Source organism: Netta rufina (assembly GCF_964035555.1).
Source record: "Netta rufina genome assembly, chromosome: 20".
NCBI classification, from domain to species: Eukaryota; Metazoa; Chordata; class Aves; order Anseriformes; family Anatidae; genus Netta; species Netta rufina.
In genome coordinates this window covers 7,960,217-8,201,680 of record NC_140144.1, presented here as the reverse complement: position 1 = coordinate 8,201,680, position 241,464 = coordinate 7,960,217, and the positions used below count along the sequence as shown (strand labels likewise).

The 241,464-nt window shown below is 49.7% G+C and overlaps 7 protein-coding genes across 19 annotated transcripts; 4 read left to right on the top strand and 3 right to left on the bottom strand.

The window, feature by feature from the left end:
• Window positions 1-5,059: 5,059 nt before the first annotated feature.
• On the bottom strand, window positions 5,060-17,534 carry FAM78A (family with sequence similarity 78 member A). The gene is made up of 2 exons (XM_084299346.1): window positions 16,609-17,534; window positions 5,060-9,166 (listed from the first exon to the last, which is right to left on the bottom strand). The coding sequence occupies exons 1-2, from the start codon at window positions 16,869-16,871 to the stop codon at window positions 8,638-8,640; spliced, it is 792 nt and encodes a 263-aa protein (XP_084155472.1). The 5' UTR covers window positions 16,872-17,534; the 3' UTR covers window positions 5,060-8,637.
• Window positions 17,535-22,103: 4,569 nt separating this feature from the next.
• On the top strand, window positions 22,104-34,282 carry PLPP7 (phospholipid phosphatase 7 (inactive)). Its single transcript, XM_084299007.1, has 2 exons — window positions 22,104-23,094; window positions 33,452-34,282. The coding sequence occupies exons 1-2, from the start codon at window positions 22,644-22,646 to the stop codon at window positions 33,814-33,816; spliced, it is 816 nt and encodes a 271-aa protein (XP_084155133.1). The 5' UTR covers window positions 22,104-22,643; the 3' UTR covers window positions 33,817-34,282.
• Window positions 34,283-51,815: 17,533 nt separating this feature from the next.
• Window positions 51,816-97,322, top strand: PRRC2B (proline rich coiled-coil 2B). Of its 7 annotated transcripts, none has more exons than XM_084299027.1 (32): window positions 51,816-51,976; window positions 65,222-65,385; window positions 66,184-66,361; window positions 66,574-66,676; window positions 67,680-67,752; window positions 70,536-70,679; window positions 70,926-71,167; window positions 71,596-71,717; window positions 72,176-72,315; window positions 72,922-73,012; window positions 73,399-73,591; window positions 73,982-74,297; window positions 74,949-75,139; window positions 77,655-77,862; window positions 78,793-79,012; window positions 79,637-81,700; window positions 83,234-83,433; window positions 84,063-84,208; window positions 85,361-85,502; window positions 86,111-86,193; window positions 86,887-87,078; window positions 87,218-87,412; window positions 87,856-87,942; window positions 88,896-89,000; window positions 89,591-89,783; window positions 90,776-90,873; window positions 91,264-91,391; window positions 92,452-92,692; window positions 94,212-94,388; window positions 95,044-95,135; window positions 95,743-95,863; window positions 96,294-97,322. In XM_084299027.1, the coding sequence occupies exons 2-32, from the start codon at window positions 65,271-65,273 to the stop codon at window positions 96,432-96,434; spliced, it is 6,741 nt and encodes a 2,246-aa protein (XP_084155153.1). In that variant the 5' UTR covers window positions 51,816-51,976; window positions 65,222-65,270; the 3' UTR covers window positions 96,435-97,322. The 7 variants fall into 7 exon arrangements, with proteins under 7 accessions (XP_084155153.1, XP_084155158.1, XP_084155154.1 ...); XM_084299032.1 differs by having other exon boundaries at window positions 65,218-65,385; window positions 86,890-87,078; window positions 95,782-95,863; XM_084299028.1 differs by having other exon boundaries at window positions 65,218-65,385; window positions 86,890-87,078.
• A 4,042-nt stretch (window positions 97,323-101,364) lies between these two features.
• POMT1 (protein O-mannosyltransferase 1) lies at window positions 101,365-114,886 on the top strand. 2 transcript variants are annotated; one of them, XM_084299250.1, is made up of 21 exons: window positions 101,365-101,467; window positions 101,842-101,966; window positions 102,624-102,767; window positions 103,055-103,161; window positions 103,766-103,816; window positions 104,166-104,312; window positions 105,215-105,326; window positions 105,927-105,992; window positions 106,568-106,661; window positions 107,126-107,281; window positions 107,887-108,017; window positions 108,270-108,365; window positions 109,727-109,819; window positions 110,874-110,970; window positions 111,062-111,154; window positions 111,653-111,773; window positions 112,133-112,230; window positions 112,739-112,852; window positions 113,366-113,492; window positions 114,134-114,311; window positions 114,538-114,886. In XM_084299250.1, exons 3-21 carry the CDS (start codon window positions 102,646-102,648, stop codon window positions 114,710-114,712), a joined length of 2,178 nt encoding a protein of 725 aa, XP_084155376.1. In that variant the 5' UTR covers window positions 101,365-101,467; window positions 101,842-101,966; window positions 102,624-102,645; the 3' UTR covers window positions 114,713-114,886. The 2 variants fall into 2 exon arrangements, with proteins under 2 accessions (XP_084155376.1, XP_084155377.1); XM_084299251.1 differs by having other exon boundaries at window positions 101,379-101,467; window positions 101,846-101,966.
• Window positions 114,887-116,450: 1,564 nt separating this feature from the next.
• On the bottom strand, window positions 116,451-121,277 carry UCK1 (uridine-cytidine kinase 1). Its single transcript, XM_084298945.1, has 7 exons — window positions 121,150-121,277; window positions 120,901-121,060; window positions 119,907-120,003; window positions 119,641-119,783; window positions 119,439-119,533; window positions 118,368-118,416; window positions 116,451-117,956 (listed from the first exon to the last, which is right to left on the bottom strand). Exons 1-7 carry the CDS (start codon window positions 121,264-121,266, stop codon window positions 117,769-117,771), a joined length of 849 nt encoding a protein of 282 aa, XP_084155071.1. The 5' UTR covers window positions 121,267-121,277; the 3' UTR covers window positions 116,451-117,768.
• Window positions 121,278-121,569: 292 nt separating this feature from the next.
• On the top strand, window positions 121,570-122,345 carry PRRT1B (proline rich transmembrane protein 1B; the record flags this gene model as incomplete). The annotated part of the gene is made up of 3 exons (XM_084298814.1): window positions 121,570-121,797; window positions 121,904-122,038; window positions 122,132-122,345. 3 exons carry the CDS (start codon window positions 121,570-121,572, stop codon window positions 122,276-122,278), a joined length of 510 nt encoding a protein of 169 aa, XP_084154940.1. The 3' UTR covers window positions 122,279-122,345.
• A 1,379-nt stretch (window positions 122,346-123,724) lies between these two features.
• RAPGEF1 (Rap guanine nucleotide exchange factor 1) lies at window positions 123,725-210,619 on the bottom strand. Of its 6 annotated transcripts, XM_084299274.1 has the most exons (27): window positions 210,432-210,619; window positions 208,594-208,833; window positions 178,210-178,349; window positions 173,518-173,696; window positions 170,208-170,364; window positions 165,295-165,383; window positions 164,751-164,903; window positions 163,134-163,257; window positions 161,642-161,825; window positions 160,564-161,067; window positions 153,972-154,174; window positions 151,037-151,195; window positions 141,524-141,805; window positions 140,172-140,264; window positions 138,511-138,599; window positions 137,036-137,147; window positions 135,396-135,471; window positions 132,292-132,376; window positions 130,910-131,002; window positions 130,348-130,533; window positions 130,105-130,189; window positions 129,795-129,889; window positions 129,249-129,327; window positions 129,004-129,105; window positions 128,445-128,542; window positions 127,287-127,415; window positions 123,725-126,795 (listed from the first exon to the last, which is right to left on the bottom strand). In XM_084299274.1, exons 2-27 carry the CDS (start codon window positions 208,610-208,612, stop codon window positions 126,645-126,647), a joined length of 3,666 nt encoding a protein of 1,221 aa, XP_084155400.1. In that variant the 5' UTR covers window positions 208,613-208,833; window positions 210,432-210,619; the 3' UTR covers window positions 123,725-126,644. The 6 variants fall into 6 exon arrangements, with proteins under 6 accessions (XP_084155400.1, XP_084155398.1, XP_084155399.1 ...); XM_084299272.1 differs by lacking the exon at window positions 208,594-208,833; XM_084299273.1 differs by lacking the exon at window positions 208,594-208,833 and having other exon boundaries at window positions 151,037-151,192.
• Window positions 210,620-241,464: the final 30,845 nt, after the last annotated feature.

The following is a 241,464-nucleotide window of genomic DNA, read 5'->3' as shown; positions in this document are numbered from 1 at the left end:
TTTCTTGTTTTTACCTTCCTGTAAATTTCACAGAACTCAGAAATTGGAACTCAGGTTATGGGGAAAACTTCAGGCCCCTGAATTAGGAACGTGACCTCCATCCAGAGGCATTAGTGATTTTGCAACTTATGACTTTGGCTGTTGGTGTCTACCATCGGCTGTTTTTTCCTAACGTGTATGAGATTGTACTTTTTCCCCGTAGCTCTTAGCTTCAGTCAATAACGTTTGTGAAATTCTCCTATGTTTATACCCGAACATATTGAGCAAATGTTTTAAAGAATGCCCTGAAGGCGTTCTGGACAAACACTTTTTCTATTTGATGCATCTGACCTCCATGAAACCTCTAAATGATGTAATGGGTTTTTGTTGCACTGTGAAAAATGCATTTGAAATAATGGTTTATGTATTAGCTGAATACATGCAGATTGGGTGATTTTATCTTGTTGGTCCTAATAGGACATTTCGGGGTACTTCTGCTTTTTCTATTTTCAGCAGAAACATTCAAACGTTTCGTTTTTTGAATAGCATGCAATACGATGACAAGTGTCATTTTTGGGTTTGGTTGGCAAGTGGGCACGTAATTTGGAATTGTAAATAGCTGATAATTGCTTGTTTTCACATCCAGTGTTATGAACTAAACGATTGTATCTATCAACAGCTCCTGAAGAAAGCACTTTTTTTTTTTCAAGTCGACCTAAAAAGTTAGCGTTCAACATAATTCCTGTCCTAGATGTAGAAAGTGTCCTTCATATCTCCCTGCACCTGGGAATGACACGAGTTAGGTTCCCTTTAAAAAGGAAGACCACTGAGATGCGGTGAGTGTTGTGTATAAGGAGAGCTTATTTTTAGATGTGGAGAGGCTTTGCAGGACGCTAGGCGCTCAGGCTTTTACATATGCCCTGGATTTCTGAACCCTGGCACGCGGCATGTCGTGCTCAAGGCAGCATTGCTGTGCAGGTTTTGTTCTTCACCTTTCCTTCTAATGGAAGAGGGGGGCTGCCAGCAGCCCTGGGACCACCACACTGGGACGGAGATGAAAAATTGCTGGTTTGGAGATGGAAATAAAAGCTGGAGAGAGTGAAGTGTCTGCTCCCAGTGTATCCTCCTTGACCATACAAAACTTCTTAAGGCCTAGAGGTGATATCGCTGTTCTGTTTTCCTTCCTCTTTATAAATAGCAGCTGGCCCGAACCACTGACCTTAAATTCTTTGCGTTAATCTCCCATCGCTGTGGCATGCGACACCTCCTAGCAAGGCCGTATCAGCTGTGCTCCCCCAGATAGCGAATAAACCTCTTGCTATGGAGAAGATTGGCTTGGTAAGAATGCGATGTTGGCATGCTGAGCCATTTAAAGTTTCTCTTTTGGAATGATGGGAGCAGTTGGGGGTTGTCCCTGCCGTGCTGTTTGGTACCTGCTTAACTCTCTTTCCCTCTGCAAGTGAAAGGCCAGAATAATTACTCCAGGTTCTGTTCAAACGAGTTGTTTTCTTACAGTGCTTCTGAGATCATGGCTGAAACGAGCCAACCCCCTGAACTATCTGCCCTTGAGAAATGGGTGCTGCTCCTGGTTTCCATAGCAGCTGCTGGAGGAGCTGAGCAGCACAGCGGCTGATCGTGACCATGAGCCTACAGGAATATGCACAAAACGGCAAAGTCAACTCTGAGAAGTCTGCATTTTTATTAGATGACTCAAGAGCTTGGCAAGTGTGTGTGCTGCCTGGTTGGTGGCTGCCAGGAGCTGTTGTGGTCTGTCATCGGGGTTGGGTGGCCTCCGATCTCGTGGCCCCCGTCCAGTGCTCGTGGACAGATGTCCACCAAAGAACAAAGCTGCTAACGGAGTCAGCTCCCATCGTGGCAGACCCGGTGAAGAAGCCAAGGACTAACAGGGCTTGGAGCCCTTACGTCCTTAGCTCTGTTGTCCGTGCTGGTTGATCTTCAAAGAAATAATGGCAACTGTTCCAGGACTGCTCGGAAGGAGCTGATGGCTTTGTCTTGAGTGAATGTGGTTGTGCCTTTTTTTGGCCGTATCAGTAACAGAAGAAATCTTCCAAGGCTTTTCTCAAAGGTGGAGATTCTTAATCATTTTCGATGCAAGAAAAGCAGTTATTTGTTTATCCACCTCGCCCGAGATGTTGAGTGCTGATGACGCTGTGCTGTGGCAGAGCTCTGGCGGTGGTGCTACAGACGTGGGTGGGGGGAGCCCGAGGCGCGGGGAGGATTTCCTCAACCTCAGAGAGACCAGGCTGGGTATTTCTGCTTCCTCAAAGGCTGAGAGAGCAACAAAGAAAAAAAAAAAAAAGGCTTTATTTTTGGGGATGGAAGGGATCACGAAAAGAGGAAAAGGCTTGATCACAAAGAGGAAAATTATTTCATCTCTTGTCTTAATTGTTTTTGCATGATAAAGCTTGGTGTTCCAGAAGGTGGGTGCTTCACGGAGTTCTGGTGGTCTCACTGTGAGCCCCTCGCCCTGTCTGCCCATGCCCCTGTCCCCGCCAGAGCAGGCCCGCGGGCTGAAGCGATGTTTTATTTATCCCTTCTTGGTTTTCATGGGGCCTGCCCTTGTGCATCGCTTTCAGCATTTCATGCAAGGGAAAATAACCCTGCACGAGGCTTGGGCACGGCAGCGTTTGGTGGCGCTGAGGGAGTTTGTTCCTAAATAAATGTCACGTTGAGCCCCAGGGGCTGGGATGAGGCAACAGCAGCTCGGCAGGGCTGAGCAGCCCTCCTCCAGCAGGGAGAGGAGCCCTCTGGTCCTCCTCATGTCCCCCTACGAGACTGTTCCAACTCGCACGGGCACTGGAGAGGTCTCTGGAGCAATTCCAGGGAGAAGGAAGGCCCCAGGGACTTGGAGCCATTGAGGAAAAAAACAAATGTTCCCCACTGTGGGGTGAGCGTGGACATCTCGCTGTGGTTTTCCCCTCTGCACACCTGTGTGTGCCCGTGCAGTTTCGGCTCAGCTCCCTGATGGGCCCCAGGGTTACTCAGCGCGTTTCCTGTCTCACACCGTCCACACCTCGTTTTTCTGCAGCTTTCAGGAGGTCGCAAAGCTCCTCTGCAAGCACATCTGGCTCCTGCTGGAACGCCTGGACTCCTCTGTGCATGCCTTTATCACGGGTGGGCACAATTTGTGCAGCCAGCGCCTGCAGCTGAGCTCGCAACGCTTCCTGCAAACGAGATTTGAATCAGGTGCCTTGCCAGCCAGCTTCTTCCTCAAATAATACAACCGGGTTCTTCATGCACCCAGCTGCTGCAGTAGGCACCAGGAGCTCAGGGCCGTGGGCTGTGCTCTGCCCTCAGTGCTCTTTACTCCTGCCTAAGCACAGCATCCTTCTGGAAGCACCCTCTTTTGGATAAGGGGGCTGGAGTCATGCAGTGCTTGAAGAATTGGGCTGGTGGGAAAGGGTCTGCCTTGGGCAGCTTTGCTTTGCAGGTGCCAGGAGCTTCGCTGCTGCCAATGTGCTGGGTTTAAATGGGTGTTAAGACACCAGCAAGGTCAGAGGTGAAACAAGCCCCTGATACATTTTGAAGGGAAATGGGGGGAGCCCCAAAATTACAGATTGTTCCCCAAAATTATGGATTGTTGTAGTTTGGACCTGGCTCTCCAGCGCTGCTCTGCTGTGTTTGCCAGGGCTCTGCACCCACCAGGCTGCTGGGGGCACTTGGCTAATTTTCAAAGGCAGCCTCGGGAGCCTTGATGCCGGCTGTTGGAGGAGCTCTGTTTTAATTGTGTGCACGCAGCGCATGGCACAGCACGGGTTCTGAGCAGATATTTCAAGGTTCTGCAGTCCATGTCATTGCATTGCTGAAAAATATTTGCTTTAAAGCTTGAAAACAGGGAGGAATAAAATTGGTGTTTGCAGCTGCTGCATGTGCACAGCTTACCGAGATGTGAGATAGAAGAAGTAGGAAACAAAACCTGATTTGCGTCAGCAGAGGGAAGTCCCCTGCAAAAAGTTCTGGGCAAGGCTGGTGGAGGCAAGCAGGGTATTTCTGCAAATCGAGGAACCGTTGCCTGTCTGCTTCAAACCAAGGTTAGAAAATCACGAAGCGAGCAGTAAAACCTCTAGAAAGGTGCGGCTTCAGCTGGAGCCTCAGCATCTGTGAGCGCACAGGCAGCAGGGATTTATTCCAGCATCACCCCGGCTCTGCTGGGTCTGGCAGCCGACGTCCTTCCCCCTCTCCTGATCCTGCCAGGAGGTTTTTAGTGTCTCCGTGCAGACAATAAGTGCCCCGGCGTTTTCAGGGTGTCACCCAAAGCAGCTGTGCGCTGCCTCGGATCCCCTCTCCCCCTCCTCCCTCCGAAAGTAGGACATCTAAATTTAGCCTGCTATCAACAGATGAGGCTGGAGAGTTTCCACTGTGGAAACGAATCCCACTCAGAACCTGTCCTCTCTTCTGTGCGGGCTCCATCCGTGCAAATTCCTCTCCCTGAGCCGTGCTCTCCCCTGCTCTTCGCTTCCCCCCTTCCCCTGCAGCATTTGTGCCTGTTACGCCGCCGTGTGCTGGCGTAGCCCCGCCAAGCAGGGCACATGGCTGTTCATGTTTCATGCCCACATGCACCCCGGCGTTTTGCAGGCTGGGAGCAGCTTGGCTGCTGCTGGCAGAAGCGTGCAAAAAAGGCTTTTGGGCTACAAAGGCTGGCTATGACCTCAGAAGGGCTCTCCTTACTCCGGGCAGGTCGCCTCTGCAGATGCAGCATTTACAGCTACCGCTCATCTTCTGCTAAAGAAGCAAGCAGCAGCAGGGAGCTGAGCTGTGGAAGTTCAGCTGCTGTCTGCCCGTGGAGCTGCTCCAACCACAGCAGCGCCGTCCTTCCATCACAAGGCACGCGGCAGCCTGGTAATGAAAAATGCAGGATGCTGGCTGGTATTTTTAACCAGAAACCTCCTCGCTCTATCTGATGCAGCGTAAGAGCTGAAACAGAGAGAAAATGTGCTCCTGGTAAACAGGGTGTTTATCAGTCTTGAAAACGTGCGCGCAGAGGTGGTGGAACTTCTTGGGTAAAAACAGCCACCGCCCTAACGACACCAGGCAGACGCATTTGAAAATTTCACTTTATTTTTATTTTCTGTCTGTTATAAAAGCAGGGTTTTGTTTTTACATCGCCGTAAGTGTCCAGACTTGGTACATCGTGGTTTTGTTTTCACAGTATCTCTGCAAGACCAAGGACGATTCTTATTGCTGCGCCGCGAACCAGGGCAAGGATGGCCGGGAGGACGCGGTGCTCGGGCAGCCCTGGGGTGCTGCCGGGGCCGGCCTCGCTCTCTGCTGCGCTGGCTGAACAGATCTAACCCTCCCCACCGCTGCTCAGTACCTTGGTTCGCTCTGCTGGGCTCCTGGGTGTTGGGAGCTGGAAGGTGGGGAGAGCAGGAGCGGCACTGGGTGCCGCAGGTGGGGGCGGTGAGGCTGCCGGCCCCGCTGGGCAGGGGCAGTCTGAGGTGTAGGGTGCCCCGTGGTGGTGCTCCATTAACCCCCCAGGGCATCCCCCTGCACCCCGGCTTGGCTGCACAAAGCTGCCCAAGCAGGAGCTCACTTTGCCTCTGCTCGGTGCAGGATGCCCTGGCTCCCCATCCTAACCAGCCCCACGAGCAGCGGTGTCTACAGCGCCCGTCACTTCCAGCCACCGTTCCTCTTGTATTCAAACGATCTGTCCTCGTCAGTTTTGCAATGAAGCAGCATTGGAAAGACATCACTTTTAATCACAAAGCATGAAATCTCGGGAGAGGCAGCATCCCTTTTCTGTGCTGCGTCTGGTGGTGTGAATGGAGGTGGGGGGCACGTTTCAAACTAGGCACGGGATAAAGGCGTTCTTTGGGAGGGGAGAAGTCCATGCAAAGCTGACCCTGACGTGAAATTCGAGTTTTATATTTACTACTCAGCTGGGTCTGCTCAGTGCAACAGGACAAACTAGCCAGGAGGTTAGCATTGAATTGCATGGATGCATCCAGTCCACCAGGTAGAGGGAGGAGGAGGAGGAACCAGATTTACTTAACGCACTGGGAGAGACTGAGTCCAACACAAAGCTAAGTGGAAAAGGACGTAGGTGTTCCCTGAATGTGATTTTTGGTGACTGAGAAGAAATCTTTCCTTGGAATTCCTTTGTGCAGCTAATTAAGACAACCGGGTCTGCTTTTTTCGACCCATGCTGACATCAGTGAGAACTGTAAGTACTCAGCACCTGGAGACAAAGTGAATACCAGACATAAATACCCCTTCTACTCCCACCCACGAGACTGCCCAGAGTGCATCTAAGCAGTAGCCAAGATGTGTGCAAGTGTTATCAGCTATTCCCCCCCAGCTCCCGTTTTGTCCTCTTCTGCGTGTATTGCCTAGGAGAAAATACAGACAAGTCCCGAAGGGCTGTGCCAGTGGAGCTGTAGTTAGGGTTTGAATCCGTGTAAGAAAATGGAGTTTAATAGAGAGAACGACTGTGCAAGTCAAAGCCTCCCTAGCCTCATCCTTTATAGTCCCGAAGCCTAGATTTAGGCAGCCTTTGGCTCGTGGATTTGGGTTTGATCCAGTCCATTTGTCTGCAAGCTGCTTGTGATGCTGGACTTCCTACCGTGAAGATCTCCCCCGTTGAGGGGGGAGAGGGCAGCTCGGCAGCTGAGCATCTCTGGAAGTGGTGCGAGAAGGAGGACGGCCTGCCCTGGGCATGGGGTAAGTCGCGGGGACCCCATATCCTTGTCTGCTGGTTTGAGACTGCCGTGGGGGGGACAGATCTTCTGGGCATGCTTTCCCCAGGCAGGGGAGATGTTGAACCTGTTGCCCAAGTAGATGATATGGCTTTGGAGAAGCAAGGAGGGAGAATTTCTTGTTGGTAATGTCCCGTGTGGAAGATGAAGGGAGCAATAGCAGCAAATCAGTGCCTCTCTGAGGGGAGGCCTCTCAGGAGCCCTGTCCGGACCAGCTAGGCCGGGCCAGGCTCCGATCTTGGGCGCTGAGCTCTCCTCAGTCCTAGCTCCTGAGGCCTTTTGTGACTAGGAGGAAGAAATGTTATCTTAGTGGAAAGAGCTGCAGAGGGAAGGGGAAGTGGAATTCCTCTGCCCATGCGCTGTGCCCGTCCCCTGCCAGCTGCCTCCCCTCGCCTCCTTCCTCGGGAGCAGTGCCTCTGGTTATCTCTGGAGCCACCTGGACACGGTCCTTGTTAAAACCTACCGGTCCTGCCTCCTGCTCCAAATGCACCTTGTTTCCTGGAGGATCTACACCCCATGCTTTCCCTGCTTGCACCACCTCGGGCCTTCTCCTTCACTACAGAGCCCTGTGCCCCCACCAGTGGGTACGGTCCCACCAGCGGTCCTGCCTGTGCCCCATTCCTGAAAGTCGTGTAGATCATGAGGTCATTTGGAAGAGAATGATCTACCAACCCCAGCATGGTTTGTACTGGTAGGAAGAAGAGTTTTTCGTAGGTTTGCTTATAGTGTTTGCTAGGAATAGGTGCCTGTTGGTTTTAGACGTGGCCGTTCCTGAATTCTGGCTGTTGCTGGGTAGACCTGGTCGATAAAATCTGCCCTTGCATATCCCCAGTGGCTCCAGAAGGATCCCTTTTACGTCCTGCTCTTCTTACAGCACTATGGTTTGGATTTCATGGGAATATAGGGCTGCAGCACCTCACCCGACCACCACCTGTGCTGAGCTGGGCGGCAGCAGGCCCGTGGGCTAGCCAGGCTGAGCATCCCCCTCTCCCCTTGTGGCCACGATTCCAGCTGTGGGCCTTGCCTGTGAGATTATCCCACGTTGTAATGCCGATGGGAGACTGGGAACAGAAAGCGCAAGCGGTGCGAGCTTGCTCCCTATCCCTTCCGCGAAGCAGGAGATGGCCTAGCAGCTCCCACTCAAAAGCCATTCTACAGCAGGTTTATTTGCATTGCTTTGAAACTGGGATTACTTCCATGCTTCCTTGTTCCATGTTTTAAAACCAGGAAGATTTATTTCTCTTTTGATCACGCTTTGTGCCCTTTTCATCAGCCTGTGACATGCTCACAATCTATTCCTTGCTCCAAAACTTTTTCCCCAAAAATTCTGTAGAAAGGACATTCTGCCTGGTGATATTTTTTTGTTTGTTTTTTTTCAAACATAGCTTTAAGGCAAAAGTTTGGCAATGCAAAGCAAAGTCTACATAAGGCCGCATGACTTGGATTTGCAACTCAGAACCTTACAGCTTAAAAAAAAATAAATCCCTATCTTAAATAGTCAACTTTTTGCTCCAGGAACTTGTTTCGTTCTCAACCAAAATGAAAAAGAAAAAAAAAAAAATTCTTAAAATCCCAAATAAAATGTTCTTATTGTTCTGGGCAGTCTGGACAAGCTAATGAGACTGAAGTTCAAACAGTAACTAAAGTAGGGAAGAAAAAAAGAAAGCTCTACGGATAGACATCAGTGTTAGTTTCTTCCCTTAGGAATCCAGTGATGAGACAGACCCCAGTCCAAGGTCTCCTCTTTAGCTTTAGCACAGTGAAATCCGTCCCAATGGGAGAAGGTAGAATGGTTGCATTTGTTGAATGACTAAAAAGTGCATTTTGATTTTGCTCAGATTACACGTGTTATTATTCTAATACCTAAGTGATTGTTTTGCTTTGTTTCTGTGTTTGATTGTTTGTTTGTTCTCCCTTCTGGTGCCGGGACGCCAGGTTTTTATTATCGGTGTTTCGGAGGTATCACCACAAGCGGTGGTCCATCCTTTGGCCTCCACATGAGTACCTGAGCATCATTGGCATTGGGTTTGACAAGGGCACTGGGTGGTATTGGCTCATTCTTGCTAAGGACCTGGGGCTGCTCTTGAGCAGAGGGCTCCTGCAGCTTGGCACGCTGCCCCAGGGGTCTGCTGGGGTTTACCTCTATGCCCAGCCTCATGCGCCATTTGATAGTCTGCAAGGTCACCATCTCGTTGGTGGCTGTGTTGGTGGCAACCAGCCAGGTGGTGAAGCTCTGATCCCGGTGAATGCTCGTGAGCTTGGCCACATTGCTCTCGCTGACGGGCACGGCCCACGTCACGCTGGGGTAGAAGTTGTCGTTCATGCTGATGTTGAACTTGGACTCCTTCTTTGTGGGCCCCACGATGGTGCAGGTTTCTGTCGTGTTCCCATACCAGGGGTAGTTCACTCCGTCTGAGTCACTGATGGCCTGGATTTTACCGTCCAGTAGGTCTGGAAGCTCCCAACTTGACCTGCCATCAATCATCAACAACGAGTTATGGATAATGCATTAATTAATTACTTTAGAAACACGTGAGGCTTCAAGGAAGGAGAGGAAGTAGTTGTGAATGCGCTCCCCCTTCAGCTTTTACTGGAATTTCTGCCCTCCCTGCAGGCAGAGCTCTTCCCTGCCATTAAAAGGGTGTTTGCAGATTTCCAGGGCTGATGGTGAAAGTCTGACCCTACAGGACCATGAGCTCCTTGCAGGGACTGGCAACAGCTGGGGACATGCCGGTGTCTGAGGGAGGCTGCAGGGGGACGTTTTTGGGGAGCCCCAGCACTGCAGGGATCCCCCTGCAGGTCCTTGTCTGGGGGCAGAGCTGGTGGGCTCTGGGTTAAGGGACAGGGGAGCTGGGCTGAGCTCTGAACTAAGATCATTCTTGAGGACTCAGCGTGACCATAAAGCTTCCCTGCTCCTTGCTACCTCCCGCCCCAAGGGCTCCCGTTTCCCCTTTCAGCTCTGACTTTCCTTGAGCCCCGGCTGGTAAAACACTTCTTATCTTTCTGGGTGAGCCGCTGGCCCTTCCTGCTGTCCGTGTGGCGCTGGCAGTGTAACCCATCCCTCTGCAGCCCTGGCAGGAGCCCGGTTCAAAGGCTGTGCGCGGGGCTGGGATGAAGTTACGGTAATCAGAGAAACAGAGGGCAGCTGGCTGTAAGGCTGCCCCGGCCCCTCGCTGGTCGCCCTGCTCTGTGCTTGCGAGGCTGGCAGAAAGGTCAGACTTTCTAGCAAGAGAGTAAAGTGAGAACAGTCCTCTGTCACCTTACAGAGCTGGTACAGAACTGTTTTGTTTTTTACTGACTTCCAATCTAATGTTTAAATGGCCAAGGAGAAGTAAACGTCTGAGCTAGAAAAAGGGGGTAGATATTTGCAGCCTAATGGTCTGAATTTGGGGGTAGACCTGTGTGGTGCCAGGAGTTGGACTCGAAGATCCTTATGGGTCCCTTCCAACTTGGGATATTCTCTGATTCTGTAATTCTAATGGCACCAAAACAGCGCGACCATGGCCCACGTGCTGGTAATTTGAAGACCTTTTTTTTTATGACTCAGGCTGGCCCTGTGGCTCAAATTCACCCCGGCCACCTCCAGCTCCTGTCAGGCCCCGCAGATGGGTGGCACGGGGAGCGTCCTGCTGCCGGGGCTGGGAAAGGGGACACGGCACAACAGCTTCCCTGCTGGCATCTTCCCTTGCCCCTGCTGCGGTGCTCAGGCTCCAGGCTTTGTGCTGAGATGCTGGGTTTTGGGAGGGAGATGGGGGGGCTGCGTCAGAGTTCACCAGGGTGCTTGTCATGGCCTTCACCCAGAGCACAGTGTTGCAGCTTAAAACAGCCCTTGGTTGGAGCTGGTTGAGGGACAGGGAAAGTGTATTGCTCTCCTGGTCTGTGCAGGGTGGCGTGGGATGAGCTGCTCCTCTCCACCGCCTGGCACTAATGTGGCCATCTCGAAAGGCTGGTTGTTAATTAGTTAATGACCGTGAAGTGCCTGCGTGTTTGTAATCACTGGCTCGTTTGCTCGTCAGCTCTAAGCATCTGGCAGTAGTTGGAAGATACCTCGCAGGATTTATTTCATGGATTTTTTCATGGGAGTGTGGGCTCCTGCAAAAGCCTCCTGTGGGTGCCAGGGCAGGTGTTGGGCTGAGGCTGCAGCAGGTGCCGGGCTGGGGTGTGAGGCTGCAGGATGTGAGGCTGCGGGATCAGAGCTGTGGGATCAGAGCTGCCCACTACGGCACTGGACTGCTGCAGCCTTCTGCGCCTGAGCCTGCAGCCAGCAGGCAGAGGGAGTCCTTTCCCTGGAAGAAAATGCGTACCCAAAGCAGCCAGAAAGAGATCCCCGAGCTGCCCTGCCAGGAGCCCTGCTCCAGCCGGGGGATGCTCACAGGCTCCCCTCCAAATCAGAGCTCTCCAGGCTCGCTGCACCCCTCTGCAAAGAGGTCTGGGGAGGGAAGAGCTGGTGGGGCTCTGGATGGACTCAGCTGTCCCAGGGAAGATGAACCAGAGGGTATCGGCCACCAAGCTGGTCCCTGCCGCGCAGCCTTACCCCTGAAACGTTTCAGGGGCTCTTTCTCTGCTTACAGCAGACCTCTTAGGGTCGTTTTCCACAGGCCTCGTTCTCAGCTTGACTGCGGCCCAGGGATGAGATGTGACAATTTCCTGGAGGCTCACGTAAGTGACAGATGTGGTGTGAAGGTGCGGAGATGGAGGCTGCGTGGATGTGGCGGCGCCAAAGCGGGCTGCGAGGGGCTGATCCCCCCAGCCTGGGCTGCTTCCTGGGCAGGCAAAGGAAGGGCAGGACAGCCACTAGAGGCTGCTTTAAAAGCTGGGGATCCTCCTGGAGCTTCCTGCCTCCATCTCCGCTCCCTGCGAGGACATCCAGGCTGCAGGCCCTGCTCAGCGTCCACACAGGATCAAGGAGGGGGAGTAGGGCCAGGCTGGGCTCAGCAGGCAGGGGCAGGAGGCCACTTGAAGAACCGACATGGTCCAGCCTCAAATGAAACCTCCCCGTCAGAGCCCCAGAGGCTGTGCTCGGCGTGGCCTCAGCGCCCGCTCTGCCTCAGACACGGCGTGGGCAGGGAGCAGGAGGAGGAAGCCGGCCTGCCTTGCTTTGAGCAGTGCTCTGGGCCTAATTTGAGTGACTGCGGTTAACCCTGAGGTTTCAAAGCCATCACACTTATGTGCAGCGCTTAGTAACAAGGAAAGAAAGAAGTGGGGCCTTGTGAGGATCCTGTGACTGGACCAAAAGGAGAGGCTGCATGAGGGCTGCTGGTGGCTGCCCCTTGCCTGCTGTGGCAGTAGCCTTCCCTTGCAGGGCTCATCTGTGTTAAGTAATGTGCCAGCAGCCGGCCTCTGGCTGGCTTTGGGAAGAACGCTATGGAAGGATCTCTGGCTGCATCAGCATCTTTCTGTGATGGTGTTGAGCCAAGGAAAGGCCAGAAAGTGCCCAGTAAACACTTTGCTGACAATAGCAGGGAGCAGGCAGGAGAAGGCACCCACCTATCTGGTTTCATCGGCTCACTAGGGCTGAGCAGCTCCAAAAGCGGTAGATTCCAGCTTGTGATAGTGACGAGCTTGTTCCTGCCGCTCTGAAACCTTCAGTCAGCACAAGCATCACCAGAGACCAGAGCATCTCCCCTGACAAATGTCCTCTTGCTACCAGGAGGAGGGTGTTTGAGCTATTTCTCATGGCCCAACAGCAGCCCTGCCGCTGATAGCCGTGCTGCTTTAGGCAGCTTTACCCCCCTGCTTCCCTTTCAATTACATTTCTTCCTATTCTGCTACGAGAAACCAAGCCCCCAGCACGTGCTGGGGGAGTCAGTGTCTTGTGCAGTGGCAGCAGCCCCAGGCACAGCAGCCTCTGGCTCCATGCATCCACGTGGGTGCAGCGAGCTAACCCATCCAGGCAGGCATCAGGCACCCGTGCAGCCTCAGCCCCTGAGCCTTCAAGCCAGCTCCTAATCAGTCACAGGGCAGATGAGCTTGGAGAACCTCGTGCTTTCTCGTGCCTTTCCTTTCCACCAGCTCCCTGACTTACAAAGCCCTCCTTGGATGCAGCCCTTGCTTGGTGCAGGCAGAGCCATCGCTCCCCTGACCCCCTGCCTCTCTGCGTCGAGGTTGGAGACTGGCTGAAAGGAGGAAAACCTGATATTCAGAGCTGCTTAATTTGAACTTGTCCTTTACAGTGTCTCTCTCACCTACTCTGGCACGTCAAGCAATTCCAGCCAGGGTTACAGTGGAGAACAGGAAAGAAATTTTAGATGTGGTCGTGGTCTCGCCAGCCTGTCCTCCAGCCATGTGCCTCCTGAACCAGGGTGCAGGTAGTAAACTCCAGAGACCTGACGCTAAGCAACCGGGAGGGATTGCTGCTGGTTTAGCTGAGCGGGCTCATGTTGGGGCTGGACAACCTCTTTAGATGGGGTTAGAGCCACAGGCCATGTAAGGGCAGCAAAGCCTTTCCCTCAGCCCCTCTGGAGGGGCAGCTACAGTGATTTGTCCTCAGCTGGGCAATGCAACCAATTTTTAAATCATTTTTTTGGTGAATCCTTTTTTGTCTGTTTTCCCTTCCAAGGACCGGGGCTCTATTCTTTTGACAAGTCACTTTCTCGAGTTCATTGTCTCTCTGCTGCAGGGCACGGAAGATTTAATCTCGCAGGAGAGAGATGCCCGTTAAGCTGCAGCGACAATGCGGTGCTGCCCAGCCGTCCTGGTGAGTCTGCCGGGGGAGCAAATCTACCTGGAACTTCCCAAGATTCTCAGCTGATTGCATTCAAACTCTGATTTATTTCTCGCTCTGTTTTGCATATCACCATCTGCGCTGCTCCTCGCACGTCTCCATGGAGATGAAGAAGCACGACTGGGTGATGCCGTCCCCAACGCTGACGCGGGTCCCACAGGGTGCCCAGGAGATGCTGCCCGGAGCTGGGTCCTGCTGGTCCCATGAGGGCTGGACCTCTGTGGCCTGATCCTGATGCCCCATGTTGTGCCTCCCTGGGGGAGGAAGGCGCTGCTGAGGGTAAAACCCTGCTTGGGGTGAGCAGTAACGGCAGCACTGGGACTTGGGGTTTTTCCCCAGTTCTGCATTGAGAGAGGTCAGAGAGTGCTTCCACTTCCTCCTGCCAAGGGTGCTCGTGTTCCTGCCAGCACATGCTGCCTTACAGGCAAAATAACCCCAGCATTTATGTGTGAGCTGAGCTTTAGTTATTTTCCTCTCCTTCCATTTAAAAACGCTGCATTTAGCCAAAAAATTGTCAGTGCAGCTTTAAACGCGTGTCGAAATTATCCCCTCTGTATCTAACATCCGTATATGAGTCTTATGCACAGCTCCATCTGCTCCAGTATTTCTCAGCTGTTTCTGTCCTCAGCGTAAGGGCAGCTTGTGTACAGCCACCAACCGCAGCGGGCAGGAGTGAAAAATGAATCTGAAGCCTGCTCTAAGCACTGAAGCCCAGGTGGACCAACTGATGGCATTTATTTGGAGTTTTCTGTTTACCTGTTACCACAGTGATTTAAATAATAATAATAATTTTTAAAAAATGGTTGTTCCAGTGGTGTCTCTTCATTATGGAAAGCTGGGACAAGCAGTCCGTTGGCATAAATCAATGCAGCTCCATGGAGGTCAGTGGAATTATCTTGACTTGCATCAGCTGAAGGCCCACCCTTTCAGACAGGTTTGTGTCCTGTCCCTGGCTCTATAGAGGTCTCCCAAGAGTATGTTTTGATGGCATTGAAAGAGGCCTTTCTTCCCAATCACCTTTATTTACAGCTTTCTGATGGTGACACACGTAAAGAAGCCGGGTGGAGGAGCAGGCCAATCCTGAATTGGGGCTGGGCAGCTCTTCAGTATCAGCGAAATGTGCCTGAACCTCCCAGGGAGAAATCCTTCTGCTTCCACGACTTTCTGGATAATGGCTCTCCTACACATCTGCAGTGTTTAATTCTGACTACCTGTTTACAGCTTTTGGCTGAAACTTTTGTCTATGGCTCTCAAAGCATTCCAGCAAGGGAAGACTGTACCAAATCCTCCCTTAAAAATAGGGAAAGTTGGGTGCAGAGAAGTAAAGCAACATGCCTGGGGTTGCAATCCACAGCAGCACTGTCTAAATAGCTCTCTGCCCTGCCCTCCTTATTCCAGTGGATGTGAGCTGTATTTATACACACCGGACTTTTCTGTTTTCCTTGCAGCTGCTTGCTGAAGGCAGGATTTCTAAATGAGCCCGAGAATTACACATGCAAATCCTGAAGGCCTGGAACTGGGAACATCTGAGCAACAAATTGTCCTTGCTGAAGATGGTTTTGGAGCCAAAAAGCCTACAGATCTCAGGCCTGTTGTAAGTACTTCTAGCATCAAGGTAAGCTCCTCTGCTCCCTTACTGCTCCTGCTTTTGCCAGGTGCTGGACTTTGCATCTCGAGGCACTTTCTGCTTGAGCAGGGAGAGGACACGGGGATGGGGTGGGAACAGTCTGTGGCTTATAGCTGCTCCTTGGCGTGCCCTTCCCCACGGCCTGCATCTTCCAACACACATCTGCTCCGTGCCTGAGCTGCTGAACCTCTGCCTGCATCTGGGCTTGCAGGCAGAAGGCAGGCAAGGGCTGGGATGCGCACGCAGAGCAGATGCTCAGGCCTCCAGGAAGGCACTGCACCACGTCCGAGTTTGCCCTGCTCCCTAGCCCTCCGCATTCCCACCCTCTCTCAGCCCTCCCTATTCCTCTATTTTTTATGTGAACGACTCGTGAGCGGCCGAGCCAGCATCCCCCTCCCGCAGCGCCCTGGGGATTAGCAGCCAGGAGGGCTGCTTAAACCCGGCCTCTGCATCCTTCCTCCGTGCTCCCCGAGGCTGGGCAGCATCGGGGCCTCCAGCCAGTGACCCCACTGCAGGCAGGGGGCTGTGGGGCCGGGCAGGTTCCTGCTGCACCCGCAGGCTGCCTGGCACCGTGAGCTGCAGAATCGCTGCTCTGTGCAGGCATTTGGCGAGTGGCTGCTGCCGGTGTAACCGTGGGCCAAAGCCTGCAAGGACGGCTGGTGAGCAAACCAGCGGGGGAGCAGTACCGGGGGGGGGGGGAGGACTCCTCGCAGCAGGGAGGTGACATTTTAATTTGACTCATTCTTGCCTCGCTATGACTGTCTGACCGGCAACACGGAGGGGTTTGGAGTGCAAACAGCCCTTACTTTCCTCCTACCTTACCTAGACGTGCACATTCTCCCTCTTACATTATCCAAAATGAGGCTCACGTAAAATTTTGACCCTCCTCCAAGGGTTAAATCATCAGGGGGGTTAAATCCCCTTTGCTCTCTCCATGCGGGCTCCCCGAAGCGAGCAGGATTCCTCCTGCGCTGTCAACGTGCGCTGCCAGAGCTGGGGGCTGTGGCGCTGGCCGCTGATGGCACACTGCAGCAGCAGCACAGCGTGCCACAAGTGTCAGCCTCCGGGCTTCCCCGGGGCTCGTCAATGCGCAGTTTGAGCCGGGGAGGGATGCAGAGGAGAGGAGCCGGCGCTCAGGACCCCCCCTCCTCGTGCCAAGGGTGTTTCAGAGCGGGGGTGCCCTTCGCAGGGTTGAGGGAGACCTGGGATCGCAGACCTGGGATTTCAGCCCCCCCCAGCGCTGCTCAAAAGCTTTTGGGAAATATGGTGCTGCTCTGGGTTGCCAACAGAGCACATTTTGGGGTTAGCGCTTGAGTACATTCCCCTTAGAAGAGAAGGACACCCACTACTTTAAAAGGTGCAGGCACAAGCTCTCATTATTATTTTTTTTTTTTTTAGCGTAGGAGAAAGTCCTGTTAAGTTTCAGAAGAGCTGGCTTTTAATATCAAACCAACTGGGTTATTGACTTTGGCTTAACCCAGCGCTCCCCAGCCAGGCCGTGGCTCTCCTGCTCTTCCTTCCCCTTAGGCAAATGCCCCCGCACGCGCTCTGGAAATACTTACATGCCCTGCTCCCCGTAGTGATTGTAAAATTCCATGTGGCTGCACGCCTGGATCCAGCCCACGATCCAGGTCTCCTTCTTGGGGATGGGGGGCACCAACACTTGCGCAGAGGCTCGGAAGTGAGGGGTCCGGTAGCGCAGGACCACGCTGGAGGACTCGTCGATGCTGGTGGGAATGGGATCGATGGAGGCTTTGACTTCAATCACTGAAATACTTTCCCGGAAAACTTTGGATTTGCAGCTAATACTCTGAATACAGCCCATGGCATACCCTGAATACAGTCCAACGCAGCTCCTAGGGTACTCCAGCAATCCTGGGGAATATTAGGCATTGAAATTATCTGGTGCTAGATCAATTACAGATCTTCTTGGGTTGTAATCTCAGAACCGATATCCATAGGATAGAAAATTCATCATGTAAAGCCTTAATTTGAGTATCTGTCTTACAAGCACTGCTCCTATTTTGAGGTTAGCTGCACTTCAGAAGCAAAAGGGCCTTTAATTATTTTTTTTTCCCTTTTAATGACCCTTTAAATCGTTCACTCAAACAGTCTTTGGGTTAAAAAAGAAAAAAAGAAAAGTCTCTCGAGTTCAATAAATAACGGTGTTGTTCTTAGATGGTATATTTAGTCCTTCCTTTTCTCAGATGCGGTCTGTCATTCCCCGTCAGACATAGGACTGGCCGGTATTTCCCTTTATTCTTTGGATGAAAAGCAGAATGTTGATAGACACATCTATATAAATAATGAAATAGTTTTTAGCCCCAGCTTGTCACAACCGGTGTGGATTTCCACTTCCTGACTTGCAGTTGTTCACAACTTCCTTTCGCACAAAAATTACAATAATAACAGAAAAAAAAAAAAAAAGCGACGGGTGGAAAATGCAAAAAAAAAAAAAAAAAAAAAAAAAAAAAAAAGTAGCCCGATCTTCGATTTTGGAAGCTCCTCCGCCAGCGCTGTCAGGGCTTCGGGTCGGTTCTTTTCCCTCTCCTCCTTTTTTTTTTTTTTTCTTTTTTTTTTTTTTTTGGTTAATTCCTTCCCCCTTAGAAATAGCCGGCACCATAAATCCCGGCGGCGCTCGGCGGGGCTGTGCGGCGGGGCAGGAGGCGGCGGCGAGCCCCCCCCGCTGCCCCCGCCCTGGGGCCGCTCAGCGCTGCACAATCGCCTCCCGTGACATCCCGGGGAGGGGGGGGGGTCCGGCCTTCCTCCTCCTCCTCCTCCTCCTCCTCCTTCTCCTTCTCCTCCTGGGCGAGCGGCGTCCGCAGGGGTGTCCGACCTTCCTCCTCCTCCTGCTGCTGCTGCGGGCTCAGCCTGCGGGGCTCAGGGGCTGCCGCCGGGGCTGCCCCGCACACGGGGGGGTGCTGCGGGCCGGGGGCGCCCCCCCAGCATCCCGCCGAGCCCCCGGCGAGCTGCCGGGCTCACCGCTGCGGGGGCGAGGAGCGCCGGGAGAGGGGCGGGTGGCTGGGGAGGGAGGGAGGGAGGGAGGAAAAGGGGTGGGGGGGGAGGCTCTTCAGCGATGGATTATTTTTTTTTTTCTCTCTTCGCCTTCTCCGCTGTGTACCCGGGGGGGGGGTGAGAGGAGCAGGATCGGTGCCTCCGCCTCTTGGCTGCCGCAAGCTTCCTCCTCTCTCGCACCGCGCTCCTCATGCAGCCGGGGACGGCGCCGGGTTGCGGCGGAGCAGGGGGGAGCGGGGCGGGGGATGCTCCCCCTGCACCGGCAGCACCGGAGGCATCGCGGCCGGGTCAAACTTTGCCGCAAGTCGCCCCCTGGCCCCCGCCTGGTCCCCGTTGGCCCCGCCGTTGCCCCCCACCCCGGGCATCCGCGCCCCGCAGCGCCGCCGCCGCCCCGGCGAGCAGCAGGACAGCGGCCGGGCCCCCCTGCCCCTGCCGGCCGCCCTCCGCCGCTCCCTCCCTCCCTCCCATCCCTCCCCCTGGGTTTCTCTTTTAAACTGCAGCTGTTGGAGCTAGCCCTCCTTTGCAGAGCAGCATTTCCTCCCACGCGGCCGCGGCTTGTGGGTAATGTAGTTTTTTTTTTGAGATAAGGGCTCCCTCCTGCTCCCCTTCTCCCTTTCTTTCTCCCCTTCTTTCTCTCCTGCTCGCCTCCTTTCTCTCTTCTTCTTTCATCTCTTTCCCTCCTTCCTTCTTTTTTCCTCTCCTTCCCTCTCGCTTGAATGCAATGTATTTTCTCTTCATTCTGCAGATGAAGGTTTTTTCTCCCCCAGCTGGAGCTTGGCTGACAGATACAGTGCAGGCACAGCCTCTCTACATGCAAAACCTGCAGCCCTGGGCTGGCTGAGCTGCGGTTCCAGCAACTAGAAATGCAAAGAAATGCTCTTGGCAGCAGCAAAGGGACTGAGGAGCGGGTACTGAGAGGTGTCCGAGGCGGCAGTGGCCTGTGGGGAAGTTGTAAACCTCTGGCATGGATGTTTTGAGGAGCACTGCGGCTGGCCTTGCCTGCTGACCATCACCCAGCTGAGGCCGTGGCTTGCAGAGAGCTCAGCACCGGCTGAGGTGTGGGTGCTGGGGCGCTCAGCGATAGCTGCAGGGTGCTGATCATCCTCACAGCTCCACGTGCATGCACCTTGACTCTTTTCTGAGTGGGAAACCTGGGGGAACGAGGAGGAAGGATGGCTTTGCACAGAGCAAAGTGTCCTTTATTTCCTCCTGCCCCACACTCACAGCAAGCAGGATGAGCTCACGCAGTGCGTGGCGTTTTCCAGCGTCCATGCGCTTGTTGTCTGCCCTGCAGCAGGTAGGAAGGACTGGAGCTACTGGGTGATCCTGACAGGAGAATGCCCCAGGACAAGGGGAGGCTGCTCCTGTAGGCTCTGAGGTCCCGGGGAGGTCCTGCCCCCAGTGCTCAGCCTTGCCCATGCAGGGCACGGGCTGCGGGGTCCTCACCTCCTGCCCTGCTGGCTCCTGCCCTTTCCAGGCTGAGGTACTGAGCCCTCCAAGCAAATTGAGAGGCAGGGGGTGGACAAACCATAGGGTAACATTATGGTTTCCTTCTGTGTGTTTCTCAAAGCATTGGCTAAATATTTATCTGTGTTAACATTCGTGGGATCTCTGAGAAGGGCACCGTCCTTGTTCCTAGCCCCACAACAGAAAAACTAAAAATGCGCTCAAGTTGCAAACAAACAACTCAAAGTACAGGAAAAGACTGAAATGAGCATCTCCAAATGAAAAAATCCAGTTTCTTCAGCAACCTCCAGAAGGTGCTGAAATACTTTGACATCTCCAAGACTCTTTCACACTTTTTAAACAAGCTCGTCACAGTTTCCCAGAGCATGATGCGTTGGGTGAAGCTGCATGTTCTGAAACTCCAGCTTCACCGCCGCTGCAGCCAGGTCTTGCTTCAACTTTGGCAATCTCTGGCGTTCTGGTCAACTAGGAAATTGCATTATCTCAGCCTAATTAAATCAGCTTTTCATCTTCGGCTGGAGCTTTCCTTGGTTTTTTTGGCCATGCCCATCTCCATCACACTGTTGTGTGATTAAGGAATTAGTGCACTTCGCCCAAGAGCGGCTGCACTAAGCTGTGCGCAGAGCAGCTCCTGTGCCTGTGAGCCTGGTGCTCACTGATGAAATTGCTGGAGATTGGCTTTTGAGGCCAAGCTGTGATAAGTAACAATTAGGAGCATCTGGCGATGCTGGGAGTTGCATCTCCTTCTGCTGGGCCCACTCCTGCTGCTGCTCCCCCAGCAGCGTAGCCCACCTGGTGCTATATAAACCCCACAGGTTTGCCCAGAGGGTCTCCCCTTCCTCATCTCAGCCATAGCAAGGGAAAATAACCACCACAAATGGGACACTGAGTTGTTTCCTCTCCTGTTCCTCTCAACAGGGGCATTTAGCAGTGCATTCACCCCGGGCTGTGGTTCCTCCTCGTCTCCTTCCCCGCTGGTGGCCGGGGGCTGGCCCCTGGTGTGTGCAAGGCAGAGCAGCACCCTGTGCCTGCTTCAGGGGTCAGAGGAACACACAGGCACCAGACAAAACGAGCTCCCGGTGCTTTCAAGGTATTTTTTCCCTGTGACAGCTCCCAGGGAACGTGCTCAGTAATAGCTCAGCATCCCTGGCATAGTGAGGGGATGAGAGGCGAGGAGCCTTTCTATTTCTGCAGGCTCCTGGCCGCCACCACGTTAACCCTCCGCTTGCAGCTGCTTGCTTGCAAGGTGCCCCGTGCTGCTGTGAGCTGCAGAAGCGGCGAGGCCGAGCAGCAGGGAGGTGATAACTATGGCATAGTACTGCCACGAGTCCCGATAGTCCCGATATCACACTGGCTGCTGTCAAGCGGGCTGAGATCTTCCACGTGCCTCAGAGCCCTGCAGCAGGGGACAGGGACACGGGGACGGGGCACTGACCTGCCTGATAGCAGAAGAATGCAGCTGTGCAGGCGGTGAGCAAGCAAGAGCTGGTAGGTGCTGGGGTAGCACCAACATGTGCTGCTGGGCTGGTGCCTCCAAGCAATAATTTGCTGCCTGAGCTGAAAGGAGCTGGTGGTGCTGGGCTGGGTAAGGAGGGGAAGAGCTCTTCCCACGGCTACGGTCATCATCACAGGCTTGGGGTAAGTTCCCGGAGGATGTGGTTCAGAAATCAGTTGCTATGTATTATTTTCCTTTGGTTCATAAGCAAAACACAAGGGTGAGCAAAGGCTCCTCAGCACTTTCAGCACTGATTTTCTTGGCCAAATGTTGCAGCAGCCTCTTTGGGCCTGTGTCTGTCAGACGGGCATGGGCTGAGCACTAGCTCAGCTAAAGTATTTTGGGAACTAAGAATAATAAGTGCAAAGGAAGTGCAAAGTTTTTATTATCTTAGAAAGCCAGGACCACCCTCCATTTAGCACTTAGGCTCTCCTGTAGGTTTCAGATAAGGCTTTCAAAGATATGTGGATGTTTCCCAGTGTTACCTCTTCTAATATTGACCTTTATAATTTTACGTAGGTAAATATCACTGGAACCAAGAGCCGTGCCTGTGCCGCTGCTTGGTGCGATATTCATCTCTTCCTCTCTCCCCTGCAGGACTTCCCAGGGCCTGGCACAATCCCGCAGCACCCAGCCTGTGCCGTGGGGACCCTTCCTCCTCGCCGAGCCCCGGTGCCAGCTCCGACGGGGCCGCTGCTGGTCGCAGTCACAGCTCGGGGACGCGGCAGCGCCTGTCACCTGCTTTCAGCGCCGGAGCTGCGATGCTGGATGACACGGCAGAAACGTGTGCGGTATTTAGGGCACGCTCAGCGCCGGGGGCAGGGGGATGGGAATTCATTAGCGGCGCCGCGTCTCTTTTAATCAAGAGGCAGGTGCTGCTTCTCCTCGGGCTGCAGGCAGGGGTGGCGGTGGAGGAGCTGCGGGGATGCATGCTGAGAGGGGGGAGAGGATGGGGCTGGTGATGCTCGTGAGGTGTTCGTGCCAGGGAGAAAGGAATATTACTTAGGGTGCCCTAGCAGGGGTGAGACATAGCAGGACGGACAAAACTAGGAGATAGCCGGGTCAGGCCCCTTGCAGGGAAGCCCCCAAGTGATGCCCAGCACAGAGGCTGGGAGCCAGGCTGCATTGCCCGCCCTGGCAGCCACTACAGCACCGTGATCTCTTCCAGCGCTGATGCGCTGACACTAAAATATGAATTACTGTGCCAAAAAAAAACTACATTTCCCAGTTTCCCTTGCAGCCCAGGGGAATAAGCAATTGGAAGATTTAAATAGACCAGACCAGAAGCAACCAACCTTTGGCACAAAGCATTTCCCTCCTCTTCTTCCAATCTATTGGCTGTTTAACCTTTTTCCCTGGCACTGGAGTGGCTGCCAAGCCTGGCATTAACTTTCCTTCCAAGCTTGCTAGGCCCATGAAGTAAACAGCCATGTGCATTCCTTACTCTATATTTAACAGCTGCAGTCTGTGCTGGGGGCAACTGCAACAGAGGGGAACCTTTGTAGCTTCCCAAATCCCCAGCTCGTGAGGGTGGGAGTGGGGGAAGCTTTCCGCAGGGAGAAGAGGGATTTCTCTCCGTCCCGGTGTTTGCAAAGCAGGTTCTGTTCGCGAGAGACTGCAATGCCAGCATCCCAGCCGCGGTCCAGGGCGCGAGACAGGAACAATGTCCTGAACAGGGCTGAGTTCCTCTCCCTGAACCAGCCCCTGAAAGGGACCCAGGAGAGCAGGAGCCAGGGGAGGAAGCAGAGCGGCCAGGCGGGAGCAGCCGGCGCCCAGAACAGCAGCCCCAAGGAGCGGAGGCAGTCGCAGCAGCTGCCCGAAGAGGACTGCATGCAGCTCAACCCCTCCTTCAAGGGAATCGCCTTCAACTCCCTGCTGGCCATCGACATCTGCATGTCCAAGCGGCTGGGAGTGTGCGCCAACAGAGCTTCGTCCTGGGGAGGCGCCCGCTCCATGATCAACCTCCTGGGGATAACGGGGCACGGGATCCCCTGGATCGCGGGCACGCTCATCTGCCTGGTGAAGAGCAGCACGCTGGCGGGCCAGGAGGTCCTCATGAACCTGCTGCTAGGTGAGTGGCAAAGCTCCTTCCTTCCCCGCCGGGAAAGCCCAGCCCTAGTCACAAGGGACAGCGGCATCGGGACTCCTCCTCTGACTGCTCCCACCGCCGGCGGGGTCAGGCAGCAGGCAGTGACCTTTTGGGCGAATGCGGCACTTATCAGCCACCTTGGCAGTTTTGGGATGGTGGGAGATGGATGCTGCAAAAAGTTTTTCTAAGGGGGTGGAATGGATCCCGGTAGCCGGCCATCCCTGCAGGGCAGGGGCAGATCCACGGCCCCGATGAGGCAGGGTTGGTCCGAGTCGGGCCAAGAAAGTGTCTGTGATGTGTAGGTGGATACCAGCAGCAGTGCCCTTGATTTATGGTCGTCTGCCTCGCTAGTTGGTCAGGTTGGGGAAAACATAAAGATTTTAATCTTAACACATGGATCAGAGACAGAAGATATCCTAAAGAGAAAAGCATTTCCATCCCCTCTGCACCTCCTTGTGCAGACCCTGGCCCCACATCTCCGCAGCCGCTCAGGGTAGTCCCATCTCCTTCCCTGCTGCCGCTTCATCTCACATCCCTTGTCCCAGGAGGACCTTTCTTGCTGCTGGCCTCGTTTCCACGTGCTAGCTTGACCCAGAGGCTGTTACAAGGGATCAGATCTCTCCTGCCAGCCCCTTTTTTTTTTTTTTGTGGGATGGTCGGTCTCCTTGCCCCTGCGGACTGGGGCGTGCTGGGGGAGCTGTGCAGGGCCTGACCTGGCCCCACATCCCACCATGACCATGCTGAGCTCTGTGTGCAACTTTCCCCACATCCAGGCCCCAAACCACCCTGCCCGTGTCCACCTGAGGCACTTGCTCTTCCCTCTCTTCTGCCTTTGGCCTGTGGCCTGGTTATCACTTTTTTTTTTATGACTAATTGCTAGTTCATCTGGCTGAGGTCACCCCGGCGTTTCACCCTCCCCCAAAAACCAGCCCGCGGAGCTCCCACTTTTGGTCAGCACGAGGAATTGACGTTAGATTTAGGCCTTTGCTTTTTAGGGAGCCTGCAGTAGGCACCTCAGGAAAGGGACGTCCTGTTCTCAGGGACTGCCTGCGATACGATACGTTCTGCAGCACGGCCCCAGCTTTTTTTTTTTTTTTTTTTTTCAGAAGTTCTTCCTTCAGAGAGGGCAACGATTGCACTGAACTGGCTTGAAAAGCACAGTTGTGGCCACTTTTTCTCCCCTCTGCCTTTGAAGGAGCCTGTCCCTGTGCTGTGACATCTAACGAGGGGAGGCCGTGGCGGGGAGGGAGCCGGAATAGCATCGGCATGATGCAGAGCCTGCCGGTGTCAGCAGTTCTCCCAGGGGCTGCCCGGTGCTCTGGGTCAAACCCTCACTGGGAAAAGAAGCCCTGTTTAAAAGGGCATGAGCATGAAATAGGAGGCGGCCAGCATCAGCCGGCACAGTTTCCAGAGGTCTCTTGACCTGAGAGCCTTTGACAGTTCTGGAGCCTGAAAACCGACCTCTTTGACTCCAAAATATTTGAGGTCTTTATGACGAGCTAATGCCTCTTTTGGCTTAAAACCAGTAAAGGTTTTCTCGCTCTTCCACTGCCATTGAGGAGGCCAAACACAAAGCCAGCTCCAGGTTGCACTGAAACTTTGAGTGTTGGGTGATGGCTGGGAGAGCTCAGTCCTGCATTTTCGGGTCTCCTTGGTTCAAAAGTGCTGCCTAGGGCAGCTTGGGGACTCCACAGTCTTGGTTCCTTGCTCCCTTCCCTTGTTGCTGCCTGCCAAAAGAGAAATGGGTTAAATTGTGTGAAGGGCTAGCTCACGGCCTGACCTGACAGCTCTGTAGGTCTCACAGCCCTCCAAAGAGTTTCCTTTGAATTTTTGGGTTGACCTGTGTGGTGCCAGGAGTTGGACTCGATAATCCTTGTGAGTCCTTTCCAACTCGGGATATTTTCTGATTCTTTGTCCCCCCTGCAGACCACGCTGCCTGGCACTGACCAAGGTGCCTGGAGCCTCTCTCGTCAGCATCCTCGTCAGGACTCGTGTCACCCTGCAGAGCAGGATCTCTGCTGAGAGCGTGGCCTTGGCTTGATATTTAAGATTGCAGTCAGGAGCTCCTAGTAGCAGAGCAGCTACTGCCATAACGCCTGCATTGCTGATGGACGGAGGAGTCCAGCAGGGGAGCGTGGGGTTGGCAGACCCAGACCAACCATGAGATGCGGTCCCTTGAGCTGATAGGAAGGGTGTGATGCTGCATCTGGCATCCCGGGTCCCTCTCACTGTTTTATTTTCCCTGGGTTGAGACCCAGCAGGCTGTGGTGTGAAGCCCTTCTGGCTGGGGACAGGTCAAAGGGAAGGGAGCATCCCCGGTGCTTCCCTGGTGTCCTGGAAGGAGGGGAGCAGGGAAGTTGGGGTTGTCTACGGCACCCCTTCTTTACCTCCCCTGGCTCTCCTCCCTCCCCGCGGCTTGCTCAGGGTTTGATACATCAAGCAGAATTTCTGATGCAGTCTCTGGGCAGGGAGCCAGCCCATCATAGAGCACTTGTTTAGGATTTGCAATCAGGCTTTCAAGGCGAGGAGACAGGAGACTGCTGAAATGGGACCGGGAACCTGGCAGGAGCACCACTGCAGATGGAGGGGGGGCACTTGCGCCGGAGGAGCTCTTGGTAGGATCTTTGCCAAGACGCGTGGGAGCATTTAGGGTGAGGGGTTCTGACCTCCCTCCCTGGGACGCTCCATCCCTCCCAGCTGCTGATGTTGATTAGCAACCCCCAGCAATGTTTTCCCTCCACAGTTGTCATCTGTGATGGAATTTATTGATTCTCCTTCTCATCGTAATCTTTTTCCAGCAAATGCCAAACAGCCAGAGAGGCACGGTCACAGCCTGTTACTGAAAAGATGGCAGAAATCAGATATCTGTGCCCACTGTCAAAATCCCTCTGCCAGAAAGTGCTTTCAGGAAGGCTGGCTCAGTGTTGCCAGCCCTGGCTGTGAAAGAGTCGGGAAGAAAGTCTGCTCCCCCTCTGCCACATCGAGAAAATCGTGACTCAGGAAACCCCCCAGTTTAAGTTCATTTTAGTTGTTTGCCGGTGTTGGGACTTTTAGGACCATCCAAACTTCCCTCTGCAGGGATTTTGTGAGAACTGATGTGCTTAGAAAATCATTTGAACTTTGCAATCGAGCTTAAAGGGGAAAAACAGGCATAAAGCTCGCACTAAAACTACCAGAGCTGCTCTAGAACCAGACAGAAAAAGCGTTAAGCCCTGAGGGAAAGCAGAACCTTGGTTTCTGGTTCTGATCCATCTGGTGAGGATGTGGATCCAAATTTAGTGATTCATTGACTGCAAAGCCAGCAAAGAACATTTGGATCATCGATCTAACCCACGGCTAAATACAGGCAGTAGCACATCCCTTAATTTATTCCCGTTCAATTTGCTAAGGGAAAAAACCCAAACACTCAATCAGATGTAAAATTTCAAGTGGCGGTGAACTTGTCAGAACCATTTCTATATTACTGCAGTGGTAGGTGTTCTCCCCGGCGCCTCGCTCTTAGTTTGACTGTTCCCTTCCCTCCCCTGCCTCTGCCTACCTTTGTCTCTTCAGCCGAGTGGCTCTTTTATCCAGCATCCCTTCTGCCTTTCAATGTTTTGGATGGTGCTCAAGTCACCTCTTCACCTCCTATTCATTAAGCTGAACAGACTGATCTCGTTAGGCTGATGGTCTTTCCAGATCCAGGCACCTTCTTAGAGTGATGGGGATGGAATATGGTGATCTACCCAAAGCGGTGCTTTCGGTGAAGTCCCCTGTTGTGTTCAGAGCCAAACTGCCACCCATCACCGTGATCCTTTGCATTTTCAGCTGTGGTCCAGCTGTGTGCCTTTGTAGGAGATATCTGGTTGGTTAACGCTTGCTCGTAGATGTGTTTGTGTATGGTGTGAGATACCTGGTTCAGCTTTGGTCATGGCTTTGTGAAATAGGTTCTGAAACCTTCTCTTGGCATGCTGGAATGGGGCAGAGCCAAGCCTGGTGGTGGCTGTGTCCCCGTGTCCAGCTGTGACATGGGCAGTGGTGTCCTCACCCGTCACCTGCTGGCTCTGCACCCTGTTCTGACAGCTGGGCAGCTCGCTGCTGCTGCCACCAAGCATTTATCTCCACCCAGGGAAACAGTGCCATGGGCACATTGTGGGGAGCAGCTGCAGGATGGGTCACTTGCTACATGGGGAGGAAAGGAAGGGAGGCCAGGGTCACCTCTCCAGGCCTGGAGCTTGGCCAGGAGTCGGTCCTTGCTCTCTTCAGCCTTCTCCCTGGATGCAGACCTAGCGCTAGGCTGGTTGGGAACCAAGCCATAATACGCTGAGGCACAGTCCCCTGCAGCACTGGGACTTTGTCGTGAGCAGAATGTATGTATTTATAAATGTATTTGTATTTATAAATACATATAGGGATGGGGCTCCGCAATCCGCCCATGCAGCCTGCAAGCAGGAGCAGGCTGGCAGGAATGGTAGGTCAGGGAGGAAAGAGAGAGACGAAATGTCCTCACCAGGTCCCCCGAGACCCCCTGTCCCTCCTCTGGCAGCACGCAGGTACTTCTTGTATGGGGATGCTTTCCTTTGGAGTCTGTGCAGTGAAAATTCAGATCGCTGTACAGCCCGGGGCTGTTAAAGGTCACTGAGTAGATTAAATGCCCAGGCAGCACGGACGAGCTCATCCCGATGAGCCTCGGGGCTCGGCAACCCAGCCCCAGCAGAGAGGACGGGGAGCTGCACTGGCAGATGGATCAGTCTGTGCGCAGCGGAGCTTGCTAAGCTGAGAGCCCCAGAGATGGTTTGGGGCCAGATGTGTCTGTTTTTTCCCTTTCATTTTCCCACTGTGAGGCTGGGGATTTTCTGAGCTAGACGGGGCAGAAAGCGTTTCAGCAGGGAAGGAGCAAGCAGCCTGGGAGCGTGTCCCCTGCTTTTGGGACCGCTCCCAGCCTTCTGCTCATCCCCTCCCGTGAAGCTGGACACGTGCAGGAGGCTCAGCCCCAGCCCTGCTGCCCTGCCAGTGCCCGCTGGCATCTCAGCAGGGTTGCAGCACATCTGCCCAGAGGGCAGGAGGATGCAGGCGGTGAGTAACCCAGCGTGACCGACCCATGGTGGGTGCCGGAGGGAGCATCGCAGATGCCCACTCCCTGCATCCAGCATCAGGCCCAGCCCGGCATTAAATATTCCTCTTCATCGCGTCAGGCTGTAGTGAAAGTCCCTGGTTATTTGGTGCCATCCTCCCGTATCCCTGCTGAGCTCGGGCAGCGTGACTTTTCCCTTCCTCGCCTGCCTGCTTTACAGCAAGTGCATTCCTCTGCAGGGCAGGCAGTGCCTGCAGTGTCCCTTCGCGCAGAGGACAGTCAGTGACAGCCCAGGGCCCGTTTCACAGAGGCAGGAGAGGGCACGGGGGATATTTCCAGGGACCAGCACAGGGTCTCTGCCAGCCCCTTGGTGCTGCTCAGCGCCGAGGTCTTATCCTGCCTGTTTGGTGCTGAGCACGGCGTGAGCCCCACGTCCCCACCTGCAGCCTTTGGGGCACTGCAGGGAGCTCAAAGCCGAGCTTCTGTGCGGAGCCAGCAGGCAAAGCGTTCCCCGGTCTGAATGCAGATTGCAAGAGAAAAGAAGTGCGAGGGTTGCTGAATGGGAAGAGGGGGAATAAACAAGGGAAATGAGTCATGCTCGTGTCTGTCACTCCCCAGCAGCTTCCCCATGCCCCCGCCGCAGCGCTGCGAAGGGACGAGAGCTGCCTGCCTGCCTGCTGCACTGCCAGCCCTGCCGGGGCAGCTGAGCAGGGCTCTGCCCCGAGGGGCATCCCTAGAAAAGGGTGAGGGGGGCTCGGCCCCGACACCTCGGCAGGAGCAGAGGCCGGGTGGAGGTGCAGAAAGCAGCGGGATGAGCATCTGGAGCAGCAGGGGCAGGGAGACTGCTCGGGTACCTGGGTCCAGGCCAGGCTCGGTGGAGGACAGCGATGGCGAGGGGGAAATCATTTCACCTTTCTCTTCTTCCTCCCGTTGGCAGAAAGCTCCGTGATTTCGCCTAAACTGCAGTTCTGGTCGCAGCCTCCATCCCTGTGCACGCAGGGCTGCTGGACGACCTCGCTGCGCCGCGTCTTTAAAGCACTGCGAGATGTGGGTTGGAGGCCCTGTGAGCACCAGAGAATCAACCCCTGATTTTAATTAATTAATTAATTAATTAATTAATTTGCCATTTTGCTTTATTGAAGGCAGCGGGGTGTAAGCACGAGCCTAAGCAGCGCTGAGACTGAGCTCCGTGCGTGCTCATCCCCGGGATGCTGCTGCAGGGAGGCGTCTCCTGCACCGCTGGCACCGAGCGCGGGGACATCGCTGGCTCCTGCAGCCCTTCTGGGAGGCAGCTGGGTGCTCGTGGCACCTTGTAGGGAGCTGCTCAGCTCATTTCCTTCATCAGCATGAGCCCTTGTCACTTCAGCCACCCCCTTGTCCCCAGGCCATATAGAGCCCCGGTAGGGCAGGCATGCTCGGTGATGGGTGCTGAGATGCAAACTGCCCAGCACCCATGGGGGATTTCCAAAAGGGCAGAGCTCCATGCAGCCTGTGCATACACTCGGGGCTGTTTCTGATCTTCTAGGGCATAGCAAGTCTGTTCTCAGTCATTGGGGGTTTTTTAATTAACTGCACAATGCTGATTTCTGCCATTCCTTCACCTCCCCGTGGCCACTTAACCCAGTGCGCCCTGCACCCAGCGCCCAGAACTCTCTGCTGCTTGTTCAGCCAAAAAATAACCTCCCCCAAAACGCTGCAGTGCCTGATTCACTGCTTTGTAACCGTGTCGTGCCATCTGTGACTTTCTGTCAGTTCTTGCACCTAATGGTACCGCGTTTGGGGAAGTAAATGAAGGAGAGGAGTTCACTTCCAGGGGAGTGAGGCTCGTCCAGCTGCCAGCAGCTCCACCGGAGAGCGGGTGTGGGTGCTCTGAATCCTGCACCTTTCGTTAGCATCAACCAGTCAAGGCTGCAAACAGTTCATTTTCCAGGTCGGGGAGCCTGCAGGAGATTTGGGAAGATCGTTTCAGAAGCAGTAGGATGAGGCGTGTAAGTAAAAACTGAACAGTTAAAGTTCAGAACTAAATTTGGGGAAATAAAACTAATTCCACTTGTGGAGCAAAAGGAACCGTTTCGTAGGAAGGGTGACATTTGTCTGAAGTTGGCTAATCTGGGAAGCAAAGCACCTTCAAAGCCAGCATGGCTGGGAGCACGTGTGTGCTCCACGGGGCCGTGTGGCCTCTGGCACAGTGGGACCGGGGACAAAACAGGCGGCAGGCTTCTGCTGCATCCAGGCACCGAGCTGCTGCCTGCCTCGTCCCTGCTTTAATATGGGCAGGGGACAAGTCCGTCTGCTGCTGCACCTGGGGGCTGCCGAGCTCGGGATGTGCTCGCTCTCTGTCTCTCTCATGTCACCAAAATTCCCCTTTTCTTCTCCCGTGTGCCCAGCTCCTCGTGGCTGGGCTGTGAGCTGGCCTGGCTCCTCCAGCGGTCCCATGTGCACGAAGTCCTGCGGGTCCGTGCTGCGGGAACAGATGAGGCCAAAGGCTTTTTTTTTTGGCTTTCTCCTGTTTTTCTCTCCCCCAGCACTGCACCCAGGCTGTTTTTCAGCTGGGGTTTTGGTAATGTGTTTGTATTAACAGCTCAGCTGGAGTCTGCCTGGCCCCGGGAGATGCTGCTTGGCTCCAGCCTGGGCAGGCAATGCCCATGGGCAGTGAGTGCTGCCCCTGCCACGATCACAGGGGACATATCAGGGACAGGGACATCCAGCTGCTTCGTCTCCACTTCAGGGAGAGGGCTGGAGTTTTGCTAAGGCCAAAACTTGGAGTTTGTCCTTGTGCCTTGCCTGCACAGGGTTTGCCTCTTCTGCTCTCCGCTCCTAATGGGCTCCTAACGTCTGGTGGTAGGAGCAAGGCAGATAATTGTATTCCTTCTCTTATTAATAGATATAAAATGTCTGCCCAGGGGGCTCGCTCTCAGCTCATTTACTGTGCGTCTGATGCCAGATGTTGGCTGTTTACAATACCAAGGTGATCTCTGATGCTAAAATTGTCGCAGTCAGGCAGGCCTCGCTCTTTGGGTTTGTGCTTTAAGGAAGTTTGGGATGCTAATAGAGCTTGGGGTGACCGGATGGTTTTGCTGTGCATCCCTTAATAGCCAGGGCAGAGGGGAAACTCTGGAGCTTTTGAGACAAACGTGAAAGGAGCAATGGGCGAGAGCAAATCCTTCCTTTGGTGGCTTTGCTGTGTTTTCAATCCAATTCTACCCACGTGTGTGGGAAGAGCATGGTGTGAAAAGCTTATCACTACAGCTCCCTGCTCCTCTCATCTCATCTCAGCCCTCTTCGCTGCCCGACAGCCCCGGCCATCTCCAGCAAGGGCAGGCCACTAAATCAGCACCAGGCTCCTTCCAGGGTCCCTCCTGAGGCTCTTTTTCCTCCAACCTTTGGTGCTCCCAGCCTGGACAACGTGCACATCCCTATTTTAGGGACAGGGGAAGGGTGGACCACGGGTGAAGCTGCTGGTTTGCAAACAGCCAGGGCTGTGGTTGGCTTTGGGTGGCCAGCGGGCACCTCGGGGAGCGCAGAGCCCCCCCTTGCAGCTGCACTGCCCACGGGTGCTGCTGATAAAACCCCCCCTGCCTGGAGGAGGATTTTGTTTGCGCTGAGCTGAAACAGCAGCAGGGAGAAAGTCAGCGGAGTCCAAGTCCGAGCAGGTATGTAGGTCAAGGAACTGCAAGGGGACAGGAGCTGGGCTGGGGGGGCTGAGAGATGGCACCGTTGGTGCCTGCTGGGGAAGGACGGGCGATGGTTGTGCCCCCCAGGCAGGGCAATGGGACCCCCCCTCGCCTGGGGCCGGGGCAGGGGGTGCTGCTGAGGCTGCTTCCCCCGGGGTGTGCAGCCTGCAGGGAACAGAAAGTGCAGGGGGAAGCGACAGAAAAAGCACCCGGTGGAGCAATCTTGGTTTTGGTTCTGTTTTTTCTTTTAACGGCAAATTAACCCCCGGTTTTAATGCCGCCGTGCCTTCAGATCATGAAACAGGAGCACATGAGGCTTCCTGTTTTCTGGGCACCGTTTGATGAAAATCTAACCTAGCGGCACTGAAGGTCCATTTGATTCATCCTCTGAATGAAAGGGGCACAAAAGCAGCCCTTTGGTTTGTTATCCGTGCTCTCACCACCCCCGTGCACACACACCTGCCTCCCTCGAGCTGCCCTGACACCACCTCTGACCAGAAAAAAACATCTTGGAAGTGCAAAATAAGGACGGGCAATGGCCAATGTGTGTATCTGAAGTGTTTGTGCCCTGAGCTATGGGCAGATTTGGTGGGGGAAGGTCTGTAGTGGGTGCACCCAGTGTCTGGGACCCGACGGGGTGCTCCGAGGGGAGCGGGTGCTGTCCCCCTGCTTTCCCCCAGGCAGAGCAGGAGGTGCCCGTGGCGGTGTGAGTCTCCTTGGCATCGCCGTCAGGAGCTGAAATCAGCACTCTGCCTAATGAGGAGGGCCGGGGAAAAGCAGAGGAGGGGATTTAGGAGAAATGAAAAATCAATGCTAGGAAATAAATTGACAGGGCTGTTGGCCGGGAGGAGGGGGGTGGGATGAAGAGGAGGAGGTGGAGGATAAAGTGCTGACGGGTTTTGCTCCGGAGCAGTTAAGGACAAAAGGCGATGTGGTGCTGAGTCCTGGAGCTGTGGGGACCTCGTCCCTTCTGCCACCAGCCTGTGCTTGCTGGGCTGGGGGGTTTGTTCCCCTGCCTGCCCTTCTGGCATGCAAAAGGGCAGGCAGGGGGGATCCCTCTTGGCTCCACATCTGCACCTCCAGGTGCTGTTTCTAACTCAGGAGCCCTTTTTCTTAATTGCCTGACTTTTCCCTTGGCTCTCCATCTCCTGATGCTCTTTTCTTAGTGAAATCCAGCAGCTCGGTGCCACCCGGCTCTGGGCAGGGGGAGGCGTGCTGCTTGCAGGTGACTTTGTGGTGGCGTGGGGTGACCGCACGGTGGGCACGGATGCGTCCCGGTGGCACGGAACAGGGACACGCAGCCCGGTGCTTCAGGAGGAGGGCCGGCAGTTTCCATTTTAGCTTCGCCGATCCCTTTTTTCTTCCCCAGGCAGGTCGCTGGCCTCTGTGGTCGGGGTTCCTCCTCTGTGTGGTGGTGATAACGGCGCTCGCCTGCTCACGGGTGAGCCGGGGTGGGGGCAGCTAACACCCGGGTGCTGATCTGAGGGTGCCGGGGGCTGCCTGCAGCACGCACCGGGCCAGAACTACCACAACCCTCACACGCTCTGCCGTGAAAACCACCCCTGCCTTTTCTCCTGCCTCTGACCTCTCCTCCTCGCCTCTCATTTTGCAGCCCTCCTGCTGGACATCGTGATCGTGGCAGGCCTGCAGAAGCTGGCCAAGCGCAAGGGCCCGTACGACGTGAGCCCCGGCGTGTTGGACTACCTGACCATGGACACCTACGCGTTCCCGGCCGGGCACGCCAGCCGGGCAGCCATGCTCTCCAAATTCTTCCTCAACCACCTGGTGCTGGCCATCCCCCTCCGCATCCTGCTGGTCATCTGGGCCCTCTGCGTGGGCTTCTCCCGCGTCATGATCGGACGGCACCACATCACCGACGTCCTCTCCGGCTTTGTTTTCGGCTACTTGCAGTTCCGGCTGGTGGAGTTGATATGGATGTCTTCCAACACGTGCCAGATGTTGATATCCATCTGGTGAACGTGGAGGGCTTGGTGCCTTTGCACTGGGAACTAGCAGATACGTTCAGAGTCTCCCTCCCAGTATTTTCTACGTGTTGTTTGTCGGAAACAGTTGTCCCTTCCATGAGTAGTGGCGTTTTTTAATGTTGCTTCCCCCCCTGGAAAAAAAAAATATATTCTTGCAATGGGTCTGGTTGTAGCACCCAAGGGCTGGACCTGTGATTTCGGCCGTATTCTCAAACTATATTTGGACAGCAACCAAATTAAGCTTTACGGGTGAGAGAAGCGAGCTAAGTGTCTGCCTTGGGGTGGCTCACAGCAGCACCACGGCACGTCCTCAGCATGGGCAGTGCCTGAGAGCCTCCTGAGGACACGTTTGTTAACGTTTTTGAGGCTAAATGATTTGGGTCGCAGTGCTGCGACTGCGTCCTGTGCAGTCAGGGCACCGCTGGCGTTTCGCAGTTAATAAATAATCCTAAAAATCCTGCCCGGCTTGGTTCTTGTGGTGAGGGAAGGGATGGAGGCCAGCTCAGGATGGCGCTGAGGTTTGTGTTCAACATGGTGTGGGTGCCACAGCGGGCTCCCAGGGGACACGCGGCCCCTTGGACCACTCGCTCGGGGTGGGTGGGTGCAGGAGGGTGCTCAGGACCTTGCTGGGTGCCACCTGCAGCCGGGCTCTCAGCTGCTGCCCAACAATCTGCTCCGCGAGGGTGTGTGGTGTTTGTTTTGCCTGGTCAGGGACAAATACAAAAGGTCTGTTTCCATCCTGGCAGGGGGTAATTAAATAGGCATTGTGCTGGGTCGTGTAATTTTGGAAACCGGGTCTAGATACACAGCAAAGAGGTTTTTTTCTGCCTCTTCGTGGCTATGGTTTTGATTATGCCAAGTGATGCTATGGATGGGAATGTCCGAGGTAAGTCTTGTACGGGCCTGAATGCTTTGAAAACACTGAAGGTTTTTGTGTCTCACCCTGTTTGAAAAGAGGAGAGCGGTCCCGACCTTCCTTGATTACAAGGCCGAGCTAATTGATGGCTATGAAGTGGTCTGAGGTTGCTGAATGTGTGACACAGACACGGTGCTGTTGCTTTCCCTTGTTGCTGTTGTTTCCCCCTTGTTGTTGTTTCTCCCCAGCTGTACTGTGCCCAGGTAACGGCCACGCTCAGTGTGTTGTGGCCAAAATGGCTCACCTCTCATGACTGGCTCAGAAAATCCATGTTCTGCACAGAACCATCCCGTTCTCTGTGGTTTTCCTCTCTTTAGAGGAGAGTTTGGTGTTTGCTAGGTGGCAGGAGACACTACCAGACCCTGCACCTTCCCTGGCTCGATGCTTCAGCAGATGTGCCTGTCCTCCTGTCCATCCCAAAACGCACCTGGTTTGCAATGCCAGGCAGCAAGGAGATGGGTCCTGTGCTCCCACCCATCCCCAGGGCTGGGGAGCCCTCTTCTTGCAGGGGAGGCCAGCGAGAAGGAGGCGACGCGCAGATAACGCCGGTAGCAGGCTGCTAACATTTGCTGCTCTTTGATAATTAACATGAAAAGGAGACAAACAGAAAATCCATCCCTGGCAGGCGTCTCCAGCTGGGAGCCCTGGGAGCTGGTGACTTTCTGTGCCGAGCGGGAGCGTGGGCATGGCGGAGGCCACCGCGTCCTTTCGGCGAGCATCCTGTGGAGCCCCCCCTGCTGCGAGGGTCCCTGGGGAGGCTGTGCTGTGGTGTCCTCAGGGACAGGGAGCTCTCAATGCCACCGTTCCCCCAGGGCTGTTGGGTTGCTGCAGCAGCTGGCCTCGCAGCAGGGGGGGACTTGGTGCTGGCTCCCGCCCGTGCTTGTTGAGATGGGGGCGATGCTTTGGCGGGGAGCAGAGATTTGCAGGGTTTGCATTCACCAATCTTCTCCTCCTCCTGTGGAGACTCACGTGGAGAAGTGATCCGTGGTTCTTGCTCTTTCTTCCAGGCATTATTACTCCTGGCAGAATTTCTCCTCACCCCAGGAAGGACAGGGCTGTGTTACTGCAGCTCTGACAGCACGAACGTAGCTGGAGGCGGTGGGTACCCGAAGGAGCAGGGGAAGGCTTTGCCTTGATTGCTCTGCGGGAAGCTCTCCCTTTGGAGGTATTTTACCCCAACCTCTAGGTTTTATTCAACCTTTTTAGATTCCTCTACAGCCGTGTTGCTGGGTCTCCTTGCACCTGTGTTGTCTTCTCCTGGTACATGCTTGATGGTTTTGGAGGAGCTCCACCTGGCCGTAGCGGTGACATCGGCTGAGATATGTGAGGCAGATACCAGGTGGTGAGGGCACGGCACTCGTTTGGGTGGAAAACCCGCAGAATTAGCCCAGGGCAGCTCCTTGCTGTGGTTCCTCTGCTGCTGCTCTCCTTCCACCAGGCTGCTGTGGCCATCGGGCTGCGCTGGGGCTCGCAGGACGGGGCTGGCTCCCATGTGGGGTGCTCCTGGCAGCCTCCCCCAGCACCAGCACCCCCGGAGCCCCTCAGCACCACCATCCCCGGAGCCCCCAGCCCCTGGTGCGTGGATGCTGGGAGAGCTGCGGCCCCGGTGCTGGCGTGCTCGCTGCGGGGAGGTTGTGGCAGAGCCCCCGAGGCGAGTGGCACAGCACCCGTGGTGTGCCTGATGCGGAGCCTGCCTGGAGCGCTCCTCCCTGCTGTGCCGAGGGTGCCAGCATCGCTGCAGCCAAATCCAGCTTCTGTCTCTATGGCAACAGCCAGGGATGGGGGAGCCCTCCCGTGTCCTTACGTGTCCCCACGTGTTCTGGGTTACCCGTTACCTCCCGGGGCAGGCAGGAGGCTCCTGGTCCTGGGGATGCAGCCGTGTGGGCTGGGGGACATGGGGGGAGCGGTGTCAGGGGGACCTGGCTCCTCTGCTGGTAAGGTGCAATCTGGGGGGGCTGTTCTCAGCTTCCAGGCTGGGTAACACAGCCAGCCGTCCTGCTGCAGGCTGTGCGGGGAGCTGGAAGGGATTCAGCACCCCCCCTGCACCCACAGGGATGGATGCTGAGTGTTTTGGCTCAGCGGCAAGGAGGGCGCAGCAGCAGGGGAAGGAAAATGTCCCCGGGCTTTGGGCTTTCGATCCGTGCAGATGCTGCCTGCCTTCTGGGTCCTGTGTGCAGCGAGGAGAGCGTGGCTGTCCCTACAGCTGGGATCCAGCCCCAGGGGGCTTCTCCCTCCCCAGAGGTGGATAGGGATGGGATGGGATGGGATGGGGATGGGGATCAGCACCATCAGCCGTGGGCTCCTGCCCATGGGCCAAAGTGCTGGGGCATTGTCTGGCTGCACTCTCTGCTCGCTTCAGATTTAGCAGGGGCTGTCAGAAACACCGTGGGTCTTGCAGGTTTGTTACACAGAAGTCAGCAGCTGGGGACAATAATTTGGGGCCTCATCCTCCACTCCCCGTGCTGATGCTCACGCAGAGGTTGAGCCCCGGCTGCCCTGGGGGAGCTGGAGCAGGGTGCTGGGAGGCAAAAATCCAAATGGGCTGAGCTCCTTCAGGACTGCCTAGGGTTGTGGGTGCTCTCCCTGCACCCCCAGACCCCCAAATTCATCCATGCGAGGCTCGGGGAGGAGCCTCCTTCTTGGGGGACCGCAGCCAGGCGGCTCCGAGCACCTTCTAACTTTTGGTTCAGCTAACAGGTGAGTTAGGAAGAAGCCCCAGAGGAGGAAAGCTCAGTGCATGGGCTCGGGGGGCTGCTGCCATCCGTGCCGCATGCGTCCGTGCAGGCAGGAGAGATGCAGGCAGTGGTGGCGGTGATTTCATTTCTGATTCTGCTGCGTGCAGCCAGGGCTGCTCCTCCCCGCGCCCCAACGCTGATTGTGCTCGGCAGCAAAAAGGGATTTTAATTTATTAAAAACAACAACAAAAACAAAAACCTACAGAGGGTGCCAGGGAAAGTAGCAAAGCTGGATTATGTCCGTGGGCATATGTGGGAATCACGGCTGGGGTGTTGAGCTCCCCCTCCCCAGCCTAAGCCGGTGTTTTATTTGAACCTCGCTGATTTGGGCTTTGGTGGCCTCGGTAATGCCAAACGTGGTGGGACAAATCCTCACCGCATCGGGGCTGCGCTGCCCTCCCTGCCCAGGGCTGCTGGGGTCCTCTCTGTGGTCCCTATGGGAAGGGGTGACCAAGCCCCGTGTCCCCCCCAGGACGAGGCCGGTGGTGGGGAGCTGGCTGGGGGGTTTGAGGGCTCGGGGGGAACTGGGAGGGCTCTAATACAAGATCTCCCTGCAGGTAGCAGGGTGGTGGCTCTAGCTCACCCTGTGCTGGGTGTTCTTGGGCAAATGAACCCCTCTTCCTCACTCTGGGGTGTTTCTGATGGGGACAAGGGACCCATGGGTTTAACCCACTCTGGGCTTCAGACACTTCTCCCCAGTCAGGATGATCATCTGCGTGATTTTCAGCTCAGTTTCGGTATTGAAGCAATAACTGACCATGCCATTTCCAGGCTAAAAAATTAATACATCAGGCAAAGCTTAAAGAAACAGGATGGTGCCTCCCTTTTGCACAGGTGTGTGCTGCAGAGCCAGAGAGCCCCAAACAGCGACGGGGCCAGCTCCGGGCTGCAGGGGGGTGCAGATGACCGAGGTGTTCTCCTCCAGCATCCATCCCAGGGACCCTGGCTGACACCTCCCTGCCCGCTTAACACTTCCAAACCCAGCTAAGGCTGGGCAGGCACAGAGGGGGCTCTTTGCTCCCCACCTCGCTGGGACTCGGAGCAGCGAAGATCTCCGTGGCCATTCCCTGGGATGCAAGAGTCAAAGCGGATTACGGGTCCTTCAGCTGATCACATTTATTTCATTATGTGAGCGAAATCCCTCGTAAATACCACCCTCCCCCCCCTTTCCCCTTTTCTTTTTATAAAAATAGAAGGCGGGGAAGAATTGCAGATTTAGGAGAAGTTAATCGCAGGGGTTGCATAAAACCGTTAACCTCGTGCAGCCCGAGCAGCCCTGGCTGCCGTGGGGAGGTGCTGAGGGATCGGGGGGCAGCACTTCCCCAGCCCCCCGAGGAGGGTTTTCCCTGGCAAACCCCTGCTTCCCGAGCAGGGGAAGCCTCTCCAGCTAGGAGGAATCTCATTCAAGGCTTGGCCGTGATGAATGGGTAATTAAAGCCTTGGAGCAAATTGGCTCAGTGGGTCTGGTGAGCGGGGTCGTACCGCAGCACCAGGCAGCCCTGCGGCAAACCCCGCTGGCCCCACACCACAGCTCGGGGCTCTTGGGAACATTGATGCTCTTCCCTTTGTGGTGTGGTCACTCTGAGCCTCTCAGAGGATGAGGATGGAGCTGGGGACCTGGGCATTGCCCTGGAATCTCACCCGATTTAAGTATTTCTAACCAAATTCCTACCAGGCGGAGCTGGCTTCCTCTCCCCAGAACGTGCCCTGTCCTTGCCGAGTCCCCTTCCCCTGACACCCCCTAGCTTATGGGATCCTGTCTGACTTTTTCCCTTCCCCGAGGACCAGCAGGCTTGTGCGAGACCATCAGCGCTGGAAAGCCAGACCTGCAGAGATTAATTAAAGTAAGAGCAACGGGATGATGGATGCTGGCGAAACACTTGCCCAGAGACCAAAGTGCCGCGCAGTGCTCACACGCATGATGACAACGAATCCACCCCTGAAATCATGGTGCAGGTGCCCTGTCCCCACTGGGATTTGCACCTCGGAGCTGCCAGCCCTGGGTGGTCGTGGTTTGCTTCCCCCCCCCCCCCGCTGCGAGGGGGTTATTTGCTTTAAATCCCGAACCTACAGCGGTGTATTAATGGCGTGGTAACGCACAGCCTCGGTGTCCAGTGCGAGCCAGGGGTTATATAAAACGCAGCTTCCTGGGAATCAGTGAGGTAGAGGAGCACGTGGAGGGATGTGGGGAGGATGTCTGGAGGGAGGCAGGAGGGAGATGATGGATCCGGAGGGGCAAAGAGGCCGAGCAGACCCACGGTGCTTCCTGGCAGGATTTGCTCCCGTCATTGCCCCGCAGCCCCCAGCCCGGGACATTTCCTGAGCCACGTAGCTGCTTTCTGGGGTCTTTTGTCCCTGGGTGATCACAAGAAGGGGCTCTGCAAATTTGACTGGAAATGGCAGCTTTTTGGTTTTGCTTTTTATAAATTCTATACATTTTTTCCTGCACCTGCAAACGAGCAAACAAACCCAAGACCAGACAATAAAGCAAAACGTTGCCATCCAAAGGAAAAGCAAGTTTCCTACCAGGCTGTAAATGAACCCCCCAGCACAGGTCGGTTCTCCTGTCCCATCCCCAAAACGCAAGGCGATATTTAGGTTAAGGAAGTCCGGGGATTGTCCCAAACTCCTTCCCGCTCTCCCTGCTCACTGAGATGGGAGAGCTGTGCCCAGGGCACGGAGGGACCCTACAGCATCCCCCTGCTCTGCAGGCAAGCAGCAGGCTCGGGGGCACCTGCCTCACTCATCGCCTCCCCCTGGGAGAGCACAACCTCCTCGGGAGCCCTCAGCCGGACAGGAGGATGCCCCTGCCCCGGGAGGAAGGCTGAGCTGGGCTCCAGCCATCATCAATCAAGTCCCGCCGGGAAGGACTTGTAGGCTTTGCGGGGTTCCTGGTGGCGTTCCTTTTCTCAAAGCCTCCTGCAATAACAGCAGCCGTTGCTCGGCTTCCTTTCTAGATAACCTTTTTCCTGCTGCCCAACGTGTTTATCTGCTGCAGACAGACTGGCAAGATGAACAGGAAGGCTGATACCTTATCTCTGCCTCTCAAGGAGCTTATTTAAGTGCTGGAATGTGTCGCGATGGTAAACGATTGTTAAGAGCCTAATGAGGTACGTGAACCTAAGGACAGGTCCTGCTGGGAGGGAGCACCTCGTCAGAAAGGAGACCCACGGGGCTACAGGATCCCAGGCCTTTTTTGTCTTGTATCTCTCCACAGATGCATCTCCTACAGTGTGAAATGCTTAAAGCCCAAAGCCTGAGCTCCTCGCCAGGCCGTGGTTAATGCTGCAGGCTGCTCCAGGCTACGTGAGGTTCGCTGTGTCCCTCTGATAGGGTTTTATCAGTGTCTGTGCTCGGTACTCAGCCTGGCCTCGCGGCAAGGGCTCACACGTGGTATCTGCACAGCCCCGCACGTATTCCTGCTCGCCCTTTCATCTGGGCTCAGTGCAGGCAGCAGCGAGATGCTAACACATCCATAAAGGTAAATAGGATTTGAGAGCGATCGGGCTAATTGAAATGAACGGGGCTTGGCTGCTCAGCCAGCCTGATACCACGAAACGAGACCTCTCCGGGGACGCTGCAGGCCGGCGGAGCGTCAGCACTTCACTTATTTCAGCCACTGCAAGTGGCAGCAACAGCGAGAGCAATTGCAGGCGCCGGGGTGTGAGCGCTGTGACAGCAGAGGGGCCAGGGAAAAGCAGCGTGGCCTGCGTGATGTCCCTAGCAGCTGCTGCAGAGGGGTGCGACAGGCTTATTTTTGTCCTGTCCCGGGGGAAAAAATAGACGGCGGTGCCGGGTGCCAGCCTGGATGGGAGCACGCCACTGGCAGGAGCAGGAGTGCTCCTCTCCCGAAATGCAGCTGCGTCCCCGCTGCACCGGGGGGTGGATGGGGAAATGGGGAATGGGACCAGCCACATGCGGAGGGGAGTGAGCCCTCCCTGTGGGATGTGTGGCCCTAGAGAGCTCTGGGTGTGAATTTCTGCTTCCCAGGGCACAGAGAGGGAGCGATGGGGTCCCTCGGTGTGTGAGGTGCATGCTGCTACCACGGCTGCTGCACCCAAAGTTAATCTGTTCCACCTCACTGACTACTTTTCCATAGCCACACATAAGGAATCGCCATCCCTGAGCAGACCTCAGCCTGTCTATGTTGCTTCAACAGAAGTGCAAGTGACCCTGTGGCAGCCAGGATGGGACAAGATGCTTTATGGGACATCTGAGCAGCGAGAGCTGCCCCATAACCTGCAGCTTTTTATCCCTTGGAAAATGCCTGCAATTAGGCACTGCGAAGTGCATGTCTGCAAGATCCTCCGAATTCTCCTGGCATCTCACAAGGTCCTTGGCTCCATCCCTTTGGGTGGCACCAGGATACCAGCCCCTAGCACAGCCTGATTTGGGGCTGCAGCAATGATCCTGCAGGGAGGCAGGACTGCCAGTGAAGCCCACGTGCTCATTTATTTCCCGACGATGCGATCTGATTATGCTGACGGGGAACTGGGCTCCTAGAGCTGCTATATCCTGGCGTAGCTCCTGGGGCTCAGCAAGGAGCCAGTGACCGACCGTGTCCCAGCAGCTGAATGTCCCAGCAGCTGAATGTCCCTCTCTTGCGGCGACTTGGACCGTCAGGACGGGGCTGGGCAGCCCTGCAGGCAGCGTGATGCTCGAGGGCACCCAGCTCCGACTGCAGCCCCCACCCAGCTTCACAGTTGTCCCCGTCAATGTAAAAAAAAAAAAAATCAGGAATGGGGAGGGGAGGGGGGATCCATCTGAGCCGCTTGGCGTCTGTGTCTTGTGATCCTGAAACCCAAGAGCCCCCCCTGACTCAGCAGGTTATTAATAACCCCCTGGCTGTGCTCCTGCCGCAGCGCCTGCCAGCCCTGGCATCACCTGTCTCCTCCGCAGCCAGCCGAGACGCGCACCCCGGGCAAGGTCAGGGGCTCCTTCCCGCTGGCCCCCACGTCCCATCCCCACCCACAGGGCAAGGCAGAGCTGGTGCGAGGCTCCCGGCCAGCCCCCGAGGCCCCCGTGCCTCCTGGCAGCACAGGAGAGGCTCCTGGTGCTGCTGAAATTAGCCTCGTCGCACCCCTGTCCCGGGTCCCCTGTCCCCTTGTACCTAAAATCAGCCCAGGCCAAGTTGCAGAGGAGGTGAGCTGGGTTTTCTGGACCACAGCATCAGGACTGCCACCTGCCTGCCCCCTCCCTGGACTGGGAGATGTGGGGTGGCCCCACTGCTGCAGACCCCAGTGGTGCCCAGTCCCTGTGCCCATACGGAGGGGCTGGGGTCTGTTCTTTGGTCGCAGCCTTCTTTTTTTTTGCCCACGCTTCTTGCCAGGGCTGCGAGGGCAAAGGAGAGGAGCTGCAGGGGACCCTCCAGGTAGGTGTGGGATGTAGGGGAAGGAACAGCACATTCAGCAAAACCATGCTGATGACACAGCGTGGGTTTGGGCTGTTCCACCTGGAGCACACCGGGACCTTCCTGGCTCCCCGTGCACCAGGGGGTCCCCAAACACGGGGTTGCTGCCAGCCCTGGGGTGCACGGAGCAGAGATGCTCGAGCCTCCTCGTGCCCCGGTGGGCAGCAGTGCCCCCACATCCCCCTTACACCATGCAAACTGGCCCCAGGGGCCTCAGCAGCGCTGCGGGGTGATTTGGGGTGAGGGTGAGCCAGGTGTTGTTTACCGCAGCTGGTGCTCATTAGCCAGGTTCATTAGCACTCCCTGGGCAGGTTTTAAATTGGCAAGTGGGAGCCACCTTCAGGCCTGGGGCAGCCTCGGGTGCAGCTGGAGCCCTGGTTCCTTCCCCTGCTCGCTTCCTTCCCTCCTGCTCTGGTTCTCCCTTCTCTACTCACAGGCCCCATGCGCTACAGCTGCTGGGAACCTGCTCTGCAAAGCCCTGATGGAGAGGCTGAGGTGTTGCTCTTGCCCCTATAAATGCCCTGGCACTTGGAACAGCATCCCCAACCCTTCCAACCTCCCCCTGCAGAGGCTGTGTCCTTCCCAGCCCAGCGGCTCGTGGCAGAGCTGGGATCTTTACTGGGCCCTGGAGGAGCTCCCCGAGCCCTGCTGGGAGGAACAGGTCCATCCATGGCTTATTTTCTTCCTGGCTTTGTTCCTCTCCTCCATCCCTGGTCCTCCTCCTTTGGTCTCCTGTGAGCCCAGCAGGCAGACTTGCCCCTGCCCTTGATGGGGACCAGAGCTAGGGAAGGAGGCAGCACGAATTTCCCCACATTTCCCTGGCTGAATCAGCACCTTGGCTCCGCTTTGTGTCCTGAGCAAGGGTGTTTGGGCTCTCCATCACCATTGTGGCCATTTCCATCCTTCTGTGCCCCTTGGCAGGACCAAATGGTCAAAAGCAAGGGACTGCTCTGCAATACAGATTTAATTCAGCAGTGTGACCCCTTCCCTTCCCTCCCTGCTGCTCTTCCACCCCCTCCACCTCCCTCATTTCCCTCCCAGGACTCTCTCCATCCTTTCCCATCCCCTCCACCTTTCTCCCCTCTATTTCCCCCTCTCTCCCTGTACACCCACCCCACATCCCAACCCAGCAGCGGGTGAAGGATTTTGGTCTCCCGCAGCAGGACCACCGCTCATCGCCTTGATCTCCTCTCCGGGGACAATCGGTAGGTGCGGGACCCCCGGGGGGGCACCGAGCTGTCCCCTACATCCCACCCGACCCCATCCCATCCCACCCCAGCCCGGTGCTCCCCGGGGAGATGCCGGGGCCGGATTGCGGCCGGCGGCGGCTCCCAGGCTGGGTTTGTCGCTCCCTCTAGCGGGGACGAGGCAGGATGGCGCTGGGCTGCCAGGGGGGGTCCTGGGGGGAGAAATCCCGGCCCGTGCTGTCGAGCTGATCCCAAAGGATTCCCTATCAGGGCACAGGGAGATCCCGGCTTTTTGGGGCTGAAGCTTCTCGGGTCGGGAGTGTGCCTTTCTAAGCAGGTACTCGGCTCCCGCTGGAATATTTAGGAAGCGCGGTAATAATTAAAGAGACTGAGCTCATAAGGGACTTGGTGAGACCTGATGAGGCAGAAGGGACAAAAGTAGTCAGGAGAAAAAGGGCTCCCTAAAGCGTTATTTTATAAATCCTCTGTGAAAGAAGGGGGATGCTGCAGCTCTGGAGAGGCTCCAGACGGTGACCTTTGCCTGGGGGCTCTGGAAGCGAATCCCACAGCCCCTGCTAACCACAGGTTGTCAGCTCTGTCCGCATGTGTGCAGGATTCACATGCTGGCCAGGCTGTGATCATCCTGTTGCAGATCAGAGGCAGGCTTGTCAGGGACAGCGAGAGTCTGCTCGCTTGCAGCAGGGGTTGCAGTTCTCCCCAAATCACTCGTTCTCATCAGCTTCATCACGTTCAGAGGCAGCTGATCGTTCCCTTCGGCGTGGCGAAGCGAGATATTTTTGAACTGCGAAACAACAGCTGTCTCACAGCACATGGAGCGGGGGAATCAGATGGTTGGGATTGAAGGCTGGAACCGTGAACCCAAACACGTCCCCGAGCCTGCATTCCTGCCACATCTGCGGTCATTGTGAGGGCTTCGAGGCAGGCAGCAAAACCGTGTTGGTTTAAATTTCGACTGAATATCAGGCACGGCAAAAATCAATTACTTTAAGGTGCCTCAAAATACCCTTAATAAATTTGGGGTGACTATGGGTTTGCCTGTCTGTGTGTTCATTTTCTGGGAGGTCTGCACCTCTTTGTCAGCGCAGGCCTTGTGGCCAACTCCAGCCTGAAATATTTGGCTGAGTTTGTCCCCAGAGTAGACTGTGGTTTTTATGAGTGGACAGACCAAAGTGAAATAGCATTTTCAAGAGACAGTGGCTTTTGTTGCTAAAACATCCCCATCAGTTCTCCAGAGGTTTGGCTCAAGCATTGTTTGGGACGATTGCTGATCTCCAAGTCAGAGCCAAATAAAGCTGATAAAATTGCCTAATGCAGTGACCTGCTTATGAATGGCTGTAAAAGTCAGACAGGTTGAGCTAAGGCAGTCATGTGTTGCCTTTCTTGGAAATACTTCTTGTGCTTTGAGATGTGCTTTCTAGGATCCTATGTCAAATAACTGAATTCCCATATTTCTCTTTATTTCCTCCTCCAAACTCTTTGAAAAAAGAGAGTTTGACAGAGGCTAACCAAAGGTGCTAAGTTCAAAAGCAGACACTCCTAACTGGTTTTCAGCATGCTCTGGTGGCAAGTGCTGCATTGAACAAAAAGGTCCTTGCCTGATGAAACTTCTTTAGTATTTGCAGCTACATCTCCCTGGTTTCTTCTCTTCTCTGAGTGTGCTGAAATGCCAGCATGTCACCAACAGTCTTTGGAGTCTTTTCAAGAATATATAAACAGTTTTGTTGTGAGGAAGGTGCATGGGGCTTCTTGAATTTTCTTGATTTATTTTCCTGGAACCTCTTCCTATTTATGCAATCAAGGCTGTGGGAAGGCTTCCCAGTGGCTGTAGTAAAAAGGAGACTGGGGTTTTAAATCTGGACTAAGAACAGCCTTGTTAGCTTCTGAACAGTGCAGCCAAATGAAAAATCACGAAGCCAGGATGAGCAGAAGCTGTAGCCTTGTTTTGCAGTTACACCCAGGGAAAAACTGAAGTGATGGCTGATGAAGTGCCTCCAAAATACTTGCAGTATCAGGCAACTGGTATTTGATCCTCATTGCAGACAAAGCTCAGCACTAAAGCCAGCTGAAAGCAATCCACTTCTCATTGGAAGAATAGTTTCTTCCTTTTAATCAGCCCTGTTTTAAATGATTTCCTTTTTTAGAGCCTTAAATAGTCATTTTATTTCATCCTTCAGGCAGCCAGCATTCACTCACTAAGAACAGCATAGGTCTGCAGACTTTAAAAGGACAAACAATAGTCTGGCAAACGGAAATGCTTCGATGGCATCTTGCTCTCATGCAGAGCCTGCGGTTCCCATAGGCCACAAAGGAATAAAGAAGAGGAACTTCTTCAGCAGCTACAAGAGCAAGAGCTGCTCACCTGTGAGAGTTAGGGGGGGGGGGGGGGAAAGCAAATCGGACCAGTTTGGGCCCACGGTCCTTCTTGCAGTAGGAAGGAACTGGAGTCAGTGGGTCCGTCCTGCCTTGGTGGTGAGATTTGGTGGAGAGCTGGGGGCAGACAGAAGGGACCCCTAGACCTGGGGGTGGCCAGACCTACTCTGGATGCCTCTAGGGAGGGGATCTGGGTGCTGGCACCCCAAGAGGGTGGCCGCCTGCCTTTGTGAGAGCAGGAAAGAAGTGGCCAGCCTGGCTGTGTAATGTACAGGAGATGGGAAGTGAGTGCAACCCACCCAGGCACCCAGACTGCTGCCCTTCCACACACAGCTGGCCAGGGAAAGGAGGGAGAGCGTGCAGCCAGGGATGCCAGAACCAGATGACACTCTGAGGGAAGGAGGACTTTGGGTAGCTGTGAGGATTGTCTTTCTTTGGGTCTGGAAAAGACAAGTCGTGTTTGACCAGAGGATTTCTCTATTGCAGTTATTGATGGGATAGAGCAAGCTAGGAAATAAAGGTTCTTTTCAGTGAAAACAGTGAAGTTCTGACATCCCTCCTTTGATACACAATGAAAACTTGACATGTAGTGTTTTTCTTTTTATTTCCGGAAACACCAGCAAGAACACATTTTCCCAATGGTTGAAGCAACTCAGGTAGAATATTGAAGACCTTGATTAAAGTCTGTGGTTTACTTTTCTCTTTTATATTTTCCCCTCCACAGGGCATGGTTTTTTTTTTTTTTTTTTTTTTTTTTTTTTCCCCTGCACACCCATCTGTAAAATAAATCTCTGTGCATATAATGGTTCAACAATATCAGGGCCTGAGATGAATTCAGTACCCTGGGAACCAGTCAGGTATTCAATGAATGTTGTGGGAGGGGAAAAAAAATATGAAGAAACACTACCAAGAGACTCTACCAACCAGGCCTGAGAGCAGGGCTGCTGTAACTGCATGGCAAGACCCTAGGCACTTAATTAGATGCACAGAGGGGACCATGCCAGAGCTTAGTGTATATGAGCACAGTGTTGCAGTCTGTGCTTTCCCTGATCAAATTTAACCCAGTTTGGAGGAAAAGCCAAGATGCCTCAGTTTTCATGCTCTTTTCACATTCCCCACATTTCACACTGTATCTGAGCTTGGAGAGTTGAGAGGCTTCAGCTTCCTCTCATCAGAACCTCTTTTTTCTTAAAAACAATTGTATGGAACCATCTCTACTGATATTAGGTCTAAACTATGAGGGGAAAAAGGAAGCCTTTTATACTTGAGGCCTAGGGTCCCTTTGTTCTGTGTGAGATCTATCTTCCAAAGCACGTCCTTATATTTGGATAACACAGCATCATAAATGGGATTCCAGAGACCTGCCAGAGCTGCTCATGTCTTCTTTCCCACCTCACATATTTGACAGCTCGGCTCTATTCATCTTCTTCCTGACTGGGTTTGGGTCCTAAGGCCCCATCCACTTAGTTGTGGGCCTGACTTTCCCTGCAGCTGCCTCAGACAAGATAATGAAGTCAGTGCAAGCACGAGGCACTTCTTGATTTAGACACAATAGATTTTCACACTTCAGGGCATAAACCAGCTCCTCCCTTGTGGGATTAGAAAGCACATTCTGCCGTGGACAGGTTACTCCACAACTGTCCACAATGTTTCTTCTGCAGCAGCTGATGTTGGCTGCTGTCTGAGATGGATGGAAAAAACAGAAGGATCGTGATCTGACCCCATAAGGTAAATGCATGCCTTGTGTATGCTGAACGGCCTCTGGATGGAGTATGGAGCCGGATCACTTTGCTTTTTTGCAAATGGATTGTGGCATTTTGTGAATGACCATAAGGACAGTAAGGGGCTGTCTTATGCTGCAGGCTGCCATTTACAGCTGAGCAAAGTGATAGCAAAATAGCGTAAGAGCATTTAGCCTTCAGTTTGCTCTGCTGTAAACAATCCTGAAAGATGCAGGCCATGGCTGAGGATTTATAGATGTAGAGCAAATGTTTGAGGAAGCTGCAGAATATAATAGTAATTCAATTATTTCTAGGAAGCCTTAGAGCACAATACATTTCTGTAGATACAAATTCTATACTAGAAGGCTTACAGCCCTCTGCAGTGGTTATTTTCTATTTGACAGGATTCTTAATTAGTGGAAGGATGAAGCACACAGCAGGGTTCCTGCGTTCACTTGTAATTAGTCCTGGGAAGAGGAAGCAGGAGGTTCTGACTCTCACGTCCAGGGGAAAATTGGCTCAGCAGTCTGGCAGAGGTCAAAAATCAGAGTGGGAGAGCAGTCCTTCCAGAACGGATCCTACATAGAGCTGTGCATTAAACTTCATCCAGGTGAAACCCATTCATCAGTCTGTCCAAATCTCCTCTCACTATCCCCACCCTGCTCTCTGTAGTCTGTTGTGGGTCTAATCACACCAGGTCTCATGTTAAACCCATTCTCATTTATACACAGGCAGGTGAAAGGTGCTGCTGCAGGATTTTCAGGGTGGCACAGGAATTCATCGCTTTATGACAAGGTCTGGTGTCATCCTCATGGACCAGGTTGCAGAGGAGCCATGCTTTTTGCTTCGGTGATAGGAACGTCTTTTCACTTTTCAGATGGTGACCATCTCTTAACAAAGAAGAGCTCAGCCCCAGTACGGTCCTGAGCCATGAGACTTTACAAAGCTTCGTGGAGGTGGCCTAAGTGCACTGTGAGGCACAGGTAAAGAAGCTGTCAGTTTGTGGGAGCTGCAGCGTACACACCTGATAATGAATATAGAATTGTCTTTCATTTGTTTACTTTGTCCTTTGATCTCCACAACAGGTTGCATTAGTTTTTTCTTTAATTGGCACATCTATTCCCTTGGCCTTGGATTGTTGCCTTGGAGATGCACATGGGACCTTCAGAGAAGTGCTTATTACAGCAGCAGGTGTGCATAGCGCTGACCTGGACAAGCCTGTGTGAGTCACCTGCCGATGGTTTGGGTTGTAGGTGGCTGCGTGAATCATTGAAAGCAAGGGGATCCCACAGTGCCCGACTCCTGAAGGGCAGCATTAATGCCTTTGGGTGTTTGCTGTTATTGTGCATCAACAACAAATAGCAGAAGATGGTTTACTCCTCTTCTTCCTCCTCATTTGCTGACAAGGGCTGTGAAACAGCATGGTGCTGCAGGGTAGGGCACCTGAATGTGAAAAGCAGCAGCCCAAATCAGAGGCCCTCTCTGGAAATTTGGCTGACCTGTAGCTTTGCTGATGGAGGACAGTGAGGTCTGGACGGGCAGGTAGCAAGTTAGAAGAGCTATTCTTATTTGTGTGTGTGCGTGCATGTGTGCACTTGTCTGGCCAGACAAGAAGACTGATAGAGAAAGAAAATCAAACAGGCCAGACTAATATCCTGGTTCCCCAGAGATTTGGGGTGAGTGGGAGTTTGGTAGTATCAAGGAGGGTTGGCCTCTCCATGCAAGTGCTTGTAAGAGCAGAAGCAGAGGGCATTGGCCTGCTGTCTCCAGAGAGGAAGAAAGTGCTGCGTGGAAGATGAGATGGGCAGAAGCAGTGTGATACTTCGTTATCCAGAGAAGGAAGGGATCTGACAGCCAGATGATGTTTTTTAGCAGTGCTTGTGCATCTCTTGGTAGCTCAGTGCCTGGCAACTTCAATAGCCGTGCAGATCAACTGTAGGAACATCCCATATGGTCCAGAAAGCTGTTCCTGCATTTCCTCCCTCTGCACTACTCCTGATGACTGAGATCAGACACATCTCTCCTGAGCACTAAGCCAGGTGCCAGCCCTCACCCTGCTCCCGTAAGCCTGGGGAGAGGTGGGGGCCATTCCCCTGCAGCACCAGGGCTGTGTGCTGCAAAAGCCCTCTAAAGGCACCTTCCCTTCATGGGGAAGGACACACAGCATGACAGCACAGGACTGGTGACCCATGAATAAGCTGAAGAGGGCATTTGCAAGAGGCCAGTTCTTTAAATAAGATTGCCCAGGTGCTTGTTATATGCGTGTGTGTATAATGTGTATTTACATGTATGGGAGTGATCTAGTATTCCTTCATGATTTTCGGAGGCTTTTTTGTCACTGTGGTGGCCCCTGCCAAGATGGTTCAAAACAGGCAGAATTTAGAAACTTGAGGCAAAGCAGGGGAATGTATCGTGTAATCTATGCAAAGATCTTGAAAATGTTAAGTAAGCCCAGATTTTAAGGATTTTAGTGACTTTTCTCTAATCAAAACCACCCTAAAAACGGCCTGCTTGTCATTTTCAAAAACCGCTGGACAATTTCTAAAAACAAACAAACAAAAACAACAAATGCATCTATACCTACAGCCTGGCCTTTCACTGCAAAATGTAAGCTGTCACAATGCTGAACACCAGCATGTTACAGGACAGGAAAGGGAAAAATAAAGGGGAAGATATTTTGGCCTTGCATGTGAGGAGACAACTCCCAAGCTATACAAGATGCCCTGGGTGAGGAACCGCACTTTACGGCAACTTCTACAACATTTTTAGTGCAAACTTCTTGCCAGGAATGCTGCTCAAGCTGTGTTGACCTGCGTCTCTGTTCAAGCCTGTGGGGCTTGAGGCTTGCCTCATGAGGCTACTTGTGTTTTATGGCTGCGTAAGGTTAGGTTTTGTTTTGTTTTCAGGATAGAAGTGCTTACTTTGCTCTGCTGCATTCATTTCCATCATCGTGAATGAAATAAATTTAACTGTTTCTGGAGTGAAATCCTTCCAGGGGGCAGTTCCTCCAGGTTGCCCACAGAACCAGGGAGGCATGCCAGGCTGACTTCACTGCTGTCTGTGGAAAGGGAAAAGCTCTGGCTGGACAAAAATCCCCACAACAGCTATTGCCCTGCTGCTCTGCCTGGGTTGTCCTCAACAAGGAGGCAAAAACTTCAGGGAAAGTCTCTTGTAACCCCCTTGAAGGTACCCCTAGGGCGGGTGGTTTGAGCTCAGGACTGCTGTAGGGAGATGCGGGGGCGAATTTGGGGCTTGCGTGTGGCACTTTGTGGGCAGACTGTGTGGGATGGGGTGCGTTGGGTGACTTCACCGCCCCCAACCCCTCTTAATTACCCCCGTGAGGGGCTCGGTGTGTGGCGAGGCAGCCAGCCCTGCTGGCTCTGAGGGGGGAAAAATCCCCCCTCGGGGAAACAACCTCCTCTCAGAGCTGAGCCGGAGCCTGCTCCGGCTGTGTGGACAGGGGGTGGAGAGCGAGGCTGGGGCTGGAGGAAGCCGTCAGGGCTCAGCTCTGCCCCTTTCTTCCTCCTCCTCCTCCTCCATTTTGGGCCGCCCCTCAGTCGCCTGGCCGGCGGGGCTCTGCAGGCGGCGCTGTGCCCTCCCGGGCGGGATTGACAGGCCGGGCCGAGGGAGGAGGAGGAGGAGGAGGAGAAGGAGGAGGAGGAGGCAGCGGCAGCGAGAACCCGTATCGCCCCGCCGCCGCCGCGCAATCCGCCGCCATCCGCCTCGCCCCGCGCCCATCGCCCCTCGGCACCCGGCTCCTCAGGCGCTCCCGGCTCCCCGCCACCCCCACAGGTGGGTTTCGGGGGGCCGGCTGCCGCGGGTATTTGGGGCGGTGAGTGGGGCCGGGGGAGGGAGAGGGGGGAGGAGGAGGAGGAGGAGGAGGGGGGAGGAAGAAGAAGAAGAAGGGGGAGGGAGAGGGAAGGTGGGACGAGGCAGCCCTAAAATGGAGCCGGAGCCAGCGGCTGCGGCACCCCGCGGCCTCCCCGCCGAGGGTGTCCCCCCCACACACACACATAAATAGGGGCGCTGGGGGCTCCCCCCCGTGATTTGGGGCTGCTTTAGCCCCGCTGTTTATTGTGTGCGGCCCCCCCGGGGTGCTGGGGGCGTCTGGGGCCGATGCGGGGCCTGGCCGCCGCCCCCCCCCCCCCCCTTCCCCGTTCCCCCATTCCCCAAGCGAGGGCCGCGCTGTGAGGCCTGGGGAGAGATTTGGGGTGGATTTAGGGGTTTTTGGGACTCCCCCCTCGGCCGGGCCCCCCCCCCCCCTTCACCCTCACACACACCCCCCTAGGGGGCTGGGGGCGGCCTCGCAGCCCGCCGCGCAGGCAGCTTGTTTTTTCCTCCTCGCCTGGAGGGTGACACAAAGATATTTTTGTCGCGCCGTGCAGCAAAAACAAGGGGGATGGATGGCACGGCGAAGGCTGCCCGGGTTTGTTGGCGTGAGGGGAGCCCCACAAAAGGCTTCCTGAGGCCGAGAGATGAAAAATACAGGCTGCGAGGCCGGGTGTCCCCCCCACACCACCACCACCATGAGGGGGGAAAAAATGGGGGGCTCACCCTGCAGCTGGGGGAAAGGAGGATGTGATCAGGGTGTTTTGGGGCTCGGCGAGCTCGCTAGATAGGTTTGGAAAGGTGTTTGTGCTTTGAGAAGGAGTTTCACAGCTCGGGGGGGTGGGAGGGTGTCTGCTGCACCCCCAACAGGGGTCCTGGGGTGCAGGTGCTTTGCTCAGGGTGCTGGTTAGCAGCTAGCAGGGTTTTGTTTTTTTTCTTGTTAAGGTGACTACAGGCAACCCCCTCGGCTGGGAAATCAGAGCTGACCAGGTTTGAATGAGCTGGGAGTTCGGGGTTTTGTTAGGAAAGTTGTTTTGGTTTGTTCTGGGGGCTTTTTTGCTGTTGTTTTTTTGTCTTCCGAACATCAGGAAGGTGGGATACTCTTGAGTATCAGCTCATCAAATATTTGTGTATTAGCATTAACTGGTGTTTGGGGCGATAACGTATGATAAACAAATATGTTCGGTCCTTAAGTCGTTCCGTTTCTAGGAATAGGTATTAAATGTAAGCAGGTTGCAGTGGCTTCATCATCTGCTGTACCTGGCTGGGAGGGAAGGCATCCCTCCCATTTCAGGACTGAATCAAACTTCATAGAGAAGGGATTATATTTTATTTATTTTTTGCTTTGGACCTTGTTTTTTCTGGTTGGAATACCTATCTGCATGTCTCAGTTTAAACGAAATACTGTAAGTGGGCCTCGGTTCCATCAGGCTCCTGCAGATTTGTATGGGTACATGGGTGATGCTACTTCTTTCAGAACCGTAGTCCAAGAGGTTCTTCCAGTTAACAAAACGTATTTGGGGGGAACGATAAAGAAGACCTCTTCCACGTGACCTCTTTGAAATTCTCTAGTACTTTCTTTTTATAGTTAAAAAGTTCAGATTAAAAATCATACTCAGACAAAATCACAAATGCTGCTTGAGATTAGTGTTCTTTTTCTTAATTACATGTTTCCTCCACCCAGTCCTAGTATGCGTGCTGGTAGCTGTATTTTGGTTTGGTGCTTAATTTGATAGCCACATTGAGCATAAGGTGATGCCTCTTTTATTCCTAGTCGCTTTCACTGGTCTGGTGTTCTGCACGTCTTGAGTAGATGTCACACGTCTTAGGACATCTTCAGCCGTGTTCACTGATAAGAAAACACGTCTGTGTGACTTGGACAGGCATCTTTTCTCCTAAAAATCAGTAAAACACATAGGCATTTATGCAGGTTTCCAAAGTTGTTATTATATGGTGCCTGTCACTTTGCATGGAATTTTTATTTATTTTTAGTCTATAAGAGCTATTTTTTTACGGGAGGAGCCAACTTTTTTTTTTTTCGAATTCAGAGACATTTTTCTTTGGTCCTACAGTATGTGTTTTGATAAACTTTGGGCTTTTTTTCTATTTTTGTGTGTGCATGAGAGCTAAAAAATGAAACTCAGCCAACCTGGATGAAGAAGGGAAAGTAAGTAAGTGTTGGAAAGGAGAGGCAGGATTTAAAAGTATTTTAGTTTTAATAAATATGAGTAATGTTCCTAAAGAATCATTATTAAAACGATTTAACTTTTATAGTGACATTTTAATAAAGCCTTTTATTAAAGCTTTCTGTAAAACCTAACTTCAAAGGCTAATTTGTGTGAACAACCTCCTCCTAAGAGTCGGGGTGGCATTAGAGGCTCTATTTTTCTCGTGCCTGACGCAACGCGCCCTGGTACCTGGCTGAGGGATGGTGTAAAGACAAATCCTCGCTCTTCGGGTGTCTGGTGCCGATGCTTTTGCATAGCTCCCGACGCCTGTACCGTGTCCTGCAGGCTTTCCCATACGAGGTGCAGCTGGCAAATCCCAGGACCATGTTTTTGGCGCGTCTCGTAGCGCCTGCAGTGTGCCTGAGCTGCACAATGCAGCGCCTGTTAGATTATCCCTTACAGAGCTACCTGTTTAAGGTCCAGGAGTGTGAGTTGCTCAAGGCCCTCATTGTGCTCACCTGAGTAATGGGAGGTGTTTAAAGGCGAGCTGGGCTAACTTTAAGTGCTGCTGCACCAAAAATAATAGCACGCATTTTCAGTTTTTGTTTTATGATGATGCTTGCCATGTACAAAGAGACCTGGCTGTGGCAGGGCTTTTCCTACTTGTAATTGCATGTTTTCTTGTTGTAGATACAGAAGCAGCAAGGGCAGCAGAAACTTGGTGAATGCAGGACGGTAACTTCAGGGTGAGGAGGGAGAATCTTTATTGCAAGGACTGGATGTCTGTGGTCATCCTTCTCTTTACTAGATTCCTTCTTTTTTTCTGCGACTTGGCGATGAGCATGGTGGCTCAGTATCCGGCCTCGCTCTTCAGCTCATCATGCCTTATAAGTGGGCTTTGTTTTTTGTGTGGCACTGACTCATTCTCCTAATAGGTCGATAATTTCACAGCTCCTTATCGCTAGTTTGTCATTTGGAACAGAAGAAATGCAGAAGTGAGACGGTGTCATCAGGCACTGAGGTGAAAGCACTGCGAGCAGGTAAAGGCCGGGGACGTGCAGCTTTTTCCTTCCACTGAGCAGCTATTTCTAACTGCTGAAACGAAGTGATTTGGGTATGGTGTGCTCCTGGAAAGCCCCTGCTGAAGGTGGTTTCGCAGATCTATGCGGAAACCATCTGATTTGATTGAAATGGTCTTTCCCCCAGGAGGAAAACTGGGGCTGAAGCAGAAGATTGTATTTTACAACGTTAAGCCTTGCTGAAATGTACCTTGGGCTTGTCTTCAGTTAGCAACTTGTGCTTGTATTCAGGATGTTCTGGGAGCATGTGCTTCCTGTGCAGAGGCAACTGAGAAGTAGGAGCCCATGAGCAAACTTGTTCGGAAGTGTATAGCCACAAATTCTTTTATTTTTATTTTTTTTTCCCCCTCTGGAATCCCTGGTACAGTAACACAAGCGGTCTAGTAGCTGGTTTGGTGGCACTGTTTTGTTCCATGTTTACCTGTGGCATTGGTTTGTTCTGAAGCTGCTTGACTTGCGGTGCTGTGGGGTCTGCAAGGACAGATGGAGGTTTTGAGGTGGGAAAAGGTGTGTGTGTCATTCTGCAGGGGGCCAGTCCGCTTTTTCAGTGTCTGGTTCTGAACATCTGAATGTTCAGGAAAGTGCTGGCAAGCTAGAAGGGGCAGGAGCTCACTGTTACCTCTGGATAAAATTACGGAATTGTCTAGGTTGGAAAACACCTTCAAGATCATCGAGTCCAACCATCTTAAGAGACTGCAGGCATGAAGTTGTGGAGGACTGGTGAAAACAGCCGTGCTTTGGGTGCAGGGGAAGAGGTAATGGTCTGATCTGAGACATGTAAAAGTGGAAGAGCAGGGAAGGTGAGCCAGGCTTAAGTACAAAGACAAAAAAAAAAAAAAAGACCAAGAAAGTGAGGATTTGATGGTGGCAGGTAGCATCTGGCCAAGAGGACTCCTCTGTTGCAGTGCTGTGCTTGCAATATACAAGGGGCTTGAATTAGCAGCTGGGAGCATCCTCAATAGCCTTTGAATTCTAGATGAGTGGCACTTAAGAGGAGTAAACTATGCAGTATTTCCAGAGTTAGTGCCCTGCTGGAAGAGGTTTGACAGAGGAATCCTTCCCGGGTAGCCCTTGAGACATTTTGGGCACCACGTTTGGCTGTGATTGGCGCTGCAAGGAGCGCGTAGAGGCAGGTTTGAAGAGCTTGCATCGGGACTTTGCCTCCCACAGGCACTTCTTGTGTGGGAATGTAGTGATTTTTTTTTGGAAGTGTTCTGCAGTGGGGTAGGTTCTTCAGCTGTTCCTACCTGTATGTGGGCTGGGAGCCCGTACAAAAGCCTTGAGTGCTCTTGTTCAGAGTTTAGAGTGGGTTGTGAAGCAGGCAGGGGAGTAGGGACATGCTTGAGAATGTTTCTTCATGGCTGGAATAGTGCAAAGTATGGTTTTATCTTTTTTCTTAAATAACCGAAGCATCAAGCTCCCACCTAGCAACTGAAACTTCACGGCCCGTCATTTAGGAGTGGTTTCACAGGATTTGAGCATTCCTACAGCATTAGCATTCCGCATCTGAGCAAAACGTTGCTTTACTGACGGCTGTGATCCTGCTGTAGGACAAGCAGTGCGTGGGGTCGCTCATCTAGGAGGTGGCAGCAGCTTTCCCTTTTCCCTGCCCCAGCATCGCAGACCTGCTCCTGCACACCTCCCCTGGACCAGGACTTGGTGCTGCTCTGGGCCACGCAGCGTTAGGAAGGTGAGGTGATGGAGAGGGTGGTTCCTCCAGCCCCACAAAGCTGGAGGAGAAGGGTCTGTTTCTTGCCCTGCCGCTCAGCAGAGCTGCGTAGCTCCCTGGTGTCATTTTTCTGTCTGGAAAATGTGAGTGGTGACGCTCACACACCTTGTCAGTTATGCACCGAGAATATCTCTGTAAATTAAGGCATCTGTGAAATGCTTTCGCTTCCTGTCCAGCTCAGCATAGTGCAGATGCCTCGTGCGTGGTCTGAGTTGCTCAGCTCCCTCGAAAAGCAGTTAAGACCTTTCCTGTCGTCAGAGCACTGAGCCACGCTGCACCTCACCTTGCAGGTTTTTACAGCTTTGTACCTGTGTCCATTTCCCCATCAGATCCCTTTTAGCATCCTCGGCATTCGTTTGTAGTGCAAATGGCTCCTGCGACTGGGGCTCCTGTAAGGAACGTTGCTGGGAAATGCTGCACTGCCCTGGTGTTGTGAAAATTGGGAAACCTCGAGTAATGCTTCCTTGGAAGCTCGGGTATCTGCAGCGCCTGTGAACCGCAGGCTTGTCTGAACTGCTTGGAGTCTTACTGATGGTTTGAACCCACTGTCAGTCCTGATGGCTGTGGGAAATGGGCCAGCGCCTGGGGAAGGGACGGGTCTGCAGAGATCAGCTCAGCTGGAGTGTGCAGGAGCCTCTCCCGTGTGTGTGTGCCGAGGGGTTGGCGTTCGCTGCCTGCAGGTTACCAGCACTGGGCTTCGTCTGTGCGTAACCTGAGTGGGAGCTGAGGCCACCAAGTCAGCAGCTGGCTGGGAGCGTGGAGAGGTTCCCAGAGCCAGGTCTGCTGGAGAGAGGCTCGTCGGCACGAGGTGAGCTCCCACCTCCCCGTGGCAGCCTGATCCTTCCTTCCCGAGGCTGCAGAGAAAACAGAGCTGCTTACTCAACGACTGATGGCATTTGTGTGGAAAGAGCTTTATCTGTTGCTGAAGGAACATCGTAACCCTCAAGACTGCCAGCTCTGCTCCGGTTTCCTCTCCTGGCTCGGTGACATCTCTGATCTCCTGCTTGCTTGTTTACTATAAAACCTGTGCTCACGGGTAGGTGAAGTAAGTTCCTGAGCGTGGGACCAGATGAAGGGCTTGTGAAAGGCTGGTTGTGACTTCACTGGAAGAATCGGTGCGGCTGCTCTGTGGAACACATCTGTTCCCTTGCAGCAGCCTGGATTGCAGTGCTTTGGCTCGTCCCTTGTGCCGGTTGTGTTGGGCTCTTCCCAGGTGAGCTTTGGCTAATGGCTAAAGGCTTACGGTTGGATTTGGGGGCTGGCAGCGTAAGTTTTTCACCTACATCGCTCTTGCCGTGTCTCACCTTGGCTACATCGGTATTCTTCCTACAATAACTTTTAAAAGCCCATGTGGCAGGAACATGAGGACTCCACAGAGAAGACATAAGAGAATTTCACAGTCTTAAAATGTGGTGGTTTGGCTTAGTAGTTAGTGATGGAAGTGTCTTCGCCGGTTTGGGGCCAGATGTGGTGACTTGAGCTGTTGGTCCAGAGACCTGATGCCGTTCATGAGCTGAGAATTGTGTGGGTGCCTGCTCTGCTCGTGGGCTCCCTTGAAGCAGCAGGCAGGATTGGGGTCACTTTGTGAACCAGCAGGCAGTGTCTTCCACTGGAGGAGATGCCATTCTAGACCTGCCAGCTGCTGCTGCACTACACTCCCTCCTGTTCTCACTTCTTTTGACACTTTTCCTCCTTTATGATTTAACTGGAGACCTGTTTTCTTTGAGGGTCTTGGCAGTGCAGGTTTGGGTGGCTGTTTACAGAACAGGAGCCCAAGGAGGTAGGTGCGGACACCTGAGCTCTGGGACCTGTGTCGCTGCCTGCAGTGTTACTGGAGCAACAAGCGGGCTCTGCCTTGGTTACCCAGCCTGTAAGAGAGCATTGGTCCTGGAACCCTTCAGGAGATCTGTACCAGCTTCAGGAGATCTCTACCAGCTCCTCACGATCCGTTGTTGTTGCTCAGATACCTAAATGCCCAGCTTACCTTACAGTTTAGCTGAATCCTGCCAGGAGGTTTTGCCAACAGAGAAAATTCTGGCATAATGCTCTGTTTGGATTTACATTGCTTGTTTGCGATCAGCCTCTTTGTTTTGGTGTTGAGGGAACAGGACCTGGTGTCTGTGTATTCTCCGTGGACGTTCAGCTCTCAGGGGATGCAGAGCAGGGCAAAGGGGAAGGCAGAAACCCTTCAGGTGCTGTAGTTGCTGTGCTTCAGCTCTGGATGTAGTTGTGGAGGAGCCAGAGCATAAGTACAGCTCCAAGGGTAGAGATTTGCATCTGTGTCTGAGCCCTCCTTCGGGTGGCTCTGGGAAGCATTAGCTCACTTCCCTTTCCTCTGGTGCTAGGTGGGTTGGATTTGTCGATGCCACAGGTGGCTCTGGCTCAGCAGAGCTGCTCCATCCTCTGTGGGTTTTGCCTCTGAAATGTGAAACAGGGCAGTGTGCTTCTCTATTCTTGTTGTTTCTTGCTGCAGAAGAAATGCCTCCAGAAAGTCACGGCTTCAGAACCTGGGGAGATACGTTGATAGGGTCATTGGGGTCGGTTTGTGCTAGGGCTGATCTCATCTAACGGCTTTCTGGCCTGGCTGAGAGGCTGAAGAGCGTGGTGCTGGCAGGCCGTGCTTCCAGGCTGCTCCGTGTCAGGGAACTTGCTGCATCCCTGCAGTAATCAATTCCTGATTCCGGGAGGTATGAAAGCCCTGCAGTGCTGCTGCTTGGGTTGAACATGCAGTTATTTTTTCCTGACAAGCTGGCACCAAGGGGTCAGTTCCTTTATTACAGCATGATGGGTGAAAAAAACTTGGGTTTGCTGCTGCTTGAGAAGGAGGGGGAGTTTCAGGAGCAGAGGAGCTCGTAAGCACTCTGCGGGCTGCAGGCCAGCATTCTGGCTGGATTTTTCCCCCCCTGTTCTCTGTGCTGTAGTTCTGCATGCTCAGGATGAAGTCTTTCTTATCTTTGTCTGTTTGCTCAATTACTGGAGGTCAGGGGCCCTCTTCGGGGTGGGGCATTGTCTGTCCAGAGCTCGTTAATGTTTTTGTGTAAATACAGTTGAGCTCTTCTCCAGCCTCCAGGCTGCATTATCTGTTCCACAGTGTTACGAATCCATCCTTTCTGGCTGTCTTCCTCTGCTCCTGGCCTTCCCAGCTCTGGGAAAGCTGTTTAGCAGAGAGGTGAGGCGTCTGAAGTTCGCAGGCCAAACCTGAGGCACGGAGGTCTCTTTTCTCTTAAGCTGCCCAGTGGCCCTGCAGCAGCGATTCCCAGCCCGTGGGTGCATTTGTTACGTTCACAAGCGAGGCAGCAGGTAAGCGTGGTGAAGACGGCTCAGAAAATGAGATCAGGTCATCTTCTAGGGCATGCCCTCTTGGTTCCCCCTTCAGGCCTTATCTCGGCGTGCACAGCTCCACGCCACAGGGTGAGGGCTGCGCTGCCCAGACGCCTCGGCCTCTCCCCGGTGGTGCTGTGCACGTCTGGGTCACGGTTCCTTGGCTTCCTGACGCCTGCTGCCTCCCTGCCTCCAGCCGTGTCACTCGGCTGGCAGCATACCTCTGCGATAAATCATGGGAGATGTGATCCCAGTCTCCCGTTCCCTGTCGCTACAAGGAGAGCAGATTGACAGGAGATGCAGGGAGCAGCTGGAATGGCGAATACAGGAATCCCTGCTGCCCCGGGTGCCTGTTCAGCTATGCAAGGAGGGGCCCCTGGTGAGCCACGAGCCACCTTTGCTGAGGGGCATCCATCTCTTCGTGCTGCTGATGCTGACTTGCTTCTCTGCTCTGGCAGGATTTGGTCCCACGTTCGGCATCTCAGCAGGCCCTGACAGGTGCATGAACAAATCCAAGCAGCTTCCCCTGGGCTGTGCGACAGGCTGAGAGCCTGGCTTCTTGTGGGCTAGGCTCTTGCTGCTCTTCTGCGTTCATCCTGTTGACTTCATAGTTGGGTGCTGGTATTCTCCTGGTGCTTCCCTGTTTATTAAGCACTCCCTCCTGGGACCTGCGTGCTCACCTTGTCCCTTCCTCTCCAGGCTGGTGATCCCTGCCCGGCCCCACAGAACTTGTAGGGGATATGGGTGAATGTGGCACCAGGCCCCGAGGGCAGCTGGTCCAGATGCTTCACCAGAGCTCTTCCAAGGGCAGCTGGTGGCACCTCTCACTGCTGAGGAAGGTGGTGACCGTTTCCCAAATAGGTGCTTCGTGGTGGGAGGTGTTCCAGGAGAAGCAGTGGTGTGTCCAGGAGAAGCAGTGCTAAGTTCCTGTTGACAGATAAACACGGAGCTCTGAGGGCTGCTACCGAAAAGCAGCTGGGTGTATTTAAGGAAGAGCAAACACCACTGATCTGTAAAACCATGCCTTGTTCTTTTATAAGGCCATTACCAGTAACATTAGGAACAACAATAGATCTCAGCTTAGCACCAGCTCTAAACACTTTCTCTTCCCTGGAAGTACAGTTCAGCTTTTTGCAACCTGTGCGTTTCTTAGCAATTCATGTAAAATTTCAGGTCAAGAATCTTCCTGCTCTGGGGAAAAGCCTTTTCCGTGTTAATCTCCATCCTGTTGCTTTGTTTTGTGTTTGTGACTGCTGCCATCAAAAGATCAAGGAGTGAAGGTCTGCAGCAAAGAGCCTGCAGTGGCCCAGGTTTTGCCCAGGCGATCGTGCGCGGCGGTGTGTGAGTATCTGAAGCGATTCCTTCTGGTGTGCGTGCTACCTTTGATCAATCTGTTTGCCCTGCTCAATTAAGGCTGGCTAACTTCCAGGCATTCGAGCTCCATTGAAGTCTTGTGAATAAAACACCAGCAGCCCTGCCTCCTTCCTACACAGCTTCGCAGAGAGCTTTGTAGACGATCCCGTTCGTCAGGACTCTTCTCCCTTTGGCTGTTTCCAGCTCAGGGGTTTCCAGCTGTTGACCGCTGCCAGCAGCTTGAGCTCTTCACGTGGCTCCTTTTGCAGGAAGGGCTCCCAGTGCTTGGTAGATCCCTGCTGCAGCTCCAAGGAAGAGAAATCCCCCTTTAAAAGGGGGTTAGGTGGGGTCAGTGCCCACACATCAAGCGCAGGGCAGCACGGTGAGGGCATGAAGACTCCTGGCAGCAGAGCTCTGCCCAGGACGTAATTTTGGTGCAGTTATTTGTACCCTGGGGCCTCTAACATAACTGGTCACACTGCAGTGTTTTCAGAGTCCTCCGAGATGCTCAGCATTTTGCACTCTGCTGTCTGTGGACGTTGCAGGAGACCTTGCTAGTCCTGAGAACAGAAAGAGCTGAGCTGTGTGCTAAAGCTGATAGGGAACCTTCCCCCAAAGACCTGTCTAAACCCGGAGAGGAAGCTTGCAGAAATGCAGGCGATTGATTTTGTTGGTTGCTCGTTCCTCTGTAACAGGGAATAATGCTTTCCTCAGGGTCAGCGATCGGTCAGGGGACCAGGAGCACAGGTCAGAGGCTGTCGGTTTCCCCGTGGCAGCATCGGCAGGTGCCTCCTGGTTCTGATTCTCCTAACAAAAAGCGTGCAGGCCGGCAGTTTAATTCTCAGTTAAGTTGATCTGTAGCAGAAATGGCTTCTCTCTGCAAGACGAGAAAGCTTTGGCGATGCCTGCCTGGATTTTCTACGTGAGGGGAACACCAGGGCCGGTGTCACACAGCCTGTGGAGGCTCCACGGGGCTCCACATCACTGCAGCCTCCTTGCACACAGGCCTCCTTGCACACAGGCCTGCTTGGAGTCACCTTAGCTCCCCGTGGATTTGTGCTCCCCCTGGGAGCTCACGCCGGTACGTAGCACACAAACAAAGCTGAGGTTTGTCTTCTCAGCTTCAGAGCTCTGAGGGAGCACAAAGCACGTCTGAATTTCCCTCAGCCAGACGGCAGTTGTGGCTGCCCCAGAAAGTTGGACGAGGAGCTCATTCCCAGCGTGTCCCCGGCTCCTCTGCTCTGAAGTGGTTGTTTATTCCTCCCGCATCCTTTTAATGATAGAAGATGTAATCAGGAGGCAGCTGAGACCCGCTTACATAACTGGTTGTCAGGGTTTCTCTTTGGCAGCGTTACCCGCGTGCTGTTTGCATGCTGACTTTGAGGAACTTGGGGCTTTGCTGTTAACTGGCTAATTCCTGAGCCCGATGTGATGGTTGGTTTTACTCGAATGCCTAATCATTTGGTCTGCTTCGAGGTTTTCTAAACCTCAGAATGGACTTTGCTGCTCGGGATTGTGTGAGGCTGATACGGGATCAAAGAGGTCTGGGGAGGCTCCCTCCCTGAGGCTCTGTGCCCCTGTAAGAGGGGTGGCCGTGCTCCTGCCAGGGCAGCTGAGGGCTGCTGTGCTGCTCCCTCTGCCACTCGTGCTGGTCCAAGGCTCCCCACAGCCCTGCTGGTTCCAACAGGACATGGTTCAGCCCAGCGTCGGCCCTCCTGCCAGCCCTGCGCTAATCACAGCGTTCTCCCTTTCTCTTTTATGTCTGTCCTACTAAGAAAGTATGGTGGAAATGGGGAAGGGAGGGAGGAGCTGTTGTTTTCTTTGGCACACGGTGACCATCTGAGGATGGAACCAGCCTGGAGCCAGAGATCTGTTTGCTGCTCTGCAGGAAAAGGTGTCTGAAGGACGCTGGCCAGCCCTGCTGCCTCCGCAGGCCTCTGCTGCAGCTGCGTGGAACTTTTGATGGTGTTCCTGAGCATCCTGAGGGCTGGGACTGAGTGACAGAAACCACTTTTCATCTTTTGTCCCCTGTCCTGCCCCTTGCTGCCTTGCACGCCGAGCCCACAGCCTCTTGCTGGTGCCAGGCCTGATGGAAATCCTGCACCGTGGGGTGTTTGCTGCGGGGTGCCAGGTTTGGTGGTCAGAAACTTGCTCCCTGGCAGCAGCCTTGGCTTGGCTCTCTGCAGGTTTGCAGTACGCTCTCAAACTGGCTGTGTCCAATCTGGTTGTGCTCTGTGTGTAATGTAATGGACTAATCCTCTTACCCAGGAATCAGGTCTGATAAGGCATTGCTAGGGGAAGCTGTAGCCTCTGGTCAGCGACGCTCTCTTTCAGAGTGCTGAGTGGTTCTGGCTGCCTTGGAAGCATGCTGTCAGCTGGAGGAGTTTCAGAAAGGCTGAAAGGTGGAAAGGTCTGATACGTATTTATATATATATATAGCTTTTTGTTACTCCTAACGCAGAGCTGCAACCATGAGATAGGACCTAGCAGATGGTATAATAAAGCTGTCAGCAGTTATGGGCTTGAAGTGGAGATTTTGCAACAAGAAATCTGGAAATCTAAATTACGCGTGAAAAGGTTAGATTAAGCTCCGAGATCTGTGGAAAAGTGAGAACAATGAATTATTCCTTAAAAACGCGAAAGAAACATCCACTGAGAGTAAGCAAGGTTTCTTTTCTGAGATAAATACTTGTCATCGGCGTTGGCGTTCCCTGTGTTTCAGCTTTGTCCTAGGCTCTAGGAGCCAGGCAGAGGAAGCAGAGGGACTGCCTGAGTAGAGGGCATTAATTGCAGTATGTTGTGCCGGCCAAGATCAGAGTGAAAAATCAGCAAACCACATCTACTGTGGAAAGTAGATTTATAGCTAAAAACGGTGTTTGAGGCAACAGAGAAAATAGTCTTTTTTATAAAATGTTTTTGGGATTTGTAGTTGAACTGCTGCACCCATGGTTTCAAGGGTCTGAACCTGTTTCATTTGCGCTGGTTTTCAGACTCCTTCACTCTCTTATGGCCAGCAGATAGGGAAAAGGAATTTGGAGAAATTACTGTTATGTTCAGGTGATGCCTTCAAAGCATTAATTGCTGGTCCAAGTCATTAACTGTCGCCAGCGTGAAACCATTATCGTAAATGTAACGAGCTCAGCTAGCAGTGCACTTCAGTGGGAAATCAGATGATAAATTCCAGTGTTGGACGAGCTGTAGTCCTTTTCCTTCATTTGTATTTAGGAATCCTTGTGTGTAGCTGCTTGTGTTAGATTTATTTTAAAGCAAGGACTAAGTCGACCACTCTCTTCTGTTCCTCATACTTAAAGAAGTTCACCTTTTGGCACCAGAATGGCAGGAAAAATATGTTGCAGTGTGTTCCTGCACTTATTTTAATGTAGGTTATGAATCAGGAGTCCCCAAAGCAACTAAGGGGGAGGGGGCTAAAACCTTGTAACCTACAGTGTCTGCTCAATGAATCTGTCTGCAGTTGTAGCAGTTGTGCCTTGTTTACTGTTTACTTATCCCTGGCTAAACAATCTGATGGCATTTCCCTGCTTCTCTCATTAAAAGGCAGATCGGGAGCGGCGCAGAGAAATTTCCTTACTAGATGACATTTCATCGCAATGTCCGATCGTTTGGGGCAAATAACCAAGGGAAAGGATGGGAAAAGCAAGTACTCAACTCTCAGCCTGTTTGATAAGTATAAAGGAAAGTCAATAGAAGCTATCAGAACTACAGGTAAGGAATACCTTCAGCAAGCTCCCTTTGGGGTCTTCTAAATCCTGTTGCAGAGCTAATTCAAGTTGTTGGCCCTGTAACTGGGATGCCTAACGGGAAGGGGCTGGGTTGCAGAGCTGTTAGTACTGGTATCTATGCATGTGTGTAGGCTCTGAGGGAAATGGTGGTGATTCTTTGTGCTGCTGAGCTGCTGTTATCATAGAGCCATGGAGGAATTCTGGCAAAGCAGCTGGGAGACCGTTGGCCTTTCAGTTTAGCTTTTCATTTGGCAGAGAGGAGCCTCATGGTGTTCAACAAAGGCAAGTGCAGGCTCCTGCCCCTAGGGAGAAATAACCCCATGCACCAGCACAGGTTGGGGATTGGCCTGTTGGAAAGCAGCGCTGCAGAGAAGGACGTGGGAGTCCTGGTGGACAACAAGGTGGCCATGAGCCAGCCGTGGGCCCTAGCAGCCAGGAAGGGCGATGGCTGTTTCCCCAAGCTGTGAAAGGGAGATGCTGTTTCTCTGCTGTGAAATGAAAGAGGAGTGTCTGTGCTGGAAGCTAAAAGACTGGGCATTTGATATTAGGGACAATGGTCTCTCCCTCCCCTCTGTTGTAGGGCGCTGTCTTTTATCTGTCTGCTACAACAGACAGTTGCTTTGTGATGGTCCTGCAGGAAATGATCTTAGGTTGGCTGTCCATGTCACGAATAGCAGCAGTGGTGCTGCTCATCCTACAGTTCTGTTGGGATGCTAATTGAGGTTCCTGAGCTAGCAGGGCCTAGCCACCTTATGACCTGCTTGTGTTCCTTTCTCACTAGTTATTCCTAGACATGGCTTACAGAGTCTTGGGAAAGTTGCTGCTGCCCGGCGCATGCCACCTCCTGCAAACTTGCCTAGCTTGAAGTCTGAGAACAGAGGAAACGACCCCAACATCATTATAGTACCCAAAGACGGTACAGGATGGGCAAACAAGCAGGATCAGCCAGACCAAAAGAGGTAGGTCGAACTGCTCATTGCTCAGTTTTGTCAGGCAAGCAGCAGCAGTTCTGCACTGCTGTGCTGTGCGTTGGACCTTGCAGAGATCGCTTCTCTGTTGTCCAAGCCAGCACGGACTCAAAATTAGCGTGATATTTTAGCAGTTGCAGAGTTGCCACAGTGTGTCATCTTGCCTTCCCCTTTGATCTCACCTCTGCTGTCTCTTTCCCCAGTTCCAGTGCGACGGCTGCACAGCTGCAGGAGTCGCTGCCGCAGCAGGGTTTGCAGAAATCTGTCTCCAATTTACAGAAGCAGACACAGTCAATCACTCAGGAGGTAGGCGCAAGCGGTCTCCGTGCCACCCTGCTTCCCCTCTTCCCAGTCAGCTCGAGGGTTTCCTTTAATTGTCTCTGTTACCTTGCACAAGTAAGAATTGGTGGACTGTAATTTAAGGAACAGCTGCTGTGTAATCAATTCCTGTACAATTGACTCTTGACTCCAAGTCGCTGTGCCCCAGGAATGCTGTGCTGCGGTTACAGTGTAATTTTGTGCATGTTACCTCTGTAGCTTTCAAGTGTGTGGGGAAAGTCAAGCTTCAATCTAGAAAGAATGGCTGGAATGCGGGATGGCTGGTTAGCACTTGTAAACTCCATTACTTTGGGTCTAATTCAAGTGTCGCTTGGTGACAGCAGATCCAGCTCTTGCTCCCAGCCTGATGAGACTTGATAAGAAGAGATCTGGTCATGTGGGAGAAGTAGCCAGTGTCAGGACCTGAAAAAACTACTGGCAAGTAAGAAAGCTTCCCCAGAGAGTGCAAGGACCTGGCCCCTCTGTGCTGCAGGTTTTATGCTTCCAGTTTAAAAATAAAAAATGAAAAATCCCAGCCCTTGAGGTTCAGGAAAATCAGGACAGGAGTTGTGTTTTGAGGAGGAGACTGGTTAACGCATGAGAAAGCAGGATAGCCTTCAAGCTGAGGGATAGCATGGAACAAATCTGGAAGATTAAGAAGGCCAGTTTGGGAAAATGCAACAGAACAAAGGGAAAGCTTTATTAGAGGGATGAAAGGAAGAAGAATGGTTTGAGGAAATAGTTGGTGAAGTTGAGAGGAGATAAAAGGCAGGATGCAGAAGAATATTTTCGCTGTAGCATCATAGTGCTTTGCAGTGGGGAGCAGCTGACTTCAGCCCCAACAAGGAACTGGGGAGACCTGTGGTAGCCGGTGACATCCGGGTGATTTGGAGATCTGACCTGTAGCAAATGCCACCCAGGAAATGAGGAGCAGTTCACTGACCTGTGGGCATTTTTCTTTGTTCTTTTTTTGTTTTGGTTTTGTTTTCAGAGTACAAATTCAGTGCCAGGTGGACCAAAGTCATGGGCACAGCTGAATGGAAAGCCAGCAGGACAAGAAGGTGGTGAGTATGGTAAACAAAGGGGGCTGGGTGCGTGCCTGCTCCTCAGGCAGGAGCTGGGGCGGACTCCATTTCTTCTTGTCCTCCCTGTCTAGACTGGTGCCTAATGGGACACAGCTGTGTTGGGTACAGTGCACTGAGGCCATACGAATCTTGTTTTGAATCTGTGTAATGTGTTGGCTGGAATGATGCAACTGCATCTGTTTGGGTCCGTCAGTGCAAGAGCCAGCTCGGACAGCGTGTCCCAGCACCACGCTGAACTGCAGTGGCTCGTGCACTTGCCTTGGGAAGCAGCAGGAGAAGGGAAACATTTGCCCTCTCATGCTTATCTTTCTCGGCCCATTGTAGTGTGTGGAAAGATGCAGAAAACAGAATGGAAGAGGGGGTTGGCTTAGGAGAAGAGAGCACGTCAGAGCCTGGAAGGCATTTCCATGGCTGGGAGCATGGGGAGCCTGGCTTAATGAGGTGGTCAGAAGCGAGGCTGTGATGATAATGTTCAGGAAGTCTGTACACATTGTCCTCGGGCAAAGGGTATTACAGTGTCAGTGGGTGGAAATGGCATTGAAGCTGCTACAGGATGCACTTGCTTGCACCTTGGCTGATGCCCCTCTATTAAGTCTCCCCGAGTAGCTGTGCTGCTAATTGCTTCTGCTTGACTGGGGATTCTGCAGCAGTGTTAACATAAATTGGGAGTTGAGTTGTCTTCAGATGCATCCATTTCCACACAGGAGGTGATTTCCAGTACTGGGATTAAAACTTTGGTGAGAATAACAGCTTAGTGCCACTGTTTAATGCGAACAGACCGGGAACCCCTGGGTCATCAAGTGAAATTGCAGAGATTTGAAAGAATACGGACAGCTGCGGATTGCAGAAACGGAGGGGACAAGCTTATCCTAAATGGAATGAGTCACTTAGGGAGAGGGTGTTTCTCAGAGGCTAAACGGTAAAGCAGAAACTTGTGCTTGTCGGAGGTTGGTAGCCAGTGCAAAGGCTGTCTATTGTTTTGTTAATTAGTACATTTTTGAGGCTGTTGCTTTATGGGCCTCTTATGCAGACGTTTTGAAATCTGATCCTCTAACAATCTTCTTAAAGATTTTCTGAAAACTCATTTTAGGTCACACTCTTATCAGTGTAGAGTTCTCAGGCCAAGGAAAGAGTTACATATGTGGCTAAAGAGCAGCTTAACTGGAAGGTAATTGAACCACGGGAGCATCAGAATTCTGGCTGAAAGGATTTATCAGCCCACCCCATCCCTGCATCAGCTCTCCGGTGGCATTGAGCAATTGCGTTTCCTTCCAAGCTAACACGACAGTTTCTAGTAATATTGACAAAGAGGGAAGTCTTTTGCTTTTGGCTCTCCTAGGTGTTGTTGCTGTTATTTCAGGATAGGCCCTCCCAGAAAGATTTAATGTGGCCTCGTGAATTAAAGATGAGCTGTACCATGCCTGTTTCTTCCATATAAGGGGCAGTTTGAGGGAAAGGAGGGGAGGGCAGGGGGAATAGAAAAACCCCAAAAGAACCAAACTTTTCTCAGTATAATACTGCCTAGGGTTAGAGTGTAAATTGTTAATGACTACACGTTAACAGTCGTTGTATTGTGCAGCCTTACCTACAGGGAAAACATAATATTTACAAGGGATTGGGGTGGGGGCGTGTCTCTTGGAAGACACCTCAATGTTATTAATGTTCTCAAGATTCTAGTTCAGGGGAATAATGCAGTGGAAATCTGAACTCTTAACACATCTCAGCTATTTTGTGGTCCATTTGAGAAACATTCTTCTTGTGTATTCTCATTTGTCCAAAATATTTGAGGATGCTACATGCAGTAGTTGCAGCGTCTTCTCTGGAAATCTTCAGATTCACTTTCTGTCCAAGTTCCAGAAAGTGAAGATATGTTAATGAAGGCAGTCCTTCTTGACTCTTTAGGGCAAAGAGGTATAAAGATGGATGAGACTCTTTTGTCTGGTCTTCAGTAATCACTGCTGATACTTCTAACATGATAATTCTGAAGGAGGATTAGCCAAGTAACACAAAGAACTGATTCTGGAAAAAAAAAGTAGTGCAAAAATGCCAACAATTTCTTTTTATTCAGTGTTATGTTGCCAACAATTTTAGGAGAATTGTTGTTTTGTTTTCCAGTCACCATCAGATCTTTGTAACAGCGAGAAAGTGAGGGTATTCTAGGGTAGCTGGTGACTCAGCAAGACAATCTGTCAATGACAGGAAATAAAGCTGGCCTGATCTGGCCAGCAATCTGCATCTTAAATGTGCTGCAGCAGGGAGAAGAGTGGGGTATAGCATATAGCACTTGGTTCTTATCTGTGGTCTTCCACCAAGTGTATTGCCAGAAATCTTCACAATAGAATTCCCTAGTGGAGTGAGATCTGAGCAGTAGTAGTCTGAAAAGAAATGTCAAATACTTGATAACAGGCTATCATTTATGAGTAATCTTTCAGAATTTGTATCCCTGCCTCAATCTGAGTCTTGTGCTACACAAAAATAATTGGAAGCTAAGAAGGTTCGCCCTGACTTTGTTGAATGTAAGAATTTAAATGACGATCCCAAGTTAAGAGCGTGGCAGTATTTGGTAAGGACATCTGTTGTCAAGTTGGTGATGATGTCTGAGGGTGTTTTGGATGTGAGCTGAGGTGCAGGTACAGTAGTAACTTGTGTTTAAATATACTGGAGGCCCAGATTCTCAGGAAACATACTTCCGGGCTGATCTGATAAGGAAATTGAAAGACTGGCAAGGCATTCTCTAAGTCCTGTAACTATTTGTCTGACAGGTTCAAGGGCCTCAAGCCGACTGTTATCCTTCTCTCCCGAGGAATTTCCGACGCTGAAAGCAGCTGGCGAGCAGGACAAGGTTGGCAAAGAAAAGGGCGCCTTAGATCCGTCGTATGGGCCAGGACCAAGCCTCCGCCCCCAGAGTAAGTAAATGTGGCTTTCTGCCTTGCCCCAGCTCAGAACCCTTAGCTTGTGCTTTACCTAGTAACAGCTGATGCTGCTAGTCTCTTGGGAAAATAAATGCATCTGGAAGTTTTCCTCAGTCCCTGATGTTTTCCTACATTCTCTGCGTAACTAGGACTTGACCAGAGCATTTTAGTTTTGAGACTTTCTGGCGAAGTGACTGTCTGCAGTTACAGATGTTAACATAATTATTACCTCTTGTCCAGATGTCACCAGTTGGAGGGAGGGCGGTGGGAGGAACATCACCTCTGCCACATCTCTGACCGCCTCCCCTGCTGAGCTGGGCAGCAAGACCTCGACCACCGGAGACGGAGCCCCCTCCTCAGTGAGTGCCAGCGATCCGAAGGAGCCGTCTCTCCGCCCAGCTCAGCCTCTCCGTAAAGGGGCTTCGCAGTTCATGGGAAATGTCTACCAACCACCTACGTACCATGACATGCTACCTGCTTTTGTAAGTTGCCCTTTTCATACAGCTGTGTAATGTCCTTGCTTCTCATAACATGGTGTGAGGGTTGAGGAACTCAGCTAAGATAGCATTTTTCTAGACTCTCCTCTGAGTCGGCTCCTAGGAGTTGCTCAGAGATCCTTCCCTTTATCTATTTTTAGTTTTCCCTGTTGTGCCTTTACCCTTTGATGCTGGAATAGTGTAGCACTAATGTGCTCTGAGGAGAAATGAAACAGACGCAGCCTTGCTCAGCCCAAGGAAAAGTTGCTGCTTTTCCTCTGGAGCTGGAGAAGTAACATGTCTGTTAGCCAGCAAGACGTGAAATGTTTGTTTTCCTTTTGTGTAGTTGCAGCTACCATGCTGCACATGTTGTAACCTAATCTGGGTAAGCCTTGTGGCAGTGAATAAGCAGGCTGTTGTTTGCTTTGTTCCAGATGTGTCCACAACAGCCACCTGAGACCCCTGCATCGCTGGACCGAGGGTCTTTCCCCCTTCCTCAAGTTCGGCTTGAGCCTCGCGTCCCTTTCAGACAATACCAGATGAATGACCAGGATGGGTAAGGCTCCCACAACTGTCCCACTTGAGAGCCTGGTTTGGGTTGTGAATGGGACTTGGACTGTGCAAGAATTTGGACCGAGGATGCAGTTGTGAGGTTATAGACGGCCGCAGAGGAGGCCTGATGTTTACTGAAAGGATCAGTGCTTTGCTCCAACAGCAGCAGCAGCAGAAACATTGCAAGATTTTGAGTACTGCGTGTCAGGAGCGGGTGGATGTGTAAAGCTGGGGTGTGTGATTGCGGACTAGCAGGTCTGCAGTTCTGATCCATAAGCCCCAGGAACTTGGTACCAGGTTGGTAGGGAAGAGAAGCTTTGTTGGACAGAGAGGTACTTGGAGTCTTTTTATATAAGCATGTGATAGTAAAGGACTGATTTGCTGTTACAAACTCAATTGCATGTTCCTTTCTTTACTATTTCTAACTTTTTTTTTTTTTTTTTTTTTTGCATTTCCCCATAGAAAAGAGAACAGGCTTGGCCTGTCCCGCCCAACACGTCCAATGCGGCAGGGAGAGCGAGCACCTCGGCCCACCATTATCAACGCAGAGAACCTGAAGGGGCTGGATGAACTAGACAACGATGCAGATGATGGGTGGGCAGGTAAAGTACCTCCATCCTCTAGCTTCAGTCAGTGATTTAGAAGGAAAGCATAGCATTTTTCCTCCGTGCAACATGAAATAGAGCCATTAGAATATTCTGGCTATTTCACTGCCATGAGGTGGATGAGGGAGGAAGGAAGGGGTGGTTTGTGCAGCTGTGAAATTGCTGTTGGTGTAAATGATGACACAATGGATCCTTCCGATCCTTCCATCACACAGTACTCATGGAACTGGATCTGAAGACGCCTAAAAACTGAAAACACCACACAGCAGCAGGGTAGCAGTATGACTGCTGGGAAGAAGAGTTAGCCCCATCTTTTCAGTCATAGCATTCAGCATGCAGTTGCACACAGTCCAGTTTGGTAGCTGCGTCTTCATTTGCAGCTTCCCTTCCCAGGATGCTTGCTGCACAGCTTTTGGGACCAACCCAGCTTGGTCAGCAGTGTGGGTCCGTCCTAGTCATATCACTTCCAGGACCTCTGCTGGACGCTGTTTTCCCAGTAGCATCTGATTTAGTGCCAGTGAAGGCATGAGCTTTATCAGGACAAGGCAGGCAGGCCCTGTTTGTTTTCTCTCACACGTCCCTTCTCCAATTCTGCTGTCTCAGGTATACATGATGAAGTGGATTACTCTGAGAAACTCAAGTTTAGTGAAGATGAGGAAGAGGAAGAAGTTGTTAAAGATGGACGACAGAAGTGGTAAGAACTGGCTGTGTTCCCACCTATAGTTGTTTCAATATGGTTAAACAGTACTGGGATCTTTTAAAAACTTGTTTCATACATAGAGGCTTGATATTTTTTTTAGCCACACCCCCCTGGCTTTTTTGATTCCATCTGTTGGCTTCTGAGTGGGCCTCAAGGGTGTGTGTGGGTCATGGAACTGAGTCCCTTTTGTGTCTCACCTGCACAATAATGGTGTTAATTCTTAAGTGCCATAGGAAAAGCCCATTGCTTGGGCTTGTGTTTGTTTGTTTTGGATCCTTTGTTTCTGTTACAATCAACTGCTTTTGCCACTTGATGAGTAAGGCTGTGAGTGCTTTTTAAGGCACATTGCAATTGTAATAGCAAATCTGTTTTTATGACAGGAACAGCTGGGATCCCAGAAGGCAGCGACAGTTGTCCCTGAGCTCTGCAGATGGTGCAGATGTCAAACACACCTCCGAGGAAGGAAAGAACTGGGGCGAGTCAGTTGGCTTGTCCCGGACAGTCAGGAAAGTGCAGGATTCACAGCCACCCCCAAGGAAGATGAATGGTTGGAGCTCTTCATCCGAATACCAGGTAGGTTGAACTCTTGTGAATGGGCTCTTTGTGCTGGGCTGGTGGATGAAACACATCGCTGTCATTAAGAGACCTGCGTGACACTTTATTGAAAACAGGATGCTGCTAAATTTCTCAGTTCTTTGCTTATATCTGGCTAGAGAGAAACCCATCTGCACAGCACTGCCACTAAAGAGAGGAAGTGGAATTTGGTCTAGAGCAGTAGGTTTGTCAGACAGTTAGAAAAAGGAGTAACTGAATCAGACAGCAATAACTCCTCGTGAGAAGTGGGGATTTGTGTGCATGAGGATGGAGGCAGATGGGAGGAGATTTTCTGAGCACGGACTGCAGAGTTCAAGGCAGAGGATACGTTCGGGTCATGCTCACTGAGGAATGTTTTTCCTTTGGCAGAAGCCCTCCATGGGAAGTGTTCTCAGGCAGCAGTCCCTCGAGGATAAAGAAGAAAAAGTGCCACTGAGACAGAAGTTTGTGCACTCTGAGATCTCAGAGGCAGTTGAGCGAGCCAGGAGGCGACGGGAGGAGGAAGAGCGGCGAGCCAGGGAGGAACGTCTGGCAGCCTGTGCTGCAAAGCTGAAGCAACTTGATCAGAAGTGCAAACTGGCTCAGAAGAACGGGGAGACCCAGAAACACACAGAGAATGAAGACCTACGACCCCCAAGCACAGAAAAAAGTGCCGTGCAAGAGAATGGACACACTTTCCGTAGAGGTACAGAAGCATTTACTTGCCTTGTAAAAACAAGTGTGTGGTTTTTTTTGATATGGTGCTGTCTTTTACCTGAATTGTGTGTGGAGTGGGAACTTGAGGAGTATTTGAGTTGCTCTTAAGAGATCGTCTGCTTCATGTATCCTACAGAGTATTTTGGATTGGTGATGAAGGTTCATTTTATTAAAAAAAACAAGCATCCTATTGAAACAAGCACAGACTTCTGTGGTTGTCTTATGCATGCTCAATCAGCTGTACTAGTAGAGACCTTGCTGGAACGGGCCTCTTGTTCTTCTTGTGGTTGGATGATCCTATTAAGAAAGTGCTCATGGGCCATGGGTTACAAAATCAGTTTATTAGTAAGTGCTGGCAGATAGGAGGAATAACAGGGGAAACAGGCTTTCTCCCACAGTGCTGCAGCAGAAGGCTGACAGCAGAGGGGGATCTTGAAATCTCTTGCTAAAACAGGAGTGACAAAGCCCCTTAGAACTGTCAGGGCAAATCAGGTTGTGTGTGAGGTGCTGTATATGACTGTAATAAAGTTCAACCACATTAACAGCCAGGATGTGCCCATGCTTGTGCATGTTGTGCTGTGGTGGTGTGCACAAGCCGTGTCACAGCAGGACTCACCAAGGCTTATTTTCTTCTCTCCAGCAACCCCCGAGTTTCACGCACAGGATGTCTCTGTTGGCTATCTGGAAGAGGAGACTCCTGCCCCAGCAGCAGCCGCCCAAAGCAGCAGTGAGGAGGAGCTCAGAGAAGCTCCCTCCCCAGCACAGGAATTCAACAAATACCAGAAGTCTCTTCCCCCACGATTCCAAAGACAACAGCAGCAACAGCAGCAGGTAATAAATAGGTGGGACACTCCCTCCCCTCTTCTTTGGACTCCCACATTAGCATTTCTCTGTTTACTTCTTACCACTGTAAGCACCAAATAACCGACTCTCTTTGGAATGGGAGATGACAAAAGAGAGTTCTCCCCCAGCCTTTTTTACTGTCTTGATCACAGATCTCTACTGTGTAACGTGGCTAAAAGGGCTCTGTAGATTATGTGAATTGTGTGCTGTTGTGCTTTCAGTAGCTGGGGAGAGGTGTGGGGAGGCCAGATTTGTCACTTGTCTGGGAGAAAAGTAGACACTGCTGTCAGAAATGTTGCCTTGTCTGGTGCTGCTGCCTCAGTATCTCCTGGTAATGTGACATCTTAGGGCTGGGGTGTGTAGCAGAGCTCTGGTTTGCAAATGTGTGCACATAAAGAAGCCAGGGACTTTTGCCTTCCTATGTCCAAAGTCAAAAAAAAAAGCAGTGCTGGGTACTCTGGTGCTTACTTGTCGGCCTGATCCAGCAAAGTGTCTGAGCACCTTTGGCTGGCAGCAAACCTGGTGAGCATCTGGGCTTGTTCCCTGGCACGGGATGGAAGCTTCTGTTCTTCAGCACAGCTGCAGGGGCAAGGTGCTGAATATACAGCCAGGGGAAAGGAAGCTGCTGAGCTGAATCCCTCTGGGGATCAGCTGCTTCTGTTTGATTTTACCCTCACTGTGTCCTTACCCCGTTGGGTATGGCAGCTATTTGCAAACTGTGGTCACGGTGGCAGGTGGTTGGACTCTGCTTCTAGGCTGGATGTGAGGGGTATAAAGCTGCACACTTTGAGCTCCACCTCCTGCCTTTGCAGAGGGAGGTTATTCTTTTATCTGCTCTCCTTTTCTACCTAACCTTTTTTTCTATGAGGTTCTTGTAGATCACCATTTTCTTTGCCCCATAAATATGCGTTTGTTTCTATTTGTTTCATTTTTGGTTCACTGAAAACTCTCTTGGGGCTCTCAGAGACCAGCCTGAGCTACCTCCCTCATCCATCTTGCATCTTTCCCAGCTTTATGGTACTTCATATTTCATACGTGCTTTCCAGCTCTCTCAGATGCAGTGAGTCTCCTTAGAGCAGCAGAATCGAGCCAAGGGGCAGAATATTCAGGCTTGTGATAATGCAGAGTTAATTGTCATTCTTCATAGAATGGCCACTTGAAATGTGATATAATCAACCCTGCTGCAAACTTTAGTGAAGAGCCAACGTTTGGCTTTTGCTCGGAGGCTTAGTAATTACTCTTTCGTGGCTGTTATTCTGTGCTTGTTATTGGGCAGTTGGCATTTTCATGAATCAAACGTACAGCAGCAAATGTTGCTAATGTTACTCTTTGAAAGAGATGATCTGAAACTAAAAATAATCTGAGACTCAAAATAATTGGATGTCTTTAACCTGAGGTGGTATTAGCATGACAGCATTGTTACTGGAAGAACATTAAATTTTCATTTTATTGCTCTTACCATTTGTATTGTTAGTATGTATAAAGCAGTTTGTATTTTGGGTGCTTTGTGTTGCTGCTTTTGTAGCAGTGGTTACATGAAAAGAAGAAAATAAAAAATAGGCTGGTGGCATTAAGGAAGCATTTTCTCGAAGATCCTGGAGTGCTAGGTAATCAGAATCTGTGTGTTAATCTGGTTTTTCTCTCTTGACATAATGACACGTCAGATTTAAGGGTTCACCTCTTGCTCTGCAGTAGGGGATTGCCTTTTTTGTAAACAGTTGCAGCATTTGACACTTCTGTAAGCTTAGTAAGAAGAATGTGGTGGCGAGCTTGACAGGTAAATAGGGGTATTTCATGTTAATTGGAGTTGTTCACATTTTGAAAGCTTTCTGCAGTACACAAAGCTCCCTTCAAATACAGGTTCTTCTTGGACTCTAGGCAAAAGTTAAACGTTAAGTCAAATTAGCTGAGGACTGTTAGGATGTTAAAGGAAGGTGTGCTGGCCTTGTGGGAGATGGGAAGCAACCCAGCAGTGTCAGTCCATCTCTGTAGGATGTACAGGAAACACTATACAATATTAATAGCTCTCTTAATTGAATTTAGGATGTTCTTATCTAATCTGTTTGCCTAACAAGAACAGAAGTATTATGCATACACTCTAAACTTATAATTGCATTTTCTTCAAAGAGCAACATCTTCTGAAGTATTTAATTCCAATTAGGAAATGATGTTTGACAGGAAACTGTCCTATATTTCATAGAAGTGCTGGGAAAAATCTGAACTCATGTCTTGAAAGTGATCCTTTGCATTTGGCAGTATGCCGTGGCCCGTAGTGGTGGCTCAATCTCACGTCTGCATTTACTGTGTCTTGGGGATTTAAAGAATACCAATTGCTGCGTTCCCAGTTTGTAACGAATTTCCCTGAACTGCTCTACCCTCCGCTCTGATTTGGTTTTGAGCCTCAAATACGTTGAATGTGTTTTCCTTGGGCTGGCTGGGTTGCAAGTGTGATTCCTGGCACTGTAACAGTTGGTGTCAAACAGCCCATCCTTCGTCCCTGCAGGAGCAGCTGTACAAGATGCATCACTGGCAGCAGCCGCAAGTCTATCCTCCCCCGTCCCATTCCCACCCCCAGCGGACATTCTACCCACCACACCCCCAGATGCTTGGCTTTGATCCTCGCTGGATGATGATGCCCTCCTACATGGATCCTCGTATGGCCCAGAGTCGCACCCCTGTGGATTTCTACCCTTCAGCCCTTCACCCTTCAGGTAAGGGATTTCCAGTATTTCCCTTTATCGTGGCCATTAACTTTCCAGATACCAGACAAGTTACTGCAGATGTTTCTCAGACCTAAGACTGGAAGTTGGTTTTCTGGGTTGTAGAACGCAAGGAATGCGTTACAGTCCTAGAGCTTCTGTGAGAGCCCAGGTGCCTGATGTCCTCAGGACTGGGCTTTCATGGGCTTTCTGCTCTGTGTGTGTTGGGGGGAGCATTTGAGCTGTTGAGATAGTTACAGCTGTCCTAACTTTGTTGTGCTTCATCCACCTGCCCTCTGCCCAGATTTCTTAGCCTGATTGGCTGTGATTGGCCTTCTCTAGGGATGGGAAATTTAGGCACAGTGAGGGCTAAAGAGAAAGCAGAGGAGGTTGGGAGGGAGGACACCTGCCTGCCCATCCCCTGCACTGCACTGGGAGATCTTAGCAGCTGTGGAGCCAGAGCAGTTGTAAAGGCAGACCTTGCCTGTTCCAGGAGAGTGTTTGAGAGTGACTGTAATTGTTTGAAATCTTGATAGGCCTTCAAGAAATGTGATAGGAAAATTTTGTAGTTCCCGAGCTGTGTGCTTTTAGCATCTTTTTACCTTCTAACTGATCTTCGGAGATGTGAATATAAACATTGGGATGTATAAATCGTTCCCTTGAGTTTGCTGCTTGTTTTATATACCTGTTCATTTTCAAGCTAGTGATGGTGTGTGGTGTGTAAGCTGCTCTCTGAAAGCTGTGTCACCTTCTGTATCATTCCCAGTACATTTCCCAGCTGTGTGTTTCCCAAACACAGGCTCCTTTCTTACAGAAAGGTTTCCATGGCTGCAGTCACCCGCAGCCCTGGAAGGAAGGGTAGTCAGGCTAGCAGTAGTAGACTGTTAATTCTTTTTGGCAGTGAGATCCTAGCGTTAATGGTGTGAACTCTGTTGTGACCAGGAATTATGAAGCCCATGATCCAGCAGGACTCCATCGGTGGGAGCAGCTGTCGGTCTGAAGATCAGAACTGTCAGGCAGGGCAGGCAGAAAGGAAAGCTGCTCCCATGGACCCTGTGCCGGTGTGGGGCCAGGAGAGCTACACATCTCTGCAGAGCAAAGGGTACTCCCTGTCACATCAGAAACAGGCTGACAACATCACCATGGAGGGGCTGCATGCCAGGTGAGTGCACAATTCCTGTCCTCACACGTGCTGTGATGGGAGGCAGGCTGTGGCAGGAGGCTGTGCTGCCATTACAGGTCATCTCCTACTGAAAAGCGGGCTTAGAGTTGACCCCAAAAATGTCTCTGAGCAGGCCAAGGTACTGATCTGGTAGCAGCCTTACACTGTTGAGTTCCTCTGTTGTGAAGGTGCTTACGGACTGAGTTAACTGAGTTTCTGTCTGATGCCAGTCCGTGCTCACCAGCCTGGAGCTTTGCAGGGCTGTTCAGTAGGAGCTATGAGTCAGAAATTCTCACAGGTTCTAGTTTGTCTCCTAATTCTTTGATATTTCCTGAATCCAACTACTTGTTCTCAGATCTCCCTGTATGTTGGAGACTGTCTTCCTTTATTTCTGAAGTTTGCTGCCCATCATAGGAACTGCTTTATCATCCATTGATTTGACAAGCCAGGCGATTCGGCTTGGACTGCCCAGCATTCATGTATTTATAGGCCTGTTGTCTCCTGATGTAGAACAAAGCCTGCTTTATTTTTTTTCTACCTCTTTCAGTCAGCTTGGGCCCCTGGCCTCATGCTGTGCTTTGCATTAGCTGACTGTTTTCTGTTTGTTGTTTATCTCCTCCTCAGGAACGACAGCTCTTACTCTGCCTCTCCTGGAAGGCCAGAGAGTCTGAGCACGCAGCGAGATCTCTTTGAGGAGAGAGGGGAGGAGTACTTGAATGCTTTTGACAAGAAGGCCCAAGCAGACTTTGACAGCTGCCTGTCTTCGCAGAGGCTAGGCCAAGATCTCTTGTTTCAGCACCAGGAGAATGTGCAGGAAACCTGCCCTGGCAGCCGGCATGCAAACCTGAGGTGTTCGCCTCTCGAGCCTGATTTTATCCAAGCAGAGAAGAAGCCTGAGTATAACGGCTGGGATATCAGCCACCATCAGAAACCCTCAGAAACTACAGCAGAAGTTGCTGAAGAAGCTCCCAGGGACGAGCAGTCGTTCAGTGCTGACCCGTGGAAAAAAGAAGGAGCTAATACCAAACAGCCTGCTGAGGAGACAACGGAGTGGACCCCTGAAATCCGAAACACAAGTGGTCAACAGCAGGAGCAAACTGGGAGGACACGACGATCAGGCCCGATTAAAAAGCCAGTCCTGAAAGCCCTCAAGGTGGAGGAGAAGGAGAAGGAGATGGAGAAGGTTAAACTGGAGGGAGAGGACACCTCACGCTCACTGAAGGAGAAGGCAGCTGTTCAGAAGGTGGAAAATGAATCAGATGATGCTGCAACCTTGCTGAGCTCCACGCGTTACCTGCTGGATGACAAAGGTTCTTCCCAAGCCAGCCTTGCTCGAGAGGCTGAGAAGTCGCAAGAGGAAGAGGAGGAGGAAGAGGAGGAAGAGAAACCAGAAAGATCCTGGGAGAACAAGCTGTCTAGAGAGTCCAGTGATCTCCCTCCCACAAAAAGAAACAACTGGATCTTCATTGATGAGGAGCAAGCCTTTGGTGGGAGAGGTCAAGGGCGGGGGCGAGGGAGAGGCTTCAGGGAGTTCAGTTTCAGAGGCCGCGGCACTGTTGTGAGCAGTCGGGGGGTCTACAACAACCAGCGGAGCAGCCGAGGGCGAGGGCTTCGGGAGTTCAACCAGCCCGAAGATTTCCCCAGAGGCAAGCCAAGGCGCCGCATTGCAAGCGAGACCCATAGCGAAGGGTCGGAGTACGAGGAGCTCCCGAAACGTCGCCGACAGAGGGGCTCAGAAAACAGCAACGAAGGCTCCGTGCTGGACAGGGAAGACAGCGATTTGAAGAAGGGAGACTTCAAAGAGTCGTGGAGGTCCAACAAAATCTATTCAGATGATCACACTAGTCTGGACCCTAAGATGAGGGCCCCGAGAGCTTTCGGGAGGTCACTGCCACCAAGACTGAGCAACTCTGGCTATGGGCGAAGGGGTTTCATGGGTAAGGAGCCCACCCAGTGGCAAGGCAGGAGCGGGGCAGCGGGGTGGCAGGAGTACAGCCACACCTCTCCGTCGGACGCTTTTGGGAGCAGGCAGCAGTCTGACAGGGACTACATCCAGGATTCTTACAAGCACGTGGATTCCTTCTCCAGCCGGGTTTTCGAGGAGAGTCATCTGGATGACAAGAGGCACTTTTTCCAGGAGGATTACTCGGCGGATCAGGAGAACATAGAGAACAGGCCCTTCCGCAGGCGGCGTCCCCCCCGCCAGGACAAACCTCCGCGATTCAGGCGCCTGAGGCAGGAGCGGGAATCGGTCGGGCAGTGGAACCCCGAGGAGGGAGCCCCCAACCTGCTGCCCAGCCAGTGGCCGGGAAGACCCAAGCTGCCCACGGCGGAGAAGAGCAGCATCTCGGGCAGGCGGTCTCCTGAGCTGTCCTACCAGAACTCCTCAGACCACGCCAACGAGGAGTGGGAGACAGCTTCGGAGAGCAGTGACTTCAGCGAGCGGCGGGAGAGGCGAGACGGAGTTTCGGAGGGTGAAGGGCAGCTTGAGGGCGGCCTGGGGAGCGGTAGCTTGGGAGAGAAGAGAGAGCTGGCGAAGAGGAGCTTCTCCAGCCAGCGGCCGCTCGTGGACAGGCAGAGCCGCAAGGCTGAGCCGGCAGGCTACGTGGAGCAGTCGGTCAGGAGTGGTGTAGGAGCAGCCTCTCGATACGAGAGCCAGCAGAACGGGACGCTGATCAAAAGCAAAAGGTAGGGCTGCGTCCTGACGTGCCGATAGATGCCTGTCATCGGGTGTGCAGATGTCAGGGCAGTGGGGAAGGGATGGATTGTGAGGGGGGAGCTGTTGCCTGTTTCTCTCAGTCTAGTGCAGATGATTCCCAGCACCTCTTATCCAACCTCATGATAAAGGTTTTTGTCAGTGTGTGCTTCACAACCAGTTGATTCCTTTACTACCACACTGGAAATCCAGTCGTGTGGAAGTTCACAACAGTGTAGGCATGACAGACCTCTGAGTTCCTGCCCTTCTTTGTCCTAGTTTCCTGCCAAGACAGCTCTGCACCCTCTGGTCTGCCTCTCACTAGAGGCTTGGAAGATAATGGAGGAAATCCTGATCTGTAACTCCAAACCTCTCCTGCTGTGGGTCCCTCAGGGAGTGTGCCAGAGAATAAAGCAAGGGTTGGGTTTACCCGGCATGGGTTGCTGTGGCTTGTGCAGGTTGAGCATCTCTAACCTGGCTTCCCAGGAGTGTGGTTGTGGCCTGAGAGCCACGTGTCATTGCCACTCCTAGCCATGTCTGAGCAAGGATTCTCTCAGTCCTTAGTGGAGGCTGGTGATGAATGGTAAGTGGTGCTGTGTGTTCCTAACCTGCTGGGAGGAGCTCCTCCCGTGAGTACTAAGGATTAAGTATTTCATTGCAAGCGTCTAGTGAAGAATCTGATGGCCACCAACATCAGAGACAGGATGCTGGGTTAGCTGTGCCTTGGTCCTGGCTAATTTGGCAGCTACCTTATTACTTTCCACTCCTAGGAACAGGAGATAAAGGTCCTTGTGCAGCTTCATCGTATTGGGTTTAAAGCGCTGACAAATAGGCAACTTGTTCCTTGCTTGGCACCCAGCTCCCCCAACCCCAGGAGGCAGTAGCTAATCGTAGCTTACATGGAAGTGAGGGAGAGGAGAGCTGATGTCGGGAGAGATACGTGCTGGTAGATAGAGAAAGTAAGGGAAGGGGAAAGCTGCTCCCTGCCCCTGCTGCCTTTAATCATGCCTCTTTTTTGAGTTGAACCCTTGGGGAAAGGATGTGTGGTTGATGTTCAAAGGGGCAAAAAATTCTGGGAGAAACAAAAAGGGGAAAATGACTTTTTTGGTTCAGTGTTGCCACTTTTCCCTCCATCTTCCTTCCCTTCAGCTTATGCCTGCTGGGAAGTGTGTGCCAATTGCAAAGACAAGCAGGGGGAACGATTGGGGCAGTGTCACAGGAGGTCAGGAGACACTGGTTCAGAAGCACAGAGCCCTCCCATGGGGACAGGCTAGGTTATCAGCTCTGTTGGGGAGCAACCTGTTGGTTGACTCATGAGCACAGGTTCTATTTCCATCCCATTTCCTCTTCTAATGAGTTATGTGCTCAGAATTAATATCTACCTTCAGTTGCGCAAAGGCTGAAGAAGAATGAGATGTGATTAGAAAGCTGGCAAGGAAAATACAGCCCATGGGGTTTTGTTTGTTTTCTTGCTGCTACTTTTCATCTTGTAACAAATCTAATTCCTTTCTCTTCTTTCCTTGTAGATCTCCAGAAGAAGGAGGAGGCCTTGGGAACACCAGTGGTGGAAGCAACCACTCCATTTACAGCCTGGATAGGGCTTCCCATGCTAACTCAGAGAGTGCTGAAGGGCCGGGTAAAAAGCCAGAGAAGGAGCCCAAATCCACTGCACAGAGAGCAGGCGAGAAGGGAGAGGTGTTGTCACAGTTCGAACTGAATTATGGAAGTGAGTGTCTTATTTCTTTTCTACGGGATAACTAACACACTGTGGCTGACTTCAAGCAAGGCAAATTCAAACCAGTGTAACTTAATAAATATGTGTCTAGATTATTTTCTGTTTACTTACACAGGAAGATTGCAGTGCGTCTAAATAGGGACGACATGGAAGGCAATTGGGTTTTAAATTTAAAACCCAAATTTTCAGCCAGATCTGACAGAAATCAAATCTATCTTCCATGGAAAGTTTGGTTCTAGTAAACTGTTAAATTTCAAGCCCAAAATACATTACATAGTGAGAAGGAAATTGAAAGAACATCTAAAGTGGGCCTCGGGTTCCTTCCTGCTGATAACACATCTGAAGTTACTTGAGCTAACACATGTTCCCAAGCTCTCCCAGCTGGAGCATGCTCACCTCGAGGCAGAGGACAGCAAAGCAGTGGTGGACAATGTGACTAGTAGATGTCTGTTCTGTGCCTTAGTTTTCAAAGCTTAGCTGCAGTGCTGCTGGCTAAACTTGTTTGCTTGTGTATGGATTCTATTTGGAACACACTCTTTAAATGAGTGCAGTGTCAAAGCTTTATATGCATACACACATGCACAATTTTTTTTTTTTTTTCCCATGTGCACTTTGTTTAGGTACCATCATTGATAATCGGGTGTCGAGCACAGCGGAAGAGAATGAAGTAGGTTCAATGGCAGGTGAAGGCTTCATTGAAGTTCTTACCAAAAAGCAGCGCCGTTTGCTGGAAGAGGAACGGAGAAAGAAGGAACAGGCTGCTCAGGTAAGGAGTAGAAGGCAGAAAAAACTTGAACTGTTACGCTGTTTTGACAGTAGTCAGAGGTACAGGGCCCCCAAAAGTGTTTGGATAAGCAGAAAAACGCAGTTGGCCAAAGTAGGATTGATCTGGTATCAGGCCTGGGAAATGTATTTTGGCTCTGATGGCAGGGGTTGTTGGTCTGAAAAGGATAGTTTGAAGATTTCTGATTGTTCTCATCTAGCAGAATCATTAATTGTGAGTTAAGGAGGGTTTCTTTAAAGTGAGACTTACTCAAAGCGACTTGACTTACTGAGCCTGTTGGTGGGACACTGGGCAGCAGTGAGCAGTGGAGGATCTCTGCACCCTCTGGCCACATCAGCGTGTTACTGTTAGAACAGGATGTGGTAGCTTCTTTGCCAGGCTTACCAGCTTTGTGTCTGGGCACCTTACCAGAAAGAAAGAAACAAACTGGAACTCTCACAGTTTTATGTTCAGAATAGGGTAATGGAGTTGATTTACAATAAAAGATTTAAGACTGTAATGTTAAGTAACATCTAGGAGGGAGGAATTTGTCTGCATGTACTAGGAGAAGAGAATATTTTAACGTGAAAGGAGACTTAATAAAATGTGGAGGATGAAATGCAAGTAAAAAGCATCACTGGGAAATGCTTTCTGGCAGGGGAGGCTCGTGGTGGGTGGAGTGAATCTTCCAAGCAAAGCTATAAAAGCCTGGTTGCTTGGTTTTTAAAATTAGCTGAGGACAACGTGTGAATGGGCAACAGGAATGGTCTTGAAGTTTTGAAGGGATGTGCTTCTCCCTCCGTCCAAAGCTTGGTACTGTGAAAGAGCCATCTCTGTACGGTGAAATTATGACTTGATCTTTCTTTGTCTGGAGCGAAGAAGAGGAATTAAGCAGAGCAAGTCTGATGTACGAGTGATACCACTTTGCTTTGTGCTGCGAACACTCCCTAGCCCCCTGAAAAAAAAACAAAAAACAACAACATGCTGCTGAAGACAGCATTTTTTCACGTTCTTGTGAAACACAGTTTTGTTGCATGGGTTAGGGGCTCTTGACATTGCAGTGTTTAGAAACCCAGGGATCAGACTTGCCTGGAGCAGGCTTTGTTAGCCCCAGTTCAGCGACAGGTCTTAGAGCTTGTGTCTTTTCTCTGTCAGGCACCTGCTAAGGCCCGCGTCCTTCAGTCTCGCATTCCTCCTCGATTTGCTAAGAAGCAGAACAGCTTGTGCTTGGAGCAAAGTGATGTAACAGTGTCTGGAAACAGCCTGGGCACGGAGATCTGGGAGAGCAACAGCCCAGGTAAGTTTGTATGTTTGGTTTAGAGTATTTCATGAAAGTGGGGAATCCTCAGGTGTGTGTAGGAAGGACAGGGTGTCCGTGCTTATGAGGAGACAACTTTCTATTTTCTGATGCTGGAGGTGGGAAGGGAGCTAGCAGACATCTGTTCAAAACTGTACTGTTTAACCATCCTTCTCTTGTTGACCACGTCAGTCTCCTAATCTGGTTCCTGGGCCTTCTTGTGAGATCAAGGTCCTGCGCAATGTTTTTCTAGGCTTGTTGGGTTGGATCTACTTCAGCTGCTTTCTTATTGTGCCTTCCTCTTTTCTCATCCTCCATCACTGAATATCTAGAGCCTTCCTTGTTTCTATCTCTGCTCCTTCTTTCTCCTATCGTTCTCATGTTCCCAAAGAAATCTCTTGTCCCTGTTCTCTACCTCCCTCTCTGCAGCCTGTCTATTCTGTGCTGTCATGTCTCAGCTGACTGGGGAGCAATGGCTTTTTGTGGTGGTGAAAATATCCTTTCTCATGTCCAGAAATGGGATGTTAATCGTGCAGCATGCGTGGTGTACAAGATGTGCCCACAGTTTCGTGTTAAGCAGCTGAACTCTGCCCTCCCTTTTCTTCCAGCTCTTTCCGTTCAGTCTCCTGGAAGTGATTCCTGGAGCAAGCCTGTAAATACCTTTAATGGTACTGAATCTAGCTCCGCTGAGGTAAGTGGCACCTAATGTGCCATTCAGGTATCTCGTGTACAATGTACTGAAGTAGGTGGCTTATGCTTCTCCATGCTCCATCTGTGCTTAGTGACTGTCAGCTCTGCTTGTGCAATTTTAAACTGTCTCTCTGCAGCTCTGATTTGAGCTTCATGCTGCTCTAACCTAGAGGGCCAAGTGATGCGTAGCGCTACACATGCGTATAAATCTGTAGTAACTCTCTGGTAGGGGTATTCCAGGGTTATGCTCCTAACTGGAGGCAGTGTGTTGTCCAGGATGGTGGAAGCCCATAGCTAATTTTTGTTTCATTCCATGAGCAGTGTGTAGCTATAGCCTAAACGCAGGGACGGCAGAGGAAGTTCCAGAATGCTTCACCTCTGGAGACCAGAGCCCAAATCTGGTTTGGGTTACAAGTGTAATGAGTTTGGCAGTCTCTGCCTTGTTGCCACGTGCGACACTTTGGCCTTTATTCTAAAGCCAGAGTCGGGTTAATGCTTTGGTTAGCCCAGCTCAGAGTTGTGTGGAGGTGAAGCAGTAGCCAAGGGATGCTGCAGGTCAAGACCAACTCCTTGCAGTTAACCAAGAATGTGATTTGAAAAGGGGACGTGGTCTTGCTGTTTTCTGGGATTTTTTTCCTCTTTTGTGGAGCTGGGTCGGAGTCCGGGGCTTTAACACATTTCGTGCTTTGCATAGCAGGGTTTTAAAGGCAGCCAGGGGGATAGTGGCATTGACTTGAGCGCGGAGTCTCGGGAATCCTCCGCGACCTCCTCTCAGCGCAGTTCTCCATATGGCACCCTCAAACCAGAGGAGATGAATGGGGCTGGCCTGGTGGATCCAAAGCCTGACTGCCAGAAGGAGCAAGTGCAGAAGCAATCTGATAAAAAGGTAATCTGGATTTGCAGCCAAGCCAGAGCACGTAGTGAGAGACCTTGTGAAGTGGTTCTGTTGTTCTTGATAGCATTTTTAAGGCTTGAGATTGGGTTATTTGGTCTTTGTGTCTCAGCCTCTCTGCTTTCCTGTTAAGGATTCAGATCAAGGCTCAGGACAGAACAAGGAACACAAGCCTGGACCAATCGGCAACGAACGCTCCCTGAAAAACAGAAAGGGTTCGGAGGGAACGGAACGGCTGGAAGGGAATATTCCCCCTGTTAACGGGGTGGAAATTCACGTGGATTCTGTACTTCCTGTGCCACCCATTGAATTTGGAGTAAATCCTAAAGTGAGGATTGAATTTAATTTTATCTTCTTGGTGGTTTGAGCTTGTCGAGATGTGGACGGTGGTTTGAGGCAGCAGGATTATTTAGAGGAAGCTTCCAGCATGTATGCTGTAGCTTTGCCTTAGATTTCATTATTGACACAAACCAGGTGCTCAAGATGTCTTGGCAAATGCATAATGTCCTTTTAGAAATAGTGTCCCAAGGACCAGTTGGGGTGGTGACAGAGGTGATGGACAAGATCATGGCCTTCTAAAGCTTTGTGTGCCTCTGGGGGTTGTCTGCTACCGAGTGCTGAGAAGTGTCTCCATGTTCTCTTTCAGCAAGGCTTACTGGAGGACAGTCTTTAGTTTCTAGTGTCATGATTCAGGCTAAATTCATTAACCATGAGAAGCAGGTGGGTGGCCTTCAGGCCTCGATTTGAATTTTGTGTGTTCTGCTTTTTCAGGACTCTGACTTCAGCTTGCCACCTGGTTCTGCTTCTGGCACTGCAGCTAACCCTGTCACCAAATTGCAGGATGCCTTGGCCAGTAATGTAAGTATTTCTTTTTTTATTTTGGCCTTGATTCATCTGAGCCTCTCCTTGGTTAAATCTCAGACAATTCCAAACAGAGCAAGCGTATTTCTTTGCAGTTCACTTAACACTTGATGCTTGGGCATCACATGTGACTAAAATCCATAATGAATATCTGTGCCCCTGAGGTACCTTGATGAAATGAGCATGGCTAGCTCAGGAGTGATACAGCGAGCAACTCCATTGTCATTCAGTGACCTGTGTAAAGCAAGAGGTTTAGCAGATCTCTGAGGTCGCCAGTCTCCTGCCCCGAGACGCAGAAGAGAGCTGATAATGGACATGATGTGGATAGTGGCAATCTTAGGCCTGGGCTGCTAGCTTCTTCAGAACACCTCATCTGCCACAGCAAGGCACAGAGCTGTATCTTGTTAGCCAGGCCCTCTGAGAGGTTTTCTAGCTTGTTCTAGCCATCTGTGTATTTCATTATTTTGTATGAAAGAGTGAGCACAGCGAAAGCTCAGCTTGTGACTCAGCTGTGGACAGCAATGTGAAAAACTCACAAAGCTGCTTTTGAAATGCCTTCAAGTTTGTAGGCTGTTAGGTTTAGGAGGTTTGTCTTAAAGGGTCTTTCTTTTCAGAAGTGCTCTTTCAGAAACAGATTCTGTCAGAAATTCAGGTAGATTCCAAATACGGTGGGGGGAGCACTTCTGCAGAATGAAGTTACTGGGTCAAATTGATGTTTAAATGGAAGCTGGTGTAATTCTACATAAAGGGAGTCATTGCACACTGCCAAAGCTTAATTTATTCCATCAGCAGAGTGGATAACAGTTGAATGCAGCACTTAACTCCTGCAGTACCACTGAGGATTCAGTCCTTTGAGGTGTAGTTACTATAGCTGCCAGCTGAGGCTCTGGTGCCTCTTGAAATTCTCAGGAGAGTTACAGAGTATTCACCATTTACCAATCTCCCCTCAGGCAGGGTTAACGCAGTCCATTCCCATTCTGCGAAGAGATCATCACCTCCAACGGTGCATTGGCCTGAACCCAATGTCCTTCCCCACTGCAGACCTTACTCTTAAGGTAGGTAAGCTGGCAGGTGTGCTCCTCCTAGGCCCGGCTGCCTTGTCTTCTTGACCAGGGTAGTGAAGGGTGGAGAGATCTCTCCCAGAGTGTTTTGTCAGGCACTGCTAAATCTTTAATTAGCTCCTGTAAAAGTTATGCATATGTTCTATTCAGCATGGGAGGACAGGGGTGGGTTCCAACAGTCCTGGATGCTGAAGTCCTTATTGTAAAGTAAAAAAAAAAAAAAAAAAAAAGTCCAGCAAAGCTTTCCTGTTAGTGACTGTCTCAGGAGCTGGATAAGATAACAAACCAGTAATCCTAGACACCTACTGGTTTTAAAAAGAAAAAAGGCAACATGAAAAACCACTTTACCCTGCACCCTCTTCCCCCCAAAACAGTTCTGCAAATACCACAAGCGATGAATGTTTTTGATGGATGCTTGCCCATTGGGAATGGTTCTGAAGCCTCTTGACCTAAGCCGTGCTAGCTTTCCATTATGCTTAGACTGGATTGAATTTGAAGTAAGAGTTTACAGATGAGCAGCCCTAGGCCTCAGTGTTCCCCTCCACACGTGAATTGTCTGCAGTTACTGCCCTTCATTTCCGTAGATGGAGTCTGCCCGTAAAGCTTGGGAAAACTCTCCTAGTTTACCAGAACAGAACTCTCCAGGAGGTGCAGGCTCGGGCATCCAGCCTCCTTCCAGTGTTGGAGCTTCCAATGGTGTCAGCTACAGCTCTTTTGGTGGAGTTTCTATGCCTCCTATGCCTGTGGCGTCCGTAGCACCTTCTGCATCTATTCCAGGTATTTGCAAACTGCAGCAGTAGTACTTGCACTGTTTGGTTGGATTCTAGTAGAGAGAGCACGGTGAGAAGAGCTTCCATGTAAATTAACAGACCAGTTGGTATTTAATGGATCCGTAAGGAGAATCAGGCAAGATGGAAAAAGGGCCTGTTTTCTCACATTAGAGAAGGTTACTTGAGTATTACCTACCCATCACTGTGTACTCAATAGAGTAGAAAGAAAGAGAAGAAACCTATGGCTGAGACACTTAACAATCCCAGTATCAAGCATTCTGGTACTCACTTTACTACTTAAAACTTTCTGTGTGTCACAAGTTCAGAGTACATTTTGTTCTTTGTACATAACAAAATACCTTACAGTTTGCATAACTCTGGGAGGTGAGAAGGTGTTGCTGTCCTTGAATTACAGAGGGAAAAGTTAAACACCATCTAACTTGACTGTGTTTATAATTAGGGAGAGTGTCAGGAAAAGAAAGAAGAAATGTACCTGGACTCTGATTCTTGGGTCCCAGAAAACCTCTCATGAATGCCTTTCTTACTTCTCAATTCAGGAAGGGAGTGGAATGTGCTGGGCCGAAGTGATAATAGGGCCACTGTAGGGAATGTATTTGGAAAACAGATCGTTTCCAAGCATGGTGATTTCTTCTCTCCTCCACCCCGCCAAATTCTTCCCCCTTTTTGCTTGAAAATCCCTTGGTTCGAATATGTAAACAAAGGAGTGGCACACCACTTTCTTCTTGGTGCCACCCTTTGGTAAAAAAAAAAAAAAAAAGGCTTTAGATTGCTTGTGTGAAGGTCTCACATGCCATGTTTGCCCTTTCCATCCCTCCTAGCTGCAAAGGTAAAATGATTGTGGAGTCGGTTTCTGGCAGATAGGAGAAGTTTGGAGTGCAGGTGGCCAATTCCTGAACTGTTAGTCTTGATGGACCCACAGGTCTCTGCAGTGTACCCTGCCTGTACCCTGAGTTACAGCCTGTCTTCTCTGATGTTCAGGTAACCATATTCCACCCCTCTATCTGGATGGCCATGTGTTTGCAAGTCAGCCCCGCCTGGTTCCTCAGACAATACCTCAGCAGCAAAGCTACCAACAGGTAAGGGAGAAATCAAACTAGCTAATGGTTTCTCAGGAAGTCTTTCAGGGTCAGAAACAAGAAGTCATTTATTTCTCTGGCAGCCCAAAGGGGCTTAGGTGTGGCTCCCTTTAGCTTCCTTGAATGCTGCTTCCCAGTAGGTGTTACAGGTTAGTGAAATGAAAGGGAGGGAATTGCTTTTTTCTTTGTACCAGTGCCTTTGTATCAATGCTCCTGTTCCGTGGAAGAAAGAGGGGCTGGGTAAAGCTGCAGTGTAGGTAATTGTCATGGCACATTGACTCACTGAGGAAAATGATGGCTTTTTAAGAGTCAGGGAGAGCTTCTCTCATACCTCTCAGTCATCTTAATGGCTGCTCTCATACCTCTCAGTCATCTTAATTTCTCCTGCAGGCCGCTGCTGCTCAACAGATTCCCATTTCCCTCCACACATCCTTACAGGCCCAAGCTCAGCTTGGCTTGAGGGGTGGTCTGCCTGTTTCCCAGTCCCAGGAGATGTACAGCTCCATACAGCCCTTCAGGTAACTGCTTCCAGTTTTTCATTTCCTTGTGGCCTTAACTCTTCTGTTGCTTATGGGGAAGTAGATTGGTCAGATACTCTGTACTCATCTCCTCTTCCTCCTTTGACATCTTGTTTCTATTTCATAGTAACAGTGCTGGGAAGCATTGGGGTGGAGAACAAGGGTATCAGGGTACATAAGGGCTCTTTGTAGCATGCTTCTTTGTAAGACAGTGGCAAAGAAAAATTGTATTTAGTTGTAATGCCTCAAAGGGGGAGGCAAATCCTGAGAAAGATGCGGAAAGAGGAGGTTTGTGGGTTGGAATACAATTTTTTTAATGAGAAATTCAGAGCCTGCTGCTTACTGGATTTGGTTTATGACTGTGCTAAGGGATGGCTTGATCAGAGCTGAGTACCTGCATAAGGGCGTTACATAACATTTTTTATTAGATAAAAACTGCAAGACGAGAACAGAGTGAATGTTTGCTCTTTGGGGAAAAAATAGTAAGATTCAAATTAGAAATCAAACTAATGTAAGAAACATCAAGAGTACTTGGCTAAAAGAACTGCTTACTAGAAGTGAAGGAATGAGACGTCCTCTTCAGAGTTGGGCTGGCTGTGAGAATCATTCTGCATAAGATGAGAGCAAGTGGTCAGAATGGTACTTTGAGACCTCAAAACTAGACATGGGGATTTAAAAAAAATAAATTGCTAGAGCTGGCTGAATCTTTAATTTCTGATTTCTACTTTGAAAAACTGCTACAGACTTCTGGTTACTTGGATCCTCTCCTTACTGCTAATCCAGAGCATATTGTGCAGAACATTAGTATTTAAATTTTGGATGGGACATGCTGTCATTCTGTTGAATGTTCCTGCAACACAAGGACGTGGTTGTAAGGGCTTAAAAGTGGAAGTAAAAGAAAAATCCTGTATGTAAAAGAGGCTACGTCTTAGTTCTAAGCTATCAATTCGGTAGATACTCTGAGATCTACTTGCAAGCCACATCTATCCTGATAGTGGTATGTGTGTACAGTCTCTAAAGGTTTTCTGCCTAGTGACTTCAGCATGTTTTTCTTCCCCAGGTCTCAGGTGTACATGCACCCCAGTCTGTCTCAGCCCAGCACGATGGTCCTGACAGGAGGCACTGCTCTGAAGGCTCCGTATTCCGCCTTCCCAGGCATGCAGCCCTTGGAGGTGGTGAAAACCCAGTCTGGGTCCCCCTATCAGCCCATGAACGGAAGCCAGGCACTGGTTTATGAAGGCCAGATAAACCAGGCAGCTGGGATGGGAGCCTCCCAGATGATGGACTCTCAGCTTACACAGGTTAGGAGCAGGACTTTTCAAGCCACTCAGTTGTGCAGGGTTCCATGTGTTTCTGGGACTGGATTGGATATTTGTGCTTAGCCATGTGTTTCTGTGGGCTAAGCTCTCTGTAGGGACAAAAGGCTTCCCCAGGAGACTCTTCTGTGAGTCAATGAGCCATTGTTTCAAACATGTAGCACCTTTATTTAATGTGATTCTTGCTGATTACTCGTCTGCCCCTGCTGAGATGCCCATTTGTTTTTTCTGACTTGGATGTCTTTGTCTGCAAGATGAACGTTTCATGTAGAATCAAACCTTACAGTACTTCCCGGGTAGGAGGTCATGATGTGATAGTTGTCCTAAAAGTACCACTTTCAAGAGCCAAATTCCCATCTCTTTCAGATTTAACATAGCTTCCAGAGTAATTAATGTTTTAATTAAAGCTCATGTATTTTCTCAGTTCATTTGGAATCCAGGTGGTCTTAATTTCTGTTGATCTGTTTGGCAGCATCTTAACAAGAATTTTACTGTGTGCCTTGGTGTAGGGTACAAAGCTTTTGTAAAGCACCATTCAGAAAAAGATCTTGAATCCTTTTGTGAGCATAACTGTGTTCATGGATAAATGTGTTCTGATTCTCTGTAGAGGTTTGGTACTTTCATTAAATTCAGCTTGCATGTGTTTTGTGCAACATGTTAAGGTTTATGGGGACCATTGATTTTTTACTTAAACAGGGTTTTCTATGTTGTGACTGACTTAAAAACAGTTAATTCTGAAAGTAATTTAGCTGAGGAAAATACAGAGAACACTGCCAAATTAAATATTTGAATAAATGCTTTATCCATAATAACCTAATAACCTGATCTCTTATGCTTGGATCACTGGGTAAATTTAGCCTTAAATTTTATTATTTTTGTCACAAAGTGGTGTCATAGAACCTCCCAAATCCAACAGTTGTGAGGAATAAAGGAAAAAAATAGAGAGAAAGGAGGCTGTTGAATCATGAGCTGCTCCTTGTAAATTAGGATTAATTGTTGCCATAATTGGTTTGAAATTCATTGCAGAACATGGAGAGGTAACTGTTACTTGCTCTAGAGTTCCACTCCCCAAAACATCTTGGCATGAAAGTAGAACACAATTCCTGATTTAGGTACTAAAGCTGCAAACAGGGTGTCTGACACTGACTCAGCTGTCTGACGCTGCTGTGGGATCAAGAGAAAAATCACCCATGCAGAGACCATGAGGAAGCCTGAAGAACGGGATGTAGGTTCTAGGCAAGGAGAAGAGCCCTGTGGCTGAGCACAGTTATGTTAAATCAATGCTATGTTAGAAACCCAGCTGGTAGGGTGTTGGCAACACTACCCGCACATGCATTTCAGTGTGAAATTTGCTCTGTTACATTAATTTGCATTTACTCTGTGCCAGACTGCACCGTTAGTGAGATTGCTTTTAGCAGTACCGTGCTTTCAGGGTATGGGGAGAGGGTGTGTCAAACCCAACACCGCTGCTGCTGTTAAGTAACTACATGTCCTTATCACACAGTTAACAATGCCTGTGCCTGGCTCCCAGCTTCCTCTGCCCCGCTATGGCTCTGGCCAGCAGCCCCTGATTCTACCGCAGTCCATCCAACTTCCTCAGGGGCAAAACCTGCCTGTAGGAGCTCCCCGAAGAATTCTCCCTCCTGGATCGCAGCCTTCAGTTCTTGCTACCAGCAGGGAGGTAAGGATTAACTCCTGCATGCTCATCTTGGCGTTCATTAACCCCTCTTGCACTGAAGTTTTGCTCTTTGATCTTGCTTGTTAAAGGGGATCCTTAAATATCAAAGCCAAGGCTTGGTGTAAAAATGGAGTCCTTTACTTCTCATCTCGAAAGCACAGGTCAGCAGCCTCACAGGTTTTGCTGCTGGCCATCGTTCTGTTTCCAGGGAGCCCCATCCTGCCTTGATCCAGTTTGGAGTCTCCAGTTTTATTACATGTTTACACAGGTTTCCCCAGAGTGCTTGAGGGGTGGTGAGCTCCAGACACAGTTGGAATACTGCCCAGATATTTCACACTGTTGTGAAGCTTGTCCATTTGAGTAGGTATATTAATGTCATGTCTGGTTTGATGGATTTGTATCATAAGTTTTTCTACTCCAGGGGAAAGAAAGCACAGCAGTTAACTTCCAGGTTCAGTGTTTGCTTGTGCTCCTGGCTTGTTGATTTAATACAAGCGGATCATTTCACTTACAAGCCTCATTTACTTCACATGAAAAATGTTTCTTTTAATGGGCATGATGGGTAGAAGGGCAAAAACTTGGTTTATATGTTCATATGAAGTCATATCCGTTACTGTGGATGCAAAGATGATGTGCTCTCACTCATTTTCCTCTGTAGTCCTCCCAAATGGAAATGAAAGGGTTTCATTTTTCCGACGGTAAACAGAACATGTCCTCCGGAGGGTCTGTACCATCACCACATGCATACAGGTAAATGCTGACGGAATTTAGCCTCTGTAGTCAGAACGGGGAAGTAGTAGTGTTCCCCATTTGCAGAGACGTGGTGCATACATCAGTGCTCTTTAAGATCTACTTGGATCTTCATGTGTAGAATGTGCTTACTGTAGTCCAAACACTTGTATTAAGTTGTATGATCGTGGCTTTCAGTTTTGAGTAGAGCCCAAGATGTCTCTGACTTGGTCATTTGTGCTTGTGGGAAGTACATAAAGCTGTTTTCCATGTCTTAAAGGCAAATTGGAATTGTGTTTTTTTGTTTGTTTGTTTGTTTTTTGTTTTCTTGTCTGTTGTTAAGATAGAAATTTGTGGAACACTGCCCAAATGTTTTAGTTCCAGCATGGTCTCATCTTCTCAAGATGTGAGATGCTAATGCGTAGACATTCCAAACCTTCAGGTCACTGAGAATTTGGGGACTTGCAGTTACTTTATTTTATTTTTTTAACCTCTAACCAATCCATGTGTTGTCTTTTGGGCTGGGGAGCTCGTTGATCTGCACAGTACAGACTCATGCCCTGTCTACTGCTGCTTTCTACAGTCCTGTTTTCTTTCACACATGAATAAGGTTCTCGTTCCATTGTAGAATTTACTCCATGAATATTGTCGACTCTTCGATTTCCAGGCCTAGCTCTGCCAGCCCAAATGGGAAGCCGTCTGGACCAGCAGTTAGTATGGGCTCGGTGCAAGGACACTATGTACAACAGGTAGCGTATGTCAGCACTGTGACCCCACAGCGTCTGTGCTTCTAGTGTCACACTGGGGCCTTGTCCTCCAGAGGGGTGGCAGTGTAGTAAAGCTCTACGTGGAAGTTGTTTTTCCTGCAGGGAGGGCAAGAGAGTGGATGATGGGTGGGTGGGGACTGTACCGAGCCCGTGAGTAACGCTGTGTGATCAGAGATCAGGAGTAGGGGATGACCTGTCTTATGGTGCTTACGTTTTTTACCGTTGAGTTTTTATGGGCTCTTCAAGATCCTTATGTATAAGGTGTTTTAGGGAAAACAGAGTAACAGAACAGAGATAATACCTGAATTTTGGAGCAAATTTGATGACTTGCACGAGTGATGGTCACGGTTGGTTTTTGTATCTGCGTACAAGTATCTGTGCTATCTAATGCCTCCTTTCTGTGTATCAAAAGGCAAAGCAGCGGGTGGATGAAAGTAAAGCCAATCTGGGAGCAGTAAAGCTGCAAGAAACAGCATCCACAAACCAGATGAAGCCAGTGCGCACAGGAGCGATCAAACCTCAGGCAGTAAAAGTGGAGGAAAGCAAGGCCTAGGAGCACCTCTGATGCCCAGCTGGTCCTGAGAGGCACTGCAGCTAAGACTGGACCCCACTGGATCTCCTGAAAACTTCACCAGACCTACTCCCCGCCCCACACTGACTGACTACAGCGACATCATCCGAGTCCCTCTTCCAACAAAGCAGTTTGAAACAGTGGATATGACATTGACCTGCTTGCTTTAAAACAAACCAACCGTGTGACTTTTAAGTGGCTCGAGCCTTTTCTTTTTTTTTTTTTTTTTTTTTTTTTTTGCCCCATGCACAGGTAGCTGTGATAGCTCACTTGGCAAAGCCCATCCTTCTCCTTCCCTACTTCTGTCTAAGCAGAGTGGCAACTGGGGGAGAGGGGTTAGTTTGAGGTTTTTCATTTTAAAGGCAGCTGAGGTTTTTACAGAGAAAAAAAGAAGCTATATCCTTGTTTATAGCAGAACTTTTATATGTTCTATCACTTTTCCCCCCCCTTCTTTCTGCTTTCCCCATTCCTTCCAGAAAATAAGTCCGTTTAACTAAAATTATGTTCTGACAGAACCCTCCGTAGTTTTTATACATGGTTCTGTGCTATGCTTAGAATCAAGACTCCTAAACTGAGTTGGCTTAAGTGTTTTTTTTTCCCAGATGATCTAGCCTTTCAGATTAAGTGGAAAAACAAAAAACAAACAAAAAAAAGAAAACACAGGACAGTTATGGCATTCATTAATTTTTCAGTATTTTTGTTTTAAGCTAGAAGCAGTGCTTGCATTAGAAATCTGTACTGAAGGTATATAGTAAGTCAGTACATTCATCTTGAAACTTGCACCACTTTAACTGTAGCTTTGGGGTGCCTTGTGCACAACAAAATGTGGCATTTTCGTTTTAAGGAAAAGCACCAAAATTTCTGTTGCAAGCTCCTCTGGATCTGTTTTTTTTGTTTGTTTCGGATTTTATTTTAGTGACTGCCAAACACGCAGTGAAATGTAAATCATGGATTTACAAAATGTAAAATCTTCTAAGCGAAATCTCCTCATCGCACATGGGTCAGAAGAGTTGGCTAGCACCAACGGGTTTGTTTGGACTACTTTTTGTAGTTGTGATGCTCTCTTATGCTCCCTACCTTGGCCGCTCTAATTCTTCGTGTCTCCTGAGACTTGTTCTATATTGAGCTCATCCCTTGGGGCTGCTCTCCTAAGCTTTGTTCTTCTCCCTCTTCCCTTGGTCGGTCTTTCTGTTCCTGTCATGGCCTCTTGTAAAATTTGCATAGAAACGCATTAGTAAGGGAGCCCCTCTGCAAGGCAGCCTTTTTAGCACACATGGAACCTCCTTTTTTCGGTTGGAAGCGCATGGTTACAGAGCCAGTTTGGAATCATCCTTTTGATCTCCTTCCCCAGGTGAACAGTAAAGGGTTCTTTAGTTTTGATGTAATTGCATATAGCACATACACGGTGTCACAACCTTACACTTCCTCGCCAGTATTTGATGGTATATGAAAGGAGGGTCCCAGTGGGAGTGGGTTGGGTTTTTATTTCTTCGGTTATTTGGTTTTCGGTTTGTGTGCTGCGTGTGTGTGCGCGTGTGTATGTAGATTTTAGGATGGACTTGCAAGTTCCTGAAAGTGCTTGGAGTCCTTCAGCTGATCGTAGTCTTAAGTATCAGCTACTTTCAGCTAACCTGGTTTGTGTTGTTTAGCTCTTTCAAAATGTGAAGTAGGCTGGTCACTCTGAAATGATGGAAAGAAAACTTCATTTCCACAGTAGGTGATAGCTTGCTAACTGGTTGTGCCGTCAGCATCTGCTAGATGGCAGCAAGTCATTTGTTGGTGGTTCCAAAGAAGATATTTTGAACAAAGAATGTATTTGGGAAGGGATCTGAAAGGTGTTCTTGTTTCTTTTCTTGTTGCTTTTTTCCCCCTTTCTTGGAAAGATCCTTCATAACTTTCTAGGGATGCATTTGAAGTTTTAAGCTAGGTATAAATAAGAATTTTATACAGTAGCTTTAAAAAGAGCTTAGAAACCTAAACTAACTTAGAAATAGTATGTTCCCTCTCCACAGGTGTCCCCGTTGACTGTGGCAGAGAACCTGAAGGGAAAGGGATAGGATGGTACTTTTAAGGAAAAGTAAGAGCTCTTTTTTTGTTCCTCATGTTTTATGGATTTTTAACTTCAGAGCAGTGTGTGCCAGAGTACCTCCCTAGAGTACAGGGTTTGAGATTAAGCGACAAATATTTCCTTAGCTTTCAAACATCTCCCAGACCTGCTTCCTCATCTGCTAGTCCTGCTCCCGACATTTTCCAAAGATTGCTCCACTAGTAAGTCATCCCACCCCCCTTTTTTATTTTCTTCCTTGGAATATCATGAACAACAGAGTTGTCTTTAATTCTTTTTTTTTATTATCCTCCTGCCCAGCTGGCCCTAGCTAATATCAGCTCAGAATCTAACTGTAATGGCTAAAGAGACTTATCCAGGCTCCCTTCTTCTCATCTCTTTCCTACCCTAAACACACTACTTAAGCTTTACAAAGACACTAACCTCTTTCCTCCCACCTATATGACTTTAAAATGGTCAAATGTGTTGGAGAAACTGGGTTATTGATAGATGCAAGATATTGCAGTCCCTCTGGTGTAAATGCCATCAGAACTACGATACTTCCTGTTGAAAAAGGTCACCCTTCTTTCTAACTCCCCCCATCCTTCCCCCAACAGAATAAAACACTAGAATTTATTTATACGCATTTGATGTTGTAGGTCTAGGTGAAAAAGTAATTGTTTCACTGCTCTATTTATATATTATGTCTGAATTATTCTGTGCAGGAAAGGCCAAGAAATGCATGTGAGCTTCATTCCATTCCTCTCCTTTGCGTGACTGTCAGCTGCAGTTGGCAAGACGCTCTTTCACTTAATGGAGTTTTGTGTGTTGGAAAGCAGTTTTAGAGCCCAAATTTCTAAGGTGCAATATCCTTCTCTGGCATGTATTTTTGTTTAAAGCTAGCTTGAGGTTACTGCATTTTGCAGTGCTCTCAAGTCGCAAGGAAGGTCTCTGATCCTCAACATGCAGAAATGCCAGGGGTGCTGGTGCACTGATTAAAAGGTCAGCTTGGGGAAGAGGAGAATGGAGATGTACTGAATGTTGAGATGGTTTATAGGGGGATACTTCTGCTTGCCGTCTATATTGCTGAAGGGTAGGGTCCTGATGATTTATTCCTTTGCGAGTTGCTTTTGCTTTTACTGGAAATCTGGTACTAAATTGCAGGCTCCTGCTGGAAAGGTGCAGTGTGCAGTGGGAGGGAGAGGTGGGATCCATATTTCAGCAAAAATGGGTGAGGCAGAAATATTCAGAGACTGACTTTGCTGCTTTTTGTGCAGATGAAGGCCTGAAGCACGTGTGTAACCAGCTCTGTATGCAGTGATTCATGGCCTAGCAGCTGTGTTCAGTGCTGCTTTCCTCTCAGCTCAGCCTGCTTTTGGCTCTTGAGAGAGAAAAAAAAAAAAAAAAAAAAAGGTTAGGGGAAAAAAGCAAATGACAGGTGGAAGCAGCACAGTCACCAGTGAAACAGGTATTGTTGATCTCTCATAATTCACTCCTGGCTCTGCCAGGTGACAGCTCTACAGTCAGTAGTCAGTCCCTCTGAATGTGTTTGCAGCCCATTGAACTCCACATGTGTTCGTGCTCATGCAGAGAGGCACTCCATTTAACAGTTTCCTTGCAAGAATGCTGCAAAGCTACAAGCTGCCCTGTGGTTCCTGTGTATTTATAGATATATATGAAAAAACGAGCTTAGCATTTTTGCTATGTCTCACCTTCTGGCAGGCTACTATATTCACTTTGAAGCGAGCACCACTGCATGCGAAGGTCTTGTTCTGTTGCGTTTTGTTAACCTTCTGTTTTGCTTCTGGCTAGTTAAGCACAGGTTAATTCCTTGTAGCGTGGGTTATTTTCGATATACAGCAGCCTAGTTTCCTTACAAGACAGATGCACTTGTAAGAATTACCTTACAACAGGCATCGGGATACTTGGTTGTGGCCCGGCAGTAGGAAACGAGAATTTTGCTAAAGCAGACTGCTGCCTGTGATGCGACAGCAGCGATCCACCGACGTTTATTTGTTTTATTGTTGTTTTGATCCAAAGACCACCACATTTTCCTAGCGGCTGCGGGCACCCACTTGTGTTTGCTGCGTCCCCGCCAGCTCAGGAGGGCTGCGGCCGCCCCCGTGACCCTGGAATCACAGCAGCAGCAGCGAGGCGCTCCCCCCTTAGCATGTCTCAAGGCGTCGTCCTTAGCTGGAATCCTTCCTCTGGTTCTGTATAAATTGCATTTGTTGTTTCTCAAGGGGATATTGTACTCCTTACAGCTTTTAACCTCATGACCTGTATAGTAAATCTTTTTTGGCCTTTCCTCTCTTTGTCTTTTCATGTAGACCAGATATTTGAAAGGGCAGACGATGGATAATTGTGTAACGTGCAACCTGTTTATATTTTTTGGAAACTTTTACTTGGACCGGAACTCGAATCACGGCATCACCAGGCCAGTTGCGGCACACTCTTTATTGCCCTTTTTCCTCGTTTCAGTACCTATTGTTTCTCCTTTCAAATATGTGATTGTATTAGCTCTTTCCATATGAAAGAATTCTCCTTATTTAAATAAAAAAATTAAAAAAAATAAAGCAGGTTATGCTTTTCTCAAATTCTTAAGGCCTTCCTCTCGTTCTTTTAGTTAAAGGTTTTAAGGCAAACGGAGTTATTTTTAAGATTTTTAAAGAAGGCTACGTAGCCCTGCCAGGACCCAGCGCCGTGTCCCGGCGTGCTTGTACCCTGCCAGGACCCAGCGAAGAGCCGCCATGACAGTGCGGTCCCTTTCCCGTGGGCAGGCGTTGCCATGGCAACGCGCCCGGCCGCCTTCCTGCTGCGTCTGACGTCACATCCGGCGGCGCGGCACCGCCCCTTAGGTGCGGAGGAGGGGGCGGGTGAGGGGGGCGTCGTCTTCTCGGGCCCGGCTCCCGGTGCCGCCGCCGCCTCCCCTTGGGGCTGGGGGCCGGGCTCCTGCTGCCCCCACAGCTCCGTAAGGCTCGGGGGGGCTGGGGGAGAGGCCTGGTGAGGGCAGTGGCCCCGATCCCCACGGCTCGAGGCTGGGTCCCGTTGGCCCCATAGAGCTCAAGGGCTGCTTGTGGGGGGGGTCAGGGGTCCCGTTCACTCAAGGGGGGGGGGCGAGGCCTGGGGCCCGCTGCCCCCTCAGTCACAGGGCTGCGGGAGGTGCAGGAGCCTGGTGAGGACGGTGCTGTGCTCCTGCGGGGAGCAGGGAACTGGCCCAGAGCGGGGGCGTCCCCATCAGGGGGTCTTTGGGGTGCCAGGGCCTGCCCTTGTCCAGGGGCGGGCAGGGGGCTTCTTGCTGGTCCCCAGGGTGATGCAGAGCTGACCAGCGCTCGTGTTTTGTAGGCAGCGAGGAACCAGGACAGTGGCACCGCATCTGGTGGTGGCGATGTGCTCACGTCCTGCTTTGTTGGCCCCCCCACCAAAGCCATACAGAAGGATTCATTCCAGTAACGTGCAGTGACAGTGAGGTGAGGAGGTGCAGCACTGCTTCCTTACAGTTCCTGACAGTATTCCTCGCTTCCAGCCGTTCTGCCCGTACAACAGGTCTCTCCTGCGCCCTGCAGCACTCCCCCACTAGGCTGTGCTACGCTCCTGCAGCACCCTCGCAGGTAGCCTGCTTTTTTAGCTAGAGGATGTTTGTGGGCTCTACTCCCCACCCACCAAGCAAATACACTCAATTTGTAAAGAAGTAACCATTTTTTTTCTTTTTAAAGTTACCCAAGCAGTCTGGTGTCTGAGCATGTGGCTTGCCTTTCAGTAACATCAGTGGGCATGAAGTTTTGCCTAGCACAAACAGCAGAGTATAGGTTTGAGTTAATCTCTTGTGTTTCTGCAGAAGCAATGTAGGAATGTGCAAAATTTCCAGCTTACTGTTGATGACAGAAAACTATATGAATGTAGAAGTAGGGCAAGTGAAAAGTTAGGTGTATGTGGGCAGACAGTAATTTAGTAACTTTGTTTTCAAAGTTGCTACTGTAGATATAGCAGAAAACACATAATTGTGAAAAAAAGAACTTCAGAAGATCAGTTGCCATGAGCTGCTAGTAGCAGAGTCGTGCATGCTGGTTGTCAACCAGGTTTTGAGTGAAATGGTGACTGCTGTGCTTCTCTGCTTGTCCTTGAAGGTTTGGACAGACCTTTGACAGGATGTTGGGATTTCTGAAGAACCCGGTTGTGGTTACGGCGGAGATAAATGTGAACCTTGTGGTGCTGACTGTGATGGGGTTAATAAGCCGTCTCTGGGGGCTTTCCTATCCCCGTGCTGTGGTGTGAGTAAAACAGTCTGCTTCCTACTTGACCAACGCAACTTTTTTAACTATTTGTGAGTAAGAATGCAGGAGTGGCAGAGCAGAGCTGATCTGTCAGTCCCTGTGTGTAAAGTGATAATGTCTCCCTAATAGAAACCCCTGAGGGGAAGGTAAGGGGGCCAAAGCTATGGTGCTTCCTTATATTCTTAGCCTTCTGCCAGTGGATCAGTGTTTTCTGCCCTAATCTCTCTGTAACCAGCAGGATACTTCTAGTTGGACTTAATGTGTTTCTGTCTCTTGTGTTCCAGTTTTGATGAAGTTTATTATGGCCAATTTGTTTCCCTCTACATGAAGAGAATCTTCTTCGTCGATGACAGCGGCCCACCTTTTGGCCATATGCTGCTGGCTTTGGGAGGTAGGGCGCCTTCTGAAACTGAGAACTCTCTAGTGCCTGCTGCTCTGGTAGGGAGAAGTGCTGGTTAGAAATGAGGTATCAGATCCTCTCACTGGGGAAAAAGCACAGGGCAGCTGAGAGATCCTGAAGCAGAGAGAATTAGGATTTCCCTTATTTAGTATTGTCATAGGGCTATTGCATGAGGACTAGGGAAGTGATGGAGCCATGTATCCATTACCTCACTGCTATCCAGTCCTTTGGATAAAGAGGAAAGTAAGATGAGAATTGCTAGTGACCAGAAAGAGTAGAAAACAAGCAGAGTTTCAGGCCTGAGTTCCTTTCTGTAGCTGAGATATGCACAACATAAGAGTGTTTGTATGGGAAGGAGGGATTAAATATATATATATCACTGTGTCAGTGAGAATTTGTCGTTCCCTGTTTATGTTCCTCATGCTATTCTTCATCAAGCTCTGCTGCAGGCAAAACAGTACAAAAGAGGATCCTTTTGGATCTTCTTTTGGGGCTTTTATGACCAGTGTTTAAGAAATGGTTCCAGAACTAGTTTAGCACTCATTTTTATACTTGTTTGGACACTGAAAATTCTGAATTGTTGCTTATGTTGCAGGTTACCTAGGAGGATTTGATGGAAACTTCTTATGGAACAGGATTGGAGCTGGTAAGAACTGATCTTCACTGCCTAATTCTTTTGGGGAAGAAAGCAGTATTTCAGCGGCTGGCAGACTACTTTTGCCTGAGTAGTGGAAATAATAATTTATGTGATTCCTTCAGTTACTCTTAAAGTAGTATTATGCTGGATTCTAGCAGAAGTTTAAGACATTATGATTCTATAGCACACACTTTTAAGATCAGTTTAAATAGTTTAAGCAGTAAAAGCCTGTCAATAAGGTACTAAAAATAGAAACTAAATTCAACTTGTTTAATGTAGTTATAGTCGTAAGGAGTTCTGTACTGATCAGGCTTCTCTGCAATTAATATCTTCCAAATCTGCTATCTCTTGATTTCAGAATATAGCATGAATGTTCCCGTTTGGTCCTTGCGACTCCTGCCGGCGCTGGCTGGTGCTCTCTGTATCCCTTTAGCATACCAGATCTTGGTAGAACTGCAGTTCTCCCATTGTGCTGCGCTTGGAGGTGCTCTGCTGATTCTCTTAGGTAAGTTTATTCCCTGGAACCCCATTCTTCGTACAGGGGGAGAACGGTCCCGACCTGTGTCAGTCTCTGCTGTGCCTCTCTCATCCTTAGAGCTCTGTGGCTGCCATTCTGGGCTGAGACTTTCTACAAGATACTGTTAGTTCCCTTCATTATTGAGCAAAGTGTGCAGCCTTAACAGCCTCGCGGAACCCACATTTCTTGCATCCAAGGAGTCCTGTACTCTGATCCTTAGAGGTTTACTGGTTTATAACAGCAGGATGACCTCACTTACAGTTGGAGCTCATCAAATTTCTTCGTCTTCAAACTGCTTGTGGCCTTTGCACCGTCATTTGACACTGTTCTGGTATCTGTGTATCTTGGTTGTTGTTTTTTTTTTTTTTCTGAGATTTTGCTGGAAGATGCCTGAAAGGGAAAGAGCCTTTCATCAGCCCTTTAGTGCTCTGGAGGAACTAGGAGAGACTAGGAGAGCTAACTGCTGCTCTGGTTCTGGTTTGGGGAATCCTGCACAAAGCAGGATTTGCAGCTCCTTTTCTTAAAGATTTGTCATCATGCCTGCTTGGGTCGCTGCCTCAACTCTTGCTGCCATGAGAAGCACGTGTCTGGATCTCCCAGCATTGATTTTCTTTGCCTTTGTAGGCAAGCACAGCAGCTTTATCTGCCTCTTGACAGACTCTGCTACTTGTCCATCACTTTGTCTTTGGAGACAGTTATTGGCCATGTACTTTGCTCCTGCTGGAAGGTTTTTATTCTTTTAACCCAACACCGCCCTGTTATTGCCAGTAGAATTGCATATAAATTGGCTGTCCTTGAAGGGGCAGGTCCAAGCATAATGATGTTATTGTCCGACCTGGCGCTTGCCTACAGATAAGTTTCTCTACTTTTGTCTGTCTCTTTTCCAACAGAGAACTCTTTGATCACTCAGTCAAGGTTCATGCTCCTGGAATCCATACTGATTTTTTTTATCCTACTTGCGGTTTTGTCCTACCTGAAGTTCTACAATTTGCAAAGGCACAGGTAAAGCTGGATTGCCTCCCATCATTCTGGGTAATCCTGTGGTGACTCTTTGTTACAGACTGTGACAGTTTTAACTGGTAGCAAGGTTGTCATTTTGTTATAAAAAATAAAATCCCCTGGGAGCGCTCCTTTGCCCACCCAGATCTTATATTGTAAAGTTTCCTTCTACCCACAGAAACACTGAGGATAATAGGTTATTTATGCTCCTTTGTTACCAATTACAGGCACTGAATCTAGAGATCCTTGTCTCTTCTCATGATTTCAAACATTCTCTCATCCTTGCAGAGGTTAAACTAAAGTAATCTTTAGTGAAATAAAATCTTCTGTAAGCAGAGGCCAGCAAGTGACTTAATGCATTTCTTTTATTTCTAGTATCAGAAGGCAGGTAGTGTTCAGTGTTGCTTTTCAAAATACAGAGAGGTACATTTGAAAACATCCTGTAGGGCAGGGCTGAGAGTTTGTGGCTTGGGAGGTTCAGAATGAGATACCTCAGAGTAAGGAATAGAGGAGCTTTTTACAAGTCAAATTACCTAAATTCAGGATCCTAAGAATGTGCCCAGATACCGCCTTAACATTGTTTTCTTTGTTCTTTTATTTAAGTTCCTTCTCTGCAAGTTGGTGGGTTTGGCTTCTGTTGACTGGAGTGGCTTGTTCTTGTGCAGTTGGGTAAGTGATGGCATGTCTGTCTGTCCTGCCTGCTTTCCTGCCTCCTATCTGAGGTATTGGTGGGGCTTCAGATTTTCAAGATTCTTTCTTGGTGCTTTTCTGAGTGGACCTCTTTATGACTTTTTACGAGTTAGACTGTTTCTATAGAGAGGATGTCAATTCACAGTGAGCAATACTGGGCATAAGAGGGTTCAGGAAAGAGCAAAACATGTTTCTTGGAGATAGCTTTATGTTTCAAGTTAGCATCAGCATTTCACCTCTCCCTCATTGTTACCTGAAGCTTTAGTAAGTCAGAATTTATAGACCCTGTGCTTTGTGATCTGCCACCTTGTTATCAAGAGGTTTCTCTGTCACTGCAGTTATTTAATGCAATGAGCAAATAAATGACATCATCTGGTGTTAAAGCCTTGAAGCTTATTTATGTTGTTGTACCACACTTATCTTGAATCTAAGCCTTTGGACTTAAATGCATCCGTTCCAAGAGAAAGTTTGAATGTTTACATCATGCGTTAAGTAATAGTAGTAAATCTGTGTAGTTTTTAACCCTGTTCAGTTTTTATGTGTTCTCGTTTCAGAGTGAAATATATGGGCCTGTTTACCTATATGCTGCTCTTGGCCATCGCAGGACTCCACTTCTGGCAAATGTTAGGAAACCAGAACTTGTCAAACGTAGGTGGTGCAACATGCAAATTATATTGTGTGTAACTTTTCAGAACAGGAGCCAGCTGGATGCCCTGCAAGCCCTCAGATAACGATGCTCTCTGTAGCTGTTTTTTGCGCTAACGTTCTTTGTCATGGCCTGCAAACCCTCATGCCATAAAACAGTTCTCCAGCTCAGTTGCTGGGGAAGATGGAGTTAAGTTTAAGAAAAACATGTATATATGACTGGCTTTTCTGCTTTTATCCACCTCTTGGTGATTTTTCACTCAAAACCTGTAGTGTTTCACAGACCTCCTGCTGGCTCCAGTTCAAATCCTCAGCTGAAGTTATCCAGCTGTCCTCAGAGTTACAGCTGAAGGAGGGTGGTTAGGAAAACTTAAAAAAGGCAAACAAAACAAGCCAAATGCACTGGCATTTTTAGGATTTTTAATATGTGGAGCATGAAACTAGTGAGTTCTCTGTGTTCTTTTTAGGTTTCCTTACTGTGCCATTTTCTAGCTAGGGGACTGGCCCTCATCATCATCCCCATGGCAATGTACCTGTCCTTCTTCTATGTTCACTTGACTTTGCTGTATCGCTCTGGGCCTCATGACCAGATTATGACAAGTGCTTTCCAAGCCAGCTTAGAGGTAAATGAACCGTGGTCGTGAAATTAATTTTTAGGGGAGATGAGAGGATGGTCTGTCTTGTGTTCACATTTAGAAGAAAGGTCTGCATTCTTGTTCCTGTAATCCTGCACATGTATTCCTTTCATGTCATTTTACTGCTGGTCTAGTACTTGCTTTAAGTTGAAGCAATGAGGACTGAAATCCTAATAGCAGATGAAAGCTTTTCCCAGTGAACCAAGAGCAATATGTCCAGTCTTCTGCTGTAGATTTGTCCTTTCCTACAGGAAACTCCACAGAAGTAGATACAGTGCTGAACTCTTAAGTGGTGACTTCATAAACTAAAGGAAGATTGTATGATTTTGAGTAGAAGAGTGTTTAGTCTGTCTCTTAAAATAGTATGGCTTTAGGGATATTTCCAAAGACCCTGTAGGGGTTACTTGCTTTGATGTGTTTGCTTTCTGGTGAGTACGGTGCTTCAAGAATTGATTTTCCAAGATAACACCAGATGAGAAGGCATTATACTAAGATACAACTATGTTAAAGTAAAAAGTGACTCTTAATAGAATTTATACAGCCTCTGGGTTGTTTCTGCTTCTTTCCACTTACCCTTTCATTATGCTTCTCAGGGTGGGCTGGCTCGAATCACTCAGGGTCAGCCCTTAGAGGTGGCCTATGGCTCTCAGATCACTCTCCGGAATGTGTTGGGCAAGCCCATGCAGTGTTGGCTCCATTCTCACACGAATACTTACCCCGTCAGGTGAGAAATGTCTTTGGTTCTGTACTGTTAGGGTGAAAGTATGGTTCTTCATCTGACAGTGCAGGTATCTCAGTTTGGGTCCTGCAAATGGCTTCCTTAAACCTTCAGAGAACACTGGAAATGCACAGATTCTCTGTGCTGTGTAGGAGTGGAACCAGTGATCTGGTGCTGGTTTGTGTTGCAATGACTGTTGAGCACAGAAACGTACTGTTACACACGTGTGTTGCTTTTTTTTTTAAATCTTCTGTAAAGGTATGAGAATGGCCGAGGCAGTTCCCATCAACAGCAGGTGACTTGCTATCCCTTCAAGGATGTGAACAACTGGTGGATTGTCAAAGATCCTGGAATGTGAGTATGCAAAATATTTAAATGCCAAGCTGCTGTAAGCATAGCTTCAGTGCACTTCCAAAACCTAAATAGGGCACAGGTTGGACTGGATGTTAGTATTCTCTGCGTATGGATTTACAGGCCATTTGTGATCATGAACAAGTAATTTCAGCTGCAGAGTTGGTAAGGGTGCCTATTTGCACAGTTCTCAATAAATTAGAAGCATTATTGAGCACTCAGAAATTCTGTCTGAACTGCATCTACCAGAACATGGGCTGTGCTGTGCGCAAGGGGAACTTTAAAGAGTCATGAGGCTGATGGAACTCTTTAGGTGCTTTGCATGAAAGTGAAGTTCGGCTTTTTGAAGTGTGGGAGCCATGGCAGTAGAGTGTTTTGATGAATTTCATCAAACTTGAATGGGTCTCAGAAGACAAGAGAAATCACTTTTGCAGATTCAGTATTTCTTTGTAGTGAAAGTGTGAGATAAGCTGTAGAGTCTGCCACATCAGGAGAGATTCCAAGTGGGTGTCTGTGCCTGAGAGAGCTTGGTTTGTGCTAAAGTGTTTTGGCATTGTAACTGTCAGCGAGGAGCAGGACTCTTTGTTCTTGCGGTTCTGCCAGTAAAAGCCCTTGTGTGATATCATTTTATACTGATGAAAAAGTTGCTTTTGTAGGTTTCTTGTGAGAAACTGTATAAACAGTCCCACCAAAAGGCCTGTGTGCCATTATAAATCATACCCACACTGGGGAAGTTTGTCCATAGTGCAAACCTTTCATGTGGGGACTCTCCAAGACTCCTTGTGAGATCCACAGAAACCCAGTATCTTCTTAGCTTCAAACTCTGGACTCCCATGAACCTTGGAGGATGCGAAGTTCTTCTATAGAACAACAAAGTGTAGGCAGCAGTTAGGTGAACTGCAGTGTTCCCCCTTGACAAAACATGCACTAGCCCTGTCCAGAAGCAAAATGAGAGCTTGGTCTCCATGGTGGAAATGGTAATCATTGATCTGTCTTGTGATCCTGCCAAAAGTGCCGTCAGCTGTAGTAAGAACACCTGTCAGACCTCACTGAGGCCACCAAACAGCTGTTGGGTGGGAATAATCTGAAGTTGCTCCTGACTGACCTAGATTCAGACCACTGACAGAATGGCTGGGGTGTCGGTATCCCAGCACTGATCCCGTGAGTCATTCTGCTCTTAACTTGCCTTTGCCACGATGAGCTTTCTTTCCATTCTGGTACAATCTACAAATTGTCTGGATTTCCCATCTTGCTGCCTGAATGTCAGTCCCTATCTGCAGCATCTTGACCTAACGGTTTGTTCATGACAAGGTTGCATTATTTAGAAGAACGTGACCACTTCCTCTTGTGTGTCACTCCACCAGGCAGCAGCTGGTGGTGAGTAACCCACCCCGTCCTGTCCGGCACGGACACATCGTGCAGCTGGTCCACGGCATCACGACTCGGTACCTCAACACGTGAGTCCTTCCCTTATCCTTTGCTCTTCCAAAACCTGTGGCTTATTCTGCTTTGTTGTGTCTCAGAATAACTGCTCAGGGGTGAAGTGCAGTGACCCTTGCATTCAGATATGCTGCACACACCCTTGTTATTTATGGATTCTGAAAATGGTGGGGCTAGGAAGGTCCTCGGTTAGCTAGACAGGCAATCCTTGGGCCCCAGGGAAACGATGCCCTGTGCTTTATTTATTTTTCTGCAGTTAATTTGACAACTGGATTGTCAAGTCAATTGTGTGTGTCACTGAACACACCCTGTTCAGCGCCTGCTTGCTGTTTCTGGTCTTCTGTACTGGTGGCCTTTAGAAGGGCTAATGGTGGATTCAGTCTCGTTGACAATTTGTGATAATTCTCAGATTTCTAAATACAGAGTGCCCTGGGGGAGCCATCATCCCTCCTCCTTCACTGCCTCCTCTCCAAAATAGGCAGTATTTTGGGTGACTTAACGCAAAGTCATGTAATGTCTCCACTGACTTTGGTGGCATACACCTTCACATAGGGTGCACTCTGAAAGTCAGGAGGATGTGTATGTGTAGGAATTCATTGTGCTGTGGCTCATTGGCACAGATTCTTGGCTGTTTTGCAGAGGCTGCAGCATGAAATGGTGCCCTGACTGCTGCCCAGAGGGAGTCAGCCTGTACTTGAATATCATGCACAGCAGGAAGGGGGGCATCCTGAGCTTGGGCTTCTGCTATGCCCCTTCCAAACCTAGTCTGTTCATTTTTGGAAACCCAAGTGAACAGCATCTCTGTTTGTCACAATCGGTGCTTGTTCTTCAGCCCAGGATGGCAGTTGTCTGCATTGGCTTCCTCTGTGCCTGCTGCTGGCAGCTCTCAGCAGCAGGGAGTGTTCTCCTTCTGCGTAAACAGTGCAGTCTGTATGAATGGCTCACTTGGGTTATTTGCTTTACTACTGAATCTGCTCTAAGCCAATCCACTACCTTTATGGGTTTTATTTTTAACAGATTTGGAAAATAGTACTGGAGGATCTGTGAATGCTGATTTTTCTTGTCTTACAGGCATGATGTTGCTGCCCCTCTTAGCCCCCACTCCCAAGAAGTTTCCTGCTATATTGATTATAACGTCTCCATGCCAGCACAGAACCTCTGGAGAGTGGTGAGTAGTCAAAGGGAAGGGAGGAGCTCATCGTTTTCCAACAGAAACAGCTGAGACAAAATACTAATCAGAAGTCATCTCACTGTCGTAGGAAATTGTAAATCGGGAGTCTGACACAGATGTGTGGAAGACAATTCTGTCAGAAGTGAGGTTTGTTCATGTGAACACCTCTGCAGTGCTAAAGGTGAGTGGATTTATATTTATTTGCCTACAGCTTTTCCTCCATGCAATTCCTAATCTCATAAACTACTGATCTCACTCCTCCAAAATGCCTAAACCACATAAAACAAATAAAGAAAACAATAAACTTGCTCAGTATGGTAAAAGGGCAGCATGTGTTTCAGGTGAGTGTACTCATGGCTTCATTCTTTCACAGCATGCAGAGCTGTCCTGCTTCTGAGAAGGCTGTGACCATTGTATACAACTGAGCCTTAAATATTGCCTCAGAAATTGAGGCTGAGTCCGTGTAGTACGTGACAGCAGATGGAACAGTGAAGAATCTCTTCTCAAAGCTTGCCAGAATCACTGACTTTATGGCTGTAGCATTTGTTCAAACGGTATTGCATGGTGACTCTTCACATATTTCCTAGCTGTGATCAGCTGCTCAGTCAGGGCCTAGGAACTTCCAGCCTGAGGTTCAGATTGGCAGGACTGTAAGTTTAAAATCATCTTTCACTTTCAGCTCAGTGGAGCATCTTTACCTGAGTGGGGATACCGGCAGCTAGAGGTGGTTGGAGAGAAGCTGTCCAAAGGCTACCACCAGAGCATGGTGTGGAACGTGGAAGAGCACAGATATGGGAAAAGTACGTCTCAGCCGTGTTCTCTAAGCTAATTTCTGTGACTAAGGCTAGGGCTTCCTGCAGTGGGGCGTTGGCGGAAGGGCTCAGTCTGGTGGAATTACCTTGGAGACGGAGCGGGGATGTTCCCAGGATCACTGACATGGGGATGTCCACACTCAGACACAGTAGTGGGTCTAGACAGCCGTTCAGTGGGCTTTGATTATACTCCGATGTCAGAATCCTTACAAGTCTCTTCAGAGAGCTCCCCCAGATGTAGTGCTGAAATCCTAGAGTGTGAGGAGCTAAGGGTATATCACATGGGTGTTCCCCTTTCTCGATTTCTAGCTGTTATGTTATTTCTGAGACATAGTGTTTTCTTCCAGGCCAAGAGCAAAAAGAGAGGGAAGTGGAACTCCACTCTCCCACACAGATGGACATAAGTAAAAACCTCAGCTTCATGGCAAAGTTCACAGAATTACAGGTGAACTTCCTATTCCCTTCATCCTTTCTTCTGCTGTAGTAACCAAAGCATTTCTGCAGACTCTGAACCTGAGAATTCCTTGGTTCTGCCTTGCTGATAGAGTAGTTTGGCTTCCTCACCAGAAAAAAATAAATAAATTATGAATGCACTTGGGCATTAGATGACAGCACAACTGTCATTACTGTTAGAATTGTGTAAAAAAAAAAAAAAAAGGGGAGGAGGAGCAGTTGGGCATGCTAAGTTCTCTGCAGCTGAACTGCAGCATTGTGTTGTGTAAGGTCAGTAGTCTCAATGCCCCTTACTAACATTTCAGAAATTCACTAAGAAAAGTTCATTATATAAGAACAAATAAAACAGTTTTATGGATAAATATCCAGTAAGAAATATGAAAAATAATTCTCCAATCTCAGGTTAGGAATTTACCATCTTAAATCTGAAGTTGTTCATCTATGCCTGCTGTCTAGGTCATCGTTCTAATTCCGAAAGCCTTCTGTTTACTTTTTGCTAGTGGAAGATACTCACACTGAAAAATGAAGACACGGAGCATAAGTACAGCTCCTCTGCTCTTGACTGGATCACAATGGATACAAATATTGCCTACTGGCTACACCCGACCTCTGGTGTAAGTACAAGAGGTGGGAGAAAATGTGAACCTGGTGAAGGAAGCAGACTTCAGTTCATGTATGAGTGCGAGCAGGGTTGCAGTTCCAGCCAAGGAGGTGATACTGTGCCAAGAATTTTTAACGTTTCAAAGCAAACATTCTTTTTCTGAGGGGTGGGAACGTGTTTTTTGTTTGTTTGTCTTGTGATACAACTATGACCGTGATTTATTTTAATTAAACCATGTCATCTTGCACTTTTTTAAAAAAGGAAAACTGCACTTTAATAGTTTTCATTACTAATTCCATTTAGAAGATGATTTTATCTCCAATAGTATATTTTAACTGCTGTACTTCACAAAAGAGTCTTAAAGCAGCAAAGTTTATCTGCTTGCTTCATTCCAGGAAAGATCAGACTACTAGCCAGGCACAAGCTGAAGTTTAATTTAGCAAGTATGTGTAGGTAATATCTGAACTTACCTAAAAGAACTGCAGCATATTCCTTCTTCTGGCTTAGACCATCTTCTATCCAACAGGCCCAGATCCATCTCCTTGGGAACGTTCTCACCTGGGCTTCAGCTAACGTTGCTGCTGTGATCTATGTGTGTCTGTCCCTGTGGTACTTGGTACGACGAAGGAGAAAAATTTATGACATTCCTGAAGGTCTGACTCCACTGGGGGTGGCTTTTGATCTATTAAACTTTAACAGACCCAAAACCACATTTTTTTTTCAACTATGTGCTTGGCAATTACCTTTTCCTGCCCTTTAACTCTGACATTTTTATTTGGGACACACAAAAGTATAAAGCATCCCCTTTTTCCCCCTAAAGCCAGCATAGCATTTGAGTCATTCCCTGGACGTAAAAGAGCTCCAGGCATCAGATTTACTTTCTACTGAGATCTTTTGTGCCAGATATAAAAATAATAGAAATAAATATTTGTTGTATGGGGAGGGATTTATTTGAGATACGGTATTTACAACAGAAGTTCCATCTCCTCCATGTGGCCAGGCAGTTTTATGCTGACCTTTCTGGCGGTATATTCTGTTGACATGCTGTGATTCTGCTTCATGTTGGCAGTACTCTGTCTTGATGGGTATGTCATAAGGGCACGGAGAAAGAATTGTAACCATTCCCTTCAGTTTAAGTGTGGTAAAGTTAAAGGTCATACTACCACAAACTATTAAAAAAAAAAACAAGGCAAAAGAAAACACACTGTAAATGGATGGCCTTTTAGAAACTTTAATTTCCAGAGTCTGTGCTGTGAGATGATCCAAGTCAGAGATGTTCTCCTGTCTCCCACAGATGCGTGGCAGCTGTGGGTATCAGCTGGGGAGATCTGTGTTGGAGGCTGGGCTGTGAATTACCTGCCCTTCTTCCTGATGGAGAAGACACTTTTCCTGTACCACTACTTGCCTGCCCTCACGTTCCAGATTCTCCTGATTCCCATTGTATTACAGCATCTCAGCGATTATCTCTGCAGGTATTTTATTTGTACAGATAGACAAGTGACATGTCTTTTCTCCAGGGTTGGCACCTTGGCAAGCTGCTGCAGGAAAGCAGTGAGTTTTTGAGTTTTTGTGTGTGTGCTTTTTTTTTCCCTTTCATTTTCCTTTAGAAAAGATAAGCCATATTTACGTCTTCCTTTTGGACGGAGCATTCAGCTAGCATTGGTGTAACTTGACTGCTCTTTCCTTCTCTCGTCCCAGATCTCTGCTTCCCAAGACCATGTTCAGAGCACTGATCGTAGCCTGGTTCTCCTCAGTGTACCTCGTCTACAGCACATTCAGCCCTGTGACCTACGGGGAGCCCTCGCTGTCTGTTGCTGGACTCAAGGACTTGCGCTGGAAGGACAGCTGGAACATCCTTATCCGAAAACAGTAACACTCACAGTCTTGTTACAGGCAAAAGGAAACACACCTTTTATGCAAAGCCAAGAATTTGCTGTTAGTATTGCAGGTTTTTTTTAAAGGATGATCAAATAATTGCTAGTAATCTGCATCTAATTGGGAAAAAAATCTTTTATTAAAGAATACTCTTACAGATAGTAAGAGTAGCTCCCCCTTTCCCCCATCCCTCTGTGTCTGAAGGGTGTGGATTTCAGTCAACAGCAAGTTATCAGTATCCCAGATCCTTTGCTGGGCAAAGTACATTGTAAGGGGTTTTCCTCTTTTCTGCGAGTATGGTGATGGTTTCTTGCTCTGTGTCTCACCTGGGGCCATTTTGTGTGTTTCCCACCACCTATACACTTTGGTCTGCAATTCATTGTTGCAACAGAAGTCCCTACAAACAGCCACTCCTCATCATACTGGGTACTTTCCTATTCTCTTTGTTACTCCTGGGTTTTTGCCAGCTCCAAAGTTCACATTTTTAACCATCAGTAATAGCTGCTACATTCTTCAGCACCATACCATGCCTGTATTCCTCTACAGCGTATTCTGTGCCCCCACTTTCAGTGCCTTTGCTCTCAGCTGCATGATGATACATTTCTCTACTCTAAGAACTAAGGTAAGATTGTAAATAGGTCATTTTGCAGAGGACGTGTTAATTTTCTCTATGTATAATCATGTGGCATAACCATAATTTTTATACTGTTAAGCAAAAGTAAGATAAATTGGGCATTAGAAAATTGCTGTTAAAGCTAAACAAGCTAAAACAAGGTTCCGGGGCAAGCCACAAAGTCAGACAAAGCCAAATACATCCAGAGGCCTTGCAGCCCTTTTATTAATGCCTATGGCCTGCTATTAGCAGCAGGGTATTAATTCTGAGCTACAGGGTTACACCTCAGATCTCACAGGGAGAACTCTGAGCAAGGTAAACTAATCATGCAGGAAACCTGCTCTAACGTGTACACATGTTCAGGGTGAAACGGTGCAGGTAACTCAGCCCACGCCCTAACTTGCAGCAGCAGGGGAATTCATAAAGGAGCAGAAGGTGCAAATTAAGGACTGGGGAGGCTTTTTATGGGGGATATGTAATAGCACTGGACATGCATTCACTGAGAGACAGTACTGTTGCCACAGTTGTTGGTTTTTTGTTTTTTCTTTTTTGGCTGCAGCAGCAGGCTCTTGCACTCGAGATCAAAGCTGACCAAGAACATCAGCCCTAGACAGACCAGGGTGCTTTTTACTGTAGTTACTGCCATAACAACTGCTGTTCAAGGCTGCCTTGATCTTCTCCCTGTGAAGAAGTTATGAGCAAACACCTGTCATTGGAAGTAAGATTTAGTGACTACTTGAAGCTGTACTAATCGCTAGTGCTTCAGTGCAGTATCCCATGCTCTAACTGTCAGTTTGACCTAAACAGCACCCAGTAGCCATTAGGAAATAGCCTTCTCTTGAGCGTTACATTTTTATAATGCTGAAGCGTGGTGATCTCTAGCTAACCAACCTTTACTGACATCCAGCTTTGACAACACCAGGACATGCTGACAGCAGTTCTTATTTTTTTTTTTCTCTAAAGCTTCAGCCAATACTGAACTACAACAATCCTGAGCCAATGTGAGAAAGAACTGTTGAGTCTAAGAGGTGTTCCAGAGGTGTTCCTTTTTATACCTGTCTGCTGGTGTAGTAGATGTAGCACAATAACACTTTTATATAGAACGGTCACTTCTGTTCACTGTTGATTCATTTCTTTATTAGCCAAAGTAACACATCCACAAACAAGACAGCCAGACTCTGGTTTAGAAAAAACTATAATCAAATATGAAAAAATTAGTTTTCCTAACATTTTCCCCTGAACCCATTCTTAAAATTACTCTACGTACAGATCTGAGAAGGATACAACAAGGACATTTTCAATGGCCCACCTTTATTTCAGATTTTTTTTCCAGAAACTTTATATTGCTGCAGTATCACTTACTTGGGGTAAACTTCAGAAACTTGGCTGTCAGTGTTTACACTACCAGCTTCTTGTCTGGTTTATGTTGATGGTGGTGGTGGTTTTTTTTTTTTGTTTGTTTGTTTGTTTTGTTAGAAAACCAGAACATTTGTGAGTTCAGCCAGCTGTTTGTGCCATGAGAAGGAGGGTCTTGCAATTCACAGCTTTCCCCCTTGCCAATTTTACCACCCAGCTCTGGAAGCGGACGGATTCCGCCCAGCAGAATCTGCAACCAGCAGTACAGAAATGCCCCAAACGACACTAATACTGACAAGGCCGTTTCTGTTTCCATGAGCAACTCAATCCAGTTGGAGCTCATACATTCACTGACATTCAAGGGTACAAAAATTGAAACCTCTGCATACAGCGCAGCAAGGCTCAGGAGCTTATCCTGAAGGTATCACTTAGGAATGAGAATCACACCACCTCTCGGGCCTGTCCTCAGTGAGCTGTAAGTCTCCCTTTGTCCCAGACTGGCTCTGTTTTATCCTGGGAGAGAGATTACCCTACAGGTGACTTCCTCCCCCCACACGTTACAAAGGAGGTTGGCCAGCAGGAGAGCAGTGCCAGAACTCAAGGTCCCAAGCAAGGTGGAGAAGAGTAAGGGCTGCACCTGCTTGTTTGAATTAAGAGGGTGTGATCTAGTCTGGGAAAAAGAGACTGGTTAGGCAGTTGATCTCCCTGCTAAGAACCAGCAGCATCGGGGAATGGGGGTATCTTGCTAAATACCTGGTAACATTCACCTTTCACATGAGGCTTCAGCAACAGATTCCATTTTGAAAATTAAAAAGTAAAAAGGCAGGCAGAACCGCCTTTAGCCAGTTCATTGAGTAACAGAACAGATCAGACATCTCGGGGAGACAGGGGAGGGACTTGTGAGGGGAGAGGGGCAGTAGTCCAACTCCTTCCTCTTCTCTCCGCAAGAAGTTTTGCACCAGCAGCCCCCCTGCTGCTGTGACAATTTAAAGGGCACTTCACCAACCGCTTTGTTGAAGTCTTTCTTTCCCAAAGTTGTCTTCAGTGCTGGTGTGGACCAGAGGCAAATCCTTCGGGCTGACTGGTTAGTGCGGACGGCTGCTGGACTCCAGGTGGGACCGCTTGCCAGCTGCCAGCACACTGCTGCTCTCTGCTTGCTCAGGGAACGGGCGCTTGTAGGTCCGACCGTGGCCGTTCATTGCCCCTCGCTGCCACTTGCAGATGTCTCCGTTCAGGATGTCTTGAATGTGCTGCACGATGAGGTTTATGGCAACTGCAGAGAGGAATGGGAAATACAGGACAGGCGTAGGCTTTTTTGGCTGAACTATCTAGAAAATGTGGAGCATCCAGCCCCGTCCAACTCAAGTTTTAACAACCAGCCCTTAAATGAAGGCATGCCGACCCTCTGCAGTGAGGTCAGAGCTCAGCAGGGACCAGCAATTCCAGCATCAGCTTTAGAACTGGTGTCCTGTTTTGCATCTCCAATTCCTTATCACTTGGTTGCAGCCCTCCATAGCCTGAGCAGCTGGTAATCCAGGGCAGGCTCTGAGCAGCTCTCTCCCCACCAGCAAAACACTGGATGCTTAAAAGCATGCAAACAACGCAGGGGTGTGCCATGTGCTCTCCCCAGCCCCATACGTGGTCTCCCCAGAGAAATCAGGCAGAGAACTGAACTCCCTCTTACCCATGTTGTCAACTCCTCGGGGGATGATCACATCTGCATACTTCTTTGTCTGCAAAACAGAAATGGTGATGGAGACCGTTACTGGGGAAAGGCAGTTTTATTCTAAGAAGAAATTGCTAAAACCAGAAATTGAGTGCAGAGATGGAGGTTTTATGCTCTGGTGTTGTAAGTTAAAGTTCTCTGTCAGTAATTTAGAAGTTATGCTGGGTACCATACAGCAGATTTAAGGCTGGGGCTTGATCTTTGTAGTTTTTAACCATGAAGAAGCAGTAGGCCAAGCGTGGAGGGTACTTGCTTTTACACTTCAGAAGAGTGTGCTGTCACATCGAGGCTTAAGTCTGTAAAGAGTTGGATCTAATCAGCATTTCACAAGCCATTGCTAAATCTCTGCTGCAAGCCAAAGGTACCCAGTGCACGTGTGAAATTCCTTCCTGCCTCTGATGGCATTTCATTGATTTTTACCATCCACGTGGCCCCTGCTTTTCAATTTTTTTCCTACTTACAAAAAGGCTGGTAAGTCCAGCATTCCTAATGAGTACTTCTACAAACCCCTGAGCTACTCTTTTCCATCTTATTTTATCTACATACAGGATTTTGTCCTCAAAGGGTTTTTACAAATCAATTTGGTTCTGTGAGCACCTAAATTGGTTTCCAGCAGACTCTCAACAGGGAACAATGGAGAAAATCAGAGGCGGACCATTATAGAGTTATAAAGTCTGCCTGTTACACCACACAATGCAAGACCCATCTCTTCTTTCTTTCTGCAAGACTTAAGAATAAACACAGAGAGGGATTTTTCCCAGTCGAAGGGCCCTATGCTACACTAGCTGTTGCGGCGAGCAGTAATAAAACATGCATAGGTGCCAGAGATTTCCGTGGTGCTTACAAGAAGGGACATAGATGAGGCAAAGGGCAAAGCACAGAACTCATTCATGAAATGCAAATATCAAAAGCTGTTGCAACTGCTGCTGCATCTACAGTGCAGCCAATCCCCAGGCGACTCCACTCCTTCTTTTCCCAGAAATCACGAATCACAGAAATCACAAATCAGGTTAGTGAGACATTCAGTACCGGTAAACAGAACTCCTCGAAGGCAGGTTTGACGAACGTGGTGTACTGGGTGAGGATCTGCTCAAGGTCCCTCCCCCGTTTCATATCTCGCAGAACTACAACAGAAAAATTAAAAAAAAAAACAAACAAAAACACATGAGTTTTGCCACATGCACATGGAGGGATGAGGAACACCAGCAGAACACTGACAGCAGTGCAGCACCTCTGCGGGACAGCCTGACGTCGGAATCGGTGTCCACAAAGAGCCGGAGATGGAACATGTCCCGAATGTCTTGGTTGTAGAAAACCAGGATCCCCTCAAAGAGAACGACGTCAGCAGGATAAACCACAGTCGTCTCCGCCAGCCTGCCGTGACAGAAATACCCAGAGCACGCTGTTACGTGGGGCCTGCACCACACGGAGCAGTCTGTCCCCGCTGTGCCTGGGGATACCAACACCAGCCAGAGAGTACACAGAACTGGCACCTACCTAGAATGGGTCACGAAGTCGTAGGTGGGTACCTCGACTGTCTTCCCCTCAACAATATTTTTCAGGGTTGTGTGCATCAAATCATTATCAAAAGCGTCTGCAAGAGGAAGGTTTAAAAGAGGAAGAAGTTCAGATGCAGCTACATCAAGCGCTCTGCTCAGATTTCCTAGTCCTGTAGGAAAAGCACGCTGTCCAGTCACACTAGGAAAAAAGGAACTCACGGCTTATTCTTCCCTACCAGCAGCAGTCTGACACCCCCACCCAAATTACAATCGTTATATTTGGTTTCAGAAATGAGGAAGAGAGAATTTGCTGTTCTTAAGGAACAACAATACAATTAGTTTAAAAACCCAAATGTAAAGTTGCTAATAGTGCAATTTTACTCGGTAATTGCATAATTTTGTGCACCTCTGTTAGCTGAAAATTGTTTACAAAACCTCAGACATTTGTAACACTTTTCCAGTGTTATCCACCCTCTTTGTAGCAGGCACTAAACTTCAGCCAAGGGCAGATCATCGTTTCAGTTGCAATTAGCAGTGTGCCCCAGAGCAAGGAGAGCAGTTCTTTATGTGGACAAGAAATACCAGGAAAGAATTTGGGAGTCGCTGTGGTTTATTACAGAGCCTTTCCACAGCCACAAACGAGGCGATGAGAGCATCGAGCAGGCCTGGGTGCCCTCCACCTCCCTGACATCGCTCCGTGCACGGTGCAGTTACAGGGCAGGCACTGCCTGCAGCAACCTCCGAGCTTTCATGAGACTGGCAGGGACACTGGAAACACAAACCAGCATTTTGGTGGGGAAAAGCCCTTTCTGTGCCCTCCCACCCCTCCAGTGCTCCTCACTGACCCCCACCCAGCTCTCGGCTCCCTTTGGGAACACCGATGCTCGGGGGCAGAGAGGAGGCAGCGGGGCTGCGGTTACAACACAACCCCGACCCCAAAACCCCCCCAGACCCACCCCAAAACCCACCCTGACCCCCACAACGGAGCTCACCGGGGTGGTCGAAGTTGTACTGCCCCTTGAGCGCCTTGGCCTTCTGCTCGGCGCTCAGCGCCTTGTAGAAGCGGTCCTGGCTGAGGATCACCACCTGCCGCTGCCGCTGCTCCACCTCGTTCTGCCCCAGCAGCTCCATGATCTTCTCGCACACTGTGGACTGAGACGGGCGGCTTGAGGCGGGGGGGGGGGACTGAGGGGAGCCTCCATAACCCCCCCCTCCACCCCCAACCTCCCCCCGGCTCTCACCTTGCCGCTGGCGGTGCCGCCGCTGACGCCGATGAGGAACGGCCTCGGCTGCGGCCGCTCCGGCTCCGCGCTGCCAACACCGGGCCCTGAGCCGGGGCCGCCACCGGCGGACGCCATCACGGGGAGGGGGGGGGGACACAAGGGAAGGGGGGGGACGCGGGGCGCGGGGCACGCCGGGAGATGTAGTCCGCGGAGGGTGGGGGGGGGGACGGGGGGGGAGACGCGTGCACGCCATGGGGGCGCGGGCACGGCCCCAAAGGGGGCAGCAGGAGCGGGGGGGGGCGGCCCCGCTGCCAGCCGCGTGCTCGCTCCCAGCCCGGTCAATGATTAACGCCGGCGGGGCCCCATCGCGGGGCGGGCCCCGGCTGCTTCCAGGTGCGGGCCCGGGGCAGCCCGCGGTGCCCCCTCAGCGCCCCCCGCATGGAGGCGGCCGGGGCCGGGGTCGGGGTCCCTCAGGGAGCGGAGCGGGGCCCGCGGGTGGTGGCTGTGGCGGTGCTCGGCGGTGGTGGCCCCCTGGAGGGGGAGCCGCCGCCCTACTCGCCGCCCGACCCCCGCAGCGCCCACCTGCTCTGCCCGCCCTTCGCCCCGCCGCCCTCCGGCGCCTTCCAGCCCTGCCCGCAGCCCGGCGCTCCCCCGCCCTTCATCCCCGTACGTGGCCGGGTCCCGGCACCCCCCCCCCAACCCCCCTCAGGGGGTCCGAGCCCGGTGGGTGCCCCCCCACCCCACCCTTGACGCCCCCCGTTTTGCCTTCCAGTTCGAGCTGCGCCCCGGCCCTGCGCCACCCGCTTCCAGCCAGCGGCCGCCCAAGGACTACCTGGTGGAGTCGGTGCTGGTGACCGTCTTCTGCTGCCTGCTGACCGGCGTCGTGGCGCTCGTCTACTCCCACGAGGTAAGGGTGGCGAGGGGCGGCTCGCCCCAAACCCGTCCTTCATCCCCGCCAGGGCTCCGCTGACCTCTCGCTTCCTTCTCCCCCCTGCGCCAGACCCGCGCCGCGCTGAGCCGCGGGGACCTGGCCCAGGCCAAGGTGGCGTCCAAGAAGGCGCAGTCGCTGGTGCTCTTCAGCCTGCTCTTCGGCCTCTTCGCCTCCTTCAGCTGGGTCATCTACGTCCTGGTGGCCCTCTACCTATGACAGGGCCCCGAGCCCCAGCGGCATGGAGCGTGCGGGGGGCTCCTTGCAGCCTGGGGGGCTCCGGGTGGGCAGAGCGGCCGCGGTGCCTGTGTGGCGTTGCCGGGGCTGCTGCGGGAGGAGGGTGAGCACCGGGAGGAAGGTGACAACCGGGCACCATCAGGAATCGCCCTGCCGAGGTAGTGCAGGTGCTCGCTGGCTGCCCAGGAGCCACAGCCCAGGCAGGACGGACGCGGACCAAAGCAATACTGGTGGCAAGCCCTGCCTGAGCTGGCAAGGAGCTGCTCTGGCCCCGCTGCACCGCAGGATCGGGCTCTGCAGCAGGTTATTTAGTCCGGCTGCCGGGAATGTCCCTTGGAGGAGCAAAATACCCGGCAGCGGAGCTCAGGGATGCAGCAGGAGGCACGCTGGCTGCTTGGCAGGGGGAGCACCTCGCAGGTTTGGGGCTGGAAATGGAGTAAATGGCCAAGAAGTTAACGAAAGGCCAAAGCGTCCAACTGCTCCACACAGGCAGCTGCTGCTCTGGGCGTCCAAGTGCACCCCCCCCTCCCAGTAATTAATAATGTGAGAAAATATAAAAATACGTATTTTAGCTTTTATGATCATTCTGCACACTTAACTATGCTGTATCACCACCTTCTTGCTGCTTCCAGTTTTAAATAAAATACAGGCACAGCCAAAGCTTCTCTTTTCTGTGCACACCGCAGACCCTTGACCGTGGCTTTTGTCCACAAAATTTAGCACAAACCCTCCTGTGAGCGCCCAACCTGGCATTTCCCCCAGAAGCAGCCGCTCCCTGAGCCAGGCAGGGGGGAGGCTGCCGGGAGCCCCCGGACCATCACCACCGTTCCTGGGGGGCCACCTGGGCTGGGAGTGAGCGCAGCAGCTCCTAAGCTGGAGAATTTGGGGTCACGGCATAATACTGCTGGGAATGGGGGCCCCAAAACCTGGCCGGGGGCACACAGCCTGCAGCCCCCGCAGGTGCAGCTGGGACTGCTGCGAGGAGCCGGCGTTGCGGGCTCGCTCGGTGTCTGGGCATCCTCCTCCCAAGCCAGCAGATTCCAATTATTTCCAGAGGAATTTTGAACCCCGTCCAGGTCTGAAATAGTGCGGGAGCGTGTGTGGGGGCCGCCCAGGCAGCCGCAGGGATTATTTATAGCCATGGGCAGTCAGCGCGAGGCCGCTGTGCTGGCAGGGCTGTGCCACGCGTTGCGGGGAAAGGAGCCCCTGGCCCCAACAACAGGCACATCGGTGCCCAGAGGGAGCCAGACGTCCCCCCGAGGTCCCTAGGCTGTGCCAAGGGCTTTTGCTGGGGTGACAGCAGCTTGCTGGGAGGTAAGGAAGTGATCGACAGGGGAAACTTAAAAGCAAAAAGGGCCAACAGCAGGGGAAAACCTGGGGGGGTCATGAGAAAACATGAAGCCACACCAGCTCAAGAAGCGGATTTGATTGTCACTTTAATCCACAGACTGCTGCATGCACTGTAAACGGGATCGTTAGGCGGGTTCGTTACTGGTGTTTATTTGTCTTTAATATAAAAGTTACAGGTTTGAAATGTCTGCGGGAAGATGCCACCATCAGGACCGGGTTAGTGGGAAATCTATAATACAGCCCAACAGCTGGGGGTGGGGGGAGAGGCTGGGGGCAGCGCGGGGCTCTGGGCACCGCTTCTCCCCCTCCCTGCCCAGCGAGGAGCCCGAGACCCCCGTTGCCCCCCGAGGGAGGCGAGGGGCTCGCAGCTGCACCAGCCGTGGCCGCGCTCGGCGCTTTTCGCTGGCCAAGGAGCTGCGGCCGTGCCCGTCTTGTGCCTCCCGGCCCCACGCCGTGAGCTGAGCCCCTGCTGCCCCAGAGCAGGGGGCTCTGGGCTCCACACGCAGGGTGAGAACTGAAAGCAGCTCACACATGGCCAGGGGAAGGGGAGCAGCCCCCTCGGCAGCAGGGGCATCGAGCCCACGCCACGCTGCGCCTCCCCACGCAGCCCGGCATGCGGGGAACTGAACCGATGGGGTGTGTTTTAGTGCTATCACCACACACGATACTCCTAGGAACAGCCTATGCTACAGCACACAGCGGTGGTAGTGACGTGTTCAGAGCCAGCAGAGCCCTGTGCCAGCCAGAGATCGGATTTTGCCTTTTCACAGTCTCGTCAGGTTGTTTTTTTTTAAAATCTTATTTACAAAGCAAAACCAAAGTACTACTTCCTGCTTCAAAGGCTGCGAAGCCTTCAGGGGTTGCAAAGCCTTGACCAGACGTGGCATGCAGCTCCAGGGCTGGTAGTGCCATAAAACAAAATAAAAAGCTTTTGAAGTGTTCTGACTCAGGTGTCGTGTTTGGCACAGCGAGAGCCCTGCTCCTCCTGCTCTGGGGACTGCGAGGGCACGAAGGGGAGGGCGGGGGAAACGCTCGAGAATTTTGCTTTGCTCTCAAAACCAGACTGCAAAGCCCATGCGGACGCACAAACTGGACGTGTTGCTTCACCGCGCCGTGTCTTGCTCTCACGGGGCTGCCGCTGTCGATGCAGGTGTCTCGGTTTGGATCCCACCACAGGCGTCTTGGAGGCCACTGCAGCAGCTTGGGCAGCGTGGGGTGAGGTTCTGGGAGCCCACTGCCTGCAGCTTCAGGGGCGTGATTGAGCTGGACACAGGCCTGAGGATGGGGTAACGCCACCGGTGTGCCCTGCTGCAGGCTGGCAGCTGGAGCCAGCATGTCCAGGGAGCCGCAAAGGCTTTGCAATCTGTAGAAGGAAGTGCTCGCACCTCTGATTCACCCAGAATAAACAGAGGCTTAGCAAACATTGACCTGCTATTGAGAAACAAATCAAGGATGCTCTGCAAAACATCCTGTACGAGCCACTGCTCTAAAACTGCAGGATTTTGTGGGACGAAGGCTTAAAAACCTGTGACCACGTGCCATGGGTCTGAAAAAGGCCTTGCAAGGCTGATAAAATCTACAGCAAATGCTCAAAACCACGACCCACCCTGTAAACAACTGAATGAGGACAGAAAGGAGGGAGGGGAAAGGGCCCAGCTGGGGCTGCACTGGCAAGGACACCCTGGGAGAGGGGACGGAGGGGACAGGAGGGGACAGGGAGGGGCTGAATAAGGCACACCGGACAGACGGACAGACAGACGGGTCACGCTGGGCGGGCAGTGCTCACCCCTCTCCTGTGCCAGGCAGGGCTGGGGACAGGGCCTGGCTGGGGCTGCTTCCAGAGCATGAGGCAGGGAGCTCAGCACCGGGGCTATCCGGGAGGGGAAACCCCCAAGAAAAAAAATTGGCAACGACAGGAGAGGAGAGGAGAGGAGAGGAGAGGAGAGGAGCGAGGCGGTGGGGCCAGCGGGCTGGGCTCCGTCCCTGCTGGCTGTCACCACCCCAGAGGGGACCCCAACTCCTCCAGCCCCACAGCCGGCCCCGAGCCTCCTTCCTTCCTTCCAGTACTTGAACGCCGTTGTCACGGGGTGGGAGTTTTATACATAATGTTTTGCACTTTTTCTTTCCTTTTCCTATAAACCCACGTTTTTTTTCGGACATGCATCAAAAAAAAAAAAAATTCCTCACTGGATTCTACACACTAATATTTACAGTCGTATACTACAGAACTTACTGTGCAAAAGCTAGTACCGTCACTAACAGACACGGGTCCACGCACGGGTGGACCGCAGTACCTCGGGAAGTCTCTGGTTCAGGGTTCGGAGGGATGACCGTTTAAATAATGAGATCTAAGAGGAGGAGGGGGGGGTACGATGACTGGAGACGGCGGGTCCCTGCCCACGTTTTCAGTGCCTCTTCTGTATCTACAACCGGTGCCTTCCTCCCAGAAAGGAGGCGAGAGAGATCTGGGGTAAACCGAAGACCCCTGTAAACAAAAGCAAGCTCTCTGAAAGCAGAGCTCCCCTGGCAGACAGCGGAGGCTCTTCCATCCTCGTCTCCTAGGGACAAACACGTTGCGAGGTGGCGGCGTGGGCGAGACTCAAAAACCTCTCCTGCCACGGCTGCTTGTGCTGCCGCGACCGGCCCGTGGGCGCCGAGCTCTTGCCGATTCCTCCATGGACGAAACCAAAAGCCCGGCTCTCTCCCAACACCACCTGTAACACGCTTTGCCTGGGACCCTCCTTCCACGAAGCTCTCTCCTCGGGGTTAAAGCTGCTTGATGGCACAGAGGGACGGGAGGAGGAGGAAGGCGAGTGCAGCGAGCGCTGGCTGATCTCTGCCCTCAGCGGCCCGACGCTCGCACGCCCAGCGATCGCTGCCAGCCGGGAGGGAGGGTGCGTCACCCAGTAACAGGTACAAATACTGAACTCCAGTCTCATAGCTGCCCTCTGCGCATCTGCCGAGCAATTCTCCTCGCTCGCACAGCCCCCCCCTCCTCCTAGGTTTTCTCCTCCCGGTCCGTTTTCCGCCTCGTGATGTTCCGAGGTTTGATTTTGAGGGAAAGTTCCCACAGGGCCTCTTCCGCCAGGTGGTCGCTGAAGTCGTTGAAGAAGGACACGATGTCGTCGTTCCTTTTGATGTCGTAATGTCTGCGGGACATGGAGAGAGGCTGCAGTTAACCACGGGGCTGCCAGGGACCTCCCCAGCCCCGAGCCACCCCCACCCAGCTCCAGCATAGACCCAGCACCGCGCTCTGCATGGCCTGAGCCCACTGCTTGTGGCAGGGGTGTGACACAGAGAAGGGAAAAACCATCACGCTCGCTGCTGAAGTGGGGATAAAGACCCCCAGCACTGAAGCTGGCAGTTGGATCTGCTGTGAGATGCCCTGTAGGAAAACCCTTCATAACCCGGAGAAGAACCAGCCACGGCACAGCCTGGAGCAGGAACTGTCATGTGAAAAGGGAGAACAGGAACTATGCTGCTACGCTGGGACTCCAAGAAAAATGCCACCACACCTTTGTAGCCTTATCTAACCCAGAGAGGGAAGGAGACCATGACCAGAGCCAGCCTCCCTTCTTCTCTATCACGATGCCTCCACCCCCAGCAGTGCCCCCGACTCCGCTCCCCCCGCTGCACTTACACTTGCTGGAAGCACCTCATGCTGTCCAGGATGTTAAACTGCTGCCAGCGCTTAGAGAAGTTGACTTTGCTGTCAATGTAATCTGGGTTTCCCAGATGAACAAAGGTCAGGTCCTGCAGAATCAGGCCTCTGAAAGAGAGAAAGGGGCAGCGGGCCAGGGATTAGGCAAACAAGTTGAGGTGTTTGTCACACACAGGCAGGAGAGCTGGCCAAAGGCAGCGCCACATCTAACTACCTCCTCCTGCTGCTGCCGGCAGCATTGCAATTCTAAACTAGGGGGAAAAGCCTTCCCAGCAGCAGACATGAAGGTGTTCAGGTGCTAAGAACCTTTCATCACATGCAGAGCTGAGAGCGAGAGGGTCTGTGCTCCCTCCTCCCTCTGCCTCCCCGGCTCCTCTGCATCCCTCCTGTGGTCCCCAGACAGAGAGAAGCTGTGTATGTGCACAGCATCTTCCTACAGGACTTTTATGATGGAAGAAAGCAAGACTAGAAGTTTTACTGGCATAAACACAGAGCAAATCTGAGCTCTAGATCAGAGAGCCCTTACGGAGAAGGGCAAGGGCTTCAAGCCTTCAACTAGAAACACGACAAAGTCTGTGTTTGACAAGGAAGCTTCCTATTTTATCAGCTCTTAAATCATCAGAATCAGAGCTGTTACAGAGGAGCACGAAGCAGCTTGAAGCTGTGGGATCCATTTCTCCTCACTGGAATATTTATTTCACAGTGCACAAGCCCCAAGAACTATAGTTGAAAGGCGTCACCTAAAGATCCAGCCACTTGGTCTTCCCTTTGCCACAGCCAAATCACCTTTACAAAAAGAAAGCTGAGACACGGAGTGAAGCATCTGAAACAGCAGCAGGTGGTCTGAGCTTTGATGGTTACAAAAGGGAATGAGATGTTTGGTGGTGACTGGCTGGAGAAATCCAGCCATCCTGTACCAGGAACGCAGTGTCAGTGGAGGAGGAGCCGTGCCAAGGGATGTCCCTGCTAGGGGACACATTGCTCAGAGCGGGCACAGGGGTCTGACGTGGCACACTGATGGGTTGTTTTACATGTCGGCCAAAAGAGGAGTGCTGAGCTGAGCAGAAGCTGCTGAGAAATTGTTGAAGGAACCACTGGAGAGTGCAGAAGAGCTGAGGAAAGGAACGACCAACTCACAGGTAAGGTATGCAGGGAGGCTCCACATCAGCCAGAGCTGCTCGGTAGGCTCGGAAGGACGAGGAGCTGTCGATCAGCGTGCAGTACTCAGCCAGGCCCTAGCAGAACACAAAGCCCCGGTCACTGCCGCAAACCCATCCTTGTAACCTCTCCCCCAAGGGCGTTAAGGCCGTCCTGCAAACACCTGGGGTGGATCTGCTCAGCCTGCCCCTTGCAGTGCACACACACAACTTCGTTGCCTGCAGCTTCACCAAGCCTTCCATTTGCAGGGAGGAAGCACTCGAATTTGTGTTGTCGCAGCCTGTGACAGCGCAGGCACTTTGGCAGCTGTCAGGAAGCCCAGCAGCACTGCAGGCTGCCAGCACAGAATATTTGGGTTATGTGACAATTTCCCAGTCTTTTCCCACTGTGGCATTATTTCCACTGGAGAGCATTCATCCACTGTCTCTCCATCCTGGGATGTCCCTGAGCTCTTAAAACCCACCGAGCTGTTTCATCCTGTGACCACAGTTAGCTTTTTTCCCCCAAAGAAGAGAGCCCGTGCTGTGCTGCTCCTCACCTCTGAGGTTTGTTTCTGCCACTCCAGCCTTCGGATGGGTGCAGAATCCAGTGCAGAAAGAATTGCCAGATAGGAATTAAAATTATTCAGCTTTCGTAAGTGCTGTAAAGAAGGAGAACATACCAGTTACTCCAGAAATCTGGAAAGGCTTGGAGCATCAAACAGCTCTACCAACTGTCATGTCCCACTCTCCAGTTCCTTTAATGAACAGCGTGTGTGATGCATAGCAAGAAACAAGCTGGTACCTTCATAATCTTTATAAATTTAAGGAGCAGCCTCTCTCGGTCTTGGGCTTTCTCTTGTAACATTATTATTGAACGGACCCTGGAAAATCAGACAGAAAAACAAAACAGAAAGATAAACCTATTTCAGCAGATCTCAGATTTCTTGCTGTTTCATTTACAAAACCAGTAGCTAATGAGGAAGGACCAACAATACTAAAAAGTTCATGGTATCTCCAACTTAAATGGAGCACTTTAATTCACAACAAAGACAGAATAATTCCAAGGATGAGAACAATAACCCTTCACAGACTGCATTCATTTGCAAGGGGAAAGTTTGTTTGAAGAGCTCAATACTAACAGTAATTCCTTCAGGTTACAGGGCCTTCCAAAACCCTCATGATTTTGTTTCTCTTGTGTTCTGGGGTCTCTGAGAGCCTGGCATCTAGTTCCTGGCCAAAAACATGTAGATGTATACTTAAGGGAACCCAACTCTGCAAGCATTGTCTTGAACTCTAGGACACTGGACGCTAAGCACAGTTCATGCCTTGGTTGCCCTGAGCTCCTTACCAGTAGGACATGTTATTAAAGTGCTCTGTGAACTGTGTCAGGTTGGGGCTCTTCTCTTCATTTTGCTCTTTCGCCCAAAGCAAAACTTCTGGTATCTGCCAAGGAAGAAGAAGAGAGGGGTGGGAGAATACCACACATTAGCATGGGATTTCTGCCTTAAGATTCCCAGTCACAGCCTCTGCTCGCAGTCTTTTGCTGACACGAGTTCAGCTGTCTCCTACAATGCAGCAGGTGTGCTGGGAATACCAGAGATTGCAGAGATTGTGTTCAAATCCCTCCCTCTGCCCTCACCCCATCCTTATCTCCGTACCTCGATTTTATAGAAGAGTTCAGCGTCTAGCAGGGTCAGCTGCTCAGCTATCTCGTGACTGTGGAAATCATGCAGGGTCCCTGGCCTGTAGGAGAGAAGGATGAAAAATAAAGGATAAGAAAATGTGACCTGATTTCTTCCCTTTCTTATGTTTTGGACTGAGAATAAACGTTGTGTCCACAACAAAGGGACACCTCGTCTCTCAGACAGAACCAAAATATGGTTATGTGCACGCTTCCTCACCTGGCTGCTACCCCACGGGCTGCAAGAGGTTTGGTGGAATTGGCAAACCTTAGCATTTTCTTCTGATCTACTTTATCGAGGATATTTTTGCGTAACACTCTGGCAAGGCTCAGCTCCCCGTTGCAGACCAGCCGGAACACCAGGTCCATCAGCAGCTTGAGAATTTCCTCTGTCAGCTCCACCAAGCTGAAAGATGGAAAACCAATGGAAGGCATCAGTGCTACAGCTCTGAGCTAGAGAATTTGTGTCTGTGCAGAGTCTCCTTGTTCCTTCCTGCAAGCAGAACTGAGTGACCGAAATTCCTCCCCTTCCCAGCTCTTCCTTTCTTGGAGATTCCCCTTTCAAGAGTTATTTTAAAATCCTTGACCCAGACAGGACACACCCAACAAGAGGGTTCCCTGGGTATACTATGGGTATCTTGGTCAGGGTAGGGGATTTCAGCTGTCATCATCTATAGGGTTTAAAACACACACATACACACAGAGATACTTTTTTAACTGGTAGGCTTCTGTATGGTTACTGACCATTCATTTCCCACCCCAAAACAAAGAAGGCAACTCACCACAGCTCATCCACCACTCTCACCAGCACGAAGAAGGTGTTCTTACTGACTCGCTTCTTGAACGTGTCTGGGAAGTGGCAAAACTTCTCATATGTGGGTTGCAAATTAAAGAATCAACTTATGGCAGTCAGAGCACAATGAACAGCTGCCTTGAGGAACATCAGAACAGAAACTGTTCGGTCTTGACCGAAATTGGTGTTCAGTTTCTAGGAGATAAGGGCCACCAATCTGGCTCTAATTAGCACGGTATTAATCTGCCCCCAGCTGCAGGTAGCAGGAATGTGAGGAGGTACTGGGGCCTCGCAGGATTGATGCTGGCAGAGCAGGTGTACCCTCAGGCTCTAATCTCTAAGGTGGAATTTAATGAGCAGCACTGCTACGCTGTCATCTCCCCCACTGGTTAAAGACATCTGGTCTGATAACAGCTCTCAGGTGTCACCTCTGCCTCTCTCATCGCCCAGTTTTCTGTGAGGGGAAGAGCAGCGAGGGAGACAGCAGAGGGTGGAAGAGCTTCCACCAGGTGCACAAAGGCAGAGAGAAACAGGGTGCCAGTAAGTTAAATATCAAGAAGGGCCTGCAGGAATGACCCAGCCAATATTTTCACTGACACCTGCTCTCCAGTGAGATTTTGCTGCGTCCTTGGCAGGATCCACCGATCCCAGCAGGAGCCAGGGGAGCAGTGGCTCTGCTGCAGATGGCAGTGATGAGCCGTGCCTTAGGACAGGCTGACGTCAGGCTCCCTTTGACCTGGGCGTACAGGAGCAAAGCCCACGAGGTCTTTGCACTGCCTGAACCGAGCCACTGAGCCACGCAGCTGATGGCAAAGGGAGCCACGAGGACAGAGCCAAGGGGAAGGAACCACAGGCAGGGGGCTCAGCAAGAAGCTTTCCCCATGTCCTGCCAGAAACACGAACGTTCACGCTGCCACGTACGAGCCCTGGCCTCGTCAGCACTTACAAGCTCAGCTCAGAGCTGGGATGCTAAGAGGACTGTGCTGTATTTCTTGTAGGAAGAGGGAAAAGGTATCTTGGCAGTGTTAACCTACAGCTGCCCCACCGCCTGTCTGGAAGGCAGAACACACGATCCCCATTCTACAAACAAGATGTCCCAAACAAAAGAGCTCTTCCCCAGTTCCGTATGGAAAATCTGAACTGCTCTTCTCCCCTGCCAAGGTCCCCTGGTGACTACACTCAGATCCAGTGCTCCACTCCACGTGAATGTGCCCTGCAACATCTCCCACCTGCAGGCTGCAGATATGGAGGGGGTGCAGGGCAAGCACGTTCCTGACTGCATCCTCCAAACTTGTCACCAGCTCCCTCCATGATGCTCATGCTGCTCAGCCATGGTCCCTGGGGCAAGCTGCCTTTCATGCAAAAGGATATCTATACTGCAGCTTCTTGATGAGCTCTTCAGGGGTAATGAATGTCCTGTACGTAGTCAGAAAAGCTTCACAGTACAGCACCAGATCTACGGAGAGAGACAAGGAAGCCTCAGTCAAACATGCTTTCAGAAAAGTAAGCTTTGTACGAGGTTGAATCCAGCCTTGCAGAAAGAGGACACAGACACAGGCACGTTTTGACCAGAATTCACTTCACAGAGAAGCTGTGCTGTTGTTTCTTACCAGCAGATGGACCCTACGGCACAAGAGCAGAAGTGACACTGCCCCGTTCCCCCTGGCCTGGCTCCCATCTGCAGCGCTCCCATTTGCTTCCTAGCTTGTGTGACCACCAAAGGGGCTGGTGGAAAACACCTGCTCGTGGGACAGGAGCTTTTAATAACAGGGTAAATTAAAATGTGCTGACAATGCTGGGGATAATTTAAAGATGAGAAGCGGGTGACCTTATTGCTCAAGCAGCAGAGAGCCCTGCAAATGAATGTGGTCGCTTCCCTCATGATCAGATTTTTTTTTTTATATGTTTTGATATGTTACATGCTTTGATATGATGATATGGTGCTGCAGATCCTCTGCCCTTGCTGTGTTCCAGGAAACCTGCCCCAGGAGAGTGTAAATATAAATTATTTTCAGCCAAAAGAATAAATTGCACTGCAAAAACTGACCATGACCTGCCATGGCACAAACACCGACACAATGCACGCTGCCGACTTCTGTTTATTGATCTGCAGCAGTGCTACAGGCCCCAGAACCACAAAGCTTTGGCTGCTGGTACAGAGGACGGCATCTGAAAAAGCAGAAACTCCAAACGGGAAAGATTTCAGGCCAGGACTGCAGCACGCTCGCAGCCTAGGCAAGGCTTGGCCACTGTGGGCAGCAGTGGTCAAACTGGGAGTTTTATAGCCCCAATATTCAACCTCTCGGTGCTGCAGTCAGCATCTGCAGCAGGATGGCACGCTGCCCTTGCCTGGCCCGCTGCAACTGCTGGCAGAGGCTCGTTAGCACCGAGGGGAGAAAAAGCTCCTGCTGTGCCTGCTCGGGCCTGGCCCTACACGCAGAGCTGGCTGCGGGCAGGACGAGGAGCGTCCCACACCCTGTGCCGTAACACCAGCCCTTTGTGCGGGGAGGGTGGGAAGCAGCAGGGATCGCTGCGAGAGCCGTGCCTCTCCTCTACCTGCGGTGTTTCTCTTGGCAGCAGCCTCGTGGAGACGCTTCTTCCTCCTGCTCCTAAATCACAGAGCGCTGCTGGCTCCTGGCTAAGGACAGCTCTAAAGGCTGGGTGGTCACGTCGGGGTGAGCCCCAGGCTGTGTCCGGCTGTAATCCTGCGCTGGCGGCAAGCGCACGCGGCTGCGAGCACTTAACTGACCGTGGGTTTTGCTCGTAAAGATCCCAAGTTCTCCTTTTATCCCTTATTCCATTTAGCTCCTTTGGAGAAGTCAGAAGGACAAGAAGCATCATGCAGCAGGGCGTGGAGTTACGTTTATTCTGGGTTCCCATCTGCCCAAAAGGCGATGTGAGGTAATACAGCTGGTCTGCTCTGGCACTCGAAGCTGCCAAGAAATTCATCTTTAAAGGAAAGCCTCTTAACTATACCCCTCTGTGCCGTTTGGCTGATTGATTTACAAGCCCTGAATTCTTCTCATTGTAAGCTTAATTCATTAACCCTCGCAGTCACCCAAACACTGGGTTAGCATAGCACAAATTCCTCCGTGCTCCATTCAGATCAGCGGCTTGGCAGAGTGTGTCAGGCTAAGCTCTGTGACTATTCTGAGACACGCACCGCGCAGATCCCCCTCCGCCCATCCGCTCTCCCTGGCCGTGCTGCTGTGTGTTTAAAATCCTGCTCTGGTTTTCCCCAGTCTTGAGAGGTTCTCCAGAGCTTTCGCCTCACTGCTTGCAGCCTCCTGTGAGCTCCCTGTTCGTGAGCCGGTGCTCTAACACACACCCCTTTATCCAGTGGCTGTCTTTAAGAGGGAAATTCTTCCAGTATGATGCATCTTTTGGAGAATAGCAAGAGTAAATCAGAGATTCTCTATTTCAGTTTCAGCTTTTCCAGAAGGGGTATTTCCACCATCTCATTTCAACATATATTTTTTTACATATACACACCTAAACACAGTGCAATGAACTGCCTGCTTTTCTCTAATATGTTCCTATCTTTGGTCCTTTGTGCCTGGATTTGCTGCCTGACGTAAACACGGACATATATCTGCCAGGGGAAGGATTTTCTCGCCAGCTGAATGGTGCTGGTAAGTAATTGAAAACACCTTATGCTACAGTAAAAAGGCAGCCATTTAAAAATGCACATGAAAGATATTTCCCCTTTGACTATCAAACCTCTAAAATATGAGAGCTGAGTGGCTCAGTGGGTTAGTGCATTCTGCCTTGCATCCCAGGAGATGAGGAGATCAATTCTGGTTAAGGCCATCAGCACAAATGCATTTGGCAGGTTCAGAATCACTCGCTGGAAATGCTGCAAGGGCTGTCTTTGTCACAGCGCTCGGGAAGGAGCTGCTTCGTGTGGGCGGTGTCTAGGTTTGGAGAGATAGCGGGGTTTTAACAAATATATAGCTAGGGGTTGCCACCCCCTGCTTCCCTCCCCCACGTCTCACTACAAGTACTGTGGATTCCCTCCCTGAATGGGTCTGGGTGGCTACCAGCAGGCAAGCAGTACAGAGCTGCACTAGGCAGTGAGGCAGCAGGGAAATGAGGGGTGTCAGTAGCACCTGGGTAGCCTGCCCGATCCCACGGGCACTGCTTCAGACCCAAACCATCTCTCACTTTGATGCAGCACTGTCACCACCTCCACCGCTGCGCCTCGCCTCCCAGATCTGGGCAAGGCTGTGAGGATTTAACACCAGCCTGCTGTGAAATGGAAGGAGCAGGCGCTCATCCAGCTTACCTCCGTTCCACCAAAGCTAAGCATGACCCCCCCAGAACTTGGGGGATCATCACTGCAGTCCTCCCCAGCCTGGCCCAGCTGTGGCAGTCACATCAGCACTGCTCACACTACAGGGACTTGGAAAAACAACAGCAGCAGGAGCCCACACCAGGCTGAACTCCTCAGCTTTGCTCTGGTGCACTCACTGTACCTTTCCTGTCGGTCTCTGTCGCGTGCACTAACAAAATATCTCCAGATCCACCACGGACGTCTGGGCCGTCATCTCCCTGCAATGAGAGCGGAGAGGCGTTACGCGTGGTCCAAGCTCCCTTCGGCCTGGTTCACCACCTCGGGGGTTCAAACTTTGTGCTGACTGGCAGAGCACACAATGTTCCTGGCACCGCTCGCAGCGCAAGCCGGGACACGGTCTTAAAGCGCTGGGCTAATCCGGGAATTTTAGGAAAACATTTGGTGTCCCAGATGAGGATCTGGGCTGATCTGCACTCATGGTCTCTGACTTTGTGAAGCCAGGCTGGGAAGCGCAGCGAATGCTGAACCTTCTGCCCACAGAAGAATGAACCCAAATGTCCCAGACTCCCAAAGGCTCCCAGAAGACCATTAATGGAGCAGTAGCTCTGTGTGAACTGTCTCAAAGTGCAGGATCACGGACCACAGCTCCTGTGGGGTGAGAGGTTGTGCATTCAACTCGCATGTTCCTGGAACATCATAACCTAGCGAGTTCACTCCCTGATCTGGAAACGCTTGGCTGGAGGTCACCTGAAGCAATCCAACGAGCAGGAGCAGAAAACAGCTCTGCTAATACTTGACCCCTGCCTTACCACTTTCTGACAACATCTTTCTTTTAGCTACTGCTGTTCACAACTGAAAATATGCAAAGCTGATCAGTCACTCGGCCAGGGGTTCCCACACTGCAGGAGATGGTGCACAGGAGCGGCTCTGTGTTGTTTTCAACACGTAGACCATACAGCAAAAAGTTAGGGGCTGACACAAAGCTGCTACTCCCAAACGTTCAGAAATCACAGGTTAAAAAAAAAAAAAAAGTTAATGGAGATATTCCTGCAGGGAAAACCGGAGTCATGCCAGGCTTTCTTTATAAAGGTCTGTCATTTCAATATGCAAAACACTGAAAAAAAACACAGATTTACAGTCATGGAGCAGCTATGTCTAAAATGTGAATTTTTCAGGTGACCCTCTGGCAAGATTCAGGAACTGCTACTTACAGAATGACTAATGGCTTCTCACTTTCTCCCCTGCATCTTCGCTCACCAAAGACCACTCCTAAAGTGCCAGTAAATGATAAATTCTTTCTGTTTTTCAAGCTAGCCCCCTGACAGGCTGAAAGGTTCAAAAACTTGCCTATTCCCTCAAGCTGCACGTCAAAGGCAGCTTGGTTCAAAAGCACAGTGAGCAAAGCTGTCTGGGAGCACACCCAAGGCTAGAAACAAAGCTGTTTCTCCAGCACAGAGCACTGCTTTGGCTGCTCTTGCATGTCAGTAATATAATGTCCTGCTCAGGAAATCTGCTGAACGTGCCTCCGGACCGAAAGGGCAGTGCCACAAACCTGCACCTGGATTACTTGTGCTTCATTTTGGACTGGAACAGGCTGACGACGTGGGAAGGAGCAGGCTGGGGAAAGGGCACAGGGTGAACTGGTTCTTAGAGAGCATCTCACACTTTCACAACACTGCACACACAAAGCTGCACACCACTTGTGCTGCAACCTAGTTTTGCTATCAAAGAAAAGCCGATACCTTGCTTGTGCACACAGAGAACCAGATCTCAGCGGAATATAAACCAAGGGGTATGGAAGCACACCCTGCAGGAACCTACCTCTTGCTTCAGCGTTAACCTAGCCATAATTTCACTGTGGTCAATAAGGGAGAGCTCATCTACTTCTTCCTCCAACTGTGACGATTCCAAAGCATCCGGTGACTGCTGCTGCCTGTAAAAACCACAGGCAACAACCATCAGTGCCATCGCCAACCAAGAGAAGAGACGCTGGGTCCAACCCAAGCTCTCAGTACACAGACCCTGGTTAACAGCAGTAAGTACACAGAAAGCCTGGAGGTAAATCTTTTGCAAACAAGCCCAAACGTCTAGCTTTAATTCTGTTGCTTTGCTCACCTCTTGAAAAGCAGAAGATGAACCTCTAGGACCTGAACACTCGCGTGCCTGGATTTCTGACAGAAAGGATTTTACTGTGCCTTGCATGAGTGCACACTTCCACGTCTCCTTAATTCACCACATTTTTCGTGCACACAAACCTAAGCCCTTCCTCAAATGCAGAGAGCCTGAACATCCTCTGCCTGTGTATACCTTTCAGTCAGCTCACAGCCCATTGTGCTGCTGCAAGGGGAAATGGCAGGCTCTCTCTGCAGGAAGCTTTAGCACTCTGACCCCTTTTTTGGTGTACATTCACAACCCTAGCACTCTTACCCCAAAGGCAGGTACTCTTACACCTGGACACGTGCTCTTTGTGCTTGGATTCCTAAAAAAAAATGAAAAAAGTGCCCGTCCTGAACGGTTTTCCCCAGGCACAGGTCAGAATCCAGCACATCAGTCTGTGCTCTCCCCTGACATGGGGCTTTGCAGAGCACTGCTGCATTGTCTCCTTCACTGCAGGGATTAAAACCCTGAGACCAACTGCAAGAAAATGGGGGAGGGAAGTTGACTATCACGCACCAAACAATGCTGTTCTCTATTTTTGCTTTAGAAATGCAATTGAAGAGCAATCTCAAGCAGCAGGGAAGCACTCACTCCACTCCTCCTGAAGCCCATCTGTTACAGCCTGCACCTCTTCATTTACATAGACAAATGATAGCTAAGAGCATTAGGAGGGATATAAAGCCTCCTGCTCTGGGGCCTCAGCCAGCCTCTAACTAGCAGCGTTAGGAAGAAATTCCCTTCTGGAAGACGATTTCCCAGCAGCAATACAGACTTTTTTTGCACGTTTCCCTGGAAGCAGGAGGGAGCAGCCAGCATCTATGACAGGACTGCCAATTAGATGGACTTGCGATGACGACCACAGGCTGCATTAACCCCTGCAGGCTCGCTGAGTTAAGTACTGATATCTCGCCTGGATCCTGATATCCTGCCTCCTCCTGTAGTAGCATCCTACCGCTCATCCATTGTAGGAAAAAAAAAAAAAAAAAAAAAAAAAAAAGGCTTAAAATCTGAAGGGCTTTGGGACGGTTGAGGGCAGGAGAGGCAGCCACAAGGACTGATTGCCAGGGGGTGGACAGAAAGGATGATGCTCTGTACACCCCGAGCTTGGGAAGCATGTGCTCTGTGGGATTTGGGCTTACCTTTCAGCACCATCTTTGCCTTCCTTCCCCATGGCACTGCTGTTTGAACCGGAGTCTTTGGAGTGGCCTTCTTTGACGGAGGGAGATTCCTGCAAAGAGAACAAGTTTCTCATTATTGCCTGGGGTCCTACACCACTGCTAGGCTTGCATTTACAGTCTTACTGCCTCTAAACGGCCCTTTACTGTAAATTCCTACAGAGCGGTTAAAGATTGATGCAAGTTAATGCCAAATGCCAGGAAAACACAGAAGTTAATTAGACAGGAAATTTGGGACCATCTCTGGAGACTGGTGTAATTAGTATTGTTTGCTTTTAACATTGTGAAATGATGCTGAAAGTTACAACACAAGTCAGCTGTTGTCTTGGATTTTAACCCTCTCGCCACTTTTTTTTCAGCCCTTATTGTTGGATACACTCGTCCTTGCCTTCAATCAGAAGGGGCAAAGCCAGCTCCAGGCTCCCGTTTCAGTTCCCCTCTCAGATCCAGCCCCCAAAAGACCAGACCATTAGGGGGTGAGTGCAGACTGCCCTTCCTGCTCCCCTCGTGCCCATCAGAAGAGCTTCCACAGCAACAAAACATTCCCACTTCACAACTCACGGCTGGGAAACGAGGCTAACGCAAGAAGCAGAGCCATCCAAACCCAGCCTGGGAGAGCAAATCATGTGGCATTTCAAATTAGCCATTTCAAGAGGAAAAGAGCCATGAATGGCAAATGGGAACATTGATCTCATGGTGCTGGAGGTCAGAGTCATTTAACGCCACGCAGAGTGGAACCTGAAGACTCAACCTGCTGAACACACGGGACTGAAACCACCTGCACTCAGATCCAGCCTGCAAAACGCAGCAGCGAGGTGAGGTGTGTCAGTGGCTGCAGATTTGTCCCGGACTGTGTCTGTAAAGCCCTTTGTTTCACAGTTCAGGACCAAACAGCGACTGCCCGAAGGGCTGGGCCTGCCTCGTTGTGTCTCCTAAGGGAAGGGATGGGGGCCCTATCTCTTCGGCCATGTAACGCCAGCACAGATAAAGGTCTTGGAGACATCCTGCAGGAGAAATGCCTTCCTAGGCGAGGAAGGCGAGGTCCCTAGGCGGGCACGGGACCAGCACAGACCTCTGCCGCCGTTGGCTCTGACACAACAGGAAGATGGCACCTCCCTGGCGCGGAGCACACCCTGCCCCCTCTAGGAAATTCCTAAGATAGGAGGCGTGAGGAAAGGAAGAAACAGCCCTAAATCAGTCCAGCACTTCGTACCCAGATGGGGCAGTAAAAGATTAACAAAAAAAAAAGAGGAGTAGAAGGCTTTATTTATTGACACAGGAAAGCCAAAGCGGTTACAGGAGTGAGCCCGGACACAGGACCGTGCTGGTGAGAGCGCAGCTTTCTGAAGGGGAACCTCACGCAAGCAGCTCCAAACAAACAGCGAAGCGCAGGTGAGAGAGGGAGGAAGGAGAAGCCACCCCTCCATCCTGCCAGGGCATCCTGACAGCCTGCTCTCCACCCGAACCAGGAGGCCACCAAAGCCAGCAAGCCAGGAGAGGGCAAGCAAAGGGACAGCCGGCGAGGGGACAGGGCACCCCGGGGTGCGCGGGGCCGGTACCAAGCGCGAGCTCAGCATGCACCAGGCAGCCCCTTCCCGGTGCGTGGCCCTCTCCAGGTTACTTACTCCTGCAGGGTGAGGGACCTCCCCGTTGCTCTGGCCAGAGGAATACAGATTGACGTATTCACCCTCACCAGCCTCCTCGCTGGCGTTTTCGCTCTAGGGGAGACAGGACGAAAGGAGATAGGTGACGGTGCCCCTCGCCAGCTGGTAGCGAGCGCCCGTGCCCATGCCTGGGAGGAGCGGTGCCCTGCGGCCGCTGCCACCCAGCCAGAAGCCCTGCCTCTGGCTCAGCTGGTGTTTTCTGGGTCTCCAGGAGTATCCAGAGGGCCCCGAGCTGCAGCAGGCACTGCATGGCAAGAGGGGACTGCGCAGGTGCCAAGCGCGCACGAGGGCTGAAGGCTGCGGCTGCTGAGCGGTCAGAGCCTGGAGCACACGCACCCGCCCTGCTGACACCCTGCTGATAGGTGCAGAGCAGCCCCAAAGAGCCAAAAGTGTCCTAAAACTGCTTCACAGCTCAGGCTACAGCCATCACGCCAGGCTGAGCCAAGCTCAAGGGCCACTGGGCTGTAGCAAGGACCCAAAGCAAGGAAGATGCAACAGCGAGGTCAGGTCCAAAGGGTGAAAAATGCTCAGTGTCTCTGCCGTCTGTGTCCCTCTTCCAAGCCTTGTGAAGAGGCACCACCACCATGCACACAGCTCAGGCTCTAATCCCGTCACCTCTGGATTTTGCAGCGAAGAGGAGAGACGCTGCCCTGTACATGAGGTGCTCAACGAAGCAACCTGCCCACTGCCTGCAAAAACTGCCTGGGACTTGGAGCTCACGGCAGCGCCCATCAGCGAGGGAACTGCTTTAGTCCCACTCGACCGACAGCGATGCTTTGCACCGACTCTGCCACCACGTGCACAGCCAGTGCTGCTGGAAGAGCAGGAGCCTGGAGGAAGCTGTAGGAGAGCACGAGCTGAACCAAACCCACAGCCCCAGGGGCTCCCCAGGGGGAAGGGAGCAGGACAGCACTCACCAATTCCTGCCGCAGCAGCAGCTGCGGGACAGAACCCCTGCTGGGAGCCTGTGTTCAGAAACTACCAACCTCACACCACCCCTTTACCTTCCTCTGGCTTGTATCACAATTGCAGGAAGCTAGAGCAACTTCTCTTCCTCTCCCCTTCACCAGCATTTGACATTTTACGTTTCCAACACAGGCATTAACATTTTCTCAAACCCATGAGGTTGTTCAGGTTTTTTTTTGTAGCAATCTCTGTATGAAATTACCTCTCTGCATTCCCACACGAGTTTGGAAGCCAGGCTAGATCACATCGAGCTTAAGCACGTATTAATACAAGCGACATTTCTTTCAAACAAAACCAACCCCCAGCCTTGCATTAAGGTGCATTACAATCCCTTTGGATAGTCTCACCGAAGCCGTCTGGAGAGAATCAGTGAAAGAGGTTTCAGAAGGAAGGCAGACAGGAGCATTCCCGTTAAAGCTGCTCTCCTGCGAAGAGGAGTTTGGCACATCCCCAGCGCTGGGAGACTGGCTGGCCGTGGCTGGCACCGCTAGGTCAGAGCTCTGAGACGGGTGGACGGGGGGGAAAGGCGGGGTGGAGCAGGACGAGGAGGTAGAAGACAGGAAAGGAGGTATGGAGACTTGGTTGTGAGGCACAAAGTCCTGGGAGTAGGACCTAAACACGGACTTGTACTACAGGACGCGGAGATGGACGACACACAAACGAGGAAGATGGGAAAAGGAAGGAGACAGACAAAAGAAAAAGAGATTAGATCAGCAGCAGCTCAGCAGTGACAGCACAAGGCAATTCCAACAATGGTCGAGAGGCGAACCCCAGCAGAGGGAGCGTTATTTGATCATCCCCCCATTCCTGCAGGAACTGCTGCCTGGGCTGGCAGGCGGCTTTTTCATGGCGAGGAGAGCCCTGACACCAGCAGCAGCCGGGCAGGGGAGGTGGGCAGTGGTGTTTGTCTGCAGGAACCCAGCTTCTGCTGGGCAGCGGGGAAAGCCTGGGTTTAGCACTTAGTGACAACGTGCACCTGGAAGGCGCTCGGGTGGCTGAAAGGATGTGAAGCCATACAGAAACCAGGACTGTGAGCACGCTGGAAGAGTCTCAACAGAGAGAAGTACGCTGGGGATGGTTGCTTTTCTGGGATTTTCCACAGGATCCAAAATTAAGATGCCGCTTGCTCCAGCCCTGTAATTTAACAGCTCCTGTGTCAAGTCTGTTCCAGAACACACAGCTCCCAGGGAGAGGTGACTGGATCCCGTCTTCAAAGCTATGCTGAAGGATAAAGGAGATTACAACAGGAGATGCTTTTACTCCTTCCCATCTGAGAAACATTGGGAGCAAAACCGATAATTGCCCTCCGGAGCAATGAATTCCTCATCAAACCAATCCTTTAATGCAGTGGCTCTAAAAGTCAGTTGAAGAGATGAAAAGAGATCATCTACAGAAAGCTTTATTCCACTATCTCTCCTAATCATCAGATTACTGTTCAGATAATATTAAGCAGGGTGCAGTGGGAGTACGTTGTGCCAAGAAAAACACGAGCAATCCTCTGTCTTTTAACATCTGGTGCTGGTAAGATTTACCACCAGGGTATCTCCAAAACAAGAAGAGAGCAAAGCCGACACCCACCAGAGAGAGAGAGAGAGGGGAAAAAAAAAGAAAGAAAAAAAAAAAAAGACAACAATGCTAAACCTGCTGGAGAGGAGCTTTAGGAAGCATCATGTCACCCAAAAACACCATGCTGAAATGAAGCTGAGGTGGTTGCCTGCTCGAGCAACCTGCCGCAGGACAGCGCGCTGCAGAGCTCTCAGGAAGCACACGCACACCCTGCTGTGATGGTAAAAGGAAAAAAAAGGAAACAAAGGCATGAGTTGGAAAATTCAGGCTACGTTTTTTATGGGGAATTAAGCAGGTGATGAAATCAAAGCTCCGTCCATCACCTCGGTGGTGTTTGTTGGTTTCCTTTTCCTACCTCTGAAATAGGTAATAGCTGAAAAATCTGAATGCAGAACTGCCTCAGGCTCGAAGCCCGGGCAAAGAAGTTTTTCCACTACAAGCTGTATAGGAAACAAAAGTCCACGGCTAGACTTTACCTTCCACCACCCCAATCCTCCAGCAGCTGCCCTCCGCCGTGCCTCGAGTCCGGCTGTGCTCTGGGTGCTGTCTAGGGGCCCCAAACAAATCGCAGACCATAATACAGAGGAGCAGAGGGAGATGCTTTGGAAAGAGAGCTTAAAAGACTACTGAAGAATAATCAAAATGCAAATCCCTACCACATGCCCGTGGCTGAAAGGAGCCCGGCTCTAGGACAGGCTCCTCTCCCTTCCTGCTCGTCTCTTCACGGGTGAGCAGCCCCGGCTCCGGGGCCACCGTCCGCTCGTGGTGCTGCCTCGTAACAATGACAAGTCTAATCTCTCTATTTGCTTTCTGCCCGGATAAATGCTCTACATTTATTCATTTTCACTTGCATGGCACAAAACGCTAAATCCCTCGTAAGACTCCAGGCTCATGGCATCACCTTGGCTCAGCAGATTCATTGTGCCTGCCCCGTCCCCCTGCTATTCCATGATCTCACCGCCGCTAACACGCCAACTAATGCCCCGAGTCCCGGGCCAGTCCCCACAGAGAGAATTGGAGCAGAGCACAAAGAACATGGACCTCCCACCACTCTTGTGATGGCTCGAGAAGGCAAACTGCTGCCCCAGTGGTGAGATATAACACTGCCATAAGGGAAATGATTTTCTCCAACACAGGTTGCGTCCCAGTGCCTCCGCTGCTGGGCTTCCTGCACCCTAGCAGGCACCCTGCTGTCCTTTCCTTTGCAGCTGACGGGCATCTTCCACCGAGGTCCCCCCCAAAAGTTACCATCTCCGACTTGCTGAACCTGGAGAAAAAGTCAAGGTTTTGCAGGGAAGCAGCAGAGCTCCTTCAGACCATGAGCAAGGGAAACTCCTGGCCTCAACCGCATCGCCTGGGGACAGGCAGGCGTCCTCGAAGGGTTCACGCCGTGCCAGGGCAGCAGCAGGGTTAGTTCAGGCCAAACGGGGGCCGGAGGCTCGGCAGCTGGTGGGCTGCGTGGTGTGCAGCCTGCAGGCTCAGGGAGATGAATTACTGCTGCTAGGGAAGGAAAATCTGCACAGCTTCTGACTTGCAGAATTTCGGAGACATTAATGCCAATTCGAAGGCAATTTAGGCCTAAATATAGCACGACTTTGCATCAATTTTAAAACTCTGAACGTGGATACGTTACTACTGACAATCTGTACACATTCATCTCCCCTTGGCCTTGCCAGTGCGCCTTTCAAAACAATATCTTGGCACGAGGTGCGTAGAAAGTACCAGCTTAAGGCCCAGGTAGCCAGGAAAACGCATTCATCTTCATGATGGGATCCGTGATCCATCACTTCACGGTGCAGACACGCTCTCAGCATGCTGTTAACAAAGGGAACGGCCCAGGGAAGCCTTTGGTGAGCTGGCATTCATTAACCAGGCTGCTCTCAGCTCCTGGTCCCGTACGGCTGCAGCTCGGAGCAGGCAGCCAGGAAGAGCCCTCCTTCCTCCCCTCCTTCCTCCCCGGCAAGCAGCTCGGGAATTCCAGCTATGCAGCCATGCTGGGACAAGAGCCAAGAATGCAGCATAGTTGGAAAGTGGAAAAACACCCTGCGGTGGAGATGATGTCCATATGGCACCCATTCCTGCTGCGCCCCTTGGCCAGCCCGGCCCAGCCCAGCCGGCAGCTGCAGCAGGAATTGCTGCGATGGTTTCCGCAGGGTTTGGGCGGTGTTCGGCTCTGGGAAGCCGTCATCCTGTAAAATCCACGCTTATTTTGGGAGGGGAGAGGCCATTCAAGACAACTGTCATAAGCAAATTCGTCCTCCCCTGGCCCCACAAAATCACAGGCAGCGGTTTATCTTGGAAACTTATCAGTGCTGTTTTTTTTTTTTTCATTCTGCTTCTTGGTGGTTTTTTTTTTTTGCGGGGTCAGTAAGGCCTCGGTGATGGCTGTACTCACAAAACCTCCTGCTCCACGGCTTTGCTTCAGGTGAAATAATTTGAAATAATTTTGGGGAAGCTAGAAAGCAACCAGATCCTTTGAGAACCGATGTTTTCCTCTTTCCAAACGCAGAGCATGCTGCCAGGCTCCTAGCAAGGGACCAGAGGACGGTCTCCCGCTGCGGGGGATTCTGACCTGCAACAGCAAATGGCCAACACAGGGAGCAAAGAGAGCAAAGAGAGATCCCTCTCCCCTTACCAGTAAAGTATATTTATAAAAAGCTCTCTGTCACTTGGGAAGCATTCCCACGAAGCGTGCTCTCAGCGAGAAGCAATCTCCTGAGAGCAGCGGGAGCCGACTTGCCCAGACCTGACAGTTTACACACACTGACACCAGCACGGCACACGGCGCTGCCAGGGATGGCATCTTTCAACATCCCCAAGCTGCTGCCTTTGATTTTTAGTTTTAGAACAGCTTTCCATCGTTAACAGGGGCATCACAGGATGTCCCAAAGGTCAGTGACATTAGAGACGTTTATTTGGATTAGCTGGCAGGAGATAAACACTAACAGAAAACTTCTTATTTCAAGAGTGACGCTTCTCAACACCACCTAGGCACGGCTGACCAAGTAACAGGGAGGAAGGGTGTTTATGGCAGTCACTGACTGCCAGCAACAGCAATCTCCATCCTAAATTCGGAGCTGAATTCAATTAAATGGCTGTCAGAGCATCTGCAGCATCAGCAGCCCCCGTCTTTACCTTTTAAGCAAAGCCTTCTCAGTCGCCCTACCGACTTCTGCCAAATTAATCTGCAATCTTGCCAGACACTCCCAGATCAGATAGAGCATCAGAATTCCAAAACACGAAGCTATCAGAGGAAAGGATCAATCTTTTAGATCTCCTCTGCTAAGGCTATTAAGAGAGAAACGTGGGCACCGCGCCAGAACTGGATGCCCAGATTCTAACAGCGGAGAACTGTGCTCGCAAAACCCTGGGCGTTGCACAAACCCGAGGAATATAATTACACAGACAACTATTGGAAAACACTTCCTATCTCATGACACAATGCTGGACTTCCAGGTACTTTTGCTAATGAGGAAGGAAACGCTCCTACAATGAATGGCTGGAAACACAGGCTGCCAACAGACCGGCTTCAAGCACTGCCACAGGAAAGGCAGGAACCCCTCGTGCCTGAATGCTTCGCGGCGAAGCCTCTGACCCGGCTGCACGGCTGACCTCGCTATTTTTAAATAGTGGTCAGCACAGCAGATGGATGGACGGGGTTTCGGTTCCCTTGGGAAAGGGTCTCCTGGCTTCTGCTTCAAAAGCGCAACATCCGAACCCTCCTTAAGGGAGAATTTCTTAAGGGAAGGCTTCTTGTACAACCTTGCAGTGAGAATGGCTGGGGGGATGAGAAGGTTTGCAAGACTCAGTAACCATGCTATCGTGTATCTCTCTTGAAACTATCAGGAGAACTCAATCTGATCACAAACACAGCATCAGCTCCTGGCTGTCCTGTGAACAATACCACCACATCTGGCAGACAGAGCTTTCAAAGGCAGAGCGTGGAGATGGAGACTCCCAAAGCCAGCCACATAAAAACGTGGCATGTGGCCTGTGAAACCAGCAGGCTGACTGTTTAGAGACCTATGCAGAGACAGAGAGTGCAAGGTAAATGTAAGCACCTGGAGGAAGTGCCTTTCTGAAGCAGGATTCAGCGATGCTGGCATACAACAGCACTCTTAATACTGCCATGCAGGCTTGCTGCGGGCAGTGGAAATGAACAGAAATGCAAAAGGAACATGAAACAGGAAAGGCAAAACAATACTGAGCACTCAACAGCTGCTTAAATGGACGCAAACCTTGTTTCCCCTTTCCCTCTGCTCCAAACTAAGGAGCCAAATCCTGCTTAGGACAGAAAGGAACTAACACAGGGATCTCACGGTCCTGGTTTCGTAGTGGCTCCCACCATCAGAGCACCATATGGATCCAAAAAAACACAGTCTCTGCCAAGGATCGGAGCTGAAGTCTGGGTTGCAGACTGGAACTGAGCTACACAAATAGGAGCAAGGTGGGGAAAACATGCAAAGCACATGTCGGCATTGCGTGCGCCTTTAAACGCTTATCTGACCCTCCTTTTCCTGAACATACATTAACACGCACACAAGAAAGAGAAACAGTTGCTGTGAATTTTCTGAGCATTTTCTCAATTTGCAAAAGAACTGTGGGAGCAAGTGAAAACAGAAGCGCTGAACTAGAGTTTTCATAAGGAAATCACTTATGCTTTCTGGTGGAAGCAGGCAGCCAATTTGGTTCCTTGGCAGTTACTGGAAATGGTTTTTAATTAAGAAGAAAACACAAGGCAAAACAGCATTTAGAGAAAGGTAAGACATTTCTCCATAGTGGAGGACACAGCCAAATTTCCACTAGTGCTATTTGCAGGACTCAGAGAAAACAACTGCATCCCTTGTTTCAACAAAGAAAACTTCCTAGCTGTGAGTGAATGCAAGTCTCTCTGCGGTCTTTGGTGGAAAATACGTAGACAGAGAGCAGTGTATCTTGTCTCCTCAATGATTTCTTCTATCAGTGCAGAGTTCCCCCACTGCCAGGAAGCCGTGAGATTTGATTCCTGCCATTTGGAAATCTGCTCACCCATTTCCAGTCAACAGCACAACGAGATGGAAAAGGCAGCATCTCTGTCTCACAATGGGAAGGGAGGGAGGAGATCTGCTGGGGAAAAACTTCTGCAAACCAAGTTTAGGATAGGAAGGAGGATGCATTCTTACTGCATACCTCCTTCCCCACTGTCTAGCAACAGAGAGTTGCTTTCAAAAGAGAGGGGAATCCCTAAAATGACTCTTGACATTATGATCCAGTTGTCCCGGCAATGTGAGATTTCACGGTGTAACAGCGGGGACGATGATGCTGTGTTTCCTTCCAGCATCGGCCCACACTACAAACATGACCCTTGCTGGCACAGAGGCTAGACACGAATCAGACTCGGTGAAAAACAGACCCAACTTGCCAAACCTATGAGGTTTGATCCAGTTGCTTAAGATCTGCCTCTATCCAGTAAAAGCTATTACTTCTGACACAATTTCCTGCAAAGAAGGGAAAAGCGCGATTAGTGGGTTTGCAGAGCGCTGGTGGCTTCTGGACTGCAGCAGCGTCTGCAGCTCTGAGGGGAAAGAAAAAAAGAGTCAGGATTCTGGAAAAGAAATTCACGAATCACAAATTAAGAGAGTAAAGATGGTCTGAACTACTTCACTTTTTTTTTTTTTTTCTCCCTCCTTCAAAGCACGGTCTGAAAATAACTTTTTGAAGCCCTATAAATTAGTAGTAAGGATGGAGTCGTTACTCCTTCGTGCATAGGCATAGTAAGCTACATGCAAAACATGGTATAGGCTTGGCTTTCCTGCTGCCTTCACATGAACAGATTGGTACGGGGCTAGGTGTTCTCCTGGGACTGACTCTTGTCCATCCCAGGCCAGTCTCATGGGAAAAACAAAAGCACGGGGCACTTTCTGGCACTTGGCTATGATTGGAAATCTGCAGAGCACTGCTCACGTTGTGGTAATGCACAGCCATTTGGTTTATTAGCTCTGACTTCCTGGTATTGACCTAAGGAGGGTTTTGCTTCATGTACAGAAGGGATAAAGATTAACGCAGGAGACGTATCGTTTTGATGATCTCCACTGATTCTTTGGGTACGTAGGAGGCCAACCCCTCAGCTGGCTGGTGCACAAAAGGTGTGCTCTTCCTCAAATTAATTCCCCTGCTGGGACCGGGGGATTGCTAATGCTTAGCTCTTAACAGGTTTATTGCTCACCGCAGTGCTCATCTGAGTGAAAGAGTGCAGAAAACGAAGGCATGAGAATGACAGGAGAGCAGAGCAATGCACACGAAGTGCTCCTGGTGCAGCTTGGAGCATCCCCCACGTGAGAGGCAGTCTTGCCAGGCAGTGCTCAGGAGCAGACTGCAAGAAGGGCTCCGAGGTCCTTCTGAGTGCTGGAATGCAGGGTGTCACCCTGGGAGCCATCCAAACCTTGACAGCTGTTTCACTTCTCTGTCTCATTAGGGAGAGGGAAAATGGGATAAACCGTGGCTGTGATATTATATGGGTCAGCTCTGAAGCATGTAAGGACATTGGTATTTTGCAGCTCAAAGAGTCACTGTCAAAGGTGGAAATCTCATTTTTGCCTGTGAAAAAATAAACCAGCTAGAGTCATGAGCAACCACGAGATTACCATAAATTAAAGGCATTAATGGAAAAGTCACCACTTTTAATTCAGTTATTTCCTTTGTGCATTTGACAGTGCATTGCCCAACTGTTCTCATTGTTCCTCATGCTTCATTTATTTTCCCTTTACCAAATCCTTGCAAAAATGAGTGAGGATTTTTTAATGAAGTTTTAACATTTCATAAAATAATCTATTCAGAATAACGTAGTCCAAAGCAAGATTAGAACAGGTCAAAATAATTAAGTATGCAGTAACCATTTCCATCTAACCAGGACACTTTTTAAAGTGAACGTGCCCACACATTTTTAGAATGTTATAACATCATATTTATAGGCTCTCAATTAAATCAAAAATAGTGAAGTGCTTTTACCTGGTCTTACAGTTCTATTTTCAAGGACTGCTATCAAACAGAAAGCTGTACAATTCAGAACTTTTGCATTATTTCAAATTTTAAAACTGTTTTCCACAGACTCATGCAAGCAGTAACCTTACCAGACCTCAGCCTTTAACTATGCAGCCAAATGATGATACTGCTCTCTCTCCTACAAGTGGAAGCTGAAAGCTTTAATTTAGGGCTTGTGAAGTTAACTCTACTTGAATACTTTCTTCTTCAGACCCAGCTAATAACATCATTGCCATTCATTTTTAGAGAACGAGCAAGCGTTGAAATGCAAAGACGGCAGTGACAGCGTGAGGACACGGCTTTCAAACATTTAGCATTAAACTAATTGAAACACTCTTGGATTTTCTTAACTCTTGCCTGATAATTTCTCCAGAATAAATCCAATTTACTAAATATCCAAGTTACTGTTAAAAAATAATCCATTCTCAGTTGTCATGAGGCAGACAATCAGCACATAACCACACAGCCCTACGTGCAAGCGCTCCTCACGCTGTTGAGCTGCTGGAATCCCATGGTTCGATTTAATTTCATTACATTAACACTTTGTTATTGCTACCATTTAATTTAAGCAGCTGATCACAGATTTAAGCGGTACTTTCAGATTATTATTTCAATTTCAATCATTTTCAGCTCCTCCTGTGGTTCTCTTTTCAGACCAGAGCTGTAGGAGAAGAAACCCTGCTCGTTTATCAGCAAACCATACAAGCTTACTGGGATTGTTCGGGATCAGGGGATGTGAAGGGAAGCGGACAAGCAAATACGAGATGAAAGATGTGGGAGAGGCCATCTAGAGGAAAAAAAAAAATTAAGGAGCTGCAGCCACTGTTCCATGCATTTGCCTAAATCCGTGTACTTCAGGGATGGCAGCTCGTTATTTCTCCAAGGGCCAGATTCACGCAGCAGCATTTAATCGACTCATCCACATCGCTGACGTTCTGCAGCAGAACAAAAAGACTTGGCAGTTTCAGCGTGCAGCCTGGGGAACATGTAGGTCATGGGAGTGTGCCTTCGCACACAGGCCTGATCTCCTCTGCCAGTCCCTCTCCACAGATGTCACTCCAGATGTGGATAGACAGTAATGAAAGCTGCATCTGCCCCGCATTTCATTTAATGAGATTTACACACCAGTTTTATCACCTGGCTGCTTGCTACTGAGTCCCGTAGCCCCCCAAGAGCTTTTCTCTTTACCCAGAACATCAGCACAGGTTGGCACACGAGCATTTAACCACTGGCACAAATACACACACATTACAGAAGTGCAGAAAGCAACTCACCGAGTGCACAGGAAAGGAGCTGTGCCGGTTGAGAAAGGAGTTAGAGACTGACATAGTGAGGCCCTGAGTGGCACCGGTGTCCTCGGGGGTGAAGGGCACTTTAGTTTGCTGGACACAGTAGGAGACAGAAGGGAAAGAAGAGGCAGCATAGGAGGCCTGCTGAAGAGGGGGAAGAAAGCGAGAGACAGAAGAAACAAAGAAAGAAAGCACAGAAAAAGCGATGAATAAAGGCTAAGAAATTGCTAACTGTAAAACAATGCATACAACGGCCTGCTGAGCAAACAGCTATTTGTACAGCTCATCAGCACCAGACACACCAATACCCCCTTCTTGAGCTCAGGGGGCACAACAAAAATGACAGTATGAATAATCTTTTTTTCACAAACCTCTTAAAAACAAACACCCACCTCCCCCTCCCAGTTCACCTGTGGGCAGCTGCTGGCAGGCAGGCAGGCTGCTCCACGCGCCCTTTTCTCCCCATAACGCTGGGGACAGATGCCCAAAGGAGCAGGTATGGGCACGAGCTGCTGCCCAGCAGGGACCTGGCTCTTCCTCTTGGCTGTTAAGCAGCCATCCCTTGCAGACTACTAGTTTTTTTGGCAATCTGTGGGCTGGAAACTCGGGACTCTCCGGTGGTCTACGGGCCTTCACGGATGCTGCAGGGATACTGGATAAAAACAATGCCCACTGAGTTTTCAGTCCAGCCCATATTATACATTGTTTGCACAAGAGGGAGATATTACGCAGTAAATAATAAATACTATCAGGAATTTCACCTGAATTCACTGCTGTAAGGGGCTGGGGGAGGCTAAGCTGGACCTAGGCTTTCTCAGCCCTGCCTTGTCAAATGTAACATGCAAATATTTCATATACAAGATACGAAACTTGCAAGAAAGGACTTCCTAATTATTATTTTAGGGAGAAGTCCGTCCAGCAAACCTTCCCTGCTGCTGGAGCAGCTGATGTCCACATGATCTGCTGTTTCAGGATCTCCCTGGGCAGCAGGATCAGAGGAACAATGGAGTCTGATGGCTTTTACAGGAATTGCTGAATGAGCCATTGTCTGCTCACACCACTTTCCCAGCTGAGAGATGAAGGTAGGGGCACAAGGTTGCATTTTAAGAAACTTCTGCTTCAGGCAGAGCATCACCTTGATAATATCAAGCCTGCAAGACTACAAGAATGCCTGCAAGGCAAAGCAGTGACATTTTGGCTGCCCAGGTAATGATTAAAGGGCAGCACAGAAAAGCTTTGCTTCAGCTGACACACTCTAAAAAGGAGCTGGATTTCCCTTCTGCACAATAATGAGCACAGTAATAAACAATTATTAGGACCCAGCTTGAAATCTGTGCATTGCTACTTACCCTACATGACCATGCAGAGACCATGCCATCATTAGGAACTGCCACTAGGGCACGGTCACCTCTAAGAGGAGGTAGGGCAAGGGACTACAAGGGACCGTGCAAGGATCTCTCTGACAAGGGGACCAGAGCCCCTGGGGAAGTGCCTGATCCTTCAGAGAGGAGTCCTGAAGAGCCTTCTGTATCCCTAAAAATTGGATGGGTCGGGGCGTTTAAGGTCTCACCCCCACAAAATAATAATGCGTAATACTCAGTTTACTTAACATTTGGCCAGGAATGTTCATTTTTTAGGACTCCTATCTGTGTCAGAGGAATGTAGTTATGTGAATTCCCGCACTAGGACTCTGTGTAGCTTTTCCCAATTCGTTAAAAAGTAGCTCTCTGGGACAGTCCAACTTTAGCACAGATAAGGGCAGCACATATTGCAACAGTTGCCCTGATGATGGTAAGAGCATGGCTCTGCTCCAGCATCTCCGCCTGTTTTATTAAAGCCATGGCCAATGTCAGTCAGATAGCATCGACAAAAACGATGCATTTTAAAAACATTTTAGCTGTTCTTTAAAAAAAAAGGTAATATAAAGAAAAATATAAACAAGCCCTCTGAGGTTGGAGTCAAAAATGAGAAAGGAAAAAAAGGTCCTTAAAAAGAAATAGGACAAAATCCATTTTATTTCAGCCACTGAGGCTGGAAATAAAGCTGCTGCTGCTGCCATCGCTGAGGCCAGGACTTCATCCCCCATGTGGAAAATGGGGCTCATGTAGTGTTCAACTCTATGCACATACACTTGTGGACGTGCTTTTATGTGCCAGTAGGCTGAAATGGCCAGAAGATCACTGTGAAATTCCATTTTTCAGAAGGCAATTAACATTCTCGTTAAATGCCAATAAATGAAACAATTTCACCAAACAAGCCAAACCAAACCAAGCTAAAAAAGCACCACCAAAGCCCTGGGGCACACAAAGGCAGGGGTGCCACTGGCTCCTACGGCCACAGAACTGCAGAAAACAGGTAAAATCCTGAATCTCAGAAGGGGGCTGATGTGGGGAAAACAAGCACGAGTTAAATAATGGCTGGACCAAAGTTCTGTGGCTCTGGCAAAGATTGAGCCATAAAAGCAGTGATTATGTTTAAATGGTTATTATTAGTGGCATCCTTGACAACAAATTCAGAACAACATTGGGAACAACAGTGCAGCAATCTCTCGAAAATTGTGTCGCCCAGCGTGTCAAAATCTTCAAAGCACTCATCATTAAAAAAGCCTCCAGTCTGGCACAGATTCAGCCGTGCCATGTGGAAGGCTAACATCTCATTTTCAGGGCATTTCAGGACTTTGAGAGCTGACGGGGAATAGTCTGAACGCGGGGTTAAGAAAGGAGCACAGGAGCTCAAAGCAGATGATGCAAAACGCCTGAAAACGTGTTAACAAGATGGCAAGGAACACGGGGTGGGTAACACCACTGAGACATCCATCCTCCCACAACCACAGCCTGTCAGGAGGAGGAGCAGCAAACCCAGAGCTGCTCCCACCAGGCTGCTGCGCCCTGCTGGGGAGGGCACCGCGGGTGTCACTCACCAGCTGCCGCTGCTTCGGGGGGAGAGCGGGTGGAGGTGCCAGGTCTTGAGAGGGTTCTAAGCTGATGAAGGAGTCGTTGATGCCATAGACTTCCCTGAGGTGCTTGTTCTTCTGCTGGTAGATGTGCTCGTTCTGCGGGGTCTGGTAGAACATGGATGGCTGTGGCTCTGAGTAATCTTCCACAAACTGCATGTAGGCCAGCACTGCAACACAAAAGGGTCACGCTCACTGCTTCTGGTCTGCGTGCTGCAGCCTGTCCTGCCCCAAGCAGGCACGGTGCCCACCCTCGGAATAAACAGGAGTGATGCCACGCTGCTCTTGCAGCTGGGCCTTGCTTCAGGGCAGCAGCAGCAAGGCATCTGCGGTGCCTCGCACAGCAGGTTGCAGATCACCTTGGAAGAAAGAATCTGTGAGCTTCCCATCCTGCAAGCCAGCACACAATGAAAATTGTCACAGGCCACAAACAAATTTGGCACCGGTTTTGCTTAAACCAGTGATGTCTCCAAATAGCTACCTGGGGAGTTTGACTCTCCAAGTCTCAGACCGAACCCCTTCCTTGTGTAACCTGGGGCAATCTGGGGAATGTTCCTCAACAGCTGATGCCCCAGGTCACCAAAAGAAAGAGAACGACTTCAGTCTGCTTTGTAGGAGACACAAATCACCTCGCACAGATGCAACCTTGACAGTAAAGCTGTAATAATTCCTGTGCTGTAACAATTTTCCTATCTGTAGTTAGCATGATTTCCAGAATGAGAGGGCTCGCAGTGCTTCCCCAACCTAGCAGCTGATCGAACTTGCTGGAAAACACCTGCCTGCAAGACTGGGCGTACCTGTCCCTCAGCTGTTCATGTGCCACTGCTGGCACAAGAGCCTAGCCTTTTAGAAGTGCCACTGACCTCGCCTTCCTCCTCCATGAGCTCAAATCCAACATCCTTCGCTCCCATCCCTCTCTGAAGCACCCTCGCATCTCTAAATTTGCAACTGAATCCAGCTGATTCTAAAGCATTTGTGAGATGCCGTTTGATGGAAGTTTTAAATGGGATCAGATCTCATTCGGGGCACATTTGCATCTGTAAAATATCCTTCAAAAATCTGTGAAAGAGCACACAGGTCTGCCTGCGTAGCTCTGACAAAAGATTAGCTCCTGCTGCAATATTTTAGTGTGGAAGAGGGAGAAAGACACCCAGGAGCACAGGAAGACTACTGCAAAACCCCAGAATCATCATGTACATAATACATGGAAATCAAATAACTTTAATCTACGTACCTGCAAACTGGAGCAACAGTTGTAGTTAAGTGTCATAGGAAGAACTAACTAGGGCCTTCTTGCAAATATGCTGTCAAGCACAACACCCTCTGATCATTCATCCCCACCCCGATAAATGCGCACTTGTCATTTTCTGTAACTTTGGTCATTAGGAGGCAATCATTCAGCTTCTGCTAGCATTTTCCTTGTACAGCTGAACTGCACGGATGGCTTCAGTGAGAGCTATAAATGCAGTGATCCCAGCGCAGTATTTGCACATCACGAAGCTGGTTCCCATGCTAGCTCCAAGGCAAACCTCCTGTTCACCTGTAAATGGAGAGACACAGACCAGCCTGCTTCAAACAGGATGCAGCCGTGCGAATGTGTCGGCAGGAAGGAGTCGCTTTGCACCTGTCTTTTGCTCCTTTTTTCAGATTTCCTCCAGTATTTTAAATTTTGTTTAGAAATGGAGCTGACGCAGCTGCCCCTTCCCACAGAATGACATCCCTCCTCCAGAAAATAGAATAAAGAAGGAAAAAAAAAAAAAAAAACACAACAGAGTGCAGGAAAGCTCAGCTGGTACATTTCAATCCCAACCGGCAACACCTGCTGTCCCTGTCCTGTGACCCCACACGGGGCTGCCAGCAGACAACCTGTCCGTGTCCCGCAGCTCTGCCAGCTCCCGCAGAGCTCTGCCAAGGCTGCTGCAATCCTGACCTTCGGCACTCCTGCTGTGTGTTCCTTGCTCCTCTTCCTCCCCCGGCCACCTTCCTGGCTTCCCAGCACTGCACCAAGATGACAGTCGCCATCCTTGCTGGTTTAAACCATTCCTCTTGGAATGGAGTCTTGGTACAGAAAATACAGAATTACTGAAATAAGAAGTGTTTTGGAGTACCTGCAATTCAGTTGACTCGGGTGTTCCCATTAATACCTGCACCCAAAAAATGCCTTTAGACATTTAAACAACTTCAGAGGGTAAGTTCCGAGATATTTCTATAGCAGCAAAAGTGAACTAAGGATCCAGACTCCTTGGAGAAGGGTGGAGGACAAGAGCTTCAGGGAAAAGGCCACATTCTGAGAGCTCATCAACTGATTAGGACAAAAGCCAAGAACTTGGGCTTGGCAGTCCTGGTATAATGCAGCTGAAATTGCTCAATTGAGACCAAGCCTTCATGCAGTTACCTACAAAAACAGCGCTACACTTGGTGCTCAGATCCGAAGACCGGGATCAATAGCTGAGTTCCTGGGCTCAGCAGCATGTTTGGCAGTAGGGACTTGGGAAGTGTTGGTGAAAAGGGTAACACATTAGATACTTGCGTAAAATTGAATTACTGTAATTCAAGGTAGGAAGCCTGAATGCTGCTGAGAGCCTTAACTCAATCTGTAAGGGAATAATGAAGAGCTCTTTTATCTCGGCTCTTTATTAGGCTAATGCATCCTATTGCCAGGGCAGCTCCCATGCCCTGCTTGTTACTACTCGTCTGAGGCGGGCGAGCATGTCTCTGCCTCTGCTTTGTCTTCATCTCCGTTTTTAGGTGAAGCAAAAAACAGTTGGGATGGTGAAATACAAACCTGGCTCAGAAGTAGGGACTGCAGAGCGTAAATGAAAATAGGCATCGTTAAACTGCTGCCCATCTTCAGCAGGGTACTAAGGCAGCGGGACCACTCCTGAGGCTGCTGTTTGCCAAGGGTCTTCTCTCTCCCCTCCCCTCCCTGGTGTGGTTTTTAACAAGGCAGAAATTTAAAAAGCAGATGGGAAATTACATCACCGGCTCAGATCGGGCCGCACGCCCTGCAGCGGCTCTGTGAAGAGGGAGGGGATGGGGGCTGCAACCTCGCCCGTCAGCAGCCGGGTGGAGTGACACGGTCTGAAAGCAGCACCCGGGAGAGAAGGGAGGAGTGAGACACAGAGAACCTCTCCCACCACAGCACCATGCCCAGCTTATGTCAGTTCTGAACCAAGGCTGAAAATATTTGAAAGAGGAGAAAGAAAAAAAAATAAAATAAAAACAACCAAGGACTGACTGTGGCTACTGTGGCTAGGAACACCTTCCCTGCAGTGCCTCGGCTGTCGTTTCTGGAGGAGCTAAAGCTGCTCGGGGATCGGTGGCGTACACCAGCTCTGCCCACATGGTTAAAACTCACGGGTACTGCTCACGCTGCGCCAGGCGGCCGCTAACGGTGCTGGGGGAGCTCCGCAGCCGGCAGGAGCAGCTGCTGGTCCAGGAAGCAGGGAGAAAATAGGCAGCAAACCATTTGGTGTCACGGGAACACCCGTGGACCTGCGGTTCCTGGGGCCTGCAAGGAATTCCTAGAAGATTATGAGCAGTAAGGTGCATCTGTGATACAGAGAAGGCACAGCAGTGTCTGATGAAGAGAACCCCCCAGGGTTGTGGTGCTGTGTCAGCAGGCAGCGCTACAACCAGCCCCGCACAGCAGTGACAGAGCCACAAGCATAGGCAAGAGACAAAATAATGGAAATTTTAAAGTTACATCACACGTCAGTGCAGAAGTCAAGGTCAAAGAAGCCAGTCTTTGTCACCTCTGGGAGGAGAGCTGTTTTTCAGAGCTCCCATTACACGCTGGCTCAGCCCAGAATGCCCCCAGCACGGCTCCTGCAGTTAAGTACCAGCTGCTTGCGGGGCACCAGGCTGCATTTTGTTCCCAGTGACAGGGAAGGAAACATGAATAAGTGCCTCGCCACCAGTCTGCAAGCTGGCTGGGGGGAGGATCTTGCTATTTCTGACTCCAGGCTCTTCAAGGCAGAAGCTGTTCCCTGTCTGTGCCTTGTACAGCAGGAGCACGAGCGGTGCTCAAGCAGAAGGCTGGAGTCATTTGCCCCTAGCACAGTAGCATGTACAGCACAGTAAAAGCACAATTCATGCCAGTCTAAAAGGCTTACCACTCCCCTGTTTAAATTATAGAGAAGTCAACTCTTGGAGGTCCCTCTGAGCATAGCTCCCAGCAGTACACATGGTGGACTCAAGCTGGATTTGCTGTTCATTATTAATAGACCATCAAAGTCTCTGCTGCAACATTTCCTGCCAACCACCAAAGGACGACCCACAACAAAGGGACTAAAACCAAGTCGCATTTGTGACAGCTCTAGATCTTTAATAAATTCATGCATCTCTTCAGGATTCCAGGAGTTTGTTGGGGCTGTGCAAGCAGCACTGCCTCATCCGTGCAACTACACAAGAATATCTACAGAAATCAGCCTCTGGGCCCCCAACCCTGGGTGCTACTATACGGCCTGAGTAATGTTTCCTTGCCCTTTTTATGTTGAAAATAAAAGTAAAACTAACAACCACAGATCTGTGGTGTGATAATCGGCGAAGGAAAGGCAATGTAAAACAAGTTTAGTGTCACATGAATGCAGCTAAAGACCTGCAGCAGTCAGGTATCACCCAGGCACCACTACAAGCTCTGCACCAAGGAGGCTTTATCAGGCCAGCAGAGCTGTCAACACATTAGATAACAGCTTCTGCTTTTCCTAACAATGCAATCTGATCAATCCCCCGAGCTTCTGATAGTGCCAGATGACAGTTAGCTCTGTTCTAACATCAAAGAAAATTCACGTACGAGGCCTTGCTATTGAGGTTAAAAGTGTGCGCGGGCAATAAAGGAGAAGAGAGCTTTTAAAATCGGTTTTAAAGTAACCCCTTGACATCTTATATGATAAGAGAAAACAAAGACATGGGGCTTAGAGAGAAAAGCAAACAGCCCAGGTCTCTCTTTCAACTGTCCAACTGCCTTTTAGCCACGGCCCATCCCGGCGCCTCTCCTCACTAAAGCTGTCTACGTGTACAGAGGCGCGTGGCCCTGCGTCCATCCCTGCCTGCCTGATGTCAAACCATCCTGGCCCAGCCCTCGGTATTCATATGCAGAGCCCACACGGCCTGACCCTACGGCGAGGAGGTTCTGTACCCATCCCCTTGCAGCTGATGCTGCATGCAAGTATTTAGAGCAGCAGGAACCGTAACAAGCAGCCCTGGCTGTGCACCGTGCCAGCATTTATTTCCTTTCTGTCATTTGCAAACCAGCATCTCAGCTCCTTTTTACTTGCTTTCTGTGTCTTTTAACTGTTTGCTTACCAGAGAGAGACAGAAGAGCTTTTCTGTGTATGGGGACACTCAACTACAACCAGACTACTACAACCTGACCACCACTTTCAGGTGGATCAGGCCTTGTGATCTGATTAAGATCCCAGGTTTGTACATGGAGCAGTCACTTAAACATCCTGTAGATGCTTCAAGCCAATGCACTTTTCATTTCTTTTTTCTTTTAAAAAAGTGCCTCTCACAGTATACTACAAAGGAATGGACAAACCACGGATTGCTGTAGCACAGCACACCAATCTCACTTCTACCTTATTCCCAGTGAAAACGCTATTAACTGCAGAAATGAGCCAGAAGGCCAGTTCAGCGCTTTTCCATCAGCTCTTCACTTGGGCTGCAAGCCATACAACTTAACGCCGCTGATCCAGAAGTTGCACACCCGACCTTCTGATGCAGTGCACAACTGCACAGCTAGCCAGTGACCAGTAAAATAACATCCACTGGATCTCCCTGTATAGTCCACTGCTTCCTTGTCAGATCAGTATGGCTGCTTTTCTGGCAAGAGGTTTCACATTTTTGTGGCCATGAACTAACAAAATTAGAATAAGGTCGCGAGCTTGAGCTGCAGTCGGCACTGGTGTGCCAGGAGCCTGGCTGGGGATGGCAAGTCTTTGCGTTTAGAGGCTGCTCATTTTAATGATGTGGGAAACTCTTAGGTGTCCAAAGGAAATGAAATCCTGTAGCAGAACAGCAGTGTTGGACACGAGGTTAACAGGGTTGTCTTGCACAGCTATGTGGGTGACTATGTTCTTATTGCCAAATAACTGCACTGGCAGTGCTCAGTTTTGGACAGAAAAGCAGCCCTTTCTCTGAGCTCTTGGAAGGTACCCAATTCTTTTCTGCACTGGGAAAACATTTATAAAATGGGGGAAGGAATGGACATAAAAAGGGAAGGCAAACCAGGAAGATTTGGAAGACAGAGTGTCTCAGAGCTTCACATGTAAGTAATGAAGACAATCTTCATTACTTCAAAGCAGAAGTAATGAAGATGCTGTGTGTTGTCATCCTCTGGGCCTGGACCATTCCAGGCTCAGTCATTCCCTGTCCACCAAAGACTGGCACTTCCCTGCCATGCCTGTGACACTGACCATGAGTGATTTTGACACTTATCCCCATGTGAGCAAGGGCTTGGGGTCACCATTACTTAGTGGTCATCAGAAATATGGCAACTGCAAGAAAAGGGAAAGGTAAAAATAAAAGTAATACCCAAACACAAGAACTTGCTTACTGTGTTTGTTTTTCTTCTCCGGCAGAGGTGGTGGCTTCTCTGGGTCACTGTTAGAAAAGTCAGCCATTAATTCGACCGGTGCTGAAGAGTTTCCTTGCTGGAAGGGCAAAACAGCAGCAAGTGGTGTGAAGGGTATTGATGCGACAGACCCTGCGTTCTGCATGTCGTCCTCTGAGATGTTATCATATTGTGAAGGGTGTCTTTCATACGAGATCCTGCAGCCTGAGTTATCTGAAGTCTGAGAGGCTGCGCTCCTCCTCTTCTTTTCTGGTAAAGCTGGAGGAGTCTCTGTTGGCTGCGCAGCTCCCGAGAGGCTGCAAAATTCCAGCGGAGGAGAGCTGCCCTGTGGCAGCTGGAAAGTATGTCCATGGAAAGGGGAGCCAGACTCGCCCAGGGACTCTGGCAAGGGGCTGAGGATACCTGGCACCTGCTGAGGTATCTGATCAGCATTCGAGAGGTCCTGCTGCAGGAATTCATAGTCCGGGTCATAGTGATCGGATTGATCTGGTTAAACAGGGAGGAAAGGAGAATCATCCATCAGTTTATCTCTGTTACCATTCAGCCCATCCCATTCCATCAGTTAATTAAGCTGTTCACTTAATCAGAGTGCACTATTCTCTTAATCTCCTTGCAACAGGGACCAATCTTGCTACACCTTCAGTAAAGCCCAGACTAAATAAAACTCTTACCTTATTTCTTCATGCTAGCAAACAAACAACACAAATTCAATAGGTAGGTCACTGCAGACATCACTATATTTCATATTTACATTTTTGTTTTATTTCCTAGAAGTCTAGCAGGGCTGCTACTTCCTACTGATGTCTGCAGGCAAGGTTGAAATCAACCAAACATTCCCCTTGAGAGCTGAATTGAGTTTGAACACAATCATCTATAGCTAGGGAACACATTCCCCTGGGCTTTTTCCTATCCAACGGGATGTAATTCTGCACAGAACCGCCTGCAGTAACTGCAGGCTGACAGTTACAAGCACGATCTATTTACTGCGTCATGGCTATGACAGCTCCCAAATGGGAGTGATGGGGGCTCCTTCGGCAGCCCTGGCCACGTCCCTGCTTACCTAACGTTTCACAGCTTGTGTTGCGAGAGCACTGACCGCTGTCGCGGTCCAGAGAGGAGAGCTGCTCGTCTGACTTGCTGAGTTTGCCGATGCTGCTGCACGGTGAGAGGCGAGGAGATTCCCCCCCATAGGAGTGGCTTCCACCTGACAACCTTCTCTGGGCATAGCAGTCAACATCAAAATCCTGAGGCAGAGCAAACAAAAAAAACAAACAACAAATCATCAGCATTCCTGGCGGCTTGCTAGTTTTAAGGACCAACCCAAGGAACAAACACCTGACATCTGTGGTAAGAAAACCAGGATGGGTGAGAATCAGTGCTGCTCGACATCCCTATTTAGACACCAGAACCTCAGAAAAACTCTGATTAAAGGGCACGTGGCAGAGCAAGCCTGTGTAGGGAGCTCTGTGTGCATTTGCAGGGTGTGCTGTGATCCAGAGGACATCACCAGCTGCTGAGGTGAGTGAGTTCCTCACCGCCACACACAGCTGATGGCTGTTCATCAAGGCACTGATACGAGGTAACTGGATGGCAAGAATTCTCATTAAATAACGAGCTTCATCAAATATTTGGTTAGTTTTTGTGTATGCAAAGGGTAAATAAGAGATAGTGGGATGCAGCTAACGTCAGCTCTCTGTGCCTATGACTACATTTCTATTTCAGAAATTACCTCAGGCCAACCTCTCAGGTATTCCCACCCCTGCAAACCAGTGTAAGTGTGATCGTACCAGTAACTGAGGCAGTGCCACGGCTTTAGCTGGGTCAGCCAGCTGACAGCAGAGGCTCCCTCCCTAAGAGAGAGCTGAGGAGGACAAGATTTGATTTTGCTGCACTTTTAACATGATTCAAGTCCTCACTGCTGAGTCAATCAGTTTCTGAAGGTGTGAAGCAAAATGATTCATTTACAATCCTGTAAACCCCACATTAGCATAAGCGATAGGCTATGACTAACACACACAGCCCGAAGTTTTCCATGCTTCTACCAGAAAATTTGCAAATCTCCCCAAAGCACCTGTAGCCGTCAGAGCAGATGCTTACACTACTGCTTAGGTTAAAAGATGTCTTAAACTGAGACTGGATGGATACAGACCTCTGATGTCAATCTGCTACAGGATCCCTGGCCTGTAAGTAAGCCTTGGTAATATCTTGTGAGTTCAGCCAACTGCCCTACACCCTGGTCTATTTGACACAGCACCACTCTACCTTTCTGATTTTCACATTCTGCTACACCTCAAGGCAACAAAGTTTGTAGAAATTCATTATTCAAGTACAACAGCAATGTAAAAAAAACACCTCAGCTCCTTCACATGATTTCCTACATCGACGTTCCTGCCACTAAAGCTCCCGTTGCAGCACTCCTCAGTATGGGGCTGCCTGGGACAAGCAGGGGCGTGTTGGGAACCGCACGGCTGCAGGACCCAGCATTTCTCTGAGCTTCTGCTCCGCTCTGCAGCACGTCCCCCTTGGCTTTCACAAGGGGGTGATGCCGTTACCTGTCTGTTGATTCCAACGGGTAAACTGGACCCACTGGTGGCTCGACTCATGGGGGCCACAACTGCCACTCTGGTTGGGGAAGGTGCTGATTGCCGCTTTTTAGGGGGCAAGGCTGGAGGAGGGCTGCAAGACACAAGAGGCATTAATGCTTCCATTACTCAACCATCAGAAAGACTTTCAGAGGCTTCAGGAGCTGGCTTTGCAGAAAGCCTTTGCCTTGCTAGGCTCAAACCTCACAGTTTCTTGTCCAAAGCTGGCCAGAAGCTATTCAATGAAGTGGTGACAAACACTGATTTAAGAACACTCTCACAGGGAAGGTCCTGTGCAATGATTTATTTTTTTAAGCTTGGAAAAGAGTTAGCGTTTCAGAAACAAAAATAATTGCTGTTTGAAAAATTATTTTTAATGAAGCTAATTAGCACAGCAATTATTTTTAAATGAAAGTGGTGGAAGTCCAAATGAAATGTTTTGGTTGACCTGAACAAGCTTTCATTTCACACAAGTCTCTTCTTCCTCCTCCTCAAACCTTCCAGGTTTGAAAGGGGTTCAAAGTTGCAAAAATTTACAGGTCAGGAAAATTCCCTGTCTGCCTTTTTCCACTCCTGGTGAACTTGAGGCAACAGGTCAGTCAGTATTGTCATGCATATATGCAGCATGGGCCCACGTTTTGGCATTAATCGGTGTGGACACACACATTATTAAACACCCACTAGTAGTAACCAGTGAGATTTCAACCACTGTACATTTAGGTTTTGCTTCTAATGACAAATAATTCTGGCAGTTACCAAACCTACGAGGTTCCCAAGAGCACACATATTCTGTTCCTGGATCATAATGGGAAATTTTTATAATATAACCCATGAGAATTCATAATACACACTGAAATGGGATTTTTTTTTTCTGCTAACCACAGCCCTCAATGCTGTATTTTCAAATTAGCACACGACATGCATTTTCACACCATCCATTAGCACCAGTACTAGAGAAGAAAAACATCATACACACACACACCAAAAAGCTGTAAATTGGGGGTTTTCTTTTCCGTCCCAAAATAGAACGTAGAAACTTTCATGTGGTTACTCGCAGAACAGGGTAAGAACAGCAGAGTAAAAGATTTTTTTCACACAGTAGTGACTCCTTTCACTCTTAGGCTGATAACCAACGCAGAACCCCCTGGATGTGCAGGACAGGCTGGTAATTTCCAGCCGAGGTTAAGAGAACATTTCCCACTGGATATAAAAGCACACACCACAACTAAAACTGCACAGGATGCTGCTGTGCAGTGCTGTGCAGAACACGGTGTGTATTTACATGGCTTTAAATAAAAGATTTAATGCATTTAGGCAATGCCTCTCATCTGAGAGGCTCAAGCATTACTATCCTCACATAAAAAAAAAAAAAAAAGCAAGGAAAACACAATGAAGGGTACTGCTCAAAACAAGACAAAGAACATAAAGTCATGAACAGACTGCAGGAGCTGCGAAGAATTACCATGGAGGGCTAGAAATGCAGAGGCATTACTAACACTCACAATGACCTCTCATACACATTTTGACAAGAATATTGAAAAAAAAACAAGAGGCTGGTAAGAGGCACTGCTAGTTGGCCAGCATTACCTGTTTTCTGCCACACGAATGCAAGGCAGAGGGGGTTTAGGAGGTGCAACCTCTTCATCCATGGAGTCAGTCAGCAGCTCATTTGACTGAGTCATATTGGTTGTTTTGTTTAGGATCTCCATTTCTCGGTCTGTAAGAGGAAGTTCTGATGGGCTGTAACAAGCAAAATACAGATTGTAGATCATAAAACACCGCTGGAATGCAGCATGCTGACAGATTAATACGTACTTTAAATCATATGCCATGAGAGAAACCTACAGCAGAAGGCAGAATTCACATCTGCAAGTAGAATTAGATGTATGTACAGAATACAACGTGCACACCATGGCCAAGTGATGCTTCATTGCCAGATTTTGGTAACTTCCCTATTACGGCATATTGTTCTTTCAAGTTGTCCCACTGTAATGCATAAGACTATGTAAAAAGCACTATGCTATCCATTGTGAAAAATATTTGAGTGCTTTAATCCAACTATCAGTAGCCAGAAATAATCCCAGCTACTGCATTAGATTGCATGCATGACACATGTTTGTCAGTGACCCACCTGTCAGATTTACATGCTGGTAAACTGGGTTTAACTGGGCTGGTGGGAGAGGGATGCTCCTGCTTTTCAATCGTGAGTCTGACCAGCTCCTGATGGGTGGAGGGGAGAGAAGAAAAAGGCAAGAATTATTACACGTGTAACGCTGCACTCAAACCTTCTAGGACAAAAAGGGATGCCACTGCAATGCACTCTTGGTTACCAGGTATGGATTAACATTGGCATGGACACCAAGGAAGCTGTGAGCTGGGTGTAAATCTGATACCACAAATGAGGTGGTGCAGGGAACAGCCTGCACCCAGCAGCAGTTTAGCCATATTTAAGCATTTTAGCCACAAATCGTGGCCTTATGGGGATTCTGCACAAAGCCACATACGTGTCTTTTTGCTGTGCTTCCTCTTCTCTCTGTCATCACAAGCATGTTTCCCACAATACTCTAGACAATGGCAAGCTGACTTTACATAAAGCACAGAAATCCCTTCTGCAGTTAAGTATTTCATTTACCCAGTAAAAGAGTCAACTAATTGCTTTATATTCCATAAACAAGTCTTTCATCCATTCATTAAAAAAAAAAAAAAAGGTTTTCTGTAAGATGCCCAACAACAAATTAAATAGTGAACACCTTTACTAAAAGGCCAGCTTCCCCCAAAGCCAACTTTTAACATGCTAGCAGTGGAAGTCTCAGTAATTCAGGGAACTATCACAGTGTATCTGCTATAGACAGATAAGGCTGTGGATAAAGAGATAAGGGCTGATAATCCTGAACTACCGGTCTGTCAGCAGTCAAAACCACAATCACTCACAGCAGAAGGATGGAGAGAGCATTTTACAGGTGTCTGAGGCCAACAAAGAGATCTACTGCTCACAAACACGTGCCCTCTTACAGCTAGGCTGGATAACTGGCAGCGCCTCCTGACTGTACTGGCTTCCCAGCATATTATGCAAAGGAAATTATATGGGATCGATTTTTTATTCTGTATATTTTTTAAAGCAGCCTGAAGTACAGTGTCATCATTCCGTTATCATCATCACATCCACGCCTGTTGAGGTCAGAAACTGTCACTGCCTCTTCATTCTGAGGAATGAGAATATTCTAGCCCACTTATTTCTGTATAAGGCTCTATTTAAAGCTGAACTTCCACAAGACAGCAGATGTACAACAACAGGAACAAAGTACTGCCCTGGATGTGCGAGGGATGGAAAGCACAGGCCATTTCAAGTGTACACCCCAACTGATTTGGGTTTAGACATCACACTCACAATCTTGGTGGGAGCTTGGGCACAGAAATAATTTACACCGTGTCCCCCCAGCACACAACAAAATGCTCAGCTGTAAAGAAGCTGTCTTGGAAAATCCCGCACACACTGGGGAGGAAGAGAGCACCCAAATGTCCGTTTGGGCTAAGGCTATGAACCTGTTCCTGTCTGGGGCAGACAGAGAAGAGCCCTGGCCAGGAACAGCATTTTCTGAGAAGCCTCGATAAGAAAAAGCCCAGCACCAGGCTGACCACAGCCGAGCACCTTGCCAACACCACCTCCAAACAGGGTCACATCTACCAACAGGTAAACACTGGGCAAAGAGGGACACAACACCGTAAGGGCTTCTGATAACCTATAAATGTCCCTGTGGTAAGGTACATCTCACGCTACATAGAAAAGTAAAGTCATTAAGGCTCTTTTATCACAGAAGAACCACACAAGCAAAGCAGACACTGAATTGACCTCAGATTTCTCTGATGGATGTCCCCAGGTCCCCAGCTCTCATAGGAGAAACTGGTTTTTGAAGATGGACTTTCCACTGTTTCATTCTCTCTTTCAGAATGATGTTTAATCAAAAACTTGCTGTTCCTTTTAGACTTCCAAATTCCCCTATAAAGCTTACAGAACATCACAGGAATGGGAGCCTATGATCCCCAAACAAGGCTTTTCTGTGAATTGTGCAATTTGGAAACCCGAGTGACACCGCTTGATGCCTCCGGCTGCAGCCGGCCCCACTCTCTGAGTCAGTGTCAGGAGTGAGCGGTGACCCAGGGGATTGCCACCTCCTGCCTTCGGGACAAACCCCCACTGCTGAAGAGGTTTCTGGAGACTTCCCTGGGCTCAAACTGACCCTGCAGGACCATCAGGTGCTCCCGAGCAAGAGCAGCCACACAGTGCGTGATAAGGGAAATAAAACACATGGGCATTCAGACCTAAAGCCAAAATGCTCCATAGATGCTCCTGGCCACAGAAAGGGCTATGGAAGGAAAAATGCCACCATCATTTGTCATCGTTACTGACACCCAGGGCCGAAGGGCTTGGGAAGCTTCCCTGTTACACCAGCTGCTGTGGCTGCATGCCTGCCCACCACATGGGAGCGTGTGTTACAAGGTGAAACAGGCACGTTTGGCTCTAAAGTGTCTTCAGAATTATTCAGCACATGGCTGCTGTGGAGACGAACAAATAATAAAACCACACACCAGAGACACTGAGACAACAAATGACTGACAACACCTGAGGGGACCACTTCTTCCTCTAAACTTAGACAAACACCACCGGATTGCCCAGACCCTGGCTTTTTCTCCTCTCCCCTAGCCCCAGAAGAAGAACTGGTGTTTGGAAACCAAGCCAGGACCTTCAGCGTGCACATCGAGGTAATCAGCATGCGCCTGAGCCAGATGCACGTTGCGCTGTTTGTTATCAGCAAGCAGAGATACCTGCAGCAGTAATTAGAGCTAATTAAAGCCTCTCCACAAACTTACGCTACTTCAGCAAACTGGAAATTCCAAATGAGGCGCTTTTTTAAGAAGTTATGTAATCAAAACAAGGATTTTTTTTTTCCTGTTATACACAGCTAGCAAGGCGCTAAAAGCTGAGATGAAAACAGCAAATAACACAAGCGAAGCAGAGACTCGTTCATGCTCAGTTCTGAAAGTAAAGGGGGAAGTAAGCACTGAAATGTGGAAGTGGAGCTGGTGTGATCTGCCAGAAAAACAAGAAAAGCTCCCCACAGCAGAGAAGTGTCCAACTTCTCAGTTCTGCTTCCAGATACGAAGGCTGCCTTGGCCCTTCTAAAATAAGCCTCGCTCCTTGCTAGGCAGCAGGAGATGAGCTCGAGCCACTTCCAAACGCTGACCCGAGGATGGGCAGACACATCCACATCTGCCCAGACGGCCTCACATCTGCTCTAATCACGCTCCGAGCTGACCAGACACGAGCCAGCTCCAAGTGGACGGCCAAAATAACTTTTAGTCTAACAGCAAGAGGAGACTGCTACAGCCACGCTGCTCAGCACGCCTTAACAGCTCAGGCCTAGCGGTGCATGGACCTCCCTGCATCACTTCCAGCAGACGTCCCAGAGCTTCCCCCTCCGACAGGCACGGTGCTTTGGCTGGGAAGCCACAGGAACCAGGTGTTTAAATCTTGCTTGAAGTGAAAGGACAGCCGGTGTCCGAGTCTGATGCAACGAGACCGCACCACTGTAGCCTGGATCCTGTGCTAACACGGGACCGAACAGGTTCATTAAGTGAACCTGTTCATTAAGCTGGGTGAACTGTCTCACTATTTCCTGGGGTCCTGCAGTTCAGCTACCACGGTGCAGATTTTCACGTACTACAAATTGCTGCTGAATTCCAACGCTAACAGAAGCTGGGATGTGACGCTCAACTCTTCTTCTCCACCCTGCTGTGCAAATTTAATACTGGCTTTACCTTCCAAATCTGGAGCTTAAAGTTGAAGGGCATATTGTGCAAAATAATCCTGGAAAATCTGTCATTTTTTTGGTGATGGAAATGTTTTGTTTGAAAGATGTTTGTTTTAATGGCTCAGCAAGTCATACTAGGGTTTAGTAGCTGTGCTTAAGTAACGTTACAGAGATATTCAGAGCACGCAAACAACACACCAAGACTCCTGAAAATGTGACAGGCAAAGCTTGGGAGATCCATTTGATTTTTACATTTAACTCTGGGTAATAGAAACTAAACTGAGTTTGAGTACAGTGAAAGATAATTGCTCCTGATATACCAATCCAATTGAAAAACCTGCTGCAGATCTTCAAAATCTACCCCAAATGTCCTACTGTGCTTCCTTTAAACATTCCTCTTTCAATTCAGCCCTGCTTAACCTTCTCTACAGTTTTCAGAATAAGATTTCTAGGAGATATGATGGTCTCTCCACCAGTGTCCTGAGCCTGTGTCAAGCAAACTTTTAACTGCAGTGCCAGGACAGCTGAACGCACAACTTCTGTGGCCATCAGCAGAGGGAAAACGGTAAGAAATAATGGGTACCAAACACTTACTGGGAGGTAGAAGGGAAGCCAACAGATTTTCCTGGGTAGGGCAGGGAGGGAATACTGTAAGCAGGTCTCACAAAGGATAAAAAGGTTTCTGTTAAACGTTTCCATTAGTTATGCAAAATTAATCTCCAGAAAACTGAGCTTAGCTCATCACCGGTCCCACACCCTAATCCAACTGCTGAAAGCGGTGACGTATCACTGACAAATACCTTGAACCTTACGTTAAAAGATGAAGTTGGAATCTTTGATTCTCTGTAGGCATTGACAGGAAGCATTTCCGTTAAATTTTGTCTAGACATAAAATATACAAACTCTGACCTGTAATCTGCATGGGAGATGGGGAGAATGGCTTGCTGAAAAATTAATACAATGCTCAATAAAGAATTATGGCTTCTTGCAAGCCATCCAAATGCCAGGGTAAACATTTTAGAAGTGCACACTAATGGTGAAACCATTTATGCTAGTCTTTAAACAGCACACCCAGCAGGATCATTTCACTTACTGAGCTGTTGATCTGAAGTAAGTTTACTGAAGCCAAGAATAGATCTTACCTGCACTTCAAAACTTCAGATTTTCACCTAGATCTTTTCTAAAACACAGATACTGTATACTTTCTATAATGTACAGTACTTGTCTCACGTACCTTAACTCCATCCAGAACAGCTTTTATGACATCCTTAACTGTTGTCACCATCTCCTTGTCTTCCGAATTCACACCCTCCAGCATCACTTGATCAGACCAGCGAATGAGATTGGCCAGACTCTGGTACACACGGCTGTAGCAGGACGAGATGGCAGAACTGGACGGCATGGAAGGAAATAGACAAGAAAAATAAATAAAATGAAATTGTGGAGATAACACCAGAAGTTTCTACAAAGTGCTTGATTTAAAGTGTATTTCATACTGTTAAAATTTTGATTGTGTCCACTGCTGTTGTTCTCTTTTTAACTCTGACATTCATAATTGGTGTTTAGCAGGTGACAAAGCCAGGGTTTTGACTCTGTTGCTGTTGCTCTCCTGTTCACCAGTACCAAATGGAACAACAGCATGAAAGTACAACCAACCCATTATCTGGGCTGCAAGTCAACACAGCAATGCTCAGAAGAATGCTCTTCCCCTTTTAATTTACACCTCCATCCTATGCCTTAACTTCAAAGGTAACTACTGTATCCTGTAGTTAAGTCTAATTGATATTATTTCAGCATTAACTATGCTTTTCTTCCTCCTTATTAACTCTCCCAAAAATGTCTTAGATAATTGAGAGATGACTATTCATTCTTTTACAAATCATTTTCTCACTGTTTATAACGCCTGAAAACATGTAATTAAAACTTGCTTCTTAACAGAAATTGAACTGAATGAATTTCAGGTCTGGAAGAGGAAGGGTGTTGCTTTGTTTTGCTTTTAATGAGAAACAGAACTGAAGCTATTGTTCTGAAGGAAAAAAAAAAAGAATTTTGGAAGGATGACAACTCCAAATAAAAGTTAACTGTAACAACAGTGCTTGCAGGCATTTTCCTGGCTATTCTGAAAACACTTACTTCATTACTAAACAAGGTGTGCTAACAGGACTGCTGATGGCAATGCTTCAACAATTCTTTGTAAAGTTAAATCAATTTCAAACTGCATCAAAACCATAAAGAGATAAGAGAAGGTGCAATCTTGCCATCATTACTGATAAGAGTGTTCTGAACCTTCCCGTTTCTGTCTGGTATCCATTTTACACTGGCTTAACTCCAGTAATTTCATTATCTGTGAGAAGAGAATCAAGCCCACAAACTTCAATGAGATTATTGAGGTGAACCAGGTTTGCAGAACCAGGGATAAAACTATTGTCAAGTTACAACCAGAGGGATACAAACAATGGCAAGTGCTTTTCTGTTTGTTTGTTTTAAAAGCATGGTGCTTGCCAGTTGTTCTAATTTTAAACGAAATTATCTTCGTAGGAGATATTTCCCAAATAGGGCCCTCCCCCATCTCTTTCTATGGCTTTGATTTCTTTGCCATTAATCTTCAGCCTGCTTCCTCCTAAAGAGGCAGTAATTGAAAGCCCATTCTGTGCTAGATTTAATTACTTTTTTCCTTGATGCAAATGCTTCCCCTCAAGCAAAAAGAAGTCCAACAGTAATTGTAGGGCTTTCTTCCACACTGACACAAGCCTTGCTTGCTTTTCTTGAGGGGGATTTACCATCAAAACCACCCCTTTATGCCCTGCCACGACTCAAAATAAAGCGTACAGGTAGGCATGAAAGGACATGGCTTTCTGAGAATGTCAAATCCCCTGTTTATCTGTGAAGTCAAACAAGGCAGAACATACACACAGGATCCGTGCTGTAATGCATGACATTTCCAGAGAGTACAGACTGCTCCATTGACAACTAGCCACAAAAGTTCTGCTCACGGGCTAACTGAGGATATCCAATTGTCGAGGCTACACTACCCTACTACTAAGAGAGAAGTTATAAGGGATTTGAAGAATAGAACCGTCTGAAATATTGCTGCTGCTGCTGCTAAAGACCATGTAGTTGGTATTTATTTCCAAATATATTATTGGAAGAAAAGATTGCCCAGCAAACACCCAGTAGATACACAAATCAAAGCGAGTGACTACAAAGATGACATTTTCTATCTATCCTAAAAATATTTGCTGACATTTTACATGTTCTCCTGATGTAAGGGGAAAGTTTGTTCTTTCTTTTATTAAGTGAAAGCAGGTGCTTGTCAGAAATTTAATGACTGCAGGAAACCTGATAGCAAGGGAAGAAACTTCTGTGTCTGAACCCAGAAGCCTGGTGAATGCTCCAATTCTAACAGCTATTGCTCTTTGTACTTCTACAAACCTAACCTAAATTGCACGTCTCCTGTCCCAGCCACAGCTCTTAGCCACCCATTGTGTCCTTCCATTTGTACTGTCACAGAAAACCAGGCCCTATGCATCAGGACCAAAAAGCACTAAGCATCTGTTTATGAAATATCAGCACCCTACAGCTAGCTGTCTTAGCCATACCATAAACCTTTCCCGCATCAGAACTGAAATAAACATCTCGAACAAGAAATTTGGAGATGCTTACTGGGAAAACAAACGGGAACAGCGCAAAAACTGGCAGGATTCAGAAACCAAAAATCTGTGCATTTCTTGCTTAATTTTGTGCTTTTGTGTGTGTGTGCTAGTTCTGCTCATTCTTTATTATTCAGTGATGTTTGCTTGCTTTGTTTAAATCAATTGCTCCAGCATCTATGAACAGCAGCTGTATCTCCGTGGCTTGATGACTCCACAGATTCTTATAATGCATGCTGAGCTTTGTTTTGGCAAATTTCTACATCTTTTCTGGCTTCAAACTCATTGCCTAACTGGTTAAAACATAATACAGTAGGCATCAGAGCAAACCTATAAATAATCTGTTGAGAGCACACAGGAATGAACTTGAACTGGCTAATCTACTGAAGTACATCTGTTTACTTCTGTTCTGTATCTGGTCCAGTAAATTCAAAACCAAAGCAGCAAACAGTACAGGCTGACTTCTCTAATATCGGGACGGATAAACTGAACTCAGAAAGGGATTACCCTGAAGATAAGCTGTTTTTCAGGTAGAAGCTATTGGACTTTGCTAGCTTTTAGCATACTACCATGGACTTCAGAAACCGTACAGAATTTAGAGAATAAGATAGCTAGTAAATGATGAATTTCTACATTCATGCTAAGAATCAGTCTTTCCTCCTCTCTGAATCCATTCTAACTTGTTTTATCTTTCCATAGCATGGGCTTCTTCACAGCAGGGAGTTTGCTTTTAAATTATGTTTTAAAACTATTGCGTAATTAATAAAAATGGTAGTCAATTTATTAGCTACTACAGCATTTTTTCTGTCTCCTGTGTGATATAATTCTTCAGACTTAAGAAACAAAGAAGCTTGCAGATCTGTCATATTTCCAAAACCAAAGAAGGGAACTTACCTTTGTTGGATGCGTGGATCAGTCTGCACCAAGGGTAGGATGGCTTCCAGCACTTTGCTTGCTGAACCTGGCAGCATCTCTAAAACTTTCTTATCAATTGCCATTTTGTCCACAATAGTCTTAAAGTAGCGCAATGCACTGACAACCTCCTTCTCCTTTTCCTCTAGCCATGATACGTTCTAGAGAAGAAAGGGAGAGAAATATTAAAACCTCAGCATTTTTAAGGGCCAAGTTACTTTAACTTACCAGCGAAAACTCAAGAGAAATACTCTGCTTCAGAAGACTGGAGAAAACCCCTTCCACCACAAACACTTCAAATTTAATTCTTACTCTTCCAAGAAAATAGTGTAAAATTGAACCAACATTTTGACTTTCTGAATTACAAGATGCACGTTCCAAATTGAAGGCTAATCGAGATCAGTTTTTGGCTAAGATTCACACTACTGATGACTTCTAGGGCATTACTTTGAAACCAACGCACCGATCTGGGAGAGTGAAAGAAAAAAATCTACTAAGTGCAGATACGTAATGATAATGAAAGACAAGAGGCAAAGACTACCTGTTTTAATAAAGCTGTCCTCCTGAAAAGAACCCATACAAATCTCAAACTCCAAAACAATCCTGACAAGATGCCTCCAACCCTGACAGTGACACGTATGGTGTTCACCTTTATCATCCTGAGTAGTTCAGCTGATGGCTATCTGCCTACTCATTTGAAACAAGGCTACAGTCTTGTCTCTCCATTTCCAAATAAAAACCTCCTTTCCAATCTCCAGTCTAATTCATTTTGTGCTGCTGCTGTAACAAGGGAACTCGCACACTTTCCACAGGACAGACTGTGAAAGCCAAGTTTTGGCACCGGTGAGGGAATGCTAAAGAAGAGAAAAATTTATTGGAATAAAGCTGAGCTGTGGTCACCAACCTCCGTGCCATTGCCAACATTAAAAAAAGAAATTCATAAATGATATATGATATCCTAATGGCAATCTGGACAGGGATATATATTTTAAAAGTTTAACAGAGTATGCCTGGAGGACTTCTAGTGCCGCAAGTAGTTCCTAAGTGAGATTTAAATTAACTACTGAACACTGCTAGGAAAGGAGCCGAGAGCTTAGCAGAGTCAGGTTTCATCCATTATCTCTTCAGTAAATTCAGCCTCAAGAATTAATGACTTATGGGCATTGTGTGCTCCCCATACTCTTGTCAGCTGTTAAAATGCTGCTTTTCTCCAAAATCAGGCCAGCAGCCTGAACGGTTTAAAGAAGAACAATTTATAGGCAGCATTGGTCAGTAATTTGGGGCCAGTTCCATAAAAGACTTAATCTCAAGTCCCATCTAGCTCTGATTTTAGAAACCCAAGTCCAAATCCAAGACCTGCAAGTTACTCTGTCATGTTCCATCTCTCCTGGGAAGTGCCCAAACTCTGCTGATGCTTCAGCTTCTGATGATGATGCTCACCAGGCACCTCAATCCCTGCTCCAAGTCGCCTGAACTCCACTGCTGAGGAGCATCCTGGCAAGTTGCTGATGTCAAAAATCCCATCTCCCATTCTTTAGGTGTGTGCCCTCACCAGTGCACAGCCCATTCCAGGATATGGCGAGGCACTTCGTGTGAAATGACTGCAGATTTGAGGGATGGGAGAGCCTGTATAGTCCATGAGCTGCCTGACTGTGGGCCAGTGGTCAGAGCTCTCAAACAGAAGTGAAAAAATGGGGATCGCAGTTCCCGCTCTGATTAATGTTTATGCATTCATTCAACAACTGTTTCCTGCAGAAAGGCTTGCGACTTAATAGCATAAACACTCTCCTAGAGCATAGCAGGGATGGGCCTGGCTCTTGATAGTTCAGGGCTGCAAACGACAAGTGGAAACACAAAGCGTTCTGCTGAGCGCATCAAGGCGTGCTACTCCAGCCACCGGACGCTGCTCAGGGGACAGCCCATTTTTCATGACTTTCCTGCTAGCTTTTTTGTTAGCAAGCCTAGAGGAGTGCTTTTTATGAATCCCTTTCTGAGGTCCAAAGGCCTCATAGGTATGTGTGAATACACACACACGTAATCATACAAAAAAGCTGGCATACCCCACTCAGAACTGCAGCTTCTGTTACAGAGCTCAGCAAAATCAACGTGTATTTATCTTTGAGGCTGAAGTTTCTGTTGTTCAGCGCTGTTCAGGCTCACCAAGGCCTGAGAATAACAGCAATAACTCTAGAAACGGGAACAGTAAGCCACCGGGATGGGAGTATCTCACAAGGGTAATGATACCAAGATCTTCCACCAAACATTGCAGTGTGCCCCTAAAGCCAAAGTAAACGTGGGATGGTATCCTTCTGGGTCGGTGAGAAAACCCGGGATGATCTCTTGTTTAATTCCCCAGCAGAGATGAACTTGCCTCAGTAGCTAACTTATCGCCACGACAGAGCAGCTCTGTAACTGTGGGAGCCATGTGGGATTCAGCAATGACCCTCTGGGGAATTAAATGAGATAAATGTAATGTTCAGGCAAAGCAGCATCTCCTCCCCACTTCCCTGCCTGTCTGACACAGTTAGGTATTTTTGCCTGATTTTGAAAGGCTTCCCTTAAAAAAACATTACAAATGCATCGGGGATGAGATACAGAAGGGTTACAGTGAGCTGTATGGAATGCAACTGCTTATAAAAGCAGGAAAAGTCCATTTTTTCCCTGCAGTTTGGCAGTGAAAATCCTATTATAACTTTGTATGTAGTGTTGAAGGACACTACTGTTCCTCCAGTATGCCCCCAGATAAGAATCAAAGACATGGCCCAAAAAAGGAGGGTCTGGAAAAAAATCCCTTTATTTTCCCCACGTAGAGGTATAAAGGGGAAGAGGAGAAGAGGTGTGTGTGTGCTGAGCATAACCTTCACGTTACAAGTAGTGATTTTACATTAATTTTTAGTATTGCTATTTCTAGAGTGATTATCTACTTCAGGAGTATAAAAATAGCACCTAGCACTCAAGAGGGAGGAAAGGATGATTATTTAGCGTACCAAGTGTGTCTTCTGACACAAAATCTCCTATTTATCAACCAATCTTTGTACACAAGTGAGAGACCCTGGTGACAATCCAGGCATATCCTCTTCCCCACTCCCTCCACACAAAGCTAATGAGCCGACTATTTCCAGCTAACTGATTAGCTGGACAGTGGCTATTAAAATAGATATGGAATAAGCCAGGAATCAACAATATTTCACAGTACAAAGTGTATACAGCTTAAATAATTGTCTGCAATAATAAAAATTATTTCAAGTGTTTTATTTTCCAATTAAAAAATCCCATTCTGTACATTAAAAAAAGGTTCTACATATTCAGCATGCTTTATTAGTCATCTATCTTACACTGTTTATTATAGGAAAGAAAGAAAAGCAAAAGCTTTGCCTTTAATTAACATGCCATTACATATTTGCTATAGAATCGCATTTTGAAAACAGCATTTAATTTAAATTTATTTCATTTTTGATAACACATCAATTTAGAGGAAAAAAACAATGCATCCTCTACATGCATTTCAGTGAATCAATCAATAAAAAGAACACTGGGAGAAAACTTCCCAGTAAAACAGTACAACACGTTGGCAGAACAGAAATATGTTCTACATGGTACGCCTCTGAACTGATCTCAACATACTGTCCCGAAATATTGTTGGACTTAAAAGCCTTCAAACAGAACTCACAATTTTTTTTTTATGTTTCTTGGCAGGAGTTCAGTGGGGCAAAGCAAGGTGCTCAGCTCCCTGGAAAGCATACCTGTTGCCTCCTGGGGTACAAACTACAGCGTGGAAAATCAAAGCCTCATCATCTCCCCTACGATGGCGCAGAATAGGGCTGGGAAGCCCTGCAGCCATTCCACTGGGTGTTAAGCACATCGCACAGTGTCAGATAACTGTATCTCGCTGACTGCTCGCAACAGCACTACAACAATCCTCAGCAGAGATAAACTAAAAAAGTTTGCATGTCTGGCGCTGCACATTGGATGAGGCTTTCAACAACAACTGGGAAAGATCCTGAATTATCATAAATAACCTCGACTGTTCTTAACTTTTGGCTTAGATTTATGCTTGAAAACTGACTGCAACAGTACTGTTACGGAGAGAGCCTCCAGTCTACGCAATCGGGTCACAACGGCAGAGGAGATAATGCTGATAGGTTTGTGCTGGGAAGGAGTGCTCAGCCCTCAGCTCCTACAGGGAGTGAAGTATGTTGGACGTGAGGACCAGCGTGCTGGAATCAGCTGCTCCTTCAATGCGCCTGGTTGACTCTTCCTGCTAACGTCATCAGAGATTGCGCACTTCTCTGGACGAGCTTCAAGGATTTGCTCACCTAGGTTTGGGGTTTTTTAAAGGATCACGCCCCAAAACCAGGCAGTCATTTGGAAGCTGTAAGAATAATCATAGGGTGTGCATGCTGGGAGGATGTCAGGCATTAAGCTGCATTCCATAAGGAGATGTTTAAATAAATGATGGAAGGAGGTCTCGTCAGCATCTCAAAAAAGGAAAATACATCTCTTATTGCATAGTTTGTAACTAACCGTAAAGTAACCCTGAAGTTCCCCGACATATCTGCAGAATTCTGCATGGGACAGTCACACACTGAAAGCAGGGCTGCAGATTTTGATAAACTGAGTATCAGCAAGCAAGAAACCAGCAAGACTAACAGAACATGTCCTTCATCTGCTTACTTTGTTTGCTGACTTCTCTGGTGTTTTCACTGTCAGGTCAGCTTGCTTTCCTTTCTTTGAAGGGGTCCTCTTTATCTTTGGTGAATGAAACTTGCCCTTCAACTTCATAGTGAACGAGGAGAGATGGGAACGCTCAGAATCTAGAAAGACACAGAAATGCGTTACTGGATTAGGGTGAAGTTGTTGAAAACAGGGAAATTGTGCTACAGCATTATCTGGGAAACCAGCCTACGAAAAACATTGCAACCATGTAAATTTATTGAGTGGAACAGGATAAAAAAAAAAAATAATTGTGGTTCTTTATTATGTTTCCAACCACAATATCACCACCATTTCCTGCTTCCCCTCGGAGGCAGCAAGGCTGAAGTGCCAAGGCAGGAACAGCAGGCTTGCTATTGCTCTGCGCCTTGGAGAGAGAAGGAAAAACTCCTCTCTGAACAGCACTTATCTCCAGCAGGTCCCAGAGTACTTCACAAAGGAGGTAATCACTGTCCTTCTTTTGCAGATGAGGATGCTAAGTCAAGGGGATGAAGTGGCTTGTTGACACAGCACGGGAAGAACCTGGGCTGCCTGAGCTCCTGCTCGCGGGGTCAGGAACCACCCCGGCCACACAGGCAGCTTCAGGAAAGGAAAGCACCGTCCGACCTCACCCCCTTCCCAGGCTGCTGGTTCCTAGCTCCACCCGCTTGGTAGCACTGTTTGGTTGGGGCTCGATGAAATATCTGAGCAAAAACACCAGCCCCTGTCACTCACGGTGGATTTTGCACCAGAAGTACCCGCACAAACCACGAGAACAGAAGGAAGCACTTTGGCGCTGGTGCATCCCTGAAGAAGCTTAATTACAGGACTGCTCAGAGCTTCTGAAGATCCTATTTTCAAGGGTTTCTGATCATCTGAAAGCAGAAGTCTCAAAGGTTCGCAGTCGTGCCACATGCAGGCTTACTGTTGCAATGTATTTTTATCTGTTCAGCCAGCAAGCTAAATAAAACCATGCTGCCTTGTACAGAGCAATTGCAAATGTATTTTAAGCAAACAGCACTTTAATAAATGAAGGTTTAAATTGCTCTCTAGTGACCCAGATAATTCAACAGAACTGAACTTATCTTTAACTACATTATCGAGAAAAGTAAGCAGTTTTGCTGCACGTTTCATTTTTCTTTTTGCATTATTTGGGAATTGACTGTGCTGCCCGTACTGAGTCAAAGCAGCAGAGCCGCTGGACGCAGCACTGCACCACCTCGTTAGCATGCAGCCTGCAAGCAGAGAAGGCTGCTGAGTCAAACCTAGCACCCAGCAGCTAAATACCACACCAGCGCAAGCACCACTCCTAATACTCAGAATTTACCTAACCACAGCTTGAAGGACGAACCGGCGCTTGTCTCCCTTTAAACGTGTTTTCCCGATAGGGTGTTAAGACCCTACTATTAACACCTTCACTGCAGCCAAAACTCCAGTTACTCGGCTCCTCTGCATCAAACTTTTTCAGCCGTGCTATTAATGGAAAGCTGCATCAGCACCATTTATAACCCAGTCTGGCTGCAGACCTGCTCTCCATTTACAGGGTTCTCCAAGTTTTCTTTGTACCATAAAGTCCCGTTTAATGCACCGGGGAGGGAGGCACTAAAAACCTTGGTCACTGCAGATAAACCCAGACGTATCAATTGGCCTCTGAAGAATCACGGGCAGCAGCTGGCACCCTAACTTAGCAACAATTTACGTCACTGCTTTACATCCTCAAGGGGATCTCCAAACCTTTAAAACCTCTCTGGCTCCACAGTGTTGAAGGTCACCACTGAAAACAGCCCCTGGCTGCTGTGATAATGCTCTCGTGCTCCATAAAAAAAAAGGATTTATTTGGTACGTCATGTGAGAATTGCTATACACGTGCAGGTATGCATGCTTGCCAAAAGTAGTCATGGCTCAGACTTTATTTTTAAAAGGACTGGCAATTACAATAATTAATCTACAGGGAAAAGACAACAAATTGTGTCTGGCTCCTCCATGGACAGCAGTGAGCTCCAAACTGTCTGAGTAAGACAATGCTCAGTACCTACAAAACCCTTGGTTGCTTACGGTGATAATTTAGCCTTGGAGAGACAAGAAATTAGGAAGGGAGGAAGATTTCAGAAGGCTGCAATTTCCATTTCTCTTTGCCACCAGACATCTCTCCCCAGTTTTGGCAGCACATGAGCAGTTCAAGCAGTAAGAGTGCATGGTGAGGCACCTCAAAAAGGCAACGTCTTGTCAGTGAAGAAAGTTTCTCTTCTGCTGACAGCAGCCTGACCACTGCCCTTAGCCCTCTTTACTTTTCTGCCACATCCAGTGCTGAATCATTTGCATGGCTGTGCTCCGAGGGGACACAGATCTACAGAGCAAGGACAGGAACAAGTGGCTGGAGCAGAATGGGAACTTCCTAAAATAGTACTAATGAAGTAAAACAGCCGACGTTTGTGAAATAATAAAGGTTATTGTGTGAACAGCCCTATGAAGACCTGCTTCGACGATCACACGTTCACACAGCTTTTTACTACCGTCTTTCCATCTACAACAGGCATTTTCCAGATCTCATCTGCTCATAAGTTTCTGATGCACTTGTAGTTAAACAAATGAGTCACAACCAATATGCTCTTACACTCAATTGCACATAGCACTTAAAATAGCGCTCTTCTTGTTCCAAGCACATTGCAAACGTATCTATTTCACCCTCAAACAGTTGGGTCTTAACCTTATTCTGCAGATGGGAAGCAGGCGCAAAGGTGAAGCAACTTGTCTAAACAGAGCACAGAGTGAGTCAGTGACTCTGGCGCAGAATCTCTCCTTTTCCAAACACCAAAATCACGCCGCAGTCCCTGGTCCCTCTTCCGATATTCAAGAGCCAAGCTGCGGAGCTCCTGTGATGATATTCACTGAATGCCAACAGACATTCAGCGTGATGGGCTTTAAGGCTTTCAAGCAGATACATCATTCAAGCACTAGGAACAGAATTTGCATTTTAATGAAATTGGATGAAGCGGTATAAAAGAGAAGTCGCACTGAAATAAGAATGTATTCTAGATTAAAGGTGAAAGTGACCGAAGCTTTTACAGATGAAGAAAAGCAAAAAGCACAGCTGTGCAAGACTTCTTAGATTCATTACCATTGCACTGGTTTGCTCTGAGAAGCTCACTTTCTGTGCACCATGTCCCATTTAAGTATGTAACATGTCCTACGTCTGCCCAGTGAAAAGTTCAAACAGCACAGCCTGCCTTCACTGATCCAAAAATGTGATAACGTACACAGAGAAGAAGAAACCAGAGCCATGGCAGTGCTCAAAACGCTTGTCCTGTCCCTCTGCACCTTCCTGCCAGCCTGCAAGAAGCAGGCTCTCAATGCAGCCTTGAGGTTGCTCCTGAGCTCGGCAGCCTGCCCGTCAGAAATCACTGATGTACTACTCCCTTCTCCTGTTGATGGATACCCAGCAGCGTTTCACTGAATTCCAGCACCACCTTCTGAGCTCCTCTTTCTCCTTTCTGGGCTGCAGAAGTAGGGTACCCGTACTTCTCTGAAAAGTCCAAACATTGGTAAGAGGAATGGGAAGAGACAAGGTAATGAGCTGGATGCGGTGATTTCAGCTGGAATGGGGGAAAAAAAAGAAAATGCTGCATCAAAGCCTTTCTGTCTCAAAGCAACCGCTGACTTCCCATCCCCTCGTATGTCATGTCTGGATGCTTTGCTGCCACACACCACTGGAGAATAAAAATCCCTTCAAAATCACTTTACTACGGATTTGAGTGTCTTTTTCTGACCGGGAGTTTTCATACGTCACCCATTTCACGGCTAATTCCACCTCCCTGTTAATGAGGCTCCTGCTCTGCTGGGTTTGAACGCGCTCCAGCTGTTTAGTCACGGCCTCGCTGGGCTCAAAGCTCGTGTCCCTGAGGTGGGCACACACACGAGAAGCCTTGCTCCATGCCTCGGCTCGACGTGGCCTTCCCACCAAGGGAAGGCAGGGAAGCGCTGCTCCATCCGCCACAATGCAGCCGTGCTGCACCTTGGTTTGCTGAGAGCTTGGCCTGAGGATGAATAACCAGAGATTTCAAGCGGTAGGGGGTTAAGGGGCACGAGGGAAGGTGGATGAACCAGCTTACGTGTGAAGAAACCGGAGTGCTTAGGGGAAGGCTGGCAGGTCAAAGCCCAACGGCTACACCACCGTGGCCATGGCGAAGTGGTTGTTTCCCACTTGGGTTCGAAAGAACACCAAAATGAAGACAAAACACTCATGGTGAATTCCACCAGCCTGGCCTGGCAGCGTATTACTTACTTTGAAGTCAAACTGAAAGTTCAGCGCCGTGCAGAGCTCAGGCACTGCAGACTTTCCCGGCTACCTCCTGCCCGAGCTGCGAGCGCTGCCCCATCTGATGGGAGCTTGCAGAGGTGGACGAGCAAAGCCCCTCGTCTGCTTCTGGGCTTCTTGGTAAGGTTTGTGTTACTACGGCACTGCTCGATGACAGGCAGGCTGCACCTGCATGGATGTGCCTTTTAACAGCTCAACTTGGGTGGTATTGGCATCATATTGAATATATAGAAAATGCAGTGTTTTTCTTAAGCTACAGAATACAGGGTCATTGCTATCCCTCACCTGAAAAACAAAACCCTCCACCTTCTCTCTCTATTTGCTCACATACAGAAATCGTGAGGCTTTAGAGGACACAAAACCTTAAAAAAGGGTTAAAGTTCATTTTCCAGCTTGCACTGATTCTCCAGGCTCGTTGGAAAGAACGAAGTAGTCTAAAATCTTATCCCACAAATGGTTCCCTTTTTAAAGGCCATTTGGGTCTCTGCTGGATGCACATATTTAAAAGCTATCAGATTAAAAATAACAGAGAACATCTCTCCCAGTGTCGTAACGAAGCTATTGTGCACATTTTTAATCAAGCGCTCCTGCCATTTGTGCCACGAGTCCTTTGAACACAGAGGTGACTTACGTAATGAATTACACAACAATGCCCATTAAAATGGCATTTGTTCCCCTGGGCACAGCTCGATCATTTGTGGAAGACAAAAGGCAAGTTGCAAGGCTTCAACTAAACCCTCGCTGACAGGGACTTTAAGGGTTCAGAAGCAAAAGGGAAAAATAATGAGAGAGTTGAAAATGACCTTTCTGCTGAGCCTGCCCACTTGGTGCTGCGGCGCTACCGAACGAGGCAGCAGCGATGGGAACGGGTTCCTGCCCCTCCAGACCCAATTCTGCTGCCAGAAAAACAAGAGGACAACCAGTTCACAACAGACAGATAAGAGCTACTGACCGTAAATGCAAAATATACTGCAAAGCATGGATCTGTAAAGATCTCAGATGAGTATCACTGGATTTCCCAGCCACCTTCCTTCCACCTTCGCTCTAAGCAAAGGGCTTATCTAATGGGCACTTGTAAGTACACAGAGCTGTGGGGCCTTTGCCCTAACTGAAAGCTCTCCAGTAACACAAACACTAAAATAAGAACAAATAAAGGAAACCCGAAGCCTCTGAGCTGTGCAGAAATGTTGCTCTAACCAGAAACTCCTCGAGCATCCTCCAGCAGCTGAGCCCCTCTGCAGAGGAACTGGCAGAAGGATGGACCCGAAGCTCATCGGCGTGCTGTGGACAAGGCAGGGCTACGGCAGGGGCCCTTTTCCAGTCCTTTCGTGGTGGATGGCATCTCTGTCTTTCTTAGGGCAAGAAGTCCCAGCCTGTCACCGCGTGTGTACAATGACGGAGAGGAAGCACGAGGCCTCCAAGGGTGAAAGGAGCAGAAAAGGAGGGGAACCCCAGGCACGCTCTTGGCTTTCGCACCTGCCCTGCATAGCTCAGTTCTCCATCAGCAGCTTTCTGCCTCATTTCACGCCCCCCTTCTCAGAAGTCCTAGGGATGGGTTAGAAGCCTAAAGATGCTGATACGCAGCACTTGCGTAATGCTGTGCGCTCTCAAAAGGATGAGCTGAGATCCTGAACACAGAGAAGACAAAGAATTTAAATACTCTGTTAGAGAATTTATCCAGAGACAAAAAAAAAGACCTGGTAAGGGATTCAGAAAGAAAAAAAAGAAAAAAAAGGGAGGGTCCCGTGTCAATCAGGAAGCGTGCCCACCCTAACCTTTGTACCCTAGGTGGAGCTGGCCGTGAGCTGCTCCAAGGCCCCCTCCAGGGAATTTGTTTGCTAGGAGAGCGGCCAGGTTTTGGAGGAAAACGGCAGAGGAGGGGCAGCCTGAGAATCAAACAATGGCTCTCGAGTGCTGGAGAAACTTTTCCTTTAACATCACGTCACCTTCGAAGCAGCCAGCGTTTGGAAGCGGAAAGACCGACTGCCCTTTTTTCTTTTTTGGCAACATTACAGTGAATGAGCATAAACCAGCGAGCATTAATGATGTGCAATGACAGCACACAAACTTCTATGGAAAAGGGAGGCTCAGTTCCCTCTCAGCTGGCCAGGCTCTGCTCAGTGACTCACAGCCTTCATTATTTTTTATGCCGCCCTCTGGGGCCTCCAGAGGAAGCAAAACATTTTTATTTGTCAGAGAGCACATTTTTATTTTGATTTTTTTTTTTTTTCTTTCTAAGCAACCATGAATGAGACATCTCCAGCTGCAGCAACCTCATGTGGAAAGAGCTCGCAGTGTTTGCAAGGGAATTGGGAGGCTCGCAGGGCAGCTTATCAATTCAGCCACGTTTCCCAACTGCAGCAGAAAGGATTGGATCAGTCAACGACAGGAATTTTATGGTGTGCCAGTGGTACGGCTCTTCTTCCTTCCAGCTGCATGTCTGGAGGCAAATCTTCAGTGAGGAAGAGAGGGCGCAAGACACTGAACAGCGAGTTTGGAGCAGCTTGTGGGGTTACCTCCTCGTCCTCTTTTAGCCTGAAATATTTCAGAACAGAGGAATCACCTTGCATGCAGACGCACAAACTAGGAATCCTTCAGCTGCTGGAAACATTGTAGCTACCCAACTGGTTTGCAGGAAAAAAGAAAAGGAAAAAAAAAAGGACAAAGCGACGATTAATTGAACAAGGAAGGAATTTATGGGAACGGAACTTTGCTGCTCTAGTTCAGTTTCCTCCAGCACGCCAAAGCTTCGAGACTTCTTTCTGAAAGATGCTGTAATGCATTGATAAGCGGCAGTCGGGGCTTCTGCTCTGCTTTATCTGAAAGAGTCGCTGCAGCAGACGGGTTCCCTATCAGCTCGCAAGCAGAAACGTTGCCGGTTACCGAATCACTAGCAAACCTTTGTGCGGCATCTGGCGAGTCGCTGGTAATTTCCCATTTAAGTACTGATTTTGCACAGCCCTGCGAGCCCGAGAGAGCTAATGGGATTACAGCACTGGTAACACGACTCGTGGCTCCCCTGTGCCAGCAACACTGAAACAACAACAGAGCCGAGCGGCCTCCAACATCAACAGGACCGCTGGGGTCCACGCTCACCATGGTCTGTGCAGAAAAACCACTGAGGCTGCTAACTAAACATTTAAATTGAGAAAAAAAAAAATAAAAAGAGAATCCAGCTACAGGGCATAGATTCTGCATTACTTCAGCAAGCAGCTCTGAAGGCAGAAATCACAACGGTTGCAAGGGAGTCTGTGTTCACCAAACATGCCTTAATATGGGGGCCGTGGGCATCCCCACTCGTCTCACGGCTTTATGAGGCTGTAGTCATGACAGTGATTCAGCCAGCTAAAAATAAAGCCCTGCAGGCTCAAGTATGTGTGCAGTACCTGAGTCACTCCATGCTGCAGGGAGCGTGTGAGCCACAGCTACATCCTTCCATTCAGCTGCTGCCACGGCCCAGCAAAAAGCCCTGCAACCCATCCCAGCTTCAACTCTGCCTCCCCTCTTCTTGTTTTACATTTAGACTCTTCCCCACATTGAAAAAAAACCTTCGCTAGACTTGTGTTACAGCCGGGCGGCTGCTAGCTTTGAAACTCAGACCTGAAAAGCTGTAAGGCCGTGTTGCTGGAGCTGTTTATCCATCTCCAAGGTGACAAAATGTCGTCACCCGCGCTCTCCAGGACAGCGAGAACCACCGTGGTATTGTAGATGCTTTAGGGAAAAGCCTAATTGCTCACAACCTGCCTGCAGGTTCAAAAGCTGAAAAACAAGGTAGTAAATGAGTCCTGCGTTCGCATCGGTCCCACAGCACCAGTTTTGAATGGGAAACTACTCAGCCCTCTTTCATCCTTGGAGAGAAACCTCAGCTCCCATTCATTAGGCGATGGAAAAGAAAAGCTGGCTCGGATCTGCCTGACACAATTTCCAGTTGCTTTGGACACTGCTAATTATAGACATTTTATTTTTGACCTCTGATTACACACTCTTTACACATTCGGTCTGAACTGCAAAGCTAACCCTTGTTTTCTAGTAGGCTTGGGAGTAACCTTATCCACTGCCCAAAAGGCACTCCCCACACTCCTCAGGGCTGCGCTCAAGAAGTAAGATCAAAACATGGAAAATATGTGCTTAAACACGCTCGATTTTATTTCCTTCTTCAGCGAGTGCCATAGATTAAGGGCAGCAGTCCAGGTGAGAATGTGATGTAAGCTCTTTTCCATGAACGCTAGGAGATGAGCTAACTCCTCGTTTCTCCCTGTCCTGACTGGCGCCGTGTCCCCGGGGCTCAGATGCTGAAAGGCAGATATTGGGTTCTGGGAGATTAAACAAGTCTGCACAACTCCGCCGCACCACGCTGGGGGCTCACATTTCTGTGAGGGAAAGGCAGAGAGAAGTTTCAGGAACCGGGCCAGCACCACCTCCTGAAGCAGCGCTGCGAGACCAGTGTAAACTTCCCTCATATTGCTTACCCCACAAAAGCATCGCAGGAGGGCTATGCAAATCCCTCGCCTTTGAAGTGCTCCGTGCTGCTGCCCCAAAGGGCCAGCTCTCCGTCTCCACACAGAGAGGCAAGCCTGTGTGCAAAGTGACAGAGCAGGGCTGCAGGTGTGAGATTTCGGCTGCAATGGGGTCAGAAGCTGCCCTCGCACCGTTGTAGTGCTGCTGCCACAAAGGGTTAAGGAGCTGCAGGCCACAGCCTCAGTTCTGCACCTGATAGGATCTGCAAACAAACCACGGCTTTTATTGCCTGCCTACAGGCAGTAGGAAATTTTAGTCTTCTATAAGCACAATTTGAAACATCAGTGCCTCCAGCAAAGGGAAACCGAGATGTTAATTGAACTGAGCAGCCCAGGAGGAAGAGGAAATACTAACCCTCATCTTTGTCAGCTGCAGGATTAGCACATACCTAGGCCGTGGTGGCAGGAAACATAAGGGAGCTTAAGCAGTCTAAGCGAGGTGTCCATCTTTCACACCACTGCACATAAACATTAAAAGGTTCTTCAGCAGTAAACAATTCTTGGTGGCAATTCCATTTCGTCCTACCTCCCCCTGCCTGAATTAAAACTGCCTGCTCACATCACTCCCACAGATAACAGGTTTCAAAGCGAAAGCTACAAATACCTGCAGCTCTCCTCAGTCTTCTCCGCAAATCCAGACTTTAAAACAAGAAAAATATATTTTTTAAAAAAGATAAGAGAACAATGAGCTTGTACAGAGGCAAACCCTTACAGATCCGTACAAGTGCCAGCAGCAGCACTGCAGGAATCTGAAGAAATACATGCTGACTACCATGCAATCAAGCCTTTTGAAGCCTTGAGGCCTCACTAGCATGGAAACACTCGCTAGAATTTTACTTGTTAATTCAGTGCTGAAGAAAAAGCAGCTATTTCCCAGCTATTTCTGAGTATTACGTTGCCTAATGTGGTGATGAGTCTGAAAACCCACTTAAGAAGGGGACAGCTGAGCTTAACTCTTTGCTCCAGTGCAACCTTATTTCTTGTAATCACCCTGGCTGCATTTAAGCAGTTCCTGGAAATTACCAAAAGTGGGCCCTACTAAGAACCAGTTTCTAATTTTTAATGAGCTTCCAGTTTACTGATACAGGAAGTCAGCTTGCATTTCGAGAAGAAACGCCTTTAATGCTAACATACAGCAAGGAGGGTGATAGGTAAAGGGAGCTAAAAGAAGAGCCGTATTTTATCAGAGACAAAGTTGAACCTTATCTCAGCATCTCTTCACACTCCACGCTGAAACAATTCATTTATCACTGAATAAATCTTGAATTCCCAGCTTGGCTATCACATCCCATGCAGAGCAGGGCATCACGTTTCAGAAGCGAGCTCCTGCCCGCGGGACGTACCTGTTGTGGGGACACAGGGTGAACGCATTCAAAGGCCACGATCCAGTGAAAAAGCATGTTTCAAAGTCCCCTGCCCACATTATGCGGCAGGGAGGCTTTAGGAATCTATAAATAAGAAATAACTTTCTACGGTACTTAGATTTAATGTTGGTTTTGACAAAGCAGCAAAACCACAACTGCCAAAGCTATTTACGTCTCTGCAAAACAAACGGGCGATCGTCTGGCGATCCTGCTGACCAGAGCCGAAAGGTGAATCGATACTGATTTCAGCACAATAAGCAATATTTTGGGAGCTCACTCGGTCCATTTGGCAAGCGAGGAGCGGTCTGCCAGGAGAAACTTCAGCCCACGAGGCCCCAGGACGTGCGTGGGGTCTGGCAGCCCCAGGTCAGGCCGGGCTACGCTCCAGTGCGTCCAGAGAGCGCTTGCCTTTCCGTCGGGGTAAGCCTGGTGCTTTGTCAGAGCTTTAGCCTGATTAACTTCATGCTCTTTCGGTGTCAAACCCATTCAGTGACATACTGACTTCTGCAGCGGATTTAGCGTTTCATGGCAGCTGGGCTCCAAAAGACACAAAGGCGTGTTTATAAAAACATCCCTGGTGCCGTTCTTACCAGAGTAAATACCTCCCAGACCTTCTGCGTTTAACCTCACCATCTGATAACGCACGACCACCCCGGGCAAGCTGCAGCTCTGTCCCAAGGGAAACTGTACTTCCCCTGTCAGAAACCAGCAGCCTTCAACTGGGCCCAGCCAACAAGCCAAAAAAAAATAAGTATCAAAAATTACGCTGCAGCGTGGCAACAAGAAACCCTGTGAACCACACACCAACCACCACCTATAATGCTGCAAGAACTGACTTGGTAGGATCCACGTTTAATAATTCCATTTTGCAGTGTATGAAGCATCGAGGACTAAGCTTTGTGGCAGCCTAGCTAAATCTTACAGCTTTATAATGGCTACCTAATATCAGATGAATTAAGAAGTACTTATGCCTGGGATAGTATCTCTCTAGGACACTGCAATAAGGGAAAAAGGGGGGACAGTGCTAGCCCACAGACCTTGACATTTTCTCTGTTCTTATCTGATGATTCACGGTGTGTACATGAAGAGGAATAAAGGAGGAGGAAGAGGAGGAGATGGGGTGCTGCTCGGCAGAAGTCCTGTACTGTGGGAGAGGGGTGTAAGCAGCCAAACACTGCAACCAGTGACTGCGGGGCCTCAGCAAACACCTGCAGCCCACAAGGAGCACTCTCCTGCTATGCCCTGCATGGTCTCACAGCAAGATTTCAGATCCGAGCTCAGACCTCATTTATTTTAGTATACATTTTGGGGAAGCTCCCCTTTCCTCTCTGCCCTATCTAAGGACTTATCCTACAAAATCAACTTGCCTCCCTCCCCATTTAGGAGATAAGTGTCCCCCTGTCGCTCTCCGTGTACTCATTAACCTTGCTCTGATGCTCAGCAAGTAACGCTCAGCTGCATCCACTTCTGAACTGCCGATGCCTGTAGAAGAATGACAGATGGAAGGTATCTTTCCCACTCCGTTTCTGGCAACTCTGCACTCAGGAAAGTCTTTGAAAGCACTCAATGTGCCATCATTCTTCATTAACCTGAAAACCAGCGATGTATCTTACACAGCATTGCAAAACACAAAAATGTCTCAAAAAAAATCTGGAAGAGGCACGTTGACTTGGGAAGACCTGCTGCATAAAAATACATCAGGAGCCCTGAGCTCCTCCAGAGAAGACTCCTCCAGCCTCTGTGACTTTGAACAACACAGAGCATTTCCACATCCATCCTGAGCATTGTATTATACACAAGCCATAGATCCCAAAAGCTCTCAACAAAACTGCCTGATTGCTATTTTATTTAAAAACCTAAACGAAACACCGTATATAGCAGTCACAACATTAAATTATGAAGCTGAACCCATTCATACGGAAACCTTGAAAGAAGCCCCTCAAAGAAGATGTTTTCAACAGGGCTTCCATCACTTATAAAAGAGAATTAAAAATCTATAGAAAATGCTTCCTTGACTTCAATACTTCAAGCACAGTGAGGATAATTTGCTATTCGCTGGCAGAGAATGAAGCAGGAGAAGAGCTGAGCTGTTTTTCTGGCAGCTGTAAGAATCTATACTTTAAGGGAGATCACTTGAAACCATAATACACCAGTAATTTATCATGATAAAATGTAATAATGCTCAAAGCCACAAGAACCTCACAATTTAGACTTCCAAATGAAAGGGTTTTTCCACCCAGGTAAGTCGATTCAAATCGGGGTGAGGGTTGGGAACACAAGCGTCGTATTCCCAATCAACTTCCTGTAAACACTGTACACTTGCAAAGTGGATTAAGCTAATTAGGATCCAAATTGGCAATAAAAGGAAATATTTGGGATAATTCTCACATATATGCGAAGCTGTTTCTTAAAGATTAAAAGATAAAGTCCAGCTCTGCTGAACAAAAGTAGCTGAGAAACCTCCAAGGAGATTTTCTTGCAGGCACTCTCCCTAACACCCCGTGGACTGTTCACAAAATTTTTGCACGGAAAATTTGCTCTCCCTTAAGAACCATGTCTAAATTTGCAAAACCATCCAACCAAGAAGCGCCAGCTCTACTGAAATACTTTGCCCATTCACACACCCAGTGGAAGGCAAACCAACTGCAGAGCTAGCAGCAGAGCTCTAGGCTTTCATTAGGACTTCAGGCTGAACTAAGCCTAACCTGCCACCAAACAGGCACCTAGGAATTTACACAGGAATTTGCAGAATGTTTCTTTCACCCCTTTAATGTCAAATCCGCCACCTCTGTGCCTCTGAAATGACCGCGTGGTGGTTTTTCATTTTAGGCAGCCATAAATTCATGGCATAAAAGGATAAGCTGTGGGTAGCCGGAGCAACTGACGCTTGCCATCAGTCACACGAAGAGCTAATGCAGAACAGATGTAAAAACATGTCACTGTTGGTGGGAGACCTACCTGGAGGATGGCAGCTCCATTCCCGATGTCACCCTGACTGACAACAAAGGACAAAAGGACTAACCACGATCCCAAAGCCGCGTAATATTCCTATAATCTGCTGGAAGCGTGCACTGCCAGTCACCAGCAGCAGGTAGTAAACAGTTTGGCAAAGCCGGCCAAGCAATAATCAGGTTACTGGAAAGAAACAACCGATGCTCACAGCAAATGAGCCTGCACAATCAATCTCGCCATCCGTAACAAGCTCTCCAGATGTAACAGAATGAATGCTTACAGTCGTTTTCAACATTTTGAACCAAGAAACCATTCCCTTATAGTCTTAATTAGCTCCCACAGCAAGACGGATTGGGATTTGGTGTCTCCATAAATTCTTACTGGCAGAGGATAAAGAAACATTAGTTTTCCAACCTTACATTTACCAGGCTTATTTCGTAAAATTAGTAGCCAAACCAGAGTGTAATAATGAGAGATCTATCTGGAAACAGTATTTTGTCTGGAGAAAAAAACACCATTTTCATTATAATACCCATAAATCACTTTATTTACAGATTACAGCTTGGGGACTCGGGGCCGATCTGGTGATAGGATTTCTCTTCTATTTGCATCATATCAGCATCTGCTCTCTTCAAGTGAAAACAAAAAGCTTCCCAAGGACATCATAGCACTTTCACTGCACCACCCATATCCCCCAAAGTCTGCCTGGTTTGGTTAGTTATAAATACAACACATTTTGCAGCACTTCCTATCGTTTTAGTATTGCAAGTATTCAGCTGAATATCTTCAGCGCTGACTGGTGGAGCAGCTCTTGTTCAACACACGTAAAACGCTTCTTTATTGGAAAAGCTGAAGTCAAATGCCCCAGGATTTCCTTCAGAAGGTGATCACGAGGCAAAGTGATGGGCACGCAAGGTGACGAGGAGCAAGTAGAGTCAAAGGCTCACCTTCCTCCCGCTAGACTTGTTTCTGCTGTTCAATCGTACTGTGGCAGACATCATTAGTTAAAGGATTTGCACACACCTAAGGAGCCGAGTCTGGCAGTGATGTGTAACATAACCATTTTACTCCTATACACACAGTGCTTTTAAAGAGATCTGCTTGTGCTGTGGTACTGTATCATGAAACAATCACCTCCAAGATAAAAGGTAACAGCCAAGCATGAGAAAAATCACAACAGGAAGGAATTATAGTCCAGATATGAGAGGAAAGGGCAGTGCCTGCAGAGCATGCTAGGGGGTACACAGACCCCACTTCCTGCAAACAAGATTTCAGATTGAATTTTGCAGGTCTAGTCTGAAATACAGAGTCATAATATTCCTGGGGGTAAACAGCTCCAGAGAGCATCACTGGTTCAGGAGGAGGCAGCTTCCACCAAATCACCATCACCTTAATTCTATGTCTGTTAAAACAACAATCTTTTATTATCTTAACGTCAGTCTTCCCATTTTATCTCCATAGAAGCACAACCCAGAAAGGGAATTCCACAGTTCAAGCCCATGCTCCTGCTGCATCTTGAAAACCACAGCACAACCAGTATGCAAAAGATCACCCATTGAGACCCGATGAAAAACACGGGAAAACAAAACAAGAAAACCAAAGAAGGAAACAAAACAGACAAGGAAAATCCTTAAACAAACAGGGAGCATCTTTGAAATCCACTCAATCCGTCTACTTAAGTGCTGTTCATTCATGATAATCTCGATTTTCTATCTAGTTTTACATTTTCAACAAAGTAAGCATCATTTCGTTTAAAAAATGACCTACATTTGAATTTCTATGTAACAGCACAGATGTACACGACGCTTTGCATGTTAAATACATGGCTTTATAGCCGCTTAAATTTCACACGTGCCCCCTTTTTCAATAGTAAATCTGTTCTGACATTGCTTATTGTTACAGGATCTAAAAACCACTGAGATACAGAGGGTGCCCGACATGAGAGTTTCGATAGCAAACAGGCTATCTACAGAGAAGCTCAACAGACAGGGGAGGAAAAAAAGGCCGCTCAGCTGTCACTCAGACTTTTTAATCAGGCTGAAACGCTTTGCTGCAGCCAGGGGGGCTCAATCTCTCCAGACCACATTGCCATCGCTCATGCTGCTTTCTTAATTAGTAGTGAGTGGACAACAGCTGTCAGTAGCCTGGAGGACAGAAAGTTATCAGCAAAAAGGGACGTGTGGTAAGGAGGGAGCCACGGAGCAGGCCTGTTAAATGTGTGAGTGGACAGCATACCCAACAGCTCCGGCTGCAGCCCCATAAAGCATCACTGAGAGGATGCTCTTCCTACTGGCTTTCATCTGGTTGTTTTAACATATGACTAATTGCATTTTTCTTCGTTTTTCTTTTTTTTTGTATTCCCATAACAGGAAAAGTTAAACTGAGAATAGGAGGAAATGGGAAGGCCATCCTAATGTCTCGATGGAAATATGTGGGGGTCACTGCAGAGGCACAGCGTAATGAAGTCTTCAAGCCTGCTTCTGAGGTTTTGAGCACAAAAGTTTTAACTCTGGGGAGGGTTGAAAAGGGCAGGATTTCTAAATTAACAGAGAGAAATCTTAGCAGAAGACACAAATTTTATCAGAGTCAACTGGAAGCTATGACCTCAAATAGCGTGAAATAGAAAACCTCTGCCTGGTCGTTATCATTTCTGTATCAGATTCCCATGAGCTTAAGTCACTGGTTACGACCTTCTTGTGACACACGTTACTCCAACGTGGATCAAAACCAGACTTCTGTCCTAAAGAGGAAATACCGTCTGGTCAAGCCTGCCACGTGGTTACCTGACAATTCCCTGGCTTGCTGGATGATCACAATGTTGGATGGTGGCCTGGCTTGGGCTAGGAGACCACAGAAAGGAACACACGGTGGAAATCATCAAATTACTGCACTGTAGAGTTACTGTTCCTGACTATATACAAGCTCCTCGTCCCTGACTGCAAGAAAAATTAGCTCAGCCCACACAGGAAAACCTCGCCACCATATTCCAGCACCTGAAGTTCAGCAGGGCACGTGAGCAGAGTTTGGAGGGTGCCCTTCTGGGCTGCCGAAGCACTGCTCATACTGCACATGAGGTGCATCAAAGCTGGACCTGGACCACTCCTCCCAAACCTCCACCACCACCCCTCACGCTGCAGGACCGGCACAAGCTACCGTCCCTTTCTGGCTTTCAGCAGTTCACTGACCACAGAAACCACTGCATGGGAGTCCCACGAAGAGCAGAGCTTACCAGCACGACACCATGAAACCTTTCCTCCTCCGACGACAGCCCGGTTAGAGCAGCTGACTCTGTGCTTCTGGCTCTCAGGGAAACTACCTCGCTAGTAGAGGCAAGATGCAGGCTCAGCTCACAAAGAACAGAGGATGGTAAACATGAACTAAAAAAGAAACGCGTTTTCATTTCAAAGAAATAAAATAATAGCTTCCCTCTTGGATGGAATGATTGCTGCAATTTGTGGAAATGGGGGAGCTCAGTGTAATTTGTAAGCAATCAGATGCATTATTAAAATTGCTCACTGCCCAGGCGTTAATGGAAATCTGCCATCTCCCTAACGATCACTTGAGCTTCTTCAAAGAAGGTGGACTTCTTTCAAATCTGGCTTTAACCCATCCAGAAAGCATGAATTTGGAGCAATTTTCTGAGGCCTGTCTGGTAGGCTGAAGTTCTGGCACTTCTAAATATACATCGGCTTTGTGAGCTTGAACCCACACGAGGGAAGCTGGGCTGCAGATGGAACCATTTCCCCAAGCTGCCAGCAGACCAGCAACACATTTAAAAAACCTCATCAAATTAAGTGCTTAATTACAACTCAGACTTTGAGACTTTGGAAATTAGGATAATCTTCTGGGAAATTTATTAGTCTCCTGCAAAAGAAATTGCAACATACAAGCCAAAAAAAGCACAGAGCTTAGAGAGCATTATCCCATCAACTCACACCTTGTGCTAGATTCCTCACCCTAATTCCCAGAAAATATCTGAGGTGAGATCCTCCACTTAATTTCAGATTCTCGAGGCTCAGTGAAAGATGAGGATCAACGTAAGTAGAATGCTAAATCATCAACAGGAACCTCAGGTAAAAAGTTGTGAAGCTTTTTTTTGAGGAGCTGATGGAAAGCTGGCTGTGCAGGGACCTTCGTACCAGAGGCAGGGCCACAACATGCACTGCACGGAGAAGGTCTCGACACAGCCACTCTCACAGCCACCTTTGTTTTGCCAGCAAAGCGTGGCTCTGTCCAGCCTTGCCAGCTCCATTCCTCTAGGTGGCATGCTCTGTGCACACCTGCACTTTCTACAAACAAGCGGTGCCACCCCCACAAAGCACCGTCTGCAGCTCTCCCTGCCTGGTGAGATCTGAAATGCGTTAAAACACGACTTACCAACCCGCTGGGAGGGCACGCAGCTCTAGCGATGAACTGAACAGCCAGCAGAAGCTTATGGAGAAGTAGACATCATCTGACCAGAGCAACAGCTTAAACCCTAGCAGTAAATGAGGCAGGGGCAGAAGCTGTACTTACTGGTCTCACCTCGCTACAGACAGCACGGGGTCAAAGGGACAGAATAAATGATTGCACGATGCTCTGAAAATATAACGCTCTAAATAATCCTTAATGTTTATTACTCATTTCCCTTTTTGATTCATGAAATTATTACATTAAAGGAAACTGAAGCTTGTTTTCCAAATGAGCCAGAACACCCCCTGTTACCACCCCCGTGAAGCATCCCCTGACACATCACACTCAGCACCAAGAGCGGCCCTATTGCTTGTGCAAGATCTGCGTGTACTGCCCTTGGCTGTGACACGTCCCGCTATTTGGGGCACATCCCTCTACATCTCCAGGACAACCCTGCTGAACCAAAATTTCATGATCCAAGCTCTCTGCCAGGATGCAGTACGAAAAACAATACACGCGTCAAAAAATTACACACGGGGAGAAACTACAGGCGGGAAGAGGTGACAAAGAAGAAATCACATCCTGGTGTCACAGACAACGAGGAACAATACGAAATAAAAAGCAATCAAACGCAGAGTTCAAGTGTAGGATGAAGGAAGTAACCCAACCACGGGCTGGAAATCCCGCAGAAGCTGAGCTAGGAAGGCATCACGTCGGGTCTGCTTGTGCACCAGGGCGGCTGCAGGCAGAAGGGTTTCCCACCAGCGCTGCATGCTCAGCCTCTGGAGGGTTCACGCCTGCAGCACAGCATTTCTTGCACACTTTTCTTTTTCACAAGCTGAAGGTCAGGGGTGATGCTGCAGCCACCACCCGTACCCAGAGGGGGCCCCGCTGCTCACGGCTGGCACATGGCGAAGCTTTCAGACCAAAATCACAATGTTTTTCCTGAAATTGGCAGTTACAGAAATGATCCAAAATGTTCATTAATTCAAAACGGACTTGTTTGGAAAGCTGTCAGCATCAACCAAAGTCAGCTCTGTGATTAAGAACAGCGACAGGCCATACCAAAAAAACCCCCAGCTTATCTATTAGGAAGCTCAGGACACGGAGGAAACTGCATTACAAGCACGTGCCCTGTCCTAACACAAGTCCTAATACAGAACTTGGCAGAAACCCAGTGTAAGTAACACCAGTGCTACGATGTTAGGAAATCCTAGAAGCCACAGAGCCAGGAGAGATACCCTTACAGAGACAGAAGCTGCTCCATCAACTCACCGTGGGTTAAATCAAATAAATTCATACCCTGGAGCAAGATACGGGGAGTGTCCAGGCAAGCCTTTACAACCATCAACGAGCCTGAAGTTAGAAACCTCCCTGTAAACTACCCTACAGACTTTGCCACCGTAAGAACCAGAAACTTTTTCCAATGTAAAATTCCAAGCAAGCGAAAATATGAAAGCAGCTACTGCCACGGCTCTGCCACACTCGAGTGGCGATCATTTAAGCTCGTGCTGCTTCCTACTGATATTGAGGCTTTCACAAGATTTTTCATATGGCTTACCCATAATGAACAGCTGCTCCGGCAACTGCTGGAGTCAGCGTGTACTTACTGCCCTGAGAAAAGCCATCGATACATCTCAGCACAGACAATCGCGCTCTCTTTAAAACAATTCATGATAGGGTTTGCGTATCAACTGGCTCCGTGCCACCGACACTCCCTTAAACAATGGTTACACCCTGTATGCAGCTAAAAATGAAACAGCTGAAAGGGAAGACGTTTTATGCAAGTTCCCAGGGTAAAACGCATCCGAGAAGCACTGGTTTGGGACTGGCATTGTTCTCATGTGAGAATAAAGCTCCGAGTCCAAACTGTATTTCCTTCGCCACCACCCCGCATCCATTCACACCGAACAAAACCAATCTGAGCCTTCCTTGTACGCTTCTGCTGCTCCATAACGCAGAAATCCCAGCGTTTCAGAAACCCATCCACTAAATCAGAAGCGCTGCAGATTGCGTTTCAACCTCTCATTAACGCTGCCTGTAGCACCAGGGAGGCCCCTTGCCAGCTATGGATCGGTCTGAAACTCTTTCACTGTTCATCTTCTGCTCAACACAAACGTTTCGTGCTCTGCTCGTACAGTGAGGCCCCGGCCACAGAGATCTCCTTGTCTGGCAACGCTGCCCACAATGCAGTCCCAGCGAGACTGGGTGGCAGCACAAACATTATTGTATTAATTGCATCTGTTGATTAAACCGGCTCAAGAACAGCCTTGTTTCAACCTTCGGCTTTATAATGCAGTACTGAAGTGCTACTACAAGTGCTGGATGGATGAGTCAACAGAAAAAACACAAAAGCGTTTGTAAAGAGAGTCTCACTGCTGGAATTTGATAGGCTGCACAGCTACACAAAACAATGGAATTTATATACGATGCTTGCTCATACACTCCATAGCTTGTGCCTTTTTTATCTATTTCTTTTTTTTTTTTTTTTTTTTTCCAAACTTCACAGTCAAAGCTGGCTAAACACACGCACTGACACCTGTGCACAGATTAAAGATGTGCAAAGATGCATAAGCAAGCTGAAAATAGTTTAAAAAGTCGTGTTAGATACTAACTCTTCTCACTTGGGGAGTTTACACTGGCTCTGCTCCCCATTTTGGAAGCTATCTTTGTCCTTGCAGAGCAAAAAACCTTTCAAATCAGGAGAATACAGTATTGGGTGGGGATCAGACCAACACGCTTACCACTGTGCTGTGCAGATCTTTTCTTCCTTTCTCCCTTAATTGAACTATTTTCCACTGTTTCACATCAGGTCAGCAGATTAAGGCTACTGAAAGAGTGGGATTTCGAAATTCATAGACTCACAGAATATCCCGAGTTGGAAAGGACTCACAAGGATCATCAAGTCCAAGTCCTTATCTCTCTCATTCAAATCAATCTGCAATGCATCCACTTAACGCTGAGATTGCTCATTCTGGGGGAAGCCCATGGAAATACCCGCTGGCCAGTTTTTATCTCCAAACAAGGTCCTCACACTTGCAGCTAATCAAGAGCTCAGTCTGGCAGAGATTTTGGTTCCCTCCGCTCCTGCTGCAGGCTGGGGTAGCACAGCACAGCCTCGCACAGGAGAGGCTTTCAAACACTTCTGCAACTCCAGCGCAGAAGGCAGCTCTGCACTACGGAAATTGGCACCCATTTACCTGCAAACACCTCATGTGGTCAAGGTACAAAGGCACACAGCAAGGCTTTCACTTATCAGCTTCCTTCACCAGGCTGTGCCTCAGCTCTGTCTGGGTCTTCTTGCACCAGGAACTGCTGCACATGCTTTTTTCCCCACCGTGTTTTGCAAAGTTGGACGAAAACAAAGCAAAATCAGGTGGCACAACAGGGAAAGGGGGCAAGGACTCCAGTACTTCCCCCAAAATGCACACGCACAGAAGGCGATCAGCACTAAATTTGGGCTCCCAAGTCCGCTTGTTCGCTAGCCTGGCTGCTCCTCTGTTAAACACTTGTCACTGTCAAGTGTGAGACTCGAGAGCAGCATGTGGAAAGTGAGTCAGTGCCCTCAGATCCTCGAGTCCACTCCCTCATCCTCCTGCTGCAGCTTTGCCCCGTGCCGGCAAGGCGCAGCGCAGCGACCATGTGCCTGCTGCAGAAAATGTCAGTGCCCTGTGCTCTCCCACACTACGTACCAACACGAAAACCAGCTGCATTTCTGTCTCTCGGAGCAGGTATCCCTCTTCTGGAGGGGTTTCGAAGTAAGACGCCCTTCGTTTCCAATCAGCATGCAAAAAAAGAAATCCAGGCAGATAAATTGCCTCCTACGTTTCGCCCAGAAGCCGAGACAATTATTGCAAAACCTGCAGCTTGCTTCAGTAGACAAAGCAATCATTGTGGTTTATTCCATTTTCAGTTTTATGGAATATGTAAGAAAAATAAATAATAATCTCAACTGGACTTCTCCTGACAAGCACAACGTCAAACCACTGGCCAGAAATCCCATTTTGCCCATTGCAAAAGAGAAAACTGGCAATTCTTCAGCTGGTCTGATTCAGGATAAAGGGCATTTACAGCTGTACGAGTTAGAATATTTGGGGAAAGAGAGATGTTTTCAATTCCTTCTGGTTCATTTACTAAAATCTAAACATCATTGCTTAAAATAATCCCGACAGACAAAGCAGGCCAGACCTTCCTATCCAGCACAGCACTACCACGCGCTGCACCAAGAACTGTCTGTACGGTCTCCCTCAGTAAAAGAGATGGAGGGAGAAAAATAAACTGGAGCATTTACCCAGAAGAGCAGAAGCCTCTCTACCTAGACCCATTTGTTTCACTCTGCAAGTATTGACAGATGAGTAATGAAAACCCTGCTGCAGATACAGGCTCTTCTTCAAGACAGCATCAGTTAATAAACCACAACCACAGCTGCAAAAATATTAAGGAATTTAACCAAATGACTCCTTCAAGGGCACAGGAGGACAGAAGGAGGAGCCAGTCTCTGTGTTTTGTTATCATCCCCAGACCCGAGATCTCAGTGTGCAGCAGCACCACAGGAGAGTTACAGCTCTGGGCACACCACCCAGCAACAACTTCCCCAAACGGGCGCTGCTGAGCCGTGATATTTCACCTGTGATTTTGTTTCCCCGTTGTGATAACACTTGAAACATTACACCGGGCTGCCAAAGCTTGTAGATGTGAAGCACCTCATCTGAGAAGAGTTAAAAGATAAAAACAAATGAAAATAATAATAAAAAACCCACAGCCTGTTAGCTCTCCCCACAGGGCAAGCCACAACACCGGTAACCTCGCAGCGAATGCTGTTTTGCATAAGTCATCAACTTTGGATACCAGATTCAGATCCGGGCCTCAATCAACAGCCGTGTTCACACAACAATCGCGCTGAGAGCGATTCGGGGATCGGTTACGCTTTCGCTTGATGTGGGAATTCTTTGGCTATTGCCAGTAGACCGAGTGACCCATGGCAGCAAGCTTACACGTTATTATTTACAGCAGCCGTGAGTATGCAGAGAACTCGAGAGGTATCAAAACAATGACATCAGCGATCAACACCCTTCAGACGTGGCTGTGGTTGCTGCTAACACGATCCCACACCTTGCTGCCAGCACCGCACAGGCAAACCCACCTGCCCTGCTGCCAGGAATAATCTCTCGGATGCTCCCTCGGCTTCTCCTCCTGCATCACGTTGCCTTCAGCCCGAACACGAGGTGTAAAACACCCTTTCAGGTGAGAACTCTGGACACAGCCAACAAGGCGTGACTGCCAGGTCTGTGTTTTTATTCTTTACGTGGCTGCACATGGGAAAAAGCCACAACCCAGACGGCCCCGGGCAATGACGCACGTTGCGCCAGCGCCTGGTCAGGGGGATGGTTTTGATCCCTTCCACCTTGGCTCTTCCCAGGCTGCCGGCCAAGAGAAAGCTCAGGGAAAGTTTCACGTCTATCACTTGCGGTCTCCCTGATGTCTCCAAGGAGCCCTGGATGTACTGCAGTGAAATGTACACCAAAGATTTGAGGTCTCCTGAACAAGGCTGCAATTCAGCAGAGAACCTAGGAGTAAGAGCTGCCAATGCATAATGAAAGAATTTGTGTAAATGCTTTCACCTGAGACAGACAGGAGCAAAACTATCTTTGTTTGAAGTCTATACAGAAATACACAGGCAGTCACAAGACCTTAAGTCTCTCTGTTCTTGCTCTGCCATTTTTACTGCGATATTCAGCTTTGAACAGCAACCCAGTGTCCTTGATCGCCTCCTCCGACCCACCCCCAGAAGAGACACACAGACACACCTTTCCTTTGTTCCAAAGGATTTTGCTTTTCCTTGGCATTCCCCACTCCAGGCCAACCAGTTCACAATTCGAGCAGTCTTTGTTCTAGCAGCAACGGAAACCATGTTTATCAGTGTTTTTACCTTTCAGCCTGATGCCAAATCATCTCAGCTGAAGGAACGTGATACTCCACATCTCCCTAGGCTGAGCAGCACAAGGGAATCCAAAGAAATTTAAAGGTCTAGCATCTGTTTCACCTTCAGGAAGCTGCAGCAGATTAGATAAAAACTTCGCTAGCTCACCGATCTGCCACCAGCAGCAGGGGGAAGACTAAGGGAGCTCCTGCAGGCCTCCCCTTGTGGTGCACGGGTTTGCTCTTAGCTCTCTCAGTTTGCACAGGACAGGATTTTCTAGCGGCAAGGGGTCTTCTTGTCTTTGGGGGCAAGGTTTGGCAGCCTCGCCCCACACGCAGCACACAGTTCACTAAGGCAGAGCGCCTTGCTTTGTGTAACTGTAGGACCAAGGAAGGTGCAGAACAACTTCCCAACGGGACAGAAACCTGCCCGAGGATGGCACTCATCCCCCCCAAAATGAGCTGGGAATGTTCAGTGTTACGGTTTGCACTACTCACGGTCTCATGGGCTCTTCCTACAGCTTGTGGCAAAACAATGTAATCAACATTAAAACGTTTTGACAATTGCAGAAATCCTTGAGGGACTAGAAGCTATGGGAACAAAAGTTATATTCAAAATAAATTATTTTAAAAAGTATTTTAAAAAAATGTTTTACACTTGATCTAAGCCAAACAGTATTTCAGCATTTCAGCATAGGTGCGACTTTAAGCCAGCTTCGCAAAAACTGCAATTCTGAATTCCTGAATCACCATAAATCTCTCTTTTATGACTTTATCAGACTTTCATACATTTAGAAGCAAAAGCTTACTCACTAACACAGGTGTGCTGGTACCAGAAGTCAGGAAAAAAGGAGAAGTTTCTACGCTGTAAAGAACCTATACCCTACCACGCTCAGACCTTGCTTATACACAAAGGCTGCATCAACTAACTCAGCAGAGGTTAAACAGAGTAACTGCACAATTCCCTCATTTTCTGAGGACAGTCAGATCTGTCTTGTGCTTGTGAATTTAAAATGCAAGATCAGCTGAGACGTGTTTAGATTGACAGAATGCCTGGGCAACAGAGCATAAAATCACAACCTTAGTTCAATCATCAAACAGCAAACTGCACCATCCAGGCCCTAAAAAAGACTTTTTCTTTTTTTTTTTTTTTTAAATATGAGCAGTAAAGCTAGCAAACTGTCTATTCTTCTTCCAAAACAAGAAACCCAGCTTCCTCGCATCTCCCTTGGCGTTCCTCTGAACAAGCACCACATGGTAGCAATTCTGAAATGACACGCTTGGATGCTGGATGGCCAAACTGGCCATAGGACAGCTGCGTTTCCCTTTTGCAGTAATAAAAGCACAATGGTGGACGAGCAACCACATTTCCATAGGAAGAGGTTATCATTTAAGAAGGGTACACAGGTAAGAAGGAAGCTCACCTTTGAGCAGACTCAGCAAGTTCTGAGTTGAGACTCGGTGGTTCTTTAAAAGGACACAGACCAGCTGAGTCTCACAACATTGGCCATGTTCGAGAGCCACCTCGTTGTAAACAACATACTCTAAATAGCATTTCGTAAATTAATTGAAGACATCTGAACAGGGTGCTTCCCCAACCTTCCTAAGTGTCTCTCCTGGAAACTGCAACAGACCAGGCTGACAGAGCAGGAGACTGAAGTGCCGCTGGTCTGAGGGGTGAAGAGCAAACAGCTATCCACAGAGCACACACAAAATTAAGCCAAACACAGAGAAACCCCAATTCTGCCAGTTATGTTCTCTTAGGTATCGCTCACAAAGCTTGAAGAAGAGGTTTCAGTGTCATAGGACTTTCAGACACACAATGCTTTTTGGGTGCAGCAAGCTTCTCCCCTGTAGGAGCCTTGGAGGAGCAATCCCAAGCTGTAAGAGTCAACTCAAACCATCACCATGGCAGGCATGCTCCAGAAAAAAGCTGGCATCAAACTGAACATATAATTCCGTGTGCTCTTTCTGAGGACATTTATACGGACAAGCCACCTCCTGCTCCAATGCTCTATATTTTCTGTAGGTCCCTGTAAATTCACAGCTGAACTCTAACCAAACCTGGTGGTAGACCTTCCTAATTCCTCAAATCAACTACTCTCGTGTGTTCATAATTTAGTTTAAAGCATCTTCGAATTAGAGAAACAGAATCCACACATTAAAAAAGTCATTTAAGTGATAAAAACATATCCAAAAAGGAATATTTAATTTCCTTATTTATAAAGTTGCAGCACTCATTACTGCTGAAGTTGCATTGGAAGTTAAGCAAAGAGTGGCTGGGAACCACCTGCCCTTCCCCGTACTCAAACTGACCAACTTATGTTAATAAAGTTAGAACACAAATAAAAACGTAATATATCACCCAGTGAAAGCTGTGTTTTAAGCACTATTGCCTGCTTTCTGAGCCCGCCATCAGAAGGACTCACTGAACACAGCTATGTTGGAACGTACTATGCAACCAGAACGAAAATATTGATTTCCCTGGGTGCCCTTTATTACATGACATTTGGTTCGTAAAGGAAACTTTCTAAATATGGAATTAATTCCTGCGGCTATTTTACCTCCTCTTGGGCTGTAAGGACAGGACAAGCTGGTAGACTGAGAAACACGATTAAAAAAAATAATATCAAAAGGTAGGGGATGGAACAACGCATGCTGTACACTGCGAACACATTCCTTTGCCACCAATTACAGCCTACCTGCAAACTACGATTTAACAGCTCTAGAACTGCGTACTTGGTCTATTGGGAAAATTCTGTCAAGGTTTAATCATCCAACCAAGTTGCAGAACCTTTTTCCACCAACATTTACCAGCTGTCAGCAACTATTCCTTGACTTTAAACCCCCTTTTTTTTTCTTCTTCCTTTCTTTCCAGAAGCCTAAGAAGGAAAATCTCATCTGTTCTCTTTCAATACAGAATTATCCAATATTTTTGTACATAAAAGGGATGAAATAAAAGCTCTTACTTATTCTATGTGCATATGTTAGGTACGCAACAAAGAGCACCCCCACATGAAGCCTTCAGAGAGCGAGAGCATCAGAGTAGAAGTAAGCTTTAACCTTTCACCCTCCCCAGAAAAATTAATAAATACTTAAGAGACACCGACAGCAACACCGCGATGTTAACTTGACTCACCAAATGCACAGTATTTTCATGACACCCGAAAAGCTCTACGCAAAGCAGCAGAGACCAGATAAAGTAGGATCATGGAAAACACCCACCTGCTTGACCCACAGAGCCTCAGCCCTGTCTTTCAGTGAAATATGCAACACAAACAGAAGTGGACCAAGAACCTTACCCAGCAACTTCCTTGGGATGCCTCAAGCCACATAAGCATCCCCAAGTATGTGGGGACCTGGTCTCTTTCTCACATAGATGAAATTGTTTCCTCTAGGAGCACCGGTGCCACCAGAAGAGCTCAGCAATGTATTTTTAAGAGTGGATGCTATAGGTCAGGTACTATAGCCGGAACTTTGTCATGCTGCAGGAACGTGAATAGCAGAAATGCAGCACATTCCTGCAGCAGCACGTCCCAACCTGCAGGATTCCTGCAGCTTTTCCGAATGGCTGCAATTCATCTTCTGTCTCTTTGCCTTGGAACAAGGTGCCATGAAAGCCACCAGTTGCCTCCTCCTTGCCAGTCTCCTTTTATCGCAGCACAGAGTCCTAGGGCTGCAGATTACAACTTGCAAAGGTGAATGCACCTCGGTTTCCTCCAACCAGCTCTCCCTTTCCATCTAATCCCTATTAAAGCTCTGTGAATGTCACGCTGTTCTCTCTTACCATCCCGCCAATCTAGTATCTTCTCCAGCATTTCTCAACTGTACAACATGAAATCCAAGCTTCAGTTACTCAGACAGAAGCAACAAACAAAGCTAATATTCCTGCAATAGCTGGGTGAATTTAATACGGCTTCCACGCTGCTATCACAATGGCTGAATGCTCCAATCTGCTAATGGTAATAAAGAAAAGAAGACAGACGTCACACCAAAGTACAATCTCCCAAAGAAATACCTCGTTTCTTCCACTCATGCTATGCAGAGCAACAACTGAAGCCATGCTGACAGATTACAGGTCCCTGACTAAAACAAAATATTCTCTGCAAGCGAAATGAGGACCCAGGCGAGGGACATTTGTGTGACGTTCTGGCTGAAGCAACCTTCCACTCATCTCTCTGCTTGCCAGGAGGTCAGCAAGAGCCAGTAAGAGTTACCACCGCAGAAAATCACACAAACAGATATATTTAGTCATTGCGGTTCAAGGAAAACGACTGCTTGCGCTGAAAATAAATTTAGCAATTGTTTCCAGTTTCTGCTTTTTCATTGACTAAGGCACAACCCAGCTGCTTTGCATTCCAGGAGCCTTCAGCTGTCTTTTTTTCCACACTCGTTGTCCACTTCCTTCTTCGAACTGCTACGACCATCTCGGCCTTGCACCAGCCGTCCTGCAGGCGACATTTCTGAACACGCCAGCGCTGAAGCTGTGCAACACAACACAACACCTGTCAAGCCGTGATGACTTATCAAAACGTAAAATTACACTCTTTGTGCCATTTTCTTGGAAGCAGTAAGTAACGATCCTCTTGCATTGGCCTCTACACAAAACTACACAGCATTATTGATGCTTTTGAAAAAAGTTACAGGAAAATTCGGCTGCGATGCCACTGTATGAGGGGCCTGTAATAGGAAACGCAGTAGACGATAAAAGCGTGTAAAGCATTTCACAGAAAATTATTACTTGGTTTAAAAAACCTCGGTAGAAAAACCACTTATACCGGTCAACTGCAACACTTCGAAGTGACTGACGTGAAAGCCTTCACTTAAACTCAAGCACACGGTGTAGAGGCATGGCCACAACTGAACCAAGAGAGCCGTGCCTGCTAACTCAACTGCACTTAAGTTGGAAAAAGAGAAACTGCAGTAAACTGCACAGGTGTAAAAAAAATAAAAATTAAAAAAAAAGAGAGAAGACTACAGTTCAAATATATACGTTTTCCAGAAAGAAGAACCAAGCAAACTTCATCTCAGTACAAAAAAACAGACTGATGCACAGTTCAGAGTGATGTAAATCAGCACGGAGGACTCTGGACACACAGTAAAGTTCCTCTCAACACAGGAACGATCTGGCCCCCGGAACTGTTCTGTTTTGCCATGTGCTTTAAGAACAGAGGTCTCTCTCCTAGGATTACCACTCCACGCTGATATCACCAATACTAAAGGAGGAAACTTCAGAGATGAATTTGCTTATCAGGCAAATGCTTATCAGAAAAAGGTGAAGACAACAGCGTTTTCAGTCTGCGGGGAATAAACACCTCCAGTTGAGTCCTGAGCTGAACAGAGATAACTGACTGTGCTCCATGCAGCTGAACGCTTGAAACAGTGCTCTCCAACAACCTTTAGCAGACAGCTATTGAAAAGGCAAGCTTACAAGGGATATGAAAACCCTGCAGGAAAGTACAAGATTAAGATTGAAAACTTCAAGTAGAATAAGCCTTCAAAGTACAGCATCCATACGTTCCTTGGCTTTAATAAAGGGCATTATTGAATGGACCTTCCTCACTGAAAAGCTTGTATTTTTAGACCTGATGGTGTCTTACTGCTCCCTTATTCTCCCTGAATGATGCAGAATAGTTCAACTCCCTGGAGCGTGTAATCCATCAGGTAAATAAATACAGGAATTCATGTATTGCCATGGTAACAGGAAAACCAAGCAGAATCTGCGGCCTTCTCTGCTTTCCTGGCATCCCTGCTTTGGATTTTATATCAAAACTACACAACTAAGCAGGGTGAGAGCGAGTATCTTCTGTAAGTAGAGACAAGAAGTACAAACACATCACCTCTAGAGTAAAGAAAAACCAAGGCTGGATGCTGTTCTTGCTCCTCAAGTCAAAGGGAGATCTGCTTTCAGAAAACACTCGGAGCTCTTCCTGGCTGGAGCCTAAAGAAACGGGGATTCTACAAGAAGTAAAAACGAGATGTCCCGTCCTGCTTGACATTACCAGATGGCTCCCCTGTGCTCCAAAGCAGTGCTGTGAATCAGCCTACAGTAGCCCTTCTGGTGATTAAATAGCAGTACTGAGAGGCTCCAGAGGGAGTCTCGTCCTCCCTTCCTTGGTGGACAAGATGGTAGCTATTATCTACTATCATTTATTTATTTTTTTCTATTATCAAGTGTTGACAACGTGTTTTGTTTTAAAGAAGCAGGGAGTAGAGATACATGTAAGATCTCTAGGGATCTCACCCCTAAAACATGCTTTCTAGTCCCACAGCCTGCCCCGATGAACATTTTCTCCTTCATGCAGAGTCAAACCAAAACCCAAAACAATTCTGAAGCTATTCACAATAACTCATTATCGGGCAACTGTCTATTTTATTTACAACGTAATGAGCCTTGCATGCATTTCCGTTCCCATAAGGAAAAAACAAATACAAATGTACACAAATAGGCAGACCTTAGACCTCACAGAATTTGTTTCACGACTCTGTATCCTTTGTTCTGCTACTGTATACATTTCAACAAATATTATTCCAGTATTGCTGCAGTATTACAGACTCTGTTTATTCGGTGACGTTATTATCTGAACTGTTTGTGTCAATCACAAGTTCAAACACTCAGGAACAGTGATCAAGAGCATCCTGTACAGAAACAGCTGGCTTCCAGCCCTCCTTCCCTCCCCTTCCCCGTCTCTTCTCCTCCAGTTTGTTTGGACTGGATTTTTTTTTTTTTTTTTTTAAATAACACCCGTCTTAAAGAAATTAAAGCAGCTCGAAGAGGACAGTTTCCCAAATTTACAGTTTCTCTCATTCAGCAAATCATCACCACGATACACACCCACTAGAAAGAACGCCTCCGCATCAAGCCTTCACCCATTGCATCTTCAAACTGTACATTTACAGCACTGACCTGGGGACGGATCCTGCATGATGTCTTGAGTTCTTCAATGGGAGTTCAGTGTGTTGCAAGGTCGGGTCTCTAGGTTGCGCAGCGTATGATTTTTGTATGGTATTTTTGGCCTTTCTGTTCTATTGTTTATGGAACCGCGCTGCATTTGTGTGTGTCTACAGAGTCATCTTCCCGTGTTTGAACTCTTCACGCTGCTTCGCTGGTGTGGAGTTATATTTACTATTGTCACAGGGTTATTTACTGCACGCGAATAAACAAAACGTGATCACTTATTTATACATCTGCAATTACTGTCTATAGCGCTATCAGCATTTACTAAAACCCCAAGCCAAATTCGCCTCTAACGTTAACAGGTGGCAATTCTTTTAGAGCTGGCCCCGGGTCTCTAAAGGCCGCTAGCCCCTTCCTTAAGCAGTTACCTGCTTCCAGGAGAAAAAGTGGCAGCGATATACCAGTAAGCATCGGAAAGAGAGAGCCAGAACCCCAAAGCAAAGCATGACATTGTGATACTGTGTCAGGGCTGGTGCATCGGATTAACCTGTGATATTTCTGGAATAACATTTGTCCCGTGATGCGATGCACACTTGTGAGACAGAGACTTAGTGCTGAGGGCTGGAAACGTGCCTATGTGCTGCGCTTCAAAGCCGGCTGCCAGGCAGCCAGTCTGCTCATCCCTTGAGGCTGCTCCAGAACTGTAGCACAAGAGAACGTATTCTCGTAGAGCGCAGCACGGAAGCCAGAACAAACCGGGATCGAATGATCAAAACCAGAGAAGGGCTGCTCCCAACTCTACTCCTTTGAAATAGGAATCTTCCTAAATCAGCGGCTGCTGTCCTGGGAAGCCTGAATGCTGTACTTCACACATCCTGACTCACGCTGCTACCGCGCGGTCCCCAGTAGGAAAGTGTCTAGCTGCTCCTTACGATAAAAAAAAAAATAAATACAAAACAGCATTGTTTTTTTTTTTTTTTTCTCCGCTAATTAAATGCAACGTAATTAGACTAAATAACCTCAGCGCTTGCTTTGCGAAACGTTAATTGAATCTTTAAGCGTACTGCTCCCGCTACACGGAAGAAACAGGGGCTTTCAGCCACCCCAAGTGCCAGCTGAGAACCAGACACGACTCCAGAAGCACAGCGGGACGACACGGCCGGGCTCAGCGCTCCCTGGGCCAGCAGGAGAGAGCTCAGCAGCCTCCCCCGGCCCCCGCTGGAAGGCAAGCGCCCCAGGCTGAGGGGAGAGCCTTGCAAGAAAAGAGGAAAAAATGAGCAAGTTCCCTCTGCCCTCTGCCCACGGACTCGTCCTTTTCTGATCTCGCACAAACCCCCAGAAGAGGAAAAGTTGGAGAAGTTGCGATGAATCGCTGCGGGTAGGCCCCAAAGCGTTGCAGCGCCCCGGCTTTGCTGATGCTTTGCTACATTGAAAGGACGGTAGGGGAAGAAAGAAGAAGGAGGAGAAAAAAAAAATAAATAAAATAATAAAGAGGACAGAAACACAAAGGGAAAAGGGAAACAAAACGGACAAAAACGGACCAGAAGAAGACACAAAGCCTGACAAAAACCAGCGTGCGAGCCGGGCAGCGCGGCGGGGGGCTGAGGGCGGCAGCGGGGGCAGAGCATCCCCGCCGCTCCCCCGGCCCCGGCCGCCGTGACAGGAGCCTCGGGGCGGCCCGGGGAGCCGCAGGGTGCCGGGCCCTGCCCGCTTCCCCCCCCTTCGGGCCGAGCCGGGCCTCGCCAGGCCCTTAGCGAGCGGCTCCTCCGGGCCGCACCGTGAGGGGAGGCCGGCGAGCGCCGCCTCCCCGCCGGGCTCCCCCCCGGGAGCCTCCCCGGCCGCCTCACCTGCTTTCTCCAGCTTGCCGGACATGTCGCAGCCGGGCTCCGGCGCTCAGGCCCGGCCGTGCAGGAGGAGCCACCTCCTCCTCCTCCTTCTCCTCCTCCTCCTTCTCCTTCTGCTTGCTGCCGGCTGCGATCCGGGAGAGAGGCGCTGCTGCTGCTGCGGCGGCGGAGCAGGGCAGCGCTGCCCGCCCGCACCGCCCAGCCTGCCTGCCTATACCCCCCCCCCACCCCACCACCCACCCTCTTCCCCGTTAAGCCCAGCTCCGCCGGGCCGCTGAGGGGAAGAGGCGGCCCGGGGGCTCCCGCCGCACACGCACACACACGCGCCGGGGCCGAGCCGGGCCGGGCCGGGCCGCAGCTCCGCCTGCCGGCACCGCCGGGGAAGCGCCGGCACCGGGCGGGGCCGGGCCCGGCCTGGCGGGAGGCGCCTCGGGGAGGGCCCCTCAGGGGCTGGGCTGCACTGGGAGGGAGCGTCGGGGTGCTGGGGGTTGGGGGAGGTGGGTGTGGGGGGACCCCGAGGGGTCTTCTTGGGTGTGGGGGGGCTCCGAGGGGTCTTCTTGGGGTGTCAGTGGGGCCGGGGAGGTGCGGGGCTCTGAGGAGTGCTGTGGGGGCACCGGGGGATGGTGGAGTGTGGAGATGTGCCTCAGGGTTCTGGGGCTCTCAGGGAGCTTCGTCTTGAACACAATCTTAGAATCGTACCACAATCGCAGAATCATAAAGTCATTAGGATTGGAAAAAGCCACCACAATACCTAATCCAACCATCACCCGACTAGCAATGTCAGCCACTAAACCACGTCCCTAAGCACCATGTTCCTAAGCACCACGTCCAACCTAATCCTGAAGTCCTCCTTCAAAAGCTCAGCGGGCCTACCAAACGCTCTGCCTTTTTCACAAATTGGGGTAGAATCTTGCTTTTAGAGGTGCTGGCAGTGAAGTTAATGAACAAGGAGCGAGGGTGGGATTTGCACAAACCTCACCCTAGTTTTTAGCCAGTTGGACAGCAGTGCTCAGCATCCTCGTGGCATCACATGGACACCTTGACTTCTACACACGCAGCTCGCTGCGAACAAACCCAGGGGCACTCATCACCACCATCAGCAGCCCCACAGAGGCTGTAGACAGCAACACGCTCCAGCTCTTGGCTTCTATAAACCCCATAGCTCCGTGTTTGCTGTCCTCACATCTGTGCTGGCTGCAAATTGTGCTCAGGAAGCACTGAGAGCTCTTGGTGGCAGGACACGAGCGTGGCGACGTGCAGGAGAGAAGTGGGTTCTGCCTAGTGGAAAACGACAGCAGTTGGTGGCGATGGCCCTAGGCCACAATAAAAGGATTATGGGCCTATTTGAAAATGAACTCGTTTCTATGACTTAATTAGGGATAAACATCACAGCAGTACCTTGACTTGCAGGTGGTGTGCTGTGCTACAGGCCAATAAATCTCCGGCGCTTGTTGAGGCAGCAGAGGCTGTTTACTTCCCCCTCTATCAAAATAATCATTCACGAGGCTGGTATTTTCGTAAGCTTTACACATGATGTTTGAAGTGACTTCATCAGCTTTTTTTAAACACCTCACACACGTGGGGCTGGCACAGGCTATAGGAGAACACCTCTGGGAAGGAGAGCGCGCATTCTTCACCCATTAATTTTTCTGAGACTTGTGCCTGCTCCAACAAAACTCCATTCCTGAGCAGAGAGTTCCTGACTGCGCCTTTTTTTTTTTTTTTTTTTTTTTTAAACAAACTTGAAGAAAAATAGATTAAGGACAGATTCTTCTCTCACTTACACGGGTGTAAGAGGCGGCTGGCGTGGCTGTACTGAGCTGTTTTGACTCGCTTGTGCCAGTGAAAGAAAGTAGGAGCCGTGGCAGGTGATGCTAATGTGAGCAGAGTCGAGCGCGAGCACACACAGGAAGCAGCCAGATGAAGTAAGAAGCTGCTATTCTTACATGCTCTGTTGTCAGACTTGTGCAAGGAAGAAGGCGAACGTGTGCGATAACGTGTGATACAAACAGAACAGCTACTGAATTGGAAGGGCTTTTCATAGCCACTGATATAAAAAGCCCCGCTCCTCCTGTGTTGTATTGCCGGTGGGGGAAGCTGAAGCTTCCCTTGCCTTCTGCATTAAGATGCAACTTGCAATGCTGGGAGAACCCAATGCTTCTAAATATCCCAGTGAGCAGGCTGGGGAAAAACACCCTGGATTTGACTGTGTGGGTGTGAATGTGCTGGTGTGGGCAGAGCTGGGCTGGGGTGGCGGGAGGAGGGCTGGGAGGGGAGGCGAGGCTTTTCACAGCGGTACAGAGTGGTGCAAGCTCCTGTGAGGATGTTTCTTGATGAAGGCTCAGGAGAGAGGAAAGGGGATGATGGCTTCTGGTCGCCTTTAAGAGAAAGCAACACTGAGGTGTCCTGCAAAGAACCAATTTTTCAGGCGCCACTGCCACATCAGGCAGAAGGTATCAGGCCTTGGTACCACTACTGATACTCACCCAGCAGCATGAGGCACGCAAGGGGAGCTACCAACCTCAGTCTCCTTTCTGTGACTTTTCTTTGCTGAGGGAAACTACCCGGCAGCAGAAGTGCCAGTGGCACTCGGGCAGGCAGTTGGCCTCGGAGCCCAAACCTCTCCGAGTCATTCTGCTTCTGCCCTGGCCCGCAGGCAGACTGCACCCCACAGGGTCACGGGAGGCCCTGAACTTTGCAGCTGACCCACTGAGCAGGGGAAGTTGAGCAAGAAGTGCCAACACCATTGCTGCAATTAGAGAAGAGCACTCCTGCCCTCTAGTGCCATTCCCTTCTCCCGAGCTGCTTCCTCCCGCCCCAATCCCTCACCTGGGTCTGCTCCTCTCCATTTGCAGGGTTAGGGTTGGGCTGATGCAGGGTCTTTCCCTCAGAAATGCCAGGAGATAGCAGCTGGTCACCCCCAAACCCTGCTAAATGGGCCTCAGTAGCAGGAATAACTGGGAATGCGCAGAGAAAAGCAGTTCATCCAACAGCTGTCTTGCACGGTGCTTCTGGACCAGCGCTGGCCTTGCTAAATGATTTGGGTGAGACATGAGCAGCTCCCTGTAAAGGCCTTATTCAATATACGTGATGAACCCCAAGTGACAGACACACCACTGTGACCCGATATTGCTCCTGCCACGCAAACGCATTCCGCAGGGTGAGCAGTGTTGCTACTTGAAAGAGGTGAAGATATTTTAGAGGAAGCAAACTGAAGCACAAGGACAAGATTCTCAGTGCCTGTTAACACAATTCTTCTGAGGTCTGTGGCAGCAGAATAAAGTGTGGGGAGATGGGGAGGAGAGGAATTGCTCAGGGAAGGAGAGATGGATGGGATGGGTAAGAGGCTCAGAGGAGCACTGCAGAAGGAGACAGATCCAGGAGCCAAAGCCGAGAAGCAGGCAAGGACAGAGCATCTGTGACAGCCCCTGGAAAGGCACATGTGTGCTGTGGGCTGCATCAAACTTGACACAAGCAAAAAGACCTTGATTTAGAGTGCATCCCCAGTTTCACCCTCAGCATTCTGCATTTTTTTTTCAGTTCAATGGCTACTACCTGGCCGCTGGTCCTGGCTGCAGGATGACCCCAGAGCCTGATGCACTGGAGCAAGACACGAGCTGCTGCGTGGAAAGCTGGTGGCCAGGGCTGGGCGAGGAGTGGGTTCCCCAGCTGGGAGCTTGTGGATCTCATCCTGCACCCGCTGGGACTTCTTCCTGGCCCAGGCAGATGTGCCCCATCCTGCCCCATCACTCACAGGACTTGCTTTTCCCGCCGGCTTTTTTTTAGAAAAATAAAAAAATAAAAAAAAAAAAAAAAAAAATGCCGTTTGGGTGCGGGCTCTAGAGGGCGGCAGATGCCGGCGGATGGGCAGCGCAGCCCCTGGGAGCACAGAACCGGGGGCCGGGGCAGTGTGCTCGTCCCTGCCTGTCCCCCCTCCAAAAAAAGAAAGAAAAAAAAAAAAAAAAAAAAAATCTCCCAAAGGAATGAGCCACCAGAACCGCAGGGGAAGGCTGAGAAAAACTCCATGCCCCAGGATCCTTAAAAAGAAAAACCGAAAAAGAGGGAGATTACAAATTTTTGTCAGCCCTCTTGTATATTTAAAGTAATTAGGAAGGTGAGGGGGGAAAGGGAGAGGCTATAAAGGTTCTTTGGATTAACCTTAGCCCTCTGCTGGGGTTTGTACTTCCCGGTGGAAGTAAGCATGTGAATCACCACGAAGCACAGGTAAATTGGGTAAGAGCAAAGGGAAAGGCCAACACGCTGCCCGATCCTATGGGGTGCTGCTGCCAGCACTGACTCCATGTTCGATGTCTGACCGCCCTTCCACCAAGAGCTCGTCCTCTCAGGGGTTACTGAGGCGGTGGCAGGTAATTCAGTGAAGGCCTTTGCTGTGCAAGGCAGGATCCTGGCTGCTGGCTTTGCTGAGCGGGTGGCCTGTCCTCCCCGCTGTCCCCAGAGAGCAGCAGCTCCAAGCAGAGCCGATGCAGCCAGACCTCAGTCCTGGGTTGTGGCCTGGCCCCGGAGTTTCTGCTGCTGAGGAGGGGGAAGGTGGAAAGAGCCCTCCCAGCTTTCAGTCAGTCCTTGCAGCTGTTTCGCTTGCAAACTCTGAGTATATCTTCTCAGAGACACACACAGTCCCCATCCGTGTGTAAGCACAGCTTGCACATCAGCTGCTGCCACTCCGCATCACAGAGGCCATGGACAGGCACTGGAGCTGGAGCTATAAAATTTAAAGGGAAATAAAATAATAAACGAGAAATGAAAACATGAAGAATTTTCTCTGACCACCGACTGCTGCTGTTCCCACAGGGTTGGGGTGGCAGCACTGCCCTTGTCTTGCAGTCATTGGGTCTGGGGGGAATTTACCTTAGGCCCTGCCTGGCAGGACTGAGTTTTTCCTTCTGAAGCATCGTTACGGGGCGCTTCTGGAGAGGGAGGGACACAAGGAAGCTGGATACGACTCCATGGCAAACCCTTTCAACCAGGAGCTGGTTTGGAGAAGCGATGGGTCCAAATGACAACGCTGGTGCTGCTGTGCATGGAGATGGGGCACTCCACGTCCAGCTCTGCTCCATTGCTCTAAGATTCATGTTTGCCTCATGAAGGAGCTCCTGGAGGGGGAGACAAGTGGCTGGGTGACCCAGGGGACTCATGGAGATTCAGGGGGCTCAGCAGCTCTCCAGGGAGTGCATGGAGGGGCCTGATTCAGGGCCTCAGACACAAACACAGCCCTAGGGCTCATGACTGCTCCATACGCAAGCGCTCTCTAAACCCTGGCTTTTCTGCCAGGCCATTTCCCTCAGACAAGTGACCCGACCTGCCTCCCGCTACAGAAGCTGAAGGTGACCCAAATCCCTCCCTACAGGAAAGAGTGAAACCAAAACGAATCAAAAAAAAAGGAAATCAAAATCAATATTCCAAAGTAAAATAATAAAAATCGCATTATGGAAGCAGAGGTCACTGAGAGAGAAACGTAATCGGAGGTGACAGCCCAGCTTCTGCCTCCCTCTCTCTGCCAGCCCCGTGCCTCAGTTTCCCCGTTTGTAAAAGGGCTCTGTCACCTCTACAGCTAGAAGAGAAAGGCACAGACTCCTCTGGACTGCAGTTCCGAGAAAGCAGCCGCTGGGCAGCCAGCACCACGCTTATCCAACGAGCCTCCCCCAGCCCCTCTGAGGTCCTCACAGCAGTGCACGGGATAGTGAGCTGAAATGGCTCGAGCCAGTCTCGATTTTGGTTGTCCTGTCCCCAAAGCAGAGACTGGCCAGCCCCCACGCTGGTGCAGTGACACCACAAATCCCAGCTTGCATACATTTCAGACAGCATTGCAAATGTGGGGCACGTAGCCCTGATAATGATGCGAACTTCAAACCATTATTTCTCAGCCCAGAGCGCTTCTCTTTGTCGTCAAGCCAGCACCAAGGGTTTGTTTAGTGTCATTTCCCCTCCTCCTTTTCATTTTTTTTTAAACTTGACCTCTGATTCTGTCTGAGACTTTATGTTGGAATACTCTTCTTCTTCTTATTTTTTTTTTTTGCATGAAGTTAGAAGCAGAGAAAGAAACTTTCTGTTAAGTCCACTTAAAGACAAAGCTTTCTTTAGCAGACAGAGAGTGGACAAGCAAAAACAATGCTCTGGCTGGATGCAGCGCTTGCAGCACCCCAGTGACCGTGCTGGCTGCTTTCTGTCCCCTGCAGCTGGCCTGGGGGTGACCCTCAGCTCCACGAAGAGCTGCTTTCCTTGCCCAAGGTGTGTCAAGGAGCCCCCCTACAGGATCTGGAGCATCTCAGCACCCACCTCTCCAGTTGTGTTACTGTCTTTGTTCTCATCTTTTTCTTCTTCTGGTCCTCAGTGCTTCAGCCTGCATGGGGAGATGGGACCAGATGCAGCACTTTGGGTGGACATCGAGGCTCAGCTCCTTGCAGCTGGGACAGGAGGAAAATAAACTTCTCAGCAGCCCTTCCAGCAGGCTGGAAAGGCGGCACAAGCCAAACCCTACCCTAATGGAGACCCAGGGGGTAAATCAGGGCATCACAGACCTCCCTGTACCAAGAAAATTAACTGATTTAACTAACGAAGCACCCAGGTGAGCACGAAGAGCAGGGACACCCCACAAGCACGACGAACAGGCAGGTGGCACCATCTGCAAGGGCCCCAGATGAGCTGGGTGTGAATTTGGCCATCTCCTGGCTGAGCTGGTGCCTGTGTGCTGCCTGCCACCCCCTGCCCAGGGGATGCTGCCTCAGCACCCACACCAGCCCAAACCCAGCCCCACCGTGACCGTGGATATCACCTAACTCCAACACAAGCACCCAGGGAACAAAACCGAGCTCCTGCTGCTCATGGATGGGGTCTAAGCTCGCAGCAAGCTCACAGGGAAGAGCTTGGGATCGCTGCTGACAGGTTCAGGGACACAACACAACGAGCAGAAGCTGCCCCTTCCCCAAAGCCATCGGGATTTGGCAGTGAGGGAGAGGCAGCAAAGCTGAAAACGCCGCCGTGACTCTGTGACTCTGTCAACTTCACCTTCAGCAGGAGTCAGCTCTCATCACCCTGCCTCAGCACAGCTACAGCAGGAATGGAAAAGATCCAAAGGAGTGCAACAAATAGTATCAATAATCCATGAGAAGAGATTAAAAAGATTTAGGACTATTTAGTTTAAGAGGGGATGGGATGGAGGTGACGATAAGGAGGGCACGGCAGAGGCATACAAAGCAACGGCTGGCGTGGGGAGGGGAGCAGCTGTGCCCTTGTGGCACCAAGACGAGAGATGTCAACGTGGTGAGAGGACAACACCTCCCAAAATGGGAACAGGGAACCCCAACGGGCAGAGCCACAGGACTCGTGGCCACGAGGCCGTATAGCTTCAGGAGGACCTGCACTGCTGGGACTTAAATCAGAGCAACACTGGCACCCGCTGAGTGGGGTACAGGCTGTCCTGCCCAGGAGCTTGTACCTTCGTTGGGGTTTCTGAGGTGGGCTCTGCTGGACACGGGACATCAAGGCAGGGAAACAAACCTCTGGGGGAAATTCCTGCAGCTCCCAGCCGGCGGGTTGGGATGTCGGGGCTGGATTTCAGCACCTGCCTGGAACAGATCCCTCGGCGTCCTTGAGGGACTCGGCCGTGAGATGAGAGAAAGGCACCTGAGGAGCCATAAAAAAAGCAGCAGTGAATAAAAATAGTTGGCACCAGCGTCGTGCCCTTCAGCTCCGGCCCTCACCGAGAGTGCCTGTAGCTGTCTCCATGTGTGCCCTGAGAAACTGAGGCACGGTGAAGGGCGCTGCTTTCCTGGTGGCGAGCTCTGGAAAGAGGAACCTGAGTAAAAAGGGAGCCAGGCCACCAACTCAGGGCGAGGCGGCGCAGGGATGCTGGCATGGGGACGGTGGAACAGGTGGGAGGAGGGACTCGGGTTGTTTGGAGGGTTTTGCTGTAAGAGGCTGAAGAAAAGGATTATAGAGGAGCCTGTCAGGAGGCCAGTGACATTTATAAAGTATTAATCCCTGCAGTGTGTCGCTCGCCAGCATGCTCGATAGCTGCTGCTTGCTGGCTCCTGGGGTCTCTTGCCTCTCTGGCACTCAGCAGTGGTTCTGACTGACTTTGGGGACTTGCTGGCTATTTTTTCCCCTAGTCTCTTTTCCTAGAAGGAATTCAGCCCCTATCCCATGACCAGCCTCTCCTGCGGGCTTCCTTTGATCCTCTGCTCCCCCGGCTCCAGGCGCTCCAAATTCTCCCCAAACACAATCCTGAGTGCCATCTCCATCAGCTCAGCCCCCTTGCATCTTTAAATGAGGCTTAAAAGGCTCTTTGTGGGGCTGAGGGAGGAGGGAACAACCACCACCCTGCCTCACATCCCCATCAATCCCAGTCCGCAGGCTGGGAGCATCGCTGGGCAGAGCCGTGCCGGGAGGACTTCTGCAGCTCGTCCACCCTCGGGGGAGAGAAAACGAGCAACTGTAGCTTTAAAACAAAGATTAGATGCATTTTTTTTTCCCTCTCTCCCTCCCTTTCTCTCTCCTTTTTTTTTAAAGGGAACTTGTCAAGGTTTCCATCAATAATAGATAATGGTGCATCACTCTGGCAGGTTACACCCTCCGGCTGTTTTGATATTTTCCAGAGAATTTGTCAGCAATCTCACTGCAAAGGAGGGCTGGGGGAGGGGGCGGGGAGGGGGGGAGAGGCCTCATTAATTTTTTGTCATTTGCATTCCCGCTGTTAAATAATGTATTGATTGCTCTTTCTCTCTCCCTCTTTTAATTCTCTCCCTTCCGCGGCATCTCGCAGCCGCTGGCCCTGCTCCGTGACGGATGAGTTGTCAGAGGCAGCAGACAGCTCCCGCTGCCCGCTGCGGGGCCGGGAGGGCTCAATGTGACCCCGGCATCGCCGCATGAGTGACAGCTCCGGGGCTGGTGGCACCGGGTCCTCACGTGGGGACGGGGTGGCCGCGGGACACCTGGGAATGTCCAGCAGGGAGAGGGGTTCCTGCCAAACGTCAGCCAGGAATGGTGCTGGGATGGGATCCCATCACCCAGAAGGTGCAGCCCACCTGAGAGGTGGCTGGCTGGGTGCTGAGGTCTCCCTTTGGGCATTTGCTTGGGTGCTGAGCTCTCCCCTGGGCCATTTTCTAAGACATTGCAGTCCCTGATTTAAAGATTCACCTCCTGGGGATCAGGGTGCCAAAACCAGCAGGGCGCTGGCCCCAGCACTCTTGGATCACAGAACCACCCAGGCTGGAAAAGACCTTCAGGATCACCAAGTGCCATCACTAAGCCACGTCCCTTAGTGCCACGTCCACACCGTTCTTAAATACCTTCAGGGATGGGGGCTCCACCAACCACCCTGGGCAGCCCGTTCCAACGTCTGACCGCCCTCTCCACAAAATTTCTTCCAAATATTTAATCTGATCATCCCCCGGTGCAATATACAATGATTGAATCATCCATGTTGGGAAAGACCTTCAGGAGATGTCACAAAATAAGTAGGAACCATCCCCAGCAAAGCCTGTGAGGCCAAGCACCGGAGCCGACAGCCCTGTCCCTTCTTGCTGCCCCACCGCTGAGCAGGGATGGTGTGCTGCTGGACACCCCAAATGGCAGGAAAAATGGGTCCGTTAAGGGGATTTTTCCCCTTCTACGTTCACTGGGAATCTGCTTCCCAGTCCCAAGGTCTCAGGGAGCCAGGTCGAGGTCTGGGTCTCAGCTCTGCTGAACGGGCAGCTGAGCTAAACAAGAATTTGCGCATGATTAGGGCTGTGCTCAGCTTAATGCGGCTGGCTTCCTTTTTAATTAATAAATACTTAATTACATAGTTAATATTTTAATATTTCCTTTTAAAATGCCTGATTTAATGGAGTTACTGCCAGCTATTTGTTTTGTGTGACTTTTATGTTTATCTTCCTCTTTCATTTCTCGTTTCCCCCTCCACCCACCGCTCTAATCCCCGAAGCTCCCGGTTGATCTTTGCAACTGGAAATGAGCAGTCGGGCTTGCAGCCGAAATTGAATCTGGCCCTCGGCGCTGACGTCCATCAGCCAAAAGGTGCTAATGGGAGTTATTAGTGCTCAGGTTCTTCACCACAACTACACCAGCCCCTGGGGACCACGCGAGGATGGAGAGGAGCAGCCCGTGGAAGGGAGGTGGTGGAGGAGCGGGTCCAGGGCTGCCACCAAGGTCACCCTGAAGGTGGGAGAGCCACGAAGCTGGGCTTGCCCTCCAGCCAAACCTCACCTACACCTTGTCTGGGCAGCAAAGGGGTGTCCAGCAGCACATGTGCCCACGGGAGGCTGGAGGAGAGCCCCAGCAGCGAGGACAGAGGGGATGGATGTGACCTCCTGCAGTGGTGCCGGCTCCACACCTCCTCTCCTAAGCCCTTGGCTCCTTGCACACGGGCAGGAGGACGCATCGAAAGGGATGCCAGACAAAAGCAGTCACAATTTCCCCCCCACACACATCCCCAGCTGCCTCCTCCCTGCCTGCAGAGCATCCTGCAGTGCTCAGGGCACCCAGCTGGACCCCACACACCACAGCCTGAACCTCTCCTGGGGTGGGATCCCTGCCCCAGCCTCTCCGGAGGGGCTCGTGGTGGGGACAGCGGGTGTCTTCGCAGAAACCTCCAGGAGCAGCCTGTTAGGATAATAAAACAAGTAAACAGAAGAGTTATAGCCGAGGCACTTGGGGCACCGTAAAACAGGCTAAAAGCAAATACAGCATCGTTAATCCATCATAAAATAACAGCCTCTTACGATCCTGAATGCATCAAAATGAATGGGAGACCAGCGGGGTCACCATGTAAATAGGGAATGCTGACTGTGAAGCAGGGCTGGGGGAGGTGGGGAGGCAACAAACCCACACCCGTGAGGCAGGCGAGAAGCAGGAGAGGGCCCCGGGAACGCCAGGCTGGGGGGGCTTCACGGAGACATCTCCCTGTGCATGGAGGTGGCTCTCAACCAGTACCACCAGTGCAGGCCAGTGAGAGAGACGTGATGCAAACACTGTCCTGTTGCCTTGGGGCCAGATGTCTTGGTGTCCCCGAGACCCCTCTGCAGTGCTGGGGAGGGGATGCTGGGTCCCAAATCCCCGCAATCACAGCAGGGCTCTGCGTGCTGTGCTGGTGGCACTGGAGGTGGCAGGGCAGTGAGTCGGGAAGGACGACGAAACGCGTGGGGACAGCACCCAAATGGGGCTCCTGAGCGTGCCACGCTCCCCGCTAATGAGGTTGGTGCATGCGAGAGGGTGAGAGCAGAAAACCCGCGGCGCGCTCATCAAGCCCCGTGCCTCTGCTGACTGGAGGCGCCGGAGCTAATGAAGTCACCAGAGAGTTGGGATTCCTTCGGCAGGTTTGACATTGCTCTGCGTAGCCCGTATTTTAATGCTGTCTGAGGAAAAAACAATAGGAACACAAAAGCGGCGCGCTGGTGCAAGCTGCCCCGGCGGCAGCTGATTTCCCCGCTCTGCCCAGTGGCTACAGCACTGGGAGGGTCAGGAAATGGGGGCGAAAAGGGGTCTGGATGCTTGGTTCAGCTTCAGAGACAGCCTGTCCCAGAGCAATGCCGTGCCCAGGGCTGGCAGGGGAGGGAGAGCAAAGGCACAGCGGGGACAGGGACAGGCAGACGGACACTGCCACCTCTGAGTCCAAAGTGCCCCAAAAACCCCATGTGCAGGCTCCGTGAGGCTGGCAGAAAGCTGCCCTCGGGGGAAAGAGCTCGTGGTGACTTCACAGGCTGATGGCTGTTTGTGAACCCAATGGCTTTACATGTGTGGATCTATCGATACGCACCCTAAACATGCTCATTTATTAATATAAATATCAACTAAAATAATACAAGTACACTATATACTATACTAATGCATACTGATGCACTAATACACCAGTTAACAGCCCTAAATGCACCCACCCTGCTGTGTTTAGCCCCCCACAAACCCCAGAAGCACAGAGATGTGTCTCTCCCCAAAAAGCTCCAGCACCAAGAGCGCTGCCACAAGCAGAGGCTGTGTTTGGAGGCCTCACCATTGCCACCAGGCACCCCTCACTCGCTCTCGGAGCCGCGGTGCTCACACCATGTGTGCTCACCGACGGGGCCGGCTGGTCTCGTGGCCACCTCTGCAGACAGCATGCCTCGGGGGCGCGTGGTGCTGCTTCTTAATTAGAGCCTCTTCGTTAAGTCTTATGTGCCCTTCTGCGGTCCCCCGTTTAATCCAGGGAGATTATTTTCTGGTGTCTTTAAAAAATAAAAAATAAAAGCCAACCCCCCCAGACCCTCCAGTCTTCTTTCAATTCTTTTCATTTCACCTCATTTAATTCCTCGCCGGCTTAATGACTCCATAGTAATGAATAAGATGAAAATTAGGGCTTAATAAGTGTTAAGGAAAGACAGTTCTCACTGATGAAGGGAGCGCGCTGGTGGGAAAGCAGCACCTGGGGTGAGCACAGAGATAAGGCAGAGCTCAGCCCATAGAGGGGTGATGCCAGCTCCAGGCTGGAACCAGAGCAGTGCTGGGGCACAGCCGGGACTGGGGACACTCCAGTCCCAGGAGAACGGTGCTGGGGGGAGAAGGATGGGATGGACACAAGCAGGGGCCGATATTGGTGCCCAGGGGTGTCCCCAAATGCTGGGGTGCACCCACTGCCACAGAGCGTGGCTGCAATGGGACGGTCCCATCCATGGGTGTTACCTGCCAGGTCTAGGGACATCACAGCCATAAATCCAGCATGATTTGGGGATCAAAAACATTACAGCATCGCAGCACAAGGAACTGACCTGCTATCAGCCATCCTGCTGGACCTAATTTCTGCCTCCGTGCTGGCTTTGCACCAGGAATCAGCATCCTTCCGCGGGTGACACCAAACTTCTGGGGCTGGAGCCTGCCCCCGCCGGCTCCTTGGTCAGCAGGGCCGGGGGCGAGGACATCAGGACCCGTAATCACATCAGCCCTGGCCTCTGCTGCTAATGACAGGCCAGCGGGGCACTCACATCGCATTAGCTGAACCTGGATGTGTGCTGCAATTAACAACAATATTGGGGCTGACAGGTAGATGGGGAAGGCGCTTAGGAATAACTGACCTGCCAGGAACAGCAGCCGGTGCCTCGACCCCACACACATCCAAATCTTTACTGCCTCTGGTACCACCCCGTGGCCTTGCCCAGCACCCAGCCTTGCCGAGGTGCAGGGGAGGCTTCGTGTGGCACATGGGGATGAGGAGGAGAGGATTTTGTGGTGCAAGGACTTGAGGTTGCTCAGGGGTTTTCCCCATGCAGGGGTGAGCCGAGCTGCTGAAATCCTCGCCCGAGGGTGATGGAGGTGGAAAAAAAAAACCTCACGTAGGTGCAAGAGGAGAGTGGGTGAGAAGCTGAAAGAGAGATGGGCGAACCAAGCTCAATCAAGCTTAGGAAATTCCCGGAGCCAAAAATAATCGACACTGAAATACAATCATAGGGCTGAGATAGAAAATATCAGAGGGGATCAAAGCCCCTGCCCTTTTCCCAGTGTTTCTTGTGCATCTGCTTACAGCTGCTAGAGAAGATGGGAGAAGAAAACCCCCCAAAAGTCACCGTTTTGTGGCAGGCACCTGAGCCAGCAGGGAGGAGAGTGGGAAGCCCAGGCTGGAGGAGCAGCAGGAGCAGGCACCACGCCGTGCTGTGCCATACCGTGCCGTGCCATGCTGTGCCATGCCGTGCCATGAGCTGCACTGTGCTGACAGGCGCCTGCTGCTGTGCTGTGCTGGGCAATGAAGGGGTGGGTGCATCTATTGCAAGGGGAGCGCGTCGTGCTGGGAAAATAACTTATTTAGATGGGGAAATTTATTCCCGCTGGCACTGTGTACTATAGATCCATAAATAATCAGCCCTTAAAAGCAATTGCCTCAACTAAATCAGAGAGGCATGTAAACATCCCAGAGCTGCATGACTAACGGGGGGAACTCGTACCGTAGGAGAGCTTCGCTGCCGCCTCCACGTCTGCGCCGCGGAGCCTCAACCATCGCTGCCGACGCAGCGGCGCGGGTGGCCGTGGCGTGAAAGCTCCCAAAAGGAGCTGCTGAAGGTGCCCGTGGCTCTGCTGGTGCAGGATGAGCCACGTCCCAGTGACCCTGGTGGTGACGTGACCCATGGCAGAGGGTTTGGGATGTCTCCTGCCAGGGAGGTGCTGGGTGAGAAGCAGGAGCGGCTGGGGTAGATGCGAGGATGCCCAAGGGCACAGCACCAGCCCTGCAGGACCTCGCTGGTGGCACGAAACTGAGCAGGGGAAGCGGAGGGGATGGAGATGCTGATGGGGTCTGGGGGTGCAGCATCCCCACCCCCTCCACCTGGCCCATGTGCCCCAAACCCCTGCTGCCAATGAGCTTTGACTCATTACCAGGCCAGAGAGCAGCACTTGGATTCAAAAGGATGCTCCAGTCACACCCAAAAAAAATAAATTAAATTAATTATTATTTTTTAAATTATAAACCCTAATAAGTCTGGCCCCACCATCACAAGCCAGTTCAGAGACTCCCTCACCGTCAAAGGGGATGGATGCTCCCGCGCAGCCCGAAACCAGGGACACCGACAGTGGGGATTGATCACCTGGTTAAGGGGGCATTGATTGGCCCGGCCTCATTAACATATCGTTAGTGTCAAACCCTTGGCTGGCCCCGCTCAAGCAGGCCATGACCTGGATGGATTGAAAAGCTCCGTGCATTGGGGAGGGATGGGAAATCAGTAACCAGGAGCCCTGATCGATCGCATCCCCTCCTCAACCTGCCACGGCTCTCACCAGGAACGGTCCCCACCCAGAGCATCCCCCAGGGGACCAGGGCCCGTGGGGAGGGTTTCTCTGGGAGCTGCCACCCCCTTTACCATCGCCTCCCGGGTTGTTTTTAGTGCAGTGAGTCAGTAGCCCCATATAGGATTTCCATCTGCGCTGCGCGAGGCCTCGCCAGACTGTGTTTTGGGCCTCCGTCCAACTGAAGCTGAGGAACTAGTTGGGTTTGGTTTGTTGGGTTTTGTTGTTTTTTGTCTTTTTTTTTTTTTTTTCTCATAACTTTTGCACACACAAAAGAAGAGGGAGAGGAGCCAGGGCTCCTCCTGGGCCCCTTCCAGCCTGACACATCCCATGCCCCACCTCGTGAGTGATTTACCTGCGGGCTACAAGCGGCGTGCAGCGATGACCTGGTCCCTGCTGGTCCCAAACCGGTGGTGGGTCACAACCTGGGGCTGGAGATCCCGGCTCCTGACTCTGCAGGAAAACCCACATTTGTCCTGAAGGTGTGAGCTGCAGGGTGGAGAAGGGATCGTGGAAACGATGGGAGCTTGACCAGAGCCAAGCACAAGTCTTGGGGAGGGCTGGAAGGAGCAGCTTCATCCAGCACCACGGGGCAGCTGCTGCCCAGCACCATGGGTGATGTTTGCCCTGAGCTGTGCTCCTGGAGGCATCTCAGCCCCCTGGGGGCTTCCCGGCTGTTCTCGGGGCCGGCGCACACAGGAGCCTCTCCGCATCCTCCGCGTTCAGGTGGAGAAGCGATTCCCAGCTCCTGGCCCCCGGGGGCGGCAGCAGCATTAGAAATGTAATCAAACATGCAGCACAAGCCCTAATATTTGATTGCAAGCTAATGAAATCCTGGCGTTGAGCAAGAGCAGACCGGGCGTCTTTCCAAGGCCATGTAAAGCGCTCGGGGCTGTTCACAAGCCAGCAGCGAGCCGGAGGCGCCCAGGCAGGACCAGAGCCCTGGAGAGGCCACAGCAACACGTGCAGGAACGGGGCTGTGGGCAAGGTCCCGTCTCAGGAGCCCTTTGAGCATCCAACATCACTTCTCTACTGCTTTTTTTGTACTAAAAGTCAGATTCATGGTGAGAGTTACAAGGAACTGGGGTGCTGGGGGACACAGCAGGCAGTGGGGGTGGCATCACACAGGGCAGGTGGCCCTGGGAGGTGGCACCGAGACCTGCACCCATCTTGGGCGACCGTTTTGGGAGCCCTGAGCTGGGGAGGATGTGGGGATGCCCCCTTCACCACCACGCTGCGGGCGTCATTCACATTTATGATGGGTTTTCTAAGCAAAAACTGCTAAGGGCAAAGAAATTGTGGTTTCCCAAACCACCAGCACGGATTCAGAAAAAAAAAAAAAAAGTTAAAAAGTTTCTTCCTTGCCTTCTTGCTGGTGTTTCCTCCACGCTGACGCTGCCCATCCGCTCTCGTCATGGTTCATTTTCTGCATGGGGCAGGTTGGTGCGGGGCCTCCTCGGTGGCAGCCAGTGCTCAGCCCTTCGCTAGCACAGTTAGATGCTCTAACACGGCAAATTAATTAGCAGTGATGTGTTAAGTGCCCGGGAATCTCATAACTGTAATTGCAGCACGATGCTCCTGCGAGGAGCATTTGATCTCCCATCGATTAACGAAGCGGGTTTCCCCCTTTCACGAGATGTCTCGCTCCCCACTGGCTTTTCGTGCCAGTGGTTTTGCAGAGGGACGATGCCACCAGCAGAGCTGGGGGTGTGAAAATCGTGGCATCCCACGGCAACACCCACAGCACCTCTCGGCTCCTAGGGGTACCCCAGAAGACACAGGGCAGATGCTGAATGTCCCCAGTCCTTGGTGGACGACCTCCCAAATTGCACCACAACCCCGCTCCCTCTCTCGTGGTGGTTGGGGAGCCCTGAGGGGCACCCCCTTGGTGTCCTGGTCACACAGTGCCAGAAGAGGCGCCTCCCATGGGGTTGATGCCACTGGGGCCCCATCCCCATGGCACAGCTCCTCAGGGAGCACCTTTGCCATCGACCTGCCTGCCCGGCACTGTGCCCCAAGCAGATTTTTTGGAGCCTCGCCTTGCTGGGCTTGGCTGCATGGCTCCAGCATCAGGAGAGGCACCCACTGCTGCCCTGCCTCCAACCCCAGCACCTGGCTGAGGGGAAATTGTGATGGGTAAGAGGAATTCATCTGCATCACAGTGACCCTGCCAACTCCAACACTTTACAGGAACGACTACACATTATTTTACGAATAAATAACACCTTGCCACAGATTTCCACCTGTTCTGAGCATCTCCGTGTGATCCCTGCGGCTCTCAGAAAGGGAGCGGGAAACAGGACTCTGTTCTGCAGGCAGTGGAGATGTTTGAAGCCTCCTTCATTTCTCGTTTCAAGTGTTTATCCTGCTCTCCCCTCGCAGCTGTGCCTCCGCCGTGGCAGGCGGCTGCGGCTGAGCGCGGCGAACCCTTGAAGGAAAGCTTCCACTGCCCAGCGTGGAGGAAGCGCTGTCACGAACATTATTCAGCCACCGAAGGGAGAAACAAAGCCCAGCTACACCGAGCTGGCATCTGGATGCTGGGACTGATTGCTGCCTTTTAATTAGGGGCCGAGCTGGCTGCCTGCTTGGGGCAGCAGCTGCTGCGTGGTGGTGAGCGGGGCAGGAGGGCTCCAAGGGTTTCTGCCATGGTGCTGGAGGCAGAGGGGTGCTCGTGCACACAGCAAGGTGCAGGTGAACTTTGTTCTCCCAGTCCCTCCCTCCTCCACATAACGGGCAAAGAATTGAATAGCAAGAATTGCTCTGCTGTCCCCTGCCACCTCCAGACCCCAGGTGTGTCCTGGAAGGAGCCTCACCAGACACTGCCAGGCCCCTATGAAATGTTTCTTGTGCAAGGAGTGTCTGTAGTTCCTCTCCGGAGCTGTGTGAGTGGGTGGCTCTTCACATTACTTGACCACCTAGCAAAAGAAAGGCAATTGTAAAGCCTGCCCCAGCCTTCTGAAAACCAAACCAAACCAAGAATCCCCCCCTCCAGCTTCCTGCAGGCATCCTCTCCCTCCTCTCCAGCTGGAGCCCACTGGCCCCAGGGTGCAGGGACCTGCAGGATGCGATGGGAAGGTTCCCAAAGCCCCTGCTCTGGGAGGAACGAGCAGAAGGCTTCACCCCATCTATGGACGGGATGGAAAAATAAGAAACTGTACAAGCCAGGTAAAGTGATGCAAAAAATCCCAGGACACCGTCATCCCCTGTTACCCGGAAATATTCCAATTAATGTTTTGCGCTGGTTTTGCTGTTCTGGCACACAAGAACTTTTTGGAGTGATGGAGCCAAGCTCAGCCTGTGGAAGAAGACACAAAACAGGACACAGGGGCCCCGGCTGGTGGCAGAGCTGTTTTCAGAGGAGGGGGAACCAGTCACAGCCCTGTCACGGTGCCGAGCAAGGGGCAGATCCCCTTCTGCCCCCACATTGCCAAGAGGAACCCATCTGCAAACCAATGCAGAAGCCAGAGCTACAGCTCTGGGCTGACTTACAGCAGGGTAGTTTTGCCGTTGGTTTTCCCTTACGATGCTTTCTGAACCATGTTTCCCTTCCTGGTGGGCTGTGGGCTCCCCAGGATCACCTGGAGTTGCTGCATGGGATTTCGGCGCAGTTTTACAGCACTGGGCTTCACAGGGCATTCAGCAGCCACATTGGGCCAGGAGCTCTTCTCATTATGTCGTTTGCAGCTTTGGATGCTTGATTTTAAGGAGCTGGTGAAGCCATGGGTCCCAGCTAACAAACACTGTGAGATAACCTGCTAAAAACATGTCATTTAAAGCATCTGAACATCGTTGCAGCAGAATTCAGTTACACCAGGGGCAGTTTTTTGCGGGACCCCATGGTTCCCATCCCTGTCCCAGCCCAGGACAGGCAGATATCCCTGCAGGGCCTGCACCCAGCTCTTCTCCTAGCACAGCCCCCTACCCCAAGCCCAAAAGCACAGCAAAGGTCACAAAAATCGCAGCCCCCACGGAGCCTCCCCAGGCTCTTTTACCAATGCCCCCAAGCCATCACCTCTCCCACCCACTTCACCACGCAGACAGCTGCCCTGGCGCTTGTTTCCCAAAGCAGAAGCCGTGCTGTGTCCCTCGGGGGGTGCATCCCTTTGGGCAGGGGGGGTTCCTGCACCCCATGCCCAGCACCGTGCGGGCACCAGGGCTGGGGTGCTTTGGCACAGCCACGTGCGGGGGCCAGATGAGCCGAACGGGCCTCGGGAGGGGAAAAAACAGGGAAGGTGACAAAGAGAAAGGAGATTAAAGATTATAAACGGCAACAGACAACAACAACAACAAAAATATACAGCTTTCTCCTCAAACTGTTCCTTTAGTCCCAACAGCGTCTGCTCTGCAGAGCTCGCGCTTCAAAATTCACAGCTGCTCAAGGAAAAAAAAAAAAAAGAAAGAAAAAAAAAAAAAAGGAAGGCTCATGAATTATGTATCCCCGCTCAGATCAATCCTTCAGCGCGCTGTCAGCGAGGAATCAAAGCCCGAGCGAGGCAGCGGCGCTCAGCCCCCCGCGTGCTGCCCCCCGCGCGCTGGCCCCGGCCCCGCTCTGCCAGCGGCTGATGGACGCGCTCCCGCTTCCCAGCTCCTTCCAAGATCCTGTGTGTTAATAATTGATGCCAAAAGCTTATTTTAAGGCAAGTCACCTTGTTCCCAGAGAGGTCCCTCTCCCTTTTCACCCCCCAGATCCAGACTATGATGGCACTAATGTGTGGGGTGGGCTTGGCCCCGGCTGTGACCCCTCTCTAATGGGGGCCCTCCAGCCCCTCAGCCAGGCCCACAGCCTCTGCCCTCTGCGAAGTGATGTGGAAGTTGGGAAAGAGCAATAAAGGAAGGAAAGGGCCCTCTCCCACCTCTCGGTGGTGCTCTGCAGGCGTCTTTTGCAGAGCTGCAGATGCAGAAGAGAGCGGGGCATGAAGGGGGACTGGCACAATGCCACTTTCACCACTTGCCCCACAGAAACAGGGTCAGAGGTAGACTGGAGTGAGAGGAAACACTAAAATGTCTTTTCTCCTTGATTTTCGGAGAAGTCTGTCCCTGCAGGGCACGACGTGCTGCCCTTGCACACAAGGAACCCTCTGGGCTTTGACTGCCACAAGTGGCAGCTGGGAGCCAGCACCGGGCCGGGCTCTCCCTCAGCACACCCTGTAAAGGGGACATGGGGAGAGGCACCCAGTGACACCGCTGGGGGGCACATTGGCAGAGCCACCCACCAAGACCACAGCCCAAAGTGTCCCACGAGGTCCCCAAAACAGCCCTATTTCACCCGGGAGCCCCCGAGACCCTCCTAATCCCAAGGTGGGTGCTGTCACCAGGAACCTCCACCACCTCCATGCCGTGTCTGGCCTCAGAGGGCCTCCCGGGGCGGTCACAGCACTGCTCAGCACCTCACTGCAGGCCCTACATGGCCAACCTGGAGCCTGCTTCACAATGTCCCCACACCTCCACTTCCAGAAAGCTGCTGGCATCTCCCAGCCCTGCCCATACCCACCATCGAGGGGCAGTGGGTGCTGAGGAGAGCCAGGCTCTGCCCCAAAACTCTCCAGCAGAGCACCCAGCGCCGCGCTGAGCCCCCGCAGCCTGCAACCAGGCCATTTATCACCGCACACAAACAGCTCCCTCGCTAAAGGCCACGCCGTGACACAACGCCGATGGGTGTATTTACATTCAATACGTCCCGCTAATCTGGCCTTCGGAAAGCGTCTGCTGAACATGTCCTTTCGTTCCCGGGTATCACCTCTTTAATCAGCCTCTCGTTACCGATCACAGATTGATTTCGTTTCCAGTAGCCAATAGGTTTTCCTTTTAATTTTCGGCATCACGTTTAATTAAAGCAAGGTGGGTCCGACCCCATCAAATCATATCAAAGCCTGCCTGAGTCCCAGGTGAGTGAAAACACCAGAATAAATTATTGATTAATCTTTGCTCAGATTAATCTATCACTGCCTCCCTGAGCAGCACAGGGCTGGAGCTCCCAAGGCATTTCTCTCATGGCAGCCGTGCCGTGGGTGCCAGGCACAGCTCTGTGCTTTTAGCCAGGGGTGCTGGGCTGGAAAACAGCTCTGGAGGAGCCCCAAATCCCCCTGAGTCCCCCACTCCCTTGTTCCAACGAGCCCCAGCCCAGCGGCTGCTCGCTGCACCTGGGGAGATGCTGCTAAACATGCAGAGCTCGTGAGCCTGTGGAGCAGGATGCAAGCTGCAGTGAGAAGCGAGGTTTTATTTTATTTATTTTTACAAAAATTCCCATGACCGGCAAGTGGTGGCCACAACGGGGAGGGAAAATGGGGCAAGCAGACAAAGAGGTGCCTGCTGCCACACAAGCTGGTACCTCTGAGGTTTGCCCTGGGAAAGGACCGCGGGCTCAGGAGGGTTATTGTGGGCTGGGTGAGAGGCTGAGCACAGAAAATGACCCCAAATGCCAAAAATCGTCAGGGCCTGAAAGCAACGGGAAGGGCCCCTGCGGCTCAGCCAGAGCTGGCTCCGGCAGCACTGCAGCAGCCGGGCTGTGAAGAGCAAACACTGCTCCGGATTATGAATAAAGATCGAGTGCCCGTCTTCCTCCCGCTGCCGCCGGCAGTGGCTGGCCTGCCGGAATACTAATGTCTGCTCAAAGCCGAGGCCACTTAGAAGGAGATCAGGGGCCAGGCTCTGGAAGAGGCGATGATGGATTTGCACCGTTCGGGGAAAACAGGTGGCTTCGCTGGATCCAGAAAACTTCTGTTCTTGGAATAAACTTTGGATGCTGCCAAAAGCTGAGCGGGGTGAAGGGCTGGGTGGAAGTAGATGGAGGCTGGGGAGGGATTGCCAGCAGCATCAGATCAGCCCGTGAGTCAGCAGCATTAGCTCTCACCTCAACAAGCAATCTGCAAATTGTGCAAATCTGCTTTTCACAGTTCACCTAACCCGCTAAATTGCCTCAGATTTACAGCTTGGGTGTTCACGCTCAAAAATGACTGAGTTAATGAAGAAAGGGAAGAGAGGGGGGAATTAAAACAAACACACAATAGTTTGGATTTCGTTCAGGAGATTGCTGCAGGGGCCCCGTGCGATGCCTGACCAAACTCATTTGGTGATCCCACCCCAGAAACACCCGAGGCACTTCCCCACCACGGGGGGACCCGCAGAGAGCGGGCACCCCTCCTGCTTCCCCATTTTTCCACCCGCCTGCTCCTGCTACAGCTCCTGGCTGAAGCCCTCGCTGGGCAGGAGGAGGCTTTGATCAGGTAAAGATTTCCGATCCTGCCGGATTAAAATCCTCCGGTCATCAAACACAAAACCGACACTGGGATCACTCCACCAGAGGGGAAGATGAAAGGTGCCGTGTGTTTCCCCTCCCTTCGCAAAGTGGCGAGATCAATACCAAGTTTCCTCTGGGAGAAAAGGGCTCTTCTGTGGGGGAAATTGCCTGGGCAGGAGGAGAAGGTGCCGGTGAAGAGAGCCACTCCAGGGCTTACCTTCAAAGTATTTTTAGCACCGAGCTTGGGAGAAAACGCTGCAACCGAACGGTTCAAAGCAGGACACGCAGAGGACATCCACGTGTCGCTGAGCCACCTTTGTGCAAAGGTCCTCAAAAGCAGAGCTCGGAAACAAGGGGGGAGCTAAGGAGGAGAGAGAAGGTTGCAGCGAGCTTGGCTTTTGCTGGCATTGCTCTTCCTGAAAGTGCGTGAAGGAAGGATGGTGGCTTTAAAGCGTCCCCTGGGGTCTCACCCCTTGGCTTTTAGATCTTTAAAAGAAAATCTATCAGCTCTTCACACAGGGCGGTGTGCGAAGGCGCCTGTTAGTCCCACGTCTGTGCAGTCTCCTGGTCCACAAACCCTTGGGTGATGGGCTTGAGTCTTCAGCATTTCACGGGGCTGTGCCACACGCGGCCCCTCGATGCCATCCCTCCCTAAGCACGGCACAAACCCTGGCACTTTGCTGCATTTAACACCCACCTGATCTTAGGCTGGAGGCAGGAGCTCTCCCACAAGCAGCCACCTTCTCCCACCGAACCTAGGAACGTCGATCCCATTACAATCCCCAATTCAAACAGCATTTGCTCTTTTTTGAGATAATGTCATCTTAATGCTCTTGAAGCAGCTACTATTAATCTCACGCCAAAGACGGACAGATCATTACAAATGGGGGGAGCGGGGGGATCCGTAGCACAGATTGATCAAGCGCATTACCAAAAGGCAAAGTGATTTATGTCTACATTACACCGCATATTAGGATATTTCTTTAAGATGGTCCCTGAGCAAATACCAATACATGCAACACGCACAACAGCATTTTCGTTTGCACAGCTAGTTAAAGAAATGACATTGAGAAATTTAATGGGACATAATTCGATCCTGGTGGGAGAAGCACGCCTCGAGCAGAGGGCTGAACGGAGGGAGAGAGGAGAGCCTGGGACAGCCCCGCGCTCCTCCAGCCTGTGCTGGGGGCCTGGTACCCTCCCTGCCTTGGTGCTGTGCATGGATCGAACCCCAACCCCTTCTCTTAAGGCCTGAACCTGACTCTACTTTTTCTCCCTCAGCATCACCAGGCTTCACCCCCTGCTCTGGCACGGTGAGGCCGTGAAATGAGCCTCCAGCGTTCAGCACTGCTTGCCCGGTGCTCCCAGCCCACACGGATGCCCCTCAGAGCACATCACCGCCTTCCCCACGGGCCTGTGTCACACCAAAAGTCCTGGGCACACACACACAGAGCCTCGGCCCTCCTGCACGTCCCACCTTCACACAGAGGACGTGGCTGACATCCTTGGAGGCGTTATTAGAAGCGACAGTGGGATCCAGGCTCTTTGCCCAGAGCTGTCTCCGACCTCGTACTGTTTTGGGGGTTCACAGATGCCTACCTCTATTTTATTCAGGCTGATAAAGCGTCTCCTCTTGTCCAAGAGCATCACCTCACGAGGCTTAGCAGCTGCTGCGTTCCCTCCCAGGGATCGTTGCATTGCTGCACCCTGGGACCTGGCCAAGATCTATTGAAGCCGATGGAAAACTCCCATTGACATCAATCAATCCAAGATTAAAACGGGTTTGTAAAACCTGCGAGACCTCGGGGATGAATGATAAAATATAACCATTCTCAAAATTTACATTTTAAAGAAATTCAATTTTCCATGGCCAATAAAACCCAGCGCTGTTATGAAATACACCTCCCCTGTCCTCTGCTCGCTGCAGGGCAGGGCCCTGCGTCAGGAAATCCTCCTCGTCCTACAAGCACCGAGCACAGGGGGGGAGCTGCTGAAACCTAAGCACAAACCTGGAGGACAGACGGGAGCACAGGTGCCAAAACCCACCTCTGAACTGACATCGGAGCACGCTGCAAGCCAGGGGACTTCACCTTCAGGCACAATAGGAAAGGTTAGGAAATAAAGCCCAATTTTTGCAGCTTCTTCAAAAGGAAGAGGCCAAAATGCCAGGCATCTATCTAAATGCGTGGAGTTACTTTTTTTGAATCGCAATCTAAGGATGAACAGCTTTTACTTAAAGCTGGTAAAACAACAGAATGGAACCGGCAATAAAACAGACCAGGATGTTTTTCTTTGTTAACAGTCTTTCAAGGGAAAGCTTTGGTTGGCAGCACCAACTTAAAATGCAGCCTACAAATCAGGGTCTCTGAGTTTTTTTCTATTTATTTTTTAATACTTTGCCTTCTGAATGCTCTGTAGAAGCTTTCCTTTCTCCTCGCTGTGTCTCCATCAAACAGAACTTCACACCCTACTCGCATCGAGCTCTTCAGGCACTGCACTTGGAAAAAAAAAATGAAGCAAATATACTTTTAATCTCAATGGCTGAAGGTGTTACTTTTTGTTTACATCACCACTATTTAATGATGAATATTTTCAGTACTTCTGATAACTTGGGTAAGGGTGTATTGATTTTTCTTCCATGGGCTATAAGTTGGGTTGTATTAAAAAAGAGAGAGCTCAGCTCTTTCCTAGTTCAGATCGTGCAAGGAAAAGGCACGTATTTGCTTTTCAAATGGTGGTGAATCATGTCCTTTCCCCCCCAACCCCAAGAAAACCCTTTACAAATGTGCTTAGATTAAAAATAAATATTAATCTTTTCACTGAATTTTGTAACAGTCCATTAACAGAGGACAGCCAAGAAGGGGATTATTAACAGCCCAAGCAAATTGGTTCAGAAACAGAGATGTCAAACGTGGGCACACCATAGGATTATACCCAAGGATTAGAGCTAAACACAATCAGAGTTACAGTTTTATAACCTCTGGAACAAGCATGGAAGACTTTTGCAACTTTTGCAGAAGGCAACACCCCCTGGACACTTGCAGACCCTAGTATCAGCCCCAGTAACTAAAGGGAGCACGCCTCCAATTTCCCAATGCGATTGACACAAGTGAATTTTGAACATGAACATTTTTTAGCGATCACTGCCTGCTCCTTTAAGAATGTAAAAATATAATATCACAGTATTCTGTTTCAATTTCATGGATGTCTAATTATGTGAGGTGAACAGTAAAAACAAAAAAAAAAATCTGAAGTGCTTAGCAGCTTTGCTTCTTGGCATGTCTCGTTAGATACTCTTGGTTTAACTTCCATATGTTTTTCAGTAGGAGAAAAAATATTTAATATAAGAATCTAATTTTACTGTAATCTTTCATGGCTGTTGCCTCACAGCGTGTGCAGTGGTGGCAGTGGGACTGTGTGGGAGGGAGGAGCGCGAGCACATCGCACACCAGCACCAGCCCTTTCCCCTCTGCAGCAACAAACGGGGGATTGGCGTTCAAAATTCGGTGAACTCACCCCGTGCCTGAGCAGAACAGATCTTTAAGTGACGTGCTGGTAAGTTTTCTCTCCCTCCCTTTACCTGGCTGCAATCTGAGTCAGAAAACCAAACAGATTTGGGAAATTTAGGAGCAAGTGTTTTGGGAGCGCGTCAGCATTGTGCAGGAACAGTCACCTCTTGGCTCAGGAGGAATGCAGCACAAGAATGGGGTTTATAAAAGAGTGAGCTAGCTTGGATAGAAACTCAGTGAGAGAACAAAACGTAACCCAGCCTCCTGGACACGAAGGTCCTGCTTCAGCAGTTCTTGCCCAAGCCCAGCATCCTGGGACCTGACCTGGCTGCAGCCCCCAGACACTGGCAGAGCCTTTTGCTGTGAGTGAAGCCCGCTCCTCCAGCAGGACTCACACAATTCCCAGCCCCAGACCAGAGGCTGCAGGGTTTGCCTTCCTCCGCTGACATTTCACTCACCTTCAGGTCCCCCCTGTGGGCTTTGGCCTCTGCAGCTGTAAGCAGAGCTGACTGCCCGGCTGCTTTGTCTCAAGGAAAAGGAATGGGGCCCGCAGGTTGCCTCTTCCCGGAGCTGCTGCTGGATTGTTTGGAGCTCAGGGGAGGCTGCCGTTCATTGTCATCCTCAAGCCCCGGCCGATGGGATGCCAGCTCCTTTAAAAAGAGAAGCCTCTTGCTTTCTTCTCAGCATTTTAAAGGGGATTGTCAACGGTAGACAGGCTGTAAGGAAAGAAAAAGAGCTAAAAATACCTTAACAAAACCCAAACGCACGCAGGATGTGCAGATGGCGAGAGGCAAGGGCATGGCAGCACCGTACAAGCACAGGCTTCTTCTCCCCGCTATCAATTTTATTTTTATACCGAGGCCACGGTGATATTTCCTGCTAATAATTCTTCACCTGTGGATTCCAAATGAGCAGCTTGTTGTGAGAACTCGAGAGCTGAAACGTGGGTGCCAGAGGTTAATTGTACCCGAATACACAGCTCCCAGCCTGCGCCACTGCTTCACGAGTGCAACTGTTACAATCATGTTCCCGATGCAGATATTTGTTCTCATGAATTTGAAATTATCTTGCTAATAATAATTTCACTTTTTTGTTGTTTTACGGGAAATATTCCTAAGTTCACTTGCAGGAACTCATCTTAGACGCTGAACAAAGGCAGACCCAAGCACGGTGCAAGCAGCCACGTTTAAAACCCAACACAAGCAGCCCCAGAATCTGAGTAACAAACCCTCCTCATCCTTGATCCCAGCCCTCTGCTTTTCAGAGCAACTTTTTGATCAGCACAAAACCCTCTAGTGCCAACTACAAGGACTCTCAGTTTGAATTAGTCTCCTTATTGACATAAACAAGTAAATAAAATGAGGAATGCTCAGCTGTCCCTGCATTCTTACAACTCAGCGCATAACAAAAGACCGTTTACACTCTCATGCCATACCTCAATTTTTTCTCTCCTTTTATTTTTACCATACAAAACTGGTAATCAGGTATTAGTACCACCATGGAGCTTTACACATGACAAATGCCAAATTAAAAAACAAACAAAAAATGCTGGTTGTGGAGAAGGAACACGCCACTGACCTTCCAGTGGGTTCGCTGCTCTCCTCGTGCTAACAAGATGCCTTTTGTTTTTATCACTTGATTTCAAAAGGGAAGGGAAAAGACAACCTCAGACATTCTAACAAGTTCACAACACACGTTTTTGCAGGAACTATCTGATATTCAAACCAGATTCAGAGCTCCTCAGAACAAGAGAGGGGACACAGCCCCAGTACCCCCAACTCGTGTTCCTGCTGCCCCTAGGCTACCACCGCAGAGCAGCGTGCTTCTGGTGCAACCAAATCCCCCCAGGCAGTCGCTTTCCCCATTTACTTGCAGAAAATCTCCTCTTCTGAAGGACACCCGGTGAGGTTAAAGAACAAAAGCCCTGCCTCATAGCACATTAGTGATAAAGCAGGGGAATGAGAGGCTTCCGTGTGGCCTGGTTGGTCTGAGCACGACTCAAGAGCCAGGCCCTACGCTGAGCTCAGGGAAGGAGCCCAGGAAGCAGATTAAGGTGCTAAATTCACGGATAAAACCTGCATTAGGAGGCAGCTTTGAGGCTGATCTGTCGCCCTGTTGCATGTGTTTGAACTAAATCTATGACATGCACCTCCAATAAGGTCACACACAGCAACAGGGAGCCAGTACCTGCCCTGCGGCCTCCACAAAATTTACCACCAGGCTACTAGGAAAGACCGAAGAGAAGAGGCCAGCACCACAAACATCCTTTTAGTCCTTCCCCAAGCGCTTGGAGAAATGATTCTGGCTTTGAATCAGTACCTTGCACATCCCGTTCTCTCTTTTTACACTTTTTGGGTTAGTATTTTAATGGGGATTGCTATTGGTAGCGCGCAGCTCCCAATTAACCCAGGGACTAATTTAAAAAACGTATTTGTTTCCAAGGAGGCATTTAAAACTTCATAAGAAGGTAACAAATATACAAGAAAGGGAAGAGAACTAAAAGGCTTTGGTTCGAAAATTAAAGTTGTTTGCCACGGCTTGATGGCTTAATCAGTCGATCAATATTGTTCACAGGGCAGGCAGGGAGGGAGCCACGAGCTGTGATGAAAAATGCATGAGGGGACAAGGGAGACCTGGGAGTAGAAAATTAAAAAGTCAGCCTGTTACATTTGTCCAATATTGGCAGAGAAATTAAAGTGGTTTGGGGAGGGGTGCTGGGAGGGAAGCGGGGAGCTGGCTGCAATACACACTGCATAGCTGCTGAGGGTTCCCTTCATGGGAGAAACACTTTCACATTAATTAAGTTGCTTTCTTAGAGAAAAGATGGATTTTGTAACCTTTAGCACTTGCAAGCTCTACAAAGAACAGTAGGCGGGGTTTACACATGGAAAAATAAAAAGGGATTTCTTCCCATCAGGGTGCAATAGAAGCGCACGCTCTGATTAGGGCAGGGCGCGCCAAGCTGACACCGGGCAGGGTGAGGCGATGCATTTTTCTAGGAATTGGCTGACTTTAATGTATCATTGCCCTATAAAAAACGTTGGAACAATGCAGCTCGATAGAATACAACCCACTACCTGAGCCACTAAAAGCAGCAAAGTTGTTTCAGCACATGACTTAATTTCATTTTCTCTGTTAGATTTGGCTGCTGCTGGCTGTGCAATGCCCTAAGAAATGCAGGTCTAGAACATGCAGAAGTGAGAGCCAACTGCTCTTTAGGGATCATGGTCTTTGCTGTTTGCCTTAAGATGTGAGTGATTTTAAAAGCTGCAACAAACTCCAATGAAAAAACTAAAACTAAGTTGCTCATCATGTAACTCAACTGCTTTTTGCCTCTCGTCCCTTTTAACCAAGGGTGGGAAATACTAGTGTCCAGAACCCAAGCTGCAGAGCTGGGGAAGAACAGCAATGTGCTGTACTGTGAGAAGGGCTTTTCAGTTCAAACCCATCTCCCAGCTTCTATTCCTTGCATTCAAAACTCGAAGCGAGCTTTTGCTTGGCTTGGAAACTGGCATCTCAATCAGGCACTCACCACCAAGCATTCCAAGTTCCAGGACAATGAGCAGAGACAAGCACGTACCGCATCCAAACTGCTGAAATTTAGAAGCTTATATTAATTTAGATGGTTAAATTCCACTCCCTGAAACGGAAATATTCCAACCTGTTGCACTTCAAAAGATTACAGGGATAGGAAGTGCTGTTCCTTCTCAAGGCGTGCGATGGGAGCAGACTCCCTCCAACTGCGGTTTCTGAGGGGAAGAAACACAAACAGGTTTGAGTCGCGTTTCTGTAAGACAATTATCTTTGTACTTGGGTACCTACAGTGATTTTTATGACTCTCCATCAGACTTGCCAATTACAGGTTTAAAATTTCAGGCTCAATTAACACGGTCTGCCTGATGCTGTTTTCTAAAACTAATTATCTCCAAGTGCCAATAGCCGATTCCATATATAATACTTCTGTGAACTTTGGAATTTGCTTTCTACACCATTATTTAAGTATAAACAAAATGGAGCAGACAGCAGTGCCTAAAGCAGGTTGGATACCACATTATGACCTTTTTATTAACGAAAGAAATGCTTACACCGTCAGAAACCCAGGCCTTCTAATTAGTACAGTAGCGGGACACGGGGCTGCTTATTTACAAGGCTCTCTCTCATCCAAGATGCACACGTTGTTCTGTCTTGGGTGATCTTTGTACCCAGAAGGCTGCTTGGGTCAAATAGCAGCACAAGTTTTCATTAGGTAGTTCAGCTGCAGCTGGATTTAAAAAGCCATTATCTCCCTCCTGGGGCAACTTCTCTTTGGTGCCTGGAGGGGGGAGTTTAAAAAAAAGAATCGAATGTCACCTACCAACATCCTCAAACAAATATACGCTCATTGTTCATACACAGTGTTGTGCCTCCACAGGAAGTCATAAACATGTATTCTCTTTCAAGTACCTCTGTCTTTAATAACAGCCAGTCTCGCCCGAGTCCTGCAGCTAGGAAGCTGAAACTCCTGCACCACTCAGTCCACACGACAAGAAGCTGTCTGTAGAAGCTCGGTCCTTTGTGTTAGCAGCAAACACAGCTCAGCCAGCACCATACAGGTAGAGGGTGATGCTCAATTTTCTTCACTTTTCAGGTTCCACGGCTATTAAATGCATTGTCTCGTGAATGCTGTTGGTTCAAATAAAATGAGATGAGTGCTTTGAGGTCTCTGAACACCCGATTTCACTCTGCTACAAACAAAGGGATGCCTCCCCTTCCTGTTCTTCCCCCTCAGCCCCCTTTCAGACAATGTGGTTAACTTTACGCAACATTCATTGCTAAAATGAAATCAAACCTTGCGACCACTAAAGCCTCTGATAGGGATATCTGTTCTTTCTGCACCAGAAGCTTTTCACACAAGCAGAAGGCACCTGAAAATCCTCCTGCAGCACTACACTTCATTCTCAACTTATTTTAAAAATCAGCCAGGTGACAATGCGTCACCTCTTTACTGGCTCCCCAAAGCAAGCTTAACACTAAAACCTTCGTGGCTTGTAAAGGAAAGGAGGGTGCACCAGCGGGAAGGACAGGTGGCACAGCCAAATTAGCTATCAAGAGATGACAGATGAAACAGAGTTCTCAAGAAAATACCAAAGAAGACACTGAAACCACAACAGTCCCAGGCCAGCAAACGTTCAGCTAGGACAGGACCAGAGACTTCCTGGTCTATAGGTGATGGAAAATTGGCTGGGGTTTGTAGGAGATGAACACGTCCACCCATTCCAAGTGGAACGACGGCTGGGTGGGCTCTTACCCTTCAGTGGCATGTTGCATGCAAGTTTTAAATCATTTAGGAAACATGTCATACATATCTGTGCTGAAGGGCTGAGTTATTTTCCTACTTTCAGTTCTAAAACAGGACAAATGAATTATACACAGTGTCACTGCTCATCACACATTTCTAACCACTTAATACATGCAAATTTTGTTAACATTTTTCCTTACAATTTTAGTAAAGGGAAACATCTGTTCCCCCCCGCCTCAGAAAGTACATTGCATCTTC

Coding starts and splice junctions, on each gene's coding strand:
- UCK1 (XM_084298945.1), bottom strand. CDS start 121,266: ATGGCGTCCGCCGGTGGCGGCCCCGGCTCAGGGCCCGGTGTTGGCAGC. Junction 121,061..121,149: donor GCGGCACCGCCAGCGGCAAG/GTGAGAGCCGGG, acceptor CGCCCGTCTCAG/TCCACAGTGTGCGAGAAGAT. Junction 117,957..118,367: donor CCGAGGAGTTGACAACATGG/GTAAGAGGGAGT, acceptor TCCTCTCTGCAG/TTGCCATAAACCTCATCGTG.
- FAM78A (XM_084299346.1), bottom strand. CDS start 16,871: ATGGGCTGTATTCAGAGTATTAGCTGCAAATCCAAAGTTTTCCGGGAA. Junction 9,167..16,608: donor CACTACGGGGAGCAGGGCAT/GTAAGTATTTCC, acceptor GATTGATGGCAG/GTCAAGTTGGGAGCTTCCAG.
- PRRC2B (XM_084299027.1), top strand. CDS start 65,271: ATGTCCGATCGTTTGGGGCAAATAACCAAGGGAAAGGATGGGAAAAGC. Junction 71,168..71,595: donor ATGACATGCTACCTGCTTTT/GTAAGTTGCCCT, acceptor GCTTTGTTCCAG/ATGTGTCCACAACAGCCACC. Junction 77,863..78,792: donor TTCAGCCCTTCACCCTTCAG/GTAAGGGATTTC, acceptor TGTTGTGACCAG/GAATTATGAAGCCCATGATC.
- POMT1 (XM_084299250.1), top strand. CDS start 102,646: ATGTTGGGATTTCTGAAGAACCCGGTTGTGGTTACGGCGGAGATAAAT. Junction 108,366..109,726: donor ATTGTCAAAGATCCTGGAAT/GTGAGTATGCAA, acceptor TCACTCCACCAG/GCAGCAGCTGGTGGTGAGTA. Junction 111,774..112,132: donor AGAGCACAGATATGGGAAAA/GTACGTCTCAGC, acceptor GTTTTCTTCCAG/GCCAAGAGCAAAAAGAGAGG.
- PLPP7 (XM_084299007.1), top strand. CDS start 22,644: ATGCCAGCATCCCAGCCGCGGTCCAGGGCGCGAGACAGGAACAATGTC. Junction 23,095..33,451: donor CCTCATGAACCTGCTGCTAG/GTGAGTGGCAAA, acceptor CTCATTTTGCAG/CCCTCCTGCTGGACATCGTG.
- RAPGEF1 (XM_084299272.1), bottom strand. CDS start 210,456: ATGTCCGGCAAGCTGGAGAAAGCAG. Junction 132,377..135,395: donor GACAGAGACCGACAGGAAAG/GTACAGTGAGTG, acceptor CTCTCTCCGTAG/ATCTGGTGCTGTACTGTGAA. Junction 126,796..127,286: donor ATGAGGTGCTTCCAGCAAGT/GTAAGTGCAGCG, acceptor CATGTCCCGCAG/ACATTACGACATCAAAAGGA.